This window comes from Botryllus schlosseri, chromosome 4, assembly GCF_051294905.1.
Source record: "Botryllus schlosseri isolate E-star chromosome 4, Bs_hap1, whole genome shotgun sequence".
Lineage (NCBI taxonomy): Eukaryota > Metazoa > Chordata > Ascidiacea > Stolidobranchia > Styelidae > Botryllus > Botryllus schlosseri.
The window spans coordinates 13,649,197-13,921,775 of NC_137239.1; the positions used below are offsets into that span (position 1 = coordinate 13,649,197).

Sequence of the window (272,579 nt, forward strand, 5' to 3'; positions counted from 1 at the left end):
AACGGCAGACCTTTACTAGGAGAAACCTTGTCAAAATTTCGCATCTACATTCTCTCCTATACTTACAGTATTATTATCCGATTACTCCCCGAGGCGTACATATACGACTATACGTATTGGCTTAAAAGAAATCCATCTCAAGTGGAGAACTTTTCATCTGCAACAAAGTGCTGGCCTGTAAAGGAAACCTAGTCATCTCCGTGTCTAATTGTGTTTGCTGTTTATTTATCGTTCAAGCGTGCACTCCTTTGTAGATCCGTCGAGAAAAAATAAGGATTGTAGCGTCCGCAAAACCGGAGAGAAACTCGCATTAATTTTGAAAGCAAGATAATCTACTGTCAGGATAGGCTATCTTCAGGCAGCTATGTAATGTAAGATCGGAGCAAAATTGTTTGTAATCTTGTCTACCGCATTTCTCGATTATTACAGGTAAACAATCAAGAGCTGACTTTGTGGCGTTAGCGTACTGAATATGTATCCGTGTCGAGCACTTCTAGTGATTGTTGTTGTGTATGGAAATATACGAACAAGATACGTCGCAGCAATACAGGTCCGTGGAATTCGGTAATTAACGCTGCATTTTTGTTGGAGGAAGCAACGGATCTAGCGGGTAAATATAACGAAATCCCCACGGAAACACCCTCGTGTGAACTCATCATTTTATTAATGCATGGTAATTGTGGAAGTCGAGCCATCATTATAATCTCGATAAAACATCTTCCATAACATGTCATTCCAACACAGTGTCCGCTGAATTTTTCGATTTTAGATACGGAATGTTGGAAGCGTATGATAGTCACGGTATTATGGTGCGTCAATTGCAGACTGACTTCAGTTATAATTCAACGAGAATGTATCGATGTCGGAATGCCTGAGTCGCGACTACAAGGGCTAGGCAAAATCAAGTACATGGATGATTCGACACCTAGTCTACAATTAAGCATTTGAAGCTGTGTTTCTTAAACTTTTTTGACCGTGACCTAAATCTGAGTTTTATTGCCATCTCGCATCGTTTATGCCACGGAAGACTTGGATTTACTATCGTAATTGGTGACTAAACAAAAAGACAGCACACAAGGACTACTTATAGTTTTACAGGGCACCGCCCTTCAAATTAAGGGCAAATTGTAGCAACAAGGACAACACGACAACCTTGCTTATAACAGCATACACAAGATAATTCATAATTTCCGGCACATCAGCTTTGCCTCCGAATTAAGCAATCAACTCATTAATTAGTTTTTTTTTTACTAATCTCTAATTATGATTTATACGCTTACCAGCCAACTCCTATGTGGCGTCTTTATATTCTTGAACTTGAATGAATAGAGCAGGGGTGCCCAAACTTATATCCACCCCAAAATACAACCTTGCACATCGTCGGAAATTCCCATTATCACCCAGAGCACATACATTATAATTTTACACGGTTGCACTCGCAAACCAAAAGGAATATAGCCGTATCTTCGGAAAGTAACCAAACACCATACTTTAATTGAATAAAATCATCCCGCTCGCAGCACTTTGGGTTCCGCAACTTTGAGCAGCAGATTTACAAGGGTGGTAAGTATCAAGGCTGTCCGTAAATCCCATATTCGGCGACCGTAGTACAATGCTATACACTAGTCCGAATTAATGACAATTTTGAACAGGAAATTCAAACATATGTTTTTTCTTCAATCCTTCAATTTCCCAAGCTGACCAGCAGTTGGTCCTTTACCTTAGCCTTTGTAAACAGCGTGGTGCACGTGTTCTTCCTAAAAGAATACCGATTACTGAGTATTTGCGATTGGGGGTGTTGCATCTGCTATTTTTGTCGTTGTTACAGGAATCCAGTGAAGTGAAGAACCTTAATTTTAACGACCCGAGTTGGAGCGATGCCTGGTTTCTGGTATATAAAATTGATGACATATACATAGGTATAATCCCTGTTACGATGTAACTTGTATAGCTTACAGATCAGCGACCGAGCATGAATGTACAGAAGGCGTGGAATGAAGGATATAACGGACTTGGTGTCCTCGTAACTGTTCTTGATGATGGTGTGGAATACCAGCATCCTGATATTCTACCGAACTATGTGAGTATAGAGGCTTGTTTTCCTTATAATATCGAATTCAAGCATAGAGGCCAATGATACATCTCATTCAGATTATTACGCGCCACTAGGTTGCTGTACGAGGACAGCTAATGATTATTGTGGAGCCTAGTGAGGACATGTTCCATTAAATATAAGCAGCTGACTGATCCCTGGCAGTAATATAATACAATCGTTTTACAATGCTGACGGCAAGACGAGTTTGAAGTGGCCCAGTATATCCACAACCAGTCTGTTTGCTGTGTGGTGTAAAACTTGCTTTGCATGCTATATGTCTCCGAGAGATGTGTCTATTAAATTGTCGTGGTCCTACAGCAGTGGTTCTCAAACTTTTTTTAGACACGCACCCTTTTTTGATAGTGAAAAATTTTGCGCGCCACTTATCATCATATCACAAAATGTTACCAGAATGCTAGCTATCCGAACGGATAGTGTGATAACATGGAAGGTTATGACTGCCGATTCTCAAACATGAAATCAAGACTATGCACAAAGCAATATAACAATGAATTAGAGTTAAATTGCGCCGTGCACAGAAAAAAATCAGTTGACCGCAGCTTCGCGCCCCCTTCAGATGCTTTCACTCTCCGCAGTTTGAGAACCACTATCCTACACATAAATTATACCTTACGGGAGTCGGAATAGACGTATATTGAAGCATAAATGGTTTTACGATTCGGCGAATGTTATGCCATACTGCGTCAATGGGCCGTTTTGCTCTTTTACTTGCGCATAGAAATTATCAATATTATATACTTTACTCACAGCAAAACTGGTAAATACACGCATATTCCGAGGAGCAAACTGCACCCTAAGGAAAACGTAGAGATTGAAGTAAAATTTAAAAGAATCCCTAATAATGTCGAATGATTAATACACCACGACGACGACAGTGGCGCTTGTCGCCTGTTCAGGCCTTGTGCGCCACGGCCTTGCATTTCACCTGATGTCACCTGATGTCACCTGATACACCATTTTGTTCTCTAACACATTTACGCAATGTACTGAAATAAATAAAAACCCAGACATTCTGATGAGCACTCGATTTTTGCAGTGTGACTGTAGTGTGATTGTAGTGTGATTATAGTGCGACTAACATGCCCATTGCCCATGTTGTCATGATGGTTTAAGGCTGGGCACAATTATTCGATTACTGGAATCCGAATCATGTAGCATCACTAATGATTTGAGTGGAGTAGTGAGAGGCCATTGTTCGAACACTGAAATCCCACTTCTCCTTCCACTAAAAGTGTGTTGCACAGACGCCGATCAATCCTTGATCGCTAATAAAACGATTAAACTTTTCGATCGGCATCTTTGCAATCCGACGTAAGTGATATATTATAACATCAAAGGGAATTATAGTTTCAATACTTTCTTCCCGCCGTCTGATCTTTCAAACCGCGACTTGAATAAGAACTGCGCGTAAAACGCAGGACATACTCAACGATAAGTCAGGGGGCGTTGTAGTTGGTGTCTCGCTCAATGTTTTCGTCTGACCCACTGTCACATCAAGTTAAGTCGATTCGTTGCTATCGACTTGTTCACCATGGAAAGCACGGTGCCGATACAGACAATGGCATATTATATAGTGCAGCGTGACGAAGATGCGCATATGAGAGGATATTGTTGTGATCTTCTTCGCCGCTGAGAAATTGAGATTACTCCCAGAATTTAAATCTCAAGTCTGCTGCCGCGGACAGCAGAATATGATCTGACAGGCCAAATGCGACCCGCGTGGCACGAGTTGGTGATCCTGTCCTAAGTGATGGCTTAGTTACCATACCTGCCCAGTAACCGTCATCCCGTCCGATTTTCCTCATATTCTTAATAGTGCCGCAAAATTTGGTTGCTCAGTTTTATTCTCTTATACAAATATCGTGAATACGTTGCATGTTTAAAATAATGATAATGGAAAATAACTATACTATACTATTCTGTTAGAATTCTTCTGCATCATACGACTTCAATGGTGATGACAACGATCCGACTCCCCGGTATTCATTCGCGAATGAAAATAGACACGGGACTAGATTAGCAGGAATAATAGCTGCTGCGGCGAATAACAGCGAGTGCTCTGTGGGAGTCGCTTACATGGCGAGCATTGCAGGTAGGGTACTGGACTTTGAAATCATATTACTGTGTAAGCAGTTGGCATGTCTAATCTGTACTATCGCAATTCGGACGCGTGCTGACTTGGTCTGTCCATGACCTGCTACCCATACCCGTGGCCAAATATTCGCATTACACAGTTACAATGGTTTAGACATATCACATATCACATTGATATAGATATAGATATAGAATAAGATTTTCTTTGATGAAACTAAGAAAAGTCAATTCGACTATGGAAGAGCCAAGTACACAAGCTGCAGAAAAGTAACCACTCTCACAAGCGACCAACTGTTATCTATTCTGGTGGAGGCTGAAAATAACAACATTACCAAAGAGAGAGAGAGAGAGAGAGAGAGAGAATCTTTATTTGTTTACATTACATATCAACATCACACTGCAAAAATGTACCAGTGAAATGCGACATGGGAGGCTCGATATGACAAAGTCTTCAGAGCAGAGCCACCCAGGACAGGAGCAATTTTCACTGTCGATAACTAATAACTAAGGAACGAAAAGAAAAACAAGACACAGTATCATGGAACAATTCGAAATACAATGCAAATAAAATTAGCGGTAGTTAGAGACTTGCACGAGAATAACCACTGTCATAATCATTCAGATTGTTTCGCTATTATGACACTCGACATATTATCCGAACACAATTGCATATATATCAGTAGAACTAATTCCCAAGATATTTTGTAACGGGTCATATCGCAGACCGTGGCATACCAGACCGGTGATGAGCTCCTAAATTCGGACGATTCCCCGCTTAATTCGGCACAGGCTCGCAATTTTTATCGTTAGGATATAACACAATTAGCAATACTTCGTTTGTTTCAACACAAGATGAGCGATTATGGTGAAGCAATTATGATCCATGTAGTAACAATCAAACATCAACTCAGGTAAGGGGCTCAGGGCGTACAGGCCCATCGACGCATCGTGTTTATGGATTTAGCCTTTAGTATTGTTAGATTTTCCATAAATTATTTATTGCATTGCTAAAATCTTTTTGCTTTTAATTTTAATTAGCAAGTGAAAATACCCCTTCAGCCCGTGCTCTGTGGCTTAGCACCGAATTCGAAAAACTAATATACTATATTAACCATATGTGTGTGTTACACCGTAATACAGTATGCCAGGGATTCTTAAAGTATGGGTCGCGAGGGGTATAAATTTAAGTCGCGAGCTGGCGATCGCTCTAAAGCGGTTTGCTAAATTTTTCGCAACAAAAAATATATTCGCGCATGGTTTTTACATGTACAAAATCACTGTGTGGGGCATAGCCAATAAGAGAACACGCAGAAAGCCGTAACTACAATGGCTTGAACATGAAAGTGTGCTGACCTTTGTATTACATAAATTGTTTGGATGTCATAAGATTTGTCTGACATTGATATCTCTGGAAAGGTCCAACTTGCTCGGATAATACTTGAGCAGGATAGAGGGCGTGCAGGGTAGAGGGAGGAAAAGAGGCTGGCCGTAACTGCCGCACACTATAATTATTTTTTAATACGCCCAATTTACAGACATTAATCTACTTTATTGGCAATTGTGAAAAAACAATATATTCCTAGTATCACATAACGCCGCCCGACACAGTTGGGGTGCTTTAGTCAAGGTCTCAAGGAGTGTGCAACGGTATTTTGAAGCCGCCCTTTCCGCCTACGCCGGGACACATGAAGACATGAAGTTTTGGCCTACGTGCGGCACTCTAACATGTGGTACCAAAATATTCGGATGAATGCAATAACACCTTGACCAAGAATGATCGACGCTGATTGGCCAAAACCTTCAATATTGATATGTTCGGTATTAGAAACGGTCTCAACCTTGCAATCTGAGTCCCGCAGTATAAATGTGACCCGCATAGGAGAATCATGTACCCCAATTTGAAATCGCGTGCGTCACACATGTTACGCAGAACCGCATTGTGTAGGGGAGATGTGGTACCGATGAGACACTGGGACCGAATATACTTGAAACATTCTCCATCATGATCCCATGATTACACTCTGTGAATTCATTAACAGTTGTATACTGTCAGAATCTTTCCTCACATCCATGTAACTTCGACCTGCTCGAGTTATGGGGTCTATGACAGATGTTTTCTGTGTTGGGGGGTTAAAAAATTCGATCGACATATCCATTTTTCTTTGTAACCTGCAATGCGAACAAACCAGTAATCCTTTTAATGTGAAGAGTTAAGCGGGTAACAAGTTTATTGTAAGCAACACTTAAGCGAACTGACCAAAAGCACAATCAATGGCTTTATATATAAAGCGACATGAAAATAGGAGAAAGCACTGTACGTTTCGATAACCGCAGTGGTGGTGCCGCATGGTGTCGCCACATAGCCCCCTCCAGAAGCGGGCAGTTCAGGCCTGGTAACGTTGCGGAGGCCGAGTGTGACGTCGTGGTCTTCCTCATGGCTTCGGTTGAGCTACCCGAACTGGCATGGAGAGGTCCACGTGTCGCCACAAGAGTACGGCTTGTATCAGGCTGTATAACGGCAGATATTTTTTTATTCAATGCCATACTTAAATGGACTTAATTCAATTCAAATACAAATTTATAGCGTGGGGGGGGGGGTCGAATCAAGCAAAATAGTTGGACTAACTAATCATGCAACAACAGAAACATGCCTACATACATCATAATTACCTGTGGTATTTTATCGCTATAACGAGCTATTTGGAAGTCAAAATGTCGCTTTACGGGCAATCTGTTTGTACAATCACATGTATAAACTCGAGCCCAAATCGAAACCTCATATTATGCCAACATTCAAGTTAATATGTATTCTTTATTTCCAAGGTGATGACCAAACATTGTTCTTTGGCTTGCTGTAACTTGGATTATGGAGTACACAACAAGAAAAGTTGGAACATCTGGCTTTTTGAGTGTACGTCTCATAGGTCCCCGGGTGGTGTGTCTTTGGACCAACCCGGCGGGGACCGATGATACGTTCGAGCAACAAATTTTAACGTCCATACACATATTTTTGAAAGGCTGATATTCATATATATATATCCGAGGTAGATAGAGCTTGGATCAAAGTGTTGAGCCAGCAAAAGATCTGCTGTTATAGGCGGACCAGTCAAGGGCCCGAGATCATTTTGCAATTTTTGATCCATCTGTAGTTCGGTGCCCCATCTGCCCCACATGTGCCTTCTCTATTTCATACATGCGCGTGAACAGGTAGCGTACTGACATTAAAATGCAGTCATGTCGATGTTTGAGGCTTGGGTCGCGAGATGAATTAAACTAAGATTTGAGTCGGGGTCTACAAAGTTGACGAACCACTGCAGGATACAGTGTTTATTGAGTTCTTTGATATCACAATATTGTGCAATTCAACTTACCTGATGGTACACCAGTTGTGCGATCAGTGACGATTACTGCAATGTAGCGCAGGTGTAAATTCATTTATTACGCAACAGTACATTAGTGTTAATGAGTTGTCCAAATTGAGCATATCAACCTGTGGCGTGACCATTTGCTACGCTTAAGTCTTTTTTTTTAAAGTGACACATGCCTATGAATTGGATGTTTTTGCGCTGCGGTAAATCCGGATTCCTTTTCCTTATTAAGGCATAAGGATGCTGGACGGAGATGTAATAGATGAAATAGAGGCTGATTCCATCCGTTTTGCCTTCCGTGACGCAGATATCATTGTCTCCGGATGGGGACCGGATGATGATGGCAGAACTGTTGACGGCCCTGGAAATCTCGCAAACCTGGCAATCGAACATGCAATTACAGAGGTAAGTCAGACTTATGATGAGAATTGATAGCATAGGTGAGCCATCATCAGGTATCTGGTGAGGATTGTGAATTTTAACGGAGCAGAAATCCGGTGAGTTCATCGAAACAGAACGAATTCCAGAAGACATTATATCAGTGGTCGGGAACCCATGGCTCGCGAGCCATATATGGATCTTTTGGGTATAAGATATGGCTCTTTAACAACTTTTAATTTTCTAATAAATTTATCAATATTGCAGCAACTTGTAAGTAAATTTTCATAACGGCCAGAATATTAATTCTCGTGGTAGCCTAAACATGTATTTGAGAGGTCAATACGGTGTGAAATCCAGAGTTAGGGTCTTGTATCCCCTTTTCAAAATCCTCAAATTTTTAAGTTGCTGTCGCTCCTGTAACTATAACATCACTCGCGAATTCGATCTACCCGACATGGTGCGCCTCGAAATTTTGGATTGCACGATACCTTGATTGATCATGGAGAATAGCAGACATGGCGGCGCGTGTATGACAATGCAGTTATCAAATACACATTTTCTTCCTGATCTACGCCGAGAAATGAACCGCCTTGAAAGTGACATTCACAATTAGAAATTCAAATTAAAAACAACGCCATAGCTATCCATGTTCCTGGTCGGTAAGTTGCCTACCTTTCTAGTACCGCCGTTAAGTGTGTAGCGCAACGTTTTGTTAGCTGAATACTGGAGAAGTTCATCATTATTTAGAGATTCGGAATCAGTGCGACAATTGCATCCGAATAATATCAGTGAATAAAATTCTAAGCTATTTACGATGAGTTGCGCTATCACAGGCGAGGCTTGGTCCGTCTGTGCCTCACCTGTGCCTTAGCTCTCCTTTCGGTATTTATTTTCGCACAATAAATTTGAAAATTGCTTGAGCAAAAATGATCAAAATCCAGTTATTCCTAAACATCGATAGAAAATACCAATAATCATGAAAGGTTTCGATGTATGTTCTGCTGTAGTGACCATGTTTGGCTCCACCTACGCACGTGAGCAGGGAAAATAAGCTGCACAATACGAATTCCATGTAACAGTGCTGCCAATACGTCACAAATTTTCAATTGTGACGTCACAGTTGATTGACATTTATGGCTCTTTGGGAGTCACATTTGAAATTATTGGGTCAATAAGGTTCTTCGGTCGAAAAAGGTTCTCGACCACTGCATTATATTGTTATATGATGGTTACGTGCACTACTTACTTACGTGGTTAGGATTGCAGACTACTGCTACTTCACACTTAGCTAAACTAGTCCTAGAATGGAGCCTATTTACTTTTGTACTTCAAACAGCGACCTTGAATCAAAGTTCTCGGGGACTATGGACCGGGGTTACCGTATTTTGGAATCCGGAAATGTGGACACTTTTTAAAATGCATAAAGTTAGTTTACCGAAATTGAAAAGAGCTGATTTTGAAAAAGTAAACTTGTTGTGTTGACTGCAAAAGGTCAACACTTCGGCTAAACTCACGCATCAGCCTACCCACTTTTTACGGTATATATGTGGTGCTGACAAAAAAAAAACTCGATCGGTGTTTCCACAATTCACCTCGGCTTTCGAGCAGATTTATTGTTTGATATTTCGCGATGCTTCGACGTTTATCGTTATTTTACCCTTCTGGACCATAGCCGTGCGTTTTCATATAGGGGAGGAACGGCAAAGGCAGCATACTGGTGTGGGCGACTGGTAATGGAGGTCGTGTTGATGATGACTGCAACTGTGATGGATATGCAAGTAGCATGTTCACTATTTCTATAAGCACTGTGACCCAAGATGGTTCGAGAGCATGGTACGGAGAGTCTTGTGCCTCTACACTAGCTAGCGCATACGGTAGTGGAGACGACAGGAAATCGAAAATTGTAAGTCGCTCAAGTCACTCTCGCGCAGCGGTTCTCAACCGGGGGTCCACGAGGCATTTTCAGGGGGTCTGCGAAGCATCAAAATATTTGATAACCTAATTTGTATTTTTTTAAATTCAGAAAATGACGAGGCAGTTTCACTTCATTATTAGTAAAACTGCAGAGCCCACACCAACAGAATGGCCGTCTGAGATGAAATATCATACTGTGCAGAATCATTTTAATTGCTAAATTGTTGACTAAGGCTGTAGTTTTCATTTGCACAAGACAGATGACGATTGCACGATAATTGAGCTAAATTTGAACTAAAACTTCGTGGGGGTCCGCGGGGATCCGTGACGGTCCGAAAGGGGTCCGCGAAGACAAAAATGTTGAGAACCACTGTTCTAGCTTGTGACTACAATCAATGATCTAAGAACTGTTTTACAGCCAACTACTAATATACGCTCTACATGCACGAATGGCTACACCGGAAGTACCGCATCCACTGGCATCGCAGCTGGAATCATGGCACTTTGTCTACAAGCAAAGTAGGCAAATAGTCCGAGACGACGCCGAGTACTGTGTCGTCATATATCGGCAACAATGCGATGCATTGACACGTTCTAAAGCGGTATGTATTCAATTCTCATTTAGTCCGCAACTGACATGGCGAGACGTGCAACATCTCGTAGTTAGAACTTCTAACGCAAAAGGATTGGATGTCGCTGATTTCACGACTAATGGCGTCGGCCGAAAAGGTGACATATGGGCCTATATCATACTTTTAATAATCGCTGGGATTGTATTTACCTGATTTTGACTAGCAACAGCTTAATAAGTTGTGTCAAACCGAATTTGTTTTCGTTGTTATTTTAATTTGATCGCACCCACTTCTCAAGGTCATTGACGTAGATCTTGATGCCGTATAAATTTACAATGACCCAAAACATATGATAATTCACTTTCCCATCGATGTTTCCTGTGACCAAGGCGTAAGGAATTATAGACTTATGAGTTGGTATCCTGGGGCCAAAGTTATGCAAGCTGCTTTTACATTTTAACATTGTACACAATGTACAATTATGATGTACACCGTGTTTAGTATGTCGGTGTGATAGTGGCATAATGCTAAATGTGCTAAAATGGGCCACTCGAATACGGCATTTGTAATCGAAATAAAATTCCAACGCACCTATGTTTGAAGAACATCAAAGCAGCCCAAGATAAGAAATAAGAATATATGTCTCTCGGAGCGAATTATGGCCCCTATGTATTTCATTGCGACTACGTCGCAGCTATTTTGGTGTAAATGGTACAATTTCTGTCTTAGTTAGTGGATACTTCGGCTATGGACTGATGGATGCGCACGCACTCGTCCAAAAGGCGCGCGTTTGGAAATCCGTCCCGGAGCGGAAAGCATGTAGCGTCATCATTCATGCTACGGATGTGCGCGGTCGTTGGAAAGTGTCTCCCAATACATCTACACGAATCACGTTCAATGTTACTGACATATCCTGCAAAAATGGCGACACATTACCGGACAGATTGGAGCACGTTCAATTAACAATAAATACGAACAACATGTTGCAATACACGTTATTGTCGGCAAGTTTAATATCACCGAGCGGCACGAAATCTGTAATCCTTGGATTCCGGTAGGTCTAAATGCGCATGGTTACTAGTGCAGAATTTGTGTCATATATATATATATATATATATAATGCAGGAAACCGTACAATCAATACAATCGGTTCAGAAACTGGAATCTCACCACAGTTCACTATTGGGATGAAAATCCGGTGGGAGAATGGCAGATTGTGTTCGAGAGAAAGCAAAGGGAAGGTAAATAAAGAAACCGTAATCTGCAGCATTGTGGCAACCACCAAAACAACCTAATTTATGCTGTTAGCATATATCGAAACCCCGCTGATACTCCACCTTTATGGAACATCACGAAGAGATTGGGATGATTTTGAATACGTAACAGCGACTGGGAAGGAAAGCCCTTATGATGAGGTATGATGGATCGTCTCTACATGGACGCAAGACGGCTAGTTTCAGCTGGGTCCTCAGTCCCCACGCTTTTCAAAGATAGCATGTGCCGCCACAAACTGCCGTGACTCTTGGTATCTATCATTGTATCGACAGCGGTATTCAGTGAAGAAGTCTTTGTACTGTGTGAGAGTACTTGTAATAGTTACGTCATTTCTTCTTTACGTCACATCACTTGACAGTTTTTGAAGCTAAATTACTAATCTTTTCGAACTTTGCTAGTTGAAAGTGATCGTGGGGTAGGTTTTCGTCAATTTTACGAGCGAATTAGAATGACAGCCGCATGAAATAGCCCTTGTGTAATGGAAACTGAGAAGTTTTCAAGAAGTATAAGGCATGTTCGTATTGTCATTAGCGTTGCATTAATAACAAAAATCATTTGAAAACAAACATTTTTAAAACAAGGCCCTTGTTTAAAACATGTTTTATTGTTTTTTGTTAACCATGACGTCATGAATATTCAATTGTGGCGTCATATTGGATTGACATTGACAATTGAAAATATAGGGTAAATATAGCTCTCGTGACCAAATCTACCTACTATAGCTGTTGAACCGACTATTTTTAAGGTTCCAACGATCCCACATCGTATAGGTTGGCTATATCGGGTGATAATCGCCAGTAAGCTCATGCAACATGTTTTTGGAAAGTATCTACACAATTATGGCATATTTATACAACGTTGAAAAAAAAAATTCAAAAAGGCCTTTGTTTAAAACATTGTTTAAAACATGTTTTAAACAAAGTGTTTGAAACCACCATTTGTTTTAAACGCAAGCCTTATTGCAGTGGTTCTTAACCTTTTTTCCTCCAGCGCCCCCTTTCAAAAATTATCGTGCTCCAGCGCCCCCCTCCACATATTGTAAGGACTGTTATTTGTCCTGTGGGGTGCAGATTGTGACGACATGATAATGCGACACGAGCGACTTAAGCACCTACGGACGATTAGACTTATATATACATCGAAGTTCACGCTCAACATAAGGTCAATCCTCTTCAGCTAAGATTTTCTCGCTGACGATCTTTTTGACACATTTCTCGGAGTCCCATATTCACCGGAACTTCATATGTCTACGTGCATCGTGGCGTGGTAATGGCCGACGCCAGAATGCCTATTTCTATAATTATGCGTATTCTTTCGTAATGAGTCGTAAAAACATGATGCTTAATTTATGTTCATTCACAGAAATAATTTAGGGCACCCTCCGAGCTAACCGATTGGGGGTTTGGGTTGTAGCAGTTTCGGTCTTGGCAAGAGTTCAAAGTTCAATCGGTCTTTTTGGGACTTTGGTATTGAAAATATTTCGCGCTTCAATCGCGCTCGAGGACCATTCGACTATAATAAACCATATAAAAATTGTGTGTGGCATATTCAGGGTCACATCAAGGTTTTTCTATCAACAATCGGGTACGGCCAAACACCCTGTGGTTCGAATCCTCCTGAATTCACATCACCGATTGGCAATACGGGGAAATTAATGGTGTTGGATTTTGTCTTAGTGTTTTGCGTAACTATAAGTAAGTGAACTGAGAATTGGATGCATATATCTGCTGACATTGAATTTAGCACTGTGCCCAGGTATTTATATTAACGTGAATGTATTCCAAACAGATCAACTCAGATTATATAACGTTCATGTGAGGTTGTGAACCACAACACGAGATAGTATCATCCTTTTCGATACGATGAAGAAATATTCTGACGATTTAATTTTGTAGCTCTCAAATACAAGTATATTTAGTTATTTATTTCGTGCACAAAGAGTCAAAACTTATTTTATGTATAAGGGCTCTCACTTTCAATCAAAAGTGATATACAGTGCCCCCTTCTTCGATTTTCACACGCTGTGCGCTGCGGGATATAATACCTAATACGAAACATTTTGTTGAAAATAACCCTAGCAAGTGTGACGGCAGTGTTTTATATAACGGTAAATTGGTGATCTAAAGTACGCGCAATTCGTTGTATATGAATTATAATAACCCACTACATATATGTAAACATATGTAGCAAACATCGTCGCGAAGCGCGACCAAAAGTTTCGGGGTTTGACATGTTTTGTGAAATTTTAATTTGGTCGGAATGCTCATTGAGAATATGTCCTACTACCACATCATCTACGGCATTTTTCTTCAGCGCCCCCTTATCGCCCCCTAAGCCCAGCGCCCCCCATATCGCCCCCTGAGCGTTTCCGCCCCCTTCAAAATCGCCAGCGCCCCTTGGGGGCGCTGGAGTCGAGGTTAAGAACCACTGCCTTATTGTCATACGTCATTTTGCGTTAGCCGCAATCATGCACCTCTAAACTTGGAAAACAGACAGCGACAACCAAAAGTATGCGACGGCGCGACCAAACCTACTTTTTGAAACCATTTACTTTAGTGCTTATGAAACCTATTACTTTATACTTCCAGTGGAAATAGTTTTGACATATTTTGGAACTCTAGCTTTAATGGTATTTCAGTAGAAATTTATGATATTACTTCTACTTCTACTTGAGTAGAAACGCCGATTGCTTTGACCGTCTCTGGGTATCGATAATGTACTTTCGTCTTCCAGGTGATGACGGCAAGACAAACGTCCACACAATCATTGCCAGGTAGGCCTGCGACCATGCTGTTATTATGAGGATTATAACGATTAGGAAGTGGCGTGGGTGATTATTCCCGTTATTTTCTAGAATCCTCGTTGGGAAAGGCTGAACGACTTGCAAAGTACGCGTCTTGCAGAATATTTTGCTCTTTGCAGAGAATTCTAGAAAACGACCGACCATGTTCCTGTAAAGATTTGGAGATTCAGACCTAATTGTTTAGTCTTGATTGCTTACAATACGTTGGGGCACCCCGTGGGTGAAACAGTGCAAATCAGTTTCTGTTCATTTATGTACGCAATTAGGGAAAATAAATCGAATAACTCAATAAGTCTTGGTTTTTCGCAGTTGTAAAATCTCCCGGTAGTCACAGGAATAGCAGAATTTGAGTGGTCAAGATTTTAGTACATTATTAGAAGTCGCCCTATAGCTGAGTGCTTTACAGTTAGCCAATGTATATGTGCTCTCGTCCTTTGGTTAGTAACCAGCAGTAGGGCTGGGCAAAATCGAGCACCTGAGTGATTCGATTCTGAATCACGTAATATGCTTCGAGTCGAGTCGAGTAATCGAGTATCACTCAATGACGTCATAACAGAATGTAATATGTCAAAGTTAAAACATGTACCACAAAGAATATTATGCCTGTTATCCATCACATTCAAGATACTTTGGTATTTTTTCGACCATACCGATTTCATTGTACTTGGTGACAATGTTGTGGGATAATCATGACTTCGGAAATGTGTTATTTCCAGTTACACTCGTAGTTTTGTACAATATGTTCCGTATGCTGCGATCCGGGTAATCAAGCTTTCAAGGCTTCAACAGTGAAAATTAGTATCGAAAATATAATTCTCCTTGATAAATTAACTTTCAGTGACGAGGAGCGTATAATTTCAGTGCTCGGAAAAAATCGTCTTTTACTACTCGACTCGAATCATTAAATTTATTACTCGTTTCAGATTCGAGTACTCGAATCATTGTGCCCAGCCTTAACCAGAAGTGGTCAAGATTGTCTAGAAGGCTACTCAAGTAGAAGTAAAATTAAAGTAGTATTCTGCTCAAGTACGAGTAAGTAGTGCCTTTCGAAGTACATAATACGTCAGCCACTTCGCAACCCCTATAGTTTTATAGAATAGAGCCCAACCAATCTCGTCGGGGTCGCGACTCCCAGGTAAAAAACCACTGCCTTACAACAATGACTCAAGAACTTCTATGTAGCATTACCTTCAGATTAACATGGTTCAGTTATATTATAAAACATAGGGGTGTTGGATGCGGTGTAGAACGTGACTATAGTGGTTTCCTTTTCAAAACAACTAAACACTTTATGAGATTTTTACCACTATTTCTCACCTATTCTGTGCAATAATATTTGGTTTTGAACGTACGAGATACTGTGATGGTTGTAAATAGCTTCTGTATGGTGCAAGACGTAAGTAGTAATTCACCATAATGTCCCATAACATCCTATATATTTCATTGCTTCACTTATTCCTGCGTGTTTATAACGATAGAAGGATATTACATGTGGCAAACAGTATCATTGTAACGACTTATGTTTTAAATAAAATTTACCCTCTTTGCTGATATAAAAGTTTTTTTTTTTATAAAAACGTGAAAGATTAGTGTTGCTAAGGAAAAACGCCTCATGTGTATCTCTGCTATTCTAGGCGGGATGTGTCTACATCATTGGTTCTCAAACTTGGCGCAGGCGATCTGTGAGGGCATTAGAGACTTGACGACTAGCGACTAGCTACAAACTGAACGATTTTTGGGCGTTGAGAGAAGGAGGTTGCTGAGAGAGAAATGGGGCGTTACGCACTATATAAATCTATTTGGGAAATCCAAAATATAGTAGCCATGCTTGTGTTTACGTCAGTAGTATAGTAGATCGCTCGTGATTTGCCTGGGGCTCTTATGGGTGCGGCGGTGACCTGCCCGAAAACCCGGGGTGATGACCCCACCCTTTTAGACCCCCCTTGTGGCGGTGACCTGCCATTGTTTCTTATGGGTGCGGTGATGATACCACCCTTTCGGGTATAGGCTGCGGCGATGAGATACCGTGAAAACTCGTGTTGGTGACTCCACCCTTTCGGTATAGGCTGCGGCGATGACCTGCCGTCTCGTTGGTGATACCACCCTTTCAGGTATACGTCGCGGTGATGACCTGCCATGGATTGTTTGGTAGTGAACTAACGTTGTGGATATAGGCGGTGGCGGTGATTCGCCTGTCATGTATTCTTACGGGATCTGTGGTGACTCACCATGTGTTCTTATGGGCGCGGTCGTGATTCGTACTTTCAGGCATCTCTCGCGTGGTGTTGAATAGTCACCAACAATAACCGCACAAACGGAAACGTGGCTTGTAAAAGGATTTACGCAGTGCGTGCGACCTATATTTCGAATGACCTGCGCGCTGAATTGTTGCCCGTGCAGCTGTTTTGTGCTACTATCGTATCGATTATTACACTAATCCAGTCAGTGCGAAATAGTTTGCTAAATCTAGGAATCACTTCCAAGGTAATATTTTGGTAATTAGTTGACCGCAGAGCCGGCGTAGACGGCGGTTCGAATATCAACAATAACCGCGTTCGCATACTAACACTCTAAAAAGGTGTGAAATATTTGTAAAAATCCTACGACCACTCACAAGATAACACATCAGAATAGTCATCTCTCGTGGTTTGGTGTTACAAAGGTAGGAATTATAAGTAATATTTTGGACGACAATGATATATCGTTATTCTTATGGACGCGGCGACATGATAACGTTACAGGTATAGGCTGTGGTGGTGATTCGCCATGTGTTATGGGTGCGCTCGCACGTCGTACTTTCAAGTATAGGCAGGCCGTGTTATTTTTGGCATATGCCAAAACTGCCAAAAATAGCTTATTTTTGGCATTTTTCGATTTTTATTTTTGGCAGTTTTGGCATCGACCTCTAAATAGATAGTTTCAGCCTCGAATTAGTCACAAAAAGGCTTTATTTGGGCTAGTTTGTCAAAAGACACCACAACATGACAGCATCCACGTATAATCAGTGTCAACAAACAATAACAAGAAGAAAAAACCTAACGATTTCATAGATTAATAATATCAAACGAAACCACAAAATGTGCAGTATCCATCGGAATCGGTGTCAATAAGCAAAAAAAAGGAAAGAAAAGCCAAACAAACACGCTCAACAGCTGATTTAACCTGTTGAATAGACTTAAATCGTTTGCAGTGTAACAGTGCTTCGAGACTCAGGTAAGCTAAGTTTCTCCTAAATTCATTTCTCTCCCAGCGAATCTGGGAAATATCGACTTTAACAGTAGTCGTTGAGGGAAAGAATGTTGCCAGTCATCCAAAAAAGGTTTTCATAGCTTCAAAATCTTTGGAGGGCCGAACCGGCTTCCATGCATCATGAAAAAAGATCACTTCGCCAGTGCCATCGATCTCATCGCGGAAAGAATTTTCCAGGAGTTTCCTGTGTTGTCTCTCAACACATTTTATTTAGTAGTCCGACTATCATTTCTCCTTCAGTCTACCGATATATTTTGAGAGGACTTTTGTCACTTCAGGTGGCTCGCCAACCAACCAACTCGCATGTAAGAGTCCTGAGAAGGTTAGCTTGTTTAAGAACATTGACGCAACAAGAATGTCAGGCAAAACGAGACTATGCAGCTCATAAATAGCCAGACAGTTTGTTGCGTCACAATGCTCAACTCGATCACAATGCAAAAATCGTGGTTGATTTTGGGGGTTCCAGTTCCATGAGCAGAATATAATTTATATTTTAAAAATCGGCACTGCGGCAGCTTCTCATTGATACCCGTTTTATCAAATTTAGCGCTCGACAAGCCCGTAAAAAATTGTCGTAAATTTGCCTTTGGACAAATGAAAAGTATGACGTAAGCCAAATGCAGTCAGCCGTCCAATCTCGCTGTGCCCACACCATTTAGGACACTATACATTCGCCCCTAATGGGTGGGCTGGACCCAGATTAAGAAACCTGCCTGTCACAAACGTTCTTCTCGCTTTTAACGCGGTCCTGTTAACACAACACCATGAACGAAATACACTATTTGGTAGGCCGTGTTATTTTTGGCATATGCCAAAAATTGTTTATTTTTGGCATTTTCAAATTTTTATTTTTGGCAGTTTTGGCATCTGGCTCCTGAAATGCCAAAAATAACACGGCCTGAGTATAGGTATCTCTCGCATGTCGTATTGGAAACTCGTGTTGGCTCGCTCACGCGGTGAAATTTTAGTAATCAGTTTGTCACAGAACTTGATTTCGCTGGTAAGTAACGAATAACAGACCGCCAGCGTCGGTATCTTGAATAGCGACAAATTGCCACTTATTTCCGCTCTAACCCTAATACTCTGTGAAGTGAACGCTTATTCAAAAGGGTGTGATATAATTTTAAAATCCAACGACCACTCACCGGATAATGCTTCAGACATAGCAATCCCTCATGCCCGCTCACAAGGTAATATTTCGGTAATTAGTTTGTCCCAGAACCATCGCAGACGGTGACTCGAAAACCAACAATTTGTCATTTGCCCGCGATCGCTATATGTTTCACGCCTCTCGAATAGTGGCTGACTTTAGTTGCGTGATAAGATCCATGAAAATATTCAATCAATGTGTTAGTTTGTCAACTTGAAATGTAACTCACTACACAAATCAAGTTGAATCGTATTTGAATGTATTGATTCGACCCAACTCAAATCCTTTGACAAATCCTATTAACGCGATCTGTTGAATCGAACGTAACCTGAATATTACTGACACTAACATTCACCCGCATCGGATCATTCACACATTCCACGCCGCTGATTTAACAGTTAAAGAATCAATACCAACTATCTCTAACCCGATAATAATCAATCATTTTGGTAATTTGCCAACTTTAAATCCATTCGCGGATGTACTAAAGGTAAATCCAAATAATCCAAAATGAAATATTTGGACTTTGACATAGTCTGAATCGAAATATATTGACAAACATGACTACCAACTTTGATCCAGTCGCATTTCAAGATCATACTTTGAAACAATCCTTGAAACTTACAACTCTATTCACGACTGGGTTTTCCGTTTATCAAATAGAGTTTCAGTAAATACTATCGCGATATTTTTATGTGTTACTACACACAATAGAATCAATCAATGAAATAGCACCTGTTGTAAATATTTCTAACTTGACAACCACTTGTACATACCGCGATCGACTTGTGACGCGATGAGTTAAATCGAAATATTTCAATCTATTTGTCGAAACCTTGAACAAACTAGCAGGTTATTTTTTGTTGCAATCGAGTGAACGGAAATAGTATTACGTCTCAACATTTTAACATCTTCCCATACACAAAAGAGTAAAATACAAAAAAGCCTTGTCAAGTCAATCCGTTTGTAACTTACCCAACCAAAGCAAAAAGTATCCTTATGAAAAGTAAACAAGACTACGCGAGTAATCACCACAATCCAAAATCCATGGCAAGTTCGGTTGTAGTCATATACCGCCAAATCGTCTTTTTTATTTTTTCAACTGTAAAAGTCGTTACTATTCTGTAAGATAAAGTAATTACTACTCGATATATTTTATAAACCAAGGTAAATACTACTCGGTGTGTGGTTTGAGATTAACATATTACATTTGAGTATACCGGATTTGAATATCCGACCAATGTAGTTGAGAATTCATTTCTTACAATCGAACGCAGGTGTTATATTACAAATTTTCACGATGTAAACATATGAATTGACACACGGATTTTGACATATGAGATTTTGTAATAGTCGATCATGACTTGATTATTTAATTATGACATTATTAGACCAGGCTGTGTTGAAGGCTATTACGATACCAACAAACTTTTCAGAAACATTGTTATTAACATATCGATTTGTGAAACTAGATTAACATATCTGAAATGTTTTGATTAGGAAGATTAACCCATGTTCGTAAAAACCACGCAGCGTATTGTGGATATCAGGAAATATTTTACAAATGTAATTACCTCCAGTAACCAAGACTAAAGATGAAACAACAATTTCCTTTGTTGAACAATAACCGGCACAATACTTTATCATCGTAATCTGTGGTGAGAATTGAAACACTTTCGCACATTACCCGGTGTCAAGATATCACTCTAGGTGAATTTACATACCACCGCTTGATTAATACCTAATCCGTTCGCACCATTTCACATACTTTGATCATTACAAAAGTAAATTGGAATATGTTTGCTAGATGCATTCAATTCAGTTAGAAATGTCTGGTGCACAACAATCGTAATATCGAAAAAGTACTTGCTACACTATAATTCACTAAACGTGTTTTGTATTGTTGTTCATTTGTAGTATTGATTGTTTTTGAACCCTCAAATAATAATTCCCGACATGAAACTAAGCCGCCGAAAGTCGTTACCATCACAAAGAAACAATTTACACGATGTTTGCCAAATGTATCATATAGTTAGGTGTACTGGAATTATTTGTAAAACACACTCTGGTAAAGAAATCGAAAAGATATCCTACACCTAAATCTGATAAAACCATTTTGCACTTTGTGTTCGTCAGTAGTATCCATTTGAATTTTTCCATTTCCTCTCGTCAAAGTAGATGTAATCATAGTCGCTAAAGAACTTACTTGGATGTGTTTGAATTCTAGACATAGTTCTAATTTACTCGACGCAAGACCCAAGAACAACCGTAGTTTACAACCGTGCACACATATCCAAAATATCGCACACTCTGCTATTCCTAAAGTACAAACACCTGATACAAAATATTAGCCTACTTGTTGTGTTGTTGCGGCATCATCTTCACAATATCACCCTCTATACAAATGATGTTTATGTGTAACATGCTATTGATTTGAATCACACCCACCTGACGGAGGAGGATTTACTCAATCTTCACAAAATGGATATTGACCAACATCACATCATCGGATTGTATCTGTTTTGCTGGATATGAGTTATGTTAGTTTAACAGTAAACAAATTTCACCCTCTTGGATTATGAACTCAATGCGTTAGCGGTCATTCAATATTTTGTTTGTGTCAACTAGTTACTTTGTATGTTACTCCACAACTCTTACAAAAGTACGAAGGATATTAACATCACATTAAGTAATTAACTTTACTCGATATTCTCGCATTACGAAACTAAAGAATGGTTGGTTAGACTCTACAAACTGTTTCGATATCACAAGACCTTTATTGTCGGAATGGGTGTTCATGTATCTTAATAATCAAATAGTTCAACACAGAACTAGTACTAACAGAAACATCAGAGAGTTGTTTACACAAAAGTTTGTATGTGTACAGTATGCGAATACCATGTGTAAGTCCAGCACAATTGCGGTATCCATCCTAGTTTAGTTAACACAAATTTATTACAACGGGGGCACGTAAACTTTCGTGAAAGAAAAGCATACTCACTCCCAGAGGGTTATGTCAATGCCATAGCAGTACCCCAACAACAAAGTACATATGTTTTCTAGTCACGGTCCTTACATCTTTCACATAGATCAATCTACTTTGCTAACGAAAAGTGCTGAGTCATCACATGATCGCCCTCAAACAAAACAGCTAGTAGATATTACCAGCGAAATCAAGTTCTGTGACAAACTGATTACTAAAATTTCACCGCGTGAGCGAGCCAACACGAGTTTCCAATACGACATGCGAGAGATACCTATACTTGAAAGTACGACGTGCGAGCGCACCCATAACACATGGCGAATCACCACCACAGCTTATACCTGTAACGTTATCATGTCGCCGCGTCCATAAGAATAACGATATATCATTGTCGTCCAAAATATTACTTATAATTCCTACCTTTGTAACACCAAACCACGAGAGATGACTATTCTGATGTGTTATCTTGTGAGTGGTCGTAGGATTTTTACAAATATTTCACACCTTTTTAGAGTGTTAGTATGCGAACGCGGTTATTGTTGATATTCGAACCGCCGTCTACGCCGGCTCTGCGGTCAACTAATTACCAAAATATTACCTTGGAAGTGATTCCTAGATTTAGCAAACTATTTCGCACTGACTGGATTAGTGTAATAATCGATACGATAGTAGCACAAAACAGCTGCACGGGCAACAATTCAGCGCGCAGGTCATTCGAAATATAGGTCGCACGCACTGCGTAAATCCTCTTACAAGCCACGTTTCCGTTTGTGCGGTTATTGTTGGTGACTATTCAACACCACGCGAGAGATGCCTGAAAGTACGAATCACGACCGCACCCATAAGAACACATGGTGAGTCACCACAGATCCCGTAAGAATACATGACAGGCGAATCACCGCCACCGCCTATATCCACAACGTTAGTTCACTACCAAACAATCCATGGCAGGTCATCACCGCGACGTATACCTGAAAGGGTGGTATCACCAACGAGACCGCAGGTCATCGCCGCAGCCTATACCGAAAGGGTGGAGTCACCAACACGAGTTTTCACGGTATCTCATCGCCGCAGCCTATACCCGAAAGGGTGGTATCATCACCGCACCCATAAGAAACAATGGCAGGTCACCGCCACAAGGGGGGTCTAAAAGGGTGGGGTCATCACCCCGGGTTTTCAGGCAGGTCACCGCCGCACCCATAAGAGCCCCAGGCAAATCACGAGCGATCTACTATACTACTCACGTCGCTCGCGGTCGTCAAGGCCCATTCGATCTCAAATCGTTACCAACGCTCTCCACAGAAGATCCACAGATTGTACATATGTATTGCATATGTATATTATACATAAGTGAAATTGTCCAGCCTATACGCGGAATCATGTGCGTCTCGCGAAAGAGGTCTTTCTTTCATAGTTTAGTCTGGTACGTTCGAACGATTCCAATATATATTGACTACATGAATCAACCGAGTGGATTCACGAAATATAACATGCAACAGAGTAATCAATAACAACGGGGCCTCGTAGATATCTACATAATTAGTTATATATCACTAGCGCACCCTAGATTTTCGAAGACCCCGCACCTCCCTCAACTCTACCGTGAAATCTGATAACATGGGCTTAAAGAGACTCGAAAACATGTGCAATTACCAATATTATTGACAAAATTCAGTCATCATTTTTTGAATTGATTTACTCTGCGCGCGACTATGCAACACATATTCGGTGTGAAACCTTATTTGACTCTTCTGAATGTCTGATTGAAGGTTCTGCGGTATACCTTCATGTAATTACGGAAGAATCCAGACAACTTCCCTAATTGGTATTTGATCAAATCTAACGTCAGAAAGGGGAAGGCGCGTATTCCATTGCGCTATTGCGGGTAAATGCCTTGGATACAATGCTAAATAACGCTGCGGATGTATGTACTGTACATCATTGCGTTTTCACTGGACTTACTCAATAACCATGTATACCTAATTATCACCGAGTTATACATTAGCCTGCACTCACAAGGTCATTGTATGCAAATAGTACGACCGTACCGTTAACAAGATACTGCAACATTTCAAAGGCAATGAGCGATCGTATTGTATTTGAATCGCTATTTGATCGTCGTTCGATAGCAATAATAGTCCATAAATATCATAGTAATAGAGTTAGGGGTGGAGCTATAAGAGATGTGGATGATGATGCGAAATTAGAAAGCAATTAAACTAAATTTGCAGTGAGAATATTATATAAATTAACGATGAAAATAGTGACAATGTCAGCGTGAATACGAAGATCCATGTGCTACGTAGCACCAAGTCGAAATGTCACAGATTTGTTATGTCTTTGTTGCCTGAAAAAAATATGAAAATTAAGGTATGATCGACTCTTGCCAAAAGCCGCATTCCCTCAACTGACCTTGAAAAATAGTCCTCATCTGCTGCCATTGCAGGGGTAAAGGCCTCGGCTACCCACGGTGTGTTGGACTTGCCAGCTTGGACATGATTCAACGCGATTATTCTGGAAACGTATATGTTAGTGTGCACTGTGCATGGTGCTGATATGATTTGGAATGCTGCATGTTCGAATTTTGGGTCAATAATATTTTTGAACCGGATTAATGTTCGGCGGTTCGACGGTAAAGTCGTCTGTAGAACAAAACGGGACATATCTTATCTAATGGAGTCCTGTAATCATAGGTTGGGACTGGAGGAACATGAAGTGCTGCTGTGCTCATAATCCAGCGTCCGATGTTTCGGAATATTTTGTTTAAAACGTTGATAAGTCACCAATCTGCCGGTCACATCAACTGACGCCCGTGTGGCACTTGATATGTTTTGGACTATTCGAAGTTTTCAGTTACTATTCGGGATATATGTTTCCGCATCTTAAAAATTTATGCTCAGTTCAATTCAAAGGTCACTATTGCGCACCCCACTTCGACAACTTATCATATACTGAGCCGATAAATCATCAACACATCCAAACGGATTAGCATTCGTTTACTTGGATTCTTACTTCCTTTATTGGCCCTTGTGGAGCCGACACGCTAGGCGTGTAAGATTGACTCATAACGGTAAATGAAAAAAAAATTAGTCACTCACCCGTTTGGAGTTAAGTAATTCATCCCATCGCCAGTTTCAGAGTACAATACACCGCTAATTGGAATATTTTCATTTCTCGACAGGGCCATTTCGATGGGTGGTATCGGAGTGACTCTAGACATGGTCTCCCTTTGCTTTGGACCTTGCAATGTTCGGACTTTAATTTCGTTCGGGCGGTTGAGTGCGTACGAAATTTTAGTGACATGGTCGCTAGCACCTCTAGTTCTGTGTATTCTTGAGCGCCGCCGGATAGCCAACTCCTGTTGTGGGGAATCTGCTTGGTTAGTAAGACCTTCTTTCGTTGTCTGCGGTCGTTCATTTTGCAATGATATTTCCCTCGGGGTGAAAGCAGACCGGTTATTATTGCGCGCTCTGTCGAAGGAACGGATCGGATGCGACCTTTTAGGTAGCAGTGAATTCTGATACAGTCTGGTGGCGGCGCTGAATGTCGATTCGATCCCGACTCTTTTGGTGTTCCAGTGTCTCCAGCCTCTCGCTCTATGCGTTACGCGCACTTTCATATGCCTTTGATTGAATGGGGTATGGTTGGCGGTGACTTCATTCCCAACTGTTTGGGGTCTGCTCGAATGCAGTGGAAGTACTTGTACATCGTCGTCAGCGCCGTGTCTTGTCATGTCTAGATACACAACCAATATATGTGAGCGTGTTATGATCATAGGTTCTCATTACAAAGAAATTCTACTCTTTTCGAGTGATCAAGTAAATTTCAAGTTTTTAGCCTATACGTATCCATTTGTATTTACGAGGTTTTTAAGTAAGCTACTAACTTTTTTATCACTTGCTTGCATCACTTTATTAGTGAGCATGCCATGACCACTGGGTGGCTAAGCCTCTGTATCACAGTAACCGAATATATTTTCGAAAATTGCACGTGTCTGTAGTGTTATTTTACGTTGGTCACGAAGATGCACCACACAATTAAAAAAGTGGCCACCTCAGATTAAATACTAAAAGTAGCCTAGATGCGACCTTCGATCAAATCTACTCTTGAGACTATTTACTCGGGTAGTAGTCAGATCTTCATTTCCTACTTGTACTTAAAATAGTTGTGAAATGACTTTGAAATTGCTTTTTCTACCACTACACTTGAGTAGCTTATAAACGCTGACTATACTTTGATTACAATTAATTGTGATATAAGTCCTATATTTAAACATTAGCTTACTTGCAAGATTTATTCCAGGCCACGATGATGATTGTATACGATTTCCCTTAATCCCAGAATCTGGAACAACGTTATACGATGGATAGATATCCCCGGACGTGACCGGACGCTGTTTACTCCGCGCCATTCCCGATTGGTTGCTACAACAAAGGTACGCTTCTTAGTCTTGTATGCTCTTCACGTCGTACTACGACAGTATATGGTATAGCCTATTCAGACAATACTATTTTAGTTGGGACAGACAATAAAATTCTAAGCCTGACGGATATACTTGTTCTGTCAGGATTGACTTTTCGTATAAAAACACGAGCCAGACCCTCGATGTAGCACCCTGGGATATTAAGCATTGGGTGTCATTACCGTGACAACTCTGCAGCTTTGTCACAGACTACCATACGGAAGGTGAAATCATGTAAAACCAACAGACGCCAATGACGATTGGAAGGCTGTCATCACATAAATAGCCAGCAAGGCATAAACGATCCTTAAAAAAATCCTGATTCGAGACACGGTAAGACCATGTGCATTGTGATAACTGGGGCGTTTTTTTTGTTGACATGTCAAAATATGTGTAAATTTGTCAAAATTGTAGCGGTAGGTCAAAATTTGTCAAAATTGTTCATAAAGTCAAAACATATTGGACGTCTGCATTTCGTTTGTATCGTAGATTTTGCACTGTCATTTCATATTTTACAGCTTGTAGCCTACTTTATAGGCCTCCCGTTGAAAACGGCTAATTGGCTGCTCATTACGAATCATAAACGGTCAAATAAAAGAAATAGGTAGACATGGTGTTCTCGTCAACGTACCGCAATATCCTAACTGAAGAAAGACTCCTTGGGCATTGTATCATTCTTACATTAAGAAGCGCATGATAAAAAATTGTAATGTAGACAACATTGTCAGAATGAAGCAACACGGTGGGTCACCAGCAGTGTACGCACAACTTGAGTGTAGTCAGCCAACAACTGCTGCTTTTGAACGTCCTTGGCAAGCTTCTTAGTAAGGACATGCACTTTCTACCCAAGAATGTAGGAAAGTATGTCTCGTCGTATACAAATTTTTTTAATTATTTCTACCATAATACGTATTGTAACCATTGGAATTCTTCATAGGGCCAGATTTCGTTGAAATATTGCTTTTTTCATGTCAAAAGTTGCCTGTTTCTAAGTCAAAACTGTTTTTTCAGGCCAAACTTCGTTAGGACAGCCAGTTCCAACCAGAAATGAAGATAAGTGGTACCATTTTAGCATTCTGTGGGAAAACACCTAATTTACATACGTTAGGTCAAGATTTGGTCAAAATTCAGTTTGTTGAGGTCAATAAAAGTCAGAATTTTGATTTTTTAGGTCAAAATTGTCATTTTTTGAACTAAAAAAATGCCCTAGTGATAACATATTTGAGCAGTCGCATCGTCTGCTTCACTCGTATATCTCGTAGTCGTTATCTCAACTTATCGTAATTGACAACAAAACCACCATCTATGGAGCAATATTCAGGTCTGGAACTCAGATGTGTTCAAATTTCTAGTATGTGATCCGATGTATATTCCTCGCGTGCCAACACGTATTGAGCTTACTTGTTGCCACGAATCCGTGATAAAACCGGTTTAGCGGGTGGGAAGGACGAATTCGCTGCGCCGCTATTATTGAGTTGAGACAACAGCCGGTTGACGTATGTCTGCCTGGACTTCTTAATCTGAGTCCTTCCATCCTTGTACGGCGGTATCGGGTTGGCTGGGGCGTAGGCAGTTCGTAACGTTCCGATAGTGTTGCGTGGCGATTGTGCAGGATTTGACTTCGGATCTGACGAGTCCGTCGTCTGTAGCACCGGCTTGTTGGCGTCCGGTTTCGTTGCATCAGTTGGGGTGCTGGGATTACAACAGGTAAATATTGCGATTTTATTAGGATGAAGAATACGGTCCTATTTATTACCGTTGCAGCATCTCTGCGTTTTGCTTGCGGACGTCTTCAAAAAATTTTCTTCGTTTGCCATTGGTGGAAGTAGATTTTCTCTGTGATGTGAAAGACATATATTGTGAAAGAGTAATTCGCCGATCTTCAATAAGGGCGACAACTTCATTGTGATTAGATTGACTCAATCTTGAATTATAGTCGACCACGATTTGCGTTGTATCATACGCGTCATTGTTTTGAAAAACTTGATACAGAAAAACATTCGGGCATATCACTTTAACCAACACGGTATTGGATTGTGAGCTTATCCCAGAGTACAAAGTGGTTGATTTGGCCGGCCCAAGAAAAAGTTTGCCAGTTTTAAGATATATCTGGTGCATCTCGTCGATCATTTGCCTATTTCGTCGTGGATACTGATCATGTCTGTGTGGATCATTCAAATACACACGGATAATACATGAATAACGTACTATTGATCTCCAACCTGAAAGATCATACAGCTGCAATTACAATAGAAGCGTGGTTTTAAACATCGTACCCTCCCTGACGAATCATCTTTGCTACTTCCATTTATCCCGTCATAGAACGAATCATTGCCTTCGTCGTCCCTTCCAGCAGTCGGTAATAAGATTTCTATCGGTGTCCGCCACCGTCTGTGCTCTACCTCAGCTTCGTCGATGGTGTCCCCAAAAGGGACTTCCCTTTTACGAAGGATGAAATAGAATACATCGAATTCGCGGTGAATCGAATTTTACCGACTTTCTCCACGTCTGAATTTCCAGAAACTTCAGCGGCGTCAAAAATTTACATAGCTCGTCTTTTGATACAGTGTTCTTTAGAATAGCTTCATTTGCCTGCAAGAAAATATTTCATTTGCGTTGGTCTACTTATAGCAGCACTTGTAATTCTCCTCGCAAAACCCGGGACCTAATAAGTTCAACCCTGCAATTCTAAGCTAATACGCTAGCAAATTCAGCAGTATCGCAACCTCTACTAAAACGCACTATAACAATGAACACATTTTTCCATAGCTCGCCGCCTAGTGAGTTTTGCTGACGGATAGCAAATTATCCTTCGGTATTAACCGAAACATATTTCACATATGCCAATTGTACAGATGTAGCATAAGTCGCTTGACTGTGAAGTCTAAATTTGGCCATGAAAAGTAGTATGTGGCCAAATGTATTTCTCTTAATTGCCGACACCTAGGGTATGTTTGACTCATGCACTATACTTGTCAAGCTTTCATAGCCTACATTTAGCGAATTTTCTGTGTAAGGATTACTATATGCGACAAATGATGAGTTTCGGCAACAGCACATTGTGAACTGAGTCTAGAGGAAAGAACAGCAATGCCAAACACAGCGCTCATTGTCAACTTCTGATACGAGACCTATCTACAATTATCAATGCAGACACTTCCAAGACTATAAAAAAGCTATCTATATATAGTTACATGTCATACAAAAAGGTATATGAGCAATCGTTCGATCACATCGGAGATACCTTCGACCCACCCCACCCCCACGAACTTCTTAAATTTTCATACAGGTCACGCGTATGCCCGTAGCAACGGATTTTACTCATCTGTCACATGCAATTTTTATGCGCACATTCAAGAACAAACATCCATCTTACTTCAGCGTCTTGTATGTAGGACCGTTCCTCGTGTTTATTCAGCTGATCACACTTCATCTTAGTGTTGGAGTTTCTTTGCACAAGCTTCGAACCTAAAACAGAAGTTAATGCGTTGCTATATCGTGATATCAGTCTATATGGGTGAAATCAATGCGTCAATAAATCTATAATCTCCCATGTTTCCTCTGTTTAAACAACTATATAATTCAAGATTCTTATCTGTAAGTGCTAATAATGAAAGTGGAGATCCGCTATATATAGATTTTGATATGCAATAACCCAGATACCAGGTATTTTCCGAACTAGATACCTGTGGTCGCTGGTGCAACTCTACGAATCTTACATTATTTACAACCACTAATTTTATTGGATCCGTATCCCATTCCGGAGCAAATATTTACCATCCAAGCGTGTAAAGTAGGTGCGAAAACGATTTCTTCGTGAATGTTTGCTACAGTAACTATTTCAAACGAACTTAGCATGGGTACAGAACAGACAAAGAGTCGTGTCAATATTATATAGAATACCCTGACTGTCATAAAATGGATGAATTGCCGATTACTTTTGATCATGTTCAAATAGGACGTTTACATGCCCGGCAATAAATAATGAATTATTATAGGATATACAGCGCAGGCTCTATACCAGTAGTTGCTAACCGGTAGGCCAGTACACTGCAAGTCTGAAGCTTAATTTCTTTTGCGACACCCTTGACAAACTTTCACAATTCGGGCACACGCCTCAACTGATGTATCTAAAATATGTGAAATATACCAGTTATACTTCAATGAGGTCACTGTACTTGCATTAATCAGTAGGGAAGGTGTGAACGCGAGGTTCACGTTCGCTTTCTGTGTGTGAACCTCAAAAATTTTAACAATTACTTGCTTATTTACAAAAGTTTGCTCGAAATATTCAACATTCTGTTTGTATATATGTAGTGAATCTATGCTGTGAGCTTGACCCGCAATCACACAACATGAAGAACGAAATACACTACATGTAGGTAACTGGCGAATGATGCTTATTCAACCAATCACTGTAATTGATATAAAGGATACATCGTTGTCCAATGTCAAAAATATAGCAGGCGTACGGGATCTATCTTGATTTAATATGTTTATTGCATCATAATAAAAACCAAATCCGTGCGCGCTCAATATCAATATGGCAATAGTCAGAATCGAATACATTGTGCGGTCTAGCCTTGACCGTTTCAAACTTATGTTCTGGTGCAAGTACTCGTCGAAATCGTTGGCAAAGCGACGAAAGATATCGATAATATTTTATTTTTTTGTATGAGTTGTGCCGATATTCGAAAAGTACGCCCAGAAATTGTATTTTATCCATTTCAATGACCATGCTAGGAGTGAGAAAAATGAGTACAGTTTGAATACGAAGCATTCGATAACACCCAAAAGTTTTTAGAAATTGAGTTGAACATGACTTGAACTTGATATTGAACAATGAACACTATTACTTGGACTCAGATTTGAGCGTCATTCCAGGGCAAGTTTTTGTTGCAGTTAAATCCGTGAAAAGTTGCATTTATTTTTGTAAAAAGTTAAAAAGTTGCAGAAGTTGCATTATGACCACATTTTGCTCGGTTGACTAATAAAAAAAACGGTCCATTTTCCGGCTCAGCTCCCGAAATACCCGTAAAAGCGTTACTTCGGTGCTGATTTACGGTGTTTCAGTCGAATTTGTCCGTGTATTCCACCAAAATCGAAAATACTTTCATGAAAAATCGAGAAAGTTGCAAAATGTTGCAAAAAGTTGCATCGAAAAAATGGACAAAAGTGGCGAAAAGTTGCACTATAAGATTCCTTCAAACAGCTTAAAACAGCATTCTACATATCTTACGACTATTTAGGAAGCTGCCGGAAGCTGTAAAAAAAAGTTGCAAAGTTGCAAAAACTTGCCCTTCATTACTTTGACTCGAACTGGACCCTTTGTTCCCTGATTCTACTTGACTTGAGTCATAAGTATAAAAGTAAGATTGACTAGAGACTGAAAACCTTGCGACTTAGTTACAACCCTGACCAGTATCAAACACGACAGTTATGAAATATTCCCAGTGTCTTGTGTCATACTGTTCAGATGCTTCACAATATTACAAAATAAATGGGGAAATGTTTTCGTTTGTGCGAGCATAACTCAAGAGGTGGATCATGGAAACAGAAAATGCGCCACGAATATAAAAAGTTTAAGTGCCACTGTGCGCTGTATCCTATCGTTGCTATCACCCCATTGATTGTATCGGTGTGATATCCATCTGCCTGAAATATCGCATCGGACACTGGTATTTACCCGATATTCGTGTAACTAAAGAGAATGAGCTCTTACCAAGAAATCTTTGACGATGCAACATATTGCGCTGTATATTGCAAGCTGTACTGTACACCGAACACTGACCCGTAATAATTTCTATTTGACGCCACTTACAGGTACTCCCATTCTTATTGTACGTTGCTGCTTATGTCGACAGAAACAATACTTATCCTGGTTTGGCTGAAACCTGTTGGCTACAGCGTGAAAACCTCTCGAATCCTGAGTGCTATACACTTCCATTTTGACAAACGGCAAACTATGTTATCTTATCTTATAGTACTACGAGTACAGTATATATGACCAATGACCATGACTATGCGCGTGAAATCGCCTGGGATAGTCGGAAATACAGCTGATTGCACTCGTATGTGCGATTTATTTCATGCGCATGATGTGAAGATACACATTACACAAGTATCATATTGGGATGTTCTACTTCACTGTAAACTCCGTCCTTACGATTGTAGGCGGTAAGTGATATTGTCGTCAGCACTGAAGTCTAGTTATTCGTGCGGTAAGCCTAATAATATTACCGTCTGGTATGGCTATCTCATAGGTAAATGTAGTTATTATGAACTAATGCAATGGTCCTCAACCGTTTTCCTATCATGGCCCCTGATGGCACATTTTGGACTTCCCTTACTCCCATCTTTAAAAATAACTGGTTAATGCTTGCGATTAATTAACCAAATTAAGATGTAATCATAGTCTCCGTTTCAGTACAACTTAGGCCAATTAGGCCGCAGTGGCCGGGAACCTTTTTCATCCGAAGAGCCATATTGACCCTATTTTTTCAATTTTAACTCCCAAAGAGTCATACATGTCAATCAACTGTTACGTCACAATTGAAAATGTGTGACGTCATGGTGGCACTCATTCAAACTCACTACATGGCATTAATCGTGTGCGCCACATTTTCTGAAAACTCGTACTAATCAGCATGCTGGTTGCCTTATTTGAGCATGCGAAACTTTAATTACGAGAACGTAGGTTCGTCGTGATGCTCTTTTTAATGCGATAACCCACGATCGCATGCGTAGGTGAAGCTAAACATGGTCACTACAGCCGTATATTGGCCTACCCACTCTAAGCTGTGATAGGCTACATTAGGGACGTGGTGTCAGGGAAGGCAATTGAGGCAGTGCTTTACCTGTCGTCAGGATGAGTGAACTAAAATTGTGAAACCTTTAATTACTATTGGTATTTTCTATTCATGTTCATGAATGACTAAATTTTGAACATTTTTCCTCCACATTTACATAATTTGAATATTTATTGTTCGAAAATAAAACGAAAAACGAGCGGTAAGGTACAGACAGGCCAAGCCTTGCCACTGATAACGCCATTCATCCTAAATATCTTTGAATTTATTCTAACTGATATTAATAAAATATAATTGTCGCACTGATTCCGAAAATCTAAATATTGATCGACTTCCCAATCCTCAAAGTATTCAGCCGTAACATATAACGTTGCGCTACACGCCTATTTTATCGCCGGTAGAGCTACTTGCCAATCAAGAACGTGGATAGCGATGGCGTTGTTTGTAAATCGAGTTTGTAATTGTGAATGTCACGTCCACGGCAGAACATTTCGCGCCATAGATCAGGAAGACATTGTGTATTTGAAAACTGCGTTGTCATATTGGTGTCTCCATGTCCGCTATTCTCTTTGATCAATCAACATATCGCGCAATCCAAGATTTCATGTCGGGTAGGCTTCATCGAATTCGCGAGTGATATTGGTCGCGGCACGACAGTAACTAAAATTTGAGGATTTTGGAAAGAGTTCAAGCCCCTAAGCCTGAAGACGGCATTGCCTTTACCTCTCAAAGACATGTTCATACTGCCACGGGAATAATTAGTCTGGTCGTGATGAAAATTTACTAACTAGTTGCTGCAATATTGATCAATTCAGTACAAAAAATAAATATTTGGAAAAGAGCCATATCTTGTACCCAAAAGAGCCATATATGGCTCGCGAGCCATAGGTTCCCGACCAATGAATTAGGGTAAAGATGATACTGCCCTATTGATATCAAGATGGCGAATCTTGGAATACTGGAGGACATGCAGTATCACGTATTATTGTGGATTGCGAGTTTCTTGCGATGTTTAGTTTACATATATGGCACTGCCAATAGTGATATATTTTACAGTAAAATTATTGCGAATACTGAATTCAAAGTATTACCGTCTCTCGAAAAGGATCGTGTTTAAATGTGACTAAATTGACTAAACACATTGTATAACTGTAATCGGTAACTGGACGGTAAAGACAATGCGCGACAATTATTTTCAAAGTTTAGAATGAATTTTGTCGAATTTCCTCCTCTTCTTCCAACGAGTGTGAATTTATCTCTTTGAGCGCAATTTCCCACCGGTTTACCAGCCACAGATCTAATGATTGCTATTAGGGCGCCAAAAATGATGATCAATATCGAAATTAGCCCCACCGCATCCACAATTATAATGAGAAGCGTAGTTTTGAGAACTACGCTACCTGACAATGTTTACCTCGACGCACACCGCTTTCCGGTTTTTTATCCTTCTTTGCATCATTTGGGGTATTCGTGCGTTTTGTCGGCTCCGACGCTCGTATCTTTACGACAAATGACCTGATCTCATTTCGAGGGGTTTGTGGATAAAGCTCTTCGATAATTACGCACCCACCAGCATCATTTTTACCGTTATTCGGATGATTATAATTGAAATTCAGATCATACTGTGGTTCTATACTCATCTTTAAAAAACGATATAGCATTCACATATACTCGATAACATGCAGGCTACGTAGTCTAGGTTGTATTTTTTTCTGTGGTACACTGTAAAATCATGGGTGGTGAATAAGCGTATTTGCAAGAGTTTCATCCAGGGCATGGTGAAAATCTGGCCATCGGGGCTTTTCGAAGTCGAATTCTGCCTTAACACTCATTCCAATGAGTGAAAACGAGTCAAATACACATATATGTAAGGAAATATACCATATGAGTGTAGTGGGGTCACAACTGTCTCTTCCTCGTATAAACCCAGAGAAATAAACTAGACATTGAATAGACCTATATACAGAGAAAGGAAAACGCTGATTGATAATGATGATTGGCTCTAAATTGAAACACACGGATAAAGAAATACTGTACTGGCGTTAGCAAGTTAGTTGAAATATTCGATCGACACCCCAAGAACGGGGTTTCTGAATTCTGAAGTAGGTATCTCCAAAAGAAAATGGTGTATCCGACTCGTTTTCCCCAATTGTAACTCGTGTGAAAGCAACATTGTACCTGATTGCGTGGTTCACCTGATTCGCATCATAAGCTTTTACAGAAATTGACGAAATACCTCATTTAATTCACTCTGTATGTCCATGAGTAGACAGGTTATACGTGGTAGTCATACTATAACCTGATAGGTTTTAGAGTTCCGCACACACTTTGGACGCGATTGTGGCAGGATAGCCGTAACTAATTTACCAGTACAGAGTTATGGTACAATAGGGTAGTCGTGAGTCGTAACGATATGACATATTCGTGGGGAAATAGTGCTATATAGAGAACAGAATAATAATTATGATCTCCTGATGAAGTAACGAATACATCTGTATATATAACAGAGTAAGAAAATCGATATAAACACAGGAAGCACGTATCACTGTTTATTACAAGTTCATCACGCTATGAAAAGCTTGATAGATACTTTCTTCCTTTTTGTCAGCGGCCGTTTATGATTTGCAAGTAAAGTGAGTTTTGCGTACATTTTATCGTATGTTGACGACTAGCAGAATTTATCGTATGTGTCAAGATTTAGATTAGGGATATATATCTTGGCTGGCTAAAGAGACGGTATTCAATATCCATTGATGTGCGACGCCACAGATATCACCACATTTATTGTTTCAATAACGAAGAGCTGGGTGACGCATTTTGCTTGTTGATGCAGCGTGAATTAATCCAACTTATACAATGTGTCGATGATAAGTTTAATAAAATATTTTATCATCAACATCAACTCCACTAGTCGCTGTCATTGTGAATTACTATGCTTCCTAACCACAACACACTGTTCTTATGTCTACCCCTGACCCAGACGTAACATCTCCATTCAATCGGTAAATCGCCAACGCCACGCTATTGTCACGAGCTATTGTTCGTTCCTGTAAACCCATCTTGTAATCGCCAACTTAACTCGGAGACTGCCATATACGTGATTTTGTGGTAATATTCCTACGAAGTCAAACACTGCTTGGCGCTACAGTTTGTTTGCCAGGGTATTCCTTATATTCAACAGCAGACATCGCCATTGTGAATTGGATAGTGACGTAGGCCTACTCACTATTCAGTATACCTGAAATAATAATAATTAATACAGCTGTAAAGGCACCTTAGTATTTGAAAATATTATATCTAGTATTGACACAGTGTGCTTTATTTTACAATTTATATGCACATGCAGTCAATATTTTGAGGATGTTGGTGCTAGATAGTCCTGGTTGATCACGATAAATAATCATGTGGTGTATCACTTTATTCCTACACATTTCTTACGAGATACTCTGATTCTACGCGTAATGAGAAGATGTTGACGCCCCTTTAGCAAGATGAGAAAGTTCATCAATGTATAGGCGTCGAGGGCGAGACACTAACTTATGGAGAGGGCCATAGGAAATAAACAGTTCTGAATATCACACAGGTGTCGCCAAGGGACATTACCTTCGAGTCTTCGGTCTTGTCTTTCGTCATTAGTATTCCTCGTACGAAGTCGGCCAATGAGAATATTACGAGCTGATGGTGATATCCAAGTGCTTAGTACTGCGTGTACTATTTATCCAATGATCGTAATAGGTAAAATAATGTCCTGTTTTAAATAGATACACGTACAATTTCAATAACCCTGCGCACATAATAGGTAAATTAGGCCTTATGGACCGAATTTAAGAGTCATTTTGACTGACAAAATATTGCTGGAACGCGCAAGTGCTCTTAACACTCATGAGGGAGCTTCACTGGCTTCAAGTACTTCTCAGGAGTGTTTATGCCATCGAAAGGTCGATTCTGTGTAGCTTTCTCTCTCGCGCGCCATTGAAGTAGCGATTATGATTAATTGCTGCCAAGTAGACATATTCTTTCGATCATTATGCGTCCGCAAATTCAATTTATCATTGGAAATACAAAGACAGGTTGCTGACGTCTGTCGCTATAATAGAAGATGCGATGGGAATATTTAGTCGAGTTTCAAGAGAACCAATCCGATCGTTGGGGTCGGCTACCGGCATAGCAGAGCCTTGAATCGTATATGTTAATCCCTATAATATTCAGTGTCGGAAGAGCGTGGAGTACCCGTCGTTGCAATATCGTCTATTTTGATGGCAAGTTATCCGTTGTTGAGCTACCAATGTTCCAGATCTTGATTGTAGAACAGGATCAAATCATGACGTTATGAATCTATTATAAGGTTATTGACAATGTCTATATCTTATTAACTCAATTGAGTCCTAAATATTATCGCAACATCTTCACGGTGGAATGGCGGTGATTCCACTGGCTTTTAATCCCGGGCTCAACTGAATGAGTCGAATAAACAAAATCACAAAAACAAACATCGCTTAGTATATGTAGGCTTCACGCTTGGCTGCTGACAAGATTACTGCGAAGTCATTTCTCTAAAAGGAATGAATCGAAAGTCGCATAGAGGCATCTGATTTCTCTCAAGCACAATACAGTTTAGCTACCGTACAACGCGTCCGCTCAGATGTCGCATAACGATTAGGTTGCCATTTGCGAATGTCAGCACTTTGCGAGTGTCGCGTCGTGCTGGTCCTAAATTTGTGTTTTACTGATCATTATATTTCGTCAATTGAATTGACTCTACCTCACCATTTAATACTCAAGTCAAAATGAAAGCTAACAGTAATCAGAAAAGCGTTATCAAAAGTTGACTTAGTATTTCGTACTTCTGTTTATAGTGCTACTGCTTTAAACCAGGGATCGCTAACTCAAAACGGGTCGCGGACCACTTTTCAAATTTCGTGGCGACCGCGGGCTGCATGAATTCAATATCGTTACGATGTTGGCCAAATCGTTCCACATCAATATGTCCACTGTCCAAGGCGCCAAAATGACCATTGCCGAATAGTCCAGCGTCACCAGCTTGAGCCGCACCTATCGAATGAGACCCGCCGAGGAAAATAATGAGCCTCTCGGCTCCGATAAAACGTGATGGTGTATATACCAGCGGGCGGGTACCTTTTTGGTCAAAAGAGTCATATTGGCTCTATATTTACAATTGTAACTACGGAAGAGCCACACAGCGATGTCAACTGCGACGTCACAATTGACGATTCGTGGCGTCATTGTGCCAAGAAATTGAATTCGTAGAGTCGTAGCTAAATCGGTCTACTGACAGTCTCGCACGACTCCATCATTTCACGAAAGACAAGGATAATAACAATTGCTAACTGATATGAGTTGGTTAAATTTAGTACTCATTCTCAAATCCTTCGGCGGTAGCATAACGTTGCCCTACTAGCCTACATTTTAACAGCAGTGCCAACAAGCTATAAAACAATCAGAGATGATGATCGCTATTAGCTACTCTTACAATTTGAATTTGTAATTGGGAATGTCACCTCGAAGGGAATTCATTTCTCGTCATGATCAGAAAGTCAATGTAAATTTGAAAACTGAACTGTCATTCGTCATACAGGCGTCTTATGTCCCCTATTCTCTCTGATCACTCAACGATTCTGCAATCCATAATTTCAAGGCGTGCGATGTCGGGTACGGCTGATTCACGATTGATATTATTTTCCAGTATGACAGAAACTAGACGTACTAGATTTGTTCGACGTAGACCCCTAAATAACTTGAAGGCGGCGTGTTTGTCATATTATAAAAACAAAATTATATTGGACTGATAAATGAGTATTGAGCAATGCTCATTGAGCATTGACATTCTGAGCAATTATGTGGCATAATTATTAGGATTGTGAACGAGCTACGACGCTGTTTTCACCCATATAGACTTGTCTCACCTGCCACAAGAATAATTATTCTGACAGTAAATAATATGAAAATTCCAGTTGCGAATTAAGTGCCAAATTGAAAATTATTCATAGTGCTATATCCTCAAAAGAGCCATGTATGGCTTATGAGCCATAGGTTCCCTACGCCTGGTATATACAAACTGGAGAAAAATTAGTTCAGGTTAACAGCATAAACAGATTAATGATGGAAAACTTGTTCAAGTTATCATGATAAGCAGTTTGGTTTCTTGGAAAAGCAGACATCCTGTGTCGTTTAATGTTTTAAATATAGCTGATAGGATCACACAATTCTCTTCTACATTATATACGAACAATGTAATGTTTATTGTTTCAGAACTTTACGTTTTACGAATTAGCAATGAGCTCTATCACAGCATGCAATGACTGATTAATTCTGCAGGCCAAATTGTATAAAGATACCGGTGGTAACTAAGCTTAATATGGAGCTACTAAACAGAACAATTATAACCAAGACCGATGTATAAAGACGACAACTGCTACTAGGGTTGCATTTAAAACAAAAATAAATTTAAAACAAACATGTTTAAAACAAGGCCCTATTTTAAAACATGTTTTTTATTGTGTTTTTTTAAAGCCATGACGTCATGAATATTCAATTGTGACGGCATAGTGGATTGGCATCGATCATTGAAAATATAGGGTAAATATAGCTCCTTTGACGACATATTTTTACTATTAATATTGAACCGACTATTTTGAGCAGTGATTCCCAACCGCGACCCTGAGGACCGCATGCGGCCCCCTGATAGCCTTCTTGCGGCCCCCCAAATATATTCGGCCCCCAAATATATTAAGAAATCGATTTATGACAAAATAAAATTTATATTTATAAAATATTCTTGCTTGGCTTGGCCTCTGTAGTTTTTAATTATGGAAGTGACGGAAAGTTGTGAGTAGACTGCTAACATTACGTCACAGCTGTTTCAATGCAATGTGCCCTAACTTTCCAGTTGAACGAGCAGTAGCTATAGATATATATGGGTATTGATAAGTCTCAAAACTGGAGAAAAATCTTTAAAAAATGGTCAAGTTTTTACCACTTCGTGGTCGCTTGACTAAATAGGAAAAAGAGGCTCAACTCCCGGAAAATACATTTTTTCTTACACATTAACAGGGGGTTGACTGAAAAAAAGGTCAACTTTCCGGCCCAGCTCCATAAATATCCGCCGTAGCGTTCCTACAGTGCTGAGACTTAATGTATATCAGTCAAATTTGGCCCTATATTCAGCCAAAATTCTCAAAAAAGAAGACAAAATCTCAAAAAAGAGGGCAAATCAAAAAAGAGAGCAAATCCTCTTAAAAGAGGAGGTGTGGTAACCCTGTGATAACTACATGTGCAACACGTGACTCACGGTTGAATACGCCGAGATTCGTACAGCTTAGCTGGCTAAAAGCAGCATAGTTGGTAGTCCTAGAGCCAGGGCCGTAACTGCCGCCCCCCCCAATTCTCCCTATTGAGGCGGGCCGAGCTCGAAGGGGGGTTAAAATTATTTCGTGAATTAGCATAAATTATAGAGTATTTTTCGAAAATTTATGCAACTTTTTCAAACATTTTTCGCGCCACGTCCGATTTCAATTCGCCACATATCTTGATTATTGGGTACTCTTCCCCCCAAAGAAATACACAAGACCACACCAAGACATATAAAGTTTTAGGGCATGTAACATGCGACTCCAAGAAGTGTGCAAGAACGATCGGCAGCGAGAAAACCTTGGCCGTAAAGGACTGCTTTTATCCTGACCAAAAACTTCGAAATACCAAAAACTTCGTTATATATACAAAATACATATAGGTTTAATTGTCTATATCGGCGCCAAAATGACTAGCGCCGAATGTTCGTGTCTTTGCAATCTTAACCTCACAAAACAAATACCATCCCGCAGGGAAAAAAAATTATATGCCAGTGAAGAAATACCAATCTGAAATCGTGTGATCTTTCAGTTTAGTAGGTTTGGGTAATTCTACATTTTTTGATATAGCAGACAGGAGGTCACGAAATAACATCAAGTAAAGAAGTCATACCAAGGAGTCCACCCGCCCGAAGATATTCAATTTTACGGGGAATACAATTTCAAAGACACCTCTCACTCAGCTCTACCTGTAAATCTGATTACGTGAGCAGAGAGGGCAACCATGCTATTCCCGATCTTATTCACCGATTTTATCATGAATTATCGAAATATTCGCGCTTCGCGCTGGCTCACTAAATAGTACAGCTTTAATATCGTGGCAAAAGCGAACAACGTGATGCGGGGTCAGTTTATCACCCTATGGGAGCCCGGGGGCTGACTAAGTGCTGCTACGTTCCTGCCAACAGGTATACCCTCGGAGATGTTTAACTATTATTAGGGGGGCCTATACCTTTTCAAACACACCTCGCTCAGCTCTACCGGTAAATCAGATTACGTGAACAGAGACAGGATGAAAATTGATAGCAATATATGCAATTCCCGATCATATTGACCGATTCAGTCATGAAGTAAAGAAATTTCTCGCGCTTCGCACGTTTAGGCGAGAAAAGCTGTTTCACTCAACGGACACCCAATGCAGCAGATAAGTAGCGGTAAACAGTGCAAAGTTTTGAAATCTCGCCACGGCAATAAAGCTACTCCGAAATAGCCATCAAAGGTCGATTGTTCTGAATAATTGGAGCGCGGCAACACAATGACCATAACAATCGCTAATGGCGTCGAGCGATTGATCGGAACAATGCCAATTTTCATATTTTGATGACTATTTGGGTCCGTTTCATTGCCCTAGTATTCGTGCGGCCCCGACCGTACTCTGATATTCTAAATTTGGCCCGCACACCGAAAAAGGTTGGGAACCACTGATTTTGAGGGTTCCAACCATCCGATATCGATATACGTCGGCTATATCGCGTGGTAATTGACCGTAGTCTCATACAACATGATTTTTGGAAAGTATTCACACAATTATGACATAATTTTACAGCTTGAAAAAAGATCTAAAAAAGACCTTTGTTTATACCACTGTTTCAAACATGTTTTAAGCAAAGTGTTTTAAAACACCGTTTGTTTTAAATGCAACCCTAACTGCTACCAACTAAAATAGTTGCGTCCAACTACGCTATAAAAAGTCGAAAAAGGGTCCCGATTGAAGGCAGATTGAGAACCACAGGATTAAACTTCACCGAAAATTCAGTCATTCTATTCTACAACAGCCCAAGTTTCATCATTGATTATTTCAATACCAATAGTTTATAAGCTGTTGCCGTTATACTCTCACCGTCACTAACAAAAGTCGAAATTTGATCAACATATGAAATAGGGAAAAATTCATAGCGAAAAAATATGACGTGATGGAGCAATGCTGAGCTCAGATTCAGCACCCGAAAATTAGCCTAGGTCAATCATCAGAGTTTTTTGCGCAAATCTTTTGGGGGAGAAATTTATAGACCAGCGATATCGATCGCTAAATAACTTGAGTCTTAAGGTCACCTTCTTTTTGTGAGGTTCTGTGAAGACGCGAGGTCATCTCTGTTGCTTGTACAACAATATACATCCCTATTTAAGTGCAACTTGTTGCTTCAGTAGATGCCATCAGACGGGCAAAGTAATTTAATTTACTGCTTACGACTACAAAGTCACTGCACAGTGCACATGACGTATACGGCGAGCAGTAGCCTACTTTCGAGTTCGTGCAGATCATGTCATGGAAAGTACCCTGTGCGATTAGTTTGGCAGTGATTCAGTCTGATAAATATGGATCAATGGACCGAACTAGATGAATGACTTTTCACGCATTGCCTCAGAGTAAACTAAGATTGCACAGAACGCACACTCTGCAATTTTACTGAAACGCCTTTGTGTTACTGCCAGTCATGATGGGAATGAAAAACGGAAGTAGAATTCTCCTCGAACATAATGAATCAACAACGTTTCAACTATACCATTCCGTTGACTTTTAGATTGGAACACAGGCGCCGTAATTGTCAGAAGCGGGGAATAATCCATCGCCATGCTGAATAGCAGTAAATATACTGAGGCTAACGTTAGCGAGGCTACGTCAATAACCACAATTATAAGCGGACAAATCATCGCTTGTGGAGTGACAACCTACGTTCTTGCCCTGGCGACAGTTGCCTTGATAGCTCGATTGCTGATTTACGGAAGACAAAAGAAACTTTTACACTGGACAAACCAACGTGGAAGAATTTATCAAGCATTCATAGTACTTTTGTCTGTTGCGTCTCTAAGACTGATAGCATACATAGTGTTATTCCACATCATTTTACGACGGGATGGAATTACAAACTGCGAAACGTTGGTAGATGTTATACATACCTTCATATTGCTTAGGATCGCTTGTACGTACTGTTTTTTATGGACGCGTCAACACGCAGTGTACACGAACGAATACGTGAAAATTATATCACCCAAGTGGATTTTGATTTTAAGCCGGTATTCTATAGTATGTATTGTGATCGGCTTCATCGCGTTTTCTGTTGGTTACGCGTTACCGGAAACTTTCCAATCCGGAGTTTATGGATGCGAATACAGACCTTCGGTGGGCCGCATAGGAGAAATAGAAGAGTGGAATCTTTGGAAAAAGTTCGTTGATCCGCCCAGATATTGCTGTTATTCCTCTTCTTGTTTCCGATGATAAAACGGAAATCGATAAAACAATCGTCGAACGAAGGAACCGGAAAATCGATATCTTACAGCAATATTGGAAGCATGATCAAACGGTCGATACTATCGGCAGTCGTTATTACGGACATCCTGTCAATGCTTGTACTCTCTCAACAGACAAACATTGTCTTGATTTCTCACACCATAACTAACATCGACATAACCCTCAACCAAGTTTGTCTCTTGCTGACATTTAACGATTTCAGGGAAATTATTTCTTGTTGGTCATGCAAAAGGACTCAAAATGCTAATAACAATCAGCCCAAAAGTCTTACATCACTCAAATACGATAACGCCAGTATTTCGAGTTTGTAAAAGATACAGACATTGTGATAAGGCCTTGCAAATATATATACGATGTATACGATATAAACCTTACCAAAACACGCTGCCTGGATTTGGAATGCACTAGATCAGTGCTTTTCAACCTTTTTGAGCTCCGTTCGCACTTTTTTTGTAAAATAAATTTCATTCGCACAAATTAATCGAAAATTGTTATACAAAAAATGATGAAGATAGGCCTACTTGGCAATATTTTGTTCGGATGTGCAACAAATTGACTACTAAGATCAAGTGTCTCATTAAAAAGGGAACTTTTTTCGCCAATTTTGCTTTCAATTATTCCACTAAAACCCCTTCTCGGCCAAACAATGTTGTTGTTCAAGAACGTCTACTATAGTGCTTGGATGGCCAGGTCTTAAAACCTGTTCTGCACTCCTATCCAAAATACATCGCATTTTTCGCTGGTGAAAAATACTTGCTGGCAGAAATCGTTTTTGAGAGCTGACACAAAGGTCCCGTGAGGTTTTACTCTATAGCTCAATCCGACTTGAGAATCCATGACAGTATAATAAAGGTAAAGTAGATTTTGGACTACTACCAAAATTTGAGTTTTTGTGGCATCTCGTGACCTGAGGCTCCCCCATAAAAGATGTCGGACAAATCTTATCCTGTATGCTCATGATAAAGCGATATTACCCAACACAGGGATCTAGGATATGTAAAAACGATTCCAGGATTTGTTGCAATAAATTCAATAAATATTACATATATATTAAACAGATAGCTCAAACAGATCCAAAATTTACCTTGAAGGAGTAAAAATTTGCGTTACAGTAACCTGCAAATGTGAGCCCGAAACGATGGTATTTACTACTATCCTCGTGCCTAGCGCTAATCGAACAGTTATTACGAAAATATGACGATTGTTTAGCGAAAGAAAGCAGAAAGTCACTTTGACGTCATTTTTCCAGCCTGTCGCAGGCTCAGACGGGCTGAAATACTGTATTTCTGCCACTATAGAGATTGTAGAGATCTCTATACTGCCACTACACCAGCTGCCAAACCAGGCTTTTGGTTACCTAATAATTATAGTGCGGGAATTGTGAAAACTACGATTAGTGGTGCGTCGTATTAAGTTTTTACAATTGCGTCGCAACGGCAAATGTTACACTGATCTTAAATTTCCTATTAGGTTTGTCTGAATTATTCCACGTTAAGTTAACAATTATTGACGATTTTCATTCGCACTTGATCCGGATTTCCATTCGCATCACCTTCGTCATTCGCACTTGATTCGGATTTTCATTCGCACTATTCGCACCACCTTCGTCATTCGCACTGCAATTATTTTCATTCGCACAAGTGCGAACCGTCACACAGGTTGAAAAGCACTGCACTAGATTTAGCATTTCTATCAGCGACTACAACTCGCTCCACCTTGCCAACGATCAGCTACGCCTCTTGAGCAACTCTCTTTTGAAGGATGTGACCTTTTGATTCTGGCACTCGTGAAATATCGTTTCTGCGAGTCATTTGATACCGCTCATATTCATGGAGATGAAACCGAAGCGCTATTGTTTCAAGTGATATACGGGCTGGCAAACAGCTTTAAAACAGTGACCTGCTCGCGTGGTACATTATGTTGGCAATAACAAAGGATCGATGGATCGACTAGGAGTTGTCATTTACGGTATGATCTATGCTGCAGGTTCAATATCTGCGCAAAGTTGTATATACTTGAAAGAATGGATAGCCAAGGTTATCATTCGTGCACAGAATAAATCACGTGTGCATGGTATTCTAATTAATTTAATACATCGAAGATTTCGAGCAATTCTCACGATTAGTAATTACTCGACCATTTTGGCGGTAGTCGACAGCTTGATGAAGTGACAGCGGTTGATTGTAGGAGACACATATGCTATTGCCCATGTGGGTGTGTCTTTAGTATGGACTGTCAAACGAGAACGCATTATAGCTGAAATCACCACCGGTCCGTACTATTCGTCTATATTTAGTTGGCGCACATTCATCTTATGCTCCTTATTCTTATATCAATACGCCGTGCATGTCCACGAAGTTCAATTGCAATTTTGGCGACTCATTTGACAAAGCAGATATTCTAGAACAGTGGTTCCCAACCTTTTTGTCTTCATTCCCCACTTCAGATTTATTCCGAGCCTTCATTCCCCACCAGGACCGTAACAGCACTTCGTCAGCCCCCCTCCAAGTTGTCTTGGGCCCCCACAGGGTGATAAACCCAACTTGTGGGGGCTTCCACCTCATCCCCCCTTAGCCTGTACGCTTTTTCCCCATTACTTATCGTCTACATTGGGTCTACTGTTTAATGCGTCGCCTTATATCGTATAAACGCGCCAAGCGCGAAATTTCTTTATAATTCATGTTTGAATCTGTCAATATGATCGGGAATTGCATATATTTTGCTATCAATTTTTATCCCCACTCTGCTCACGTAATCAGTTTTACCGGTAGAGCTGAGTGAGGTGTGTTGGAAAAGGTAGGACCCCTAATAAGAATTGAACATCTTCGGGCAACCCATTGGTATATTAACTTCGTTACATTATGTTATCTCGTGACCTCCTATATCTGCTATGTCAAAAGGTATGAAAATCGCCAAAACCAAAAGGACCACACGATTTCAAATTGGTATTGCTCTACTGGCAAATAATGTTTCCCTGTGAAATGGCATTTGTCCTGTGGGGTTCAGATCACCAGAACAGGAATATTCGGCGCCAGCCATTTAGCCGCCTATGGACAATTAAACTTATATGTATGTTGGATATATATCAAAGTTTTAGGTCACCACAAGGGCATTCCTTCTCGGCTAAGGTCATCTCGCTGCTGATCGTTCTGGCACACTTCTCGGAGTCGCATGTTACATGGCCTATAACTTCATATGTCTTGGTGCGTCGTGGCGCAGTAATGGCCGACGCCGAGGTCTCCTTTCTGTTAATTCTACGTATTTTTAGGGGGAAAAGGGTACCCAATAATCAAGATAATCGGCATTATTGAAAAAGTGGCATAAATTCCAAAAAAATATTCTACAATTTATGTTAATTCACGAAATAATTTTGGGCCCCTTCGAGCTCCCACCCCCCCCCCTAATTGGGGCGTTTACGTTGTTTCAGCAGTTACGGTCCTGTTCTCACTACTCCACACTTTTGTCATCACGGTGCAGCTATTTCCTGGTTTGAGTACACAAGACACACAACCACACCTACGCAAGACAATCGCCTATAAATGCAACATAAAATGTGTTGTGAACCGATACCAGTAACGCTCAAAATTTCGCAAAAGCGTAATTTCACGGCAAAATAGTGTTGGATGCGTTTGTGACGCCATCATAGGCCATCCAGAGTTAAAATGAGGTTTTGTTAACAACACGCAATATAATTTTCGATGCATACATTCGAGTGCAGTTAACTGGTACCGGAAATTGCGCACGTGTCTCTGTGAATATCTAGGTTGTCCTGTATATAATTTTGAACAAATGCGTCTATTCCCCACCAGAAACCATTCAATTCCCCACCAGTGGGGAATTCCCCATCGTTTGGGAACCACTGTTCTAGAATAATGTAAAATCTGACATAAGGTCGAGGTTTGTGCCTATCAAGTACCACTTAAAAATCCGTCGCTTCACTGGTGATGTACCGTAGTTTTGATAATTCCGCTGTCCACGCAAAGGCCGGATTGTATGAACTATGTAAATATATTGTATCAAGCAGTATGTTCAATTGTTCATTGCTCATATTGTCAACCAAATCTATATCTCATAGCATTTCCATTGACTCTCAGTAGTATCGAGAGTCAGTAATGCGGTTAACCCCATTCGAAAGATATAAATAATTCTGTCGTTGTGGTGTAATAGTCACTCGGAAACAGGCTCGCGAACGGCGGATATATGACAACGCACATGTGACGGATCAACAAAGTCACTGTTCGGAAAATAATACGCTTGTAGAAATACAAAACTCCAGTATCGCACCAAAAAACATATTTATTTTGCCAAATGTAATCCCCTCGAAGCTTTTCGACTGAAACGAAGTCAGCAAATGCAGTCATCCAAATTTTGAAATACAGAAAGATTTATCGTTGTGGCGTAATTAGTCAACAGACTCTCGTCAACCGCATTTACCCGATTCACATGTTGAGGTGTGATTTCCTTTCGATAGCATTCCCGGCTTGATATATCTTACAAATATAATCGTTGGTTAAGCCCCAAACACTTTTCCATAACCATTTCCACGATAAAATCATGGACGAACCGTCACCTAAGTTACGAGTATCGCTATGAGTCTGCCGTACTTGAAAACCGCTTGCACAAATGGCGTGTTTTGAGCAGGACTGTGACCTCATGACTGTCCAGTGTCCATGAATGCCGCTGTCCTTTTCTTACAATTCGAGAGAGCGTGAAACACAACTCAAATCAGACTCAAACGTTGTCGATCCGTATTTGAATTGAATTTTCGTTCTGTAAAGCGGGGTTTGTCAGCAGAACGCCAACTCCAAAACGGCAGGAAAGGATTCCCGGTGGTTACTCGTACTTCTAAGCGTTCCGCTGCTGGATTCGAAGAGATGATACATGGGGTACGTCATGATCGTCGGCAGATCGGACCGAAGACGCCATCATAAACTCTACAATAGGACAGGCTGCATACACCACTTGATTTCCGCTGCTATGTATACGATCTGCTCAATACCGTCCCCTATGGCAGCTACAGTGTTGATGCCTTGAATTGCATCTGTCTTTGTTATCTCTGGCTGGGTCGGCGAGGGGAGTGTCTAAGCCGCAGGTATGCCTGAAGAAATTTTCTGCAGCAGCTCTTGTGTCGTGGATTATCATTACCGCCTATTGGTAAAAACACGCGATAATGCTCGATGCGCTGCACTTTTATTTTCAAGAAAGGGGATCAAGGGCCGTACAATATAGACATATGAAAGACACTAATAATTGTAAAATACAGTGCATATAAAGAAGTTTGATTTCCTGGATTTACTCTCAGTTTCGAAGATATTCAGGCAGAGGTGGCTATATATACATGCTTGATGGTGATGTACTCACATGGTTCACTCACATCACAAATCCTCATAAATGGGGACATATGGTAACCCTACTTAAATGAAAACTACAATCCGAGACGATGTGGATGAGGCCCTCGGGTCAGACATCATGAAGCTAATTACAATAGAAGAGTTGAACAATTTGACGTAGCCTATACCAGTGGTTTTCAACCCTTTCAACCTCGCGGACCGGTAAAATTTCAAAAAATATTTGGTGGACCGGTGGACCTGCAAAAATTTAAATCAGCCAAAAATTTAAAGTATGCAGCCGTAATTTTTGCAAGTATGACTCTATAGACTGAGAGAGATATGATATTCTTTTACGCCTGCACCATCGAGATACTTTTAACGACGGAGTTGCGATACGGCTGTGAGGTCATCTAGCCTATGCCACCTTTTTTATCTCCTGCATGCTATCCGTAACTGCTGAGCGCCTACCAGGATAGCTGCGGATAACAATATTCGAGTCTTTAGTATGACCCGGCCGGGAATCGAACCCACGACCTACCGGGTGCATCACCGCTACACTATCTTGCTCGGTTTTGAGAGTTTTGTTCGTAATCAAATATGTTCACGATTGTATTCATAGAAGTTTACGGTGGTGTCTGTTGAGGCGGGGTAAAATTGCCTTGCTCAGATTAACTTGCTACGACCGAGAGTCGATTGAAGTCTCGCCCCTAATTCCGCGGGTAGACCGACTACGGCAGGGATTGCCAACATTTTTGCCATTCACGGCCACATTTCGATTTCTCGTATAGCCTAGGGCCGCATTCCAGCGAATAGTCGTAATGAACTAACTGAACGCCGAATACCCACATTAAACTGTCCAGTGTCCATGTCCATCTCCGATGAACACCGAATTGATATCGTCTTACTATACACACCGAAATTGCGAGTGGTCAACCGGTCTTGAAAGTACATCATGGGATTCGATGTGGTCGTGCGATGCGCGATATTTTTTTATCAATAATATTAGTAGTTTCGCATATCACTATCAAACATTTATCGTTTCTAAGCCCACGTGATCAGATTCACCAGTAAAGTTGATGGAGGGGTGCTTCCCAAAATTAAGGGCAGTAAGTTATAAATGACGATGGATCCTCGTGTGGGCCAATTGTTATTAGTCACTTTGTTGAATGCTGTTATTTGTTGACATCCTATCACGATAGTCGGAATGTCGGTATAGTGGAAACGATATTGGAATCGTCCTAACGTACACGAAACGAATTTCTTTTGTGAGTAGGACAAGATTCCAAGTTGGTATTTCTATATGAGACGCATCATTTTCCTCTGCTGTGTTCACGTATGTAAGCCTATTGTGGGGATCACATTGCAAAGGGCGTTACTGTATTAAAATCGAAAAATGAAGTCGTATTAAATCGCGCACCGCGCGAATAAAATTTCAAGAATAATTAAAATCTCTCAAAAATTCAGGAGTCAATTCGTAATCCAATTTACATGTAAACGGCCGCCAAGTCATATACTAATTAAATTGTTTGTTGACGGCCGTATAATCCCTTCTATGGCCGCACGTTGGCCACCATTGGCTGGGGTTACCATATTTTGGAAATCTAAACAGAGGACACTTTTTCAGAATTTTCAGACTTGCAAAACCGGAGGAGAATTCTCATAAAATGGTAAATTTTACCCACTTCGTGTTCGGTTGACTAAAAAAAAGGTCAACTTTCTCGCTCATTGTCGGGTGGTTGACTAAAAAAAGGTCAACATTCCACTCAGCTCCCGAAATACCCGCCGGAGCGTCACTTCGGGGCTGATTTATGGCATCTAAGTGGGATTTTACTATATATATATGACCAAAATGCTCAAAAAAGAGGACAAAATCTCGAACAAAAGGACAAAAGGAGGGCGTCCTTAGAGGACACTTTCAAAAAAGTAAAAAAAGTGGACAAATCCTCTTAAAAGAGGACGTCTGGTAACCCTAGGTTTAGCAAGTCAGCTCACTTGTCGCTCGCATGTCGTCACCGGAGACGGCTTGAACTTCAACTCAAATCGAAGATGCTTTCCAGGCCTATAATGTTACCTCACGAACTTCTGAATCAGTTTAAAATTTGACGTTTTATCAATTGACAAGCCTTCGACATCTTGCAACTTTAAATTACGGTATAATATTTTAATATGCCTGGCGGACCGGCAGAAAAGACGTCGCGGACCGGCACCGGTCCGTGGACCGGCGGCTGAGAACCACTGGCCTATTCGGAGTAATTTGCAAGACTAGTGGATAGAGATGGATTACAATGATAAGCTATATGAACGGATTACAGTTCACTCTTATCTGTAGGCCTACTAGTGTATAGCATAATTTAGTCTGTTTGCCTTGACACCAATTTGCCGTGCGTAAATGATGCAACAGATTATGATACTGCACCCAAATCATTGGGCTCACAGCGCTACAGTTTTCTGATATCTGTCAACTTTCGCATTGCCTTAACCGTCATGTGAAAACTATCAGAGGTTGGTTTGACTTGGAACGAGACAGAATGTGTGATTTCACAACAATTACAAATTAGGAATATATTATATTGGAAATTTAGGAGCTCGCCATATTATTTGTTGGTACTAGTTTTGGGGTTTAAATGGGTGATGCTGGTGTTCGTTATACTCCTTGTATCTGTACCTACATTGTGAATTGCGCATTGCGCGATGTCCACAAATTTCACTTGCTTAGTCATTAAATTGACATGTTGCCTGTAAATTCGGTAAAAAATATCTAATTCAGATTGCACGGCTTACACTGATCGGAATTGATCCAAATTTTGAAAGAAGTGTCTTTAGGACACCTGACAATCTGATCATAAAGCAAGTGGCAGTTCAAAATGAGATTTTACAACAACCCTATTGTGAATGGGGTTAGGTCGAAAGGCATATGGGGCTTCCCAAAGAACAATATTTGGGTGTTGTGCGGACATACTGCTGTTACAATATTCGATGTTTGCTCACATTGCTCGGTCGAAGGTTAATTAAATATACTAGTGCAGTGTTTTAACGAATATAACATAGGCTAATAAAAGTTAAATATTTACAAGACTAGTTCTGTGCACAATGTTCGTAGTCGCACAATCCAGTATTTTGTAGCATGAAAGGTTATATAGAAATCGATTGACAGTTAGGTATATGATGAGGTAGCTAGTCCCTGCATCATTCTATCTATTATATCGCTCATAGCTGATATGCCTGTTCCAGCTTAGTATGATGGCTCTGGCGGCTCTATTAGCAGCTATCGCATTTGCTGCATTGATAATTGCAGCGTGCAAGATACTGGCGGATCACATAAACAAATGGAACAGATTCAAACACATTCCCAGTCCTTCACATATTCCTCTTCCTCTAATCGGTCATGTGTACAAATACAGAGCAAGCAAAGAAAAATTTTACACCGACTTGACCACTCGTTTGAAAGATAACTTCATTAGCAAAGGTCATGAGGTTGGCTGTTTCTTCATCGGACCAACTCCTTTGGTAACAGTCGTTGGTCCCAACGCTGCTGAAGTGCTTCTTCGGAGCACCAAGCACACGGAGAAGAACTTTATGTATAACTTCCTGCGTGGCTGGCTGGGCACAGGATTGCTGACATCAACCGGGCAGAAATGGATGAAACGACGCAAACTTTTAACACCAACATTCCATTTCAGGTAACTGACAACCATTTAGTGATGCAACTCTTTGTTGTGACTACGAATTGGGTGCAGGTATGTTTATGCTGCACTGTGATATTGGAGATGTAGATAATATGCATTGTACAGATCGAAATGAGCTTATTGTGACTAACAGCATGTGATCGTATTCATCACTGAGATTTTACGGTAGTGAGTCTGCTGAGTCTAGGTAAAATTGCCTTGCCCAGAAACACTTGAAACCGGCGGGAGTCGTTTACAGTCTTTCGCGCCAAATGCGGTGGGTTTAATCTAGGGATACCATACGTCCTCTTTTAAAAGGATTTGTCCCCTTTTTTGACTTTTTTGAAAGTGTCCCTGGAGGAGGCCCAAATGTCCGCTTTTTTGAGATTTTGTCCTCTTTTTTTATACTTTTGTTTAAACAGCACTGAAGTAACGCTACGGCGGCTAATTCGGGAGCTGAGCCGAAAAGGTGACCTTTTCTTTGTCAGTCAACCAACGGAAGACTATGGTAAAAAGCGTGTTTTCAGGAAGTCGAGACGAAGTGATGGCATCCTTTTCTTTTTTTCTTTTTTAGTCAACCAACCACAAAGTCAGGGAACATTTACCATTTTTTCCGGATTTACCCCAGAATTGTCAGTCGTAATATTTTGAAAAAGTGTCCTCTTTTGACATTTCCAAAATATGGTAACCTAATTTAACCGACCACGCCAACTCGAATAATACTCTTCTCTTCAACAATATCGAGAGAAGAATCGTTTCGGAGTCGAACCATGCACCTTGCCATGCTACACCTTTCTCATTGTCCATACTACTACCTACGTAAGTTACTCTGGATACTACGAATACAATGCACCGTACGAAAACACCTGACAATAACTATATCGGTCATCCACTGGATCGAAAAAGCACTTCGTCAGCCCATCTCTAAATACGTTGGTCTTGGACCACCGCAGGGTGATAAGCCAAAGTTCTCGTGTACTTCGACCCCAGAATCCATAGTGGGGCGGATGTTTTCATCAGTATTTGTGAGCAAGCACATTCCTTCTACTTAGTGTAGGCAGAGAGCTTATGTAAATCGCGACAAGCGCGAAAATTTTCTATAATTCATGACTTAATCTTTCAATAGGTAATTGCATATACATTGCTATAAATTTTTTATCCTCTTAGAATTATCAGATTTTCTGTAGAAGTGAGTGAGGTGTCGTCTTGGTAACTTTAGGCACATAGTTAGTAATGAAGCATATTCGGACGAGCCTGTTAGAGTAATTACATCAATTCATGTCATTCTTTCGCGACCTCTGTCTGTTATATAGGGAATAGATGTCGAAGTCGCTCATACGTACTAAACAAAAAGACGGACAAAATTCCAAATTGGTGTTTCTCACTTGATAATAATTTTTCTCTGTGGGATGGCATTTGTCCTTTGGGGTACATATAGTCAGGACAGCGAGATTCGGCGCCTGTCATGTAGGCGACTATGGACAACTATACATATATATACCGAGGTTTATGTCAAAAAAGAACAGTCCCTCTCGGCCCAGGTTTTCTCGCTGCCGATTTTTGGCACACCTTTCGGAGTCCCATGTTAGCGTAAACTTCATTGTGTGTTGGTGCGTCGTATAGCGCGGTAATGGCTAACGACGAAATGCCTATTTCTATAAATCATTTGCATTTCTTGGGGAAGGACAAGGGCAATAAGCAAGACATTTAGTGACACTAAATCGAGCAAAGCGCAAAAAAAAAATCTGAAAAATATTGGATCAAGTTTTAAAAAATACTTTATAATTTATGTTGAGTTGCGAAATAATTTTGGACCGCGTTCAAGCTCCGTGCCTCCCAAATAGCGGGGTTTGGGGTGCTTCAGTTACGGTCCTGTACAAAACGAATGAATCGAAAACGGATGATCGCACAAACAGCGCCGTTTAGCGAGCCAGCTAGCACTTTTCGCTCGCATGTCGTCAAATGACACGTCTTAAACTTCAAGTCAAATGGAACATGTTTCCAGGCCTAATATCACCTCAGTTTAAAATTTGATGTTTTTTTTTAATTTTATCAATGGACAAGACTTCAACATATTGCATCTTTAAATTAAGATATAAAATTGTACTATACCTGGCGGACCGGCAGGAAAGTCCTCACGGACCGGCGATTGAGAACCCCTGCTTTAGAGGAAACGGAATTTTATGATTGTAAATGTCATTCCTAATGAACATAATATGTTTTTATCGAAAATTTTTGTCATCAAAATAGCCCATGTGCTCCATTCAGATGATTTTAAGGGTCAAGTATACTTTCTCTTCAATAATTTTCTTTAAAGCTAGCTATTTTGACTCTTGTATTTCTCTGTTTTGTTGGTATAATTATGTGTAAGGATATTTATATGCACCGTTATAACTGCGATGGTTACATGCAGTGACTCGCAATTTTGATATGTTTAAGGATGAAGCAATTAAATCCTAACATAAGACTTGATGAGTCTACGCCCTCTACCACAATTAATTCATTGCTATTAACTTGTATGGTTTTCAAACCAATCCGGCTTTGTTTCTGCTCGACGCAGCTCATATTCTCGTTAAATTCTGTTATTTGAGTCAGCAATAATCCTATCTTACTCAATAAGTTATTACGATTCGATCTATCACCACTGTTTCTGGCGATGCTGCACGCAACTTTAAATAATAGTTACGTGTCGTTTTCAGCATATTGGAGAGCTTTCTCGAAGTCATGAACGAACAAGCTTCGATTTTCGTAAACAAACTACAAAAACGAATAAGCGCCAGTCCGTGTGATCCTATTGACATATTCCACCCGATGACACTCTGCGCTCTCGACATAATTTGTGAAACGGCCATGGGAACAAAAATTAAAGCGCAGCAAAATAGCGATTCCAACTATGTGTCTGCAGTGTACAGGTAAGTTTGTGTACATCAATACCGATTGCTCACTGTCATTATTGGTCATACTAGTTATCACATTACTGTCAATCGATAATACGCACAATGATGACACGAATCCGACTCAACACTGGTAAACGAATCGAGTGAAACCCAAAGGTGTTCAGACTGTTCAGAAGCGAAGCGCTAATATTTTTTCGGAGTATTCAAGTACTTGGAGTACTTGAAGTACTTACTCTAGTAATTGTGCTTTTAGACTACTTCGACTTGCACTTTACATTGTTTTGGACAACAGTACCTACTTTTTAAATTATGGATTTTGTAAAGTATAAAGCGGTTTTGGGATATGTTTGAAATGTCTTGAAAATCGCTAATTATACCTGTAATTGAGTAGTAGTTTACGATATTACTTCCACCTCTACTTGAATAATAACACTGATTACTTTGACCACATTTGGTGAATCCCTATTTCTCAATTCTATATCGAAAATCTTACTGCAAAAATACTTCCCCATCTCATTGTGTCCAACAATATTTTTCAGCATATCAGAACTTGTCTGGCAGCGAGTCCAATCTCCGTGGCTGTGGTGGGATTCCGTGTATTTGATGACTTCTACTGGCAAAAAGTACACAAAAACCCTCGACACATTGCACAGTTTTACTGGAGGCGTTATCAAGGATCGTATGAGGGATATGAAGGATGCTAATCTGGATGCAGCTGCCACCAAGAAAAAGCGATTGGCTTTCTTGGATTTGTTGCTGAAGTCGTCTGATGATGGAAAAATTCTTAGTATCGGAGATATCCAGGAAGAGGTTGATACTTTTATGTTTGAAGGTGAAGAATTCACTAGTTTGTAGTATTAGTTATTTGGCTACCTATGTCATTCGGATTTATCAGAGATGCTAAGTCGAATGAGACTTTTTTCCTCACAAAAACGTGATATGGTTACTATATAGTATAAAAATGTATTTTTAAAATACATTTCAAAATTTTCTTGAGAATTAGGCTACTCAATACCTAGCGGTCCAAATCAAAAATCCCTATCTAGAACCTGCTCATCACCATCCCATCCGTGATCGCGATGTCTTAAGAAGCCTAGAACGTGCGTACGCCCTGCTGAAAACCTGTAGCTGGGAACTAGTCATAATATCGAAGCACTAAGAGTGCCGAAACTGCAATATAAGGTGGAGATATGTTTTGCTCACGCAGTAACCCAGGTATTGTTATTCACTGGAAAGGAACGTCTTTGAATTCCTATGTTCTCTACCATCAGTACTAGGAAGTCCAGATGAATATATTCACACGGTCAAATGCTCCGATCCAATTGCTAGCATACCAATTATCCACGATGAAATCACGCATCATGCCTACTACACCATACCAATCAGAACGATACTACCAGGAAATGACGAAAAATGCGATTATCAGGGCGATACTCTCATTTTCCGCATAATCAATTCACCACACGAACGTTGCGTTATAGGTCATGACACCACAGCGGCGGGGATGTCGTGGGCATTGTTTCTGATCGGAAGTCATCTGGAAGTGCAAACTAAAATCCAATACGAACTGGACGAGGTACTGGGCTCAGGTAGCGACAGACCAATTACAATGGAAGATCTGACAAGGATGAAATACATGGAACTTGTTCTCAAGGAATGCCTCAGACATTTGCCATCCTTTCCGGTGATTGGAAGGATAACAAGCACCGAGTGTGTGTATGTTAACTCGCATACTTCTATAAATCTTTTCATACATGAACATATATTATAGACCAGTGGTTTTCAACCTTTTTCCAGCCACGTACCATATCGAGGTTGTATGCAGTGCTCGCGTACCATACCTAAACCAGGGGCGGCCAACCCGTGACCCGCAGGCCAAATGTAGCCCGCGAGAAGGTTTTGAGTGGCCTGCGATTTGATTAACCTGACGACGAAATGTGGAACATTGATAACTAAAATACCAGTTCCGACGCATTGAATTGGTTAAATGTAATCTTAACTATATGCCTAGTAGTTAGTTACTAAACTATACACCCGACTATAGAATGTACTCTCTGTCCCCTTTTTTGATCTCTAGTTAGCAGAGGTTGTCATGCTAACAAAGCAGTTTATCTAGGCCTAAAATAGTTTCTTCTCCACTTAATTGGAAACCGCTATTTGAATTTGCTCTTGAGTAGAATTTTATCGACGCTACTTTTGCTTCTACATGAGAACCAACGATGACAAATTTGAACACCTCTTCTAGTTAGGCGACGTTACCTCTGGGGATGGTCACATGGCGAAAGAGATATGGTTAACTTGAAAATAGATATGACTGTTGAAATAATGCTCTATATCACATTTAGAATGGATGGACATACAATCCCAGCGGGGACTCAGTGCGCAGTGTTCCCACAACTAATCAATAACTTGGAGAAATACTGGCCAAACCCAGACAAGTAAGCTTCGTAGTAGCGTTTATTTGCTTCTTTGCTCTTTATCTTATGGCATCTCTAACTGTGTCACCACAGCCTATTGATCACTCGTCCAAAATGTTCCCGTCAAGGTGTCTTCTTCTGTATCTCATACCTTGACCATATCCTACTTTATTATCTCAAGATCTCCTTCACAGCCATCTCTCTTCCGTATACAATGGATCTGCATTTTAAGCATCTTCAGGCCGAAGTAGTTCACCTCCCTTCTTCGGGCATACCCATAAGACCTATATCACTTATCTCACGTCTATTCGAAGGTTCCTACATGGGTTGTGCCCCCGATATATCAGTTTTCGATCTATAGTCGAATATGTACACTTCTAGAGATAAATTCAGCAACCGTATAGTTAGGCCTTCTGAATTGGATTCTCCTGACATCACATTGTCCCTATCGTTGATCCCAAGTAATCCACTTTCTTTACTTCTGAATTACTAACAGTTTCAGTGTCGGCTTAACTGCAAAACTAGTGGTCCATGTACCCCTTAGAGGCCCGTAGAGTCGTTTCAAGGGTCCAAGGAAGGCCTATGTTGGACAACAACTATATAATCACATAATCCATGCTGAAATCCGTTGCTGTTCTTGATTGACGTTAATTCTGACTTATTTTCAACACTGACTCAGGTTACTAGCGAAATGGTTTCCTTAATCGTCATCAGGTAGGTTTTCACGCAGAAAATAAACAAAATGACAATATGAGGCGGCATGATTTGGACTAGTCGAAAGTGATAACCTTTTTTGTCACCAGCTTCCCAACTTTCGCAGTTAGGGCGTACACGCAACCAACCAAGAAAATTTACGAGTCCGCTCCCTATGAACTGTTAAGAAAGACCCAGAACTAAAGTGAGATGCACTGCGTGATGGCAATTATAGGATTTACCATCTTATTACATCTGTAAGAAAGGCCCTCTCCTGGATTTACAAACATTTTTAAGTATAGGGTTTCAAAGTTTACTACACACTCACTTGCAATCGAATTATGTACACAGATTTGATCCAGACCGTTTCACGGCAGATAAACTTGATGGTCAGCATCCGTACGCATACATACCGTTCTCTGCCGGGCCGCGAAACTGCATCGGTCAGAAATTTGCCATGATGGAGGAAAAGGTGGTGGTGGCACACTTGATGAGAAGATTTACTGTGACGTCGTATGACAGAAGGGAGAATTTAACATTGCTGGGCGACGTAATACTCAGGCCCGGGTCGGGAATCAAAGTCAGGCTCACTCCTAGGCTCCACACTGAAAGTACCTCTGTTACAGTTTAAATATACCCAGACCTTATTATATATTTCATTTTCGCTGCAACTGGTATACCAATGGTTCTCCAATGCCGAATTCAGTCACATATTCACTTTTTATCTTATTGTAGGTATATTCACTACGGTGGAAGAATTCGTTTTGAAGTTACAGCTCCATACTTATACGGTCTATAAATACAGTGAAATAGTCTCGGAAATCATGGAGAGGCTTCATTTTGGCTGACTTGTCGAGATTTCACGAAAATAGGCTTACGAACAACCCATGCAATCGTAGAGCCATGAAGATGTATATCAGGGTCCGGAACCTTTTTTGTCCGAAGAGCCATATTGGCCTTATTTTTTTCCATTTCAACACCCAAAGAGCCATACATGTCAATCAGCTGTTACGTCACAATTGAAAGTTCCTGACGTCATGGTAGCACTAATTCGAACTCACTACATGGGATTGGTATTGTGCGCCACATTTTCACTGTAAAAACTCGTACTAACTATGCTGGTTGGCTTATTTGAGCATGCGAAACTGGACTTACGAGAACGTAGGTTCGTCGTGATTGTCCTTTTAAATGATCACATGCGTATCTGGAGCTTAACATGGTCACTATAGTAGTACTACTCTAAGCTGTGATACATCAGTGACGTGGGTCAGTGGAGGCAAGTGAGAAAGTGCCTTCCCTGTCGTCAGGATTTGTGAATGTAAATTGTGAAAGCTTCAATTACTATTGGCATTGTATTGTATTGATGAGATAAGACAGTGGTGCTTATAGCCTTATGATACTTTGTGCTCCACGACAATGGCACAATGGCAAGTCAAAAGTTCAATGCATTTTTTCTTCTTTTGGCGACTTCTCTTGCAACCACGATTCAGTCGCTCTCTCATCCACGCTCATTCATTCATCGGATGTTTGCTGCCGACTTTCCAGCTCGGCTTACTGTACTTTATTGGCTTTTCAAGTCACTGCAATCGCAGTGAGGTCGGCGATGAGGAGCCCAGATAAACCTCCGACACATAGAAACTGGGTAGAGCCGAGACTCGATCCAACAACCATCGGTGTCGTGACGGTATCGCTTAGCAGACTGCGCCACTCGCTTCCCAGACTGCGCCACTCGCTTCCCAGTTACTATTGGTATTTTCTATTGATGTTCATGAATGACTATGACTATGCAAATTCCTACAATTTGCATATTTATTTTTCAAAAATGAAGCGCCAAACGAGAGATGACGCAGAGACAGGCTAAGCCTCACCATTGATAGCGCAATTCATCGTAAATAGCTTAGAAACATGGTTCACAAACAAACTCACTATTTCCGTAGCGAATATTGCCCAGGAATACGCAACTCACAAACGCAACAACTTATCAATTTATCTTTCTATCAGTCTACCACATCTTATCTAGTATCTATAACTAATAATTTTTCATCCTCCTCCTCATCATCATTGGTTTATTAACAATTTTATCAGTTCAATACACCACAAAATGCGATACAATGAAATGATCGGAAGGTGTCGAAGCGACTTGGAGTAGTCGATGGAATCAGGCACCCACCTTGGCCTAGTCGATGTAAAAAGGAGGCATGCACACTGAATGAAAAGTTAATAAGACAGTATAGAAGTATGCAAGCGATAAAAATGGGCTGGCATGTCATGGAAGGAGAGATAGGTCAGTCGTGGTCCGGTAATCTTGAGGATGGACTAGTATTCATTTAGTAGTAATTGCTTGTATTTCGACTTGAATGTGGACATGCTCGTCGACTGTCGGATGGCCGCGAGATACTGTTCCACACATCATGTACGGTATATTTGATGGAGCGATGATCTTTTCGGTCGATCATATGATATTTGGACGACGTGGACGCGCGTGTGTTGTAGCCTACTTGTGCGCTTTTGATTCCGAGGTAAAAAGTCATTGAAATATTCGGGGCAACGACCGCAGTGGAACTGATACATAAACTTGGCGATGTCTAGTTTCCGCATATCTTATATGTTTAGGACACCGAATTACTTCAGCAGCGACTTCTTGGATGGACAACCAGGCCCCTGTGGGGCTCTAGCTATAATACGGAGTATCTTATGTTGTAGTTTTTGCAGTGGCTCGAGCGCAGTTTTATTGATGGCCCCCCAACGGAGGATGCCATATTGTAACTTCAATTGGATTAAGGATTTAAAGAGTATCAGAAGAATCCAGGCTGACATGAAGCGTCCAAGGCTGTAGAACAGGCTGCACTTCGGTGATAATTTAGTGTCTATAGGGACTGAATATGTCTCTTCCAGGACATGTCCGAGTCCAATAAAACCCCGAGATATTTGGCATTATCTGTTCATTGTCTGGCATTATTTGGCATTATCTGTCCAGGAATGGATAGAACTCCTATATATCCTCACTCCTGCCCCCCAGAGTGATCGGGTTGAACGGTAAAGCGTCTGGTATTTGCCGTAAACGCCATGTCCGTGCATGCGGTTCTCGCAGGTTAGCTTCAGACGGATGCATTATTATCAATTACGGTATTGAGACATGTTGATATTTCGTGACTCGCACAAGTGCCTGACCAAACTAAATGAAAAGCTCCTTTCCTGAGACACACGTGACTCCGAATTCGCATTTCTTCCCCATGCGGATGACATTACTCTGAGGGTCGCAACTCGCGTTAGTACCTCGTGACGCAGGTATGGGGACTACTATTCCGGGCCAGCCATTTCGGCCTTGGGTATTTTGGGTGAAGAAGGTTTTATCGTCACCGATCTGTTTGTTGCCCAGCTACGTAAGTGCGCAGCACGTCATATGATTTGGTGTGTTCGTGGGTGGAATTTACGGTCGCCGCCGAAATTAGGGTGTCTAATAGTTCCGCACTTGCAGATTTCACATCCTATATATATTCATCCCAATGACCTCAAGCGACCGTTCTCTCACAAATGCGAAGAATCTAGACTCATCTCTGTAACGCATATTTTATCTTATATTAGCCAAATAATATTTTTGTCGTAGGGGATGAAACCCAAATTGAAAGAAATAAACTTCTTCTACTTGATGTCAATTTGCAAAGTAATAATGGGATTTAAATAGCGCATGATTTGCACTCAGAATTTAGTACCCCCTGCCTTCGTATTTCCTGTTCCCAATGGGCCCTGGCCTCCTGGTTAACAACCGCTGTTCCAATAGGCTTTTGTAAGAGACCGCCTCCGTGGATTACATGGCGATGAGGAGTCAAGATAAACCTCCAACACTTAGGTAGGAATCGGAATCGTACTGGCCACTTATTGGTAGCTGTACCACTACACTATCTCGCCGTGATTCCTATTTAATATAATATAACAGGTCTTTCCTGATAATTGTCCATGGAAACGACTTCTTTATTGCACTAGTCTATCGGATAAGGGTATATATTCATTTTCGCCCATCCATGTAATGTATGAGATTCCATAGATACGTTTTAGGTCAACGAGGTAATATCAAGGCCTGTCGAAGAATATATTAGATTAGATAACGACACTCCCCCGCAACTTATGAGGTACATCATGGGTACGTCATTAAGATCAAGTCACCATAGATGTGCGTTACAATCCATGTCGCGTCACTGCCGATTTTGACTCGACTTAAGTCAATCATTTCAAATGTTCCTAGTCGATTTCAAGTCCTTAGCCATTTTTACAATCGTCTGCGTCGCTGTTAATGCGACATCTTTTCAATGGTCAAGAGGAAGATAATACGACTACAGACGCATACAAAGGGGAAAACGGCGCAATAGCAATAAAATATGTCAAAACGCAGAGATCACGAACACTATCAATTTCACTGTTATGTCCTATATTAATGCTGATTAATCAATAGACCAATGGGGTTATTCATTATCTTGGTAGGGCACATGTTCGCTTCGACATCATTCTATTTGTTCGTAATACGCATTGCTTCGTCTTTCGTGATGCATCGTGCTTGATCTTTGTTTCAATATTACACCGAACTTCGATTAATGCAGCTGGCGGTCTTTCAACTCCTCTACTTTATATTCAAGATCAGCCTTCTTTCCTTCATCTTGAAACATCTCAATTGCAACGTCTGGTTAACAGATAAGATTTGGAAACCTTTGATTCATAGCTGTTACCGCTTTATGTATGTGTTTATTCCACAAATAGTTTACCGTATATGTCTTGACAGCCAAGGAACATCAGATTAAAATATCTTACGAGCATTACGTCTTCGAGGAACGCGGAAATCATAGAGGTAAATGGGCCCTAAATTTACGAAGCTGTTTAAAGAGGCAGCACCTTGGGCCATACCACCTCCATGCTTGATTTGGCAGCCAATTACTAAAGACCAAGGTCACTACTTTCCCGACTCACAGAGAAACAGAAACAACCCATAGTTTTAAAACGCCGTTTTAGACCTTGCGCTCACTTTTACTTCAACAGTTTTCGAAGCTGAACTTGATACTTTTGTCAAGTTAGGAAATTATCACGTAAAAGCAGTATTCGGATGGATTGGAATCACTTTGTTGAGTTGAATGGCCATTATAACAGAGCGATGCAGATTTTGAATGGCAGTGATTGATTATATTGTCGGAATTCGTCCCTATATATTTACATCGCAACTAGCCATTTCATGTATGTGGCGAAGATACTCCTTGAACCATTCTGTTATGTACTTACACTTGAAGCAGTACTAGCATACCTTCTACCGCTATATTGTAAATCGAATAGCAACATACCATAATACTTATACTTGCACATGAGTACCGATAACGACTATACTTCGACAACCTCTGACAGGAAATTATGCCATGTAGGCCTGATGGCAAAATCCGCAGGACAAGGTGGGCGTTTGATTGGTAATCTGTTGAAGGTCGTTTTTACTCCTTACTACTTACTGTACTGTACCATAAGGTGATTTCAATTGATAAAACTGAAAAATGGTAGGACTTCTTATGCACGTACACGACGAAGTAGCAACATAGATTTTGCTAATGAATAACTCAAACGGGTACAACTTTTTCTAGTAACATGGGCCGTAGAATTTTCGCTGATTTAATGAGTGCAGACGTTTAGACAAGACAGAGTGGCATATGTCGTGGCATACGAAGACTCGATCGTCCAATTCATAAAATTACTCCTCTGTCTTTCTGTTACTGAATCACATATTTTATTAGCAGTTCTACGTAGGCGTGAGCAATACAACGCCTTTGTGGATGTACATTGTACATTCAACCTTATGTTGGTTATTTGATTCAGAATGAATGGCGAATCGATCTGTGTTTCTAACAGCTATAGCCAGATGTAATGACTTTGAATCCTCGGTCATAGTTCGAAAATTCAATTTGTTTTGAAATGCGACTCGACTCGTGACTTGGCTCTAGTCAAAATGTGCAATGACTCTAGATGACTTGTGACTCGAGAAAGTATATAGTGACTTGATCCCAACACTGACTGATATTAATATTATCTGTCTTCACTGCTAATTGGCCCGCAAAGTTATTAAGTTACTGCACAATCGTGTATCAGATACAAGTACATTTATTTATTTCCGCGCATTCCAAATAAGTGATGAGATTCCACAGATCCATTACAAGTCGATGCGGTGATGTCGGCGTCTGTCGAATAATGGTCCTTGATTAAATATGGGTATTCAGCGGTCACGTACGAGTTGCGCCATGGTGGACCTGGAGTCTTCATTTGGATCAAGGAGGCTACTATTCTCCCACAGAACTGCAATTCATTTCGTGTCACTCTCGATTTTGACACGAATCGAGTCAATAAGTTAGTTGGAATATTCCAATTATGAGACAATTTCAAGTCGCCAACTATTTTCACGTTCATTTGTTTGAGTTTGCGAGTGAATGTAGATGCACTTCCAACTTATGCATACTCGCTAGACTACATCGATCTTATTATATAAAACTTGGTGCCATTCCCTTTTCTAAACTACTGAGACTACATTGTCTGATTAACCGGGTATTTATTTAGATATTCCAGAAAGTTGAGTATGAGTAGGAGTATACGGCAACTCCAAGCTAAATATTATGGGAGGAAATTGGAATGCAAGTGACCTTTGGCATATGGCGTATTTACGATAGTCAAGATTGGGTCATTACGACGAAGGACACCAACAATGGAGAGACCACGAGAGGGCGTGAAATGTGTAAAAGAAATCCAAGCTCAGGAACACTATCATTTCACTGCTATGTCCAGCGATAATGCTAACAATATAATTTGTAGGCTGATGTGATTATTCGTTAGATCGGTAGGACATATGGTCGCTTCGACATCCTCATATATTTTTGGTATATCGCATTGCGTCGTCCTACGTAATACATTGCACTACTCAATTATCATTCAATATAACACTGAACCTCGATTAATGCCTCTGATGGTCTTGCAACTCCTCTATGATATCTTCAAGATCCGCATCCATTTCTTCATCTTGAAACATCTCGCTCTTTGTGTCTGAGTATCGGTTAACATTCGAAAACTTTTCATTATTAAAATTAACACACCTCGATGTAGGTGTTTTTTCTATATAGCTTTCGCCACACAGGGTTGTAATGACTCGGGTCATGACTCGACTCCAGTCCGACTCGAGACACGATTATCTGATGTCTCGACTCGAGTCGACTCGAATCATTTACTCATAATACGGAAATGACTCGACTCGAGTCAATAAACAGACCTAGACTCTAGTCATTGCGAATGACTCGAACCAAGTCATATGACTCGAGACTAGGGCTGGGCACAATGATTCGAGTACTCGAATCTGAATCGAGTTTTAATTTTAATGATTCGAGTCGAGTAGTAAAATACGAATTTTTCGAGTACTGAAATTATACGCTTTTCGCAAGTGAGAGTTAATTTACTAACTAGAATTATAGTTTCAATACTATTTTCCACTGAGGAAAACCTTGAAACCTTGATTAATCGTGTCGCAGCATACGAGACATACTACAAAGCTACGAAGGTTAATGGAAACAACACATTTCCGAAATCATGATCCCTCCACAACATTGTCAAGAAGCGCAGTGAAATCGGTATGGTCAAAAAAATACCAATGTATATTTAATGTGACGGAGAACAGGCATTTTGTTCTTTGTGGTGGCATAAAAGGTACATATTTGAACTTTGACATAGTACATTCTGTTGTGACGTCATAATGAGTGATACTCGAATACTCGACTCGACTCGAAGCATCATACGTCATTCAGAATCGAATCACTCAGGTACTCGATTTTGCCCAGCCCTACTCGAGACTCAGTCGTCCAAGATCGACATTTCATTATAATTTCGAAGAATAGTATAGTAACCACACTATTGGGATTTCGTCTTGGTACTGGTGCTTAAAACTGCAACTAGAAACTGCTAAAAGTGAGAAAAATTACTATATTACCAATGCGAACCATTCGATATCACCAAACAGCGTCATAAATAGTGGATTTACCAAGACTTTAACTTGAAACTGAGTAATCAACATATTGACTCGGACTCGGACTCGCGTCATAATACCATGACTCAGACTCGACCCTCTGCTCGCTGACTTGGACTTGGACATGAATCGGTGGTAAATTGAAAATAACTTGACTTGACTCGAGTCAAAACTATAAAAGTGAGATTGACTTGTGACTTGGTTATCTATCTGCATATTTACATGTTGATAACTGAGGCCCATGACATAACGATATCTTACCTCCACGGCGTCTGCGGCGTCTTCGGCGACTGAAAACCTCGCGCCATAACGCTTCGGTTTCAATAGCGAGAAGTCCAACTATCAGAGTCAATACAAGCAGTTTGGCGTTCATCTAAAATGATGTACCAGTATATAATACGTGAATGCTTTAGCATGAGCTGATTTTTTTTAAAGTTCGATCTTAACTGCGTCTTACTCCATTTACACATCTTAAATTGATACAGCGAACGCTATGTTCCTATATTATAGATCAGTGCTTCTTAACTTTTGGTACCCCGCTTAACACGTATGTTAATCTGCAAGACTTCGCGGAACCCCAAATTTTAGCTTGGTCATAAAAACAAAAATCGATCACAATACACGACTAACTGCACATTTAATATATTACTGGTAGACAAAATGAGCAGTAGTAATGATGCCAATATTTCCACACAAAACGAAAACGTTATAATAAATATTCATTGAAAATCAGTGTGACTTTTGCTGCTCTATTTCAGATACCAGTTAACAAATCCGTGCTTCACCTGGCCTTCGTATCGCTCGGTCGAAACGCAACAGCGTGATACCAATAGCCTAATTACAAATTAGCTTTTAAAAATATTAGGGAAAGAATCCGCATTTCTGAAGGGCGGGGTTTCGATTTCGTACCCTCACCTCTCTCGCGTACGCCGTACACACGACGTACCACCACAACAGTCACAATTCTAATACTGATCGGGCTATGCCTACAACCAATGATGACCAAGACGGGTCTATCATCACAAATCATATGTATGTAATCATTTGAGTGTGTGTCTTGAAACTCTAGACCTCCGCGGAACCCCCGAGACTGCGTTATGGAGCTTCTGGCGTTCCGTGAGCTTGACACAAAAATACGAAATCTATTTGATGACATGCGGATTAATGATCATTAATTACAAAAATGAATGGAGCTGTTGCCACTGCAGCTAAGCGTGCCAGAGCGTGAACTTTCGCCATTTCGGTGCTGGGTTACTACATTTTTGTTAATGCCAACCGCAACTGAGCGTATTAGTCTAGTCTAGATGAGGTATGAACGCACCCCAATATACTTATCAACCGAAGGTACGGTTCTTGAAAACTTGACCGGTGGTAATCGCTAGAGGAATACGTTTGCGTTACCTACCTTTGCAGTATCTTTGTAAGCACGGCAAGGAATAATTTACGAATTTTATCCTCGGGTATATATATATATATCTAGTACCCGACAGCTGCTGCGAACAGTCATCTCCATATTGTTTCGTTCCGGGCCATCAAATATCCGCATCTATTAAAATCTTTCATAGAAATATGAGTCTTCGCTTAACAAGCATATGGCAGTGTCCCTTGCCAAACATCTGCACTCATTAAACGCAGAAACGCAAAAATTCTACGAACCGCGTTAGTAGAAAAAGTTGAACACGTTTGCGTTATTCATTAGCAAAAACGATATTAATACTTTATCCAGTGCACGAGGATCATCATAAGTGCGGGAAACTGTGCTTCAGAAGTCCTGCCCTATGTCAGTTTTATCAATTAAAAGCACCGTATGATTTCGTTGAAATGAACAGATAGGAAGTAGTGAAAACGACCTTGAACAGATTACCAATGAAACACCCACTTTGGCCTACAGAGGAAAACGTAACGAATGAGTCATGCACGGCTATTTTTGATGAGGCACAGAGACTCCCTGTTTCAACACTCACTGTATTGAATCAACTGAAATAGGACCAAATGCCCAGGCATGCACAGAAAAATAGATAAATTGAGGTTAAAAGGCAGTATCATTCCATATGATACATCAGCATAGAAGCAAACATCGATCTTATTTGTCCATTATGTGTCCAGTTATTTATCAGTTTTGCAATCAATACATGCTATAATTTTTCATCGGAGGTTGTCTAAGTACTCGTTATCGGTACTTACGTAAGTAAAAGTATTATACCGTGTGTTGCTATTCAATTTGCAATATAGCGGTAGAGCCAGTACAAGAAATAACAAGTATGCCGGTACTATACTTCAAGCGTAAGTAGAAAACAAAAAGATCTAAGAAGTAGCCTATTCAGTACTCAAGTAGATGTGGATGACCAATTTGTTAAATTCAAATATGAATCTACGACACATAATACTAATTCCGTTGTAAATACTTAAGCCCAAATTCCGACAATATATTCAGTCACTGTCATACAGAATCTGCATCATTTTTTATCACGAAAAAGTGATGCCAAACCATCAGATAACCACTTCTATATGATAATGGATATGAACCTGAAAAAAGTATGAAGTTTGTTTCGAAAACTGTTCAAGTAGAAGTGGACGTAATCTAAAACTTTGTTTTCAACCCATTTGCCGTTTACCTGATCGGAAATTTGGTTGCGAGCATATAAAAGTGTAAAACGATTGGTCCAAACCAGTGGTTCTATAACAGGGTTGTAATGACTCGAGTCCGACTCGAGTCACTATGTTCTGATGACTCGACTTGACTCGAGTCAAAACAATAAAAGTGAATTTGACTTGAGACTCGGAGCATTGGGACTTGGTTACAACCCTGGGTTCTAAAGCGGTGGGACCTGAAAGCATCTCACGGGAAGGCAGCGTGAAGAGGCCGGAGCGAAATTAAGTTGCTTGAACTCGGAATGACTTTAATATGTGATGAAACTTCCAAGTTTAATCAGCGGTAATGATCCGACTACTACTGCGAATTTAAATGTCATATAGTTGCGTCGTACCATCCATATATCAACGCTATAGATTTTGACTGATACCAGACCCTGGAACGGATCAAAATGCGTCCCATTATTAGGAGTAACCGGGAAATGCTTGTAGGTGTTAGCTGATGCTGTTATGTTTTACTTGTCAAGCATCTGTCCAGAGCGCGCAGTTGGACACAACTTTATTTGTCTTAATTCTCAGAATGTGGCTGCGATTAGCTCCTGTCCTTTAAATCTTCAATTTTCCTCTGTGAAACGGTCTCTATCATACTTTATTGTGCATTCCTATTGAAGAGAGCAAACATCAATGATTCATTTATATGTGATGCATGTTAGGCATGACTCATATAAACCGTAATGCTAAAAATAACTTCAATCCGCGAATATTTTACTGCCATGGCCCAAACCATATGAGAGTAGCCGTTGCTCATGCGGTAAAGGCTATGTTGGAGAGCCTTGGGCCAATGCCTATTTCTCAGGATTATATCGAAGTCAAAAGGTTCCGAGTCATGAGCAAATCTCATGTTTATAGTTTTGACTCGAGTCCAGTCAAATCATGTTCAAGTCACCACCGAGTGAAATGCAAGTCCGAGTCGGCGAGCAGAGGGTCCAAATCATTCTAGTCACTGTTCAGTTTAGAGTAAAAGTCTTGTTGAACGCACTTTCTACAACCCTGCTTGCCGTATTTTGAGAAATGGCTCGAGTGAAGTCGAGTCGCCGAAAAATCGCGTCTCGAGTCATTTTTTGTCGTTTACGAACTCATGTGCAAGTTGATGAAATGGCGTAAATCGTTACTCAGTTTCAGCCTAGTAGCGATTTTCAAGTTATATGAAAACTACTGCCAGTCGAAGAAGAAAACGATCGATTCCAACATTACTCAAGCGAATATATATAGGAAGTAGAAGAAGATAAGTCGTTGCCGAGTTCGACTAGTCAGTATCTTCCGACAGCTTCAAAATTGTGAGATACATTTTCGCCATTTCATATGCCTGTTATGCGAAATTCGTATGCTTCCTGCTTCGCCTAATTTAATATCACCATCGACCTATATTCCAGCACCACACAACAAACCATATTGGTTAGCAGCAGCCGTCTCTCCGTTGATGCATATACTCGAAGTCTACGACGCATACTTCCTGACATAATTGCACAGTACCGCTGCAAAGTATTGGCCAACGAAAATATATTTCTCGAGTGATTACTGACTACTTGCACCTTGTCAAGGGGAAAATCGATTGGAGGCACCCTAGCACTTCGAGTACCATGAGTTGTGAGTGGCGCAGTGGTAGGCCTAGGCTATATGTTGTATCGCTGCAGCCGGAATGGGTAGCGGGTTTGAGTCCGACCGAAGTCGACTCCTGTATCCCTTGCCTACCAAGTTTTAGAAGTACATCTGGGCTGATCCTCGCCATTCAATGTGCAGAACCGGTGCCATACAAAAAGTCTGCAGCGACAGTGGGCAGTGCTGTAAGTGGGAATCTCATGAATCATAAAACGCAATATCGGTCTGGTGTATAAGAGGTATATCTAGTCTCCTTCTCGACATCCGAGCTGCATAAGCTGTATCATACAAACATTCTGGAACAAAAATTGGCCGTCCTGTAAGTTAGCATTTCGGGAATCATAAAAAGCAATATCGGTTTGGTGTAAAATGGCCACAAATATCGAAGATGTGGCAATGTGATAACTAAAAAAGAAACCGAAAAAGGTCATCAACCTGCGTCATGTCACTGTCAATGGTCAAGAGGGAGATAATACGACGACAGACGCATTCAAAAGGAAAAACAGCGTAACAGCAATAAAATATGACAAAACGCATACATCATGAACACTATCAATTTCACCGTTATGTCCTATAATAATGCTGATTATTCAGTAGACCTTGAGGTTATTCATTATCTTGGTAGGGCACATGGTCGCTTCGACATCATTCTGTCCGTTCGTAATACGCATTGCGTCGTCTTGCGTGCCGCATTGTGCTTAATTTTTGTTTCAATATTACACCGAAATTCGATTAATGCAGCTGATGGTCTTTCAACTCCTCTACGATATATTCAAGATCAGTTTTCATTCCTTCATCTTGAAACATCTCACTCGCAACCTCTGGATAACAGATCAGATTTAGAAACCTTTGATTCGTAGCTGTTACCGCTTTATGTATGTGTTTATTCCGCAAATAGTTTGCGTATATATCTTGACAGCTAAGGGACATCATATTAAAATATCTTACCGGCATTACGTCTTCGAAGAACGCGGAAATCATAGAGGTAAATGGGCCCAAAATTTACGAAGCTGTTGAAAGAGTCAGCACCTTTGCCCAGACCTCCACCATGCTTGTTTTGGCAGCCAATTACTGAACACCAAGGTCACTACCTTCCCGACTCACAGAGAAAACATATCACATAGTTTCAAAACACCGTTTCAGACTATACGCTCACTTTTACTTTAACAGTTTTCGAAGATGACCTTGATACTTTTGTCAAGTTAGGGAATTATCATGTAAAAGCAGTATTCGGATTCATCATTCGGACATCACTTTGTTGAGTTTAATTATAGCATAGCAGAGCGATGCAGATTTTGCATGGCAGTGATTGATTATATTGTCGGAATTTGCGCCTGCATATTTCAATTGCAACTGGCCATTACATGGATGTGGCGAAGAAAGGCCTACTCATTGAACTTTTTTGTTATCTACTTACATTCGAAGCAGTACTAGCATAACTTCTACCGCTATATTGTAAATCGAATAGCAACATACCATAATACTTCTACTTGCACATCAGTACCGATAACGGTTCGTAGAATTTTCGCTGCATTTATTGAGTGCACACGTTTCGACAAGGCAGGGTGGCATATGCTTTTTAAGCGAAGACTCTATCGTATAATTCCAAAAATTAATTCTTTGTCTTTCAGTTACTTACATATTTTAGTAGCACTTCCACGTAGGCGTGAACAATACAACGCCTTTTAGGATAAATATTCAACCGTATATAGGTTATTCGATTCAGAATAAATGGCGAATCGATCTGTGTTTCAAACAGCTATGGCTAAATATAATGACTTTGAATCCTCACTCATAGTTCGAAAATTCAATTTGATTTGAAATGCGACTTGACTTGTACATGACTTGGCTCGAGTCAAAATGTGCGATGACTCGAGATGACTCGTGACTCGAAGGTATATAGCGACTTGATCCCGACACTGACTGATAGTAATATTATCCGTCTTCACTGCTAATTGGCCCGCAAAATTATCAAGTGAATGCACAATCGTGTATCAGATATAATTATATTTATTCATTTCCGCGCATTCCAAATAAGTGATGAGATTCCATAGTTCCATTACAAGTCGATGCGGTGATGTCGGCGTCTGTCGAATAATGATCCTTGAATAAATATGAATATTCAGCATTCACGTACGATGTGCGCCATGGTGGACCTGGAGTCATCATTTTGATCAAGGAGGCTACTACTCTCCTTCAGGGGGAATTTATTTCAAGTCACTGCCAATTTTGACACGATTCGAGTCAACAACTTATTTGAAATATTCCAATTTCGAGACAATTTCAAGTCGCCAACTATTTTCACGTTCATTTGTTTGAGTTTGCGAATGAATGTAGATACACTTCCAACTTATGCATATTCGCTAGACCACATCGAATTTATTATATAAAACTTGGTGCCATGCCCTTTTCTAAACTACTGAGACTATATTGTATGATTAACCGGGTATTAATTTAGAAATTCCAGAAAGTTACTCGTAGGGCAACTCCATGCTAAATATTATGGGAGTAAATTTGAATGCAAGTGACCTTTGGCATATGGCGTATTTACGATAGTCAAGATTGGGTTATTACGACGAAGGACACCAACAAAGGAAAGACCACGAGAGGGCGGGAAATGTGTAAAAGACATCCGAGCTCAGGAACAATATCACTTCACTGCTATTTCCAGCGGTAATGCTAACAATATAATTAGTAGACTGATGTGATTATTCGTTAGATCGGTAGGACATATGGTCGCTTCGACATCCTCATTTTTTTTTGTTATATCGCATTGCGTCGGCTTACGTAACACATAGCACTGCTCAATTATTATCCAATATAACACTGAACCTCGATTAATGCCTCTGATGGTCTTGCAACTCCTCTATGATATCTTCAAGATCCACATCCATTTCTTCATCTTGAAACATCTCGCTCTTTGTGTCTGAGTATCGGTTAACATTCGAAATCTTTTCAATATTAAAATTAACACACCTCGATGTATTTTACCTCCACGGCGTCTGCGGCGTCTTCGACGACTGAAAACCTCGCGCCATAACGCTTCGGTTTCAATAGCGAGAAGTCCAAATATTAGAGTCAATACAAGTAGTTTGGCGTTCATCTAAAATGATGTACCAGTATATAATACGTGAATGCTTTAGCATGAGCTGATTTTTTTTTCAAGTTCGATCTTCACTGTGTCTTACTCCATTTACACATCTTAAATAGATACAGCGAACGCTATGTTCCTATATTATAGATCAGTTCTTCTTAACCTTTGGTACCCCGCTTAACACGTATGTTAATCTGCAAGACTTCGCGGAACCCCAAATTTTAGCTTGGTCATAAAAACAAAAATCGATCACAATACACGACTAACTGCACATTTAATATATTACTGGTGGACAAAATGAGCAGTAGTAATGATGCCAATATTTCCACACAAAACGAAAACATTATTATAGATAATTATTGAAAATCAGTGTGACTTTTGCTTCTCCCTTTCAGATACCAGTTAACAAATCCGGGCTTCACCTGGCCTTCGTATCGCTCGGTCGAAACGCAACAGCGTGATACCAATAGCCTAATTACAAATTAGCTTTTAAAAATATTAGGGAAAGAATCCGCATTTCTGAATGGCGGGGTTTCGATTTCGTACCCTCACCTCTCTCGCGTACGCCGTACACACGACGTACCACCACAACAGTCACAATTCTAATACTGATCGGGCTATGCCTACAACCAATGATGACCAAGACGGGTGTATCATCACAAATCATATGTGTGTAATCATTTGAGTGTGTGTCTTGAAACTGTAGACCTCCGCGGAACCCCCGAGACTGCGTAATGGAGCTTCTGGTGTTCCGTGAACTTGACACAAAAATACGAAATCTATTTGATGACATGCGAATTAATGATCATTAATTACAAAAATGAATGGAGCTGTTGCCACTGCAGCTAAGCGTGCCAGAGCGTGAACTTTCGCCATTTCGGTGCTGGGTTACTACATTTTTGTTAATGCCAACCGCAACTGAGCGTATTAGTCTAGTCTAGAGGAGGTATGAACGCACCCCAATATACTTATCAACCGAAGGTACGGTTCTTGAAAATTTGACCGGTGGTAATCGCTAGAGGAATACGTTTGCGTTACCTACCTTTGCAGTATCTTTGTAAGCACGGCAAGGAATAATTTACGAATTTTATCCTCGTGTATATATATATATCTAGTACCCGACAGCTGCTGCGAACAGTCATCTCCATATTGTTTCGTTCCGGGCCATCGAATATCCGCATCCATTAAAATCTTTCATAGAAATATGAGTCTTCGCTTAACAAGCATATGGCAGTGTCCCTTGTCAAACATCTGCACTCATTAAACGCAGAAACGCAAAAATTCTACGAACCGCGTTAGTAGAAACAGTTGAACACGTTTGCGTTATTCATTAGAAGAGCTTCTTGGAGGTACAGAACTTCAATATACAATTGAATAGTATATTCATATTGAAATGAACCCGAATATTTTCGGCTGACACTCGTCAGGGGTAATCGTCAGCAACTAGTAGAGAATTGGAGAGAACATTGTATATCAACAGTCGTATCACAAAATATGACGTCACCAGCATGAAATTTCGAATGAGAGAACGTTCAATGTACTATTTTTAGGTGATACACGAACTCCTTTTGTTGACAGAGTTTTGGTTGGTGTATTTTGATAAAAGTTGATTCCAAGGCACACAAATGGAATTGTGAACGACCTCGACCTACGATTCGAAATCGGTCGTCTCGATAATTATTCGCACAAATCGGATTATCCAACAGATGTTTGCCGATGGCAGAATTAATGGCCTTTGATCGATCAGCATCAATCTTAAGTGGATGAGTTAAGGGTGAGCTTTTCACGTCGCGTGACGCACGTGTTCTGATAAAGCTGGGGACATGTTGGTTTATGCGGTCCTGCAGACGTCTTGACGTTCTTCCCACGTAGCCACAATCACAGTGGCACCTATATTCGTACACTACATTACTTTGTTGAAGTGCAGGAAGCACGTATTTGCGTGTTGAAGGGAGCAGTTGTGTTGTTGTAAAAATCACATTGGTTTTGACTGTATCGTAACATTTACCGACAGCAGAAATCAATTGTTTTTCAAAGCGGGTGGAAATGGGGCCAATCCAAGGTAGATGGATATAAACATCTTTTATTGTTCGTGCGGTGGGCTCTGCTCGTTTTTCTGCGTTGAATTGCGTTAATTTCCTCTCCATGCACGTCATCAGCCGTGAACACGTCATCAGCCGCGGCATGGAGAGGAAATTAACGCAATTCAACGCAGAAAAACGAGTGGAGCCCACCGCACGAACAATAAAAGATGTTTATATCCATCTACCTTGGATTGGCCACATTTCCACCCGCTTTGAAAAACAATTGATTTCTGCTGTCGGTAAATGTTACGATACAGTCAAAACCAATGTGATTTTTACAACAACACAACTGCTCCCTTCAACACGCAAAGACGTGCTTCCTGCACTTCAACAAAGTAATGTAGTGTACGAATATAGGTGCCACTGTGATTGTGGCTACGTGGGAAGAACGTCAAGACGTCTGCAGGACCGCATAAACCAACATGTCCCCAGATTTATCAGAACACGTGCGTCACGCGATGTGAAAAGCTCACCCTTAACTCATCCACTTAAGATTGATGCTGATCGATCAAAGGCCATTAATTCTGCCATCGGCAAACATCTGTTGGATAATCCGATTTGTGCGAATAATTATCGAGACGACCGATTTCGAATCGTAGGTCGAGGTCGTTCACAATTCCATTTGTGTGCCTTGGAATCAACTTTTATCAAAATACACCAACCAAAACTCTGTCAACAAAAGGAGTTCGTGTATCACCTAAAAATAGTACATTGAACGTTCTCTCATTCGAAATTTCATGCTGGTGACGTCATATTTTGTGATACGACTGTTGATATACAATGTTCTTTCCAATTCTCTACTAGTTGCTGACGATTACCCCTGACGAGTGTCAGCCGAAAATATTCGGGTTCATTTCAATATGAATATACTATTTAGTTATTCATTAGCAAAAACGATATTAATACTTTATCCAGTGCACGAGGATCATCATAAGTGCGGGAAACTGTGCTTCAGAAGTCCTGCCCTATGTCAGTTTTATCAATTAAAAGCACCGTATGATTTCGTTGAAATGAACAGATAGGAAGTAGTGAAAACGACCTTGAACAGATTACCAATGAAACACCCACTTTGGCCTACAGAGGAAAACGTAACGAATGAGTCATGCACGGCTATTTTTGATGAGGCACAGAGACTCCCTGTTTCAACACTCACTGTATTGAATCAACTGAAATAGGACCCAATGCCCAGGCATGCACAGAAAAATAGATAAATTGAGGTTAAAAGGCAGTATCATTCCATATGATACATCAGCATAGAAGCAAACATCGATCTTATTTGTCCAATATGTGTCCAGTTATTTATCAGTTTTGCAATCAATACATGCTATAATTTTTCATCGGAGGTTGTCTAAGTACTCGTTATCGGTACTTACGTAAGTAAAAGTATTATACCGTGTGTTGCTATTCAATTTGCAATATAGCGGTAGAGCCAGTACAAGAAATAACAAGTATGCCGGTACTATACTTCAAGCGTAAGTAGAAAACAAAAAGATCTAAGAAGTAGCCTATTCAGTACTCAACTAGATGTGGATGACCAATTTGTTAAATTCAAATATGAATCTACGACACATAATACTAATTCCGTTGTAAATACTTAAGCCCAAATTCCGACAATATATTCAGTCACTGTCATACAGAATCTGCATCATTTTTTATCATGAAAAAGTGATGCCAAACCATCAGATAACCACTCTTATATGATAATGGATATGAACCTGAAAAAAGTATGAAGTTTGTTTCGAAAACTGTTCAAGTAGAAGTGGACGGAATCTAAAAGTTTGTTTTCAACCTATTTGCCGTTTACCTGATCGGAAATTTGGTTGCGAGCATATAAAAGTTGAAAACGATTGGTCCAAACCAGTGGTTCTAACAGGGTTGTAATGACTCGAGTCCGACTCGAGTCACTATGTTCTGATGACTCGACTTGACTCGAGTCATTTTTTCAAAATACGGAAATGACTCGACTCGCGTCGAGTTCATCTGTTTATTGACTCGACTTGGACTCGAGTCATTGTGAATGACTCGAACCAAGTCATTGACTCGAGACTCAGACGGCCAAGACCGACATTTCATTGTAATTTCGAAGAATTGTGACGTAACACTCTTCTGGAATTTCGTCTGATTGGTACTAGTACTTGAAAATTCGACCAGAAACTGCTAAAAGTGAGGAAAATTTTTATATTATAAATGCGAAACCTTCGATATCACCAAATATAGTTATATAAAGTGAGTTTAACAAGACTTTAACTGGAAACTGAGCAGTCAACATATTGACTTGAACTCGGACTTGAGTCATAATACCATGACTCGGACTTGACCCTCTGCTCGATGACTTGGACTCGGACTTGACTCGGTGGTAAATTGAAAATGACTCGACTTGACTCGAGTCAAAACAATAAAAGTGAATTTGACTTGAGACTCGGAGCATTGGGACTTGGTTTCAACCCTGGGTTCTAAAGCGGTGGGACCTGAAAGCATCTCACGGGAAGGCGGCGTGAAGAGGCCGGAGCGAAATTAAGTTGCTTGAACTCGGAATGACTTTAATATGTGATGAAACTTCCAAGTTTAATCAGCGGTATTGATCCGACTACTACTGCGAATTTAAATGTCATATAGTTGCGTCGTACTATCCATATATCAACGCTATAGATTTTGACTGATACCAGACCCTGGAACGGATCAGAATGCGTCCCATTATTAGGAGTAACCGGGGAATGCTTGTAGGTGTTAGCTGATGCTGTTATGTTTTACTTGTCAAGCATCTGTCCAGAGCGCGCAGTTGGACACAACTTTATTTGTCTTAATTCTCAGAATGTGGCTGCGATTAGCTCCTGTCCTTTAAATCTTCAATTTTCCTCTGTGAAACGGTCTCTATCATACTTTATTGTGCATTCCTATTGAAGAGGGCAAACATCAATGATTCATTTATATGTGATGCATGTTAGGCATGACTCATATAAACCGTAATGCTAAAAATAACTTCAATCCGCGAATATTTTACTGCCATGGCCCAAACCATATGAGAGTAGCCGTTGCTCATGCGGTAAAGGCTATGTTGGAGAGCCTTGGGCCAATGCCTATTTCTCAGGATTATATCGAAGTCGAAAGGTTCCGAGTCATGAGCAAATCTCATGTTTATAGTTTTGACTCGAGTCCAGTCAAATCATGTTCAAGTCACCACCGAGTCAAATGTTAGTCCGAGTCGGCGAGCAGAGGGTCCAAATCATTCTAGTCACTGTTCAGTTTAGAGTAAAAGTCTTGTTGAACGCACTTTCTACAACCCTGCTTGCCGTATTTTGAGAAATGGCTCGAGTCAAGTCGAGTCGCCAAAAAATCGCGTCTCGAGTCATTTTTTGTCGTTTACGAACTCATGTGCAAGTTGATGAAATGGCATAAATCGTTACTCAGTTTCAGCCTAGTAGCGATTTTCAAGTTATATGAAAACTACTGCCAGTCGAAGAAGAAAACGATCGATTCCAACATTACTCAAGCGGATATATAGAGGAAGTAGAAGAAGATAAGTCGTTGCCGAGTTCGACTAGTCAGTATCTTCCGACAGCTTCAAAATTGTGAGATACATTTTCGCCATTTCATATGCCTGTTATGCGAAATTCGTATGCTTCCTGCTTCGCCTAATTTAATATCACCATCGACCTATATTCCAGCACCACACAACAAACCATATTGGTTAGCAGCAGCCGTTTCTCCGTTGATGCATATACTCGAAGTCTACGACGCATACTTCCTGACATAATTGCACAGTACCTGCAAAGTATTGGCCAACGAAAATATATTTCTCGAGTGATTACTGACTACTTGCACCTTGTCAAGGGGAAAATCGATTGGAGGCACCCTAGCACTTCGAGTACCATGAGTTGTGAGTAGCGCCGTGGTAGGCCTAGGCATATATGTTGTATCGCTGCAGCCGGAATGGGTAGCGGGTTTGAGTCCGACCGAAGTCGACTCCTGTATCCCTTGCCTACCAAGTTTTAGAAGTACATCTAGGCTGATCCTCGCCATTCAATGTGCAGAACCGGTGCCATACAAAAAGTCTGCAGCGACAGTGGGCAGTGCTGTAAGTGGGAATCTCATGAATCATAAAACGCAATATCGGTTTGGTGTAAAAGAGTTATATTTAGTCTCCTTCTCGACATCCGAGCTGCATAAGCTGTATCATACGAACATTCTGGAGCAAAAATTGGCCGTCCTGTAAGTCAGCATTTCGGGAATCATAAAAAGCAATATCGGTTTGGTGTAAAATGGCCACAAATATCGAAGATGTGGCAATGTGATAACTAAAAAAAGAAACCGAAAAAGGTCATCAACCTGCATCATGTCACTGTCAATGGTCAAGAGGAAGATAATACGACGACAGACGCATACAAAAGGAAAAACAGCGTAACAGCAATAAAATATGACAAAACGCATACATCATGAACACTATCAATTTCACCGTTATGTCCTATATTAATGATGATTATTCAGTAGACCTTGAGGTTATTCATTATCTTGGTAGGGCATATGGTCGCTTCGACATCATTCTGTCCGTTCGTAATACGCATTGCGTCGTCTTGCGTGCCGCATTGTGCTTAATTTTTGTTTCAATATTACACCGAAATTCGATTAATGCAGCTGATGGTCTTTCAACTCCTCTACGATATATTCAAGATCAGTTTTCATTCCTTCATCTTGAAACATCTCACTCGCAACGTCTGGATAACAGATCAGATTTAGAAACCTTTGATTCGTAGCTGTTACCGCTTTATGTATGTGTTTATTCCGCAAATAGTTTGCGTATATATCTTGACAGCTAAGGGACATCATATTAAAATATCTTACCGGCATTACGTCTTTGAAGAACGCGGAAATCATAGAGGTGAATGGGCCCAAAATTTACGAAGCTGTTGAAAGAGTCAGCACCTTTGCCCAGACCTCCACCATGCTTGTTTTGGCAGCCAATTACTAAACACCAAGGTCACTACCTTCCCGACTCACAGAGAAAACATATCACATAGTTTCAAAACACCGTTTCAGACTATACGCTCACTTTTACTTTAACAGTTTTCGAAGATGACCTTGATACTTTTGTCAAGTTAGGGAATTATCATGTAAAAGCAGTATTCGGATTCATCATTCGGACATCACTTTGTTGAGTTGAATTATAGCATAGCAGAGCGATGCAGATTTTGCATGGCAGTGATTGATTATATTGTCGGAATTTGCGCCTGCATATTTCAATTGCAACTGGCCATTACATGGATGTGGCGAATAAAGGCCTACTCATTGAACTTTTTTGTTATCTACTTACATTTGAAGCAGTACTAGCATAACTTCTACCGCTATATTGTAAATCGAATAGCAACATACCATAATACTTCTACTTGCACATCAGTACCGATAACGGTTCGTAGAATTTTCGCTGCATTTATTGAGTGCACACGTTTAGACAAGGCAGGGTGGCATATGCTTTTTAAGCGAAGACTCTATCGTATAATTCCAAAAATTATTCCTTTGTCTTTCAGTTACTTACATATTTTAGTAGCAGTTCCACGTAGGCGTGAACAATACAACGCCTTTTAGGATAAATATTCAACCTTATATAAGTTGTTCGATTCAGAATAAATGACGAATCGATCTGTGTTTCAAACAGCTATGGCTAAATATAATGACTTTGAATCCTCACTCATAGTTCGAAAATTCAATTTGATTTGAAATGCGACTTGACTTGTACATGACTTGGCTCGAGTCAAAATGTGCGATGACTCGAGATGACTTGTGACTCGAAGGTATATAGCGACTTGATCCCGACACTGACTGATAGTAATATTATCCGTCTTCACTGCTAATTGGCCCGCAAAATAATCAAGTGAATGCACAATCGTGTATCAGATATAAGTATATTTATTCATTTCCGCGCATTCCAAATAAGTGATGAGATTCCATAGTTCCATTACAAGTCGATGCGGTGATGTCGGCGTCTGTCGAATAATGATCCTTGATTAAATATGAATATTCAGCATTCACGTACGATGTGCGCCATGGTGGACCTGGAGTCATCATTTTGATCAAGGAGGCTACTACTCTCCTTCAGGGGGAATTTATTTCAAGTCACTGCCAATTTTGACACGATTCGAGTCAACAACTTATTTGAAATATTCCAATTTCGAGACAATTTCAAGGCGCCAACTATTTTCACGTTCATTTGTTTGAGTTTGCGAATGAATGTAGATGCACTTCCAACTTATGCATATTCGCTAGACCACATCGAATTTATTATATAAAACTTGGTGCCATGCCCTTTTCTAAACTACTGAGACTATATTGTATGATTAACCGGGTATTTATTTAGAAATTCCAGAAAGTTACTCATAGGGCAACTCCATGCTAAATATTATGGGAGTAAATTTGAATGCAAGTGACCTTTGGCATATGGCGTATTTACGATAGTCAAGATTGGGTTATTACGACGAAGGACACCAACAAAGGAAAGACCACGAGAGGGCGTGAAATGTGTAAAAGACATCCGAGCTCAGGAACAATATCACTTCACTGCTATTTCCAGCGGTAATGCTAACAATATAATTAGTAGGCTGATGTGATTATTCGTTAGATCGGTAGGACATATGGTCGCTTCGACATCCTCATATCTTTTTGTTATATCGCATTGCGTCGGCTTACGTAACACATAGCACTACTCAATTATTATCCAATATAACACTGAACCTCGATTAATGCCTCTGATGGTCTTGCAACTCCTCTATGATATCTTCAAGATCCGCATCCATTTCTTCATCTTGAAACATCTCGCTCTTTGTGTCTGAGTATCGGTTAACATTCGAAATCTTTTCAATATTAAAATTAACACACCTCGATGTATTTTACCTCCACGGCGTCTGCGGCGTCTTCGACGACTGAAAACCTCGCGCCATAACGCTTCGGTTTCAATAGCGAGAAGTCCAACTATTAGAGTCAATACAAGCAGTTTGGCGTTCATCTAAAATGATGTACCAGTATATAATACGTGAATGCTTTAGCATGTTCTGATTTTTTTTTCAAGTTCGATCTTCACTGTGTCTTACTCCATTTACACATCTTAAATTGATACAGCGAACGCTATATTCCTATATTATAGATCAGTTCTTCCTCACTTTTGGTACCCCGCTTAACACGTATGTTAATCTGCAAGACTTCGCAAAACCCCAAATTTTAGCTTGGTCATAAAAACAAAAATCGATCACAATACACGACTAACTACACATCTAATATATTACTGGTGCACAAAATGAGCAGTAGTAATGATACCAATATTTCCACACAAAACGAAAACGTTATAATAAATATTCATTGAAAATCAGTGTGACTTTCGCTGCTCTATTTCAGATACCAGTTAACAAATGCGGGCTTCACCTTGCCTTCGTATTGTTCGGTCGAAACGCAACAACGTGATACCAGTTGCCTAATTACAAATTAGCTTTCAAAAATATTAGGGGAAGAATCCGCATTTCTGAAGGGCGGGGTTTCGATTTCGTACCCTCACCTCCCTCGCGTACGCCACTACACACGACGTACCGCCACAACAGTCACAATTCTAATACTGATCGGGCTATGCCTGCAACCAATGATGACCAAGACGGGTGTATCATCACAAATCATATGTATGTAATCATTTGAGTGTGTGTCTTGAAATTCTTGACCTCCGCGGAACCCCCGAGACTGGGTTATGGAGCTTCTGGTGTTCCGTGGAACAACGGTTAAGAACCGTTGTTATAGCTTGACACAAAAATACGAAATCTATTTGATGACATGCGGATTAATGATCATTAATTACAAAAATGAATGGAGCTGTAGCCACTGCAGCTAAGCGTGCGAGAGCGTGAACTTTCCGCCATTTCGGAGCTGGGTTACTACATTTTTGTTAATGCCAACCGCAACTGAGCGTATCAGTCTAGTCTGAGGAGGTACGAACGCACCCCAATATACTTATCAACCGAAGGTACGGCTCTTGAAAACTTGACCGGTGGTACTCGCTAGAGAAATACGTTTGCGTTACATACCTTTGTAACGATAGCGTACCATCGTTGTTTAGAAGTACCTAGCCATGCGTGTGATTCTGATGTAAGCCGTGCTCTTGGGTTGCTGTTGTTCATATTTAATTGGCCTATTTAGTAATTGTTTACCTTTCTACAGGCATAATTAGTAATTAAGATCAATGATGTTAGTGTAGGATTGTTGCCGGAATAAATTGGTAAGATTTGCATTGTTAGGTAGGACTCAGTAGGCTAGTATTGATTCTGTTTTTGTGTAACTTTTAGTTCACCGTATCACTTCCGTATTTCCACTGCAAAAAGAAGATTCATGCGCCTTGGCTTTAGTCAACGAATATATTGAAGGATATACAAGTGTGGATTTGGTTGTGGTACGCGTTGACTACCGGGAGCCTTGCTACGTAATTCGAGTTTGATCTTGAAGAGTCGTAATAGTGAACAATTTAGGGAACACTTTACTGAACAATCTATAGTGAACAAGATATTGTTAGTGAACAATTCACAACAATAGTGGACATTTTCAAGTCAGCCTAAGCTTGGTGAAGGTTTTGCTCTCCGAAGGAAGGTGGAGTTATACTGTAAAGATTCAAGACATCATTATTGAGCCGTAAGGAAGGAATCGAAATGCTTGATAGTGATGATCCAATTACAGAGGCTTCTGCCCGTCAGGAACCTGAAGATGCAATTCCCTCTAGTGAATTAGCGGGAACAAGTAACCAGGAAGTGTCTGAAGCAGACGTCCAAGAAGGACGCAAGAGAACTCCAACAGAAAAAGTTACTGAATATGCTATTGCTATGTGCCGAGATAAGGTCAAGTCAACACGTTTGGCTCTAACAAAGACGACCACTGAAGTGCTAAGCCTGGTATCAGGAGCCGAGCTACACATACTTAAACAAGGAAAAATAAAACTGACTGATGCTTTCAAGGAATTTTCTGATGCTCATCAGACGTATGTGACTAAGCTTATTGAGCCAGATGAGATTGAAGATGCAAATAGTAAATTTGCTCGAGCAAATGAGAGGTACAATGAAGCAGTGAACTCTATGAATGAAACTATCCATCGTGTCGAAGCAGAAGAATCAGATTCAATTTCCATGAGATCCTCCCGTTCAAGCTCGTCCAAAGGTAAACGTTCAATACGTTCTTGTAGGTCCAATGCTTCCTCAATAAAGCAACAACGTTCAGAAGCAGCTGCTGAAAGAGCTGCGTTAGATGTAGACCTACGGTATTCAGCAGCTGAAAACGAATTAAGCCAGAAGCTTGTGTTAGAAGAACAGAAAAAAGAGGAATTGGAAGCAGATAACAGACGATTACGTGCTAAACTTGATGCTTCTCAAACCAGGATTAAGCAACAGATGGAGCATTTAAAGTTGCAGAGAGAAAGGGACAAAGCTCGTGTCCGAGAACGGATCCTAGCAGATGTTGATCATGGACCTGATATAGCAATGGAGACTATGAATCCGCTTGTGGTTCCTACACCGAAGCCGACTTTGAATCCAGCATCCAGATCATTGCAAGTGACTCCTGTTCCAATCGAAATTTCAGGTACTCTATTACCATCAGTTACTAGATTGAACCCACAGTCGACACCGTTTTCTCCATCTGCTGCTTGTGCTGGGTTTGCTGAACCGTTGATTGCATCGCGTCCTGTTGCTCGCAAGGAATCTCTAGAATTTGATTCACCTGTTGAGCCGAGTAAACAGTATCAGAGATCTGTGCCGATCCTGCCATGTGAGGAACCGAAGGTATTCCGTGGTGACATATTGGAGTATCCTGTATGGAAGACTCGTTTCACAGAATTAATTGAAAGAAACGTGAAGGATCCAAGTAGACGACTGAGTTACTTGAATAAATATACTGCAGGAGAAGCAAATCAGCATATTAATACGTTTCTTGTGAATCCAACCACAGAAAGTTACAATGAAGCACAGCAAATTTTGGATGATTGGTATGGAGATCCTGATGCGATTACCAACAGTTACAGAATGAAGATACTAGAATGGCCTGTGATCTCTACGACAGATGGAGGTAAGGGACTCAGACAATTTTCAAGTTTCCTGACCAGCTGCAAGACTTTAATGACAAATTCTAAGTACTTGTCTATAAATGATGAGAAGGTCAATCAAAGCATTGTATCTAAGTTGTCTGCAGCTCAGAGGGATAATTGGTCCAGAATCATTGCAGAAGCCAAGGAATCTGCTAATGGTCATTCTTTTGTCGCTGAAGCAAATGAATGTAATCGTAATAGAATGGCTCTCTCCAGTTCTGCAACATTCTTGATGCTATGTGATCATGTCAGAAAGGAAGCAAAGGTTGCTACGCAGCCTGTTTATGGCACTGCTATCTTGAACCAGATTGTAGCAGAGAACAGGAAGATTCACGCTCCTTACAAGAAGGATTATAAAAGTGCACGTACATTCGCTACGAATTCATGCGACCAGGTCGACAGCGATGTTAAGCAAGAGAGTGCACCTAAGTTTGGAAGTGAATCCAGAAAGGAATTGAACTGTCTCTACTGTCATGGACAACATGGATTATTCAAATGTGCCAGTTTCAAAGATGCAGAGTATTCAGCAAAGATTCAGTTCCTTCGTGAGAACAGACTCTGCTTCGGGTGTTTAAAGCAGAATCATATCACAAAGTTCTGCAGACATAGACTCAGATGTGAAGTATGCAACAAGGTTCACCCGACAGTTCTCCATAGGGACAGTACCGACACAGAAGTTATGCACAGATCTACTCCAGAGTCAAGACCTGCTACAAGTAAGCAGAAGACAAGTTCCGCAAATTGTCTCATGACTGGAATAGATCGGGTTAAGTCGGCGAGAATCGTGCCGGTTTGGATTCAAGATGCGCTGCATCCAGAAAAGGAGATCAAAACGTATTGTGCTTTGGATGAACACAGTGATTGCACCTTCATCTCTGAGAAGTTGATGGACCAGTTTGATGTTGAATCACATGAGGTAAATCTTCGTATCACTACTCTTTATAACGTTACTATGGCTGCGGCTCGAAAGGTAAAATGGTTGAGAGTGAGAGGATTGGGCGGACCTTATATTGATTTACCTTCGTGTTATTCTACTGATGAGATACCCGTAAGCACTGAACAAGTAGTGTCAAGGTCTATGATCAAAGATTGCCCTAAGTACCAAGGCATAATGAGTGAATGTGTGGAATTTGATTCCAATATTGATGTTGGCATTTTGATAGGCACAGATTGCATCGAGGCTCTGAGTCCCATGGAAGTTATCACTGATAAAGAGTCCAACAGCTATGCTATTAAATCAGTGTTGGGATGGAGTATAGTTGGCCTTGTAACAAAATCATGTCCAAGCACTCTGCATTGTAATCGCATTGTGAGTCACAATGTTAACAATTCGAGTTTTGTGCCAATTCATCAGACCAAAGAATTGATTAATCCAGTGACGGTGCTGAAATGCTTTGAACAGGATTTTTCAGAAATTTCTTCAAAACCTGGCATGTCAGCAAGCCTTTCAGACAAGCCAATATCTATAGAAGACAAGAAGTTTTTGAGAATTTGTGGAAATGGAATAGCGAAGACGGCAACTGGACATTATGAGCTACCATTACCATTTCGTAATGAGCCGAAAATTCGTAACAACAAACCACTTGCCATCAAACGATTGCAGGCAGTGAAGAAAATGTCTCAAGATCCGAAGTATAAACATGACTACTGTGAGTTCATGGAGAAGATCATTAGTAAAGGTTATGCTGAGAAAGTTCAGAAAGATGATCGCGGGACTCCTGGACAGACCTGGTATTTGATTCATCATGGAGTTTACCATCCTACGAAACTGAATAAAATTCGAGTTGTGTACGATGGAAGCGCTAAGTATCAGGGAGACTGTCTGAATGATCTCTTGCTTCCAGGGCCATGTTTGACGAATTCCATAATTGGAGTCATGTTAAGATTCCGTAAAGGATTGTATTGCTTCACTGCGGACATTGAACAGATGTTTTATTCGGTTCATCTGAAACCAGAATATCGAGACTTCTTTCGCTTCCTCTGGTGGGAAAATGGAGATACGAGCAGGGATCCTGTAGAATACAGAATGACTGTACATTCATTTGGTGTCTCTTCGTCACCTGGCTGTAGTATATTTGCTCTGAAGAAGACTGCCGAGGACAATGCAGAAGAGTTTGGTGCTGATGTAGCCAAAGTGATAATATCAAGTTCATATGTGGACGATATTCTTGCCAGCTGTGATTCCATTTCGGAAAGTTTATTGTTGACGAAGTCCTGTAAAGAAGTTTGTAAAAGAGGAGGTTTTAATCTCACAAAGTTTGCTGCCAACAACATTGAGGTTTTGAGTAAGATTCCTGTTGAAGATAGATGCTCAGAGGTGAAAAATATTGATTTGGCACGTGACAGCCTACCTGTTCTAAGAACCCTGGGCGTTGAATGGTGTATTGAGTCCGACAGTTTCATGTTTCGGGTTTCAGTGAAGGAAAGACCCTTCACCAGGCGTGGATTACTTGGAACTGTTTGCAGTATTTATGATCCGTGTGGCTATTTAGCTCCTCTGGTTTTGGAAGGAAAGCTCATCCTTCAAAGTATGGTAAAAGATAAAAAGGACTGGGATGAAGCTTTGCCAGCTGATCTAAAGCCACGTTGGGAGAAATGGATCAGTGAACTGCCACTTATTTCAGAATTGAAAGTGAGAAGATGCTTCAAACCAGAAGGTTTCGGTGATATTAGGAAAGCCGAATTGCATCATTTCAGTGATGCTTCAAATAAGGCATATGGACAATGCTCATATTTGCGTCTTATTGATGACAACAACAATATCCATTGTTCCTTTGTTTTTGGAAAGTCGAGAGTGGCACCCTTGAAATTTGTGACAGTACCGCGATTGGAATTAACTGCTGCTGTGGTTTCTGTGCGTGTTGGAAAGATGTTACAAGACGAGTTGGAATATGAGCATCTGACAGAAACTTATTGGACAGACAGTTCAGTTGTTTTGGGATATATTTCGAACGAGTCTAAAAGATTCCATACTTACATTGCGAATCGTGTGGAAGAAATTCGAAGCCACAGTCAGACCAACGATTGGCTTCATGTGCCGACAAAGGATAATGTTGCTGACGATGCATCGAGAGGACTGACTGCAAAGGAACTGACGAATCAGTGCCGGTATTTGAATGGTCCAAGTTTTTTGTGGAAGTCATTACCTGCTGACTCAAAGAGCTCAAATGAATTTTCTGCGTTGAATGAAGAAGATCCAGAAGTTAGGAAAGCAACTGTTTTGACAACTAAAGGAGAAGTTGAGTTGCCAGATCTTCTTGAAAAGATGTGTTATCATTCATCGTGGCGGAAAGTTCTTCTTTTCACAGCGGTTATGAAAAGATTTATCAAGTATTGGAAAATCAAATTGGATGCCAGAAAGAGTAAGCTTTCACCCAATTATGATGAGATAAGGGCACCAGTATCAGTGCAAGAAATGAACAAAGCCAAATGTTGCGTAATCAAGTTGGTGCAGTATGATATTTTCCAAGAAGAATTGAAGGACATTGAAACGTGTGTGGATGTTGGTGATGGAATTACCGACAGGAGTGTGAAAGTAAAGAAATCTTCCTGTATGTACAAACTGCACCCGTTCGTGGATTCAGATGGATTGCTTCGTGTTGGAGGTAGATTGCTTTTGTCAAGTTTACCAGAAGGGTTGAAACACCCAGTCATACTACCGAAGAATCATCACTTGACAAAACTTATAATTCAACACTACCATGAGAATACAAAACATCAAGGACGTGGAATCACACAAAATACAATCCGAAATGCAGGATTTTGGATAATTGGAGCAACAAGAATGATTTCTCAGTGCATTTCGAATTGTTGCACCTGTTGCAGACTGCGAGGACAAGTATTGCAGCAGAAGATGGCTGATTTGTCCGCCGACAGAATCGAAGTGGAGGCACCTTTCAGTTATTGTGGTTTGGATATTTTTGGACCATGGATTATCAAGCAGGGTCGCAAAGAATTGAAAAGGTATGGTGTACTCTTTACCTGCTTGTCCAGCCGTGCTGTTCGCATAGAAGTAGCCCCCAGCTTGGAAACTGATAGCTTTTTGAATGCTTTACGTCGTTTTGTATGTCGTAATGGACCGGTACGTCAAATTCGTTGTGACAGAGGCTCTAACTTTGTTGGGGCATCCAGAGAGTTACAGCAAGCTTATAAGCTGATGAATCATGATAAAATTCAGAAGTCGCTTTTGATGGTTGAGTGTGATTATTTCCCGTTCAAATTTATTGCGCCTTCAGCATCTTATCAAGGAGGAGTATGGGAAAGACAGATTCGTAGCTGTCGAGCTGTTCTTTCGTCTTTGTTAATGAAGAATGGTCACCAGTTGGATGAAGATTCACTTCACACGTTCATGGTGGAAGCAGAAAATATTGTGAACAGCAGGCCGCTGACTGTGGAGAACTTGACAAATCCAGATGGACTTATACCTTTGTCTCCACACAATATTTTGACTATGAAGACAAAATTGGTGTTACCATCACCCGGAATGTTTGGGAAACCTGACTTGTATTTGAGGGAACGTTGGCGTCGTGTTCAGCACTTATCGAATGAATTTTGGCAAAGATGGCGGAAGGAGTATTTACAATCATTACAAGAACGTCCAAAGTGGAACTCAACCCGCCGTGATTTGAAAGTTGATGATATAGTGATCATCGTTGACGACAACAGTCCCAGAAACTGTTGGAAAATGGCTCGAGTCGACAAGGTTTACCCAAATGAAGATGGACATGTTCGCAGAGTTTTGTGTCGTGTCGCAAACTCCGCTCTTGATTCTAAGGGCAGAAGAACGAAAGATGCCTTGCTTCTAGAGCGACCGATTCAGAAGTTGATTTTACTGAAGAAGGCAGAAGAACCGGGACTATAGCCCGACGAGGAGCCTTTTTGTTTACTGTTAAACTGTTTGATTTTTGGTGCTAATGTTATTTAGAAATGCAGTCATTTCTAGGGGGGAATGTAACGATAGCGTACCATCGTTGTTTAGAAGTACCTAGCCATGCGTGTGATTCTGATGTAAGCCGTGCTCTTGGGTTGCTGTTGTTCATATTTAATTGGCATATTTAGTAATTGTTTACCTTTCTACAGGCATAATTAGTAATTAAGATCAATGATGTTAGTGTAGGATTGTTGCCGGAATAAATTGGTAAGATTTGCATTGTTAGGTAGGACTCAGTAGGCTAGTATTGATTCTGTTTTTGTGTAACTTTTAGTTCACCGTATCACTTCCGTATTTCCACTGCAAAAAGAAGATTCATGCGCCTTGGCTTTAGTCAACGAATATATTGAAGGATATACAAGTGTGGATTTGGTTGTGGTACGCGTTGACTACCGGAAGCCTTGCTACGTAATTCGAGTTTGATCTTGAAGAGTCGTAATAACCTTTGCAGTATCTTTGTAAGCACGGCAAGGAATAATTTACGAATTTGATCCTCGGGTATATATATCTATCTAGTACCCGACAGCTGCTGCGAACAGTCATCTCCATATTGTTTCGTTCCGGGCCATCAAATATCCACGTCTATTAAAATCTTTCACAGAAATACGAGTATTCGCTTAACAAGCATATGGCAGCGTCCCTTGCCAAACATCTGCACTCATTAAACGCAGAAACGCAAAAATTCTACGAACCGCGTTAGTAGAAAAAGTTGATTACGTTTGCGTTATTCATTAGCAAAATATATATTACTGATTTATCCAGTAAGTGCACGAGGATCATCATAACTGCGGGAAACTGTACTCCAGAAGTCCTACCCTCTGTCAGTTTTCTCAATTAAAAGCACCATATGATTTGGTTGAAATGAACAGATAGGAAGTAGTGAAAACGACCTTAGACAGATTATCAATCAAACCCCCAATTTGGCTTGAAGAGGAAAAGGTAACGAATGAGTCGTGCACAGCTATTTTTAATGAAGCACAGCGGCTCCCTGTTTCAACACTCACTATATATATACATATAGACTTTTCAATTAGATAAAATAAATTTCAATTAGATAAAATAAATTTCAATTAGATAAAATTAGATAAAAAAACACTCACTGTATTGAATTAACTGAAATGGGACTCGATGCCCAGGCATGCATAGAAAAATAGACAAATTGAGGTGGAAAGGCAGTATCATTTCATATGATAGATCAGCAGAGAAGCAAACATCAATCCTATGTGTCCATTATGTTTCCAGGTATTTATCGGTTTTGCAATCAATGCATGCTATAATTTTTCATCGGAGGTTGTCTAAGTACTCGTTATCGGTACTTACGTAAGTAGAAGTATTATACCGTATGTTATTATTCAATTTACAGTATAGCAGTAGAGCAAGTACAAGAAATAACAATAAGTATGCCGGTACTATACTTCAAGCGTAAGTAGAAAACAAAAAGGTCTAAACAGTGATTCTCAACCTTTTTGGCTTCGCGGATCCCTTTTGTCCGTCACGGACTATCGCGGACCCCCTCAAGTTTTAGTTCAATTTTAGCTCTATTATGGTGCAACCTTCATCTGTTTTGTGCAAACATGAACTGTGGGCTTGTGATAAACAGCAAAATAATAAATATTCTTGAAAATAACATGATGCTATTTATGTAGAAATTGGTAGCTTTTTATTATTTTAATAATTTTTCTGCTGTATTTCTTGAAGTACGTGGTCGTATCTTGAAAATCCGCGTCTTCGTTTTGATATGAACGAGGAGTGCCGGAAACCATTATCGCAAAGATAGATGGAGGCTAATGCAATATTAACGCATAACGCTTTCGAAGATACTTTTGGTGTGATCGCAACATTTATGGCACCAAAATGAGGAAACATATATTTTATGAACATATCACGCCCAGCATCTAGCGCAGCGACGGGCAACATACGGGTCGCGGGTCGGATTCGGCCCGCGGCGGCATTTTGATCGACCCGCAGAGAGTTTCTACCGTCAAAGTGAAATCCTAATCTAAAAGTATAGACAAATTTTATGCGCCAAAGAATTGATCCAGTTTTCCAACCTGAGAAAGACTGTCATGAAACGACTTGTTCTGTTCGGGTTTACATGTATATATTTACGAGGAAACATTTTCGACCATGAACAATTAAACATTAACAAGACAAGGCTGCATACCAATATAACTGGTGATATGACTGACAGGGTTGGGGTGTAATGCTTTGATAGCAACGAAACACTCCTTGTTCATCAAAAAACCAGCCTTGTCGACAGGGTATCCGAAATAAGAATGCACCAAATATGATAGCCAAGTTTTAAGAGCTGGTATATCATTATCCAATTTATGACGAATGTCAGCCGAAAATATTCGGGTTCATTTCAATATGAATATACTATTCTATAGTAGATTAAAGTTCTGTACCTCCAAGAAGCTGTTCAAATAGTGTTTATGTATGTTACAGGATATAATGGGTTTGGTGGCGAGGTTTCAATTCCAGCAATGGGACAAATTAGGGAAATGCTTCGGAAATTTTTATTTCAAGCCACTGTTCACTAATTTGATGAGACTGACAACTTCAAATCGAGAAGGTTTCGCAGACATTACGAAGTCACCCTGATTGACGTTACTATCTCCATATTTTTATTTTTTCCACAAACCCCAACAAAGCGTCTCTAAACAGCAATATGTTTCTATTAGCAGGTTATTGGAAAATTGGCAATGAAAATGAATTTCGACACTACGATAGTTCATGTCAGACGATTATGATGCTGATATGAGTCATGAGGTTTTAGCAGTTGTGGTGCGAAACTGACTCATGCTTTCTCAAATTAAAAAAAATAAAATAAAAATTAGGTTATCAACCAATCTAAAAATTTAGAGGTCTCGCGGACCCCCTGAAATTGCTTCGCGGACCCCGGTTGAGAACCGCTGGTCTAAGAGGTAGCCTATTCAGTATTCACTAGATGTGGATGATCAATTTGTGAAATTCAAATATGAATCCACGACACATACTCACAATGTCTAATTGCGATGTAAATACATAGTCACAAATTCCGAAAATATATTCAGTTACTGCCATACAGAATCCGTATCGCTCTGTTATTATGACGAAGTGATGTCAATCCATCCGAATACCGCTTCTTCATGATAATGAAAATGAACCTGAAACAAGTATGAAGTTTGTCTTCGACAACTGTTTAAGTAGAGTTGGGCGTAGTCTAAAACATTGGTTTTCAACCTATGTGACGTTTATAGTTTCTTTCTGGGTCGGAAAGGCACTGACTTCTTGTTTAAGGCGCTGACATTTAATTCATAATGAACTCTCATAATAGGCTTTGAGTTGGACTGGGCGAAGGCGCCAACCTTGGTTTTTAGTAATCCAGTCTGTGCGAAGGTGCTGGCCCTTTTACCAGCTTCCTAAGTAAGGAGGTGGGTCGTGGAGCTTCTTCATATTGGAAAATTGGTTGCGGGCATACAAAAGTTGTAAACGATTATGGTCTAAACCAGTGGTTCTCAAACGGGGGGACGCGCTTCCTTTGAGGGCGTGAAAGTATCTCAAGGGGATGGGCGTGAAGCCCCCCGAGAGAAATTAAGTCAATTGAACTAGGAATGACTCTAATATGTGATGAAACTTCCAAGTTTCAACAGCGGTAATAATCCAACTTTAACTGCGATTTTGAATGTCATAGTTGCGTCGTATCATCAATATATCGACGGTAGATTTTGACTGATACCAGACCTACCACCGATCAGAATGTTTCCCTGAATTGGGAGTAACTGGAGAATCCGTGTCGGTGTTATCTAATGTTGGTATGGTTTGCCTGTCTAGAATACGTCCAGAGCTCGCAGTTAGATGCAACGTTATTGCTCTTAGTTCTCAGAATGATGCTACATTGAGCTCCTGTAATTATGATGTTCAATTTTTCTCCACGAGACGGTCTCTATCATATTATATTGCGCATTGCTATTGAAGATGACAAACACCAGAGATTCATTTCTATGTGCATGTTACGCATTTGACTCATATAATCCGCAATGCTCAAAACAACTTTTTAATCCGCGAATATTTCACGACCATGGCCCCAAACCATATGAGAGCAACCGTCCAACCAATGCTCATGCCGTAAAGAGGCTATTTTGGAGAACCTTGTGCCGATGCTTATTTCTCAGGATTGTACCCAAGTCACAAGGTGCCGAGTCACAAGTCAGTCTAATTTTCCTAGTTTTGACTAGAGTCTAGTCCAGTGGTCGGGAACCTTTTTTGTCCGAAGAGCCATATTGGCCCTATTTTTTCCATCTCAACTCCCAAAGAGCCATACATGCCAATCAACTGTTACGTCACCATTGAATATTCATGACGTCATGGTGGCAATAATTCGAACTTACTACATGGGATTTCTCGTGTGCGTCATATTTTCTCTGTAAAATCTGGTATTTTTTGTTCGTAAATAAAGGTCGAAACGAGAGGTATAGAACAGACGGGCCAAGCCTCACCCTTGATAACGCAATTCATAAGTAGCTTAGAATTTATTATAACTGATATTAATCGAATATGACTGTCACACTGATTACGAAAATCTAAATACTTGTCGACTTATCTTATCTTATATCGCCGGTTCTGCACAAAGCTATATACTTACCGACCGAGAACGTGGATTGTATAGCTATGACGTTGTTGGTAATTCGAGTTTGTAATTGTCACATTGTTAGAATAGTTAATTTCACGACGTAGATCAGGAAGACAATGCGTATTTGAAAACTGAGTTTTGAAATGGGCGGCGCGTGTCTGCTATGCTCTTTGATTAATCAACGTGTCGCACGATTCAAGATTTCGAGTCGGGTACATAAAATTCGTGAGTGATATCGGCCGCCATCGTGACAGTAACTTAAATTTGATGATTTTGAAAAGAGGGGGTCCGAGCCCCTAAATCAGAAGACGACATTGTCTTTACCTCTCGAAGACATGTTTATACTGTCACGAGAATAATTATTTTGACCGTGATGGAAATTTACCAACAAGTCGTTGCAACATTGATCAATTCAATACAAAAATAAATATTTGGCAAAGAGCCATGTCTTATACGCAAAAGAGCCATATATGGCTCGCGAGCCATAGGTTCCCGACCACTGGTCTAGTCGAATCATTTCCAATTCACCACAGAGACAAGTCGAAGTCCGAGTCGGCGTGCAGAGGGTCGAGCCCAAGTCATCCTTTTCGCTGTTCAGTTTTTTAGAGTAAAAGTCTTGTTAAACGCACTTTATACAACTCTGCTTTCCGTATTTTGAGAAGTGACTCGAGTCAAGTCGAGTCAGCAAAAAATTGCGACTCGAGTCAATTCTTACCGTTTGCAAACTCAGGTCCAAGTAGAAGAAATGCTGTAAGTCGCTACTCAGTTTTTGTCCTAGTAGCGATTTTCCAGTCATATCACAACTACTGCCAGTCGAAGTAGAAAACTTTCGATTCCAACATTACTCGAGCAAGAATATATAAGAAGTATAAGATGATGAGTAGTTGCAGAGTTTGGCTAGTCAGTATCTCTCGGCATCTTCAAAAATGCGAGATGCGTCTTCGCGATTTGATCTGCTTGTTACGCGAAAGTCGTATATATCCTGCGGCGCCCAATTTAATTTTACAATCGACCTATATTCCATCACCCCTCAGCCAAACCATATTGGTTAGCAGCAGCCGTTTCTCGGTTGATTTATAATTTATATACTCGAAGCCTACAGGTCACCGATGCATATTTCCTGACATAATTACAGAGTATCGGCAAAATATTGGACGACGAAGATATATTTCTCGAGTGATTACTGATTATTCATGGGATTTTCAAGATCTAACCTTTGGTTAGAAATATTCAAGCATTGTTTATATAGTTTGTAATAATCATGATACATGATGGTACATTGTCAATATTTTTAAACATTGCATGAAGAACAAACATTCCTTGGATACTTTTGTCGGGAAAAATAAGTTTCGAACTGATGCAGATTTCAAATGAATGGTTTTTGTCGACAGAATGTAAAGACTTTTTGACGGCGCTGTAATACAGTGGTTCTCAACACGTTCGATCTCACGGCACCTTCTCAAGGGGACAATTGGTTGGCGGCACTAGGGATGGTGTGAACGTGAGGTTCAGGTTCACGTTTGCGTTTTGTGTGTGGACTTTGGATATTTAGAGGTTCACGTTCACAAACGAACCTTGCTAGGTTGTGCAATTTGAACCTTTCTCACATATTGCAATTCTTCACGTCATTATAGCTTTTAATTCAAATTATTTGCATTTCTACTTCGGACAACTTTTTGCGTGACAATGGCAGCATAAAAAAATCAACACTAAATTAGCATGCACCTTGACAATCTAAAAAATTTTACATGCTTTGTTAAAAAAGTTTGCTGGAAATATTCAGCTTTCCGTTTGTGAATATTTAGTGACTGTCTGCTGCGAGCTTGACCCGCTATCACACAACATCAAGAACATCGTTGTCCAATGTGGAAAACCTAGAATGCGTACGGGATCCATCTTGATTTGATATGTTTATTGTATCATGAAAACCAAAGACGTGAGATTGGGGTGTTGGCTAACTTGTTTATGGGTTAATGTCGGTAGCAAGTATAGAAACCCGTTTCACACTTTGCTCAATATAAATGTAGCAATATTCAGATGCCGAACACGTTATCCGGACTCGGCCTAAATCTTTGACACGTAAGCGTATTTCCTGTTGCAAGTCCTCGTCGAAATTGTTGACAAAGAGACCGATTGATTCCTGGCAGTAGCAAGTTCCGTAGCATCGGAGGTTTATCTGAGATTCTGTTCCCCTACTTCGCTATGTTCACAGAGTCTTTACAATATTAAGCCCAGAGAAATACCCGTTCAATGACCAATCAAAGGAGGAGAATGGAAAGAACGAGCCTAAAAGGAGGCCTAAAAAGAAAGATGAAGATGGAACAAGTGCCTCAGGCTGGGATGCCACATTGAGTGAGAAGCCTTACGCTGTTGTTTCGACATCATCCTGTATATTCATTGCATCGACGTTGTACATTGAGTGTATTGAGCGGGTAAATATAATATAACTATCGATCCTGCCACACTCATAATTTGGATTCCTTAGTTTTGTTATATGTCGTCCTCGTTTACCGCATTCTGTCGCGGCACACCTGAGCAGTCAAATCGGCACACCGGGTAATAACCACTGCCGTAATATAATCTATCAATGTAAATCGTAGTGCCATTGAAAGGATAACATGCACTCATACGAATCCATATGCTTGTTAGGAGGAAGACGCCTATTTCCCGTAACGTTTTAATGTTAAACTACGTGAAACCGAACCATCTGTAAGCGATCGTTGGCAGCAGCTGTTTCTCATTCGACCCATATGCTCGCAGGTCAAGCATGGCTATGCCTATGCATTGCATATATTTGCCATAATTGCAACCTCGGCAATGCATAGGACAGCAAAAATACATTTCGAAAGCTATTATAAATCGTGTTTTGAATAATATGGCCGTTGATCAAATAATGTTCCTTTATTGTTTACACTTTACATGGTTAGTGGTGTTTTACTCCCTTCTGATATCCGTCATTATTCCATACGACATCCTCTTTTCGGTTACGTAGTGCAAAAGACCGTCAGGCGGTAAGCGCAACATCTTTCTGTTTAATAAACAACAACAACAACAACAACATGGTTTGTAATGACAAAAATCGCAATAATCCGACCGTGTGCTTCAGACGTGGTTCAGGGGAGGCAAGTGAAGTAGTGTATCACATGTCTCCAATATAAGTATAAAAACATAATGAATCTCTTCAATCCTTATTGGACTAATTTCGAGCAATGTTACACGCTAAATTATATAATTTGGACATTTCTCGTTCCTAAAAATATCTTGCGAAAGGAGAAGTGAGTCACAGACGAACTAAGCCTGGCCGGTGATAGAGCAATTCCTCGTGAACAGATCAGAATTTATATTTTTAATCTAATGATATTGTCGCACTGAATCCGACAATCCGAATATTAATAATGCCAGAGCAACAGTAGCCTTTCAAATCAACAAGAAATGTAAAATTAGGAATTGTTGCGGACAACAGTGGCTCTCAAACTGGGGTCCGCGAGACAATTCTTTGGGGCCGCGAAGCAAATTCCAGCAACTTCAAATGAACCAGAAGAAACAATTTTTGTAATATACAAAATTTTAGGCTACTTAATTTTCCATGTCTTACTCGAACGTGGCCCAAAATTATTTCAGTATTCAACATAAGAAGAATATTTTTGTACACAAACGAGTTACTATCTTGAAATTTTAATTGCGCTTGCCGCGATTTAGTGTCACAATATGTCTTGACTTTATTGTTCGTTTGTAAGACTACCCACTCTCGAACAAAATACCAATATAATTTTGCAGAAATAACTGTGTTTGCAATTATGAGAGTATCGCTTGAGGCCGTTCCGATGCTTTAGTGTAGGGGTGTTCAAACTGCGGGCGCACCATCGGGATTTCGGCGCTGATCATTTCCTCGCCAGGATTCACCAAGACGTATGAAGGTTTGGCCGACGTGTGACCCCAGGAAGTTCTCCATCGAAAACATGGCCATGGCCCAAATAGATACGTCCATGCGCGAAAATATCTTTCATGGAATAGTTCATTCATTGCAATGTAAGCCCCGCGCTATACAAACGCGTGTAGAATGTTGAAATGCGAAATTAAAAGGAATTTTTTCTTTAGTTTGGTCGCGGCACGTTTGATCGACTCCGATATGTTTCGAACATGGTAAAGAGGCCATTGATTAAAAACAATCATAGTGACAATCATTAGGTTTACCTGAGTTCACGAAATAATAACATGCTTCAACGAAATAATTATTTACAATGGGCGCCTAAATCTAACGTGCGTAAAAAAGCCAAGACTAGTGTTAACTGTGAAGCATGAACATTGAACAATTGAACACCGCTCATTATTCGCCCTAAACTTGTTGAAACCTTAGTTCTTCCGGTAAATCTGATCACGTGTGGCGAGAGACGATCAAACATTTATGCAATAGCACTGTAATATTGAATAAATTGATTCGTTATAACTGTCAAAACCATTAACATTATTATTGTACACTGATATTTCGTAACACTGTTGATGCTTTCCAAGCCTACAGATAAAAAATACAAAGCCTACGTCAGAGGTCTCAAACTCAAATGTGCTCGCGGGCCAATTCCTACTTTCTGATGGCGCCGCGGGCCGCAGCACTAATAATAGGGGAATTCAATGTATTTCAAAGTAGGCCTTATTTCCAGACTTCGAGCATAGGCGTACTCCTGATAACTAGGCTATATTGATCATGTCGTTACCGAAGTCAAATAGAATCAACGTTTGATTTTACCTTCGAATATTGGAACGGATCAATAACAACTTGAACATAATGGGAACGGTGCCATAGCAATAGAAATGTGCAATCGCCGAAGAATCCATTGGTGTTACGGCTGTGAAGCGTAGGCTACGACTAGTTAATACTCGCCACATTAAATTGGCGATAATGACATATATAAAGATACCCAAGATGACATGGGATGTATCTAGGCTTACCATACGTCCTCTTTTAAGAGGATTTGTCCTCTTTTTTGACTTTTTTAAAAGTGTCCTCGGAGGACGCCCTTTTGTCCTCTTTTTTGAGATTTTGTCCTCTTTTTTGAAAATTTAGGTCAGATTTAGAGGAAATTGCGAGTGATATGCCGCAAATTAGCGCAGAAGTGAAGCTCCGGCAGGTATTTCGGAGGGAAAAGCGGTGATTTCAGCTCTGAGCGAAATTAAGACCTTTTTTTTTTTTTTTTTTAGTCATGAAGTGGGAGAAATTTACCGGTTTTTGAGAATTCTTCTCCAGTTTTGCATGTCTGAAATTTCTGAAAAAGTGTCCTCTTTTTTCATTTCCGAAATATGGTGAGCCTAGATGTATCCAACTATACATCAAAGGGGTAACACAATGCCAATTGCGGTTGTCATACCTACCTGCCTCGATAGCTGAATAAGCTACGCAACGCAAGCTACGACCTTCTCATATTTTACCATTTCTCATACCAGTTTGATAGTTTGTTCGTAGTGTCCTATATGGTGTGGACACAAGAAAATCTCACGGCCCAGTGAAGTTGGTCCACGTCAAACTTTCCATTTGGTCAAAGGCAATTTGACGGTAATTTTTGACTGGCTTGTCCAGCATTACATTTGAAAAAACGGGTATCAATGGAAAGCTATCACGATACTGATTGCGAAAATATAAATTTTATTCTGTTCGTGGCCCTTGAACTCCCCCCAAATAAGCCTCGAATGTTGCATTGTAAGTGAGTTTGGTATTGGTACGCAACCATGCCGTCTGAGCAGCTCAGGAGCAAATGCGCACGAGAGTGAGATTGTGAATGCTTAATCGCTTGCGCAACAATGGCCAATACGCTTGCAGCTTGCGGTGCTCCTCACCTGCTCCCAGATATCATTGTTCCGTCACAATACCAAACTCACTAACAATGCAACATTCGAAGCTTATTTTGGGGAGCTCCAGGACCACGAGCAGAATAAATTTATATTTTCGCAATCAGTACCGCGGTAGCTTTCGATTTACACCCGTTTTATCAAATTTCATGCTCGGCAAGCCGGTCAAAAACTACCGTCAAATTGCCTTCGACCAAATGGAAAGTGTGACGTACACCAATTTCACTGAGCCGTCAGATTTGCTTGTGTCCACACCATATAGGACACCATGGTTTGTTGCGCGCGTGGTTGTACCAAGTCACAGTATTCCGAGTCACAAAAGTCCTTCTCTGATTGTAACGTTTGACGCGACGAGTACGAGTAATTCTACAAAAGGTCGCGCCCAAGTCCAAATCACAATTTTCGGTCACGAATCATCAACGGGTCATGTTTTACGATCATAAACAAGTAATGTCACGTAATAGTTGATCTTCCACTGCGTGGTAACTTTTGAAAGTGATGTATTACTGAAGTTTGATGAGTAGTTTCAGGCTTCTGAAGTAGTTTTACAGCGAATTTAAAGCTCTCATAGTTAAAAAAAAATTGGAGGTAAATATTGTCGAATACTGCGAAATCCAAAATGCCGTCACGGGCCTGACAAAATGGTCTCGCGGGCCGCGTGTTTGAGACCTCTGGCCTACGTCTTTGCCGTTATCTATTTCTGCTCGTTCGTGAATGGTTTAAGACCGTTTGTGAATCGGATGTATAAAGTATGGTGGTGTAATTGACGTTAAATGTAAGAGTGTCTGAAGACTAGGTCCCCAGAGGTTATGTCGGTCACCCTATAACAGCGTTTCCGGTAGGAGAATGTGAATTAGAACATGTTGATTGTGATTAGGGTTGCATTTTGAACAAACGGTGTTTTAAAACACTTCGTTTAAAACATGTTTGAAACAGTGTTTTAAACAAAAGCCTTTTTCATAAAAAAATTGTGTGTTTTTTAAGTTGTAAAATTATGCCATTATTGTGTAAATACTTTCCAAAATCATATTGTATGAGCCTACCGACAATTTCCACCCTATATAGCCGACGTATATCGATATGGGATGGTTGGAACCCTCAAAACAATCTATTCTACATTAATAGTACAGATATTTCGGCACTATATTTACCCTATATTTTCAATTGCCAATGTCAATGCGCTATATTACGTCACAATTAAATATTCGTGACGTCATGGCTTAAAAAAGCATGTTTTTAATTAGGACCATGTTTTAAACATGTTCGTTTTTTATTGCTTTTTGTTTTAAATGCAACCCTAATTGTGATTAACAATATTAGGATCATGTTGTGAAAAACCCAAAAAAAATAACAATAGCCGTCACATTGCCGCCATAGAATCCAACGTGTTGTTTTGCGTCGGTTTTTCGAAAAGTTTGAGGACCGCTGACGTACAATATCAGCGTAGTGAAATATTGCAAGTTTAGGCACGAATTAACTTGCCTTGTCGATGATGACCTGACAATCCGACACTCACAATGCCGTAAAACATGACGTTAACGACAATTGACTTCCCTAACCGGCAATGTCGTATGAAGCGTGGTGCAGAGCAAATACCTTCCCTTACTGACGTAGTTGTTCTGTATGTAGACTGTAGAAGCAATCAACAACGACGGAATGGCTACATGTATTTTGCATGCCTACTTTAAATTGTAAGTGTATACCGTAATACCTTCTCAAGAAGCCTGCGGGTGAGGAATGCTCAGGGGATATGACATAGGTCATAGGGTTACCGTATTTTGAGAACTTTAGTACAATTTTCAAATAATTTAATTGCAATAATACCGGAGAAGAAATCGGGCGATTTGGTAATTATTTCGAGTAAAAGTGTGTTAGGGTATAGCTAAAAAAGGTAACTTTTCCGACTCGTCTCCCGAAATACCCGTTTCTTCCTAAAAATACATGGGTCAACTAAAAACATATGTCATTTGTTTCGATCTCGCTTCCGGAATACCCGTCCGGACTTATTTTACGTTTCTGTTTTTATAAAACCTTGTCGTTCAGTACGTCGCCGTTCAATTTTTCTGGAAAGAGGAAAATTTCGAAGACAGAGGACATTTGGGCGTCCTCCGACGACACTTTTGATTTCTTGAAAAAGGAGTACAAATCCTCTTAAGAGATCAGGAATATGGTAACCTCATATGACATAACAATTAGCCACCTGAATACGCAACACTTTCTGGTGTATATATTTGTAAATCTGACTCTATAGTGGCCAGTGCCTCGCTGCCAATAAAGCTCACCGCCCGTCGCTGTGTAAATTGACCAGAAACCCAGCTCATGTCCAAAAATTCTATTTATCAATTCTCAGCCTACCGTGACATTAGGTACGTCAGACGAACATCCCAACGCTTGCAAGACATAATGAACATCAAGCAACACGTTTCCATTATCACCAAATCTCCGCAGCTGACGCCAACCATAAGAAGGCCGCCGAGATCTTGTAAGAGCATTTTCCGTTTCGTTGCGCCAACGAATATGACGAAGCCGCGGCTAACTCTTGAGCGACAGAAGAAAACTAATACCAATCATCATTTGCTGTGATACTGATTCCTGGAATATATAATTTTTTCTTTCAATGTCACATGAACTTCCCTAAAATGACTCTTAATAATAAAAATTTACATTGTCACAGAAAAATAAATTCTACAGAACACAGCGTCTGTTGTCTCCGTTAGGGAACAATTGTTATAATACACTAGCGGAGAAACAATCAGCTGTTGTTGTTGTTTGTGGTATTCGTGGTATTTGTCGAATACTATGGTTATTTACACCAGGCCTATGTTCCTTATTTTTGATTCCGCAACTGCCGACTTGTAGCACGGCCCACTTCTAGAATTTTCGTAGGACACCGCTTACGCGGATGATATGGCGAGGAGAAGCCTAGATAAACCTCCAACACTTAGATAGGAATTCTGGAGTCGACCTACCAATATTATCTGTCTTCATGCTAATTGACCCTCAAAGTTACCACGTAACCACATTAACGCGTAGGCTATCATCAGGTATATATATATTTATTTCCGTGCATTCAGAATAAGGGATGAGATTCCATAGATCCATTCCAAGTCGATGCGTTGGTGTCGGAGTCTGTCGAATAATGATACTTGATTAAATGTGGACATTCCACTGTCACCTACGAGTTGCGCCATGGCGGACCTGAAGTATTCATCGGACGGAGTCACTACTGTGTCTTAGAACTGCATTCATTTCGAGTCGCAGTCGACTTTTACACGATTCAAGTCAATAAGTGATTTCCAATATTGCAATTGCGAGACAAATTTCAAGTCGCCAACTACTTTCACGTTCATTGGTTTGATGAGTTCACGGACAAATGTAGATGTACATGCAACTTTATGCATATTCGCTTGACCACGTCGAATTTATAATTTAAAACTGCGTGTAAAGCCCCTCTAAACTACTGAGACTACATTTTATGATTTGTGTGCTATATATTTAAGTTTTCGAGAATGTTACTCATAGGGCAACTCCATGCTTAATATTATAGGACAGGAATATCGAGATATCTAGATATCCCAGTTATGGGAGTATAATTAAATGCAAGCGACCTTTGGCATCTGGCGTCTTTGAAATAATCAATAGCAGGACAGAACGAAGAAGGACTCATACAAAGCAGGGCTTCGGAGCAGCCGTAAATTTGCATTGCTCCAGCTCCGGCTCCGGAGCTTTCTTCTATCATACATTAGCTCCGGCTCCAGCTCCGGAGCTGCATTATTACCACTGCTCCGGCTCCAGCTCCGGCTCCGGCTCTGAAAACTATCGAAGGTGTCCACCGGCGGACTGCGGCCTGCGGACCATATGTGGCCCGCGAGAAGGCTTTGAGTAGCCCGCGAGATAATTTCCCATTATATTATCGAAATTCTGTAATATTATCGAAATTGAATTGCTCATATTGTGAACTTGCTAGGCCAACCAAAAATATGATTAGTCTGGCCGCAACACTTGGGATGTTGATGACTGGGCTAAAATATCAGTTTCGACGCATTGACAGATCCAGGGTACAGTCACATTTTTAATAAATCGTCGTACATTACAATAAACTAAAAAAGTAGAAACATTTTCCATCACGCTTCGCGTGTTTAATTGTCACACGATTTCTTTCTCTGTAGCCTACCCCCACCTAAAAATGAAAAAACGCCCGATTTAGCCGATTGAGTCTAACTACATTCGCAATTACGAGAGAAAGTATTTTCGCGTTTGCGCTAGCAGAAAAGATTGTCGACGATGAAATGTAGGCACAAAATGATTGCCGTATATTAGCGGAAATCTTCAATATCGATATGTCCAGATGCCGAATAGTTCTGTACTTGCAGACTGAGCCCAGCGGGCGGTATACAGTCGACACGCAATATACCCATTACCCAAGTAATAATAATATTAACTTAGAACATTTTACGCGCCTGGCGCGGCTAGTATGCAGCGCCCTCGTTCGTCAATTTCATGTGGCCCTTTAGTCGAAAAGGTTAGCCAGCCCTGGTCTATATAGATTACTAATTTACCCGTACTTTAGTTATCTATGGTAATCTAGAGTCTGTCAGCCGTCAGTAACATCGGATGCAGCAACGAAGACATAGGTGCCGCTGCCGCCGTGCTGGCTTGTGACGACATAATGAATACTTGTCAAATGTCGATAACATCATAGTTGCACTATGGAACGCACTTTACTCCGTGCCACAGCATTAAAATTCTGATGCGGCGTTTTAACACTGGCACTGTACTCATTAACATTAAGCCATACAGCTCGATTCAATCTTTAAATGTGCGATTATTATTCAACTGTAACTGTAGTAAGAGCAAAATGGGCGGCTATACCGACGTGATCAATAGAAATTCGATTTGTACCAAATGGCCAATGGTTTGACGTTCGATATTGGTGCACTCGTTACCAGTCCGTCCGGTGTCGATCAAGTTTATCGGAATAATATTTTCCCGTTGAAACGAATCGAATAATCGAAATAAACACTGTGCCATGCACATTGCGCCATGCCCATAACGAATTAAACTATGCAGTATGCACATTGCACATTTACAAGTTTACGAAACAGATGATTACAAATTGGAAATCGCGTATCAAATCAGTATAGTTTGTCTCCAACATAGAATACCATGGGGTTTTGGGCTACTCTTCTGACATCCCCTATGTAAGCTCGGAAATCCTTACTGGAGTGAATGACAATGATGCGCAGTAATGAATTGCAATTAGCATGCATAATTGCATACTCGCAACAACACTGTCCACTTTCGCGGCCCGACTAAAGACCTATCACGAAAAAACGAGTATTTGCTTATCCGATTCATAGCCACGATGAGATGGAATTTCTCGGCTCGCGCTCGTCATATCGACATGTGCAACGAAATCACGTTTTTATCATCGCTCCCATTTCGCGTAATACATAGTGATCATTATTTTCGAACCGTATACAATTGGCCAACAAGGTTGTGCTGATGATAAAATTGCGGGTATGCCGAATACCCACAATATTCACAGGCATATTTCGCATACCGAGGTTCGGCACTCATGTATGAAAATTGAACATTGAACATACGACTGCTCTGCTGTTAAATCCCCAGGAACATGGTTAGTCGGAGAAGGTGGCGCCAAAGAGGAAAAGATTCTTAATTTCGCGACGGCCTGTTGTTGAATTATGTGAACTCAGCAGATATCGTTGTTGCATATATAATGGCATCTTATGAAATACGTCGGAGCCGGAGCTGCCCCTCAAATATCTGGCTCCGGCTCCGGCTCCGGCTCCGGCTCCGGCTCCGGCTCCGGCTCCGGCTGAGGCGGAATTTTATGTAGAGCTCCGGCTCCGGCTCCAGCTCCGGTAAAAATGCCCGGCTCCGGGGCTCCGGCTCCGGGCTCCGGCTCCGGCTCCAAAGCCCTGATACAAAGGAAAGGAAATGAGAGGGCAGGAAATGTGTAAAAGAACGCAGAGCTCACTGAACCCTATCAATTTCACTGCTAAGCACTGCGGTAATACCAACGATATAATCATTAGGCTGACGTGATTATTCGTTAGATTGGTAGGGAACATGGTCGCTTTGACATCTTCATATCTGTTTGTTATATCACATTGCATCGCTTTACGTAAAGCATTGTGATACTCAATTACTATTCAATATTAGACCGAACCTCGGTTAATACTGCTGATAGTCTTGCAACCCATCTACGATATCTTCTAGATCAGTTGTTCTTAACTTTTTTCATATCTTTACCCCCAAGAAGAAAATGACGGGAGGCAATTACCCCTTTTCAAAAAATGACAAATTATAGCTTGCACTCAATTAATTGTAAAACAGCACAAATATGACGTCATAATGTACGCTGAAATGCGTGTTAAAATGATGAAGTCAATAGGATCCGGCGGTTGCTGTTTTCGTCTTATCCAGTGGTCAAATCTATACAAAGGGTAGGATCATGGACAGCATCTGATGTAATTGTCAATCGCAAACTTATTTCGTTCTGATGGATACCATTGCAGAAAATCCTACTTCACAACAATAGGTTGAAGGAAATTCAATTAGAAAGTTCAATGCCATCTTGAAAAAGATTGGTTATTCATTTTGAAGCCGAACCCAAAAGGCATTTTGATGATTTCAGACTAGACTAGACCACTACACTTTTCAATACTAACCACTATGTTTATACGATATCGCATTATAGGTGTATAAGGTAAATTTAGACGCCACTTGTCTTTCAATTTGCCAGCATGCCCAAAAATATATGATCCGTACTACTGCAAAATAAATTGGACTTACCAAGCATTGGACTAAATTACATTCGGCCCTGTCATTCATAATCACTAATGGTTACTATGATATCACAGCAGGGATGGTGTGTTAATGTGAAAGGAAATATATACATACAAGCTTGCAAAAATATGGGTTAGCCTACATTGATATTTACGTTTCAAAATACTTCAGTGCACCGTAAGTATATAAAAAACATCTATTCGAATTACCCCCCAAGAATTGTTAATTATCCCTTTGGGGGTAATTACCGCCAGGTTAATAACCACTGTTCTAGATCAACATCCATTCCTGCGTCTTGAAACATCTCGCTCTTTGTGTCTGAATATTGGATAACATTCGAAAACTTTTGATTCATTATTGACGCACCTTAATGCAGGTGTTTTTCTGCGTAGCTTTAACCGTATACATGCCTATAACTAAGAGACATGACATTACAATATCTTACCACCACGGCGTCTGCGGCGCAGCTTCTGTTTAATATAGCGCCACAGCGCGTCGGTTTCCAAAACGAGAAGTCCAACTAGCAAAGTCAATACAAGCAATTTGGCGTTCATCTGAATCGATGAACCCGTATATATATGACATGAATGCTTCAACATTAGCTGATTTTAAGAAAGTTCGGCCTTGTCAGCGTCTTTCCCCATTTGCATAATGTAAATTGAGATTTCAAACGTTCTGATCCTATTTTAGAGATTGACACAAGAATGCGAAACATGTTTTGTGACATGCGGACTAATAATCACAAATTACAAAAATTACTGGAGCTGTAGCCCCTGTAGCTGAGCGTAAAAGGGCGTGAACTTTCCGCCATTTCGGTGCCCGGTTTCTGTATTTTCTTTCGGGCCAACCACAACGCTCAGCGTAATGCTCTATTTTGAGGATGTACGTGCGCACCCCCAATATAATTATCAACCGAAAGTACGGTTCTTGAAGACTTGGCCGGTTGTAACTGCTAAGGAAATATGTTCATATTACCTACCTTTGCTGTGTATTCGTTACTAAGGCAAGGAATATAGTTATGAATTGGATCTTCGGGTATATATATATATATCTTGTACCCGACAGCTGCTGCGAACAGTCATCTCCATATTGTTTCGTTCCGGGCCATTAAATGTCCACGTCTAGTGAAGTTTTTCACAAAAATATGAGTCTTCTCTGAACAAGCATATGGCATCGTGCCTTGTCCAAACGTCTGCACTCATTAAACGCAACGAAAATTCTACGAACCGGGCTACTATAAAATGTTAAACACGTTTGCGTTATTCAATAGCAAAATCCACATTGCTACTTGATTCTGTACGTACATGCGGGTCATCATAAGGTACAGAACACTGTGCATCAGAAGTCCTGTCGTGTTCAGTTTTATCAATTAGAAGCAACGAATGATTTCGATGACATGAGCAGATAGGAAGAGTAATCATTACCCTCACAAGATTACTAAGCAATCCCCCACCTTGGCCGGTTGAGGAAAATATAACGTTTGAGCCATGCACAACTATTTTAATGGCGCGTAGGCACTCTCTGTTTTGACACTCGCTATTTTGAAAGTACTGAAATTGGGCTCAAATTCTAGCATTCGTTGCTGACATTAGAAACATGATATGCCTTGCCTTTTCATGCCTAGCCAAGCTTGAAATAGATGAATTAAGGTTAAAATGCAGTGTCATAGCCACTTTCCACCAGACATGGGGTAATCACGATCAGACATGGGGTAATCGCGATTAGTAATCGTAATCGATTACGACGATTACAGCATTTTGAAGTAATCGTAATCGCAATCGATTACATTCGAAAAAACTCCAAAGTAATCGTAATCGTAATCGACTACTTCCCATATCTAATCGATTTTTTTGTGAAAGAACGATTACTTTTTGTTTGTACACAGGACTATGACATAAACTGAATATTCGTGAACAAGAATGAGATAATATACCACGTTAGCGATAGCATAAACGTCTGTTTTCAAACGCCTGTGACTCATTATTACGTCAGAAGTATTAGTTCCGCTCGTCATTGCGTAAGAAGTATCCACACATAGTAAACAGACATGCGGTGGACATTGTAGTGTGATTGTAAGAACACCTCCCGTGGTGTATATCAGGTTATCAATACACTCCAGAAGCCGCTACCTCGCAGCAGGATATTGATCACCACTCTGCCTATAGTTTCAAATAGTAACTTATGTATTGATGTTTGGTTCTGCTTAGTTAAACGCAGTTTACCATTGCTGCTTGGCGAGCAGGAAGCCTACGTACGCACGTGCACCTGACGAAGATTCGGAATTTTGTACTCGTCGAATAAAACATTACTGTTTCCACAACGAAACGTTACAAATAAACAGCTGCTGATATATATCATAACCGAGCCGTGTTTAGCCGTTTCTCGTAACAGCAGCTCGCAGTATATACATTAAGTTTAAGGCAGAATTTTTATGTTAACTATATCTTATTCTCATATAACTACTTGAAACGGGCGTCAATCGTTATTTCAAAGTTCGTTACTTAGCATTTGGACCTGCCGCCATAACCATCCGCTGATATAGCCTGATACACTGTAAAAATTATTGTTGTAAATTTACAGCAAAAAGCCTGGTGACTTCCAATACAACCTTACAACCATAAGCTTGTTAACTCGTTACAGCCTTACAACCATAAGCTTGCAAACTCATTACAATAATAAGCTTGCAATCTCATTACAACCTTACAACCATAAGCCTGTAAGCTCACTACAGGCACAAGCTTGTAACTCTCTCTCTTTCTTATACCTAATCTTGTACCTGTACTGGCATTACTCATCAGTACAAATAGCCTAATGCATATATGGTGGACATGATTGTTCACAAATCAGATGCGCGCATTTATTTATACAGCAACACGTCAGCGCAATATATCCACCAGGCATATTCCATAACTATGCAAGCAGTTTCTTTCATCAGCTCTTTTTTGGCAGGGTAAGATGAAATTGATTTCGGTGATAAGGATGTTACAGTTTATAGATCACGTCAAGCTTTTTCCATTCTTCATAGATTCTCCGATCTGAAATTTCAAATTGGTCATATAAATAGAGATTCTTTTAGAAAAGTGTTTTTAAAGTGGGCTGCAGTCCCACCTGGGGCCTTTACAACTCTGAAGGGGGCGCTAGCTTTTTATTTGGTGATTGGGGGGGGGGGGTGGCTGAGAGCAGGGAGCGACATAAACTATGGATCACTGTTTGGGAAAATACGTAAATTAATACGAACCAAAGTATGATTTATAAATATATGGTCACCTCATCCGTAGTCGTAAAAGGCGCATTCAATCGGACAACGTCGCCACCACCACCAATGTTCCCTCTCATTTTTGACGAGTCTTCGCACACTTGCCAAGTCGCTGCGCAGACCCTTGGACAACAGTGCATAACGAGTAAATAAGGTCATCAGTTCGGATTTTTTGTGCGCAGAGACTGTGTCAGCACTGCACATTTGCGCACATGCGCAGCTTAGAGGTAACATTGGCCACCACCCCATTGATGTGAAACATTGAGTTTTCTTACAACCCAACAACAAATAGAATTATTATTCAGTGAGTTATTGACCGCTAGTTAGGAGCACACATTCAAACATATGCACGATGATGAAGTTTTGAGCGTTTATCGGACTCTGGTGTGTACAAAAGTTTGGGAAATACTGTTTTAGATGGACAAGAAAATAGCTATTTCTTACTTAGTCAGCGAAGCAGGGTTTCCTGCTTCATGCAATGGCTGTGGACGATTCCGCTGCTTGTATAGGCTGTCTTTGTACATCATGACTTCTAAACATATTTCTTTGCAATGGAAACTGGATCGACTGGTTCTTCTGATTCGTGATGTAAAGCGTGCAAATGTTGTACCGAGTTTCACATTCCAAGAGTTCTAAAATATGCAGGCTTTGAAATAGTGCAATACATCCATACTTCAACACTTGAATCTTACGTAGGTTTATGGTTGTCACAAGTCACAATGAGCCGAATGTGCTTCGGGAAATAGTACCCAATAACACTGATGGGTAGTGAGTAATGAAATACTTCTAATCTTTCAAATAAGTTGAGGTAGCATTGGTAGGCTAGATATAACTTTGCGTCACTTTACGCGCGAAAATGTCATAAGAAACGCATGAAATAACCATCACAGTCACAATAAATTTTCAAGGATTTCAACTTATTTGTAGCGTCATTATGGGTCATTTTCCATTAGTCGTGAAGATGCATCTTGCAATTTCGAAAGCAGTCATTATCAATTGACTGCTAAAATCTTTTGCAACCTTGACTAAATTTATATCTTACAAAATAACTTACTCGACTACAACCGTTTATTTTCTTCCGGAGTATAGAGGCTACGAGATAAGTCATGATCGATGGAATATTGTAGCGTTGATTTGACTTTTGCAGACCACAGGGTACATCTCCTGCACTTTGAAATATCACCTGCAATGCAAGACAAAATTGTGCTGAATACTACACCATCAAGTATATCCGATGGCAGAGTATCTTACCAATCTTGTGTCATTAATAGATACACAATGCTGGCACTTCAATTGGAATTACACAGACCATATACCAGGCAAATCTGACACTTTTGAAGCACCTGTAACACAAATATGTCAAGTAATTAATAAACTAGAACTGTGAGGCCGAAATTTACCTGAATTTATTTTCAAATTCAAACTTAACTGGCCGTCAGTGGAATCAGCCATCCCAAACAACATCTCAGTAACAGTCATCAACGCTGACATCGTTTACTCGATGGAATACGTCCGTTAGCAAACAGGACTAATTCTATATTCTGCAAAGTCACCAAATCACATATAATTTTCTACGTACCAATCTCATGGATGTAGTAGTCAATTGAGCACGACTACACAAGAATATATAGCTATCGCATCGGTGGAATCCCTTTCAATAAGACAATACTGACTGAAAAACTAGCAAACTTTCTCGGCTCCGCTCCACTCTCACAACATATTCGCGCCATATACTACACAAAATGAATTAAGCCGGATATGACGTCAAAGGGTACTAACTAAAGGTGAATGATGCACAACTTCACAATCTGCACATAGATACTACGTCTCTAACACTTCCTATCTAAAAATGACGCCACACATAGCAGCCCTCAATGTGATTCGACAAGAATATGATTTCGACTCAAGCTACAACAAACGCTACAGCTGACGCCAAAGCTTCTGCTGCCCAGTGAAGCAGAAATGAAAGACTCGGCAGCCAACATTTTGGCGGACTTTTACCGAACCGTTCAACCGCGGCCGTGCCTTTATTTTGTACAATATGCATTGACGATCTGTGATTGAAGTAATAATGATGAAAAATAATGACCATAATACTTCTGTTGTCTTGAGTATGCCTGCGGTATGTATGGAGTGTTATGGACGACATCAAATCTGGGGCGTATCTAGGGTGTGCTCGGATTATGTTTTCACTCGGAAACCATGTCTGCGGTACATCTGGGGTGCGTTTGGACTGTGTTATTTCCACTCGAACATCAAGACTAGAGTGTGGCCTACGTATCCACTTAATCATCTTCATGTCTGCGGTATGGCTGATGTATGTTGGGACTGCGTTGGCCCCCGGAGATCAGATTTGGGTCATGTCTGGGGTGTGTTTGGACTGCTTCGACACTCAGACATCATGTATGGGGCATGTCTGGGGTGAGTTTGCAATGCGCTAACACTCTGACATCGTGTCTGGGGCATGTCTGTGGTGTCTATTAACTGTGTTGTCACTCGGACATCATGTCTGGGACGTGTTCGTTCTCTGTTGACACCCAGAGATCATGTCTGGGCCATGTCGGGGGGGGGGGGAATGTGTTATTCGGACTGCGTTGACACTCTGACGTTATGTCTGAGGCATGTCTGGAGTAGGCTCCGACTTCGTTGCCAATCGAACAAATTATCAGGGGTGTTTTAGGACTGCTCTGACACTCAGACATCATGTCTGGGACATGTCTGGGGAATGTCTGGGACTTTTCTGGGGTGAGTTTGAACTGCGTTGACACTCTGACATCATGTCTGAGGCATGTCTGGAGTATACGTTCAAACTGCGTTGTTCATTATTGGACATCATTTCTGAAGCCTGTTAATTTACAAGCACGACAGCTTGTTATGTGCCTGCATTTGGCGTTTACAACCTCAACAAGCTTGCAGTCCGCCATTACAAGCTGGTTACAGGGTACTTTACAACAATAATTTTTACAGTGTATGTTAGCGTGGGTTGTAGCTAGAATCAGCAATTCCGCCAAAACAGCAATTCCCCTTTCCAACTGTTGGTCAATTTTCAAAACTGAATTTCGTCAATAATATTGGTAATTGTATTATATTACTATTCCTTTATAACCTCTCTGAGCCCCGAGTGTCAGATTTACCTGTAAAGCTGGGGCACGTAATTCATATTCATAGCATCTGGTGTGTTGTTATAATTACTGTATGTTGTTAATTCGCGACCTCCAGTCCGTTGTATTATCAAAAGATATTGTTCTCGCCCAGACGTAGCAGACTAAAGGAATATCTTTTGTGAGACGCACACACAAATTGTCATGGCTTTATTCCTTTGTGGATGCGCCGGGTGACATTTGCATTGTGGGCCCAGATTGGAGGGACAGGAGTTATTAGTCACGCCGACCCAGCGCGGCTATTGACAATGGACGAATACCCTAAGTTTCGGCCAAGGTATTTCTTTGGTATCACATCCCGTTGAGTTGCGTGTTGGCCGAAACTGCACATGTCTTTTGGTGTGTTGTGGGATTGTGGCACGGTAAAGACCGGCTCCGAAATGCCTGTTCCTATAAAATAGCCTATGCATGTTTATTCTTGAGGGAAAGAGGTAGGCATTTCAAGCCCAGCTACTGGAGCAGGGGTCACCAACCGTTTTGAAACAAAAAGCTACTTCTTGTGGAGTGTACTGATTATTGCGACGACCGACGGGTTAAACCACGTACTACCGTCGTTTATCCGTGTTCGGTTGGATTTCTTCACATAAAGTACGACAATCAGAGCACTGGGCCGGGTTTCCGCCCCTTATCAAGAACAAAAAACGCTCACTCGCAGGAACTCACACCACCTCCTCCAAGCTAAATTACGTTGCTGCAGTGCGCGCAGAAGCGCCAATCTCCGCGTCGAGACTCGGGAATATTAACTATAGATTCCCGTTGAGCCACCACGTGGGCGAAGACAAGCAATGTCCCGAGCGACTGCGTTCGTATGTTCCTTGGGTTCGGCCGACCCATGTTCAACTGCTGGGCGGAGGGGCTGGGGGGCTGGGTTTCGCCCTCCATACTCCCCTTTCGTATCTGTTATTATTATCTATCTATCACAGTTTGGTCAGGTGCTGAATTCGGCCATGTCTATTTTTTCATGTGTGCAAGGATAGACTACATTAAAACTAAGTAATTCTACCGCATGCAGAGACGTGATGATTATCGGAATATGGTACTTTTCTAACAAATGCAGAGATTTGATGATGATCGACACATCTGCACGGAATCCTATTCTTACTTTACACGGATTTCCATGTTTATTCGTTATTATTCTTGAAAAAAGCGCATAATCCAAATAGGGGAGCCCTTCGACCAGGGCGACCGCCCACCTCGCCCACCCCAAAAGCCACCACTACTACAGGGATTGCAGGCGACTCATTTGGTCCGCGTTGGTGACCCCTTTACTAGAGACATTCGAATGTCAAAGCTCGAAGAACATTTTCAAGAACTAATAAATTCTCGAAAATACTCCATAATTTATGTTGGTTTACGAAATACTTTTGAGTCCCCTTCGAGCACGCTCCCCACCCTATTAAGGAATTTGGGGTGCGGCAGGTAAAGACCTGGCAATAATGCAAATCGTTGGATGCGATAAATCATGCACTATAAAGATGGGCAATTGGTATATTATGGCGTAATAAGCAAATGACGCATGATGTATGAAGAAAGTTGATATCTCATTAAGCCTTTTAATCGCAATCCTTGTATTGTCTTCCAATATCTCATTTAAGATTATAGTCCTAAGCAAAACAAATGTAATCGTGAGTAATCGTGATAACTTTTCCAATGTAATCGTAATCGTAATCGACTACTTCCGGATTTTGCTGTAATCGTAATCGTAATCGTAATTGCGTGATTCCGAAGTAATCGTAATCGATTACGACGATTACAGCATTTTCAAATAATCGTAATCGCAATCGATTACATTCGAGAAAACTCCGAAGTTATCGTAATCGTAATCGACTACTTCCCATATCTAATCGATTTCTTTGTGAAATAACGATTACTTTTTATTTGTACAAGGACTATGACATAAACTGAACATTCGTGAACAAGGAAGATGTATTATACCAGGTTCATGATAGCACAAACGTCTGATTTTTAAATGCCATTGCTCATTATTACGTCAGAAGTAGCCTATTAGCTTTGCTAGTCATTACGTAAGAAGTATCCACAGTAAATAAATATTCGACGTACGTCACGTACATTCGTGTGATTGTAAGAGCACCCGCCGTGTTGTATATCATGTTATCAACACGTTCCACACGCCAGTACCCCGCAGCATGATAATAATTAATCACTACTCTACCTAGTAACTTGTGTATTGATGTTTGGGTATGCAAACGCAGTTTGACCGTTGCTGCTTGGCGAGCAGTAGGCCTATGTAGTACGTACGTACAGTACACCGGACAGAGATTTGAAATTTAGTACTTGTCAAATAAAACATTACGGTTTCCACAACGAAGCAATAAAAATCAACAGCTGCTGATATATATCACAACCGAGCCGTCTTTGCCGTTTCTCGTAGCGGCAGCTTGCAGTACATTATCTGTATTAAGTTGAAGGCAGAATTTTATGTTCTCCTCATCTTATTCTCATATGACTCTACTTGAAACATCCGCTAATCGTTATTTCATAATTCTTTACTCAACATTGGGAACTGCCGCCATAGCCATGGGCTCATATATCATGTTAGCGTGGGTTGTAGCTAGAATCAGGACAAAACAGCTATTCGACCCCAAATCCAAACGTTAGTCTTTAGCCCCCATAGGGTGGTAATTTCAAGTTGAAGACTGAATTTCGTCAATAATATTGGTAATCGCATTACATTATTATTAATTTTTAATCCTCTCTCTCTCTCTCTGCCCCCGATGGTCAGATTTACCTGTAGAGCTGGGGCACGTAATTCATAATTATACCGTCTGTCATCTTGTCAAGTGTATGTAATTCGTGACTTCCGGTATGTTATATGTTCAAAAGATATTGTTGTATCCCTAACGCTGCAGACTAAAAGAAAAACTTTCGTGAGACGCACTCACAGATTGTCATGTCTTTAATGCTCTGCATTTGCATTGTGGGCTCGGATTGGAAGAACCGGACTATTAGTCACGCCCACCCAGCGCGGCTATTGACAATGGACACATACCCTAAGTTTCGGCCAAGGTCTTTCTTTAGTAGCACACTTCGTGAAGTCGCGTGTTGGTCGAAATTGGTTATGTCTTTTGGTGTGTCGTGGCACGGTATTGACTGGAACCTAAATGCTTATTGCTATAAATTAGGGTTGCATTTAAAACAAAAATAAATTTAAAGCGAGCATGTTTGCTACAAGGCCCTTGTTGAAAACATGTTTTTTATTCTTTTTTGTTGTTGTTGTTTTTTAAGCCTGGACGTCGCGAATGTGGATTGACATTGACGATTGAAAATATAGGGTAAATATAGCTCCTTTGACGAAATATCTGTACTATAACTATTAAACCGACTATTTTGAGGGGTTCCAACCATCCCATAACGATGTATGTCTGCCAAATCGGGTGGTAATTGTGGAATTATGGCGTAATTTTACAACTTAAAAAAACACTTGGTAGTTTTTTTTAAAGCCTTTGTTTAAAACACATTGTTCAAAACATTTGTTTGTTTGAACCATTTGTTTTAAATGCAAGCCTTCTATAAATTATGTATGCTTCTTTGTTGAGGGGAAGACGTATGCATTCCAAAATCAAGCTTATCTATAAAGAGAATTTTCAAGTTAACTAAATCTCTCGAGAATACTCTATAATTTATGTTGGTTTACGAAATACTCTTGAGTCCCCTATGAGCTCGCTCCCCACCCTATTGGGAAATTTGGGGTGAGGCAGTCATGGACCTGGCAAGAATGCAATTCGTTGGGTGCGATAAATCGTCCTCTATAAAAATTTGCAATTAGTACATTATGACATAACAGGCAAATGACGTATCTTTTTTTATGGAAGTTTGTTATCTCATTAGGCTTTTTCAGCGCAATCCAAATATTGTATTCCAATATAACTTCTAAAATGCAAAATAAATGTAATCGTGAGCATTTGTGATTACTTTTGCAATGTAATCGTAATCGTAATCGACTACTTCCTGATTTTGTTGTAATCGTAATCGTAATCGTAATCGCGTCATTCGGAAGTAATCGTAATCGCAATCGATTACATTCATGAAGTAATCACCCCGTGTCTGCTTTCCACCGATGGATGGACGGACATAGGCTTCACGAACGCCTAATATTTCGGCTTCGTGCCGGCCATTGCCGCGGAAACGCGCACGTATACAAAATTGGATGTACCGACACCGATCTATGCGAACAGTGCACAGGACAGTGGAACATTTTGCTGCACTACCATCGATATGATTTTCCTAAAACCTTTTTATTCGACAGGGCGCGTGAGCTGAAAGGTGCCGCAACACTCGAAAATGTACTGATTGTTCCCGAAATGTCATGCCGCGCATGCACTTCGTTCTGCCGTGTGGTAAATATTTATAAATCTGTACTTTCCCTTATATTTCTCCAATAGTCGCTCACGTCAAAGTGATGAATGCTCGAAACTACATTTTTAAATTAATTGTCCCTAATTCGGCATACCGCCCGCACCTTCTGGATCTAGTCCGTGACTCGTATAGCCTATTATAAAGAGCAGATGCACAAATTTGATTTCGTATCCTTCTTGCTCGATAGTCGTGTAGTTACCGCAGCGCCTATAATCGACGAATATTCCAGCAGGACGGAAGCAAACCATATGGAAGCGATCGTTAGCAGCAGCCGTTGAACAGTTAATTCGTATAGGTCCACAACCCCTTAGACATACTTCGTGACATAGTTGCAAATTCTGGGCAAAATATATTTCTTGAGTGATAGCGAATCGGATTTTCAAGATCTATCCTTTGATTAAAAATATTTTATCAGTGTTTGTATAGCTTCTAATTGCTCATAATAATAGTGATAATCGAACCCTGTACAACAACTCTACGATGTACATTGACCACGAACCCGGCCCGCAGCCACCTCCAGTCCAATCATAACTATTATATTTGTTAATTCTCTGACCGCTGCGATAGTTGGTCTTATTAGTGAATATATCTTGATGACATTCGACGAAGTTATAACGCCATATCGTGGCTTCGGTCAAGCAAGAAGTCAGATGAAGTAATTGCATCGCGCTGAGTGCATCGCGCAGATTCGATGCATTCTTGTAATATATTCAACTGCCAATAGGACTTTCATGGTACCTCGTGCTTGACGTGAGAAAAATAGCAAAGAAGTGTTACGTGCATGGTAATGCTTTGTATGAATGGCAAGCACAATAAGTCTCTCACATTTCATCGATTTAAATCTTATTCTGGTATTTCCATATTCACTCATTGAATGTTTGTTGTTATTTCCACACCGAGTCCCAAACAAACACACGTGCGTCAGTTTTAAGCATACCATTGAATATCTTCTGTAGCCTATACAGATAGACTGCTCATGACACGCAGTGCTGACATTTGAAGCTTGGGTCTATCTATATGCGGGAAATATAAACTGACTAAATGGGAACTACATCGGAATACTATCTCAAAACCACTTGGTAACTAAGCGAATAGGTCCAATAGAGGCTACAACTATGACTGGATAATGTTCAAATGCGAGAAAGCACATACATTCGCATTTAGAATCTTGCATGCATATAATTATGTGGCTGCTTGAGGCGCGTAGGGTAAAATAAAGTATCGAATGAAAGATTCGAATGTGGTGTTGAAATAGCTCCATTCGCACGGAACATATTTTAGATATGTCCAGATATACGCCTATGGAACGAGATTCAATTTTCCAGTGATTTCACTAACACGTTTTAATTGGATCGAGCTCTCGTGGTCTATAGAATGTATAGGCACACCCAAATGGTCGAAAAGGGTGGTACACGAAAACACAACACAACTCAGAATGATATCGTGGTCATCATCCTATGTACTTACGTGCATATACCTTGCTACGTTTCCACGTGCATGCATAATTTTGATTAAAGCATTGTACTCCATTTGTACCGCGGTATAGATCTGATGTAGCTTATGGTTTCGTGTCCCATGGGTGTTTATTCACACCGCTATATGAGGGGTCGTACAAGGGTGGAAATACACACCCTTTTCGCTAAGAGTGAATGTTTTGCACTAATTTTGATGCCCCTTACAAATAATCAACAATCGCTAGTATTCCAAGAAAGTGATGAAATTACGAAATGTACTGACAAAATCGCGTTTGCTAAAATTGCACAACATTGAACTTATTTCGCGTGAACAATGTTCACAACCTATAACTGGTACATCGCACATCATTGCTATTGCAAGTACTCGTCTGGCGGTGTCAATTAATGCAGACGGGGTGGATGGAAGTAGCTTATTTTCGTACGCACAGTAGGGTTGTTCCAAAATAACTATTTTTTTTGGATTCCAGCCATTCACTTATTAAATTGTCAGGTTACCTTAAAAAAATGCGGCACACCAAATTTGGTTTAATTACAATTTTTAATTTACTTGAAAAAAAATGGAAAAAAAATTCAAATTTTTCTGTCACCCCCTTGAAATTGTTGAGTTGTCTATAAAAACGATGGCGAACAAATTTGACTCAATTCCAACCAGTAGATAATCCGATAATTATCAACGAAAAACTCAAATAACTCCGCTTTTACTTGTTGGAATTAATTCAGATTTGTTTTGCATCGTTTTTGAAGACACTCAATAATTTCATGGAGTTGATAGAAAAATTTGATATTTTTTTAATTTATCTTAATAAATTGAAAATTTTAATTGGCTCTACTTGATAGAATTTAACCAAATTTGGTGGGCAGCGTTTTTAGGGTAACCTGACAATTTAATAAATGAGTGGCTAGAATCCGAAAAAAAAAAGTTATTTTGGAACAAACCCCAATGCACAGCCGCGGTGTTTTAGGAGGTGGAGATGCTAACAAACCTCAAAGTTAGCGAGCAAGCAGACTTGGCAACAACATTTTACGATCCACGCAATACAAGAGTATAACAAACGCATATAGGGAACACAGCCGAGTTCAGATAAATTGTCGATATATCCGTCTCAAAATAACAATCTACTGGAGAACGACTGGTGCTGCTGTAATTAAACCAGACCAGTATATCCCTAAATTATGACTGACGGACTTATCTTGTGTAGCGCAATGATTTATTGTCATTGTCATCAACTGAAAACTGTGTTCATCGTGTCAAGTATACAAAATGAATGGTGCTGCGTATGTAGTGGTTGGATTCTGCCGGTTCCATAGAACGTCTCGCGGTCTTTTATGAGATCAGCAAACCGGTTAGCATTAGCGGTTGCCGTCAATTTCTATTTCTTACAACTATTACCGATTCTGTTCACAGAAATCAATACCCTAATTGCTTCTTAGCGCAAACCGAAATTCCCATTTAAATCTGTTTCTTTGCTATCACTCTGAAATCCAAGTCTAAATTCCAATCTTGAATTTATTTTTAACTGGCATCACGCCACCTGTTCTAGGCTTATTTTTAAAAGACACAGCTTACGCGGATCTCCTAACCTCGTGATCCGGCTATAAGCAGTGTCTTTTCAAAAAAGCCTAGAAGTGGGCCGTGCTACAAGTCGGCAAATACGAAATACAAAATATATATAGAGAGAGTATCGGTCTGGTGTAAAATAACCCATGTCATTGAAACACTATGATTACCAAACAAACAAACGCCACCTGTTTTTTACTCCTGATTTATATGTGTTCGTAACCACCCTTCTGAATTCCGTGACCAAACATAGACCGAAATCCTACATTCAAGTCTGTCGCAACCATTTTAATATCCAAATCCACGCTAATCTCCGACGTTCAAGCGGTACTGGCGGTAAATAGTCGCGAAGGTGGATTATTGATTGGTGTGCTTTACTTCATAGCAGTGGTCGGGAACCTCTGGCTAGCGAGCCATATATGGCTCTTTGCCAAATATTTATTTTTTTACTGAATTGTTCAATATTGCAACGACTTGTTGGTAAATTTTCATCACGGCCAGAATAATTATTCTCGTGGTAGTATAAGCATGTCTTCGAGAGGTAAAGAGAATGCCGTCTTCTGGTTTAGGGGCTCGGACCCTCTGTTCAAAATCATCAAATTTAAGTTACTGTCACGCAGGCGGCCAATATCACTCGCGAATTCTATATGCCCGACTCGAAATCTTGAACTGTCCGATACGTTGATTACTCATAGAGCATAGCACACATGGCGACGCCCATTGCAAAACGCAGTTTTTAGATGGTCATTGTCTTCCTTATCTACGGCGCGTAATTAACTGTTGTGGATGTGACAATTACAAACTCGAATTACAAACAACGTCATAGCTATCCACGTTCTTGTTTAATAAGTATAGCTCTATGTAGTACCGGCGATAAAATGTAGGCGTGTAGCAACCTTGTGTTACCGCCGAATACTTTGAGAATTGAGAAGTCGATAAGTATTTAGATTTTCGGAATCAGTGTGACAGTCACATTCGATTAATATCAGTTATAATAAATGCTAAGCTACTTCCGATGAATTGTGTTATCAATGGTGAGGCTCGGCCCGTCCGTGCCTCACCTCTCGTTTCGAGCTTTATTTTCGAACAATAAATGCCAGTTTTAAAGAGAAAAGATGGCGCAAACGAGGAATCCCGTGTACTGAATTCGAATTAGTGCTACCGTGACGTCACGAATTTTCAATTGTGACGTAACAGTTGATTGTCATGTATGGCTCTTTGGGAGTTGAGATGGAAAAAATAGGGCCAATATGGCTCTTCGGACAAAAAGGTTCCCGACCACTGCTTTATAGCATCAATATGAAATGCCGTTCTGCGGTCCGCAAGATCGTTGTCAGATATTACATGGCTTGATCATAGAGATTGACAAGCATTGGGGCCCAGAGCCCTTGGTCTTTTTATATTGCCTCAAAAAAGTATTCGTCATATAAATGTGCATGTGCAAATCATCAGTGGAGAACATCATTTAACTCTAATGAAGCTATGATTCAGCGATATTTCATGTCAGCACATGATTGTATAACGTAGACTGGAAACCCATCCTTGAAATACGCGTGGTGCGCCTAGTTATCATTTGCCGCATGTTGTATGCTGCAATATGTGTAATACACATTGTGCATACTCTCGTCGCCAATCTGCAACGTAGGTACTGAATTGTAATCAAATACGAGAGATTTCATATCCGTCCAGGATACTTATAAAGTTGCTTCAATATAATTTTGGCCAAGGTATTTTCCTGGTTTTGCAAATTTGGATTCTGACGAATATAGTGTGACCAATATCAGATATGTAGTCATTCATTTGACAAGTTCTGCAAAGGACTCGAATATGGCGTCGACGAATAACGGACAGGAAGACATCGAAACGTCCATTAACCGAACACCCGCATCTCAGATTATGTTGTCGGTAAGACATGGAAGTTCAATTCTATTGTATATACTATTTACAAGCTTAAACCTCGGCTATAAATACACAGAGAGTGAAATATAGACTGAAATATATCGCGTGAACGAGCACGGGACAATAAAGGTTGATAAAATATTGATAAAAATTTTTGAAGTCACATAGAATAACATCATCCAAACAATGTAGGCCACATATATATTTTAGTAAGATGGTTATCCTGCTTATACTTATCATAATTCTTGCGGTGATTTAGTTACATTTTCAACGAAGCCATGTGGTTACGCTTTCACGTAAATTGATGTAGATGAACTCGCAAACCTATGCCAATCGTACGTCAGTGACTCATTCTGAAGTGCTCAGAATTCCTATGGAATCAAAACTATGCCGCTTGCCTCAATCAACCAACGATACTCTATTATCACGCAAGGACTGACCTACACGGATTGATCTCTCTATGAAAGGCATGCGTCCTTGAGAGCATTTCATCAGGACACTAAAAGATAATGTGGATAATCTCGTGTAATAGAAACCACAGTCCATTAACATTGCCACCAACAGTTTGTCCTCTCACTTGATTGAAAATGCGTTACGTACAGAAGTCAGTAATCAAAGTGTGCGCTGTTTGATTATATTTTAGTAAAGATCATAGCGATAGTTGATAACGGAACGCGTAATCACTGCAACATAAATATTGCATTATCAAGATATTTTAGGATGATGGTTTGGGAAAGGATCGGTCAACCGCTTTACATCTATTCCCGATTACCGCCATTCTTTGTGCGATTCGTAGCGTGTCCAAACTGTCCATCATATACGCATTCAGCAATCACGCACATTGATGGAATTCTAAAGCTTTTTTACCGCCTGTATTGCTGCATCATATTGCTTTTACTGAGTAAGCAGGTAATTGTCCAGGAGTGTTAATGCATAACAAATGAATCTTCAGCACCTGTGGTCGTAAGCGCGATAAGAAGGTAAATAGTTTCTGTTCCTATTGAGGTCGCATTAGATGGAATACAATCGGGATCAGTATAGTGAGATTTGAGTTGGTGAAATGTCGGAATTTTGCTGCGCTGTTGACTATTTAACTTGAATATGCTTTTCTCGTGGCTTATCAACTACTATATATGGTCATTTCGCCTAAACCAATTAATTCATTCGCACTTACGCCCACCGTTGAGTGCGGACGCCTTGTTAACGATTGGGTTAAGCTTTGCAAAATGCCTACTCGCTACACATACAATAGCGCGTTGCTTAAACGACAGAACCATTTGCCCGCTCAAATTTTCTATACTTGAACATTCAAATTTGCAAACTTATTCCACTACTTTTCGAATACTTTATTACCTGTACGTGAATCTTTTATTCGTTTGGCAATGACTGCGTATGTATACGCATGAGGATATTTGCGTTGATAGTTGATACAACACTTACATCAGTGACTAATTTCACTAATTCCAATGCGCGTATTTCCTATATTTATGCGCATTTTCGCGGAATGTTTTATTGTATACGATCAAACGCGAAGTGCACGTTGCTAAACCGCATGATGACATTGGAGGAATAAACTGAAAACATGCGAATAATCGTAGTTTGTTCGTTTTGAAATGTGAATTACAGGCTACGTCAATTCCTGTCGTAAAACTCTCCATAGTGAAAAACGTAATACCCTATATACACGATTGAATTCGTATTATCCTGTTATCGCCCTTTCTGATTTTGTCTTTAGTATATTTTCTTGTGACGAAATCATATTTCTTGGAACCTCATTTGTAAATGATATTGTTGACCATGGTGCATTTATTCTACGCAATCTTTCACCGCGGTGCAAAAGAAAAACAGGTGATAAGCACCTAATATTTTTTGTTTGATAAACAGCAACACTTCCAAAAGAGATTGACCATTCTAACGATATAAACATATCAATGCATGTGCAATGTGCACACGGCCCTATTTTCAAACCACAGCGTTCAACACCTGGGTCCCATGCATCATCGTTAGGATATAATCACGGACTCCGCCGCTTTTAATGCTAAGAACATACAACGAACCATCAGGCGCAATGCTACATTGGAAATGTCCAGGGCTACTAACAACAGATGTGTGTGCATCACGAGCGCAGTATAGTGAGACTGCATGTCGAAACTCGGTTATCGCATGGACCTGATATCACCTATTCGCATACATATAGAACATGACTTAGAACTAGAATCGTTGGCATCGTGAATTATTTTGATGGTAAATCAGTTTCATCAATCCATTTTGATGAAACACAAACAAGATAACATTCGCTAAATAATTTCCACGCGAAACACTGACAAGGATAACGGAAGCTGTGATCACGCCCGCTATAAAACACCTGCGGTTCATTAAATTTATTATCAAGATGGAATATTTCAATAGCGCTTGTGATTCTAATTTGAGTTCGCTTGTCGAAAAATAATGTTGTGTAAATCATGACCTGAATTATGTTTGCTGATGGTTGGGCATGATATTATTTACTGAGATAGCTATCGTAGTCATATTACGGAAGAAACGTTCCGGGAAATTGAGAGAGACGCGTGATTGCATTGTTGCTAGAAGGATTCTGAAAAAAATTCCCACTTGCGACTATTCATATGTCCATCGAAATCTATAAATACGGTGCGGTGATTGCATTCAATGCAATAATTTTGGATTCCCTTGTCCTCGTGAATGATGGGTGCCATGTCGTTTGCGATCCTCTGCACGTGCTTGCTTCTGATCGGTCAAGGCAGCGGTTGCTTTATGCCAGAGGTAATGCCTGCAATGTTTATCGGTAGTCTCACCCGGGAGAAGTACCAAGAGTATTTTAGACGGCAGAGGACACAACGCCTATGCAATGATTTGGATGTAAGTATATAGAAAATGTACAGTGGTGTATGAATTGTTGAGAACTATTACCCTCTGAAGTACCTGGGTGAATCCAACTCTTCCGCATAACATTTTTTTTTTAATCATCCTCTCGCATGCTTGGGATGACAAGTCTTTATGCCCCCTGCAAGTTTTCGACTTGGGCCTTATTATGTAATCTTTTTACTCAGTCACAATGGATCTTAGACTCTGGGTGAACTTCAAAATACTCCGCCCTTCAAAATATCGATCCGGGCTACACTTATGCGCAAAGGGTTGAACAAAGTCGGATGCCTGAGCTATTCCAATCAGAATAGAGCATTAGCCTTCTTATCTAATCTAATATAGAGTATCCGAGTGCCATTCGTTTTGACGTCATCACAGTCTGGGAGAGGTCACATATGAACCTTTTACGAGACTTGAAAGAAAATGATAACAATTATACGCCATATATCTTCGTTCGCCTTCTACAGTGCGAAGTGCAGCAGGTCGCTCACTACATCAAAGAAATGAGGAAATCGTCTTTTGTTGTTCAACTCTAACGAATACAATTAATAGTCGATTCGGATTCGTGTAGGCCTATACTCGCGCCATTGTGCCAAGTCTTACTGTCTTGTCATCGTGATAGTAGAAGTTGTCGCGAGCAGGCGATTGCATTGTGTTCCTGGAGTAAATATTAAGGTTTTTGTACCATAAAATAAAACGTAACCTCAAGTGAAGCTCATCAGTTCTTGAAGAACTCCATGATTATCAGCGAACAACTGCGGCGATGCCCGTACGAGACGAATAACTGATTACATGCACGCAATCCCGAATAATGTGTTCGCAATCATATCTGCTTCATGTGATAATCCTAGTCTGCACCCTCGTACAGGCCTATTCTAGTTTGTCACGAAATGGCACAGTGGTTCCCAACCTTTTTCGACCCATCGCCCCCTTTTCAAGTTCAACACCGATCATCACCCCCTCAAATTTTGTGAACAGAAAAATGGGCCTACAAACTGTAATCACCGGTGGGTTGACTAAAAAAAAAGTCAACTTTTCGGCTCGATGTCGAATTTTACACTTTTGCAACCAATTTTCATGGGTTGACTAAAAAAAATGGTAATTTCTCCCACTTGACTCCAATATAGCCGTTTGAACGCGTCATCGTCCCCTCCGCTATTTTCACCCCCTTTGTCCATTCTCGCCCCCCTAGACCGCCAAATCGCCCCCTGGGGGCGATATCGCCCACGTTGGGAACCACTGGTTTAAAACATGTTTTTATTGTTCTATATTAGTTGTATTTTTTGTCATAGTGTCACGATTCTTCAATTTGACATTGACAATTTAAAATAAGGGTAAATATGGCTTCTTCGACGGAATAGGCTTCCGACCACCGTGACAGACAGACTAAAACTATCTTTAACAAGGACCAGATCGTTATGCAGCAGTTTTACGGTCGCCGGTCATCATCATCAGAGCACCCATTCCATACCAATGATCTATATCCACTTGCTATAACCGTGGAACCGATGACGATTTCGAGGGTTTCCGCCACTCCATATCGTATACGTCGACTAAATTGGGGGCAGATGGTCGGTAGGCTCGAAAGTATTTAAACAATTATGGCATAATTATACAGCGTTTGAAAAAAAATTGCCTATTTAAAGAAGCATTTGTTTAAAACACTGTTTGAATCATGTTTTAAACAGAGTGTTTTGAAACACCGTTTGTTTTAAATGCAACCCTACCTGTCAGGATGTTTGTAGCGTAGCTTCACGCGGGTCACTGGCCGTGGCCAGTGGACGGCGTTTGAATATGTTGTCAAATATTGATGCAACATTCGATCCGCGGTGGCACAAATTCGGATTGCGACTCTTGTGGCGGAGCATCGTGTGCATCGACACCCCGTTCTAGGAAATGCCAATTCTATCTACAATAGTTGTAAGCTCATTTTTAATTAGCAATTGGTATCACATTGATCTGCATAGCATAAATATTCATTATAATGTCTTGGTTTTGTGTGAAAAATACATGTTAATGATATTTTTGTAGTCTCGAATAATGCATTATACATGAGTAGTTAGATGTGAATTGTGGCTTTTCTGACTTAGCGAAAATTAGGGGTTTCCAACGGCTTGCGCATTACCGTAAGTGTTCCAGACGTTGGTAAAAGTTAACAATCAATGTACTAGAGTAAAAACTAGTAGTAGTAGTACAATTATATTCATTAACTACCCTTGTACAATGCGACTAATTAGAATCACGTGTAGAATATGAGTAATACTAATACCTAGAGCGATTACTTTTTGACATGCCTAAAAAAAAGTAAAAAATTGTTCAAATTGTTTACAAAGACAAAATGTTTTGTAAACTGCATTTCGTTGGTGTCGTAAAGCTAGAGGTTGACCTGTCGGGGAACTTGGCATTTGACATTTTAGACCCTGTAGCAAACGGTTCCATACTATTTCCGAGAATGCTGTAACCGCGAATGGACATTACCGAGAACGGACATTACCGAGAATGGACATAAGCGAGAATGGCCAATGCCAAGAACCTAGCTTACTGCGACGGGCGTTGTCGAGAAATTTATACCTGAGAATCGATACCGAATGTGGCAACGCCATGATGCACACACACGATCTGTTCATATGCATAACATGTCTGCAGTGCCTACATTGTATTCTCGGTAATGTCCATTCTCCGTGGTGTTCATTTTCGGTATTGTTCATTCTCGGTAATGTCCGTTCTCGGTATTGTCCTTCTCGGTAATAGCATTCTCGGTAATAGCATTCTCTGTATTGACCGGACTCGGTAGCAAACGTTATGTGTCTCCTGTTGCAGATGCCCCATTGTCTATTAATTGTGAATCATAAACCATCGAGTGAAACAAATAAGTTTACCGGGCGTGATGATCAGCACGGTCCGTGTACACATAAAAACGAGTTAAATTTTAGTAAGTCCGCCGATATTTCAAATCTTCATTTGAAACTTGACTCCGTAGTAGACATTGGTTCTTATGTAGCACATTGGTTCTCAACGTATGGTTGTATCGCGCGATGTTAACAAAACTCAGATTTGGGTTGTGGTCTATTAAATGCGACACTGGCACTCCAGCTTAATACACTGAACTTCAATGCTGCCAGCGAACAACTGTTGCTCTTGAACGTTTGAACTCTATTCTCGCCAAGCTACTTCGTACGGACAGACAGCTCCAATCAGAAACGTAGAAAAGTACTGCAATTCTAACATTATGCGCAACAATGCGTTATTTAAATACTTGATGGCAAGATTTTGTCAAAACCAAGTTTTTGAATGTCGGAAAATTTCAAGATTTTAATTATTAGTGCAGAATCTTCCGTTTTTAGGTCAAAAAATAACTGCCCTACTCGTAACACACACCAGCTAATTAGAAAGCTAGGTAGGTTCTGCAGAGTATTGCATCGCTTGCAACAGAGCAAAGTAATTTGTTTTCGTAACCTCAAAAAAATTATTATTATAGTTTGTATTAATTTACGGCACATGTATCATTGAATGTTAACCGGGATATAAAAGTCATATTTCCATAGAATTCCAATAACAATAAAACAAACAATACTTGATTTAAAAGCAAATCATATTAAATTGTTTATACACTCAACATCAGCTACAGAAATGGAATGCTTTGTACAAGATTTCCTTTCATTGTCTCTGGTAATCCGACCACAAAGAAATGTATAAATCGCAGCCCGCGGGTAGATATGGCGTTTCTGCAAAATGTTCGATTAGCAAATCCGAAATGAATGTGATTCCTCTGGCATAGGCTACGTGATATGGTCTAATATGACTTATGGGTCAGTTCAAGAACTAATGGAAATAAAATACGTTATGTTCACTTTCACGCACTTTATCGCCGATGTTTGCTTATTGTTACAATAAGACTATTGTTTCGCTTGTTATTCTGTTTCTGTAAGCGTAAATGAACGCACTGATAATGGAATTATAGGAGATCGATGTGGTTTCAATTGCGGTTCCAAGTCCTGTGGATAAGCACGAGATGTAAATAGATGTCAGATTACTCGTGGCGAAATCGGCCCAGGTGAATTGTAAACTCGATTCAACTCGTAAAGCTGTGGCGAGGCGCTGCATTGATTGAATGACACTCATGTAGCGGTTTCAATGCCGCGTGTTTTAATCTCAGCGCAATTCGAAGTATGCCAGATAACTCCAATTTTCGCGCTAGTGCCCCAGTGCATGCAATTTGATTATCAAGTCGAGCGATAGCCAACAACCGGGCTTTTGAGAATGTAGAGCTGTTGCGCATACACGGGATAGATCCGGCGCAATGCTGACCTATTGCGACTCGAATCAGGCGTTTTGAATAAGATGATTAGAGTCGAATCAACAGGGCCTGGCACACTGTAGGCTATATACTTGATGTAAATTGATGGTACTAATTGATTGAATTTGATTGACAGTCGCATAGGAATAAAAACCGAAGTGAGAAGGTTGATCTCACGGCTCCCATTCATAATATAGTAATTTTACTCAATCTCAACAGTTTCTGGCCCTATTTTCCAAGTATCTGGCCGGCTAAACGAAATATCAATAATATGGGTACTTTACTTATACTAGTCTTCGAATTTAGAATGAAATGTCCGTCTTGGCCGTCCTAGCCTCGATTCATATGACTTGGTTCGAGTCATGCACAATGAGTCGAGTCGAGTCATTTTACGCATTTAGCAAAATGATTAGAGTCAAGTCGAGTCACTAAAAAATCGTGACTCGAGTCGAGTCATGACAACAGTAATTACAACCCTGGTGCTTAATTTGAATAAAACAGGGCCCCGCGAGCTTCGAAATCTCCCGCAAATAGTTCGTGATACATAGGAACAGGTATGTGAGCCGCGTTGCGACAAAACAATTTGCGTGCCATGAAAAATCATCTCGCGTGCCACTTGATCGTATTATCGAAATCATTTTAAAACCAATATACATGTAACCTTGAAATGTAATCGTAGTCACGTCAATAGCATCGTACCGTTATTTTATGATTCGGTAAACTAAGTCTTTTTCTCGTTGCCGTGCAGCTGACATTAACTGCTTCCGTCACTTGCAGTATTGGACAAATATTATAAACGGCGATTCAAGTCGACTGGGGAATCCGATTCAAATCGGCCCTGACTCGGCGTCGACCATTGCCGACTATTGAAGAATATCCTCGCGATGACTGACCATCAGAAACATGTGTCACGTAATATGAGGTTTAAATACACTTTTGCAATGAACTGTATTCCGCACGGCACTGACAGTGCTACCGACCACGGCTGTATATTACTAGACGGTCGCTGTTTGACACTGACTATAGATCGACATGACACCAGTTTTTATTTTACAGGTTGGACACATTCCGCAGAATGAGGTCTGTACAGTTACAAAGCGAAATATTCAAAAGTCTTACGGTTATTGCAATTTTTCCATGAATGATTCCTGTATAACAAAAAACGAAAGGTATGCTGAGCGTTTTTAGACCGTAAAGAATATATTCTAATCGGCTGTTGTTGTTTGAGTTGATCATGGTGTTTGTCGACTCATGTGGTCATGCCCTTTACACCTGCAATTACCATACACACATCCGCGTCAGCGGTGTCTTACAAAGGCCTAGAGGTGGGCCGTGCTATAAGTCGACAGTTACGGAAAATAAGAAGAATATCGGCCTGGTGTAAATGACCATAGTAGTCGACAAACACCATGAATACCCCAAAACAAACAAACCATACACACACACACACACACACATACTTTCCGCGGCGTTCGGCACTACGCGATTCACAACTGAGTCTGCTTTGGTAATGGCGAAAGCATGATTTATCTCTCAATCGTTTTCATCAGCTTATTACAAACCGAAATCGCTAATATTATTGCTGTGAAAAATCATTGTTTGGTACTTCCATATAATGCGTATACACATGCTCAGATTCACTGATAAAACTGATGGAAGCGGCATATTCGAAAATCTAGGGCACCAAGGAAACACGGTTAAAACACTAATCATGATTTTCAAGTGGGTCAGCATCCGGCAGGTCCATTGTTCCTATTTACCATGTCGAAGCATGTTGCAATTTCATGACTCTTTTAAAGATTGTCGCTACTCAAAAGATATCGGAATGACCCACATGCACCAGATCAAACCTAAACAAAACCTACTTTGTTGAGATGCATGTCATTCGAGATTCGCATGTCTCCGCGAGGAGCAATATTTTCCTCTGTGGGTCGCATTTATACCGGGGAGCTCAGGTTGCCAGGACAGGACTATTTGCCGCCGGTTTCGGCCACCATGCGTCCGTTATTTTGGGTACTTCGCGAGTCGCCTTTTGTTTAAAACTGCAGATGTCTTGGTGTAGCATGACGTGGAGATGGCTCCAGTTGAAATAGCGGTGACCAATATAACCCTGCGGGCTGCACACATCGCTAGACTGAAGCATCCAAACGGCTTCAGAATTGCAACCCAAGTGTTGTAAATTTACCTGCGCTTCTTATAGTCATGTGATTTGCGTAAGTCGAGAACGAAAATGAACGTGTTGTAAGTAGGCACTAGTCAGATATTAATAAGAAATATTGACCTAGTGTAAAATGACATTGGCTCGGCACAATGATTCGAGTGTACTTCAATATGAATCGAGTATTAATTCCAGTGATTCGAGATTAGTAGTGAGAGATGATTTTTCAATGTACCGGAATTATAAGCTCCATCCCACTAAAAGTTAATTTATCAACGAAAACTATAGTACATCGCGGGGGTTCCCAAACGTTTCACGGTCGCGACATCAATTTCGATTTGAAAGTGTTCCGGGACCCGACAAGATTTCGTAATGGTGAAGCGTCCGGCTTCTTGATCGGCAGGTCGTGGGTTCCATCCCCGGCCGGGTCATACCAAATACCTGATTAATAACACTGGTATCCATGATTTCCCTGCTTGGCGCTCATGCATTACTGGGATAGCATGGAGGGGTGGTGCATGACTTAGAAAGTCGTAAAGGCTATATCTGCACTTCCTTGTCCAGCGGCATATGCACATCTTGCACTCGTGATATGCATATGCACAAATCGTGTGTATGTGTATCATGAGTCGGTGTATATGCCGCACAAAACATCAAGAACAAACATAAACTACTACGTCTTTTCCTTTCTTTTCCCCACCTCTAAATTTAGCGTGCTGATTGCTAACAACTGGTCAGCGTTTTCGCCCAAACCTATTCAAGGCATATAGGAAAAGCTGGCGGCTATGTGAGCAGTAAGATCAATTATGCAATATGAGCTCGTTAACCTCCGTTCTTAGATTAAGAAACTCCATCAAGACTATGACAACGTATTTTGCTCTTTTGGAACGATTTCTATCTATATATCTATATCCAATCGAAGTAGTCAAGTATTGCTACGTGAAATTCTGCGTCACGCAAAATACAGATAACTATCTACATAACTTATCGGACCGCGTCGTATGCGTGTGTCCTGCATATGTAGGCTATTTGCTGTACCAGTCACTTGTAATTTTCCCGAAAAGAAAAATCACCGTCCTATTGGTTCTTATATGTTCCAGACACTTTAATTTTCATTGTGATGGCCAGACAACAACCTTACGTTATAGTAGGAGGCGCTTTAAAATGACTCTTCGACTGATCTGAAGCCTTGTTTGTCGCGTGCGCATTCGTCAGAGGTCGTTTTACCCTCTATTTTGAATAATAAACTAAAATATTCAGAAATGATCCTCAGATAGCATCCGCTTATTTGACAATCCTATAACAGTCATTGGTATTTAATTTTCGTGTCCGCGACCCCAGAGAATAGGCAAGCGACCCCATTGGGGTCGCGACCCCTAGTTTGGGAAGCCCTGAGAGAGTATGTTGCGTTGTGGACCCCTTGGAACTTCGGTTGTTCGTATCACAGCATACAAACATGCAGTACAAGCTACACACATGACATATCTGTGACTTACAGGATTGTCATAAAGTGCAATGAAATGAAATAGGCATGGTTGAAGAAATATTAAATGATAGTGAATTTGACGTAGAATTAGCATAAATGGGACATATTTTACCTTTCCACATCTTCATACCGTTTTAACGCCATACTGCGTGATACGCGAATACTAGAATACTCGACTCGATTTGAACAATAATACTCGATTGCGGATTTTCTCCGGCCCTATACAAATGACTATAGTATTAGAAACACAATGACTACCAAAACAATAACAGCGACAGTGAATCGAGCTAAGTGCGAAAAAATATTTCAAGTTAGTCAAATCTTCAAGTCATCATCTAAAACTTCTCTTCATGATCATTGACGAAATTTTTAGGTAAAATTGCCTCATTCACCCCGTGGATAAACCAATGCGTGCACCTGAATTAGTTTTTGACATGTGTTGCAAATCGCTATTTGTGCTTGTGATTGAGTAGACATTTACGACGTTAATTCTGTACTACTGCTATGACCACAACCATCCACCGCAACACGTTGCAGAGGAGAATTCCGACGATCGCCAAACAGCCGAGACTGCAGAGAATCACGCAGGCACATCAGAAGACACCTCGACCAATCTCGACACCGTCGGGTAAGGAACACGTTGAGACTCTCCCGGCTGAGGTTTGAAGAGGACTTCATAAGATATGCAGGTGATAACAGAAGGTATACCTTCTAGAAATACCTTTATTTATATGCCCTCCCTGACTTTGAACCTGACTACGCAAGTATATCCCCCGAATTTTATCGCTCACGCATCAGTGCTCGAATTTTATATGAGACTCATTCTTCTCTTATTTCAGGTCATGTCGCGCTTACTTTTGACGGCAGAAGAGTGCGAGTGGCGTGCACTGCACACATACAGTCCCAGACGCTATTGCGGGGTAGATGCCGTAATCTGGGCGGGAGCGACCCGGTTGGCGCGTGCGTGACGATGCAGGGGCTGGTAATCGGTCATCCGACGTGCACGAACACACCCACTTCGCGATGATGCGTATACGTGGATAAACGTTTCTATTTTGCTTCTCAATGTCCTTCTTTTTGTGTTTGCGATTGCAATAGAGATATTTTATTAAAATCAAACAATAGCTCACCTGCTGTATTCGTACTGTAGCCGCTCGGGTTGCCGTTCGGGTTACTATCCTATGTGTCAGTGCTTCTCAACCGGTGGTCGTGAAGCTATTTCAAGTGGGACTCGACAAATTTTTAAATGATACAGTTACATATTCAATTTAGCAAAGAGGCCAGACACCTCATCTTCTCACGGTAGAGGACAAAATACACGTTTTCTTTCTCTAAATTAAATTGCTTTTTCTCGCCTTAATCGCCTCAATCCACGCTCCCGTGCTCACAATTGTTCATAAGCCAGATTTTCGTGACAGTCATTTTGATTGGAGCGCGAAATCGGACAGTATGTTATTGTATACGCATGAGAATGGGAGTTTTGCTTACTTCAAATTCTTTGCGAACGTTGATCATGAAATGCAACTGTCTAGCCCAGGGGTCACCAACACGCGGCTCGCGAGGTCATATTTTGCGGCCCGCGACGTGATTTGAGATTTCAGAAGAAAACTGAGAAAACGATTTTGAAATGCAGTTTCAAGTATTGTTGTTGTTGTTGTTGTTGTTTCGAAATAAGCTATTCTCCTGTGCCCAACATCACTATTCGTCACTAGCTAAAACGGCTTTGGAGATGGCAACAGCATTCCATCGAGGGAGAATAATCTGCTGGAACGAATGGGCTGGGCATATTGCCTTGACGTGCAATGGCCAAAACACTGCCAAGATCGAGACACCTATAAAACGGCCTACGGCAGTGGTTCACTGGGCTGCGCGCCCCTCTTGTGGGGGCGTGAAAGCATCTGAAGAGGGTGCGGGGCTGCGGTCAACTGAAAAAGTTTTCGCGCTCCGCGCGATTTACATCCAGTTTATATTTTTTGGATGTTCCGTGTATTTTGTGCATATCAAAAGTCATAACCTTCAATGCCATCAAACTATCCGTTGGGATTGCTAGCATTCTGGTTGCATTTTGTGATATGACGATAAGGGGGGCGGGCGAAAGTTTTCAGTATCATTATGGGGGGCGTGTCTAAAAATGTTTGAGAACCACTGGCTTAGGGCTTCCCCACAAGATCAAACTTTACGTGGAGATGGTATTTCAGCTAGTACCGTGTCTCGCTAGCCCTAATATCGAGTCCTTATTCGCTGAAAAGCGTTTCCAGTATCGTGCACAGCTCAGACTTCAAAATAAAATGAAAAGAATGATATGATTTTTTGTTGTATTTGTATTCCTTTGATGAAATATTACTTCTTTAGTGGTCACTACGCCCATTGCCTAAATTAAGTAGCACGGCGTTGTACTGACGTAGAGTTCCGAAACGATGGTTGCCTAGTTTATACCCATATTGAATTCATGCGGCCCGCGGCCGCTGCGAAATTTGAAAAGTGGCCCGCGACCCGATTTGAGTTGGCGACCCCTGGTCTAGCCCAATTTGTAGTTAGAATAAGCCAACAATTGCAACGACGCAAGCTACTTTGAATACATTTGGGTTCGAATTACTAATTGGATACGCCCTCTCTCGTTTGTAATTATCTGCAGTGTAGTAATTCTTGTCACTGTTGGATCTAGCGAGATAGCGTATTGGTGATTCATCCGGCTTCCTGATCAGAAGGTCGTGGGGCCGGCCGGGACCAAAGACCAAAGACTCAAAAACTGGTGTCCGCTCAGAACTCAGGGATGGTATGGGAGACCAAATCGAAATAACCTTACCTAAAAGGTTGTAACGCATCTTCCAAGCATCTCAGTGGTGCATACGAGATCAATTCTCATTTATGATTTATCTCGTTACTCAGACGACGCATTGTGCGTTGAATTACGTTTTCGTCGGTTGGTTATGGTCATATCTCATTGTGAGTCACACGTTACGTAGATGAAAAGAAGGTCGCGAACTGAACAAGGTTGAGAAGCACTGCACTTGGTTCAACTGAATTGAATGCCTTTCAGATTCGCATTCAGACACAATCAGTCTTTATGAAGCAACCACGTTCAAATCACCGCAGAATTATACCACCCGTCTACTATACCCACTGCTGACGCCGACGGCTGAGTATAGTCTTGCCAACCGTAGATTGCGGATTCATTTTGCCTCCGGATGAGGGCGGTTACAGTATACTACAGCGAAGGTGCTAGTTATGCAGGCTACATCGGTACTCAACTGTCAACATTGCGAAGCCTTTTTTGGGAGATCGCAAGATGCGTTCTGAAGATTCTGATGCATACCAACGCAGGATAAGTATCGTGGAGATAGTGTTGTATCCGTCAGATGCAACGCAAATGTGCTGCGAGATCGACTCCATGGCTCCTACCTATATAGGCGTGGCCAACAATCGTTCTTTTGAATTTTCTGAATTAGCGTTTCTTAACCTTTTTAGCGCACGTAGCCCTGGAGCTTTCATTAAAACTTCTGCCCAGAAAATATCCACCATTTTGATGGTTTTCAAAATAACTTTGAGCTTTATATAGCGTAGGCTATAGGACTCTGGGAAACTGTTTGTGAAAGTAAATTATCATCTATCTCCCTGCACCAAGGTCAGATTTATGAACATGGAATCAGGTCCGTCGCGGTGGTACAAAAATCGTCATCAACGCTCTCCGCATATGTTACTTGTTATTCAATATTGAGTTTTCTAACTAACCAAATAATCAATCAACGAATAGATCAATTATTCGGTGACACTTATTGAGCGAAAGTTTTGAACACATATTCAAACGCATGTAGATTTGTACTACGAGGACGATGAGTTGTTAACCACATATTGCTTTAAAACAGGGGTCACCAACCTTTTTGCAACTGAGGGCTACATTTGCGTAATGATTGAAGCGGCGGGCTACTATTTACTCCCGTCGTTTACCCGTACCACACTGAATTTCCGCTTTGATATTCATAGCACTGGGCAGGACTGGACATCATGTTACCTGTTTCTATAGCAGTCAGTGGGAAGCCTGAAATTGTATGATATCAACTAGTGCGCTGTACTCTGGTATGTAACTTGACACTGCAATTCTGGGTGAGTGTTCCAGATGTGCATTAATTAAGCGTGTTTTGTGTTTGATTTTGATGAAGTTCATGTCCGAAAAGGCTGATTCACAACGATAAGTTGAACCATACACGCTTGCAACCTTCATAGCTGCACTCGCATACACCACTGTACTTTTCCGTATCAACAAGCCACCAAACCATTGTCGAAGACTGAGGTGGGGATAATTTTGCAGTGCTACAATTTCAATCTCCAACTGTTCAGCATCCAGAAATGACAAGATTTCATTATACCAGACAGCAGCAACGATTACAGAAAGTTAGAAACATGGTATATTAAACTGCGTTGAGTGTAACAGAGACAAGTTGTGTCAAAAGATGCAATACGTAATGGGTATACTGCAGCAGTAGTGTGGTCCTAGGTTGTCCTAATGTCCTTACTGTTGCAAGCTCTTCAATTCACAGCGAGTTCTCTGACACGAATGTATTTGCGTGGCAATACACGTGGAAACGACAAGAAAAGACGTCCGTCCTAGTAGCGGTTAAAATGAGTCTGGCCTCACGAGATCAAACGATCGAGCTTATACTACTGTAGTACGAAACAATGGTTGTAACATTTAGCCAATGAGGGAAACGAATTGCGAATTGGCATGACTGGATATTGAAAATCTGCTAGTACTTCGCGGCTATCTGACTCGGAATAGTAATATTGTTTACTACTTTGGCATTGTCCTGGACGTCGAGCTATCATAACGGAACCCCCCGCCATTCCAAGAAGACCGTGGATGGCATTCCGTCATGTCGCCTGTATAGGCAAAGCGCTGTATCATCAATTTCTGGTGATTCTGGTGAATATCATATGATCGACCGAAAAGATCATCGCTCCATCAAATATGCCGGACCTGATGTGTGGAACAGTATCCCGCCGGCCATCCAACAGTCGACCAGCATGTCCATGTCCACATTCAAGTCGAAATACAAGCAATTACTACTATACAGTCCATCCTCAAGATTACCGGACCACGACTGACCTATCGATCTCGCTTTCCATGACATGCCGCCCTATTGCTTGTCGCTTTCTTTTTCTATACTATCTTCTTTACTTTCATTCAGTGTGCATGCCTCCTCTTTACATCGCCTAGGCCAAGGTGGGTGTCAGATTCCATAGACTACGCCTAGTCGCTTCGACATCTTCCTGTCTTTTCATTGTATCGCATTTTTTTGTGGTGCATTGAACTGATAAAATTGCTAATAAACAAATGATGAATGATGATGATGATTCTATCACAAATTGTAATTGAGGATATTTTTAAGTGTTTATGTATATTACATGTTAGTGTGTTTTAAACAAGAATAGCTGAATCAATCAATCTATATATTTTAAAGCTCACTGGTAATAATCTGACGAATATTGGTAAATGCTGCTATTCCACCTATTTTTAGAATGGGCTCGCGGGCTACTCATCTAGTCCTCGCGGGCTACCTGGGGCCCGCGGGCACCGGGTTGGCGACCCCTGCTTTAAAACGAAGTACGGGGATTTGGAAGAGAAATTGCCTTGTACGATTTTTTAACTTATTGCGTCCGTCATAGAATTCGTACAGAATGATTCCGACATATTGTAGTCTACGTATGGTATATCAGGCCACCACCAAATTACGTCAACACAAAAGTCTACGCGCCAAGCTAATGACTGTGCAATGAACCGAAACTCTACTTTTGGGAGAAGGAGGCGGTTATAAGGGGTCATTCGGTACCCGGTTTTCGGCAGGGGGGAGGGCGTTGTGTATAAAAAAAATGTTTGAGAAACACTGATCCAAGCTGCAACGTAATATATAACAGAAGAAAATTACAGACCCAAGGTCCCAAGGGCATCATTCCTTTATATGGGATAAGTGCCACTAAGACTATTTACAATGCTACCACTAATAATAATAACATTATCGCAATTTCGTCAACAAATTTCACATTTTGATCTACTGATGGGCACGCCCGCGAACGTGTTTGGGTATGATAAGCATTCAGGCATGCAGCAAATCATCCGTTAATCGTGTAAGAGAGAAACGCACCGCTGTTTTCCAAAAATAGGATCTGTTAAGATCATTTGCTGATAAGACCTTATCTTGTAATCGGAATTCCACATCAAATATGCATCAAATGCGGGATTCAAATCGGAAACAAATATAACGGAAGTGATACGAAACCGTATAAGAAAGCAGCGATAAAAGATCATCACCAATTATATATTTACTGCATACCCATCTGGAGAGTGACGTGCACGCCACACAACTGCTAGCTCGCTCGACTTAGTAATCTAGGAAGGAGCGGCGGAAGTAATTTCCGCATCGCCTTGGAATGGCGCGTTTTCATTCAGACAAACGATGCAACTTATATCAATAATGCAGCTTTTATAAAGTAGTTGTCTCTGACGTAACGTTGGTAAAGGCTGTGCTTTCAAGGCTGGGCCAGACCTGACTGCGACAACTAATCCCTTCGATATAGCCTTTGTCTATTGTCACGTAGGGTTAGAGCATAGTTTCTCAACCTTCTCGCCAGCGCCCACAAGGGGCGGAAACGTTCAGGGGACGATGGGGGACGCTGGGCTCTGGGAGGCGGTATGGGGGCGCTGAAGAAAAATGGCGTCGCAGTAGAGGGTGCAGTAGGGACATATGATTTTATAGTAGAACAACAGTTCTATATATCCTTGAGTTCTCATTGCAAATTAATATTCGACAAAATCTGTCAAATCTCGAAAATTTTCGTCGCGCTGCGCGCGAAATGTATGCCGTAGATGTTTGCAACATGTTTACACGTATGCAGTGGTTTATTATAATTCATGTAAAATTAATTGCGCGTACTTTTAGATCGCCGATTCCCCGTTAAAATACTGCCATCACGCTACCTCGGGTTATTGTGCACAAAATGTTTCGTACAAGGTATTTTATTCCGCGGCGAACAGCGTGTCGAAATCGAAGAAAGAGGCACTGTGCCGCCTTTAAGAGTGAGAGTGAGAGTCCTTTGTACATTAAATATGCTTTGATGCTTTTCAGTCAAAATGATTAACTAAATATATTTGTATTTGAGAGCTCCCAAATTAAATCCTCGGAATATTTCTTCATCGTGTCATAAAGGATGATACTGTTTAGTGCTGTGACTCGCAGCTTCACATGAACGCTAAATAATATGGGCTGCTTTGTTTGGAATACATTCATGTTTAAGTTAATCGACCAGATGTATAAGCCTGTACCCGATGGTTGTTATCACAACCGTGATTTGATCCCGAATATAGTACATACAATTATCATAGCGGTAATTAGTCGAGTGCTCCTCGGGCGCGATTCAAGCTATTTCCAATAGTGAAATCCCAACCTGAAAAGACGGAACAGACTTCGAACTCTTAACCCTTGTTTTTCCTATCGTCCCTAAAATATGGGAGGCGCCAGACCCAGGAAATTTGCGTAAGGGGGCGCTGCAAGAAAAAAGGTTAAGAACCACTGGGTCAGAGCAATGGTGGGCAAACTACGGCCAGCGGACCGCATGCGGCAATTTAATATGTCTGCATCGACTCGTTCCAATCTACTTCGTCAAACTACTTACTTGAGTATACTTGTCGGGCTTTCCGTTTTCTATCTTCATCAAGTAGCTTTCGCGTGTTCTGCAAATCACTATACAGACCGATTCGTCCTCCAGTGTTTAATAGTTCTTCGGAAGAGTGGCAGTTGGTTAAACACTGCCATCACGACACCAATGGAGATGGGTTCAATCCCTCTTCCGGACATCTTCTGCGTGTCGGAGGTTTCACTGGGCTCCTCATCTCCGATCTCATTACTACCGCAGTGATTGAAAAGCCCAGACTGAAAGTCGGCAGCAGAGATCACGATGGGGACGAATGGGAGTGTAAGAGACTGACGATTGACTGAGTGAATGAAGTCGTCCTCCAGAGTAGCCTACAAAACATTACAAACATTACAAAATACGTGTCGTAGTCAATGTTCCATCTAGTTTTTCACGAGACAGCGCGCACTCACCACTTCGTGGTCCCTTGGACAGCTGTGCATAACGAATAAAAAAAGGTCATCACTTCGGCTTTCTTGTGCGCGGCAAATGTCTTTCTGTGCGCGGCCGCGCACGCGCAGCTCAGAGGGAACATTGGCCGTAGTGCACAAAGCCTGGAAAAGGCGATAAGCGCGACTGTGTAGTGTAGTGTCAATTAATAATTTAATAGCTCATTTACAATTTATGTGTTTAGCATATTTGCAAGTATGCATGAACTGAACATCGTCGTATCTTGTATCATACAATTCGTATCACGCCGCTGAGGCAATTTCTGAAGGGATTAATATTTATTATTTGGTGTGATAGTTATTAACAATTAACATCCTCGATCAAACATGTGATAATCTTTTGACGATTGGAGGCAGGAATATGGGTTATAAGATTTATAATATTTGCCCTAAAATTTGGAGGACATTATTTCTACCGGTAAATCTGATCAAGTGCGCCGCGAAAGGATCTAAAATTTAGTTCTCAGTGTTGTAGAAAGTAGAAACACATGAAACTTGCCTTTTCAAGACCCGGAAGCTGCGATCTATTTTTGATCTTGTCAATTGATGAGCATACCTGCATCTCTGTTCTCCTACCACTTGCGGGTTTATGAAGCAAATTCCGGACACTCTGTAGCGCCAACTAGCAGTGTTAAAAATGAGGTATAACACATGGTCTGTCAATATGACGTCACACTAGCAAAGCATTGCCCATCGATTGTACAGGAATGGAGGGGAACATAGGTTATTAATTGGACCATCCAGGGTTGTAATGACTCGAGCCATGACTCGACTCGAGTCAGACTCGAGTCACGATTTTCTGATGACTCGACTTGACTCGAGTCATTTTCTCGAATACGGAAATGACTCGACTCGACTCGACTCGAGTCAATCTGTGTATTGACTCGACTTGGACTCGAGTCATTGCGCATGACTCGAACCAAGTCATATGACTCAAGACTCAGACGGCCGGGACCGATATTTCATTGTAATTTCGAAGAACAGTAAAGTAACCACCCTATCGGGATTTCGTCTAACAGTACTGGTACTTGAAAATGCGACCAGACACTGTTAAAAGTGAGGAAAATTAGTATATTATAAATGCGAACCATTCGGTATCACCAAACAGATTTGTAAAAGTGGGTTTAAGAAGACTTTAACTGGAAACTGAGTAGTCCACACAATGACCCGGACTCGGACTCGAGTCAAATTACCCTGACTCGAACTCGAGCCTCTGCTCGATTACTTGGACTCGAACTTTACTCGGGGGTGAATTGAAAATGACTCGACTTGACTCGAATCAAAACTATAAAAGTGAGATTGACCTGTGACTCGGAGCTTTGTGACTTGGTTACAACCCTGGGATCATCTGTAATGTGATCTCTGGTGATTGCTACTTGCTAGGGTCAGCAATCTTAGATTTCTTCACGGGCCGGATGAATTCGTCTGACGGGCCGTGTCTGGCCTGTCGGAATTGTGTTTGACAGGCCTGCTATACTGTTAGGTCGGTGCGGCTGTCTGGTTGTGTGTTTTAATCAGGCCCGAAACAACATTTCTCCAGCCCTCTTCCGCCCTCCAAAAAGCACTGAAACTGGCCCCACCATAGGGTAATCGATATAACTTCTCGGGCACTTACTATATGCATCTGGTCGTTAAGTTTGATGAATGAATTCTGTAAATAATATTGATTCTTCAATATATTAGGCTACTATAAAATGCACCAGCAGGTTGAACATCCGGTGATTTTATGGTCGCGAGCAGACATGGGGAGATTACTATATGAATGTAATCGATTGCGATTACGATTACTTCTGAATCACGCGATTACGATTACGATTACGATTACAGCAAAATCGGGAAGTAGTCAATTTCGATTACGATTACATTAGAAAAGTAATCACGATTACTCCCGATTACATTTATTTTGCTTCTTAGAACTAATCTTAGAGGATTGGTAGACAATATAAGGATTGCGATGAAAAGGAATGATGAGATAACAACTTTCTTTATGGATAATAGTCATGTGCTTGTTACGTCATTATGTTCACGATGCCCAACTTTATAGGGGACGATTTATCGCCTCCACCAATTTTCATTCAAGATAGGTCCGTAACTGCCGCACCCCAAACACCCCAATAGGATGGGGAGCGAGCTCAAAGGGGACTCAAAGTATTTCGTAAATCACCATAAATTAATTATAATAGGGTATTTTTGAAACTTGAAATTTTTTTTCGAGCTTCGCGATTCCTTGTCTCTAGATAACTTGATTTTGAAAGGCATACGTCTCACCCTCAAGAAAAAAGCATGCCTAATTTATAAGAATAGGCATTTCGGTGCCGTCATTACCGCGTCACGACACACCAAAAGACATAATGCAGTTTCGATCATTATGCGACTCCACGAAGTGTGCTACCAAAGAAAGACCGAAGCCGAAATTTTGCCAATGTGTCCATTGTCAATAGCCGTGATGGATAGCCCTGTCCTTACAATCTGATCCCAACAATACAAATGCAACCGGGGACACCCACGGAGGAATGAAGACGTGACAATTTGTGTGTTCGTCTCACGAAAGTTTTAGACTGCTTTGTTTGAGTGACCACAATATCTTTTGATTAAACGACTGACGGGAGGTCACGAATTAACAACATAAAATAAAACAATTATGACAACATATCAGATGTTATAAATATGAATTATACGTGCCCCCAGCTCCACCGGTAAATCTGACCGTCGGGGGTGGAGAGGGGATTAAAAATGAATAGTAATAGAATGCAACTAGCAATATCAACATGAAAATTAACCACCCTATGGGCCCAAGACAAACGTTTGGAGTGGGGAACTAAGTGCTGTTTTGGTCTTGATTCTAGCAACAACCCAAGCTAAGTCGGTGTATAAGCGGATGGCTATAAGGCGGAAGTTACAAATGCTGAGTAAAGAATCGCGAAATAACGATCGGCGCCCGTTTCAAGTAGAGTCATATGAGAAAAAGATGAAATGAACATAAAATTCTGCCTTCCACTTGAGACCGATAATACCAGCTGACATTTACTAGAAACGGCAAACACCGACTCGGTTATGATATATATCAGAAACAGTGGGTTTCTAATGCTTCATTGTGGAAATCGTAATGTTTCTTTCATTTGACTAGTACCAAATTTCAATTCTTTGTCCGGCCTACTGCCCACCAAGCAACAACGGTCAACCTGCGTTTAACTAAGCATAACCAAACATCAATACATAACTTACTATTTACAATTGAATAGTTCAATATGATTATACTATTAAATTGTAGCCCATATTGAAGTCCTGCGCCTCCAAGAAGCTCCTCAAAGTTACTATATGAAACTAGAGTGGTGATTATTATCAGGGCATGGTATGGTATGGTATGGAACGAGAATTTTCCATACTCCATACTTGCCTTACTCTCTCCATACCATACTTGCAATTTTCCATACCATACCAAAATTGTTCCATACCATACTTGATACATATTCCATACTTTCAAATACTTGAATATCATAAGTATAGTACCTTTTATAGCACCTATGTTATTGATATTTCGGATATCATTATTGCTTAAACTGGCCATGGTGCGAATCTAATTCCTGGTAATAGTTTTACAGACTCTGTTTTGGTGAGGTTTAGTTCACGGTGGTGAGGTGCCGTGTACGTCTACTCTACAGCTTCCGCGAGCAAAATGAGATAGTGAGCAGATTGTTATCTAGGACTGTCCATAAAAGGGACTGGCAACATACGGCCCGCAACAAGATTTTTGCCGGCCCGCGGACAGTTTCCCGTCTTACATAATAATGTGGCCCGCGGCCCCAGTCTGCCAAGATTCCCCCTACTTGCCTAAACATCAAATTTTAGTGACTGTATGTTATTATATAGGCGTGCGCACTGTGCAGCGTGCGAGAGTTGAGCTTACGCGTAAGTTCGTCAAAGCGAGAAGATTTGCATTATCGGCATATACGATGTGCTGAACCCTAATGAATTGATTCTTGGTAAATTTTGGGTACCGGGCTTATCAAACGCTTTGAAATCTTAATTAAGGATTGCACCGTGAGTTATTTGATCAGAGAGAAGCAGATACGGCGGCGCCTGTATGACAATGCTATTCTCAAATCAACATTTTATAGTCATTATCGGCGAGAAATGGCTTTGAAGTGACATTGCTGTCGATAAAACTCATCCATTAAATACGATTTATTCCTTGTATACATGGGCTAATAATTTATCCATTCAGCAATCCAGCCCGCCAAGTACCTAATTTTCCTATTTCCGGCCCGCCGACTGCTGGAGAAGTTGCCCGCCCTTCTTCCATAAGTAGGGCTGGGCACAATGATTCGAGTACTCGAATCTGAATCGGGTATTAATTTTAATGATTCGAGTCGAGTAGTAAAAGACGATTTTTTCGAGTACTGAAATTATACGATCCTCACCACTGAAAGTTGATTTATCAACGAGGAGTTTATCAACGATCAACGAGTTCATGCTCACTGTTGAAGCCTTGAAACCTTGATTGGCCGTATCATAGCATACGATACATGAACTACAAAGCTACGAACGTTACTGGAAATAGCACATTATCGAAGTCATGATCATCCCACAATATTGTCACCAAGTGCAATGAAATCGGTATAGTCGAAAAAATTAACAAAGTATCCTTAATATGATGGATAACAGGCATTATATTCTTTGTGGTCGCTTAAAAGGTACATATTTGAACTTTCACAAATAATATTCCGCTATGACGTCATAATGAGTGATACTCGATTACTCGACTCGACTCGAAGCATTTTACGTGATTCAGAATCGAATCACTCAGGTACTCGATTTTGCCCAGCCCTATCCATAAGAATATCATCTCATTTCTGGTACATTGGCATGAGGCACATGCAAGTTTGAAGTAAATACTCGCAAAATAATTTATACTATAGGCGCACCCATAAAATATCCCAGCTGCAGGCGATCAATACTGCAGCGATCTACGTGATTATTAGTAGGCTACAGTATTTGGTTGGGGTTAGCGTGGCGAGAATTCCAAACTATATCTACCCCACTCCCTGATCTATAATCCTAATGCGAGATCGTTTGAAATATGACCAATAAGATATCTCGGTATGTAAATAGTATAGATGTGCGGACAATGTTTCGGAAAAAATGTAATTATCAATCACATCGAGCATTTAGTTCGTTGCATCATGATTGCTTGTAAGCTGTCGTCACTCAAGGAATGAGGTAGTTGGAGTAGCCTACATTACTAATTATTGCGTCACATGATAGACTATGCTCGGAGACGTTGTGTCTAGATTCGAGAGAATATCGGATCAACATTACTATTAATTATTACATCACAAAATCATGTCATTCCAAGTGCTCCTAAAACCGTTGCACAAGCTTGTATTTGTTCCTACACAGCGCTCAATAGTTCACGTTCACACATAAGAAAAGCGATCGTATTCCGTGAACAACGAACAACGTACGCTTCGCTTCATGAAGCTTGCACAGATCACGATAAAATGTGTAAAACACCAAAGTATGGAAGTATGGAAATGTCGTTCCATACCATAGATTAAGATCTTCCATTCCATACCATACTTGCATTGTTCCATATTCCATACCAAAATATCGATCCATACCATACCATACTTCCATACCATACCATACCATACTTCCATACCATGCCCTGATTATTATCCTGCTGCGAGGTAGTGGCGTCTGGAGTGATAACCTGATATACACCATGGCAGGTGTTCTTACAATCACACTGCAATATACATCGAATATCTATTTCCCGTGTGTGAATACTTCTTACGCAATGACGAGCAAAGCTAATACTTCTGACGTAATATTGAGCAGTGGCGTTTGAAAATCAGACGTTTGTGCTATCAATAAATCTGGTATAGTATCTCTTACTTGTTCACGAATGTTCAGTTTGTCATAACAAAAAAGTAATCGTTTTATCACAAAGCAATCGATTAGATATGTGAAGTAGTCGATTACGATTACGATTGCTTCGGAATTTTTTCGAATGTAATCGAATGCGATTGCGATTACTTGAAAATGCTGTAATCGTCGTAATCGATTACGATTACTAATCGCGATTACCCCATGTCTGGTCGCGAGCTCATTTCCAACTGGAAAATATTCCTTGGCCCAGCTCAAAACTGGCTGATTACTAATAAATTTCAGCTTGCCGAAACTTACTCGCGGACTAGGAAGCTGATTACGTCCAACATCAACGCGATCCCCAGATAAAGGCGAACGACCACAAGATTTAGAACCATTGTCTGTGACTGAAAGATCCAATCGGCCTTAACCAACTCTACGAATTTACCGTTAGCTTATAATTGCGATTGCAATTAGACTTATTTCACCAAATGATGTATATTTACATTTATTTTGGATTGCAGTTTTTGCGAGGGGGGTGCTCGGTGCTCATACTGATATCAATATACGTTGCATTGACTCGCGCAAAGCGCGAAGAAAATTTCGAATAGCATAAAGCTGCTTGAAAATAATATTGTTTATGTTGATTTACGAAAAACCTTTGAGCCTACTTCAAGCCTACAAAATTCCGCACATTTAGGCATATTTTGGAATTTCCTCCCGGACGCAGTTTTTTTCAGTGAAATTTCGGACATGTCAGGGAAATTCCGGACGTATGGCAACCCTAGTATAGGGGTCATCAACTCTGGTAGGCATGAATGGATACCGCGCATCTCCTAGGAAGAGTCCATTCACCCCTTTGATATTCAGTCTTAGTATCATGACAGGAGCTTAGCCACCGACAGGAAATAGAGGTGAATCTCATTTCAGAATTGCAATTCAACATAATATTGATGGAGAATACCCCTTTTCTATTCCTGTGTACCTCGGCATTTTCAAAATTTCAAAATTTTCTGCCAACGCCATGAAATTGTTGAGCTGTCTTCAAAGACGATGCAAAACAAATTAGACTCAATTCCAACTAGAACAAGCGGAGTATTTTTTAGTTTTTCGTTGATAACTCTCGGATTATCCTCGATTGGATCCTCGGATTCCAGCGATTCACTTATTAAATTGTCAGGTTACCCTAAAACGATGCACACCAAATTTCGTTAAATTGTAACAAGTATAAGCTGCCGCAGAGCCAATTAAATTTTTTTATTTTATTGGGATGAATTTAAGAAAAAATCAAATTTTTCTGTCAACGCCATAAAATTGTTGAGTTGTTTTCAAAAACGATGCAAAACAAATTTGAAGCAATTTCAACAAGTAGAAGCGGAGTTACTTGAGTTTTTCGTTGATAATTCTCGGATTATGTACTAGTTGGAAATGAGTCAAATATGTTTTGCATCGTTTTTGAAAAAAACTCAACAATTTCATGGGGGTGACAGAAAAATTAGATTTTTAAAAAACAAATTCTTAGTAAATTAAAAATTGTAATTAGCTCTGCGGCGGCTTATATTTGTTAGAATTGAACCAAATTTGGTGTGCCGCATTTTCAAAGTAGCCTGACAAATTAATAAGTGAATGGCTAGAATCCGAAAAAAATACCTATTTTGGAACAACCCTACTGTGCATACGAAAATAAGCTACTCCCATCCACCCCGTCCTCATTGATTGATACCGCCAGATGAGTACTTGCAATAGCAGTGACGTGCGATGTACCAGTTATAGGTTATGAACATTGTAACACGAAATAATTCAATGTTGTGCAATTGTAGCAAACGCGATTTCGTCAGTACATTTCGTAATTTCATCACTATCTTGCGAAACCAGATTTTTTAAATTCATCAGCATGTCGCGATTGTTGACAATTTGCAAGGGGCATCAACATTAGTGCAAAACTGTCATTCACTCTTAGCGAAAAGGGTGAGTATTTCCACCCTAGTACGACCCCTGATATGGGGGTGTGATTAAACACTCACGGAACACGAAACCATAAGCTACATCACATCTATACCGCGGTATAAATCGAGTACAATATTTACGTAGGATGATGACCGCGATATCATTCTGAGTTGTGTTGTGTTTTCGTGTGCCACCCTTTTCGACCCTTTGGGTGTGCAGTGCATACACATTCTATATGCTACGAGACAGGGCCGTAACAGCACTTCGTCAGGCCCCCCCCCAAACTTTGATCGTGGGCCCCCCATAGGGTTATAGACCGAACTTCTGGGGGGCTTCGCCCCCCAGACCCCCCTGCGGCGATACTCTGTGTACGGCTATTTATCATATGCGTTGGCAGTTTCTTTAGTGAATCAGCTTTTGTCGCCTAAGCGCGCGAAGCGCGGGAAATTTGTGGAGTTCATGACTGAATCGGTCAGTATGATCGGGAATTGCATATATATTGTTATCAATTTTTATCTTCTCTCTGCTCACGTAATCAAATTTGCCGGAAGAGCTGAGTGAGGTGTGTTTGAAAAGGCAGGACCACTCAATAATAATTAAACATCTTCGGGCGTATACCCTTTGGCAGGAACGAAACAGTACCTCGTCAGGCCCCCAAAACCGCGAGTCTTGGGCTCCCATAGGTGATGAAACGACCGCTCTATCTCGTTGTTCGCGTTTGTCACGAAATCATCTGTACTGTACTGTGAGCCAGCGCGAAGCGCGAAAATTTTCGATAATTTATGGTAAAATCGGTCAATCAGATCGCGATTGCATATATATTATGCTATCAATTTATTGTCCTCTCTACTCACGTAATTAGATTAACCGGTAGAGCTGAGTGAAGTGTCTTGAAAACCGGAGGGCCCGTAAATAATAATTGAACATCTTCGGGCGGGCGGACCCGTTGATATGACTTCGTTACATGATGTTATTTCGTGACTTCCAGTCTGCTATATCAAAAAATATAGAATCGCCAAAACGTGGGCTTCTAAACTAAGAGACACACACAATTTCAAATTGGTATTTCTTCACTGGCATAAAATTTTTCCCAGCGGGATGGTATTTGTCTTGTGAGGTTCACATTGCAAAGACAGGAACATTCAGCGCCAGTCATTTAGGCGCCTATGGACAATTAAACCTATATGTATTTTGTATATATAACGAAGTCTTCGGTCAGCATAAGGGCATAGACCCTTTCGGCCAAAGTTTTCTAGCTGCCGATCGTTCCGGCTCACTTCTTGGTGTCGCATGTTATATGGCCTAAAACTTGATTTTATGTCTTGGTGGGTCGTGGCGCGGTAATGGCCCAATACCCAATAATAAAGATAGATGTCTTCTTGAATTCGCGCGCAGCGCGAAAACTTTTTGTAAAAATTGCATAAATTTTCAAAAGATACTCTATGATTTATGCTAATTCACGAAATAATTTTGGGCCCCCTTCGAGCTCGGGCCCCCCCCAATTGGGGGGTTTGGGGTGCGGCAGTTACGGTGCTGCTACGAGAGCACGATAGAATTAAAACGTCTTAGTGAAATCGCTGGAAAATTGAATCTCGTCCCATACGAGTGTATCTGGACATATCTAAAATATTTTCCGTGTGGATGGAGCTATTTCAACACCACATTCGAAACACGTCATACTTCATTTTCCTTACGCGCCTCAAGCAGCCACATAATTATATAGGTCGCACGTCTCAGCGCTTGCAGCAAAGAATTCGCCAGCATATCCCACGGCAAATTAGAATAAGTAATGTTTCTCCAACTCCATCATCGCAGTCTGTTGACACAGTGCGTGATTTTGATCAAGTTACTGCTTGTGATTCGGCTATTGGACAGCATCTCTACAATGACAGGCAATTTTCTATAGTTGCTCGTGGCCGTTCTCTTCTTCATTAGAAGGTCGTGGGATCTACGATCATAAAGCTGCGAAAGCCGATTCTCTGTCGCCAGAAGGAACGCCTCTCCACCCTTGGAATACTTCATTTATCTTATGTGCTGTGTTCTCGGTTATTTATAACCGAATATGTGCTTGTTAACGTTTGTTTTGTATCGTTACTACCGTATCTTGCCCGTCTACTAGTTGTTTGTTTTTGTTATTATTACGTCATAGACACAAAATAGTTCTTACATTTCGAATTTGATTAACCCTATCACTGACGTTCGCTACTGATGAGGGTCATTCTAAAAGCTTTTAGCGAATAGATTAACAATAAGAAGTTATTGTTTTGCGTTACATAATTATATACATTCAAGATTCTATATGCGAATGTATGTGCTTCCTCGCATTTGGACGATATCCAGTCATAGTCGTAGCCTCCAATCGATCTATTCATTTAGTTACCAAGTGGTTTTAAGATGGTATTCCGATGTAGCTCCCATTTAGTCAGTTTATATTTCCTGCATATAGAATATAGATCAGGGCTGGCCAACCTTTTCAGCCAAAGGGCCACATTCGATTGACGAAATATTGCGCGGGCCACTTACCGCGCGAAGCGCGAAAATTTTATGAAGTTCATAGGTCAATAATATTGTAACTTGACTATATTGCGGGCCTGCCGTATATCGCTGGGCTAAGTTTGCGAGGACTGGGCTATTCGGCGCATGTACATATCGATATCGAAAGCTGCGACCAAAATGCGTCAATCATTCCGTGCCTAGGTTTCATAGTCAACGGTCTTACTGCGAGCGCAAACGCAAGGTCGCATATGTTGAACGACACTTTGTCTCGTAATCGCGAATATAGTTAGACTCAATCTGATACATTAGGCGTTCTTCCATTTTCACAAAAAGGGCAACAATATTAAAAATAAGGAATCGAGTGACAACATGTTGCGCTAAGCTTGTAGAAAATTTTTACTTTTGATAAATCCATCTCAAATTATTCTGCTTTATTGTAGTGTACGAAGATATACCAATATGGGACTGGCTGATGAATCTGTCAATGCGTCGGAACTGATATTTTTGTCATCACATCTCAAGTGTTGCGGCGAAACTAATCAAATTTTTGGTTGGCCTTGCAAGTTCACAATCTGTGCAATCCATTTTTGATATTAGAAATTTCGGAAATTACCTCGCGGGCCACTCAAAACCTTCTCGCGGGCCACATGTGGCCCGCGGGCCACGGGTTGGCCGGCCCTGATATAGATAGACCCAAGCTTCGCATGTCAGCACTGCGTGTCTTGCGCTGTCTATCTGTATAGGCTACAGAAGATATTCAATGGTATGCTTAAAACTGACGTACGTGTGTTTGTTTGGGACTCGGTGTGGAAATAACAACAAACATTCAATGTGTGAATAACTGAATATGGACAATCAAGGGCTGTTCAAAAAAAACTTTTTTCCTGAATCTTGCTAGCTACGTGATTAAATCGTTAGGTTGCCTTGAAGGACAGTGTACACCAAATTTGAATTCATTCCAACCAATATTCGCGGATTTCGTACAGTTTGAAAATTTTGAATTTACTCAAAAATGCAAAAAAAAAAATTTTTAAATTTTTCTGCCATCCCCATGAAATTGTTGCGCTGTCTTCAAAAACGAGGCATAACAATTTTGACTCGACTCCAACCCGTAGAAGCGGAGTTATATGAGATTTTCTTTGATAATTCGGAGATTATCCTTGATTGGACAGGACATACTAGAATAAGATTTAAATCGATGAAATGGTAGAGACATATTGTGCTTGCCATTCATGCAAAGCATTGCCATGCATGTAACGCTTCTTTGCTATATTTCTCACGTCCATCACGAGGTATCATGAAAGTCTTATTGGGAGTTGAATATATTACAAGAATGTATCACATCTGAGCGATGCACTCAGCGCACTGCAATTCCTTCATCAGACTTCTTGCTTGATCGAAGCACGATATGGCGTCATCTCGTCGTCGAATGTCATCAAGATATATTCCACTATATGACCTACTATCGCAGCAGCCAGAGAATTAACAAATATAATAGGTATGCTTGGACTGGAGTTGGCTGCGGGCCGGGTTCGTGGTGAATGTAGTACAGGTGTCCGTACGTACGTCGTACACTGTACACGGCTCGATTATCGCTATTATTATGACTAATTAGAAGCTATACAAACACTGCTCAAATATTTTTAACCAAAGGATAGATCTTGAAAACCCGATTCGCAATTACTCAAGAAATATATAGTTGCGGAGACTTTGCAATTATGTCACGAAGTATGTCTTAGCGGGCCGTGGACCTGTGACCTTCGAGTAGCCTATACGAATCAACTGACTAACGGCTGCTGCTAACGATCGCTCCCATATGGTTTGCTTCCGTGATGCTGGAATCTTCGTCGATTGCAAAGGTAAATTATAGGCGCTGTTGTAAATACACGACTATCGCGCAAGAAGCATATGAAAACAATTTGAGCATCTGCTCTTTATAATAGGCCATACGTGTCATGGACTAGAAGGTGCGGGCAGTATGCCGAATTAGGGACAATCAATTTAAATATGTAGTTTCGAGCATTCATCACTTGGACGTGCGCAACTATTGGGGAAATATATGGACAAGTACAGATTTATAAATGTTTATCACACATTCAAATATATTATTTTTGCTGCGACTGCAAATTGGCCATAGTGGCTATGGAACGCTCAGGCTGTCTGAGAGGATGAGATATATCATGTTTATAATGTCATAAGCAACGAATGCTAGAATTTGAGTACAATTTCAGTACATTCAGAATAGCGAGTGTCAAAACAGGGAGTGTCTGCGCGCTATTAAAATAGTTGTGCATGGCTCAAACGCTATATTTTCCTCTGCCCGCCAAGGTGGGAGATTGATTGCTAACCTTTGTAGGGTCATGTTCCCTCTTCCTATCTGTTCATTTCATCGAAATCATTCGTTTCTTTTAGTTGATAAAACTGAACATATGGTAGGACTTCTGATTCACAGTGTTCTGTACCTTATGATGATCCGCATGTACGAATATAGAATAAAGTATCAATATGGATTTTGCTATCGAATAACACAAACGTGTTCAACATTTTATAGTACCACGGGTTTCGTAGGATTTTCGCTACGTTTAATGTGCGCAGATGTTTGTTAAGCGAAGACTCATACTTTTTCGAAAAACTTCAATAGACGCGGATATTTGATGGCCCGGAACGAAACAATATGGTGACGACGGTTCGCAGCAGCTGTCCGTCAGTATGTATATACCCGAGGATCCAATTCATAAAACATTCCTTGCCGTAGTTACGAAGATACAGCAAAGGTAGGCAACGTGAACATATTTCTCTAGCGATTACCGCCGGCCAAGTCTTCAAGAACCGTACCTTCGGTTGATAGGTATATTGGGGGTGCGTTCGTACAGCCTCAAAATAGAGCAATACGCTCAGTTATGGTTCGCACGAAAGAAAATGCAGTAACCAGGCACCGAAATGGCGGAAATTTCACGCCCTTTTGCGCTCAGCTACAGTGGCTAGTGGCTACAGCTCCATTAATTTTTGTAATTAATGATCATTAGTCAGCATGTCACAAAACATGTTCCGTATATTCTTGTTTCTATCTATAATATAGTAACATAGCGATTGGAATAACAATTAACAGTATATAGGGTTACCATATTTTGGAATCGGGAAAGGGGGACACTTTTGAAAAATTTTCAAACTTAGGATACCGGAGAAAGATCTTGAAAAAATGATAAATTTTTCACACTTCGTGGTCGGTTGACTAAAAAAAAGGTCAACTTCCTCGCTCGGGGCCCAAAATATGTTTTTTCCTTTACGTTAAAAAAAATCATCATCATCTTTCCGCCTCAGCTCCCGAAATACCCGCCGGAGCGGGGAAGCGAGTGGCGCAGTTGGTTACGCACTGCAGTCACGACACCAATGGATGTGGTTTCGAATCCCGGTTCTGACCAACATCTACGTGTCGGAGGTTTCTCTGGGCTGCTCATCGCCGATCCCACTACTACGGTAGTTCGTTGAAAAGCCTAGACCGAAAGTGAGCCGTGCTACAAGTCGGCAGCTAAGACAACGCTGGGGTCGCGTGCTAGTGAGGGTGACTGAGGATTGACTGGGAGAAGAGAATGAAAGCCGTCCCCAAGATTACGAAAGACAAAGACACTATGAACATTATCACAATTCATGTCGTGGCAGCACATAGCTTGAAAAAGCGATAAGCGCCACTGTGTCGTACCAATAATAATAATAAAGAAAGATTCATCACCTTTTGTTCATGGATGATCTGAAACTGTATGCGAAATCCGACACGGACCTGAATAACCAAATGAAAATTGTTCATGAGTTTTCGGAAGATATAAAAATGAAATTTGGCTTGGATAAATGCTCAAAACTTACCATACGACGCGGAAGAGCCACCAGCACTGGCGACATGAACTTCAAAATGGACGAAACCATAACAGAATTGAATGCCGAAGATCACTATAAATATCTAGGGATCTGTGAAAGCGACAACATTAAACATGCTGCAATGAAATCAAGTCTAAAAAAAGAATACATCAGCAGGCTCAAGTCAATTCTCAAAACTGAACTCAATTCCAAAAACAAAATCAATGCCATAAACAGTCTTGCAGTGCCTGTCTTGAGATATAGCTTTGGTGTGGTGAACTGGCGTAAAGATGAAATTAAAAAATTGGACACAAAGACGAGAAAACTGATGACAATGCACCACATGCATCACCCAAAATCTGATACACAAAGACTGTACATCCCCAGAAAAAAAGGTGGTCGAGGACTACAAGAAATTGAACAAACCTTCAAAACAGAAATCATCGGCTTGTCACAGTACATCAACAACAGCGATAACATTTACTGCAAACTCATTGCACAGGAAGACAAACAGCGCAAAACAAAATCTCTGAGCTATCGTCACGACAAGTACGCCAGAGAAGTCAACTTGGAAACAGCTAACCTGTACACTGCAGAAAACACTGTTGCTAAACCCACAACAATAGCAAAAGCAGCACGAGTCCGATACAAAAATGCAACGCTGAAAATGAGAGAAACGATATGGGAGTCGATGCCTCTTCATGGACAGCACAAGAAGTTAACTTCACAGCCCCATGTAGACGAGCTTTCATGGACCTGGCTATCCAGCTCTGGCCTGAAACCGGCAAGCGAAGGATTCATTTTCGCAGCACAAGACCAATCGCTTCCTACAAAATACTATCGCAAAAGAATTCTGAAGCAAAACACGGACGGCAAATGCAGAATGTGCCACAACCAAAATGAAACTGTAGCACATCTCATGTCCGGCTGTGGTGCACTTGCAGCTACCGAATACACATGGAGACACAATAGGATTGGTCACTACATTCATCTTGAATTATGCAAACATTTTAACATCACCACTTCGACAAAAAATTGGTACGATTACAGCCCAGCACCAGTGACAGAAAACGAACAAGTAAAAATTCTGTGGGATGTACCAGTTATAACTGACCGCGAAATCAGGAGCAACCGCCCGGATATAATCGTCAAACTAAAAAAGAAAAGAGAATGCTTATTCATTGAACTGGCTGTCCCAGCTGATCACAACCTACTGCAAAAAGAATCAGAAAAATACTCCAAATACGCAGATCTCAAAATGGAATGTGAGAAAATGTGGCGATGCAAAATAAACATTGTACCGATAGTCATTGGTGCTACAGGGGTCGTGAGCAAAAAACTCATGAGACATATCCAACAAATTCCGGGTAACGTTCGATTCGACATGATCCAAAAGATCACATTATTGGGCACTGTGCACATTCTTCGGAAGGCCTTGAATGCACCACTGGACTAAAATTACGCTTGTGAATCACAGCATAATTTCTGTAATTTCGATTCTTCATCTTCAATCATCTCTACCTCTGCTCTGTAACCCTTGCCAATTCTTCATCTGCTGCAATTCTGTAATCTGACTTCTCCGTGTATTGCATAGGAATAACAATTTGAATGTATTACTGAAATTTTAAAAATTTACTCCAATCTCGCCATTTTCCTTTGGGGGCAGGTTGCTCCCCGGATTATGTGTGTATCTACCAGTTTTACTGTGAATAAAGAATATAATAATAATAACCCGCCGGAGCTTTACTCCGGTGCCGATTTATGGTATCTCAGTCCGATTTCACAGTAAATTTGACCAAAATTTTCAAAAAGAGGACAAAATCTCAAAAAGGAGGACATTCAGGCGTCCTCGGAGGACATTTTCAAAAACCTGGAAAAGGAGGACAAATCCTCCTAATTGAGGACGTATGATAACCTAACATTATATAATTGGGGAAAGACGCTGACAAGGCCGAACTTTCTTAGAATCAGCCAATGCTGAAGCATTCACGTAATATCTACGGGTACGCCAGACTCCATGTTTTGACTTTGCTAGTTGGTACCATTTTAGACACTGTGTTGATGCACAGTTCACGTTGTGCAACAGTAATCTATTATATGCCTAGTTAGTGGCGTATTGAGGTCGATCTTTGATTTTGTGACAAAAATTGAGGGTTGCGCGAAGGCTTGCGGATTAGCGTATACGTGTGCCGTTGGTTATTACTACGGCAAGTTTTTGCAACTTTTGCAACTTTTTTTTACAGCTTCCGGCAGCTTCCTAAATACTCGTAAAATATGTAGAATGCTGTTTTATGCTGTTTGAAGGAATCTTATAGTGCAACTTTTTGCAACTTTTGTCCATATTTTCCATGCAACTTTTTGCAACATTTTGCAACTTTCTCGATTTTTCATGAAAGTATTTTCGATTTTGGTGAAATACACGGCCAAATTCGACTGAAGCACCGTAAATAAGCACCGAAGTAACGCTTCTACGGGTATTTCGGGAGCTGAGCCGGAAAATTGACCTTTTTTTTTAGTCAATCTGGGAAGTTGACCTTTTTTATTTTTTTTTAGTCAACCGAGCAAAATGTGGTCAAAATGCAACTTCTGCAACTTTTTACAAAAATAAATGCAACTTTTCACGGATTTAACTGCAACAAAAACTTGCCCTAGTTATTACTAAAGGCAATAGCCGCTGATCTATAATATAGGAACATAGCGTTTGATATATCAATTGACGCAAAATAAATGCAGAAAGAAGCTGAAAAGACCGAACTTTCTTAAAATCATCATTTTAGATGAACGCCAAACTGCTTGTTTTGACTCTCATAGTTGGACTTCTCGCTGTGGAAACCGAAGCGATATGGCGGCGATGGAGCAACTACAACAGGCGCCGCAGACGCCGTGGTGGTAAGATAATGCTATGTAATGTCCCTTAGTTATCAACATGTATACAGTGAAAGATATACAGAAAAAGGCCCAACAGTAAGGTGTGTCAATTATGAATAAAAAGTTTTCGAATGCTGTACGATATTCAGACACAAAGAGCGAGATGTTTGAAGACGCAGGGATGGATGCGGATCTTGAAGATATCATAGAGGAGTTGGAAAACTATCAGCAGCAATAATAGAGGTTCGGGGTAATATAGAAAAATCATTCGGTAGTGCAATGCGGTACGTCAAGCAGATATGAGCATGTCGAAGCAACCATGTGCCCCACCAATCTAGGGAATAATCACAGCAGCCTATACTGATTATATCGTTAGGATTATCGCAGTACATAGCAGTGCAATTGATAGTGTTCATGAGCTCTGCAATTTTTTACACATCCTGCCCTCTCATTTTTTTTTCATTGTTTGCGTCCTTCTTCGTATTTCAAAGATGCTACATGCCAATGGTCACTTACATTTAATTATACACCCATACTAGTTAGCATGGAGTTGCCCTACGACTAATATTCTCGAAAACTTAAATAAATAACTGGTGTATAAAAGAATATAGTCTCAGAAGTTTAGAAAAAGTCATGACCCCAAGTTTTAAATTATAAATTCAATGTGATCTAGCGAATGCGCATAACGTTGCCTGTGCATCCGCATTCAATCGTGAACTCAAACAAATGAACCTGAAATGACAGGGTTGTAACCAAGTCACAAGTCTCCGAGTCACAAGTCAATCTCACTTTTACAGTCTTGACTCGAGTCAAGTCGAGTCATTTTCAATTCAGTAGCGAGTCAAATCCGAGTCCAAGTCAACTAGTAGATGGTCGAGTCCGAGTCATGGTATCATTGTGTTGACTGCTCAGTTTCCAGTTAAAGTCTTGTTAAACCCATTTTTATAACTCTGTATCGTGATATCGCATGGTTCGCTTTTATGATATACTAATTTCTTAAATTTTAGTAGGTTCTGGTCGCATTTTCAAGTACCAGTACCAATGTACGAAATTCCAATAGTATGCTTACTTTACTGTTCTTCGAAATTACAATGAAATATCGGCCTTGGTCGTTTGAGTTTCGAGTCATATGACTTGGTTCGAGTCATGCGCAATGACTCGATTCCAAGTCGAGTCAATACTCAAATTGTCTCGAGTCGAGTCGAGTCATTTCCGTATTTTGAGAAAATGACTCCAGTCAAATCGAGTCGTCAGAAAATCGTGACTCAAGTCGGACTCGAGTCGAGTCATGACTCGAGTCATTACAACCCTGGAAAATAGTTGGCGACTGGAAATTGGCTCGAAATAAATTGCAGTTCTAAGGTAGTGGTAACTGGATCCAAATGAAAACTGCAGGTCCGCCATGTCGCAACTCGTACGTGGCCGCGGAATGTACGGACATATTTAATCAAGTACCATTATTCGACAGACCCCGACATCACCGCATCGACTTGGAATGGATCTATGGAATCTCATCACTTATCCGGAATGCGCGGAAATAAATATAAATGTACCTGATACGCGTTAGTGTGGTAACTTTGCGGGTCAATTAGCAGTGAAGACAGATAATATTTGCTTTCAATACAACATTCATTGTAGCAGTATATTCATTAAACTCGAAGACTTTTCGGGTGCCTCTTTTCAAGAGTTATCGGCACACTGAAGGGATTTAAACAGATTTAAAAGCAAAACCAAAAAGGCAAAGTATGACGCAACAATCAAAATCACAGACCATGAAATTCGCATTGTATCAATGGCAACAATAACAAACTACGAAGTATACGGACGGTTGCCAGTAAACTCGCCCCAAAGTAAATTCGGCCCAGGCAAATTCGGCCATTACATCAGTAAATTCGGCCCACCGAGAATATTGTATTAAGATGTATTACCAACCGTTAACATGAATTAATTACATAATTATACTATTATCAAGTGATTTGAATGTCAGGGTATGCGTAGATCGCGTAATCACGGGAGATAGCGCGGATATTCACGGGGACCGAATTTACCCACGGCCGAATTCACCGGTCAATTCACTGGTTACTCGGTCAATTCTGCCCTCGTAAAATTTTTTATAAAAATGTAGTACCAACTATTAATGTGAATTAATTTCATAATTATATTAATATCAAGTGATTTGGGGAACAGGGTATGCGTATAAATATATATATGTATATATATATGCCGATGTTTACGGGGCCGAATTTACCGACAGCCGAATTCAATCGGTATATTCGGCCCTCGGAGAACATTGTGTGAAATTGTATTACGAACTAATAATGTGTATTATATTACATAATTATAATATTATCGAACCTGAACCCCAACACTAATCCTAACCCTAATTCTAACCTAACCCTAACCTAACCCTAACCTAACCCTAACCTAACCCTAACCCTAATCCTAACCTAACCCTAATCGTAACCTAACCCTAATCCTAACCTAACCCTGATCCTAACCTGACCTAACCCTAATCCTAACCCTAATCCTAACCCTAACGCTAATCCTAACCCTAAACCTAATAACTAATAACTAATAATGTGTATTATATTACATAATTACAATATTATCAAGTGATTTGGAGGTTAGGGGTTACGTTTAGGGTTAGGATTAGCGTTAGGGTTAGGATTATGTTAGGGTTAGGATTAGGGTTAGGTTAGGATTAGGGTTAGGTTAAGAGTAGGGTTAGGTTAGGATTAGGGTTAGGTTAGGATTAGAGTTAGGTTAGGATTAGGGTTAGGGTTCAGGTCAGGTAATGGTATTGTAACTGTTATTGTTACTCTGGCCCTGGCCGAATTTACCGAGGGCCGAATTTACCGAGGGCCGAATTCACCGACGGCCAAAGTGACCGAGGGCCGAATTCGACGGGCCGAATTTACTTTGGGGCGAGTTTACTGGCAACCATACGGACATACGGTACTATAGTAACAGCACAATTTGTAAATAAACAATTACACGCACGGAACAACACGCACTAATGAGAAATTTGTAGGTTATAGAGGAAATCTTTCTGTCTGCATAAAATAGGTTTGCTCAACTGAATAATAGTATAGACTCCAACACTTTTAAATGAAACACAGACCTACCACGCGCAATGACAGTGAACATATTGTCATCATAGTGCTGTGCACAGGCAAGGTTTTCGCTCAGATGCTGACCGATTGACGAAGCATATGCTTCACTTGATATCCACTGATATCCACTTGATTCTCTCCAAAAATGGCTATCCGGACCACATATTAAAATGCTCCATCTCTAGGGTATTGAAAAAATCGGATACAGCTCCAAAATATGGCCCAGAAAAATGCCCGGCATTTTTGCACCTACCTTGGCTAGGTAACGTGTCTAGCCGATTTGAAAAGCTTATTAAATCGGCTGTTCACCGTAGCTATTACAGGGTTAACACGCATGTAGTGTACACGACGAAACCCTTGTTACCCAACTCTCAAAAAGATGTACTTCCTGCCTTTGATGCAAGTAATGTTGTTTACCAATACAAGTGCTACTGTGATAGTAGGTATGTAGGACGTACATCTCAAAGATTGTTTGAGCGTATTAAGCAGCATATCCCAAAATTGATTCGGTCAAAAACATGCGCAAATGATCGCACGGAGCTCGCACGTCAGTGCAAATTGGCTGCAAAAACAGACTGCTATGATGATTACCAAGCATATGCTTCGTCAATCGGTCAGCATCTGAGCGAAAACCTTGCCTGTGCACAGCACTATGATGACAATATGTTCACTATCATTGCGCGTGGTAGGTCTGTGTTTCATTTAAAAGTGTTGGAGTCTACTATTATTCAGTTGAGCAAACCTATTTTATGCAGACAGAAAGATTTCCTCTATAACCTACAAATTTCTCATTAGTGCGTGTTGTTCCGTGCGTATAATTGTTTATTTACAAATTGTGCTGTTACTATAGTACCGTATGTCCGTATACTTCGTAGTTTGTTATTGTTGCCATCGATACAATGCGAATTTCATGGTCTGTGATTTTGATTGTTGCGTCATACTTTGCCTTTTTGGTTTTGCTTTTAAATCTGTTTAAATCCCTTCAGTGTGTCGATAACTCTTGAAAAGAGGCACTCGAAAAGTCTTCGAGTTTAATAAATATACTGCTACAATGGATGTTGTATTCAAAGCTATATTCAAGTTCTGTACCACGAACCAGATAATGTTAGTATTAACAGCGGATTGTTTCTCCGCCAGGGCAGTTCATGTGACATTAACAGAATAAAATCTTATAATCTTGGAATCAGTATTGTTATGTTCTTGATCTTGTTTGAACAATAACTCAATACTACGAGGTTGCAATAAGAAACCAGTATATTATCAGCAGTATGACTTTAAGACAGGCGACACGATCCAGAGTGCAGTTAAATGAAAAGACCACGAGACAACAGAACACAGGGTATAAATACAAGCATGACACACGAGGAAATAATGATTGGCTGAAATTACTAATCCTATAGAAATAAAGAGTTCTACGACACCGAACGTAAATGCACGAACATAACAGTCCTCCCTTGTAAGTTAGAGGGTTGCCCACATTTACGGTCTATAGAGATCGGTGGGTTTCCTATTTCTAAGGGGATAACGTCTGCCCGACGATCGAGCAGGACTAGCTGCAGGACGTTGTGCCCTATTCCTGACCAATGGTTGCTCAGCTTGGGACTGTTGAGGCTGAGCAACTTCCTGTGTGGCTGTATCATTGCCAGCTGAAATCAAGCGTGGTTGGAGTTGGTTTTTGTGCCTCCTCCAATACCCATGATCTGTTTTTATGATGTACACAACACGCCCCAGTATTTCCGTCACCACGCCAGCAACCCACTTTGGTCCGCTTCGGTAACTGCGAGCGTAAACCGAGGAACCAATCTCGAAATGAGTGACTGATTGTCTAGGCGTAACGGGCTTCGATTTATCGAAGGGCGAGCACAAACTTAACAAATTGCGCGGCTGCCGACCATGTAAAATCTCGGCAGGCGTTTTCCAGTCTATGCCCGGGTGCGGTGCACATCGGTAAGTAGCGAGAAGTGTTTGGAGCGCGAAGTTGACCAAAGTGGGTTGCTGGCGTGGTGATGGAAATACTGGGGCGTGTTGTGTTGCTCCGAATGGAGGCGTGGGTTCGAATCCCACTTCTGACACCAATTGTTATGTTCTTGATCTTGTTTGAACAATAACTCAATACGACGAGGTTGCAATAAGAAACCAGTATATTATCAGCAGTATGACTTTAAGACAGGCGACACGATCCAGAGTGCAGTTAAATGAAAAGACCACGAGACAACAGAACACAGGGTATAAATACAAGCATGACACACGAGGAAATAATGATTGGCTGAAATTACTAATCCTATAGAAATAAAGAGTTCTACGACACCGAACGTAAATGCACGAACATAACAAGTATCACAGCAAATGATGATTGATATTAGTTTTATGCTATCGCTCAAGAGTTTGCCGTGGCTTCATCATTTTTGTTGGCGCAAAGAAACGGGAAGATGCTCTTGCAAGATCTCGGCGGCCTTGTTTTGGTTGGGGTCAGCTGCGGAGATTTGGTGACACTTGAAACGTGTTGCTTGATGTTCATTCTGTGTCGCAAGCGTTGGGATGTAAGTCCGTCGTACCTAGCCTCGGGCCAAGGTGCGGTCTGATCTCATAGATTACTCCAAGTCGTTTCGACACATTCCTATCTTTTCATTGCATCGAAGTTTTGTGGTGTTTTGAAATGATGAAAATAATAATAAATTAATACTGATGTCACGGTGGCCCGAATTAGGGATGGTGTGAACCTCTGAAAGGTTCTGTGTGAACGCGAACGTGAACCTCATGACGATATGTGACGTCATATTGCTGATGCCAACCCTACATTTCAGTGAAGTGATATAATAATGTACAGACACGATAGCTAGTGACGACTCGGGCCACATTGTGCCACAATGCTGAAGTACACACTGACTTTTTAAACGTCGCCAAATGTATCAACTGGGACAATCATATGATATAATAATCCCGTAAAATCAATATCTTCAATCGCTTGCCAACAATTCCGACGAGGACTTGCAAGGGAATATCGGCTTACGCCTTAACAGTCTATAGGCCTGACCGGACAATATATTCCGCGTCTCAGTATTTCTATTCCTTGATATTGAGCAGAGTGTAAAGGGTTTTTTATCCTTGCTATCGGTATTACCTCATAAACAAGTTAAACAGCAGTAGCCAACGCCCCAATCGCACGGATTTGGTTTTTATGATACAATAAACATCAAATCATGGTGGACCCCGTACGCTTGCTAGATTTTTTACATTAGACAACGATATCAATTTCATTGATTGCAATCATGGTTGAATAAGCGCCATTCGCTGACTACCTATACATGTAGCGTATTTCGCTCTTCATGTTGTGTGACTGCGGGCCACTCTCACAGCAGAGAGTCACTAAATGTTTACAAACGGAAAGCTGGATATTTCGAGCAAACTTTTGTAACGAAACAAGTAAATTTTTGAGATTGTCAAGGTGTATGCTTGGCTAGTGTTGATTTTTATACTACCAGCGTTGTTGCCCGCAGATGAAATGCAATAACTTTCAGCGAAAGATTTTATAATGACGTGAAATTTTTTTTTTACATCAGGCAACGATATCAATCTCATTGATTGGTTGAATAAGCATCATTCGCTGACTACATGCATGCAAATGTATTTCGCTCTTGATGTTGTGTGATTGCGGGTCAAGCTCACAGCAGAGAGTCACTACATATTCATAAACCGAAAGCTGCATATTTAGAGCAAACTGTTGTAACAAAGCAAGTAAAAATTTTGAGATTGTCATTGCACGCTCGATTAGTGTTGATTTTTTATGCTTCCTGCGCCATACATAGAGTGGCCCGCAGTAGAAATGCAATAAATTTCAACCAGAGATGTTATAATGAAGTGAAAATTGCAATATATGAAAAAGGTTCACAGTGCAGAACCTACCAAGGTTCGTTTCTGAACGTGAGCCTCAAAATTTCTGAGGTTCACACCAGGGTTGTAACCAAGTCACAAGTCAATCTCACTTTTATAGTTTTGACTCGATTCAAGTCGAGTCATTTTCAATTCACCACCGAGTCAAGTCCGAGTCCAAGTCATCGATCAGAGGGTCGAGTCCGAGTCATGGTAATATGACTCGAATCCGAGTCCAAGTCATTGCTTTTGACGGCTCAGTTTCCAATTAAAGTCTTGTTAAACCACTTTTTATAACTCTGTTTGGTGATATCGAATGGTTCGCATTCATAATATACTAATTTTCCTCACTTCTAGCAGTTTCTGGTCGCATTTTCAAGTACCAGTATCAATAAACGAAATCAGAATTGTGTGGTTACTTTACCATATTCTTCGAAATTACAATGAAATGTCGGTCTTGGCCGTCTCAGTCTCGAGTCATATGACTTGGTTCGAGTCATGCGCAATGACTCGAGTCCAAGTCGAGCCAATACACAGATTGACTCGAGTCGAGTCGAGTCATTTCCGAATTTTCAGAAAATGACTCGAGTCAAGTCGAGTCAGCAGAAAATCGTGACTCGAGTCAGACCCGAGTCGAGTCATGACTCGAGTCATTACAACCCTGCTTCACACACAGAACGTGAACGTGAACCTGAAGTTCACACCATCCCTAGCCTGAATGTCCTCGGTTACTGTAAGTTGTCATCTTTTTAGAAAAATTTAACTACGACATACTGAACGCCATGGTTTTTTAATTCTAAAAAATAAACGAGAAATAAGCCGCGACGGGTATTCCGGAGGCGATATAAAAAATGACCTTTGTTTTAGTTGACCTATCTATTATAGGAAGAAACGGGTATTTCGGGAGTCGAGTCGGAAAATTGACCTTTTTTCAGCTCCCCCAGCACACATTTACTGGAATTTTTTTTAGTTAGTCGTTTTCTCCTACGGTATTATTGCTATTAAATTATTTGAGACTTGTACTTCAGGTCTCAAAATACGGTAATGTCATATCCCATGAGCATTATTCGCCCGCAGGCTTCTTGGAAAGGTATTACGGTATACATACACTCACAATCAGAGGTTGGCATGCAAAATATATCTAGACGCTCCGTCGTTATTTAATGCCTCTATAGCAGGGGTGTCAAACATATGACCCGCGGGCTGCATCCGGCCCGCGAAGCGATTTCGAAAATGGCTGTATTATCCAGCACATTTCTGCCAAATGTTGAGATTGTTAGTACGAAATACTTTCATTAAATAATCCCTCAAGACAGCAAATGGTGAGTAGGCCTGTGTTCACGGGCCACATTATAACCAACCGACAGTAGTGTTGTCGTTTCATTCTAGCTATAGCCACAATCAGAAACAACTCACTACTATTGACTTGACACCAAATCTCGAGGCAAAAACATGAACACTGAGTTATTCGCAGAAGTGAAAACGTCCGCCAGAAACCAGGGCTGCAATGACTCGACTAGGATCCGACTCGAGTCGCGATTTTTTGATGACTCGACTTGACTCGAGTAATTTTTACAAATGAGTAAAATGACTCGACTCGACTCGAGTCAACTTTTGTATGGACTCGACTTGTACTCGAGTCATTGTTTATGACACGAACCAAGTCATATAACTCGAGACGAGGGCGGCCAAGACATACATTTCATTGTAACTTCGAAGAATAGTAAAGTCAACACATGATAGGAATTTCGTCTATCAGTCCTGATACTTGGAACATATGGTCACAAAATGCTAGGACTGCGGAAAATTACGATATTATGAATACGAGTCATTCTATATCACTCGAGAAAAGTTGAAAAAAGTGGGTTGAACCGGATTGAACTCAAAACTGAACAATGAACACTATGACTTGAACTCGGACTTGACTCGGTGGTGAATTGAAAATGACTCGACTAGACTCGAGTCAAAACTATAAAAGTTCGATTGACTTGTGACTCGGAACCTTGAGACTTGGTTATAACTCTGCCAGAAACCAGTAAATGCAGTATGCAATGGACACCGTTGTCAGAATGAAGCAGCACGGTATGTCACCAGCGGTGTATCTATGAACAACTTCAGTGTTGTCTGCCAACTGCTGCAGTTGATCGTTCTGTCCCCATTCTTGGCAAGCTGCTTAGTAAGGACACACACTTTCTACCCGAAAATCCGAAAATGTAGGAAAGTATCTTTCATTGTACCACAAAAAATTGTAATTATTTCTACCATAATACGTGATGTAACTACTGGAATTCTTCATATGGCCAGATTTCGTTAAAATAAAGTTTTTTCATGGAAAAATTTGTCAGTTTTTGAGTCACAAAAGTTTTTTGCAGGCCAAACTACTTCGCTAAAACAAACAGTTCCTGCTAGAAATGAAGATAAGTAGTACAATTCTAGCATTATGAGCGAAAACACCTAATTTGCACCCAATTTGCATTTGCAGGCACTGGCGTAGCCAGCGAGGGGCGAAAGGGGCGATCGCCCCCCCCAAAAAAAATTTTGGAAAATTTTTCGTAAAATCAATAAATATGACAATATTTTAGGGCAGATGAATGTAAACTAAAAAATTTCTTCGCGCTTCGCGCGATTTAGTTTCCATGATCATAACTGTCTTGATTTTATTATCGGTGTCCCGAAAATAAAATCTTCCCCAAATACCCACAATTGATTTTAGCTGCATTCTTAATTATGAGAATACAACAGTACCAGTATAGATACACGAGAGTAACTCAAGGTCGTTGGGTTGATTGAGTTTAGGGCTATCCGTTCAGTATGGGGATTGGGGACTGTTAGCTCCGACAATTCCCATTACGGGACACACTAAGACATATAAAGTAGGTTGTTACATGCGACTCCGCAAAGTGTGCTCCCAAAATGATTGACGGCCATAAAACCGACGCATGTATTCGATATAGATTTTCGGGTACTTAAATGGCTGGCGCCTAATGATCCTGTCCCTGCAATCAGACTTCTCCGACATGAATGCGACTGGCACAGGAAAATATCGCCACCTCCCTTTAAAAAGTGCTAATTTGAAATCGCACGAGTCTGATCAAAGGAGTTTTGTAATTTGGTCTGGTTTATATATCAGCAATTCCAATCTCTAAACTAGCATCAATCTTTACCAGAGGTCACTAAATAACCGCGCTTCAACGAAGTAATTATTAAGAATGGAATCCACTTGCTTATATACACGCATATACACCAATATTATTGATCAAATACTTTCATTTATTCGAAAACATGTACGCTCCGCGCGACTAGGTCCGAAATGCCCACAGCTTTTCAACTGGCAAGCAACTGGAAACTTCCATAGGGTATGTGTGTGCGTGCGTCTAAGAATCGTCTGAATAAAGGGTACTCCGCAAGTCATGAAGTAACAGCAATAAATGACAACTGTCCCGCCCAGCGTCCACCCTATACAAACTCTAAATCAGTGGCTCTCAACCTTTTTGTCGTCGCGGACCCTCTTTGCACCTTCACGTACCCCGGCGGACCCCCAGTTCTCATTTCAAATTTGCCTCTATTATCATGCAACCTTCATCTGTCTTGTGCAATTATTATCTGTAGGCTAGTGATAAACAACAGCGAAATTACCTTTCTTGAAAATAACATCCACTTTTTATTATTTTAAAGTGAATTCTGTAGCTGCATTTCTTGAAATACAGGGCTATGTCTTGAAAATCCACGTCGTCGATTTGATATGAACGAGTGCCGACAATCCATTTCCACAGAGATAGGTGGTGGCGAATGTAATAATAACGCGTAACGCGTCCGACGACACATTTGGCTATGATGGCAACATACATGGATCAATATATCCTCCAGCCTAGTCATTTCTATCTAGCAGCTCATCGTGAAGTTATTCTGGAATAGCGGTCGGTGTATTTCATAGGAGAAAATGGATCTCTGCATACAATTATTTCCAAAACCCCAGCAAAACATTCCTAAATAGCAATGTGTTCGTATAAGTAGGCTATTGGCAATTAAAATGACTTTGCGCGGTGGAATATTTCATATGAGACGGCCATTCTCAGTTTATGCGAGTCCTGAACTTTCAGCATTTATGAAGCGAAAGTGCTTCATCATCTCTCTAATTTAAAACAAACCAAAAATAACCTATTATTATTAGGTTATCAACCATTTTGCAAATTTGGAGTTTTCGTGGATCCCTTGAAACGGCTTTGCGGATCACCGGTTGAGAACCACTGCTCTAAATAGTATTGCCGTGTGTTATGAACATAGTTCAAGTGTACTAGCGTACTAGCCCTGAATGTTCGATGACACCACTTCTATCAGCTTTGCCGGTAAATCTAATAATGAAAACGTATTTGCAATATGCAAGTAACAATATAATGAACAATTTTCATTCTTTAACCGAAAGTATTGACGTCAGAGTTTTCTACAATCACACATCACATCACTTTATATGAGCGGAATATATGCATAAAGATCGCCTCAGATGTTGTGTTAATCATCCAATAGGGGCCCAAGACCACCGTTTTAGCCCATTTTTCCATATCTTTAGGTGGGAGGGACTCATTTACGTCATCGAATTTTTCGCCCCCCCCCAAATATTTTTTCTGGCTACGCCCTTGTTTGCAGGTCAAAATTTAAATAATTCGTTCGTGGTACAGAACTTGAATATTGCTTTCAATGCAACATCCTTTGTAATAGAACATTTATTAAACTCGAAGACTTTTCGGGTGCCTTTTTTTTGGTTCTGCTTTTAAATCTGTTTAAATCCCTTTAGTGTGCCATTGACTCTTGAAAATAGGCCGTCGAAAAGTCTTCGAGCTTAATAATTTGTTTACTACAATGGATGTTGTATTGAAAGGTCAGAATTTGGTCAAAATTACGCTTATTAAGGTAAAAAATGTGCGCTTCTCCGTTACTGAACGTCAGTCCGTCTCAATCATTGATGAGCATCGGACGGACTCCGATCGGGTTCGGACCGGGTTTTGCAACAATTTTTGACAGTCGGATCGGATTCGGATTCTATTACAGACTTGGTTTCGGACATTTTCGGATAGTTGTAACTTTTGCTTCGGATATTTTTAGATAGTTCTGACCTTATTGCAGCAAACAATACATTCATATTGCCAAATTTATTCCACTGGAAGCTTTTCGACTGGCTCTCTCAGCAGTGAACGCCAGTAAATGAGGTTATATAGCTCAGTGGGTTAACCAAGTTCGAAATATAGAAAGAATTTTGTCGTTGTGACGTAATAATGACAAGTACACAAAGTCGCGAACGGCAGTCAGCAGCGCACGGTTACAGCCGAATGACAAAACAACACTAATGGAAGATTCCCAGCGTGGAGAGATGTTTCTTCTGGCGACAGAGGATCGTCTTTTGCAGCTTTATATTGGTTGATTCAAGGACCTTTAAATGAAAAAGAGAACGACCACGAGCAACCATGGAAAACTGATTGTTATTGTAATGTTTTGCACACTCTGAGTGTTTCAAAAGGTGCTGTCCGATGACAGAATTACATGCTGTTACTTGGTCATAATCACGCATGGTAATTAGGGACTGTGATGATGAAGCAGACATGTCCTCGCCCTGCGAATTTCTAATTTGACGTGGGACGTGTTGACGAATTCTTTGTTGCAAGTGTTGAGATGTGCGACCCACATACCGACTGTCGCATCGGCACGTACATTGGTAAATTATGTTACTCTGATCAATCGCAGGAAGCACATCCTTACGCGTTGCTGGTAGTAAAGATTTCGTAGTAAATATGACACGGGGTTCCACTTGTGGAAAATAATGACTCACGGAGGACTTAATCTGTTTTTCAAACCTGTTGCAAGCTGTGCCTATCCACGGGAGATGCAAATAAACTGACCGGAAATGACTTTTGATTTCAAGTCAAAGGAAACAAATCGTCCATTCGACAATCAAAAACGGACAGTAAACGCGTTCTGATAGGACTGGTGGCATTCTTAAACTGCTCTGTCAAAGGTCCAAGCAAATATGAATCAAATAACCCTAACCTTAGGATTTGTAGAGACTATTCTGCTTAGATCAATGATATATATATATATCTTAATCCGAAGTGCATTGCTGCATCGAAAAATTATAGCTATACGCGGTACGCTGTCGATTTTTCAATATAGACAAGAAATAGCCCACCTTTAGTGTTGCGTAATCTGGTTTGTCATTATATGCTTGTTCCGGGCTTGCGGTGCTAGTCTTCTTGGCTGCATGAAATAGGATGTTTTAGCTTCAAACTCGGCGCATTAGCATGCCTAAATTGTAACCACAGCGAGATTCGAGTAATAAGCGAGGCTATATAGTCTACCCTCAACAGAGAACTCGCATATGCATTCGAATTTGTGCGACTTCGGCTATATTGTCAGCTAACATTATAGGCGCGCACAGAACTCATTATTACGTTAGCTATTGGAGAAATCTCAACGTAATTCAATCTGCGTGCACAATCCGCGTAAGCTAATGCTGCATCGAGAAATTATAGCTAAATTTAGTTTAAATTGACACAAAAATACATTGATCTTACCTTGCCTGCCTCGCTGCGCACATGACAATACTTGTAACAGAACTGTGAAGTTTTCAGAATGCGAATTGCTTTACGTTGGAACTAAACATTCTAATTCGTATCGCCAACGCGGCATTTTCTTGGAAACGCAACTTTAATTAGAATGTTCTAATTCACTATGTCGATGTGGCGCGACTTCTTGGAATCGTAAGCAACTGTATTCGTGGCACATTTACACGCGTCAATTTCTTGGAATAGTATTCGGCAATATGCGCGACGCATGAGCTTTGCGTGATCGTAGGCCTTTATGATTGCGATATCTGTATTATCAAGTTGCATTTGAAGAATTCCACAAAATCATTGACTAATTAATGATGACACACGAACATAGTCTTACATTTATGTGTAATAACTCGAAAAAGGTGTTGTCTCGGAATTTAAGAGAGAATCGGCGGTTATATTCTCAAAACAGCTCAATACGGCTAGTTTGCTCAATAGCCTGGTGGTGAGCGACGTGACATTATACCCAATCAAACCAGGTTCGATTCTAGCTAAGGTAAGTTTTGACGCGGCAATGAGTGACATAGGTGCAGCAATCGACATCGCGCTGGTTGACGGGCTGCTGCGTGTCATATAGATGCGGCAATCAATGCGGTGATGATGTGGCAATGGATGATGTGGCACTATAGGCGTTGCGTTTGATGATGTGACACAGATGATGTGGCAATGGGCGTCGTATAGGTGCGGCAATGGGCGGATGATGTGGCAAGGGGTGTCCCATAGGTGCGGCAATGGGCGGATGATGTGGCAATGTAGGCGTGGCAATTAAGGCGACGTGGCCTTCTGGGATTGGCGGGGCACAAAGTTCCTTAGCCTCACTACTAGTGGCTCATAAACTTTTTACACCGCGACCCAAATCTGATTTTTTTGGCATCTCGCGAGCCATGCCTCCCGCATCAACACGAATGAATTTTTACTGTCAGTATGCTACGTATTTACGGACATGTATGAAGTAGAAAAGGTGCGGACAACCATAGTTGTATGCAACGCAGTTATGCGTAACATGTGGGACGCACAGGATTTCAAACGGGTAGCATAATTTTAATCTACGGGCCACATTCTTACAGCGGGGCTCAGATTGCAAGGGCAGGACTATTCGGTGCCGAACATTTTGAAGACTGGACATATCAATATTGAAAGTTTTGGCCAACCTGCAACGGTCATTTTGGGCCAAGGTTTTATCGCATTTATCTGGTTATTTTTCGCACGGCATTTCGGACCCAGCCGCATGCGAGCAAAACTTTATGTAATCATGTGACCAGGCGCGGGTGGAGAGAGTGGCCTCAAAATACCAATGCACACATTACACACCCTTTGTTTACATCAGCCCAACGGTACCCGGCGGCGTGAAGCGATATTAGGAATATTCTGCTCTTTCACAATTGAGAATAAAGTTGATTCATTTTAGTAAATTATATGCGTGTTCAAAAAATATCGGGTGCACCATTTACGGCCGCGCTCTTTCCCTCCCTCTACCTTGATCATGTTGGACCTTTCCAGAGAAAACAATGTAAAACAAGTGATATTATGACATCAAACCTTGTATATGTACAGTACAAACCAATCACGGGATGCCGCGCGAAGCGCAAAGAAATTTTGTTGTTGCAAGAAATTTAGCAATCGCTTTGAGCGGTCGCGATGCAAATTTATATCCTTCGCGAGCTATATTCTAAGAACCCCCATTCTATTGGAAGAATAAAATGAACCTTGGAAAAGTACCAAAGTAAGTATTTGCAAAAAGTAGATTTGATTCAGATGTCGCATACTTCCAGTAGGCGATCAAAGCAGGCCATTTCGCAATTGCAGGGCGTATCTTCACGCCTATCACAAAACGATTGATGCCATTTTAAATAAGTTCAATACTCTAAAGGCTAAACTATATTCAGTTACCGTGATACAGGGGCTATTCCACCCCGTCGCCAAGACAATTTCACTCGTAAAGGCGAGTTAAACGTATTCCAAACCAATTTTGATCTTGCAACGTCAGAAGTCCGAAAAGTAGGTTGTTTTGAATAAACTGCCGTTACGTAGAGAAGCGGAAGTGGTAAATGAACATAACGACTTGAGTAGGCTAGGTATTACAAATAAGCAAATCAAACTTGAGTAATTCGAAGAAGTAGAAGCTCTTCGTTTCGGACCACCTCTATGCAAAGGAGCTCTAATACAAATTTATCCGCCCTTTGGACCGGCGCTGGAATGGAATGTGGTATACAGGGACCGGATTTTAGTGTGACAGCCGCTGAGCGTAAACGTTGAATACGCAAATAATAAGCAATCGATATTTACGATGAGGTTGAAGCCACTGCAACAAAATGTTCGGTACCTTACCCTGATTTTCTAAGGTAGTATCGTGATTTTTATATCCACTGACCGATTCCTGGGAACGTGATAGCTCTTCTCTGTTGATGCAGCTGCTGATGGTGGGATATGGGATAACATTGTATGTTGATGTTCATTTCGTCACATAATTTCGAACTTTAGTTGATGTGAATATAAAAAATTTTACAGTGGTGGCCTAGGATATTTCATCTGTTTACGCTGTCTACGGAGGCATTTGTACTAAATAGATGCGATAAATATGATAACGCCGTGCCGTAACTGTTCGGAGTTACGACTGAGACGTGATTAAACACAATAAATTGGAATATCGATTTCTATCTACTTCGAGGCCGAGTCCCAGTGTTAAAATATAAATTAGCTCTATCCAAACAGAAGTGAAGTTGCAAATAGTCAACGGCTCAGGCTGTGAAATACCGGCCAATCGCATCAAATGAAATACTTGGAATGAGCACTAATCAAAGACCAATACTGAATGGATTCCATTTAACCTTCGTTCTTGGCCGGATGCATATCATATACGAAGAAAGCATATCATGTTCGAAGTTAGTCGAAGTTATATCGTTGGATACCGGAATTTGGAACGGCTTCAGTTACACCAATAATTGACTAATTGGCATTTGCTGCGGCACGCAGATTCAACTCAATTAGAGCTATTGTTCTTCATGTTGCTGGAGGAAGGGTATCGGCGGAATGAGGGTTTGGTGTTCAATTCATAGGGGTAGACTACGCAGGTGATGCATTAATTATACCGATCGGTGATTGCCGCCTTCTTGTGTTCAAGTGTAAACCAGCAATCTCATTGAAGTAATGAAACAATGCTGCTCCACGGGAAGCAATGGAAAAGTGCTCTGGGAAAAAAATGGAGTGATAAACGCAGCGGGCGTAACAACATGTATATTGCAGTTGAAGAAAAAGTGGCAATAGATATCGTCGTCTGTAAGGTGGGGATTGCAATCTCAATACGCGTTAGCATTTAGCCTGTGAAGAGCAGATTCGGAGTAAATCGTTTATAGCTGACGCTCTTTTAAATCGTCTTGCGATCTTCACCGTGAAAGTAACCGATACCTGCATGATGAAGCGCATGCGATCTTCAGATGAGTTGTTGGGATTTTCAAGCAGTTCAAAGGTAAGGATAATTCGGAATTGTGATTGTAACCGGATTCATCAACATCGGTTGATTACGTGAAATAGCTCTTCGATGAGAGCAGTGGCTCCCAACGTGATCAATATCGCTCCCCAGTTGGCGTCGTATGCAAACTGCGTGATATGGGGGCGATGAGTCGAAAAAGGTTGGGAACCCCTGAATTAGAGGTTGCCACAATCTGGACGCATCTTCGCGTTTTGAGTCCGTGGAACTCATCCCAACACCAGTTTTGTAGATAGAATATGATTTAAAGGCTATTTTACAGGGGTCCATGATCTCTAAGGGATAAGTTAGCACATGTTCCTATAGGATTCAGGTAATTTTATACGCAAACAATCAGACGCCGAGTTATTTATGTCTCGTCAATTAATATGAACTGCATTACCGAGGAAGCTATTAAAATACTCATATATCAATGAAGTCCCGACCCACGACCGCACTCTGGGATGGCGATGGTGATACATTGCGAAACACTAAGATTCATAGAATCAGTCGCAAAGAAGTGTGTCATTTCAACTACCTCTACCGTCATATATTTTGAAGATACCTGGTATAAGGACAGAATCCTATTTTCAAGTGAGATTATGGAACACATCGCACATCCATACAATTAGGGTTGCATTTAAAACAAAACTCAATTTAAAACAAACAAACATCGCACATCCATACAATTAGGGTTGCATTTAAACGGAAACTCAATTTAAAACAAACATGTTTAAAACAGGGCGTTGAATTGAATATTCGTGACGTCATCGCCTAAAAAGAAAAGAAAAAATTGTTTTAAACAAGGGTCTTGTTTTAAATTTGCTTGTTTTAACTTGATTTTTGTTTTAATTGAAATCCTATCGTGTATCAACAATCGTATCATAAAATATGACGTCACCAGCATGAAATTTCGAATACGAGAGCGGTAAATGTGGTACACAAACTCTTTTTGTTGACACAATATTCGCTGGTGTATTGTGATGAAATTCGACTCTAAGGCACACAAATGAGTGGATAATGGCATAATAGACAATTCTAAAAAAACGCGATATTTTTTAAAAGGCCTTCGTTTGAAACATTGTTTTGAAAAATAAGTTTCAAACAACCATTTATTTTAAATGCAACCCTACATGCAATAAATATATAAGCCTACACATAGTTGTGGTAAAATTAACTGACTTCGGAGTTGTCAATGCGGTATTTAGCGTAATTTCAAATTAGTATCTTCTATATAGGCATATTATTCTCATCTTTTGACGTTTCTGCAGAGGCCCGTTCAATCAAAGTTGAACATGGGTGTAGAAGAAATACATACTCGGATGAGCTTTGATTCCACTTACTGCCTGACGAAGTATGCAACAGACAGAGAGTCAACCAAGAATGATGACAGTAATATTGGTGAACATCACGCAATTATAATGCAACTTTCCATTACGAGTATAAGCGGTATGATAAGAGCATTTACTGTCGAGCAAACATTTTCGAAGTCACTGTCGTAGTTTTCTTGTTCACAATTGCAGGATTGCAATTACTCGAGTCAGACGCAGTTGCAATTTTCTCGTGACTCGACTCCACTTGAACCACATCTTGCATTTACTCGACTTGAACTCTAGTCATTGAGCAAGTGAACCAGGTAATTGAATGTAATTGAATTGAATCGTAAGGAATAGAAACAACCGTGTTCTCGAAGAATACGCTAATATTATATCCCCAGCAACGGTTAGCCCGCTCAATTCCAACCGGGGTCGACAAAGGAATCCCTCCCTTACTGCTGGTTGTTTTGTGGGATCCTCATCAGCATGCGATTCTCATAAGTGCTGTCTTACAAGAACCTATGACTCCATAGGCACTAAACTTAGAAGTTGATTTGCCTCTACATATTTTTAATCACCAAGTGCTTACTTCATTGCTATATTAAATATTACCAGAGGGAGATACTCACAGAACTCGAGTAGTTATATAGATCGGTCGTGATGTGGCAGGGGTTCTTATGGGTGCGGTCGCATGCGGCTGGAAAACTCGTGGTGGCATGCGGCTCTTATTTCTTATGGGTGCGGTCGCATGCGGCTATTGCGTCTTATGGGTGTGGTGGCATGCGGCTCTTATTTCTTATGGCGGGGGTCGCAAGCGGCTGGGAAATCCGGGGTGGCATGCGGCTCTTTTGTCTTATGGCGGGGGTGGCATGCGGCTCTTTTGTCTTATGGCGGTGGTGGCAAGCGGCTATTGCGTCTTATGGGTGCGGCCGTGAATCGCCCTTTCGGGTATAGTCAACTCTCGCGCTGTGTTGAAGAAGTATCAGGAATAGTAAATAGTCACGTGATTGATTCTTAGTTAATGTGTATATTACAAATTATTAAATATAACCGATTCTAGTTAATCCCAACGTTTACGGTGAGTACGACAATGATATATCGTTATTCTTATGGACGCGGCGACACGGTAACGTAGCTGATATAGACGCGACATGTCGTAGTTTTCAGGTATGAAAATAGTTTGCAAAATCTAGGAATTACTCGCATGGTAATGATTGGGTGATTAGTTTACCACAGAGCCGGCGTAGACGGCGATTCGAATATCAACAATACCAACGCACACAAACTAACACTCCAAAAAGGTGTGAAATATTGGTAAAATCCCGCGATCGCTCATAAGATAACACCTAAAACATAACCATCGCTCGCGACTCGCTGTTACATACAGGCTGATCGTTGACAATGTAATATTTTGGTAATAAGTTTGTCACATAACCGGCGTAGACGGCGATATCAACAATAGCCGCGTTCACAAACTAACAATTCAAGAAGGTGCGAAATAGGTTGCAAATCCCACGATCGCTCACGAGATAACACCTAAGACATAGCCATTCCTCGCAACTTGTTGTTACATACATTCCAATCGCCACAAGGTAATATTTTGATAATCAGTATGTCACGGAACTGGATTTCACTGGTAAGATTAAATATGTAACGAATAACAGAACCGTCGCAGACGGTGATTCGAATACCGACAAATTCTCACTTATTTCTGATCCAACCCTAATCCTCCTTGAAGTTGACGCTTATTCAAAAAAGGTGTGAAATAATTGTAAAAATCCTACGTCGCTGACACGATAATGCATCAGACATAGCGATCTAGTTATAGTACAGCGTCGGAATCCATTCGCGAGATGTTCTATAGGTAAATTGAGATAATCCGAAACGAAATATTTTGACTCCGGCGTAGTGTGAATTGAAATAGGATTGACAAACATGACTACCATCTTTCCAAGTACCATTTCGATATTATACGCACATTGATTTGAAACAAGTAATGAAACATCACAACTCTATTCACGATCCAGCTTTCCGTTTGTAAAAGATACATTTTAACATCTTACCATACTCAAAAGAATTATTCATAACATTAACCGGTGTTAAAAATCTAGTTTTCATTCACTACAACTCGCAAACTTGAATTAATTCATCCTGGTTGTATTCATATGACCGATAATTTTTATTCAGCTGTAAAGGTCGTTACTATTCTGTAAGACAAAGTATTTACTAATCGGTACATATACGACTTGACATAACCTATTACATTTTGAGTATACGAGATTTGATACTTTCCGTGATCGCTATATGTTTCACGTTGACTTTGGTTGCGTGATGCGAATCATGAGAATATTCAATCAATGTGTCAATTTGTCAACTTGAAATGAAACTCACTACACAAACCAAGTGGATTCGTATCTGAATGTGTCGATTCGGTACAATTCTAATTATTTCGAGAAATCTTTTTAACGCGATCTTTTGATTCGACTGTAACCTGAATATTACTGACGCCGAATTTCAGCCACATTGAATTATTCACACATTCCGCGCCGCTGTTTTCACACCTATAGAATCAATACCAACTATAACTCAACAAGAATCAAGAATCACAAGTATGTGCATTATACAGTTATTGTCTTTGTCAACTTGAAATCAAACTCTTAATACAAACACGCATCTTATCACTTGTCAACTCTATCATGAAAATCCTCGAACCTGTATTATTAAGAATGTTATAGTACGACGTCGAAATCCACTCGCGAGATGTACTAAAGGTAAATCCAGATAATCCAAAATGAAATATTTGGACTTTGACATATTCTGAATTGAAATAGATTGACAAACATGACTAACAACTTTCAACCCAGTCATATTTAGAGATTATACGCGCATTGATTCGAAACAAGTAATGAAACATTACAACTCTATTCGCGACCTGTCTTTACGTTTGTCAAAGAGAGTTTCAAAAATATTACCACTATGACATCTCAACATTTAACATCTTGCCATCAACAAAAGAGTAAAATACAAAAACCTTGTCAAGTCAATCCGTTTGTAACTCACCGAATCAAAGCAAAAAGTGTCCATACGAAAAGTAGACAAGACTACGCAAGTAATCACTACAACCCACAAACATATCATGTTCGGTTTTAGACATATACCACCAACTCGTCTTTTTTGTTCAATTGTAAAAGTCGTTACTATGCCGCAAGACAAAGAAATTACTATGCGGTATATTTTGTAAGACAAAAGTAATTACTTCTCGGTGTCGGCGACTTGAGGTTAACATAATATATTTGAGTATACGACATTTGAAAGTATGACCATCGTAGTTTCTTACAATCGAACGCAGGTGTTATATCGAAAATTATCGTGATGTAAACATAAGGATTGTCACATTGATTTGACATATGAGATTTTGTAATAGTTGATCATTACTTTATTATTAAATTATTTGTGTTAATTAGACCCGGCATTGTGATAAATGTTACGACAGCAACAAACTTTTCAGTACCAATGTTATTAACATATTAAGCTGTAAAACTATGTGTGTCTGAAATGTTCTTGATAGGAAAATTACTCCACCTTGGTAAAAATCACTCTGCGTATCGCGGATATCAGAAAATATTACCAGTAACCAAGACAAAAGATGAAACGACAATATCGGTATTATTACATTCAACAATCAGTACAATTATTAAAATCTATCGTTTGCGATAAACAACACTAAAGATGTAATAATTCCAGTATTCATACATTGAACATCCGATACAAAATGCTTTATTATCCCGATTCCCAACGGGTAATTGAAACGACTAAGTGTAGAATCAGTATATCACAATATCGTTACTATTGAATCCAACGATTTATTGTCGGAATTTGCGACAGAGAATTGAAACATATACACTTTACAGAGTATGAAAATATCACTTTGAGTATCGAGTACCGTTCGAAGCTAGCGATCAATTCTTAATCATTTCTGCAACTCCCCATTGTGCGTGCTAAATGTAAAATATCGCGAGGTTATACACTCTAAGACTTTGATTATTGTAAAAGTAAATTGTGATATGTTTGTTAGATGCATCCAATTCAACTAGAAGTGTCTAGTGCCCAACACTCGTAACATCAAAAAGTACTTGCTACACTGTTATTTGCTAAACGTGTTTTGCATTGTTGTTCATTTCTAGTATTGATTGAATCGTTTTTGAACCCTCAAATAATAATTCCCGACATGAAACTAAGCCGCCGAAAGTCGTTACCATCACAAAGAAACAATTTGCACGATGTTTACTAAATGTGTCCTATAGTTAGGTGTACTGGAATTATTTGTAAAACACACACACACACACACACACACACGATCAGAGAAATTGGAAATTTTTCCGTTGTCATTCACTAAAGTAAATGTCATCACAATACTCTGTCACTAAAAGACGTTACTTGGACGTGCTTGAATTCTAGACATAGTTCTGATTTACCCCACACAAGACCCAAGGACAACCCTAGTTTCAGCCGAACACAGATACAAAATAATACTTGTTGTGTTGTTGCGGCATCATCACTCAACAATATCACCCTCAATACAAATGATGTTTATGTGTAACATGCTATTGATTTGAACCACACCCACCTGACGGAAGAGGATTTACTCAATCTTTACAAAATGGATATTGACCAACATCACATCACCGGATTGTATCTGTTTCGCTGGATACGAGTTATGTTAGTTTAACAGTAAACAAATTTCACCCTCTTGGATTATGAACTCAATGCGTTAGCAGTCATTCACTATTTTGTTTGTGTCAACTAGTTACTTGGTATGTTACGCCACAACTCTTACAAAAGTACGAAGGATATTAACATCGCACTAAGTAATTAACTTTACTCGATATTCACGCATTACGAAACTAAAGAATGGTTGGTTAGACTCTACAAACTGTTTCGATATCACAAGACCTTTATTGTCTGAATGGGTGTTCATGTGTCTTAAGAACCAAATAGTTCAACACAGCACTAGTACCAACAGAAACATCAGAGTTGTTTACACAAAAGTTTGTATGCGTGCAGTATGCGAATACCATGTGTAAGTCCAGCACAATTGTGGTATCCATCCGGGTTTAGTTAACACAATTTACGACACCGAGGTCACCTCATCTTTCGTAAGACAACAAACCAACCAAGGTTTCAGGATATGTCCATGTCATAGCAATGAATCGGCTACTCCAACAACAGAGTGCATATGTTTTCTAGTTACGGTGCTTACATCTTACACACAAATCAATCTACTTTGCTACCAAAAAGTGCTGGGTCATCAAGTGATTGCCCTAACAACAAAACAGCTAAACGTACTATCATACAAAATGGCCGTTATAGTCACCAACGGTACATGGTACAAGTAACAAGTCTCGAGAATCCAGTTATTGAAAAAACATGAAAGTGTTTCTCCTGCGCCAAGTCGTTATGTTGACGAAAGCGTATATTGTAATATCATGATCGATTTGCATTCGTTGATCACAAAATGTCACTACTCTAAATAATTATTTTTCACTCAAACACAAACGCATACTTGTCACCAATCGTTTTCATCAAGCACGAGTTCAAGAAACCTGCTACGACATGAATTCCGATTTAGTTTTACAAATATTTTATAATTGTTTTTATTAACACTATATCAATGTCATCAAGTTGAGTGTTTACGATATTAGTGTGTAGGTGTCTGTGTCATACTTGGAGGATCCGTATTACAATTGACTCGAATTGACTAAATGTAAGAAGGGTTGAAATGTTTCGAATCGATTCATAAGTGGTCTTCGTTGTGGTTTTCGTCGGACATACAGCACGAACTAACTGTAGACTCCTCTCTGTTGTGCAGCTACTCGGTAATCGAAATGTATTAACATGTAAACAACGATCTTGTTTCGTCACACCAAAAATATGTTCACTATCGCGATACTCTGCACAAGACGTGCATAGCCTTTTCACACTCGTAATAGTATACCAACGTCAAGCGATAACGTTTAACAAGACCAACGACACTGAACCCACGACGTTTACCTATGTAAATTTACCACTTTCACTTGTCAGTCCATCGTTTACCTGACTAAACATATTATTTTCCTTTGGAGATGTGACGTTTACCCAGAGTAAGAAACCATTTTCACCTGTAAATATATTTTTTCCTTGGCTAACAAACCTTTTTTCACTTGGAAATATATTTTTTCTCTGGGTAACAAACCTTTTTCACTTGGAAATATATTTTTTCTCTGGTTAACAAACCTTTTCCTCTGAGCAACAAACCATTTTCACTTGTTGGTCCGTCGTTTAGCCGAGTAAAAATATCATTTTCCTTTGGAGATCTGGCGTTTACCCAGTGTAACAATGCATTTTCACTTGGAAAAATACTTTTACCTAAAGTAACTAATCATTTTCTCCTGGGTAACAATCCCTTTTCGTCTGGAAACTATCATTTAACTGAGTACCAATACCGTTTTCACTTGGAAAGACATTTTTTTCCCTGGGTAACAATACCATTTTCGTTTTGAAAACTGACAACCACACCAGACAATTATATATTTTTGTATATTGTTACAACGAACAGTGACGGAAATATACACAGACTACCGGTTTCAGAGTATACCCATCGGTCGTATCACATCAATATCATCGGTTAACCACATACAATATGCTCTTGTACACCGAAATGTACGCTTTGGAAAATTGGACAATAGGTTTCGATAGTTCTGTGATGTCCGGGTTCGTGCTTTGGATTTTCGAGAATCAAAATGTCTGAATAAAACACCTCCTCGACGATGGTTGGTACGTGGATAACGGTGTTCGGAAAACGGTTGGATTTATGTCAACCATCGCGATAACAATTCCGGGTTGAGTTTTCTCCCACATGTTTACTATATTGTGTCTAGATTGGTCAATGTATGTCTCGACATTCAGTTTGAAATCGGAAATGATAAAGTATGTAACCGGATCCGGATATCAACTCTGAATCGATAAACCAACGAACAATATTCAAAGTAAACATGTTACACCCTGTGTTCGCACGAAAAAATACCATCCAGACATACGTCGCGCTTGTTTGTCCACACAAGTATACGCGTTAATGGAGGGGGCTGTAAGACATTGCATGCATTGTGTTGGTATACAAACATCGGGGAGTAAGCCTTCGATCCACAGACATTATCATAGCCGGTAATTTTGATACATATCGAATGTCACCAAGCACCCCCGATAACAATGTCACACCAATAAGCCACATTGCAGGGTCAAATGACTGTCGCGCTATTACATCGATATTTCGGTACCGTTCACTGATTTACTCGATGGTGTTATCGTGTTGTAACATTGCAAGATAGTCATGACCCTATCTCCGGACAGACCACCCAGACCAGTTGGATGCATCGTTCGATATCCATCGTGTTGTCGACACCGAAGTTCTCTGCTGTACAGCGTTTGACCGAAGTGAACTATCGAAGTACGGGTGCTCGAAATGATTGCGACGAGTCTTTCACTAAATCACGATGCGTGGATGTCGCTACCCCCACATAACGACTCCAGATAAATATCGTGAACAGTGATTCTGCAAATCTCGGACTGATACTGTGATCCAGTAAGGTGTGTTTCTGTGGAATGAAGACTGCAATCGTACACCGCAATAGAACACTACCTCGTGATTTCACACACAATCATAAAACACATCATCGTAAGGGTCCAGTTCGTCGGGTCACATTTCGAAACGGGCATCACCACAAGAGATCGGTAACATTTTGAAACGCCATCGTCACAAGGCTATTGACGTCGATTCTGTTGGTCATGTCAATCCGTTTCACAATCCACCGTTTTTCAACTCCCCGCATCATAGTGTTACGACACAGACAAGAAGTGTCGGTGGGAATAATAAAACACGGACGGCACACTTTGGTGTTGTTTGACATGGGTTTTACACCTGAAGAACCTTACATTCGAGCGATGAATTGGATTGACGATTGTATTATTGACATCGAAGGGAAAGAAATGTATCGATTTATCGGATTCGTACATATCCAACTAAAATCTGGGTATATGATTGTGCATGGTTCGCATATTTGACTGTGAACGCTCTATTGGTGAATGTTGTACAGTTCACTTTCACCGTCGTGCGAATAACCCATGTTACTATTCCATGTTTGTGTGTCTGTATGTCATACTTCGGATTGACTCAGAGTCATTGCAATGTGGCTTATTGGTGTGACATTGTTATCGGGGGTGCTTGGTGACATTCGATCTGTATCAAAATTACCGGCTATGATAATGTCTGTGGATCGAAGGCTTACTCCCCGATGTTTGTATACCAACACATTGCATGCAATGTCTTACAGCCCCCTCCATTAACGCGTATACTTGTGTGGACAAACAAGCGCGACGTATGTCTGGATGGTATTTTTTCGTGCGAACACAGGGTGTAACATGTTTACTTTGAATATTGTTCATTGGTTTATCGATTCAGAGTTGATATCCGAATCCGGTTACATACTTTATCATTTCCGATTTCAAACTGAATGTCGAGACATACATTGACCAATCTAGACACAATATAGTAAACATGTGGGAGAAAACTCGACCCGGAATTGTTATCGCGATGGGTGACATAAATCCAACCGTTTTCCGAACACCGTTATCCACGTACCAACCATCGTCGAGGAGGTGTTTTATTCAGACATTTTGACTCTCGAAAATCCAAAGCACGAACCCGGACATCACAGAACTATCGAAGCCTATTGTCCAATTTTCCAAAGCGTGCATTTCGGTGTACAAGAGCATATTGTATGTGGTTAACCGATGATATTGATGTGATACGACCGATCGGTATACTCTGAAACCGGTAGTCTGTGTATATTTCCGTCACTGTTCGTTGTAACAATATACAAAAATATATAATTGTCTGGTGTGGTTGTCAGTTTTCAAAACGAAAATGGTATTGTTACCCAGGGAAAAAATGTATTTCCAAGTGAAAACGGTATTGGTACTCAGTTAAATGATAGTTTCCAGACGAAAAGGGATTGTTACCCACGAGAAAATGATTAGTTACTCTAGGTAAAAGTATTTTTCCAAGTGAAAATGCATTGTTACACTGGGTAAACGCCAGATCTCCAAAGGAAAATGATATTTTTACTCGGCTAAACGACGGACCACCAAGTGAAAATGGTTTGTTGCTCAGAGGAAAAGGTTTGTTAACCGGAGAAAAAATATATTTCCAAGTGAAAAAGGTTTGTTACCAAGAGAAAAAAATATATTTCCAAGTGAAAAAAGGTTTGTTAGCCAAGGAAAAAATATATTTACAAGTGAAAATGGTTTCTTACTCTGGGTAAACGTCACATCTCCAAAGGAAAATAATATGTTTAGTCAGGTAAACGATGGACTGACAAGTGAAAGTGGTAATTTTACATAGGTAAACGTCGTGGGTTCAGTGTCGTTGGTCTTGTTAAACGTTATCGGTTGACGTTGGTATACTATTACGAGTGTGAAAAGGCTATGCACGTCTTGTGCAGAGTATCGCGATAGTGAACATATTTTTGGTGGGACGAAACAAGATCGTTGTTTACATGTTAATACATTTCGAATACCGAGTAGCTGCACAACAGAGAGGAGTCAACAGTTAGTTCGTGCTGTATGTCCGACGAAAACCACAACGAAGACCACTTATGAGTCGATTCGAAACATTTCAACCCTTCTTACATTTAGTCAATTCGAGTCAATTGTAATACGGATCCTCCAAGTATGACACAGACACCTACACACTAATATCGTAAACACTCAACTTGATGACATTGATATAGTGTTAATAAAAACAATTATAAAATATTTGTAAAACTAAATCGGAATTCATGTCGTAGCAGGTTTCTTGAACTCGTGCTTGATGAAAACGATTGGTGACAAGTATGCGTTTGTGTTTGAGTGAAAAATAATTATTTAGAGTAGTGACATTTTGTGATCAACGAATGCAAATCGATCATGATATTACAATATACGCTTTCGTCAACATAACGACTTGGCGCAGGAGAAACACTTTCATGTTTTTTCAATAACTGGATTCTCGAGACTTGTTACTTGTACCATGTACCGTTGGTGACTATAACGGCCATTTTGTATGATAGTACGTTTAGCTGTTTTGTTGTTAGGGCAATCACTTGATGACCCAGCACTTTTTGGTAGCAAAGTAGATTGATTTGTGTGTAAGATGTAAGCACCGTAACTAGAAAACATATGCACTCTGTTGTTGGAGTAGCCGATTCATTGCTATGACATGGACATATCCTGAAGCCTTGGTTTGTTGTCTTACGAAAGATGACGCGACCTCGGTGTCGTAAATTGTGTTAACTAAACTCGTATGGATACCACAATTGTGCTGGACTTACACATGGTATTCGTATACTGTACACATACAAACTTTTGTGTAAACAACTCTGGTGTTTCTGTTAATACTAGTTCTGTGTTGAACTACTTGATTATTACGATACATGAACAACCATTCAGACAATAAAGTTCTTGAGGTATCGAAACAGTTTGTAGAGTCTAACCAACCATTCTTTAGTTTCGTAATGCGAGAATATCGAGTAAAGTTAATTACTTAGTGCGATGTTAATATCCTTCGTACTTTTGTAAGAGTTGTGGCGTAACATACCAAGTAACTAGTTGACACAAACAAAATAGTGAATGACTGCTAACGCATTGAGTTCATAATCCAAGAGGGTGAAATTTGTTTACTGTTAAACTAACATAACTCGTATCCAGCGAAACAGATACAATCCGGTGATGTGATGTTGGTCAATATCCATTTTGTAAAGATTGAGTAAATCCTCTTCCGTCAGGTGGGTGTGGTTCAAATCAATAGCATGTTACACATAAACATCATTTGTATTGAGGGTGATATTGTTGAGTGATGATGCCGCAACAACACAACAAGTATTATTTTGTATCTGTGTTCGGCTGAAACTAGGGTTGTCCTTGGGTCTTGTGTTGGGTAAATCAGAACTATGTCTAGAATTCAAGCACGTCCAAGTAACGTATTTTAGTGACAGAGTATTGTGATGACATTTACTTTAGTGAATGACAACGGAAAAATTTTCGATTGCATTGTCGGTGTATGTGTTAGACAAATAATTCTAGTACACCTAACTATAGGATACATTCGGCGAACATCGTACAAATTGTTTCGTTGTGATGGTAACGACTTTCAGCGGCTTGGTTTCATGTCGGAATTATTATTTGGGGGTTCAAAAACAATTTCAATCAATACTACAAATGAACAACAATACAAAACACGTTAAATGAATTACAGTGTGGCAAGTACTTCCTTGATATTACGATTGTTGTGCACCAGACATTTCTAACTGAATTGAATGCATCTAGCAAACATATTCCAATTTACTTTTGTAATGCTCAAAGTATGTGAAATGGTGCGAACGGATTAGGTATTAATCAAGCGGTAGTATGTCAATTCACCTAGTGTGATATCTTGACACCGGGTAATGTGCGAAAGTGTTTCAATTCTCACCGCAGATTACGATGATAAAGTATTGTGCCGGTTATTGTTCAACAAAGGAAATTGTTGATTCATCTTTAGTCTTGGTTACTGGAGGCAATTACATTTGTAAAATATTTCCTGATATCCACAATACGCTGCGTGGTTTTTATGAACACGGGTTAATCTTCCCAATCAAAACATTTCAGACATGTTATTCTAGTTTCACAAATCGATATGTTAATAACAATGTTTCTGAAAAGTTTGTTGCTGTCATAATAACCTTTACCACAACACCGGGTCTAATTACCTTGAATAATTTAATAATCAAGTCATGGTCGAACATTACAAAATCTCATATGTCAAATCAATGTGTCAATCCTTATGTTTTCAGTATGATAACTTTCAATGTAACACCGGCGTTTGATCGTATAAGAAATGAATTCTTAACTACGTCGCTCGACCTTTCAAATCTCGTATACTCAAACATATTATGTTAAGCTCAAGTCCCCTGTACCGAAGAGTAATTACTTTTGTCTTACAAAATATACCGAGTAGTAATTAGTTTGTCTTGCAGAATATACCGCGTAGTAATTCCTCTATCTTACAGAATAGTAACGACTTCAAGTTGAATAAAAATGATGCGTCGTAGGGATATGAGTAAAACCGAACTTGTTATGGATTTTAGGTTTTAGTGATTGTGTGGACTCGTGTATGCTTTGCTGACTGCTTGAGTTGGTCGGATAAGTTACAAACGGATTTACTTGACAATGTTTTCCTGATTGACTGAGTATGACAAAATGTTAAAATATCGAGCCCTAATACTTTATCCGTATACCCAATTATAACAAAACATAACCCGCATTCAAATAATACGTAAGCTACAACTGGATTTAAAACTCGATGCTATTTTGTGGTTAACTTTAGTCAGTGGTCATGTTTGTGTAGATTTCAGGAATGATCATGACGAGTTGGCCGGGTAAATTAGTGGTAGTAACTATGACCGTACAGAGTTGCTGACATTCCAACATCTTTTACGCTGTAATATACGGATTCACTCGTGATAATTTAATTCTCAGTTATTGTTCAGACATTCAAATCTCGTATACTCAAAATGTAATAGGTTATGTCAAGTCGTATATGTACCGATTTGTAAATACTTTGTCTTGCAGTGTAGTAACGGCCTTTACAGTTGAATAAAAATTATCGGTCATATGAATACAACCAGGATGAATTAATTCAAGTTTGCGAGTTGTAGTGGTATAATCAAGTAAGTGAAAACTATATTTTTAACACCGGTTGATATTATGAATAATTCTTTTGAGTATGGTAAGATGTTAAAATGTCTCTTTGACAAACGGAAAGCTGGATCGTGAATAGAGTTGTAATGTTTCATTACCTTTTTCAAATCAATGTGCGTATAATGTCGAAATGGTACTTGGAAAGATGGTAGTCATGTTTGTCAATCCTATTTCAATTCACACTACGCCAAAGTCAAAATATTCGGTTTTGGATTATCTCAATTTACCTATAGAACCCGAATGGATTCCGACACCGTACTAAAACTAGATCGCTATGTCTGATGCGTTATCGTGTCAGCGACGTAGGATTTTACAATTATTTCACACCTTTTTTGAATAAGCCTCAACTTCACAGAGGATTAGGGTTGGATCAGAAATAAGTGAGAATTTGTCGGTAGTCGAATCACCGTCTGCGGCGATTCTGTTATTCGTTACTTATTAAATGTTACCAGTGAAATCCATTTCCGTGACATACTGATTATCAAAATATTACATTGTGGCGATTGGAATGTATGTAACAACAAGTTGCGAGGGATGGCTATGTCTTAGGCGTGAGCGATCGTGGGATTTGCAACCTATTTCACACCTTTTTGAAGTGTTAGTTTGTGAACGCGGCTATTGATGGTATCACCGTCTACGCCGGTTATGTGACAAACTTATTACCAAAATATTACATTGTCAACGATCGGCATGTATGTAACAGCGAGTCGCAAGCGATGGTTTTTGACTACGTCGAAGCCTTTACCAACGTCCGTAACCTTGTTATGTTTGAAGGAGTTTCAACATCTTCTACAGCATGGCCTACTAAAAACACGGCCTTACAGTCTGCCTATTGACCTGAAAATTAAGAGGCCAGTTCTGAAAAAGTGTAAATGTCACGGTTATACCTACGCAGATGGTAAGTAGCGCGCAAGTCAAAATCACTGTGGATTCTGACTAGGATTTATTGTGTTAAGATGATGGAGTATCGTTTTAACAAGGAAATATTTATTTTAGTCCCAAAAGAGCTGCCAGTCAGGTGGACAATCCACGGATATTACTGCAAAAACTCGTGCGGATGAATACAGTTGTAGTTGTTGTTGAAGTCAAGAGTATACATTTGTAGTTGTTCGGGTTGAGCTGTGTGGTGCTGGTCGTCGCATTGCACTTGTCTCTTTCGCTATCTAGGGTATATTCAGTGGCGTATCCAGGGGGGGGGTTAGGGGGTCGGAACCCCCCCTTTTCAAAATCCTAAAAATTGATGTCAAATATAGCCTCTAATATTTGCTAATTTGTTAGTTTAACATATTCGTTTTTACGTATGAGAAGGCGAATATGGCGTCTTAATGTTATTTAAGGGGACTAACACCCCTACAAAATATTGGAATTATGCGCCGAATTAGCCGAAAGGATAAAATAGGTCTTTATAATTCGCTTATTCCATACGAATTCTGCGCTTGTTCAGCTACATTTCAGCTGTGGCAATTGCTGACGTTCTCAACTTTCTTCCCTCGATTTCTCTCTCGCCTTGCTAAAACGAGAGACGCATTTTAGGAAAATCTAATCTAATTGGCCGACGCGATACGTAATTGCAAAGACGAAGTTGTCGGCAATCAACATTGCTCGCGAATTCGCTGCACCTGCTCGCCTTGAAATCCTAATTAAGAATTGCACGCGGCGTGTTGTGTGATCAGCGAGACGCAGACACGACGGCACCAGTACGACAATGCTATTCTCAAATCCACGTTGTATTCGCGATTATTGGCGAGAAATGGCCTAGGATTGACATTCACATTTCAAAATACAAGTCTAGCAATCTACGTTCCCGATTGTTAGGTGGCTTGCTGTCGTCCAAATACAGGCCTATGTTGTCGCCGAACGGGAGAATTGAGTAGGCCTAGTAGTAAAGTTAACCTAATTATATCCGCTGACAAGTTTCTCTGTCGATCAAGTTATTATCCCAGTGTGTACTCTGTATTAGTTGACTGACTTGCGTGCTTGCAAATTAAGGTCTAATTATCTTCGCGCGTACTACACGCTCAGCCGTATGGCTAGTAAAGCCATCGAAAAGCACACATTCGTGTACGACGTACACTGTTCACACCACACCTCTCTGTGGCGATCGCGATCGCCCTCGTTTATGCTACCGCCCTATTCCGCGCTTGTTCGTCCGCTGCGATACTACCGACCGTGCGCATAATATCGTCGAAAACCAACAAAATCGCGCATCTCTGACCGGAACTAGGCGCTTGAAGACGGGCGGCGTTTGCCAGCTCATGACTAAATGTGAGCATTTACGAATTTCTTTCAATCATACCGTAAAAGAAACGCGATTTTCAGGCAATGTCCGTATCCTATTCGTACATCTCCCACTCACCGCAAATCTCTGTTTATTATTAAACTATAATATATTAAATATTCGCCATGGCGTGGAGACGAGTGATCGTAATGATGACGTCACAATAGCAATTTCGTAACGCAAACCCCCCCCCCCCTTTTTCGCGCTCTGGATACGCCCCTGGGTATGTTCACGAGCTAAGGGTCAGTATTATCATTTGATAGTTTAGTTAGCAATCAGGTTACGGTTCCCCGATAATGCCAGCGGTTCAAGTTGACGCGAATAACGTCGTGTTCGAACGGCTCCATTGTAGAATGATAATCTGCTTGCTCGCTAACATAGTCTTGGATATGGTAGTCTATTTTGACGAATTGTATAGCTGGTAGCGTTGGTTCTAAGACATATATAATGACGAAGGCATGTTCATTTAACTGCTTCTATAGAATTTCATTAATTGTTGCAAGGCTTGGATATGGTGCTGTGTCGGCATACTATTTTGCTTCAGTGATGTATAATTTGTTAATATTCGTTTTCTAGTGTAGTTAATAGGCGACGGTTCTTGGGTGTCGCGTGGTTGGGTGCACTTCTGGATATACTACTGCCAAATCTGCCAAAGTCTCGAGCAGGGGATCAGCATGTTGTATACTATGAGCTATGTTTGGAAGGCTTTCCGAAAATCAAGAATGCCATAAAAATTGACGGTCAATTGAGGGTGCAGCTGCAGATGCAATACAATGGGATACCTGTGCACAAGCAGAAATACTCTGCTCAAAAGGAATGCGAGCTACTGAACTTCCCAAGCTATTTGGATAGTCTAACTGATCCGGATCCCGAAGTAGATATTTTAGAGGAGCTGCATAATCCAAGATACCACAAGGCTGGCAATACTCTGGCATCATCTGGCAATATGATCCGGTACTGCTTGCTTTTGCGTTCTATTCCTTGCCAAGCATACAAGACACGTTTGGAAACGTTCCATATGCCATCTTTGAGCTGTTTACGAACAAGACTAAAGGGACTATTGATTTTTCAAAGGCCATGGAAATTTCTGAGGATGTTATCATGATGGTGGATGAAAAATGAAATGTATCTGCAAAAAAGTCTGCAATATCATGGTGGCAAATATTATGATGCTGATGAAGATGGAAATCTTTACAAAGGCGTCATATTGATTATGTTCAAGGGACTTGAAAATCACTTCCGTTAGTCCTACAAATTTTACCAGAAACACAATTTTAAGGTACCTGGTTAGCGAAAAAGCTGTCTGATTGCATCACGAAAGTCTTGGATCTAGGATTTAATATGAGAGGTATTGTTTCTGACAACCACAGTACCAACGTTCGTGCTTTCAATATACTGTCATTGCAGTTTGGTTCAAACTCCGAGTTGTTCATCAATCATCCAAGTTGCAAGACAAAAATCTATCTATTTTATGACAACGTTCATTTGGTGAAGAACATTCGCAACAATCTACTGACTGCTGGGAGATTTTCCTTCCATCATTCTATATTAAAGGTGGCGATATATCCATAATTAGCCCTGCTGGTTATATTGCATGGCAATTGGAGTGTAATTTGCGAATGGCTCCAAAGCTAACAAAAAAAGCACTACATCCTGGCCACAACAAGCAGAACGTCAACCTGGCCCTGGCTATCGTTGATGAAAAAACCATAGCAGCTTGCTCCAAATACTTCAAGATAAGGCGGATACCTCAAAGTCATATATATGTGACGGTGGAGTGTTGTGAACAGCAAGCAGAGGTCTTGGTAATGCTGTCATTCTGCGGACTGCACCGAGTGTAGCTTATCCCGCACGACTGATGAAACCGAAGAGGAATATGATGAATATTTCAGTTTGGTGGATAGGGGACGGTTGACTGTACCTGCCGTTGAAGTGGCCCATTTTGTATTTGATTCCTTCGCAGTTCTAGTTTCGGCTAAAACTGTTCCTCTGCGCCGTGCAGCATTACGTGTGTTGAAAGTTGTGTTAGGTAAATCCCGAATCGGTTGCAATGCACATAGTGAAAATTGTACAAATGTCGCGTTCAAGAAAATTGTGAACATTTTTTTACAATAATCAGCAAAAATTTGCAAATTCCTCACTCAGGGAAGACTCAGTTCGCCAATTTAAAGCGAGGCAAAGGCAAAAGAAGTTATAGTCCTGTAAGGCTGTGATATTTGTTTTCTAAGGCTCTAACTCAAGAGTTTCTGCACCTATTTTTCTTTGATTATGCAAATTTCGTTCTTAATTTTTTCGTTATATATTGCTGCAATAGACTATTTTTTACATACATTCTGCACCGGTGTGTTAGTAGAGTACCAGAGACAGGTAGCATTATAAAAATATCGCATTTCTGACCAATTGAGTGCACAGCTGGTAAGGGTTGGAAAGTAGACTTTAGGCCTCTTAATTTTCAGGTCAATAGGCAGACTGTAAGGCCGTGTTTTTAGTAGGCCATGTCTACAGTTGAATCAAAAAAGACAAGTCGTCGAAATATGAATACGTCTGAGATCAACGATATTCTCTATAACCACCCTGACACACAAAGTCTATATCTAGGAACTTATCCAGTAGATCAATTACCAAAGAAACCAACTAGCGGAAAATTCGCTATCACCATTAATTACGACGAATCGAGTTTGCCTGGGTCTCACTGGGTGTGTATATACAGAGATGACGATACTCATTTTCATGATTCACTAGGTTTCGGACCACTAAAACCTCAGATAATCGAATTCCTGGAGCCGGATGAATTTTCCGTGACTGGGAAACAGCTACAGAGTAAAACTTCGGATGTGTGTGGAGATCATGCTATTGCATTCTTGATAAAAAGAGCACAAGGATTTTCAGCCAAGGAATACTTGAATAATTTTGGGGATGATAAAAAGTGAATGATACGATTGTGCGTGCTTTTGTGAAGAGTTTGATTTCAGAGTAATAAATTCAACGAATGTATAATGTGTATACTTGTGATTCTTGTTGCGACTGTGAACAGCAGACTATTCTGTAGGTGCGAAACAGCGGTATGGAAGGTGCGAATAATCCGATCTGAAAGTACTATTCAGGTTACGTAGAAATCAATAGCGAGGAAAGACTTAGAATACGATCGGTCATTTGTCACGACTGAACTACGGTGTCTTCGTGTGAGCGATCCCTATAGCTGTAACGTTATCATGTTGCGTCTATATCAGCTACGTTACCGTGTCGCCGCGTCCATAAGAATAACGATATATCATTGTCGTACTCACCGTAAACGTTGGGATTAACTAGAATCGGTCATATTTAATAATTTGTAATATACACATTAACTAAGAATCAATCACGTGACTATTTACTATTCCTGATACTTCTTCAACACAGCGCGAGAGTTGACTATACCCGAAAGGGCGATTCACGGCCGCACCCATAAGACGCAATAGCCGCTTGCCACCACCGCCATAAGACAAAAGAGCCGCATGCCACCCCCGCCATGAGACAAAAGAGCCGCATGCCACCCCGGATTTCCCAGCCGCTTGCGACCCCCGCCATAAGAAATAAGAGCCGCATGCCACCACACCCATAAGACGCAATAGCCGCATGCGACCGCACCCATAAGAAATAAGAGCCGCATGCCACCACGAGTTTTCCAGCCGCATGCGACCGCACCCATAAGAACCCCTGCCACATCACGACCGATCTATATAACTACTCGAGTTCTGTGAGTATCTCCCTCTGGTAATATTTAATATAGGCGACCTCATAAAGCAAGCACAACGATATCATCAACAACTCATCCACAAGGACGTACAGCTGCGCAAGCCACAGGCAAAGGAGGCGGCCCATCAGTTGCAATCAGGTATAAAGTATTCGAGATGACAGCAAACAATGAAACAATATATAGACCTGAGATCGGACCTCCGTCGGAAGAGCATCTCGAAGATCTGCTATTCAAGATTGGAGCTCCCAAAGCAACATACTCGCAGTTGTGGATGAAAGCCCTGAAGCCAAAAACTGCAAGTATAAATCGAAAGTAGACTTCCGACGTAATGGGAATTTCGCAAACTTTAACAATCTCATACCCACAAAGCTACGTAAGTTACACTTCATTAATACCGGCTGACAACTGTCTTAAATTTTCTGCTTGATCGCTCCGAAAAAGTGATATGTAGTCATAACTTTCGTGAAATTTTATGACACCACAGCGATGAGCTAGGGTGGAAAGTAATACTGTTGTAAATCATTTACCAGCAGTTTGAATACGGTGGCACTCTGAGGACAATGGTTTATGACAAGATTTTTTCAAGACTATTCTGTTCAATTTGCGACCACATCATACTTTAAGCGCAGTGTCCTCTCAACTAAATATTCGTTTAATTCGTAACTGTCACCGCAGAGGCTCGGTATTCCGAATGCATTAGAAAATCAACCACCTTCTGTTAAAACAGGTCAATAGAACGAGTGAAAAGACCATATTCGAAACGGTATCAATTCAGCATTGACGAGGACAGCATGCTGAATATCGCATTGGGCAAGAACGCGATGGACGCGGTTACGAACATTTACGCCAAAAATCCGCTGTCCTTTCACGTGACGATATTTCTGGCCTTCGCATTGTCAAATTTCGAGATTCTTCGTTGTGAAGATATCTACAACAACATGCCGGAATTGTTTCCTTATTACAAAAATTCAACGAAAAACACTTGAAAGGTATATCTACCATATTTCTTCATATTTCAAAAGGTTTGAGACCTGTTATATATAGGCTATGTTGTAACCCTGTAGCAGTTAGTATTCTGGCTGTTAATGCATGTAAGTTTCATTATGTTTATCTCCTACCCGGAATGTTTAGACTGGATTAGCCTATTATTCCGCGTTCAATATTATAGTTCTTTCCCCGTTTTGACCGACACTCTCATTTAATGATTTCTTCCGCCTGCAAAACTGTTACGACTGTAACCAGAATATATCAAGTAACACAGTTAATTAGAAGGAGTTCGTGTACCATCTTAGAATGGTACATTGAACGCTCTCTTATTTGAGATTTCATTGCAAGCTAGTGACGTCATACTTTGTGATACGATTGTTGATATACAATGTTCTTTCCAATTCTCTACTAGTTGCTAACGACTGCCCCTGACGAGTGTCAGCCGAAAATATTCGGGTTCATTTCAATATGAATATACTATTCAGTTATCCTATTTCAATATCATTTTTGCATTAAGTTTGAAACTAAGCAAAACATATGAGCATTGTGTTGTGCAAAAATAGAAGAACTGTGAAATATATTTAATTACTATACGTTCAATCTAGTGAGAATCTGTTAATTCAGTTCAGTGATATTTTCCAGTTCAAGAAAGTATCTGAGATCCTTGCCCACTTTTCGGGGTTGCTTTGCCTTCGAATGATGATGCGTTATTATACATTTATTCCCTAAATGTGTGTAGTAGATGCTACTTTTCAGAGCACCGTCCGTCAACGTCTGACAGTGGGTTCAGAATCTAACAAGTCAGCGTCAAAATACTATACGAAGCATAAAGTCAAGTCAACGAATTTCTATAGTATAGCGAGTGAAAGAGCGTCTGATATACTGACTCTCAAGCTCGTCAATGAAATTGCCAAGCCAGATATGTTGTTAAAGTTTTCAAAATCGATTAGAATAACCCGTAAGTATATATGCCTATGTTATACCCAGATGAATACTTCACATAATATGATCCTAATCAGTGATTCCCAACCGTGGCTCTCAGATCCGCATGAGACTCCACGGTAGACGACAGTTGTTGTTTGTTTGTTTCTATGCATAATTATAGTAAATTTCTATATATGAATGCTAAAATGAGAGATATCCGTTATGACTTCATACTGCACTAAGTACGAGTTGAAAAGGATTGTTCCATCGTTGCGAGAGTTTCTTGCGAAGCCCAGCCTGATATTGACTCAGTCTCTAAATACACTCAAATATTCATTTCGTATCATTTCAGATTGTGTTCGTCGAATATTTCAAGGTGACGGACGGTTACAAAAAGTACTTGAAGCACTCACGGAGTAGTATCGACTTGTAACCATGGGTCTTGGAATTATAACGGACATAGGAAGCCGTTGACTGACCTCGGCCGAAGATGGACGAGCTTCGCAGTCTCGAAATGAGGTTGACGAAGATACTGAGCAACAAAACGTGGTCAATGTTCAATGTCAGTATTGGCTACCCCTCTTGGTTGGATATCAAGTATATCGTCATTATTTTATTTTATAGTCGTGACTGCTTTCTTAAATTCTTCGATATTTTTTAAACATGGGGGTAAAAGTTCAATATTCAAATTCCGGCTATTGCAAATAGCAAAAACAGTTTTGTTGTTTTTGTATTGTGTATGTACAATGTACATATTTTCAGTTCATTTATTATCAAAATCAATTTTTCTACCTAAAATCGGGACGATTTTTACCTAAAAAGTACAAATTTTGACATTTTTTTACATTAAAAAACATAATTTGACTAAATTTTGACCTAACGTATGCAGATTAGGTGTTTTCCCACATAATGTCAGAATTGTACTACTCAGCATTTCTGGTTCGAACTGTCTGTCCTTGCGAAGTAGTTCGGCCTGAAAAAACTTTTTTGACTCAAAAACTAACAAACTTTTTCATGAAAAAACTTGATTTTAATGACATCTGGCCCTATGAAGAATTCAAGTGGTTGTATCACGCATTATGGTAGAAATAGTTAAAATCTGTTGTAGTACAACGAAAGATACTTTCCTACATTTTCGGGTAGAAAGTGTCTGTCTTTACTAAGTAGCTTGCCAAGAATGGAGAAAGAACGTTCAACGGTAGCAGTTGTTGGCTGACAACACTGAAGTTGTGCGTGCGTACACTGCTGGTGACACACCGTGTTGCTTCATTCTGACAATGGTGTCTATCACATCAGAATTTTTGATTATTATATTTCTCTGCAAACATCTGTGGCCGATATTATTTTCCAATGTAAACTACAAGCTTATTTTTCAGTATCTATGTAGCTATCGTATTTTATTCTTCCTTTTCATCGTTATAGCTCATTTTTTGACACTTATTTACTGTAGCTCATTTTGACACTTATGTATCCGTCCATCTGTCTGCCCACCTAAGATTAGAAAAACTCAATGTATTTCAAGTTTTTGAGCATCGATTGCATTTCAAAGGAATAAAAATATATTTGATAAATCTTTCTACGTTTTCCTCGTGACACCGGTGAGAAATTTTTATCAATAGATCAACCTTGTTCCGGCTTCAGTGTCCACCAATTCCTAGGATCATCATCAACAGTATACAATTTTCCCATTGATTCGAAACGGAATATTTTCAGCTGACACTCGTCAGTGATAATCGTCAACAATATTGAGAGTGATCATCATTGGATAATATGGTGTATCCTAAATTCAGGCAAGACTGCAGATGTCTGAGTTCTAGAGGCAGTTCTCCGCAGAAGTGCTGTAGAGCAGGGCTTCCCAATATTTTTCAGCTCCCAACCCACTTTTCATCCAAATTTCACTCCCTTTCGCGACTAACGTATTAACCGCTACTCGTGAGGTCCGGCGTGCTGTTGTAGTATTTGGTAGCACCTAACGTGGTCATTTTATGGAATTCATGATTGAATTCAGTCAATGATATGGGCACTTGCATATTTTTGTTTGTATTGCTGTCCCCTCCCAGCGCACATGATCAGATTTACCAATTACCAGAGCGGAGGGGGGAGCGGTGTCTTTGAAAATTTAGATAACATCATTTAATATTAATAATTACATTTTCGGACGGGTTCGTTGTTAGTTGATACTTGTTGCAAACTTCATATGCATTGGTGTGCTGTGGCGTGGTAATGACCAACGCCGAAATGCATTTTCTATAAGTTATGCGTATTTTGTATTGAGGGTAGGGGCACCTATATCAAAATGATGACAACCAAAGGTGTTAATTCGCACCACGTCTTAAGGAAATATATCCCCAAAGAAATATAGGCAACTCCGTAACTTATGTTGATTCATGTTATCATTTTAACCCACCTTCAAGCTCTCCCCTCAAATTGCGAGATTTTGAGTTCGGCAGTTACGGTTCTGCATGTAACAGATGATTACAAACGAAGAGGTATTATCCAGGCTCCTCGCCATCCGATCTGCGTAAGCGGTGTCTTAATGAAGCATGGAAATGGGCCGTGCTCCAAGCTGGCAGATGCAGAAACATCAAAAAGAATATCGGCCTGGTGTAACTGATCAATGTAGCCCAAAAACATTATGAACATCACAGACGAGATAGCGCGCATCCAATTAGAAATTTGTTTTGTTTTGTTTTATTCAGATAATTGGTGCTTTTAACAACTTCGGTCATTTGCGCCCGGAACGGAAATCGCATTAACATCAATGTCTTTGCGGTTTTATCTGGTCATTTGTTGCCATCTTTCCAGAGTTCGGCTCTCTCATCCTCTGGGCTTTTCAAGGCACTGTGATTACAACGAGAGCGGCAATGAAGAGCCCAGATGAACCTCCGACACATAGAAACATGGCAGAGCCGAGACTCGAACCAGCAACCATTAGAAATTTGTCTTTTGCGTGGAACAGAAAGTGGTTGCGAGTAGCTTGCGTCACGGCAATTGTTTGCTGATTATAACGACAAATCAGGCTGGATTGCTGCATTTCCCGATCAACGCTTGCAAAGCCTTTTGATGAAATCATAAATTCCAATTCTCAGGCATATGCAATAACTGACTGTCTGATTTCACGCTCCAATCAAAATGACTGCCACAAAAACCTGGCTCGAGCACGTGAACGTCGCTTTTGGTACTTATGGACGCAAAACAATATGATTTAGTTTAGAAGTTAACTTGTATTTGCTTTCGAGAAGACAAGGTGCTTGGCAAATTTAGTAGAAAACTTGAAAATTTGAAAATCCTTCGCGCCCCAGCTGAAATAACTTCGCGACCCACGAACGAACCACCCGTCGGAAAACACTGCGGTATAGCATACGTTGGAATACTACGCATCGCACCACAGCAAATTCGTAACGCAGCATTCTGAATTCCTTGAATAGCATTGAGATGATATATTTAGATTAAAAAGGTAGGATTCTAGGATTCGTAACCATATTTGATGACATATCGCATGAGAGATCTACACAGGGCAAGAAGGCAATCTTTCGACGCTTGCCATGAGATAGGCTACCTGCCAGGCACCAGGGCTGTGGAGTCGGAGTTTGGCAATTTTTCGCCTGATGTAGTCGGAGTCGGAGTGTCTCTTTTTAGCACGCCTTGGAGTCGGAATCGTGAAAACCATAGTGGCTGTAGTCGGAGTCGTGGAAAAATACTGACTGGAGTCGGAGTAGGAGTTTGTGTAAAAGACGCTGACTCCGACTCAGCTTCTTTATTATGAAAACAATTGCTTATTGTTTTCATAATAATCTTTGAATTACTAGTTATAACCAGAATAGGATTTTTATGCACCATCAATAACCGTTATTAGTAACGATATTGATAAAATTGGTCAGTATTTGCAAACTGCAATTCAGTTGCATAGAGGAAGAAAATCGCAATATGCGTATTCGCGATGCAGTCACAAATTGGTGCAGTTTTTGGAATTGTGCCGTAATGCTGTCATAGAGAGTGAATACATCGTCTGGTTTTGTAAAATTGTAAAATTAATGTAAATATAACCAAACAAACGATGTTTCCCACTTGACAAAATTAAAAATACTTGTAGTGTAGCTCAGTTACCTGGGCCTAACAAATGATTATGAAAGACTGTTTTGGGTCCATGTTATAGTCCATGTTATAAAAACTTACAAAATATGCTATATCGTTTCAGTTCGAACATATGAGTCTGGCAAGTGGTGCCGATTAGTAGCATAGTACCGATATATCCATTAGTACCGATAGTACCGATAGTATACCGATTCTCCATTGAAAGGTGCGGCAACATAGAAAAAAGCAAATCCGATTGATGATATTATCCTCGAGCCGGATGCTTCCGATCTTAGGAAATAAGACTTCGCGCCAGACTAAATCGCGGGCATTTTCAAAGTCTATAAACATTGCTATAAGAGATCTTTTGCTCGAGAGCGATTTGTATACATCATCGTGTAGTAGCGCAATACAGTGCAGTGGTTGATCTGCCGGGTCGGAAACGGATCTGGTTTGGGTGGAGGATATGGTTGTTATTTAGTCAACAGTTTAATCTATTTAGAATCATTCTTTCCGTGATTTTACACAAGTTTCTTGTGACAGAAATTAGTCGGTAAGATGATGCAATGTCACGAGGTTTTCCGCGCTTCAGGATTGTGACAACTCGAATGTTGCCATGACTCTGGACAACAAACAGCCACTGGTCCAGGTGTCGTTGAATGAGTCGAGTAACACTAGTGTTGCCATACGTCCTCTTTTAAGAGGATTTTTTCTCTTTTTTGACTTTTTTGAGAATTTGTCTTCTTTTTTGAAAATTTTGGATAAATATATGAGGAAATTCAACTGATATATAGGTAGAACTGGGCATATTCGATCATGAATCACGTATTATGCTTCGAGTCGAGTCGAGTAATCGAGTATCACTCCTTATGACGTCATAACAGTGTGTAAGATGTCCAAGTTCAAATATGTATCTTTTATGCCCCCACAAAGAATACAATGCCTGTTATGCATCACATTATGCATAACTTTGGTACTTTTCTGACCATACCGATTTCGTTGCACTTTGTGACACTGTGTGGGATGATCATGACTTCGGAAATATGTTATTTCCAGGAGCGGTCGTAGCTTGGTACTATATGTTTCGTATGCTGCGATAGGCCATTCAAGGTTTCAATGATACTAGAGTGAAAATAGTATCGAAATTACAATTTTCGTTGATAAATAAACTTACAGTGACGAGGATCGTATAATTTCAGTATACTCGAAAGAATCGTCTTTTACTACTCGAATCATCAAAATTAATACTTGATTCAGATTCGAGTACTCGAATCATAGTGCCCTGCCCTAGATATAGGAAATCAGTAGGGATGGTGTGAACGTGCGGTTTGCGTTCGCGTTCTGTGTGTGAACCTCAGAAATTTAGAGGTTCACGTTCACAAACGAACCTTGGTAGGTTCTGCACTGTGAACCTTTTTCAGATATTACAATATTTACTTCATTATAACACCTTTGGTTGAAATTTATTGCATTTCAACTGCAGGCCACTTTATGCATGGCACTGGCAGGTGAAAAAAATCAACACTAAACGAGCACGCACTGTGAATAATCTCAAAAAATTTACTTGCTTTGTTACAAAAGTTTTCTCGAAATATTCAGCTTTACGATTGTGAATATTTAGTGACTCTCTGCTATGAGCTTGACCCGCAATCACACAACATCAAGTGTTAAATACACATGTAGTCAGCGAATGATGCTTTTTCACTGTTCATCCAATCAGTGAAATTTTTATCGTTGTCTGATGTAAAAAAATCCAGCAGGCGTACGGCGTCAATCATGACTTCATATGTTTATTGTATCATAAAAACCAAATCCGTGCGATTGGGTTTTGGCTATACTGCTGTATAACTTGTTAATTGGGTAATATCGGTAGCAAGTATTGAAACCCGTTTTAAACTCCACTCAACATCAACGTAACAATACTCAAGACGCCGAATACATTGAGTGGTCTGGCCTTGACCGATAAGGTGTAATCTTTATGTCCCTTGCAAGTCCTCGTCAAAATTGTTGGCAATAAGCGACGGAAGATATTGATTTATGGGATTATTATATCATTTGATTGCACCAGTTGATACATTTGGCGACGTTTAGAACGTCAATATGAACGTGCACATTAATATAGGCTATCACTTCACTGAAATGTAGGGTTGGAATTAGCATTATGACGTCATGTGCCGTCATGAGGTTCACGTTCGCGTTCACACAGAACCTTTAAAATGGTTCACATTCACACGAACCTGAACCTTTCAGAGGTTCACACCATCCCTAGAAATCAGTACTCAGGTAACGGAAGACGATCTTATTTTTTAGTCAACACCATAAAATTAACGGGAAAAGTGGGTAATTCGGGAGTCCATTCAAAGTGATGACCTTTTTTTTCTTGTGAACACGATAAAATTAACGAAAAAAGTGGGTAATTCGGGAGTCTAATCAAAGTGATGACATATATTTATTAGTCAACCAGTAGAGTTGGTATAAAGATTCCAGTTTTCTTAGACAGAACCACAACTTTCAGAATTTTTGAGAAGTGTCCTCGTTTTTGGATTTCAAAATATTGTAACCCTAAGTAACATTGCCTTGCAATTTTCGTTTAGATTTCCCGCAATTGCCAGGCAAATCCAATCGATCCCAAGCAAGTTTTTTTTCTGGGTTTCTGGATACCTATGGCGATGCTTGTAATTCGAGTTTGAAATTACGAATGTCACTTCCACGGCAATTTATTTCTCGCCGTAAGTCAGGAAGACAATGTACATTTGAAAACTGCCGTGATACAGGTGCTGTCATGTATATCCTATTTTCTTTGATCAATCAAAGTATCGTGCAATCAAAGATGTCGTGGCGGGTACATCGAACTCGGAAATGATATTGGTCGCCGTCGCGACAGCAACGTAAATTTGAGGATATTGAAAATGGGGTCGAAGACCCTATCCATGAATATGCCACTGTATTAACCTCTCAAAGACAAGTTTATACTGCCACAGGAATATTTATACGTATCGTGCTGAAGATTTAATAACAATGTTGCTGCAATATTGATAAATGAGGCATAAAAATAAAATTTCGCAAAGAGCCATATCTCATGCCCAAAAGAGCCATATATGGCTCGCAGGCCGTAGGTTCCTGACCACTGCATTATGTATTTGCTTTTACTTAAACACGAAACACTTAATATTGTACTGGACTGATATATTTGTAAAATGAACTAATAAATACTTCATTAACATTGCAAATTATTAATTGGTTGAAGGGATCAGATGATGTTATACTGGAAATTACACGGATTATATACTGCAAGGAGTCACTCACGATCGAACACGAGAAATATGCTGGCCTAAAATCGAAATCATTGCGAAACTAAAATAACTAACAATATTTTAGTACAGGTGTGTCAAACTCAACCTGGGTCGCGGGCCGGATTGAGAAGTTCTGATCGCTCGGGTGCCGGATCAGTCAAATTATTCCAATATGTTTTGAATTTTAATTTTCAATTATATTCTGCGAGTACATCTATTATATTCGCCATGTATATGACATACAACGGTTTCGCACTGACGGTTCCTCCTCTGTGAATAACTATTATTTGGTCAATTTTTCAAGAAAACTTTGAATTGAATGTGCACTTTTGTGCGATCTCAGAATGTAGTGTCAATGTTACCCACTCGTACCTTATGGTTACTTGAGTGAGATGGCTATAATCTGGCCCATTAACATGTTAAAAATCTGCTGTATTGAGGGATTATCAACGTCTAAGTATCTCTTCATAAAAATACCTACTTCTGTTAGAAATTTGCTGGATATTACAATATTTTTGAATTTGCAGACGCAATATAAAGGCAAATGAATAAGTCTTCACTTTTCATATTCAGAGACAACCACCTCTTTCTAAAGGGATATTGACTTCGGCCATCCACGCCTAATTATATTGTGAGATAGGCGTTTTTCTTTTGGCAGATGTGGATTTTTCTGATGTTTGCAGATGCTAATTCTAACTCGGTATGTTCTGGCTGTATCATCTTTCTTGCCGAATCCAGGCGAATGCTCGAAAACGAATCAAGTCGGGCTATGTTGCCGACGGACGCCATGATCGGCCTCGAATTACCTAATTCGGTGGGAAGGGCGGCATCACGGATTTCATCGAGAGATTCGACAGATTGCGCTTTTCGCCTATACACGCCTAAATTACTGTTCCTACCCTTGAGCCGTCGACCAACGATTCGCGGCTGATTTATATCTGATGATGCATGACATCTTCAGAAGCGAGTCGGGCTTGACAAGAAAGAATCAAGGCAGCTCTCTTCAGTGTGAAATTTCCAATTGTATTTCTCACCGCGATTGACCGTTTCCTGAATTATTTTAATGCACTTCGAACTGAAAATCCAGTTCTGAAAGAACCGTCGATTCTAAGCGTACTTACAGCTGATGCCATTCTGGAATTCCTACCAGCAAGAGCAAACACCATAATATGTGCGAATTCATCATAGCCTTGATTTCTCTCGTGGCTGTCTCGCTAAAAAATATGGCCAGAATAATATATTTATCGGCAAGGTCCTTCATATGGTATCAGATTTGCTTTCTCCCACCATTGTGTGTTGGCTTCTATTAGCAAGCGCTTTCCGAAAGCATTCAAACATAAAATCACGCTGTATCGCATCTTTATTTGCAATGATACCATTGATTATATCCAGGGCCGTAACTGCCGCACCCCAAACCCCCCAAATGGAGGGGGCCCGAGCTCGAAGGGGGCCCAAAATTATTTTGTGAATTAACATAAATTATAGAGTATTTTTTGAATATGTTTGCAACTTTTCAAAAAATTTTCGCGCTGCGCGCGATTTCAATGCGCCAAACATCTTGTTTATTGGGTACTCTTCCCCCAAGAAAAAATACGCAAGATTTATAGAAATGGGCGTATCGGCGTTGACCATTACCGCGCCACGACGCACCAACGAATATTAACGTTTTGGGCCTTGCAACACGCGACTCCAAGAAGTGTGCCAGAACGATCGGCAGCGAGAAAACCTTGTCCGTAAAGGACTGCCCCTATGCTGACCAAAATCCTCGTTATATATACAAAATACATATAGTTTTAATCGTCCATATAAGCGCGTAAATGATTGGCGCCGAATGTTCACTGTCTTGGCAATCGCTGAACCTCACAAGACAAATAGGCCTACCACCTATATGAAAAAGTGAGTACTGTTTTTTTCATGATCAAGATGAAACTCGTACACACAGATTATTACTCAGTCACAGATGGAGGTGGTCAGTAACGATGTAGTTGTACTTCTTGAAGTAGTCAAGTAGACATTTTACTATGATCACAGTCACATGCGATTATAATTTTGTATTGCTTCCATCTACTTCAACGCGTGTTGGAGACGAACTATTTAGTTTCGTCGCTTCGTACTTTGACAATAAATAAAAAAAATGTTTTCGGATGTAAATTTTTAGTATGACTGAAATTGTCGAACAAATATGCAAGCTAATGTATTGAATAAACATGCGACGTTACTTACAACGGTTCGAGTACTCGAGTCCGCATCTAGAATTAATTACAATGATTCGAATCAATTAGTGGTTACCGATATTATGTAACTTATGCCACTAATAGTTATTTTATCGACAGGAACTATTATTTCGACACTTTCTATCTGGCGTGGGTTTACGCAATTTGCATGTTCGTCAAAATGCGGCAATTCTTGTAAATTAGTCGACTCAAATCACTGTCACGAAGAGTTGTAATATCGGTCTGGTTATGAAAACGATATTAAGTTCGATAGCCAGAAGCTGGCAGCTGGCCAACTAATGTGTTTTCATATTGCCTTGGTCTTGCAAAACTCTTTCTTTGATATTGCTATACGTGTGGAATACTCGACTTAACTCGAAGATTACTATACTCGACTCGAAATCAAATCAGACAGGTAGGCCTACTCGATTTCACTCTGTCGTACACAGTTGAGTACAATGTCAAACACTTCACGTACTCCAGTCGTCATTAGTCATTACGTGTTGGTCGCAGAGGCGCATGTTGCAACAATTACTATTTCGCCACAACTGATCACAGATTCAGAGAAATATAAAATGTAGCAGATAGCCCAGCATCTTCGAATGAGACTGTCATTACTTCCGTCAACACAACATGGCAGTGTTGCAATCAAGTCACTACCTTCGAGTCACAAGTCATCTCGAGTCATTGCACATTTTGACTCGAGTCTAGTCAAATCATTCGCTTTTTCGAGGTGACTCGAGTCAAGTCGAGTCAAGTCAAGTCGAGTCACGAGTCAAGTCAGAATTCAAGTCAAATTGTCTTGAAGTACGAAGAATGATTAAGTCTTTGCATTTTGCTAGCTGTTTGATTTTCAGATTGAGTCGGCATTTATTTCACAGATGAATATAGAGTCCAATATACATGCAAAAAGGCGTTGTATTTGCTCACGAATGCCTAGTACTAATAAAATAAGTAACTGTTATATACCCGCGGTCTATAATTATCGGCCAAAATAGAGAATAGAATACGCAACCTCAAATAGAGGAAACGAATTGATATGATGCATTACCCAACTACATATCGTTGGGATATAATTCAATCCTGCGCCACTGTTTGTCAAGTAATATAAACTTGTAAACTGTGTTCGAATTCAATTTAAATAATACAAGAGACTTGGTTAACGTGATCACCTAACATCAATGACCAGTCTATAGGACATAGATAGATAACTTGCTATTACATTACTTTACTACTACGACAACGTACGCTGTAAATCAGTGGTTCTCAACCTGGGGGCGCCCCCCTTGGCGGACGTGAAAGCATCTGAAGGGGGCGCGAAGAAGCATTCAACTGCAAAAATTTTTCGCGCTCTGCGCGATTTACCTCCAATTCACGCGTGTTTCTATAGACCGATTTTCATATTTTTGAATTCTCTTCTAAACAGTCATAACCTTCCATGCAATCAAACAATCTGTTGGGGTTGCTAGCATCCCCGTTGGATTTTGCGATATGAAGATAAGGGGGGCGCGAAATTTTTCACTATCATAAAGGGGAGCGTGTCTAAATAAAGGTTGAGAACCACTGCTGTAAACCGTCAATTTATTTGTGATAGAACAATTAAGGTTCGGTAAAACACAAAATCATCGAATGGATGAAATTTGTCGCTCTCACAAGTCACAGCAGCGCATCGAGAACAATCCGAATATTTGTAAAGTAGGCCTACAGCTATTTTTATCGACACCGATTACTTGATGACTTGAAATTGATTCGTAAATTTTGCTCCGAGTCACGAGTCAATCCGTATTTCAAGAACGCCGAGTCAGGTCAAGTCCAATCAGTTTTGTAAAGTGACTCGAGTCAAGTCAAGTCATACGTAAAAAGTGACTCTTGTCATTCCATCACTGCAACATGGAAGAAGGTTCGTGGCACATGATATTTACGAGAACCAATTCCATTCCAAAGCATCTATCTTACACCTATAGCTGCTTAACAACTGTGAGGTGAATTTTGCAGACAAAAACTGTGACCGGAGACATATTGATACGTCAAGGTTTTACTGTAAAACGTGGCACTGAAAGATGCCGATACGGAACACAATACAATCACACATTCCGCAGGACAGACTGAGATACCATTGTTTGAGATCCGTGAAAGTGGACACTTGTGACAAGGAACATTAGCACACATTAAAACTGGATATTTTAATAAAAATTGGTCATCGCTCGTAAGATGACAAATAAAAAGGTCAGTTATCCGAGTGGGCGCCCAAAAACCGGGTTCCACGTCCAATTGACCTTTTTTTAGTCCACCTTCGCACATATTACGTAACCACTTTGCACATATATTTTCTGTGCGATATGACCTTTTTCGGTTGTCTCTATGTACTCGCCTAACAATCAACGTAATAAAAGTGGACAAATTGCAAAACAAGAGGACATTTAGACGTCATCGGAGGACATTTCAGATTTCTTAGAAAGAGAGGACACATCCTCTTAAAATAGGACATATGCTATCCCTGGCCCAGACAAAGAAGCATGTAAACACATGTTGCAGTTGTGGTCAATCAGCAAATGAAAGAAATTACGGCATGAATTCGGAACCAACATTCGTATTTGCTCGTAGGATAGCCCGATCCATATAATAATCCAACGTGCGGCCCGGATCCTGCGATGAGAAGTCGAAATCATCAGGCAAATATACAATGTAAGGGAATATATTCTCTGGCGATGGGCTTGGAATATTCGGAATCGATTCCTGGTTCGAGTCCTTTTCCGAATCCGAATAAAAAACGTCCCTTGGAAATCTTTCGACAAATTCCTGACGAATCATTTTACAGTTCGGTTGTTCGTCCTCATCGTCACTGTGGTCACGTTGAAGTTTATCTCCTGAAATATTTATTTTTGTGGAGCCGGGTGACTCGGAATCGGATCGTAGTTGAATCGACAATGGAACCGTCTGTTCTGAGATTTCCGAATCCAATTCAGGAATTAGCGACAAATGGGAGCTGTCCTGTTGTCCTTGAGTTGAATGCGTATTCCCAGAAATGTGCGTTTCATATGGCGACAATGGAATCGTAAGATCTGGAGTTGTAGTATCAAATTCGGGGGTGAATGACATATGGGAAGGATCTTGTTGTGCTCCCTTAACGTTCATTGAAGGCATATCAGACTTCACACTTTCCATGCTGCCAAACAAGTCCAACTCATCCTCTTGAAATTCAATTTCCTCATCATCGATTGATATTTCGTCGCCCGCGCAAACCTCTTCTTTGTAAATGGGATTGGCTATGCTGGAGTGTACGCCGCCGTAATGATCCTGCGTCATGTCAGGGCAATTTGTTGGAACTTCGACTCCATCAACGGTGATAATGTCCGTGAATTCGTAGCATTCGTCACATGTCTCTGGTGCTGAGGGCATTTCGGCGTTGTGGAATTATTTGTGATATAACAACCGAAAATATATGAACTATATACTATGCCGAATACCTGTAATTAGATCAATCATGTATTAGTGCCGATCATAACGACAACCACTTCATGACGCTGAAAAGCCATATTTCTATCATCTGCTATATCTAATAGTCCCGGTTTATAAGTCTCAGTTTTAACATATGATATGTGGACAAAACACGTCCTCATATCACCCCGACAAATAATATAGCAACACTTCTGTCTATCTGCATTTCAATTGAAATTCCTGATGAGCAGAAGTAGCAATTTAAAATATTACTCCACGAGTCGTCATGAGAGCAGATCGCGCTTGTTATATTTACTTACTATAAACAACGCATAACTGCCTCTACTGATCTGGTTCAACTATGAATGAACTTGAATTTGGATGTCTTTTTATGTAGCCACGCTTTCTGTTTTCGGACAGAGTCGTCAAATCGTCGTGCTAAACGATTGTTTGCAACTCTTCACTAAGATCGAAATGTCGGTATGCATTGATAAGATAACGCAGGATATGATTGTTCTGGGGGCATACCGTCTGGGGCAATTCTATCTCCATTCTTCTAGTTGATCACCTTATTGGATTCAATTATCTTCTTCGCAGACGTCAATAGCCAAGTGTCATCGAGTATTTTGTCTTTATTATCAGTCAATTTCATTATGGTGTGATAATCGGAATAGTGTTTGTAGACAGCGCGACAGACTTCATGCGGATTCGTACGACCAAAGGAAGTTGGTTATCTCTTTTTCTGAAGTAAAGTAATTGCACAATCCATTAGTAAATGGGTAATTGGACTTATGAACAGTACCGGGCGGTAATTTACAACATCTTATATTATCTTGAATACATTGGTCAGGATGCGTTATCTCATATGACAACCACAAGTAATATCCGTACTAATTCTTCATTGTATCGCGAATTCAAAAGGAGACTCTAATCATGTTGATTGCAATCATTATATTTTGCACTCCAGATGAAGAAATGAGCATTCCGAATCGCATTCCTAATTGAATGAATTGCATATTTCATTTTGCGCAATTGAATTTAAAGTAATTGATGAGCGAACTCGATTAAAATATGACAGAACAGGATTTTCACGAAGACAATCACATGTCGTAAAGTCATAGACATGTCCGGCAATTCTCACTTCACCTATAGAAAGGTAAGTAGCCATATACATTATGCAAATTGCATGTAGGCCTATGTTATTTTTATTAGTATACTGATCACTGAACGGGAGTGTTTGTTTGTCTTGTCGTATTCATATGGTGTTTGTCGACTACTATTGTCATTTACACCGAGCCGATATTCCTCATTTTTATTTCGTAACTGCCGAATTATAGCACGGCACTCTTCTAGGCTTTTTTGACAACGCTTACGCGGATGAGGTGGCGAGGAGGAGCCTAGATAAACCTCCAACACTTATAGGAATTCTGATGTCGACCTCGGTCGGACTCGTACCCGCAACCTATTGGTGTTGCAGCCGCGGATTATACCGCTACGCTATCTCGCCACTCTTTGAACGGGAGTGCTTCATATACACGTGATTGTTTCGCAACAATGATGCCAAATACTTTTAATCCAGAATCCAGAATCCATAATTCCAACCTAAGTGTTGGAGGTTTATCTAGGCTCCTACTTCCCACGTGATCCGCGTAAGCGGTGTCTTTGACAGCCTAGAAGTGGGCCGTGCTACAAGTCGGTGAAGACGGAATCAAAAACAAAGAATATCGGCCTGGTGTAAAATGACCAAAGTAGTCGATACACCGTGAATATAAAACAAACAAAAAAGCAGGTTGTATAAGCTCGAGCATCAATTCAACAAACTAATCGCCGGTTCGATTTAGTCAACTGCAATATTTTCGTCGCACTCGGCTCGATTTTCTGTCGCAAGATGTCTAGATTTCAATATGAACAGTAAGAAAATAGGCATATCGGCGCCAGCGATTGTCACGCATTGAGCCCGACTATGACTCTAGGCTAAGAGCTGGGCCACAGAACGTTTTGAGTGCGGAAAATGGGCCACGACCAAAAAAAAGGTTGAAAACCCCTGGCCTAGATTATACAGCACCTATTTACTATCCTTTTTATTAGTCGGTGTTAGTTTCTACTGTTGAGTTACGCAACTGCATTTTACTACATTGGAATGACACCATGTTTAAGTTGACTACTATGGTCTTGTGCACCACACCAATTCGAAAAAATTAATATATCCGTTGAAATTAGATTGATCGGTTGACAAATACGAATTCAATCTCTCGTGCTTATACGATGTACACCTGGATATTCGTCTACTCTGGTCGAGACTCTGTGGCGAGTCTAGCAATTATCGCGCGTTTCTTATCAGTCCTTTTGCCATCAGTAGAGAAATAACGTCGCAGTCTAGTCAGAATGTAATGAATGGGTGGATTGCAAACGACTGCATTCAGGATATATATGCTAGAACAGCGGTTCTCAACCGGGGGTCCGCGAAGCAATTTCAGGGGGTCCGCGAGACCTCTAAATTTTTAGAATGGTTGATAACCTAATTTTTATTTTATTTTTTTAATTTGAGAAAGCATGAGGCAGTTTCGCACCACAACTGCTAAAACATCATGACTCATATCATAATAATAATCGTCTGACATGAACTATCGTAGTGTCGAAATTCATTTTCATTGCCAATTTTCCAATAACCGGCTAATAGAAACATATTGCTGTTTAGAGACGCTTTGTTGGGGTTTGTGGAAAAAATAAAAATGTGGAGATAGTAACGTCAATCAGATTGACTTCGTAATGTCTGCGAAACCTTCTCGATTTGAAGTTGTCAGTCTCATCAAATTAGTGAACAGTGGCTTGAAATAAAAATTTCCGAAGCATTTCCCTAATTTGTCCCGTTGCCGGAATTGAAACCTCGCCACCAAACCCATTATATCCTGTAATATAGGCTACATAACCACTATTTGAACAGCTTCTTGTAGGTACAGAACTTCAATATACTATTGTATAGTATATTCATATTGAAATGAACCCGAATATTTTCGGCTGACATTCGTCATAAATTGGACAATGATATACCAGCTCTTAAAGCTTGGCTATCAGATTTGGTGCATTCTTATTGCGGATGCCCTATCGACAAGGCTGGTTTTTTGATGAACAAGGAGTGTTTCGTTGCTATCAAAGCATTACGCTCCAACCCTGTCATTCATATCACCAGTGATACTGGCATGCAGCCTTGTCTTGTTAATGTTTCATTGTTCATGGTCGAAAATGTTTCCTCGTAAATATATATTCTATATGTAAACCCGAGCAGAACAAGTCGTTTCATGACAGTCTTTCTCAGGTTGGAAAACTTGGATCCATTCTTTGGCGCATAAAATTTGTCTATAATTTTAGATTAGGATTTCACTTTGACGGTAGAAACTCTCTGCGAGTCGATCAAAATGCCGTCGCGGGCCGAATCCGACCCGCGGCCCGTATGTTGCCCGTCGCTGCGCTAGATGCTGGGCGTGATATGTTCATAAATATATATGTTTCCTCATTTTGGCGCCATAAATGCTGCGATCACACCAAAAGTATCTTAGGAAGCGTTATGCGTTAATATTGCATTAGCCTCCATCTATCTTTGCGGAAATGGTTTCCGGCACTCCTCGTTCATATCAAAACGAAGACGCGAATTTTCAAGATACGACCACGTACTTCAAGAAATACAGCAGCAAGATTAATAAAATAATAAAAGGCTACCAATTTCTACATAAATAGCACCATGTTATTTTCAAGAATAATTATTATTTTGCTGTTTATCACAAGCCTACAGTTCATATTTGCACAAAACAGATGAAGGTTGCACCATAATAGAGCTAAAATTGAACTAAAACTTGAGGGGGTCCGCGAGAGTCCGTGACGCTCAAAAGGGGTCCGTGTAGCCAGAAAGGTTGAGAACCACTGTGCTAGAATGATGTCGTGTGATGTGAGAGAAGGATTATGGCGAACGCTGCAGATTCGCATCAGTTTTGTTATCTCTCGATTCGTGCTAGTAGGAATATAATTAGTTTCGTATTCCCGTTTGAATGTCCATCCTGAGCATTGTTGTTTGATAACTTGGAGGGCTGAGCAAGTTCTAGTCAATTGATTTCGAGTCTATATGATGTCATAACATTACGACAGACGTGAAGAGTCAGGACATGAGCGATTTATGCGATTGTGGATAAATGTTAGTAGTTTGCGGTAATCAATAATTATTTTCATTTTGGTAACAGAACTGACACAATATCGCAGGTCGATAATTATTTCGAAATGTCGTTTCCATGAACCTCCATCGCCTTGGGATACGGACGATATAATTCGGACAGCAGAGATTTCAAGGCCCCAACAATGGGGAAAAGTATTATCACGATAATTCCGGTAGATTGAATATCCATTAGTTGTACTGCGCTGGGATTTCGGTGATCGAAAACATGGACACTTACACTTACCGCTCGACCCGAATCGTTTAAATTGATACTCGATTCGGATTCGGGTTCTCGAAACGTTGTGTTCAGACCCGATAACCAGCTCTGCGGTGGCAGCAAGATTACATCGGAAGCCACCTTATAGTAGACGAAGTGTTCAGCGACCCGAATAGTGACGGTAGTTCTGGCAGACAATACTTCGCTGCCTATATGACAGAAGTTTTAACGACGTTCAACGATCAGCTTTTTATTATCAGTTTTAAACGTAAGCCGTAACTTGTAGATATATTGGCTATAGGTGCCTCGAATGGTGGAAGTTATGTTTCTGACGTTGTTATTTTTCATCTTCATAAAGTAAGTAAGCTACATAAATCGGACTCTTGCGAACTGGACATAACGCTCGAATAGTAAATATAGTTACAACACCGTCGGACTGCATAGAATGAGAGAATCATATACATTTCACGTAATATAATTACGCATTTACTAAATAATGATACATACCATGACAGGTTTTTTTTCAGTGTTGATATACTTTTCGTGAGTTATGGCGAGTAGTTGTGCTTTTACGAGGAAGAGACAGGCAACTTCATCAGGCTCTATGAAAGTGAGTGAAGCCTCATCTTAAAAATCATCTAGGAAATCGATAGGTAAAAATTAATTATCCATATTCTGTCCTCTCGTTGCACTGACATCGGGCATTCGTTATCACTAATAATTACAGGAACAATGATAAAAACCACAAATGACCGAGTGAATGCCACTTGAACTTGCCGTCAAAACATAGAGGCAGAAAAGCGATCAAAATATACGCGGAGCTCACGATGAATTGTGAAAAATGTGGTAATGCAAAATTCACATTGCGTAGATGGCTATTCGCGCTACAGCAGTCGTATTAAAAAGTCTATTGATACTTTTTTCGGCAAACGTTTGATTTGACAACAACCAAAAAAGATCTCGCTACTGTTCATGTGCAACGGAAGACCTTGGACGCATTGCATGAGTAATTTGGACATTGACTCAAAAATAGGGATGGTGTGAACCTATGAAAGGTTCAGGTTCGTGAGAACGCGAACCTTTTTGAAAGGTTCTGTGTGAACACTAATGTGAACCTCATGACGTCGCGTGACATCATATTGTTAATTTTAACCCTACATTTTAGTGAAGTGATGTACACGATACCTAGCGACGACTTGGGCCACATCATGCCACAATACTGAAGTACATACTGACTTTTTTAACGTCGCCAAATGTATCAACCGGGGCAATCAAATGATATAATAATCCCATAAAATCTATATCTTCCGTCGCTTTGCGAACAATTTCGACGAGGACTTGCAAGGAATATAAGCTTACTGCTCAACAGACTAGGCAGGACAGAGCAAAGTATTCGGAGTCTGAGGGTTGCTACGTTGATATTGATAAGAGTGTATAACGGGTTTTACCCCATCAACAAATTATAGCGGTAGCCTACATCCCAATCGCACGGATTTGATTTTTATGATTTTTATATGAAATCGAGATGGACCCCGCTAGATTTTTCACAGCAGACAACGATATCAATTTCCTTGATTGGTTGAATAAGCCTCATTCACTGACTACATGTAGCGTATTTCGCTCTTGATGTTGTGTGATTTCTGGTCAAGCTCACATCAGAGAGTCCCTAAATTGTGACGAGGAGAAAGCTGGATATTTCGAGCAAACCTTAGTAACAAAGCAGGTAAAATTTTTAAGATTGCCAAGGAGCATGCTCGTGTAGTGTTGATTTTGCATGCTGTCTGCGCTATGTATAGAGTGGCCCGCAGTTGAAATGACATAAATTTCAACCAAATACGTTATCATGACGTGAAAATTGTAATATATGAAAACGGTTCACAGTGCAGAACCTACCACGGTTCGTCTGTGAACGTGAACCTCTAAATTTCCGAGGTTCACACACAGAACGTGAACGTGAACTTCACGTCCACACCATCCCTATTATGAAGCCTAATTTCTATTCTTCATTTTCGATTATCTCGACGATGCATGTCTGTATTTGCTAGTCCTACTCTAAATTACGATAGTACTGAATAGCTATAATACCACCCTGCCCTCAGCCATAATCCAGCTCTATAATTCTATACTTTTTGATTTCGTGGTTATTCTTAAATTCTGTTTAGAAAGCGCGTATTCCATGTATATGTTGGACAGCTTGAATATATCCCAAGAACAAGAAAATTCCTTTCAAGTTTACTCATTCCGGAATGACGAATGGCATGCCGTAACCGAGAAAATGAACCCACGCAGGTATAGTTACAATGCTCGTATAATTCCGTTTTCAACTGACGTCGATTGCTGGTGATCTGTCCGTAAGATACAATTTCGCGGTGGCTTCGTACAGTGACCGCATTCGGGTTGTCGGTGGGGAGATTGGGCCTATCTCACATCGCCAATCGGTCAATGCAGTGGTGGTATTCAATCCGAGATCGGGAAGATGGGAAGATTGTCTAAGCATGATATACAGAAGGCATTCATTATGCGCTGCAGTCCTCGGAAATTACTTGTACGCCGTTGGGTGACTGTGTGATGATACAGGTGGGCCAGTCACCGTATGGAATCTATGAGCTTATGTAGTATAGAATTTCCGTACATCAGCACCAATTTTTTTTTCAGCGCTCAATTATGTTGAAGTTTGGAGAGGACAAATTTGGGAAACTTGCCACTCAATGCAGTTTGCAAGATATCGGTTCGCAGTCGGAGTGGGGTTCAATCGAATATATGCTGTAGGTAGCATGACACCAGAGCATACCAGGCTTTCCAATTTTGAGTATTATTCACCGTACCTCGATTGTTGGGAGAAACGAGAAATCAGATGTGCCCGAGGTGGTAATGAATTTGCAATAGCAGTGGCCAACGAAAAATTGTACGCATTCGTTGGCGGACGAAGACCACGCCAGATTACAGTTTTCAACCCTCGCAATCCCAGCATGATTGCGTGGACGAGGCCAATAGCCCCTTTTCCCGAACATATTCATAGTTATGATGTTGCGGCATTAAACGGAATGGTATATTGAGTGGGTCAAAAGCACAGAAAAAGTTATTTCGCCAGCTTTCACCCTGATACGATGGAGTGGACGACGCTGACGAAGCCTTTGGGACAAGATCTTGGTTTGGTGAAGATCGCTATAATTAGAAATACATTAGAGGGTTGACGTTTACTTTGTAGCATGCTGCCCGTGTAATATACAACATTCGTAACTTTTTAATGATACTGTGTCGTATATGGCTGAAGATGAATATTCGTGGTCTATTCAGCAACCCGTCCCATAGCTTTGCAAAATTGGTATGGTTAATTAAATATTTTCGGATTCCGTTATGGGGTACCGAGTCGCATTTTTGAATATGCTAATTAAGTGGTGCAACTGATTCGTGATTTGATTACAGATAGGTCGCATATTTCTCTTTGACCCCCAGCTGACTTGATAGAAAATAGATAGGCCTACTGCTTCAAGTTGGCAGCATGTAGGAATTGTCTAGGGTAGTCGTAAGATATAGCTGTTCCAAGCATCGAATCCACGTGAGATTATATAGCTGGGTCGTGCAACGAACTTGAATAGATTTGACTTGAACGCCATTTTCAGAAAGGCGAACATGTCGCAAGGAAATAGATAAATGACATTTTTTGCCATGGTCAGAATTTCCAATGACGCGGGAACGGAGTCGGAGTAGCTTACAGGTTCTCGGTAATAGCTTTGGAACAGTTAAAGTTCACGGTGTTTATCGACTACTTTGAGTCACTGAACGAGAAAGTTGACCATTTTTTAGTCAACCGACTACCATGTGGGAAAGATTTACCGTTTTTTCAGGATTTTCCTCCAGTTTCGCAAGTCTGAAAAGTTTGAAAAAGTGTCCTCTTTCCAGATTTCCAAAATATGGCAACCCTAGCTAACGGCGTAACAAAACAGCTGAGTAAAGAATCATGTAAACTGCGCGCTTCAGCGAGTCGGTTCGGAGTTGTCGCGTGACGTCACCGGAGACGGCTTGAACTTCAAGTCGAATCGAGCATGTAACCATGCCTATTGACAGCTTTTCATTTCTTACGCCATTATTGACCGTGGTGCAAAAGGCCAACAGGTGATAAGCGCCAAATTTTTCTTTTAATAAACAACCACAACAACAACACAACATCAAGAACGAAATACAATACAAAACGGCGAATGATGCTTATTCGAACAATCAATGATGTTGACATAAAGAATACATCATTGTCTAATGTAAAAAATCTATTAGGCGTACTGAATCCATCTTGATGTGATCTGTTTATTGTATCATGAAAACCAAATCCGTACGATTAGGTTGTTCGCTTCTGTATAACTTGTTTATAGGGTAAAATCGGTAAAAAATTATATAGAAACTAGTTTCTCACTCTGCTTAAAATCAATGTAGCAATAGTCAGAGGCAGAATATATTGTACGGTCTGACTTAGACCGCTAAGGTGTAAACAGGACCGAAACAGCACTTTGTCAGCCCTTCAAAACGTCGGTCTTGGCCCCTCGAAGCCTACAACCTATATGCCTTTAATTCTGTAAAAAGGCATAAAACGCTTAAGGAGTGCCAACTGCCAAGGTACATGAAGTAATTTTGGTCGGACAAAAAACGTTGTTGCCATTCGCAAGAGGATATCAATCTCCCGCAAAAATCTGTAAATCCAATTTAAATATTAAATTATAGAATGTAAACATGGAACGGCGACGACCGATTTTGCAGCTTCGTTCCACTTCGCTGGAGGCTGGAGTGGGGAATTGTTTTGCGTAAGCGACTGTAGGATTTCTGGCAATCCAAATGTTTTCTTCCAGAACGCAGAATTTACTGAATCTGGTCTTGATCGAAAGCTATTGTCCACATTCTGAGTATCGATTGCACTGTCACATGCATTCGGAATTGGCGTTTGGCTTTAAAATATTCTAATTATGGGATAAGTCCTACTTCTTACCCTTCCTTCTGCAGATATTATTTCGCCGTATTGCAAACCAGAAATTGACTCTAGTTCAACTCTTTAGAATCAACCAGAGCCTAAAGCCGCTTACGAAGTGGGATTGAATGCTGTGACCATGAATTTTGATGAAGATCTTGTTCAGCTAGGGTTCTGGTTCAAGTCATTTTGCCCTTGATTAAAATCGATTTCAATCAATTATATAATTCAAATCACGATTTTTTTTGATTTTTGTGTTTTTTTACGCATAATAACAACATTATCACGAACAAAAGAAACTGGGATGAATGACTACCATGTCAATCAAGGTGATGAAGGATTACGCTTAAACTTCAATAATGTGGGGCTGTGAATCATCATCCAGATAGCTGAAAACGTTCAACTTATGCGTTAATGATGGGTCACCCGAATCATTACTGATCTATTCTAGTAGCGAGAAAACATGTTGAGTCAAATCAGGATCATCCATAATGCGTAAGAAGTATCCACACGTCGTAAATATATATTCGATGGTCATTGTTGTGTTATTGTTAGAACAGTGTGAGCCATGCTGTATATCAGGTTATCAATACACTCCAGACGCCACTACCTTGCAGCAAGATAATAATCACCACTCTGCCTAGTTTCAAATAGTAACTAATGTATTGATGTTTGGTTATGCTTAGTTAAACGCAGTTTGACCGTTGCTGCTTGGCGAGCAGTAGGCCTATCTATGTAGTATACGTATGTATTGTACGTAGACCGGACAAAGATTTGAAATTTTGTACTCATTACAAAACATTACGATGGTTAAAATCAACAGCTGCTGATATATATCATACCCGACCCGTTCTTTGCTGTTTCTCGTAACGGCAGCTTTCAGTATCTGTATTAACCGAATGGCATCGGCTGCAATTTTCGAAAAATTTAACTTCAATTTTCAAAATCGAAAAACTGTACCTTAATGGGATTGGAGCACGGTAAACAAGGTAGCGTTCGATTCAGAATTTCAACGCGGATCCGATTGCGCCACTCAAATCATTTCGAGCTCTGTGTCTGGCCACTTATATCAAGAGCAAGCCGAGAAAACGTTGGTTGGGAGCAGACATGCTAAATTGCGTACTTTATGAACCTTAGTATAGGTATTCGACGACGATACAGTCTGGTGTATTGTATAGGCTTAGAATTCATCGTTCTAGAGAGCCCTGAGTCGACGGTCTACGTCTAGCAGGCGCTAATTTCTAATCAAAACAATGCCGACCGTTTTAGTCAGCTCGCGGCAGACTGCCGAGAGAGTCAGTCATGGCTCGTGATGCGCGCGCGTATGGTAAGTTCTAAGGCTTATAACTCAAACTGTTGTGACCCTATATTAGTCATTTTAGTGTTCGTAGACGGATATTTACAGTCCTTACCATAATGATTTACTGCAAATGCTTATCATTACTACAACGTAAGATATATATCGATGTACGACAGCTCTTTGTATACCCAGACGCACGCTTTTGCGTAGGTATAATCGCTGAGTAATATTGTATGTATTCCGAATTATACTTTACCATTAGCCGTTATTTAGAATCATATAGGCTACAACAATTCACAGACACAATCTATGAATGTTTATGGCCATCAGAACACGAAATATTTCACGGTATGTGACGGGTATTCAGCCATGTGCTTGAAGGTGGTACGGTAGTCTGACGGAATTCGCTTCCCGGTTTTCAAATGAAACCTTGAGCGGTATAGAACTAACTAGTATAGTTGCTTTAGCAAAATATAAACAGAAACTGACAATCGCTATTCATAGCAACAAACTACAGCTGGTTATGACGAATAAAACCAACTAAACGACAGTGTATATGGCGGGTATGAGTAACGCGCGTGTCTGCGAAATGATGCGTCGGCGGATATTTTTGTCACGCGGCCTATCACATAGCTTTTGATCAGCTTAGGTGTAACTGATATCAGATATGAAGATACGTATGGACTTGTATGGACACTAGCTATTCACATAATGAAACAACTATGCCCGAAGACGGCTAGAACGAAACATACAGAACGTTATATAAGAGTGGTCAATGACGCGCAAATTGCCGACACAGTGTATTTTGCAACATATTTATCTACGGCGTTTGATATACGATTTTGACGTCTTCGATATAATAAATATCAAATTACAAGGTATCAATGAACTTGTACGAACAATATATATTCACAGAAATGAACAGCAACGACCTAGCACGATTAATATGTAATATATCGTGGTTTCATTTACGGTACTCTTCTCTCGTACCGGCATGTCGAAAAATAGACACGCCGGTGCGAAACGGTGAGTAAATTCGAATTTTAGGTTCACTTTATCTTATTCTCATATGACTCTACATGAAACGGGCGCCAATCGTTATTTCATAGTTCTTCACTCGATCTTGATACCCGTCGCCATGGCCATCCGCTTATGCACCATGTTAGCGTGGGTTGTTGGCACAATCAGGACCAAAACAGCAATTCGCCCCCCCACTCCCAACGTTGGTATTGGTAGGGTTGTGACCAAGTCACAATGTTCCGAGTCACAATTCAATCGCACTTTTATAGTTTTGACTCGAGTCAAATCGAGTCATTTTCAATTCACCCCCCAGTCAAGTCCGAGTTCAAGTCAGCTAGTATATGGACGAGTCCGGGTCATAGTGTTTGGCTCGTGTACGATGCCAAGTCGTTATGTTCACAGATCAGTTTTCAGATCAATCCGGTTCAACCCCCTTTTTTCAACTCTGCTCGAGTGATATAGAATGGCTCGTATTCATAATATAGTAATTTTCATCAGTTTTCACCGTTTACGGCCCTATTTCCAAGTATCAGGACTGATAGACGAAATACAAATAATGTGGTGCCTTTACTATTCTTCGAAGGTACGTGGAATGTCTGTCTTGGCCGTTCTAGTATGACTTGGCTCGAGTCATGCAAAATGACTCTAGTATAGGGTTGCCATACGTCCGGAATTTCATTGAAAAATCTGCGTCCGGGAGGAATTTCTGAAGTATACCTAAATGTCCGGATTTTTGAAGGCTGGAAGCAGACTTAAAAGTTTTTCGTAAATCAACATAAACAATATTATTTTCAAGCAGATTTATGCTATTCAAAATTGTTCTTCGCGCTGCGCGCGAGTTAATGCAACGTATAATGATATTAGTATGGGCACCAGGCACAACCCTCGCCAATAAATGCAATCAAAATGAGTATAAATAACCATCATTTACTGAAATAAGTCTGTTTTTAATCGCAATTTTAAGCTAACGGTATATTCGTAGAGTTGGTTAAGGCCGATTGAATGCTTTAATCACAGACAGTGGTTCCAAATCTTGGGGTCGTCCGCCTCTATCTGGGGATCGTGATGATGTTGGACGCAATCAGCTTCCTAGGCCGTGAGTAAGTGTGGGCAAGCTGAATTGGTTTAATAATCAACTTATCAAGTTTTGAGCTTTGCCACGGAACATTTTCAAGTGGGAAATGAGGTCGCGACCATAAAAGGTTGGAAATCACCGGATGTGCAACCTGCTGGTGCATTTTATAGTAGCCTATCGAATAATCAATATTATTGACAGAATTCATACATAAGTGCCCAACAAGTTACATCGACTACCATATGGTGGGCCCATGATCGTGCTTTTTTTGGCGGAAGGGGGGGGAGGGAGGTAGAAAAAATGTTGTTTCGGACCTGATAAACAGATAACCACGCCGACCTAACTGTATAGCAGGGCTGTCAAACACAATCCTGACAGGCCAGACACGGCCCGCCAGATGATTTCATCCGGCCCGTGGAGGAATCTATTGCAAACCCTAGTTAAGTAGCAATCACCAGAACTCACATTACTGGTGGCCCAATTCATGACCTATGTTCCACTTCATTCCTGTATAGTGTATATACAGTCGATGTGCAATGCTTTGCTAGTGTGACGTCATATTGACGGTCAATGTGTTACACCTCATTTTAAAATCCGCTAGTGGGCGCTACAGAGTGTCCGGAATTTGCTTCACAAAAATATGGTAACCCTACTCTAGTACAAGTCGAGTAAATACAAAAATTGACTCGAATCGAGTCAATTTACGCATTTGAAAAAATGAATCGAGTCAAGTCTAGTCACCAAAACATCACGACTCGAGTCGAGTCATGACTCGAGTCATTACAATCCTGGGTATTGGGGCCCCATAGGGTGGTCAGTTTTCAAGTTGATGACTGCATTTCGTCAATATATTGGTAATTACATTATATTGCTATTAATTCGGACTTACCGGTAGAGCTGGGGGCACGTAATTCATAATTATATCATCTGGTAAGTTGTTATAATTACTTTATTGTATGTTGTTGATTCGTGACCTCCCGTTTTTTATATAAAGAAAAGATACTGTAGTCGCCTAAACGTAGCAGACTAAAAAAACTTTCGTGAGCTGCACACACAAATTGTCATGTCTTCATTCCTCTGTAAGTACCCCGGTTGGCATTTTCATTATTGGGGCTCAGATTGGAGGGAACGGGCTATTCGTCACACCCACAGAACGCGGCTACTGACAATTGACACGTACCAAAAGTTTTGGCACGAAGGTCATTCTTTGGTAGCACACTTTGTGGAGTTGCATGTTGGCCGAAATTGCATACGTCTTTTGGTGTGTCGTGGCGGAGCAATAACCGCCACCGAAATGCCTATTCCTATAAATTATGCTTGCTTGTTTTCTTGAGGGGGAGAGGTAAGAATTTCAAAATCAAGCTATTTAGAGACATTAAATCCCGAAGCTCGAAGAAAATTTTCAAGGTAATTAACTCTCTTGAAAATACTCTCTAATAATTTATGTTGATTTACGAAATACTTTTGAGTCCCCTTAGAACTTGCTCCCTGTCCTATTGGGAAGTTTGGGGTGTGGCAATTACGGGCCTGGCAATGCAAATCGTCGGGTGCGACGAATAGTCCTGCGTAGAGTTGGGCAATCGGTACATTATGACGTAACAAGCAAATGACGTATGATTTATAAAGAAAGTTGTTATCTCATTAGACCTTCCATCGCAAGCCTTATATTGTCTTCCAATATATCTTCTGAAATTAGTTCCAAGCAAAACAAATGTAATCGTGAGTATTCGTGATTACTTTTGAAATCTAATCGTATTCGTAATCGACTACTTCCTGATTTTGCTGTAACCGTTATCGTAATCGTAATCGCGGGATTCACAAGTAATCGTAATCGCAATCGATTACATTCGTGAAGTAATCACCCCATGTCTGCTCTCGATTAAAAAAACATTCGGACCGATTTGTTCTATTATTTGTAAGTCTTCTGTCAACAACCTATTGGTTCGTGCTTATTGATGAAAATACGATACAGATTGAAGTTTTGAATAAATCTTGGTGAAAGTATCGGAACTCGTAGGCCATACTCATTTCATCAAACGGCAGCTGATTTTGTGCACTATCAATTTATGAGTAGGCCTAACTTTTCATATTGCGACTATGGACCACTAATCTTCATGCATAGACCACTTCAGTGAGAAGTGTACACTGTACACGATTACCATAATTCTGCGCTAAATATCAATCTGTTGTCAGCCTATAATGTCACACAAATGATCCCATTTTGTGTCGGCATTCTTCGATAGAATGAGATTTTATTGTTGTTATAGGTCGAGCAGATTGAAACATGGGAGGTAAAACTCATTGACACCGGCCCCGCCCAAAAACAGGTATGGGAGATGGAGTACCAATGAAACACCGGGACCGAAAATATTTATTCTCTGTGAGAATCTCTTGATTACAGTACGTTACTTTGTCTACAATGGCATGCTGGCGATTACTTGATGACTTGAAATTGACTCGTAAATTTTTTTTCCAGTCACGAGTCAATCTGCATTTTTGACGCGTCGAGTCAAGTCAAGTCAAGTCATTTTTGCAAAGTGACTCGAGACAAGTCAATTCATACGAAAAAGGTGACTCGAGTCCAGACATGACTCCAGTCATCCCAACACTGACATATATAGAGGCTGTAAATCATAGTTACCTGCGGTGTTTTATCGCTATTACGAGATATTTGAAAGTCAAAATGTCGATTTTCCGTAATATATATGTGACATCAATTTTGTGAATTTCGTCGGATATTAAAACATGATTTTATCCCGACATTTGTGTTGATATAATCTATTTTATTCTTGTAGGTGGTGACGAAACAATCTTCATTGGCATGCTGCAGCTTAGATTATAGTACACAACAAAACAAGTTGAGAAATTTGAGCTTTGAGCGTACGTCTCATAGGTCCCATGGTCATGTGCCATTGGACCCACCGGGTGGGTACCGAAGATACGATCGAGCAACAAATTTTAAACGTTTATAAAAAAATTCTGAAAAGGAGGATATCCATGTAAATCTCCGCGATAGTTAGAGCTTGTATCAAAGTGTTGAGAAAGCAGAAGATCCGCTATTCTCGGCCGAAGGTGTGAGGGCCAGAGATCATTTTGCAATTTTTGATCCATCGGTACCACATCTCCCCTACGAATCTTGTTCTTTAAATGTTGCATTCATATTCAGGCAATTTCTGCATTGAATCATATTTGCAGGAGGAGCAGAAGCTTTGGGCTATCGGAGCCGAAAATACCGGTTCAGGTAAGATGCTGTTTCACTTTTAGGCGTGGAGAAACGACCTTTTTTGTAGCATTATTCTCATTTTGAAAGTTTCCATTAGTCCATCGTTATCGGTGAAAATATGAGAAGCGTCTTAAAGGCAAAGTCGCTATTGGTCTTTGTTGATTTTGACTGTGTTCCATATCGAGTCAAGTCAAGTCATGCGAAAAAGTTGACTCGAGTCTGACTCGAGTCAAGTCATGACTCGAGTCATCCCAACACTGGTAACTACGTTATCAAAGTCGAGTTTCCAGGGTCTGCGTGCGCTGATTTGGCATTCAGCCTGCCCCATAAAGGAATTTTCGCAACATTTGATATTGGTATGCGTGAATTTTGAAAGTGTTCCATACCGAGATGGATGACGAAATTCGGTATGGTATATCTTGGTTGTGTTATCTAAGTTCGCAGTAAGTTTCAGGATCGTCACTCAATGATTAGCATGGTAATTCCGTTATCAACGTCGGTAATATATATCGGTGCGCGCTCATCTACCAAATACTCGACTTTGACATCGAAATTACTACGCTAATCATTGAGTCACAGCCTTGAAACTTGGTACAGTGCTAGATGACAGCATCAAAATATACCATACTAAATCCAGTCACCCAACTCGATATAGAACACAGTCAAAATCAACAAAGACCAATAACGACTTTGCACAAAGTTATAAAAGGTATCAGGGCGTGACGGTCACGTGATTTTTCGAGTGTCCACCACTGAGCTATATAAACACCACCCACACCACCTTTGAGTACACGCTATAGTACAATACATATGAAAAAGGCAACTGTTGTCTGTTGAACTGTCAGTCAAGGACTACACAGGACGTCCGTATCAGCTATATACTTCCAGTTAAGTATATTGTAAGCCGCTATCTGTAGACCACGGACTGGCCGTATGCTATCGCAGGCTATAGGTCCCGTTAAGCTCTTCAAAGATTACAAAATAATAGATGTCGCAACTTGCACGTGCAATCTACAAACACGACAAACGTGATTAAATCCCACACGGCTGTTTGTGGACCCTGAAAAATGAAAGTCGTCACTATCACCTTTCAGAGACCCTTTTGAAATCGGATTCCGTATACGGAATCGGTCAACTTCATCTGACCCTATCTTTATTTGTCTACGTCCTATAGGCTTCATTTTTGTTTGTAGGGAAAGCTTGCAATCTTCTGATTTATATGATACCTAATCGAGCACCGACAATTTATATGATACCTAATCGAGCACCGACGATTTTACATGAGGAGTTCGGCCGAAAATACGCATGCAGAAAAAAGTGGTTATCACCTAAAATTTCCAGATATTTTCCGAGTGGGAAATATAGTCAGAAATTCTGCCAGAGCATCAGAAGTCGGATTGTATGGTATTCTGTGTAATTTTGAATCGTTTCAAACATCAAACCTTGTTCTTGAGAGTATTCTGAGGGGGTTCGTTAATTGTGGTCACGCTTCGGTGATTTTCAAGCACATAGTCAATTTTGTGATCGAATATGAGTCATAAACTGGTTTACTATGCCTGCAAATGGTTGGATACGACAAGAGAAAGTATACCACGTTGTTTCATGCCATTAACTGGGCGGTTGGGGTCCGATTCGGTATTGGTCTTGAACTTGACCAATATGACCACTCACTGACCACGCCCATATGTAACTTTTCATGAATTTTTGATTTTTCGATATCTGGCGAGCCGCGCGGTTTACGGCCATGGTTGACGGCTTGTTCGAAACCAGGCAACTGCGGCTACGCACTGATGCATCAGTTTTGACTCTCTTACACTATGCTGGGGTGTCAGTCTTGAAAATGGGTGAGAGCAAGAGATTTTTTTAGAAAAACATTTGTTTATTTAGTCTTATAAAAAAAATCTAGACATGTCTTGGGTATCGAGCGAGGGCGGAAACGGTAGAGGGATATAGTCCGCCCCCTTTTACATTGAAACAGCCCAGATTTCAGTCTTGCTGAGGTCACGGTATGAATTTGAAAAGTGATGGTCTGTTTTGCGAAAACCGACCCGATTTCAAAAGGGTTAACCATTTTGAAGGGGTTGTATCATATCTGATATGGCATGTCTCTGTGACCGATTTCTCCGTGTTGACACGCCGTAGGCTTTGGATACTTGGTTTTTTGGAAAGCTGAGATTTTACTGATTCATTTGGTACCTTACTCATAAATTTTAGTTCGCAACGAAAAAAAATTTACGAAAACCCGAAAAAATTGGTTATCACCTGAAATTTCCAGATATTTTCCGACAGGGAAATTTTGTCGAGAATTCTGCCAGAACATCATAAGTCAACTTGTACGGTATTCCGTGCAACTTTTCATCGTTTCGAATATCCAACCTTGTTCTGGGGAGGTTTCTGAGGGGGTTTGTTAATTTTGGTCACGCTTCGGTGATTTTCATGAACATGGTCAAGTTCAAATTCAAGTTTATGCCGAAATATGAGTCATAAACTGGTTTACTATGCCTGAAAATGATTGGATATGACAAGAGAAAGTATTATTCGTTGTTTCGTGCAATAAACTGGGCGGTAGGGGTTCGATTCGGTATTTATCTGGAACTTGACCATTATGACCACTGACTGACCACGCCCCTATGTGAATTTTTCATGTATTTTTGATTTTTCGATATCGGGAGAGCCGCGCGGTTTACGGCCATGGTTGACGGCTTGTTCGAAACCTGGCAACGGTGGCTACGCACTGAAGCATCATTTTTGACTCTCTGACGCCATCCTGGGGGTCAGCCCTGGAAAATGTCAAAGAGAGAGAGAGATTTTTTAGAGAAAAATTTTGTTTATTTAGTCTTATAAAAAAACTTAGACATGTCTTTGGGTGTCGATCGATGTCGGAAACGGTAGAGGGCTATACTCCGCCCATTTTTCAACTACAACAGACCATATTCAAGTCACAGTGAGGTCACGGTATAAATTTGAAAAGTTATGGTCAAATCTGCAAAATATGCCCCCCCTTCAAAAGGGTTAATTAGTGCTGCAGACGGATCGACAATAACAAAGTCATGAGAAGTAGTATCAGGGCGTGACGGTCACGTGATTTTTCGAGTGTCCACACCACCTGAGTACACGCTGATTGTACGGATGGTTGGTAAGTCAGGTAATTTAAGCAGTAGGTTGCAGCATACATGATTCTCTCCTCTCTTCTATTTTGTAATGACGATATAGCCAGTTATCTTCTAATTCTATGATGAACCTTTCTTGATGTCGGAAAAAAAAATTGGTAACGACCGAAATGCCATCAACAAGGTTGGGTTTTTAATTAATTAGTGTCATTTTCACAGTTTGAAGATGTTAGGATCGTACTTAATTTTACATAAGCTTCAAGAAGCTACCGTTGAAGATAAAATTCCGTCCAACCATTAGATACTGTAAGAAATCATCGATTGAATACAATCCATCGCATCATCTGAGTAACAGTTGGTTTAATAATTGTCTGAAATAGACATCATTTTGCTGTGTCGAGTGGTATCAAAGTTATGAAGGTTAAGGACCAATGGTAACCAATAGTAGTCGTTCATCACCCGTGTCTGTAATATCATTATCATCGATTTCTGGCAGATCATGCTTTAATTTTATCTCCGATTTATCAAATATACAACAAATATATAACATACGATTTTCGTCGCACCGTAAAATTGACACCAGACCGGACCTCCCAAATTTGCTGACGAATTCCTGAAATTTTCATGAGTTGCCAGCGGTGACGTGGTCTCAATACTATACTTGTATGCGATGACGTGTAAGATTTTTTCATTAGGCAAATCAAAGGGAAGCGAGGAAGAAAAGATAAAGTTCAAGAGTTCTTTGCATTTGGCGAACCAGTGAGATGATTCCCTTCTATTTTGATTGAATGTTGGTATTTGAGCGTATTTGACTTATGATATTAATTTGAAGATGTTTTTCATGTATTTGGAGTCAATGTGCAATACATTTGATTCTTAGTTCATTTGACGGAATAAATTTTTGGGCTACATATTGTGTGACCACAGCTCAGTGGCTTTTGTGCGCAGGACCCGGTAGCGAGGCTTTGATTTGACCAGACCTGGATTACAAACCAGTAGAATGGAAATTGTTGCGAATTTTATCACGTTTCCTGTATGACTTGACCTGTGCGACAGGTCAACATTGAGAGTGAATGTTTGGAAAGCATAGTTTTCATTCAGAAAACGAATGGTTATTATAATCCAAACCGATGTCCATTTCTTTCTAGATATGGAAGAAACTAGGCTGGTATCCTGAAGAATATTTCAAGGAATATAAGTGCTTTATCACTGATATGATGTGCAAACAAGGATTTCAATAGATGTTACCCAGCTACCGACGCTATCAACATTTCAGAAAAACAATCGAGAGAGGGAGAGATATATTTAATCTTCGAGCAACCGAAATATAGAATTAATGTCTTCTAAGTATATTACTAGGTACATAATCGCAGCATATGGTATGCTGTATGGAACAGGGTGTGACTGATACTCACGTCACACGAAATTTTGTATAACCACATTTCAATTTACTGTCATAAAAGAAGCAACTGCTGAGGCTACTACTCATTTTTGTTGATAACCTACCGAGCTCATTGGAAACATTGCTCCACACATAAAATAACGTGCTGAATAATTTTCAGCAAAAAAGAATCTTGGCAATATATTTACCGGAAGATTACATGACAATGGCCCAACGGCATGAAAATGAACAATAATCTGATCCTGAAAAACATTCTCGCACATTCAATCCCAAAGTTTATTAGCTATAGATGACAGCATACAATAACCATAATCCTACTGATCAATTTAAAGAGCTTCTTGGAGGTACAGACTTCAATATACAATTGAATAATATATTTATATTTAAATGAGCCCGAATATATTCTGCTGACACTCGTCAGGAGTAATCGTCAGTAACTAGTAGAGAATTGGAAAGAGCATTGTATATCAACAATGGTATCACAAATATGACGTCACCAGTATGGAATTTCGAGAGAGCGTATCATTTTTTAACATCTATGAGTGTTTTCCTCACAAACCTTTTCGGCATTTGGTGTCTCGCAGGCGTGATCGTTCCGATTCCACAGAACGTGTTGAAACCTTCAGAAATAGGCAGCTCCATCGTTTTTTGAAAGCAGCGGACCGAAGCAAAGTCGGAGAACTAAAAGGACTGAATTTTTTGTGGGACTATATATTGTGCTTTAACCCTGGCATGCCTGGTGGTGCGTGAAAGATTGTTTTAGTCCATTCAGGCAACCGCTGCTATATTAGCTTTCTTCTATATTTGTTTATTAGCTTGTCCAGCTTATTGGAATTCTCAAATTTATAGATTTCACTTTACATTTTACACAACTCAATTATAAAATTTTGATATCTATGTTTGTTGAAAAATTGCCTGTTTGCTCATTGGGGCCCATTTTGGGTTACTCTGAATAAAGGAAATCGCATTTATTTAGAGCAGAAGGGTCACTGTGGTACCACACGTGGTCTAAGTTTCCTTAGACGTTTCAACCATTGCCATTTCAGGCCTGATAAGTTTAATCATCTGAATGTAACTTGGTAAGTTGGAGATGTGTCTGAAATGCAGTTACGTAACCACCCACTGCTTAGTTCAGGGGTGGGCAAACTTTTGAGCTCGCGGGCCGCATTCAACATCTGAATCCATTCGCGGGCCGCACTATATAAAATTGGGATTATGAACCAAAGCGCAATATTGGTATTTGATTATATAGTGAGGACATGGATATAGTAAATATGCTTATATTATTAGAGATGAAAGTCGGTTGTCCCGATTCTTGAAACAGGATTGAAATTTAAATCTGTGAGCAGCGCTCTGTTCATAGATTTACTAATTCCACTTTTGGTTCAGTTCCAGGACACACAATGTCGACAGCATCATAACCAATTAACCATGTTAGTTTCAGACACGCTTCTACTATGTGTAGATAAAATATAAATTTGCTAATTCTACGCATACAGAGAACAAATCTACCAAAGACACGCACTGAAATAATTAAAACTGGAATGGCCAATCTGAAATTACACTTGTGATCCAAATTATGTCAATCTCGTTTAGGATTTCTGTGATGTTTAGCAGTTGAAACCTTTCAAACTGCGTGGGACTTGAGATCGGACTGTCGCACCAGAATTTAAACGTAAAAAATGATGTAGGAAGTAGCCTATTTACCTTAGAACAGTGGCTCTCAATCTTTTTAAGACACGCCCCCTTCCCCCTATGATGGTAGGAGATTTCTCGCCCCCCTTATCGTCATTTCACAAAACTCAACCAGGATGCTAGCAAACCGAACGAATAGTTTGATGGTATGGAAGGTTTACGACTGCGGGCGAGAGCTTTTTAAACATGAAATTCAGACTAAATACATAGCAATAATAAGCCTACGAGTGTGATGTAAATCGCGCGGAGCTCGAGAATTTTTTTTCAATTGAGCTCAGCTCGTGCCCCCTTCAGATGCTTTCACGCCCCCAAGGGGTCGCGCCCACAGGTTGAGAACCACTGCCTTAGAATTATCATGGTGAAATATACTAAGAAAAAGTTTCGTCAAGTCCCTGCATTAATTCGATTTTTAGTACGCAATTTATCAATATTTTTAAAAAGTTTTTTCAGACTCTCGCGGGCCGCACAGAACGGTGTAGAGCAGTGGTTCTTAACCTTGCCACCAGCACCCCCCAGGGGGCGCTGGCGATCTTGAAGGGGGGCGGAAACGCTCAGGGGGCGATATGGGGGGCGCTGGGCTCAGGGGGGCGGTATGGGGGGCGCTGGAGCAAAATGGCTTCGCAGTAGATGATGTGGTGATAGGACATATCCTTAATGAGTATTCAGAGCAAATTAACACAGAAAACGTCGTTACATATAGCCTTCAAAATACATATAGGTTTAATTGTCCATGGGCGCCTAAATGACTGACACCGAATGTTCCTGTCTTGGCAATCAGAACCCCAGAAGACGAATTCCATCTGGCAGGGAAAAATTATATGTCAGTAAAGAAATATCAATCTGAAATCGTGTGCGTCTTTTAGTTTAGTACGATTGGGCGACAGGGATATTCCTGTTGGGCGATATCCCCGTTGAGCGATTCTATATTTTTTGATATTGCAGACAGGGGGTCAGGAAATAACATCATGCAACGAAGTCATACCAACGGGTTCGCCCGCCCGAATATGTTTAATTATTAGTAACGGGCCCTACAGTTTCCAAGAAACCTCACAATGTTCGCTTTAAGTTTTGATGAGTCTGCGCACACTCAACAACTCACTGCGCTGACCCTTGGACAACAGTGCGTAACGACAAAAAAAAGGCAATAACTCCGGATTTGTTGTGCGCAACGTAGATTTTCTGTGTGCAGAGACCGTGTCAGTACTGTGCACGTGCGCAGCTTAGAGGGAACATTGCAACTCACTCAGCTCTACCGGTAAATGTGTTTACGTGAGCACAGAGAGGATAAAAATTGATTTCAATTTACATGCAATTCCCGATGATATTGAACAATTCAATCATTAATTAGTGAATTTTTTCGCGCTTCGCGCGAATAGGCGAGACTAGCTGCCTCAGTAAATGGACATCCAATGTAGATACCTAATAGGCTATCAGCAAATAGCGGACAGCCTAATGGGGGTCTGGGAGTGAAGTCCCCCGGAAGTTTGGTTTATCACCCGATGGGGACCAACGTTTTTAGTTTGGGGGGGGGGGGGCTGACGAAGTGCTGTTACAGCCCTGGTAACGAATAATTGTACCTGCGGGCACGCCCGAATATGTTTAATTAATAATTACGGGCCCTTTATTTTCCTATACAACAGCTCACTCAGTGCTACTGGTAAATCTGATTACGTGGGCTGACAGGATAAAAGTTTATATAGCGACTTATACATGTAATTACCACCTATTCATTCATGCATTATGGAAAATTTTGGTACTTAGGGCGACCAGGCCACACAAACTTTGCTGACCATCAAAATCACGATGTGGGGTTCGTGGGGGCGAAGCCCTTAGAAGTTCGGTTTATCACGCTATGGGTGCGCAAAGCAATCGTTTTTAGGGGGGTTAACGAAGTGCTGTTACGGTCCTCCCTCTTACTCATTGTCTTTATTACATTCCTTACAATATGAAGTTGGGGGGGCGCTGGAGCACGATAATTTTTGAAAGGGGGCGCTGGAAGAAAAAAGGTTAAGAACCACTGGTGTAGAGGGCCGCATGCGACCCGTGGGCCGTAGTTTGCCCACCCCTGGCTTAGTAACACTGTTATGTGCTTTAAAAAATATTCATTTTTCACCCCTCCTTTCAGCATCAGCGTAGGCTACATATGCAGCTTTGAAGACGTCTGTATATTTTTGACGTGCAATTTTGTATATTGGACATAATAAAATGTAAAACGTATAAACGAGTCATATGAGATAAGCGTCTTACAAGCGGATCGAGTTGCTTACAGAAAAGACCAGGAAAGGTGGTCAAAGTAGACCATTTGGGAAGTCGAGAAAGATTACAAGTACCGTAACGCTGTATTTTCAAACTCAATAGCGATTAGAAGTAGGTATTTCCCGTCAATCCTACATCAGTGGAAGTAGAACATGAAGGTCTGAAAAGTAAGTTGAAGAAGTAAATTTGGTTGCATGATTTTACTAACACTACTTTTGGGGTTGCTAAATACATCTTTGCAACGAGCGCGATGCCCAACGACCAGTTGCGTTCAGAGGTGGTCACTGGTGAGTAACGAAGTACTTCAGCTTTTTGGAAGTACTTAAATAGTTTTCCCCTACTTCTGGTACTTAAGTAGATCATTTTCTCTACTTCTACTCTTACTTCTTAATATTTCGTGATCTACCTACTTACTTTTCGCTATTTTCAGTTTGTCAAGTAGAAGTAGTTTAATCCCCCAATACGAAAGATAGCCTGAGGAATTTCGGGGCTGTTTTCACGGAGTGCTAACATTTAATATTCATAAAAGTCGAGTAAAGTCCAGAAATTTTGTTGCGTTTCGCGCACAGTAGTTATTGAGTGACAAATATGTTTTCACGAAAGTATCAGTGAATATAATTTAGGAACCGGATTGCTTTGTTCCATTCACACCGCATTGTCGACCATATCAAATATTTCATCACAGTAAATATGGCCCACCATAAAGTTTGAAACTACCGTTTCGCAATCTAGCATTTACATATTATATCGCAATTTAGCAGCCTATGACGTGTCCTGCTAACAGAGGTGGTCAAAGTAGTCAAGAAATCTACTCAAGTAGAAGTAGAAGTAGCGACGAAAATATCTACTCAAGTACGAGTAGAAGTACTTCCTCTATAAGCAACCTAAAACTACTTGAAGTAGAAGTAGAATTGACTGACTTTAAAAGTACTCAAGTAAGTAAGTAGTTATGAAAACGATCATAATTCGTTCACATGGATTGTAAAAAGGTGCCAATGGAGCTATGCGATAGGTGACGAGCTTGATTCATATTGATGCATACCAACAGGTATCCAATTTTCGATAGCGTAAGTATTCGTCCACATCATGGGATAAAAATGATAGTATTGATATGGAAATGCGATGCTAATCCTCTGTTTTCTCGAACAGCACGTTCTAGAAAATAGCATGGTATGGCGCCTTTCCCCATATTATAAGACCCGTAGTTTAGTCGAAGAGCATTACGGAGATGTTGTATAGGATACGGTGTAAACACTTTGCGCGATTAGTACACGTTAATAAAAAATATGGTGGACCGTAAAAATGCCATATTGTGTAGCTTTATTTCCAGAAGTTGAAGGCATTACTACTCCTGCTTTTATGCTTTAACATGTATGTTATCCAGACAAAAGAACTGATGATAATTATAACTCAAAGTATATGATACTGGGAAATGAGAGTGAAATATATAAATACTACTTCTAAAAGCAGAACATGTATTTCATGTTTTCAGTCCAGAAAGTTTCGAAGGTGGTATGCTAAAACAGCTCTAAAACTAAAAAAAAGTCGGAGTCCACTTTTCCAGATTTGGACACGCCATGGTCATGCTAGATCACGATATGATAAATAAATGCTAGATTGCGAAACATCAGTTTCAAACGTTATGATGAGCCATATATACTGTGATGAATTATTTGATATCGACGAAGGGCGACAATGTGGTGTGAACCGAACCACGCCAACCCTCTACCTAAATTATATCACCGATACTTTCGCGAAATCATACTGGTCACTCCGTATCCAGGACTGCGCGCGAAGCGCGACGAAAATTCTGGGCTTTACTAAACTTTTATGAAAATTTAATGTTGATACTCCGTGAAAACAGCCCCGAAATTCCTCAGATTATCTTCCTGATTGGAAGATTGAACTACTTCTACTTGACAAACTGAAAATAGCGAAAAGTAAGTAAGTAGATCACAAAATATTACGAAGTAGAAGTAGAAGTAGCGAAAATCAGATCTACTTGAGTAAGTACCAGAAGTAGAGGAAAACTACTTGAGTACTTCAAAAAAGTAGAAGTACTTCGTTACTGACCACCTCTGCCTGCTAATGTGGAAAATCAGGCTTTTTTGAACGTTACACCTGTTTTAGCAGACCACCGTTGAAGCTTTATGGACAAAAGACATGAAATATAATTTCCGCTCCGCTTTTTAGAAGTGGTATTTGTATTGAACTTAGAATTCCCAGTATCATGCTCTGGGTTCTAATTACTTTCAGTTTTTTTGTCTGCAGAACATACATGTTCAAGCACAACAGCAACTATAGTGAAGCCTCTATTTTCCGAAAGTGAAGCTACACTAAATATAAATTTTACTATCCACAATATTTGTTATTAACGTATACTAATCGCGCTAAGTGTTGAACTTGAAACCGTATCCGATACAACTTCTCCGTATTGCCCTTCGCGTAAACTTGGGGCCTTATAATATGGGGTAGGGCGTCATGCCATAATGTTCTCTAAAACGTGGTCTTCTTTAAACAAATGGTTAGTATCGCATTTTCATATCAATACTAGAATTTGCATCCCGTGATGCGAAAGAATGCTTATTCTGTCGGGACTCGATACCTCATGGGATGCATCAATACGAATCCAGCTCTCTGCACCTTCCGCATAGCTCAGTTTGCAGCTTTTGACAGTCCATGCGAACGAATTAAGACTGTTTTCAAAACTACATAGCCTACTTACTTGAGTAGATTCAGAGTCGGTCAATTCTATTTCAAGTCGTTTTAGGTGGCTTATGGAAGAAGTACTTCTACTCGCACTTAAGTAGATTTTGTCGTTGCTACTTCTACTTCTACTTGCACTTTGACCACCTCCGGTTGCGTTTGCAGTTGCGTTCTCCTAAACAGGCATCCACCTAGGCCTAGTGCCCCTTTTCGATGTTATTCTCTATTCCGCGGCTCTTTCTTGTTCTTTCCATTCTTGGTGAATGCGTTCTTTCAGTGGGTCTTGTTTTCTCGCCGAACCCAAATTATGACAGAATTTATTTATTTGCTATTTGGTACCACATATCAAGACCTTTTTTGAGATTCATTTTTTTTTAAATTTTTCACTCCACCCTAATTTATGGTTACCATATTTTGGGATCGGGAAAGGAGGACACTTTTTCGAAATTTTTAGACTTAGAATTGTGGAGTAAAATTCGGAAAAAATGGTACATTTTTCCCGACTTTGTGGTTGGTTGACTATAATAAAAAAAAAGGTAAACTTTACGGCTCAACTCGGCAAACATTCTCCGTTGGCTGACTAAAAAAAGTTAACTGTCCGGCTCAACTTCAGAAATACTGTTTTTTATTTCTTTACGTTGGTTGACTAATAAAAAGGTTGTCACTTTTGTTCGGACCACGTATTTCGTATTTAGCGTTACTGCCCATTTTCACTCGGATCTATCCATTATCTCAGCTCTAAAACCTGTAAAAGAGGAGGAATTCCCAAAAAGAAGGACATTAATGATCAACGGAATTTAGGCGTCCTCGGAGGACATTTTTAAAATATAGTAAAAATGAGGACAAATCCTCCTAAAGGATGGTAACCCTACCCTACTCCCCAATGGCTCGATATTGGTGCGCTCGTTCCCAGTCCGTCCGTCGCCGATCAAGTGCAGTGGAATATAGAAGGTTTCCCTTTAAACGAATCGAATAAACTCAGAATTAGGGCCACTGAGAATCTGGTGTGTGGCATGAATATTTGATAATTCAATTCAACGCCGTGCACTGTACAAGTCAGTAACGAAATAAACTAAAAGCTCGCAAAGTGACATTGCGTGACAATTCAAGAGTACGAGTGTATCAAGCTGACAAGAATGAATACCAAAATTGAAATTTTCAAATTGGAAAGCGCGCATCGAATCACTGCTTTGCTTTATTTATCTAACACCATCAGGGCGGGTTTCGGACATCGCATTGCCTATAGCTCGCATCGTATACGGACTATAGCCTAATGGCGTTCTGCGCTGATTCGGTGCATTTCCCTATTTACGTTCGGAAGTCGTTACTGAAATAAACGATCATGCGCTGGAATGAATTTCAATTCGTAGGGATAAACGAGTCCACACTGTTCAATTTCGCGCTACGATTAAAAAACAATCAGAACGTGCATTCGCTGGTCCAATCCATAAAGGAAACGATGTTTCTCGGCGTGCGGCATGCGCGCGCCTCCAAATCGACATGTGCAGCAAGGTCACGTTTTTATCATCTCGCGTCGCTTATATATTCGTCGTATTACTTAGTTGAATTGCTCAGCTCACATAAGCATCGATCCTATTTTGTGACATGCTGGCTGATCATTATTTCTCGAAACGCACAATTGACTATCGGTGTTGTGCTGAAGCTGATGACGAAATTGCGGGTATGACGATAGTACCGTAATTACGGAGTAAGCGCGGATATATCCAGCCTACCCAGGTTTGGCGCCAATGTATGAACAAAAACAATGAACATGGTTCGTTGTTAGTTAGAAATGGTGGCACCAAATAGGCAATAATCCTAATTTTGCGAACGATCATCGTAAAAGTATGTGAATTCAACCCTTAGTAGTAGCACAGCACCTTATGAAATACATCGGCAACTTTTCAAACAACCCGCTCCAGATCCGGCTCCACCGGAATTTTATGTAGAGCTCCGGTTCCGCTGAAAGTGCACGGCTCCTTGGCTCCGCCTTTATTCCAAAGCCCTGGTGACAACATTACTTCAGTGTTCAGTTTCTCACAGAAAACATGGCGCACACTGCGAAGTGCGAATCTCATGTAGTTAACTTTGATTGCGACGCAGCAGTTGACATCGCTTCTTGGCTCTTTAGGAATTACAATTGAAAATTTAAGATCATTACAGCTATTTGGTCGAAAAGAAGTCCCGACCTCTGATCTAGATCTTTATTTATATGGAGAAAGTCGACTGGGAATTACTCACTGAGGATATCATCCATGAGTTACTGTATGTAGATGATGTCAAATCTATTGACAGCATCAGTACTCCAATGTGTACTTATAGAAGCAAAACTTCTCGTGATATTACACCGGGACAAATTATGGAGATCCTTGATGATAATTTTATTTTGACACCATCATCCATGACTTACTTTTATGTAACGAAACTTTTATGTAACGTAGTTCAACTTATGAATAATAATGCTGTAAGTATAGCTTTGTCATCTATAACGACATATACTGTAACTGAGTGAATTTCATGACTTCTTTTTCTCATCAAATAACCTACTGATATTATTGCTTTGATAGCCGCGCTAATTGCTAGATGAACTGTACCACAACCTTTTCTCAATGCCCCACGTCCTCTCCAAACCAAACAACAGCATTTTCAACAGTCTACCAGGCCCACAACCAGCCGCTTGCATGCTATGCAGCCACCACAAATAGGTAGCTGCAACACGGCACTCAGCCGTCAATCACGTGTTACGGATCTAACCGTAAGTTAGTTATCTATACTCTGCAGGACTTTAAAACATGATGGTATTAGGTATACATGGAAAGATAAATAACCAATAACGTGATCTTCCGCATATTATATTGATGAAGTCGGTGTGAGCCATAGAAGATGGAAGGACATTTATAAAATTGGGTTTACTATAGGGTTACCATACGTCCTCCTTTTTCAGGTTTTTGAAAATGTCCTCCGCGGACGCCTAAATGTCCTCCTTTTTGGCAATTCGTCCTCCTTTACAGATAATAGAGCTAATGGATAGATTCGAGTGAGAATGGGCATAAATGACGCTAAACAGGAAATTGGTGGTTCGATCGAAAGTGGCGACCTTTTTTTAGTCACCCCACCTAATTTTTCAGTAAAAATAGTGAAATCGGCTGATTTCAATCATCCTAACTAACTTATGTGATGGTAACCCACTAGTTGACTACCCATATGTTTATGGACTAAATAGTAGGGCTGGGCACAATGATTCGAGTACTCGAATCTGAATCGAGTAGTAATTTTAATGATTCGAGTCGAGTAGTAAAATACGATTTTTTCGAGTACTGAAATTATACGGTCCTCGTGAATGAAAGTTAATTTACTGACGAGAATTATAGTTGTGATACTATTTTCCACTGAGGAAGCCTTGAATCCTTGATAGGTCGTGTCTCAGCATTCCAGACACAGTACAAAGCTACGAACGTTACTGGAAATAACACATTTCCGAAGTCATGATCATCCCACAACAGTGCAATGAAATCGATATGGTCGAGAAAATACCAAAGTATCTTTAATGCGACAGATAACAGGCATTACGTTCTTTGAGGTGGCATAAAAGGCACATATTTGGACTTCAACATAGTACATTTTGTTGTGACGTCATAATGAGTGATACTCGATTACTCGACTCGACTCGAAGCAAATTACGTGATTCAGATTCGAATCACTCAGGTACTCGATTTTGCCCAGCCCTAATAAATAGATTTATTTTTGCTTTTGTTGCTGTGTCTGCTTGGATTTGTTGTCATTACTCCATCTTTTCCTAAATGCATATAACGTGCTTCCATGCTGGGTCTACGCGTATTGAGTAGATACCGTTCCGTGCATCGTAACTGCGAGTGCATTTGTATTTTACGGTCAATTTGGAAAAATAATTTTTGCAACCCCACAAGGTTTTCTTCGCAAACGGACATGGCCAAGCGGTATACAGAGGCAACCCGCAATATATGCAAGTAACAACACCATTGACCGACTCCATTTATAACCTTTGACAAAAATATTGACCTTTGCGTGACTAGGACATGAATGCACATCAAGTTTTCATGACATAACTGTTATCGATTTTGATGGGTAGAAGAGAAGGCCTGTTTCAAATTTACCTAATTCGCTTTGCTCCTATCAGAAACCTTAAAAACGGTCAACATTCAAGTGGCCCGCGCAATCGTTCTCAAATCTCATCTGCCTTCCCTGGTATAGATTAACTTCAAAATCCGCAACTCATTCACGTAGAAACGGTGGAATGTAGCACTACACTGCTCATCGACAGTCCGCTGGAAGCTCACATTAGATAGCGAAAATACCAGACCAGGTCATGCAGATTACAATATACGCTACCTCAACGTAGAATATTTACAATCGTTTTAATTGTACCTCTGCGAAGGTAATATGCATATTGAATGCTCCTTGGGCAGAATTGTACCAATCATTCCCCTCGTTAATTACCAATTTGTAATATGAATAGTTCGATTAAGTGTAGGGATTACGTGAGTCATGACTTGAGTCCAGTCACCTTATTCGTACAACTTGGCGTGTCAGGAAAGTGAATTGTGCTCGAGGTTTACGTCCCAGCTCATCTTAGGACACGCCGGTCATAGCGTCACTCTTCAAATAAATCCCTTCAGAAGTTCACCGCCTGATTGCTTGCGCTGCGCCTCACTAAATAAGCAGAGAATGTTGATGTTGGCAGTTCAATTTCAACCTCGCACTCATCCTACGACTCTCATATTCCTTCAGGCACGGCAAAGTCGAACTGGAGATGCAGGCAAGATTTCAGAAGACATATATAATTAACAAACAAGACCTCAAGAACGAAATTGTGAAGATTAAGTTACAAAAAAATAGTATTTTAGCATGGGAAAAACAGCAAAATTACAAATAGATAAAGTTAAATTCGTAGTTCAGCATGGTAAAAACAGCTGAATCCCAAATGGGATGTAATAATATCAGTAAAATTAGCGGGTCACCGTTAAAACACAGCTGAATCAAAAATGGAATAATGACAGTCAAATTAGCAGGTCAGCGTAAAAAAAATCAGCTGAATCAGAAATGGGGTGTAATAATGATAATAGAATTAGTCGGTCAGCGGTAAAAAAAAACTGAATCACAAATGGGATGTAATAATGACATTTTGGGTCAGCGTTAAAATACAGCGGAATCACAAATATGGTGTAATAATGACAGTAAAGTTAGTGGGTCAGCGTTAAAAAACAGCTGAATCCCAAATGGGATGTAATAATGATGGCAAAGTTAGTGGGTCAGCGTTAAAAAACAGCTGAATCCCAAATGGGATGTAATAATGACAGTAAAGTTAGTGGGTCAGCGTTAAAAAACAGCTGAATCACAAAACAGATGTAATAATGATGGCAAAGTTAGTAGGTCAGCGTTTAAAAACAGCTGAATCCCAAATGGGATGTAATAATGATGGCAAAGTTAGTGGATCAGCGTTAAAAAACAGCTGAATCCCAAATGGGATGTAATAATGACAGTAAAGTCAGTGGGTCAGCTTTAAAAAACAGCTGAATCCCAAATGGGATGTAATAATGACAGTAAAGTCAGTGGGTCAGCTTTAAAAAACAGCTGAATCCCAAATGGGATGTAATAATGACAGTAAAGTCAGTGGGTCAGCGTTAAAAAACAGCTGAATCTCAAATGGGATGTAATAACTAATAATGATGGCGAAGTTAGTGGGTCAGCGTTAAAAAACAGCTGAATCCCAAATGGGATGTATACTGCAAGATTTGTTTTGTATACTTCTTTATTTATTGATGTGACGAATAAAAGACTATCTATCTATCTATCTATCTAATGATGGCAAAGTTAGTGGGTCAGCTTTAAAAAACAGCTGAATCTCAAATGGGATGTAATAATGACAGTAAAGTCAGTGGGTCAGCTTTAAAAAACAGCTGAATCCCAAATGGGATGTAATAATGACAGTAAAGTCAGTGGGTCAGCTTTAAAAAACAGCTGAATCCCAAATGGGATGTAATATTGATGGCAAAGTTAGGGGGTCAGCGTTAAAAAACAGCTGAATCCCAAATGGGATGTAATAATGACAGTAAAGTCAGTGGGTCAGCTTTAAAAATCAGCTGAATCCCAAATGGGATGTAATAATGACAGTAAAGTCAGTGGGTCAGCTTTAAAAAACAGCTGAATCCCAAATGGGATGTAATAATGACAGTAAAGTCAGTGGGTCAGCGTTAAAAAACAGCTGAATCTCAAATGGGATGTAATAAGTAATAATGATGGCGAAGTTAGTGGGTCAGCGTTAAAAAACAGCTGAATCCCAAATGGGATGTATACTGCAAGATTTGTTTTGTATACTTCTTTATTTATTGATGTGACGAATAAAAGACTATCTATCTATCTATCTATCTAATGATGGCAAAGTTAGTGGGTCAGCGTTAAAAAACAGCTGAATCCCAAATGGGATGTAATAATGACAGTAAAGTCAGTGGGTCAGCGTTAAAAAACAGCTGAATCCCAAATGGGATGTAATAATGACAGTAAAGTCAGTGGGTCAGCTTTAAAAAACAGCTCAATCCCAAATAGGATGTAATAATGACATCAAACTTAGTGTCTCTGAGAGATGCCTCAGTAATTCGCTGGTTCACTCGCAGCGCCTTTCTCTTATATAGGCACGATTTCGCTCTCGAGCCACTCGGGCGGCATCGGGCCGCCTTCGAGGACACCGTTCATGACGTCGAGGAGCAAAGGTGCAACACCCGAGGTGTACGCAGTCGTTGGGATGCCGTCCGTACCGGTGGCCTTGAATTGTGGTACATCACGCATGGCTATCCCGAGCTCAGCTAGCGTGATCAGGTTTGTATCGATCGCGAGAGGAATTGCTGCTAATGAAGGCGGTGCAACGAGCACATCGATGTCCGGTGCAGGTGTAGATAAGAGGGTCTTGAAGTGTGATGCGAGGTCTTGCGTACAGGCCTTCACGCGGGTCCTCTTGAAGCCAACTAGTTCACCGATGGCTTTCCAGGCTGCTCTTGACCGGCATGCTTCCAACTCGTTTTCCACGGAAAGAGCAATAGCTTAGACTCGTTCCGTGTGAGCAGCGTTGTGAATGTTAGTTAGGTGCAGAGCGGCCTCGTTAGCATCGCTATGTGCGTCCAGTGTTCCAGAGGTGAACGTAGCACGTCTGAGAGTCTTGAGGTTCTGGCGTGCACTGAGCACCCCTGGGTCGGATTCCCAGGCTAATTTTGGCCATGGCTTGCTATGTGCCATACCGAGCGTTTCACGGGCTGCATTCTTGACTGGTGCCACAAGTGGCGCAAAGACGGTCAGTATAGTATTTTTGGATCACAAGGACGTTGAGTGTGTGCATGGTAAAGTCTTTCATCTTGAGATCAAGCCAATTTGGTAGGCGCTCTTTCGGTATACGCTTCAGGACGAACGATAGGCGTTCACGAAGCGTGGCCAACACCATGCGTTGGTCACTCCTCATCGTTAGCATGCGCACCGTTCGGCAGTTCGGTTTGCGGCAGATATAATCAAGCTGCATGTTGCGTCGGCGCATACCGTCAAATGTTGTTCTGCGTTTCGGCTTCATAGAGAAGTTGGCGTTGAGAGGAATGAGGTCGGAGCGGTCGAGTAATTTGGTAAAATGCTCAGAGTTGCTATTTTCGTTGCCAACTGAGAAGCGAACTCGCTGTGAGCGCTCGGCCAACGTGGCATTCATGTCCCCAAGCAGCATTGTTATGTCACGCTGCGGGTAGGTGCAGATAATACCTTCTAGTTAGTCGTAGACGGATGTAATAATGATGGTAAAGTTAGTGGGTCAGCGTTAAATAACAGCTGAATCTCAAATGGGGTGAAATAGTGACAGTAAAGTTAGTGGGTCAGCGTTAAAAAACAGCTGTATCCCAAATGGGATGTAATAATGACATTAAAGTTAGTGGGTCAGCGTTAAAAAAGGGCTGATTCACAAAACAGATGTAATAATGATAGTTAAGTTAGTGGGTTAGCGTTAAATAGCAGCTGAATCTCAAATGGGGTGAAATAGTGACAGTAAAGTTAGTGGGTCAGCGTTAAAAAACAGCTGAATCACAAAACATAAGTAATAATGATAGTAAAGTTAGTGGGTTGGCATTAAAAAACAGCTGAATCCCAAGTGGGATGTAATAATGACATTAAAGTTAGTGGGTCAGTGTTAAAAAAGGGTGGAATCACAAAACAGATGTAATTATGATAGTAAAGTTAGTGGGTCAGCGTTAAATAATAGCTGAATCTCAAATGGGGTGAAATATTGACAGTAAAATTAGCGGGTCAGCGTTAAATAACAGCTGAATCCCAAACGATATGTAATAATGACATTAAAGTTAGTGGGTCAGCGTTAAAAAAGGGCTGACTCACAAAACAGATATAATAATGATAGTAAAGTTAGTGGGTCAGAGTTAAAAAACAGCTGTATCCCAAATGGGATGTAATAATGACATTAAAGTTAGTGGGTCAGCGTTAAAAAAGGGCTGATTCACAAAACAGATGTAATAATGATAGTTAAGTTAGTGGGTCAGCGTTAAATAACAGCTGAAACTCAAATGGGGTGAAATAGTGACAGTAAAGTTAGTGGGTCAGCGTTAAAAAACAGCTGAATCACAAAACAAAAGTAATAATGATAGTAAAGTTAGTGGGTCAGCGTTAAAAAACAGCTGAATCCCAAATGCGATGTAATAATGACATTAAAGTTAGTGGGTCAGTGTTAAAAAACAGCTGAATCCCAAATGGGATGTGATAATGACATTAAAGTTAGTGGGTCAGTGTTAAAAAAGGGTGGAATCACAAAACAGATGTAATATTGATAGTAAAGTTTGTGGGTCAGCGTTAAATAACAGCTGAATCTCGAATGGGGTGAAAAAGTGACAATAAAGTTAGTGGGTCAGTGTTGAAAAAGGGTGGAATCACAAAACAGATGTAATATTGATAATAAAGTTAGTGGGTCAGCGTTAAATAACAGCTGAATCTCGAATGGGGTGAAATAGTGACAATAAAGTTAGTGGGTCAGTGTTAAAAAAGGCTGGAATCACAAAACAGTTGTAATAATGATAGTAAAGTTAGTGGGTCAGCGTTAAATAACAGCTGAATCTTGAATGGGGTGAAATAGTGACAGTAAAGTTAGTGGGTCAGCATTAAATAACAGCTGAATCCCAAATGGGATGTAATAATGACATTAAAGTTAATGGGTCAGCGTTAAAAAAGGGCTGATTCACAAAACAGATGTAATAATGATAGTTAAGTTAGTGGGTTAGCGTTAAATAGCAGCTGAATCTCAAATGGGGTGAAATAGTGACAGTAAAGTTAGTGGGTCAGCGTTAAAAAACAGCTGAATCACAAAACATAAGTAATAATGATAGTAAAGTTAGTGGGTCGGCATTAAAAAACAGCTGAATCCCAAGTGGGATGTAATAATGACATTAAAGTTAGTGGGTCAGTGTTAAAAAAGGGTGGAATCACAAAACAGATGTAATTATGATAGTAAAGTTAGTGGGTCAGCGTTAAAAAACAGCTGAATCCCAAATGCGATGTAATAATGACATTAAAGTTAGTGGGTCAGTGTTAAAAAACAGCTGAATCCCAAATGGGATGTGATAATGACATTAAAGTTAGTGGGTCAGTGTTAAAAAAGGGTGGAATCACAAAACAGATGTAATATTGATAGTAAAGTTTGTGGGTCAGCGTTAAATAACAGCTGAATCTCGAATGGGGTGAAAAAGTGACAATAAAGTTAGTGGGTCAGTGTTGAAAAAGGGTGGAATCACAAAACAGATGTAATATTGATAATAAAGTTAGTGGGTCAGCGTTAAATAACAGCTGAATCTCGAATGGGGTGAAATAGTGACAATAAAGTTAGTGGGTCAGTGTTAAAAAAGGCTGGAATCACAAAACAGTTGTAATAATGATAGTAAAGTTAGTGGGTCAGCGTTAAATAACAGCTGAATCTTGAATGGGGTGAAATAGTGACAGTAAAGTTAGTGGGTCAGCATTAAATAACAGCTGAATCCCAAATGGGATGTAATAATGACATTAAAGTTAATGGGTCAGCGTTAAAAAAGGGCTGATTCACAAAACAGATGTAATAATGATAGTTAGGTTAGTGGGTCAGCATTAAATAACAGCTGAATCTCAAATGGGGTGAAATAGTGACAGTAAAGTTAGTGGGTCAGCGATAAAAAACAGCTGAATCCCAAATGGGATGTAATAATGACATTAAAGTTAGTGGGTCAGTGTTAAAAAGGGTAGAATGACAAAACAGATGTAATAATGATAGTAAAGTTTGTGGGTCAGCGTTAAATAACAGCTGAATCTCGAATGGGGTGAAATAGTGACAATAAAGTTAGTGAGTCAGTGTTAAAAACAGCTGAATCACAAAACATATGTAATAATGTTAGTAAAGTTAGTGGGTCAGCGTTAAATAACAGCTGAATCTCAAATGGGGTGAAATAGTGACAGTAAAGTTAGTGGGTCAGCGTTAAAAAACAGCTGTATCCCAAATGGGATGTAATAATGACATTAAAGTTAGTGGGTCAGCGTTAAAAAAGGGCTGATTCACATAACAGATGTAATAATGATAGTTAAGTTAGTGGGTTAGCGTTAAATAGCAGCTGAATCTCAAATGGGGTGAAATAGTGACAGTAAAGTTAGTGGGTCAGCGTTAAAAAACAGCTGAATCACAAAACATAAGTAATAATGATAGTAAAGTTAGTGGGTTGGCATTAAAAAACAGCTGAATCCCAAGTGGGATGTAATAATGACATTAAAGTTAGTGGGTCAGTGTTAAAAAAGGGTGGAATCACAAAACAGATGTAATTATGATAGTAAAGTTAGTGGGTCAGCGTTAAATAATAGCTGAATCTCAAATGGGGTGAAATATTGACAGTAAAATTAGCGGGTCAGCGTTAAATAACAGCTGAATCCCAAACGATATGTAATAATGACATTAAAGTTAGTGGGTCAGCGTTAAAAAAGGGCTGACTCACAAAACAGATATAATAATGATAGTAAAGTTAGTGGGTCAGCGTTAAAAAACAGCTGTATCCCAAATGGGATGTAATAATGACATTAAAGTTAGTGGGTCAGCGTTAAAAAAGGGCTGATTCACAAAACAGATGTAATAATGATAGCTAAATTAGTGGGTCAGCGTTAAATAACAGCTGAATCTCAAATGGGGTGAAATAGTGACAGTAAAGTTAGTGGGTCAGAGTTAAAAAACAGCTGTATCCCAAATGGGATGTAATAATGACATTAAAGTTAGTGGGTCAGCGTTAAAAAAGGGCTGATTCACAAAACAGATGTAATAATGATAGTTAAGTTAGTGGGTCAGCGTTAAATAACAGCTGAAACTCAAATGGGGTGAAATAGTGACAGTAAAGTTAGTGGGTCAGCGTTAAAAAACAGCTGAATCACAAAACAAAAGTAATAATGATAGTAAAGTTAGTGGGTCAGCGTTAAAAAACAGCTGAATCCCAAATGCGATGTAATAATGACATTAAAGTTAGTGGGTCAGTGTTAAAAAACAGCTGAATCCCAAATGGGATGTGATAATGACATTAAAGTTAGTGGGTCAGTGTTAAAAAAGGGTGGAATCACAAAACAGATGTAATATTGATAGTAAAGTTTGTGGGTCAGCGTTAAATAACAGCTGAATCTCGAATGGGGTGAAAAAGTGACAATAAAGTTAGTGGGTCAGTGTTGAAAAAGGGTGGAATCACAAAACAGATGTAATATTGATAATAAAGTTAGTGGGTCAGCGTTAAATAACAGCTGAATCTCGAATGGGGTGAAATAGTGACAATAAAGTTAGTGGGTCAGTGTTAAAAAAGGCTGGAATCACAAAACAGTTGTAATAATGATAGTAAAGTTAGTGGGTCAGCGTTAAATAACAGCTGAATCTTGAATGGGGTGAAATAGTGACAGTAAAGTTAGTGGGTCAGCATTAAATAACAGCTGAATCCCAAATGGGATGTAATAATGACATTAAAGTTAATGGGTCAGCGTTAAAAAAGGGCTGATTCACAAAACAGATGTAATAATGATAGTTAAGTTAGTGGGTTAGCGTTAAATAGCAGCTGAATCTCAAATGGGGTGAAATAGTGACAGTAAAGTTAGTGGGTCAGCGTTAAAAAACAGCTGAATCACAAAACATAAGTAATAATGATAGTAAAGTTAGTGGGTCGGCATTAAAAAACAGCTGAATCCCAAGTGGGATGTAATAATGACATTAAAGTTAGTGGGTCAGTGTTAAAAAAGGGTGGAATCACAAAACAGATGTAATTATGATAGTAAAGTTAGTGGGTCAGCGTTAAAAAACAGCTGAATCCCAAATGCGATGTAATAATGACATTAAAGTTAGTGGGTCAGTGTTAAAAAACAGCTGAATCCCAAATGGGATGTGATAATGACATTAAAGTTAGTGGGTCAGTGTTAAAAAAGGGTGGAATCACAAAACAGATGTAATATTGATAGTAAAGTTTGTGGGTCAGCGTTAAATAACAGCTGAATCTCGAATGGGGTGAAAAAGTGACAATAAAGTTAGTGGGTCAGTGTTGAAAAAGGGTGGAATCACAAAACAGATGTAATATTGATAATAAAGTTAGTGGGTCAGCGTTAAATAACAGCTGAATCTCGAATGGGGTGAAATAGTGACAATAAAGTTAGTGGGTCAGTGTTAAAAAAGGCTGGAATCACAAAACAGTTGTAATAATGATAGTAAAGTTAGTGGGTCAGCGTTAAATAACAGCTGAATCTTGAATGGGGTGAAATAGTGACAGTAAAGTTAGTGGGTCAGCATTAAATAACAGCTGAATCCCAAATGGGATGTAATAATGACATTAAAGTTAATGGGTCAGCGTTAAAAAAGGGCTGATTCACAAAACAGATGTAATAATGATAGTTAGGTTAGTGGGTCAGCATTAAATAACAGCTGAATCTCAAATGGGGTGAAATAGTGACAGTAAAGTTAGTGGGTCAGCGATAAAAAACAGCTGAATCCCAAATGGGATGTAATAATGACATTAAAGTTAGTGGGTCAGTGTTAAAAAGGGTAGAATGACAAAACAGATGTAATAATGATAGTAAAGTTTGTGGGTCAGCGTTAAATAACAGCTGAATCTCGAATGGGGTGAAATAGTGACAATAAAGTTAGTGAGTCAGTGTTAAAAACAGCTGAATCACAAAACATATGTAATAATGTTAGTAAAGTTAGTGGGTCAGCGTTAAATAACAGCTGAATCTCGAATGGGGTGAAATAGTGACAATAAAGTTAGTGGGTCAGTGTTAACCCTTTGCGATCGGCGGTCTAGACCGCGACTGTTTAACGCAGAGGAGTCGATATTTATTCCAAGATAGCTAGACCTGTATTGGTCATAAACGATTGCAATCGGTTTGTATGTATTGCTCTTATAAATCCGCATACATCAGACCATGTATAACCTAATGTGGCAATGTATATCCTGCTTGAAATGCAGATTGAACACGCAAAAATTTTTCCCACAAAATTGAATTTGTAATGATGTTCGCGTGAGTGACCGCATGAAATATAAACCATTGTATCTTCCGTTCTAGACGTCATATAACCGATTACAGTTATCTTCTATGACTTGTTGTTGGTCATACTATTCTATGAAAGTCCTTATATCGAAGATTAGCACGTAGAAGATGTTTCAAATTGACGTGAAAGAAGCATACCTTATTACGTGAAAATCATGGCTGCGTAAGATGACCTGACTCGTTGCGGTTTCAAACAGATGTACAATTGCTTCAGGCAATAGCAAATTATACATATGGTTAGCCATTATCCTGGCATATTCATCAATATCCCTATCATGGAGCTTAGTTTTGTATAAGAAAGCCGACACCAGCCCTAACGCCGCACAAATAAGCGTGCGAGTTAGGCTATTTTTGTACCCGAGCCTGTGATAACAATATCATATAGAGCAGAGGTCTCAAACTCAAATGTGCTCGCGGGCCAATTTTCCAGTTTTGACGACGCCGCGGGCCGCATCATTTATAGGGGTATTCTATGTCTTTCCATGTACGCCTTATTTGGCGGGAATGAATTGTCTTATTGAAAGTGAGCCGATCCAGCAGACTGACAGTAAACATACACCGTCAAAATGTGATTTACTCTTGTATCAATTTAGGCCTGACACAAAAAGAATCATCACATTTATAACAATTTGAATAGAATTGTTGTTGTGCTCAACTCAACGATTAAACATAATAAAAATTAATTATAAGATATAGACACCATATGGATGGACAACGTATGATCCCATCATAAAAGCTATTATCGGATTATAATTTTGCAGCTACTTTGAATATTTTGAATTTAACAGATTGATAATAGAGACTGATCCGATATCCAAACATTTTTGGGTTGAGCATTGTAATTCAAATCCAGGATTCGGATATACTTTTGATAAGTAGGCTATTAATCTCATGGCCAAATATCATCAATAATAGGGGCAGAAAAAATATTAATATAATATAAATATATTGATGAATGTGTCCTAGTGATTGAAATGTCGGAATGCCGAACGACCCATTGCTGTTACATCGTTGGAGCGTACCACTACGGTACTTACTATCGGTACCTGTGAGTGCATGGCCATAATAACAATGTTTAGCGACCAAAGATGTAACTAACAGATTGCCAATGGTTGCCAAAACTACTTCGCCTGGTTAGCGAAATACCAAGCTGCGACCTTCTGATCTATTACTATCCCCTTTGTACGCGACTAGTTTGTTGCGTTCATGGTTGCAACAGATCCACGGTATTCCGAGTCCACTCGAGTCATTTTCATTTTGCCATCGAGTTATCCCGAGTCTGAGTAATTCTACAAAAGGTCGCGCACAAGTCCAACTCACAAATTTCAGTTACGAATCGTCCAAGGGTAAGGTTTTGTAATCAAGAATTGGAAATGTGGCGAAATAGTGAATCTTCTACTGAAGCAACGTTTGCAATTGATATTATACTGAATATTGATGAATAGTTTCAGACGTTCGGGGCAATTTAAGAGAGAATATTCACTTTATAACCTGAAACGATATATGTGACACTTATATATTGTCAAATTAAGAAAAATCTAAAGTGTCGTCGCGGGCCGCACAAAAAGCTCTGGCGGGCCGCATGCGGCCCGCGGGCCGCGTGTTTGAGACCTCTGATATAGAGGCAGTTATATATCTGTTTTAGATGGCACACTAAGTTACTGTTGGCTTCTATGACTACTGTTGATCATACATGGAACATTAGCGGTGTAGAATACAGTTCAAATTGATGCGAAATAAAGCAATGTATCACATGAAATGACTTCCCGAGCGTATATGGGCACTAGGCACTGTGGAATAAGGCAATATGAGTATACTTACGGATCCCTTGCAGTTGCAAGTTACATATAACAAGCAACTGGGGTTTGTTTGTTTGTTTGTTTTGGGGTATTCATGGTGTTTGTCGACTACTGTGGTCATTTACACCAGGCCGATATTCTTCCTATTTTCCGTAGCTGCCGACTTATAGCACGGCCAACCTCTAGGCTTTTTGTAAGACACCGCTGACGCGGATGAGGTGGCGAGAAGGAGCCTAGGTAAACCTCCAACACTTAGATATCGGAATTCGGAAGTCGACCTCGGTCGGACTCGAACCCGCATCCATTGGTGTTGCAGCCGCGGATTATACCACTGCGCTATCTCGCCACAGCAACTGGGGTTGATAACACTTCAATAGCATGGAGATGTATGCTAACGGCAAAATTGCCAAGGCAGTTACTATGTTATGTCGAACTGGACGCGTGTTGCCTTCAGCGACAATACGAGATTACGTAATCGATTACTCATCGGTGGCGGCCGCGTGATTGTGCTTATCATCTGTACCTTTCCAAGATCGTAGCGCTGGGCTATGAAGCGCTATAGTAGCATGTAATGTCTCGTTGGAACGTAGGATTCATGCGGAAAGCAATCAGGTGGCCATATACTATAAGAGAGGGCCTAGGTATGACGTCAGGAGATATAGAAGAACAAAATTGTATTTTATTTTCAAGAAATCGAGAACATTTTCTCGCATAACGCTATTCCCTCTGGCGTCTGAGCCGCGAGAGTATCTCAGACCGCTATGCGGCTACTTCAGGTTTACGGCAATATATTGGACGTCGAATTAAGCCATATGGATGACATTTTAGCGTTTTTTATGTGGATGAGGTAAAATTTTGGTCAGGAGGCCGGCCGGTTACAAAGGGTTGAATAATAGCTGAATCTCAAATGGGGTGAAATAGTGAAAATAAAGTTAGTGGGTCCGCGTTAAAAAACAGCTGAATCCCAAATGGGATGTATTATTGACATTAAAGTTAGTGAGTCAGCGTTAAAAATCAGCTGAATCCCAAATGGGGTGAAATAGTGACAATAAAGTTAATGGGTCAGCGTTAAAAAAGGGCTGATTCACAAAACAGATGTAATAATGATAGTTAAGTTAGTGGGTCAGCGTTAAATAACAGCTGAATCTCAAGTGGGGTGAAATAGTGACAGTAAAGTTAGTGGGTCAGCGATAAAAAACAGCTGAATATCAAATGGGATGTAATAATGACATTAAAGTTAATGGGTCAGTGTTAAAAAAGGGTGGAATCACAAAACAGATGTAATAATGATAGTAAAGTTTGTGGGTCAGCGCTAAATAACAGCTGAATCTCGAATGGGGTGCAAAAGTGACAATAAAGTTAGTGGGTCAGTGTTAAAAAAGGGTGGAATCACAAAACGGATGTAATAATGATAGTAAAGTTAGTGGGTCAGCGTTAAATAACAGCTGAATCTCGAATGGGGTGAAATAGTAACAATAAAGTTAGTGGGTCAGTGTTAAATAACAGCTGAATCCCAAATGGAATGTAATATTGACATTAAAGTTAATGGGTCAGCGTTAAAAAAGGGCTGATTCACAAAACAGATGTAATAATGATAGTTAAGTTAGTAGGTCAGCATTAAATAACAGCTGAATCTCAAATGGGGTGAAATAGAGACAGTGAAGTTAATGGGTCAGCGATAAAAACAGCTGAATACCAAATGGGATGTAATAATGACATTAAAGTTAGTGGGTCAGTGTTAAAAAAGGGTGGAATCACAAAACAGATGTAATAATGATAGTAAAGTTTGTGGGTCAGCGTTAAATAACAGCTGAATCTCGAATGGGGTGAAAAAGTGACAATAAAGTTAGTGGGTCAGTGTTAAAAAAGGGTGGAATCACAAAACAGTTGTAATAATGATAGTTAAGTTAGTGGGTCAGCGTTAAATAACAGCTGAATCTCGAATGGGGTGAAATAGTGACAGTAAAGTTAGTGGGTCAGCATTAAATGACAGCTGAATCCCAAATGGGATGTGATAATGACATTAACGTTAATGGGTCAGCGTTAAAAAAGGGCTGATTCACAAAACAGATGTAATAATGATAGTTAAGTTAGTGGGTCAGCCTTAAATAACAGCTGAATCTCAAATGGGGTGAAATAGTGACAGCAAAGTTAATGGGTCAGCGATAAAAAACAGCTGAATCGCAAATGGGATGTAATAATGACATTAAAGTTAGTGGGTCAGTGTTAAAAAAGGGTGGAATCACAAAACAGATGTAATAATGATAGTAAAGTTTGTGGGTCAGCGTTAAATAACAGCTGAATCTCGAATGGGGTGAAAAAGTGACAATAAAGTTAGTGGGTCAGTGTTAAAAAAGGGTGGAATCACAAAACAGATGTAATAATGATAGTTAAGTTAGTGCGTCAGCATTAAATAACAGCTGAATCTCAAATGGGGTGAAATAGTGACAGTAAAGTTAATGGGTCAGCGATAAAAAACAGCTGAATCACAAATGGGATGTATTAATGACATTAAAGTTAGTGGGTCAGTGTTAAAAAAGGGTGGAATCACAAAACAGATGTAATAATGATAGTAAAGTTTGTGGGTCAGCGTTAAATAACAGCTGAATCTCGAATGGGGTGAAATAGTGACAATAAAGTTAGTGGGTCAGTGTTAAAAAAGGGTGGAATCTCAAAACAGATGTAGTATTGATAGTAAAGTTTGTGGGTCAGCGTTAAATAACAGCTGAAACTCGAATGGGGTGAAATAGTGACTATAAAGTTAGTGAGTCAGTGTTAAAAACAGCTGAATCACAAAACATATGTAATAATGATAGTTAAGTTAGTGGGTCAGCATTAAATAACAGCTGAATCTCAAATGGGTTGAAATAGTGACAGTAAAGTTAATGGGTCAGCGATAAAAAACAGCTGAATCCCAAATGGGATATAATAATGACATTAAAGTTAGTGGGTCAGTGTTAAAAAAGGGTGGAATCACAAAACAGATGTAATAATGATAGTAAAGTTTGTGGGTCAGCGTTAAATAACAGCTTAATCTCGAATGGGGTGAAAAAGTGACAATAAAGTCAGTGGGTCAGTGTTAAAAAAGGGTGGAATCACAAAACAGATGTAATAATGATAGTTAAGTTAGTGGGTCAGCATTAAATAACAGCTGAATCTCAAATGGGGTGAAATAGTGACAGTAAAGTTAATGGGTCAGCGATAAAAAACAGCTGAATCCCAAATGGGATGTATTATTGACATTAAAGTTAGTGGATCAGTGTTAAAAAAGGGTGGAATCACAAAACAGATGTAATAATGATAGTAAAGTTTGTGGGTCAGCGTTAAATAACAGCTGAATCTCGAATGGGGTGAAATAGTGACAATAAAGTTAGTGGGTCAGTGTTAAAAAAGGGTGGAATCACAAAACAGATGTAGTATTGATAGTAAAGTTTGTGGGTCAGCGTTAAATAACAGCTGAATCTCGAATTGGGTGAAATAGTGACTATAAAGTTAGTGAGTCAGTGTTAAAAACAGCTGAATCACAAAACATATGTAATAATGATAGTAAAGTTAGTGGGTCAGCGTTAAATACCAGCTGAACTCGAATGGGGTGAAATAGTGACAATAAAGTTAGTGGGTCAGTGTTAAATAACAGCTGAATCTCAAATGGGGTGAAATAGTGACAGTAAAGTTAATGGGTCAGCGATAAAAAACAGCTGAATCCCAAATGGGATGTATTATTGACATTAAAGTTAGTGGATCAGTGTTAAAAAAGGGTGGAATCACAAAACAGATGTAATAATGATAGTAAAGTTTGTGGGTCAGCGTTAAATAACAGCTGAATCTCGAATGGGGTGAAATAGTGACAATAAAGTTAGTGGGTCAGTGTTAAAAAAGGGTGGAATCACAAAACAGATGTAGTATTGATAGTAAAGTTTGTGGGTCAGCGTTAAATAACAGCTGAATCTCGAATTGGGTGAAATAGTGACTATAAAGTTAGTGAGTCAGTGTTAAAAACAGCTGAATCACAAAACATATGTAATAATGATAGTAAAGTTAGTGGGTCAGCGTTAAATACCAGCTGAACTCGAATGGGGTGAAATAGTGACAATAAAGTTAGTGGGTCAGTGTTAAATAACAGCTGAATCTCAAATGGGGTGAAATATTGACAGTAAAGTTAGTGGGTCCGCGTTAAAAAACAGCTGAATCCCAAATGGGATGTATTATTGACATTAAAGTTAGTGGGTCAGCGTTAAAAAAGGGCTGATTCACAAAACAGATGTAATAATGATAGTTAAGTTAGTGGGTCAGCGTTAAATAAAAGCTGAATCTCAAATGGGGTGAAATAGTGACATTAAAGTTAGTGGGTCAGCGTGAAAAAACAGCTGAATCCCAAATGGGATGTATTATTGACATTAAAGTTAGTGGGTCAGCGTTAAAAAACAGCTGAATCACAAAACAGATGTATTAATGATAGTAAAGTTTGTGGGTCAGCGTTAAAAACAGCTGAATCCCAAATGGCATGTAATAATGACATTAAAGTCAGTGGGTCAGCGTTGAAAAACAGCTGAATCCCAAATGGGATGTATTAATGACATTAAAGTTGGTGGGTCAGTGTTAAAAAACAGCTGAATCCCAATTGGGATGTAATAATGACATTAAAGTTAGTGGGTCCGCATTAAAAAAAGGCTGAATGATGCAGACAAAACGGAACGGAACCTCACCAGGTCATAATGTGAAAAAAAAACAGGAAATAACGTCGAGTAAAAGCATTGGTGAAATGCAGACCAAACAAAACGTAAGCTCACTAGGTCATAAAGTGAAAAAACGGGAAATTACGTCCAGTAAAAGCATTGGTGAATTACGTCTGGTAACAGCATTGGTGAAATGCAGACAAAACCGAACGTAACCTCACCGGGTCATAAAGTAAAAAACGGGAAATTACGTCCAGTAAAAGCATTAGTGAATTACGTCTGGTAAAAGCATTGGTGAAATCCACACAAAACGGAACGTAACCTCACCGGGTCATAAAGTGAAAAAAACAGGAAATAACATCTACTAAAAGCATTGGTGAAATGCAGACAAAACCGAACGTAACCTCACCAGGTCATAAAGTGAAAAAAAGGTAAATTACGTCCAGTAAAAGCATTGGTGAATTACGTCTGGTAAAAAGCATTGGTGAAATGCAGACAAAACCGAACATAATCTCACCGGGTCATAAAGTAAAAAAAACGGGAAATTACGTCCAGTAAAAGCATTGGTGAAATGCAGACAAAACCGAACGTAACCTCACCAGGTCATAAAGTGAAAAAACGGGAAATTACGTCCAGCAAAAGCATTGGTGAAATGCAGACAAAACCGAACGTAACCTCACTAGGTCATAAAGTGAAAAAAAACGGGAAATTACGTCCGGTAAAAGCATTGGTGAAATGCAGACAAAACCGAACGTAACCTCACTAGGTCATAAAGTGAAAAAAAACGGGAAATTACGTCCGGTAAAAGCATTGGTGAAATGCAGACAAAACCGAACGTAACCTCACCGGGTCATAAAGTGAAAAAAACGGGAAATTACGTACAGTAAAAGCATTGGTGAAATGCAGACAAAACCGAACGTAACCTCACTAGGTCATAAAGTTTTAAAAAAACGGGTAATTACGTCCAGTAAAAGCATTGGTGAAATGCAGAAAAAACCGAACGTAACCTCACCAGGTCATAAAGTGAAAAAAAACAGGAAATTACGTCCAGTAAAAGCATTGGTGAAATGCAGACAAAACCGAACGTAGCCTCACCAGGTTATAAAGTGAAAAAAACGGGAAATTACGTCCGGTAAAAGCATTGGTGAAATGCAGACAAAACCGAACGTAACCTCACTACGTCATAAAGTTTTAAAAAAACGGGAAATTACGTCCAGCAAAAGCATTGGTGAAATGCAGAAAAAACCGAACGTAACCTCACTAGGTCATAAAGTGAAAAAAAAACGGGAAATTACGTCCGGTAAAAGCATTGGTGAAATGCAGACAAAACCGAACGTAACCTCACCGGGTCATTAAGTGAAAAAAACGGGAAATTACGTCCAGTAAAAGCATTGGTGAATTGCAGAAAAAACCAAACGTAACTTCACCAGGTCATAAAGTGAAAAAAACCGGGAAATTACGTCCAGTAAAAGCATTGGTGAAATGAAGACAAAACCGAACGTAACCTCACTAGGTCATAAAGTGAAAAAAAAAACAGGAAATTACGTCCAGTAAAAGCATTGGTGAAATGCAGACAAAACCGAACGTAGCCTCACCAGGTTATAAAGTGAAAAAAACGGAAAATTACGTCCAGTAAAAGCGTTGGTGAAATGCAGACAAAATGGAACGTAACCTCACCAGGTAATAAGCTGAAAAATAAATGGGAAATTACGTCCAGTAAAAGCATTGGTGAAATGCCTGCAAAACGGTACGTAACCTCACCAGGTCATAAAGTGAAAAAACGGGGAATAACATCCAGTAAGAGTCCTGGTGAAAAGCAGACAAAACGAAACAGAACGAAACCTCCCCAGGTCATATAATGAAAAATCGGGAAATTACGTCCAGTTATACAGGATAGATTAGCACACGCTCGATACAACAAGAAAAAGAAGCACTCAAGAAAATTTCAACAGGCTGATATACGTTGAGGTGATTTGTTGTTGCACCGACTTCGGCCGCCGATCTCGAAGCCTTTCTGTAGGTCGTTGGTCGACCCAATGGTGCATCCACTTGCACATCTATTTGAAGCTCTCGAATGGACTATGACCAGCGAAACTGCAATACTTACCGCACAGTATCGCTTGGTACACAGCATAACGCAACACAAATCAATGCAGCACTCCGTCTGGAGTGCCAAGCGCGTATCAGATTTGCTACATCAGAAGATGTGCAGTATCCTTCTGTTACGAGAACAAATCATGGTAAAATTGTGAGGTAAGCAGGGCACCATTCGATTATCAGTATTGAATCAACAAATGGAAACGTGCTTAAAATTTGCAATCATGTTTCAGGTATCACTCAAATAGCAGGTACCCTATGCTTTCGTGACTAGACAGTGTTGACCTCTGTTGGTCAGTGTCTAACCCGTAAGCGACAAAGCGATTCGGTGGTGTATTTGTTGGCCGAAACCTGACGTTTATTAGTGCTGCATCTGAACATTACACATCTTTAGAATACAGCATCCAGACAGATTCCAACGGCGTTAAGTGATTCTAAGAAGAAACCATTCGTTCACAATTGCAAACACAGTTGAAAATACTCCTGTAATTAAAAAAAATGAAGAGTGCAGTAGTTATGGCCTGAAATTTTACTCTCTCTACCCTGCCAGGCAAGTTAGAGAATTCCTGAAAAACTAAAATTTTACAAATCTGATCATGACATCACACCAATTTGGCAATTAGTAACACAAAGGTCGGCACATCTTCATAATTAGGCAGTATTGCATTGGACCTCTTTTTTACTTATTTCGCTTACCAGCACTACACACAGTGACCTTGAATGTGCGTGCACTCATGAGATGATACCTATATGTTGAACTAAGAAGACTTGTATTGTGCGTTTCACTATCATTATTTTAATTAGTTTCGCATCACCTTCCATTGATACAGCTTATTGTGCAACAATCATATATGTACTATTTGAATTTTTGAAAGCAAGCTATATTCCAGGCTCATGATATTTAAACAAATAGCAAAGGTCGTTGCGAAGCATGAAAATGGGAAGACACAGTACTGAATTCTGGCTTGTGGCCAGGCAGACTTGTCATGAGGACAACATGGTCTTCGATATTTTGGTTACCCTAATGGCATGTTATTATGTTTGATACATGTCGTATCAAAAATATTTAGGCTTCCGGCTTTCAGCCAACATGTAATAAGCGACACAAATAAAAACATGTCCACCAGACTATCTATTTTTTTTACTTTACAATCTGCTACGGCAGAGGAATTTGTTGAGCATAGTTATAAAGTTTCGCAATTCATTCGTCTATTGAAGCAGTACTTCTGAATTGGCGTTACATGGTGCAAATTATATTATTACTTTGTTCACATTTGTAGATGGCAGAAGTATACAAACGGCCACATGCAGCTTCTGCAACGAGCCACGACACATAGCGAGATTATGCGAAAAAAGACCACAAAGGACCAGGCCAGAATGGATTAACAGGGGCAGGGTGGACCCAAATGATACGAAGAAAGTAAAAGGCAGGGCCTTAACGGAGTATAAATTGTCAACCCCTCACCAAGAAGATACCCCACACGGCGCGGCATTTGATGAGACAAGGACACAAAGTAAACAGAAGCCGCAACAAGGACACGCATATAATGGTGAGCCAGATATCACCATAATATGTTCGCATGACGAGCCTCTCAGAAAGGGGCAAAAGGAAGCAGGTGACGAGAGGGCCAGAGGAGATATGAGAGGAACGGTTTTGTCTGAGAACACTGAAGTCAAGCTCACTGTGAGTAGAGAGGAATAGCTTCAAAACCGTGTCCCATAAAATCCAAGTTATTATTGTTTGTGTTGAATCCGAAGATGAAAGAATTAGGATCTTCTGATTCTCCACCTTGTCAGGAAGAACCAAGATTCTCTGATTCTCAACCTTGGCAGGAAGACTTTCATAATCTCCAGGTGAGTTTTGTTTATAATAATGCTATAAAAAACAGACTTAGCTCTCCGAATAAGAGTGGGAGAAAAGATTGTCCCAAACGAAAGAGAAGGAACGCGGGGGATGAAAGCCATCTTAAGAAACCAAGAGTCAAAAGCCAGTAGAGATTTTACTCACCAGATCTGAGGATATAACCACAGAAGACAGCGTAGGCGAGGAAGATAAGAAGGATTGGTCTACGCTAACTGATGAACAATTAAGCAGCCAAACACAAGAAAGAAGGATCAAAGTGATCACAATGGGTAATAAAAGAAACAGAATCAGCTGGGATTCGTACAGCTTCAGCCAACCATCCAGAAAGAATTTCAGCTTCTTGACAGAAGGGGTTGAAATGGCTACGTGCCTTAACTGCCACCGCCCGATAGCATTCACCAGCTTAACAAGGTTTCTAAATGTTTATTCTGTAAAACTAAACACACCACAATTTAGGCATGCTGTATTAGCGAAGATGTATACGTCATCAGAGCTCAAACCCCGAGCGAAGAAAGATTACAATGTGGAACATGTGGGACGCCCAGCGTCCTAACAAAATGCTGTGCCAGCCTGGTGAATGAAGAGGAGGCTGACAAACCAGGAGGATGCGGAAGTGCAGGAAGGAACAAATTCAAAGCCAAGTAAACACCGCAAATTACGATGGCAGGATATGATAAGGTAAAGATAGTAACTTTAAATGTGAATGGGATGGATGAGGATGGCAAGCGAAAACTTTTATTTTCTTTCATTAAAAATACAGGGGCGGATGTAGCACTATTACAGGAAACTCACCCAAGCATCCATACAGAATCTCAATGGGCAGAGAATGGGATGGAAAGTCATGCTGGAATTCCAAACTCACGCCAAAAAGAGTTAATGTGGGATTAAAATACCAGGAAAGGGATACAGAAGGAAGGCTAATGAAGATCATCATCCGAACAGGTTTGAATAGCATAGAAATGATCAACTTCTATTGACACAATGGAACTATCGAGAGAAGAGTGCAGATGAGCCTCTCAAAGTAAAAGAAAAGGACATAGTTTATTTTTGTCCTCGATGTTTTTGCGACATATACACCGACTTATGATATACATACACACAATTTGTGCATTACCATGAGAGCATGATGTGCATATGCCGCTGGTCAAGGAAGGTGAAGATCTAGCCATTTACAGCATTCTAAGTCTTCCACCACCCCTCCATGCTATCCCAGTAATGCATGAGCGCCAAGCAGGGATGTCATGGATACCAGTGTTACTATTCAGGTCTTTGGTCTGACCCGGCCGGGGATCGAATCCACGACCTACTGATCAAGAAGCCGGACGCTTCACCATTACGCTATCTTGTCGGTCTTAGCGGCTAGAAGTGCCAGATCAAGTCATCAACTTATTGGAGGACACTTCAATGGATTAAGGGATGCAAAAAAGACAGAAGCTCAATCAACCTTAGCCAATTTGGTGATGCCTAATACAACACGAAAATCATGAAGGCAATAGGGGTAAGCGACACTTTCAGACTTACCAATAGTGGGAAAAGAGACCTTCTGCTACCCAAACGACAAGTCAAGGATAGATAGAATATATGCTTCTAAAAATATCAAAGGTATTTCTGGCAATCATCTGCCTTGCTTTCTCTCAGATCATGATGCCGTTATAGCGACTGTCCGACTCGAGAAAAAGAACCCGCAAAACGCAACGGTATGGAAAAAACAACATCCAGATCTACCATCAGAAGGACTTCCAAGAGGAATTACCTGGCTTGATTATAGTTCCTGCAAGGCTTAGCTCGCGAAGTCAGCTGTTGTATGTATGGATGTATGAATGAATGTATGGATGGATGCATGTATGTATGTATGGTTGTACGGATGGATGTGCATGTGTGTGTGTTGCGCATGTGTGTGTGGTTATGAATGGATGTATGTCAATTGCTAAGTTGGAAACCTTACCTAATGTTACCATATATTGTATATTTATAATAGATTTGATTGCAGTTTCTGCGAGGCGTAGCTTGCGTAGTCAGTTGTTGTATGTATTAGTGTATGGATGGATGGGCGTGTGCGTGTCAGCAACTGAAGCGCACTAACTTGATTGTGATTGTTTGGTATCCTTTGAGAGAAATGCAATTCTACTGTACGTTTTGCACTCTTCTGTACTGCCAATTGTAACTGTATTGCACTATCGGAATTAAACAAAGTCTCCATCGCTTTCATGTATAAATTATCTGAAACGCGATGTAGGCTGATTCGAAACAATTTTCCGTGCAACACTTGCACCAATGTGACCTACTCTCAAATCTGACCAAGAACGTTCTATTGCAACACCATGAGTAAAATATGTTCCAAACTTTGAAAGCAATTTGACAATTAATGTGTTTCATTTCTCTAAATAATATACAAACGTTCAACTCCTTGCATTTTGAAATTGATAAAAAAAATTCAAATATATTTGGCAGACCGACTGGAAACCTGCTACGAACCAGCGGTTGGGAACCACTGACCTAGATCATTAGGCACATGAAATATAGCACCAAAGTACAGCATCAAGTACATTTTTGCTATCTTTTTTTCACATGTTTATTTTGTGCTTTGAACGACAGAAAAAAATTCATAGTGTAGAACTTTTTTTTTTCAACACTCGCCACTAAAACTACACATAGAACAAACTACCTTTATAAATATGCCACTAACTAGTCCCAACTAGATTGACGACGCGATTTACCTTCTTCAACTCATGGTTATTGCTCTGTGTATAGCCCGAATTTTATGTTTGAAAATCTCAACTTTCTTAATATCAACCTATCCGTTGGGGTTGCTAGCATTCTGGTTGCTCTTTTCAGTATTTTGTGACATCACGAAAAAGGGGGCGCAAAATTTTTCACCCTCATACATGGGCCGTGTCTAAAAAGTTTGAGAACCACTACAGTAGACTCATGATGATAACAATTTGAATTTTATTAAACTTTCTGAAGGAAAATGATTTATATCGTCAAATTTTACCACTACACCATGACCAAACAATGTGTTCCAGTCATGCCAGAGGTAAAGCGATGCGTTTGCCTTCAATTTTCTGGCTGCAAATCAAGTCATCATTGGGGCAATGATGTGGCGGACCTGGTGTTGAAGTATTTGCAGTGACAAAAAAGATATATCACAGACAGAAACACAGCAAATGAATGGCATATTGTACCGCTTTGAATACCGGGACTCTGAATGTTTTCAGATTAAGTGTGTTAATATCATTTTCTGGCATGGACTTGAAAAAAGGAGCAATAAAATTACCAATGATGAAGTTGCTGGTTTTTAGAATTCAGGATGGAATTAGATTAATATCGGTTGCTTTATAAGATAATAGTTTATTGATGGGCAATTTCGACTTCAGAGTGATTTTTAGTCACCCGCACTTCAAAATAGGATGAATTTGGTATCTCGGCATCTTCGGTATCTATATTGAGACCCTCATTGTAAAAGTGTTAATTGAATTAATTCCAGAGAGACGGTACGTCACTGGTCAGTGAGACAGCTTAGTTTTACCCTACTGATGAAGTGTTGTTGCAACAGTAATTCTGCTCAGTACGAGAGGAACCACGGATTCAGACATTTGGTTCATGCGCTTGGCTGATAGGCCAATGGTGCGAAGCTACCATCTGGGGAATTATGAATGAAGGCTTCTAAGTCAGAATCCTGCCTAAGTAGCGACGATGTCTTTGTGCCTGGAAGCGAGCGATGCCAAGGTGTGTGTTCTCTGAAACGCCGGTTCACCCTTTGCCGGGCTGTAGACTCAGCGCTGGTCGATACAACTGTAGCTCTTTCAGCACCGGTGAGGTGCCGGGTCATTTGCAGATGGCCTAGTTTAAGATCGGGGTGTCGTACCCGCTAGAGCAGTTTTTCGCTGCGATGCGTTGAAAGTCATCCCCAATATCTACGACCTGTGCAGGACATAGATAATTCATTAAAAAGCTTCTGAAATGTAATCCATATGTTTGTTGAAGAATCTCTCATTAGCTTTTTTCTAAAGCCTTGAAGATAAGATTAGTGATGCAATTTCCGAAGCGTCAAAATCTTTCTTGTTCATCCTGGTAGAAGTTCTTGGATTCTTTTATGCCATCGGTTCTGTTACAGATGTCAAGACATCCACCAAATTTGGTTCAACTTGTGCCGCATTGTTGAGAGCTTTCTCTTCGCCAGAGGTATTGTGATCCTATAATCTGAACCATTTCTCAATTATGCACCTGAAACAAGCCAATCTATGCTGTACAAATACAACCAAATTTATTCATGGCAAAACCGTAACTCAGCAGCGGTACATAACACAATTACGAAAGAAGGAAAATATGAAAATAATCAACAATGCAAGTACAAGTAATGGCAAACGCAGACGAATTCAACACCCGTTTTGATTTGCGACTTACAATAAATCAAACTAAAAAAATATTGCTTCTTTTTATGAGTTAGTTTTGAGATTGTCTCTTCAACGGCTTCCTAAACTTGGATAACTTCGTTGAGATACATTCGGTGTGATGCCTGGCTTGATGTCTCCTTCAATTCAATTCCATACGTAATTGATCAACATGTTTCTTCACGGGAATGAACTTTCACAGTGACACACCGAGAACCAGTGTCGTCTATTCTCATTTAGGATTTAATTGTTTTTCTGTCCATGATACAGAGCATGGCGGGGCTACTAAACCTGAATCGATTGACTCAAGTTTCAACTTGCTTTTCAACTTTTCTCACTTCCTTGGTATATTGTTTGGATAATATATTTTCATCACACAATGTATATTGCGATACACATGACACACTACCATTTATTGAACATGCCAGATGATATAAATGTGATAATTACGGATTCTTTGTCTAATAATGGTGATGTGTCTGGCATCTTGATCGGTGGGTTGTGGCTTCAATCCCCGGCCGGGTCAGACCAAAGACTTGAAAACGAATATCCGCAGCATCCACAGATTGCATGGAGAAAGAAAATGGGGGTGCAGACTAGATGACCTTACGGTCGCATCACATCTCTGTCATCAAAGCATCTCGATGGCGCAGGCGAAAAATATTATCATCTCTTTCTGTTTCTCTTTAGACATTGCTGGGTCTTTTCAATCACTTTTTTGCACATCCTTCATTGTCCGTATCTGGTGGTGGGTACCCTTTTTGGCAAGCCCAGTTTATCTCACAACAGCATAAATCCCAGGATGCTGGATTCTTCTAGCCATATACCAGGAAAGAAAGTATTATTATACTAGCTCACAGTGGATACTGTGCTAGCAACGTTCATATTCTCCTCTCCCAGGCCTGTATCAAATAGATTCAAGACTGGATATCAGTTGGCTCTGCACAACCGTCAGTCGAAGGCCAATGTCAAAATAACGATTATTTTCAACGCTGCCTATATTTAAAACTTTATGAACTGGCGACACTTGATAATTTCTATGCTTGACCCAGGCATTTGACCAACGATTGTGCTAATATATACTTTTCATCAAAGACCTTTTTCTTCAGGTCTATTCAACATTGCACAGAGACTTCAGATAATCCGTCACATCAACTCCACTGGCCAGAATGTCATCCACGTAAACTGTACCGCCTCTTAAATCAGCAGTCAGCTAATTCATATTTTCAGTCATATTTCTTGACATCACTCAAAATTGAGGTTGTAATTTGACCAGCTTTTGTCAGAAATTCTTTCATCTGTAGCGGCTCTTCGCTCGTGATCATTATTCTATTACCAATTTGTAAAATGCTTCCGCGTCCCTTTTCAATGCATGCATGTTGATGCGTTTACTCGTGAGTTACTCTTTTCGCTCGCAATAAACGGAGCTCTCGCTTCATTGATGACCCCGACAGGCAGGAACGTATTGCTGCACTATGAGCATGGATCAGCAAGCAGGCAATCAGAATGCGGTAGCTATCAAGCTCCCATCCTTTTGGCCAGAGGAACCACAAGTTTGGTTTCGACAGGCGGAAGAACAGTTCGCCTTGAAAGGAGTAACTGTGGATGAAACCAAATTCTATTGCGTAGTTTCAGCTTTAGATCAGGCCACAGCAAAACGGCTGATAGAAATATTGGACAATCCTCCACAGGCAGCGAAGTACGACACAATCAAAAGCAGGTTATTATAGTCCTTTGCCTTGTCTCCGCCAGAGCGAGCTGCACGTCTGTTGAATATGTCACCTCTCGGCGACAGAAAACCGACAGAGATGATGGATAAAATGCTGGCACTGCTAGGAGATCATCACCCCTGCTTTCTTTTCAAATACTTATTCTTCCAACCAATGCCGGAAAACATACGGATAGTACTGGCAAAATAGGATCTAGATAGCCCAACCGAGATTTGGCTCGGCGGGCAGATCAAATGTTGCTATCAAGATCCGGCAATTACAGTATTAGTAAATTGACTAAAGCAAAACCGACCATCACCTGAGGTTTAACTTTCTTTTTTCTTTTCGACACCGAGGCGGAAGTAAGCGTATTACCACCCACCAGACTCGAACGGAGACACAGAACCTATGATCCGCTACCTACGGCCGCTAACAGAATCATCATACGTACCTAAGCGACCAAGCGTCTTTCTTTGGTTTTCCCGTTAGGCAACTATGGTTGGGGATTCACTTTGGCTGACGTGTCCCAGCCCTCGCTTGGAGCAGATTTCCTTGGAGCGCAAAATTTGCAGGTTGATGTAAAACACCATCGCCTTATTCATATGCATTCCCTAACCAGCGTTCCTCTTAGTATTAGTGAACAAGTTTTGCGTGGTCTCAATTCTGTCAGCATGGGCCGCGCAAATCTTAGCTGAATTTCCCAAAATTATTACCTCGCATTTTACGCATGAACAACCCAAGCACGAAGTGGAGCATCTTATCTCAACAACAGAACAGCCTATTCATTCACATGAAAGGCGATTGGCCCTTGATAAGCTCGCTATCGCACAAACTGAGTTCAATAAGATGCTAAAGCTGGGAATCATCCACCGTTCTTCGAGAAAATGGTCCTCGCCTTTGCACATGGTGCCCAAGGGTTCCGGAGGTTGGCGGCCTTGTGGAGATTACAGGCGTGTTAATACCGCCACGCAACCAGACCGTTACCCCATTCCATATCTTCAAGACTTTCCGTGAGCCTCACGGGAAAGAATGTATTTTTTAAAATCGATTTGGTGCGAGGCTACCATCAAGTTCCTGTGGCACCTGATGACATTCTGAAAACGGCCATCACCACACCATTTGGATTGTTTGAATTCCTACGTAGGCCATTCGGGCTTGAAAACGCAGCGCAGACATTTCAGCGAATGATGGACATGGTTTGCCAGTCACTTGATATTGTCTTTGTCTACCTCAACGACATCTTGGTGGCGAGCGAATCACTCTCACAACACGAACGACATCTTCAGGAGCTCTTTAGAAAGCTATCCAATCACGGACTTGTGATTAACATCAATAAATGCCAGTTCGGCAAACCCTCCATAGATTTCCTCGGCCACTGGGTCGATAATCACGGTGCGAAACCACTGCCCAGAAAGGTAGACTCAATTTTGAAGTTTCCCCGGCCACAACGATCAAAGGTTTTCAGGAATTTACAGGGATGATCAACTTTTATCATCGCTTCATACCTGAGGCAACGAAAATCATGATGCCACTGTATGCCGCTCTTTCTGGAAATCCAAAAACACTACTTTGGACAAATGAGATGGATACTGCAATGGTAAAAGCAAAAGAAGCTCTAGCCAGCTCCACACTTCTCAATCGTCCTTTGCCAGAGGCAAAGACTGCTTTGTCGGTCATGGAGCAATTCATAAACCAACACTGGAGTCCATTAGCGTTCTTCAGTAAACACCTCCAACCAACGGAGCTCAAGCATAGTACTTCTGATCGGGAATTGTTAGCTCTGCACCTTGCCATTTCCGGTTTTTCTTGAGGTCCGCAACTTTACAGCATGACGTTCGCGATTGCGAAGATATCAGAACCTTGTCATATCACCTGTCAGCAACCTCTGAGTATACCACAGGTATTCAGCACATCGATGAGAAAAACATTGGTGTAGCTGACGCTCATGGCGACGGAAAGTTTTTGAAGTTGTACACAATGCACGCGGACTCTCGCAGCATCCATTGATTCACACAGCGCGAAAAGTGGCATCAAAATTTGTATGGCATGAGTTGAAGAAAGAGGTCGTATTATGGGCGAAACAATGTGCTCCGTGTCAACGAGCTAAAGTACACACGCACGTCCGGGCGCCGCTAGCGAATTATCCACCCGCAACTTCTCGTTTTCAGTCGGTTAAAATTGACATCGTGGGACCATTGCCAATGTCACAAGGTAAAACGTACCTGCTGACAGTGGTAGATCATTTAACTCGCTGGCCGGATGCGATACCAATGGAGGACTCGACAACATTAACGTTCGCTGAGGCATTCATCGCATACTGGGTGGCACGCTTCGGTATTCCAGCACACAATTCTTCTGATTGGGGACCGCAATTTACTTCGCATTTATTGGCCCAACTCAATCAGCTACTAGGCGCGCTCCTACACAAAACGACCAGTTTCCACCCACAATCCAATGGCCTCGTAAAACGCTTCCAGAGACATTTGAAAAGTTCTTTATGGCGAGACTCACTGGTCCAAACAGGCTGGATGAGCTATCATGGGTTCTTTTAGGCATCTGCACAATATCCAATGAGGATAAGGACGCCTCTTCGGCCGAACTCGTGTACGGTGCTGCATCCAGGCGATTATGTTGCTTTTTCAGGAGAGTGCGCACATCGGGATTTGCCAATGTTACAGGAGAAGATTCGTAATCTGCTTCCACGTCCTACGTCACGTCATGGCAAAAACCGCAGTTCCGCCAAGTCTGAATGAATGCACATACGTCTTTGTTCGAAAGGATGTACACCGTCCACCGTTGACCAAACCTTAGGACGGATCGTACAAGGTTCTGAAGAAATCAGCAAAATTATTCACGCTATCCATGGGTAGCAGATCAGAAGTGGGGTCAGTCGATCGTCGAAAGCCGGCGTAT

At 40.3% G+C, this 272,579-nt stretch overlaps 7 protein-coding genes and 7 long non-coding RNA genes across 17 annotated transcripts; 8 read left to right on the plus strand and 6 right to left on the minus strand.

Annotated features, from left to right (window-relative positions):
* Nucleotides 1-392: 392 nt before the first annotated feature.
* On the plus strand, nt 393-14,815 carry LOC145437073 (furin-like protease kpc-1). The gene is made up of 13 exons (XM_080314248.1): nt 393-550; nt 1,829-1,891; nt 1,952-2,080; nt 4,043-4,208; nt 7,811-7,983; nt 9,650-9,862; nt 10,292-10,392; nt 10,499-10,602; nt 11,175-11,499; nt 11,571-11,686; nt 11,754-11,860; nt 14,454-14,493; nt 14,575-14,815. The coding sequence occupies exons 1-13, from the start codon at nt 473-475 to the stop codon at nt 14,697-14,699; spliced, it is 1,740 nt and encodes a 579-aa protein (XP_080170374.1). The 5' UTR covers nt 393-472; the 3' UTR covers nt 14,700-14,815.
* An 8,894-nt stretch (nt 14,816-23,709) lies between these two features.
* Nucleotides 23,710-36,946, minus strand: LOC145437074 (uncharacterized). Of its 4 annotated transcripts, none has more exons than XM_080314252.1 (10): nt 36,780-36,946; nt 29,744-29,835; nt 28,865-28,959; nt 28,644-28,806; nt 28,124-28,203; nt 27,769-28,059; nt 26,190-26,329; nt 25,004-25,640; nt 24,318-24,419; nt 23,710-24,252 (listed from the first exon to the last, which is right to left on the minus strand). In XM_080314252.1, exons 2-10 carry the CDS (start codon nt 29,798-29,800, stop codon nt 24,204-24,206), a joined length of 1,614 nt encoding a protein of 537 aa, XP_080170378.1. In that variant the 5' UTR covers nt 29,801-29,835; nt 36,780-36,946; the 3' UTR covers nt 23,710-24,203. The 4 variants fall into 4 exon arrangements, with proteins under 4 accessions (XP_080170378.1, XP_080170375.1, XP_080170377.1 ...); XM_080314249.1 differs by lacking the exon at nt 36,780-36,946 and adding an exon at nt 34,591-35,780; XM_080314251.1 differs by lacking the exon at nt 36,780-36,946 and adding an exon at nt 32,090-32,810.
* A 6,812-nt stretch (nt 36,947-43,758) lies between these two features.
* LOC145437076 (uncharacterized) lies at nt 43,759-45,742 on the plus strand. Its single transcript, XR_013914566.1, has 2 exons — nt 43,759-44,205; nt 45,478-45,742. It is a non-coding gene; the product is annotated as an uncharacterized LOC145437076 (long non-coding RNA).
* Nucleotides 45,743-52,039: 6,297 nt separating this feature from the next.
* On the plus strand, nt 52,040-60,760 carry LOC145437077 (cytochrome P450 4V2-like). The gene is made up of 6 exons (XM_080314253.1): nt 52,040-52,803; nt 55,488-55,700; nt 56,225-56,517; nt 57,167-57,401; nt 58,031-58,123; nt 59,147-60,760. Exons 1-6 carry the CDS (start codon nt 52,361-52,363, stop codon nt 59,424-59,426), a joined length of 1,557 nt encoding a protein of 518 aa, XP_080170379.1. The 5' UTR covers nt 52,040-52,360; the 3' UTR covers nt 59,427-60,760.
* Nucleotides 60,761-64,905: 4,145 nt separating this feature from the next.
* Nucleotides 64,906-68,329, minus strand: LOC145437078 (uncharacterized). Its single transcript, XR_013914567.1, has 4 exons — nt 68,227-68,329; nt 67,083-67,194; nt 65,758-65,851; nt 64,906-64,998 (listed from the first exon to the last, which is right to left on the minus strand). It is a non-coding gene; the product is annotated as an uncharacterized LOC145437078 (long non-coding RNA).
* A 4,735-nt stretch (nt 68,330-73,064) lies between these two features.
* Nucleotides 73,065-75,242, minus strand: LOC145437083 (uncharacterized). Its single transcript, XR_013914569.1, has 4 exons — nt 75,209-75,242; nt 74,064-74,175; nt 73,905-73,998; nt 73,065-73,159 (listed from the first exon to the last, which is right to left on the minus strand). It is a non-coding gene; the product is annotated as an uncharacterized LOC145437083 (long non-coding RNA).
* Nucleotides 75,243-82,133: 6,891 nt separating this feature from the next.
* On the minus strand, nt 82,134-109,574 carry LOC145437084 (uncharacterized). The gene is made up of 4 exons (XR_013914570.1): nt 109,522-109,574; nt 108,988-109,096; nt 82,974-83,067; nt 82,134-82,228 (listed from the first exon to the last, which is right to left on the minus strand). It is a non-coding gene; the product is annotated as an uncharacterized LOC145437084 (long non-coding RNA).
* LOC145437948 (uncharacterized) lies at nt 84,323-87,953 on the plus strand. Its single transcript, XM_080315318.1, has 3 exons — nt 84,323-84,495; nt 84,563-87,777; nt 87,947-87,953. Exons 2-3 carry the CDS (start codon nt 84,920-84,922, stop codon nt 87,951-87,953), a joined length of 2,865 nt encoding a protein of 954 aa, XP_080171444.1. The 5' UTR covers nt 84,323-84,495; nt 84,563-84,919.
* LOC145437081 (uncharacterized) lies at nt 87,958-91,634 on the plus strand. Its single transcript, XM_080314257.1, has 2 exons — nt 87,958-91,480; nt 91,548-91,634. Exon 1 carries the CDS (start codon nt 87,959-87,961, stop codon nt 91,202-91,204), a length of 3,246 nt encoding a protein of 1,081 aa, XP_080170383.1. The 5' UTR covers nt 87,958; the 3' UTR covers nt 91,205-91,480; nt 91,548-91,634.
* On the minus strand, nt 104,765-107,978 carry LOC145437085 (uncharacterized). The gene is made up of 2 exons (XR_013914571.1): nt 107,923-107,978; nt 104,765-104,858 (listed from the first exon to the last, which is right to left on the minus strand). It is a non-coding gene; the product is annotated as an uncharacterized LOC145437085 (long non-coding RNA).
* A 1,811-nt stretch (nt 109,575-111,385) lies between the features above and the next one.
* LOC145437079 (uncharacterized) lies at nt 111,386-114,264 on the minus strand. The gene is made up of 6 exons (XM_080314254.1): nt 113,199-114,264; nt 113,050-113,141; nt 112,853-112,981; nt 112,243-112,430; nt 111,810-111,921; nt 111,386-111,577 (listed from the first exon to the last, which is right to left on the minus strand). Exons 3-6 carry the CDS (start codon nt 112,904-112,906, stop codon nt 111,539-111,541), a joined length of 393 nt encoding a protein of 130 aa, XP_080170380.1. The 5' UTR covers nt 112,907-112,981; nt 113,050-113,141; nt 113,199-114,264; the 3' UTR covers nt 111,386-111,538.
* A 12,159-nt stretch (nt 114,265-126,423) lies between these two features.
* LOC145437080 (uncharacterized) lies at nt 126,424-137,248 on the plus strand. Its single transcript, XM_080314256.1, has 4 exons — nt 126,424-127,145; nt 132,505-132,617; nt 135,630-135,781; nt 135,932-137,248. Exons 1-4 carry the CDS (start codon nt 126,969-126,971, stop codon nt 136,117-136,119), a joined length of 630 nt encoding a protein of 209 aa, XP_080170382.1. The 5' UTR covers nt 126,424-126,968; the 3' UTR covers nt 136,120-137,248.
* A 19,039-nt stretch (nt 137,249-156,287) lies between these two features.
* LOC145437082 (uncharacterized) lies at nt 156,288-161,827 on the plus strand. The gene is made up of 4 exons (XR_013914568.1): nt 156,288-156,315; nt 160,171-160,282; nt 160,411-160,504; nt 161,730-161,827. It is a non-coding gene; the product is annotated as an uncharacterized LOC145437082 (long non-coding RNA).
* Nucleotides 161,828-218,985: 57,158 nt separating this feature from the next.
* LOC145436806 (uncharacterized) lies at nt 218,986-220,367 on the plus strand. Its single transcript, XR_013914410.1, has 3 exons — nt 218,986-219,091; nt 219,159-219,379; nt 219,458-220,367. It is a non-coding gene; the product is annotated as an uncharacterized LOC145436806 (long non-coding RNA).
* The last annotated feature ends 52,212 nt before the right edge of the window (nt 220,368-272,579 follow it).

Excerpts from the sequence above, each read along its gene's own strand:
- LOC145437073 (XM_080314248.1), top strand. The coding sequence starts at position 473 with ATGTATCCGTGTCGAGCACTTCTAGTGATTGTTGTTGTGTATGGAAAT. Across the intron at positions 9,863-10,291 it reads ACGACAGGAAATCGAAAATT|CCAACTACTAATATACGCTC; the intron begins GTAAGTCGCTCA and ends ACTGTTTTACAG. Across the intron at positions 11,500-11,570 it reads TCTGTAATCCTTGGATTCCG|GAAACCGTACAATCAATACA; the intron begins GTAGGTCTAAAT and ends TATATAATGCAG.
- LOC145437074 (XM_080314249.1), bottom strand. The coding sequence starts at position 34,837 with ATGCTATATCGTTTTTTAAAGATGAGTATAGAACCACAGTATGATCTG. Across the intron at positions 29,836-34,590 it reads GGAAAGCGGTGTGCGTCGAG|GTTCGAAGCTTGTGCAAAGA; the intron begins GTAAACATTGTC and ends CTTCTGTTTTAG. Across the intron at positions 28,204-28,643 it reads AAGATGATTCGTCAGGGAGG|AGAAAATCTACTTCCACCAA; the intron begins GTACGATGTTTA and ends TTCACATCACAG.
- LOC145437077 (XM_080314253.1), top strand. The coding sequence starts at position 52,361 with ATGATGGCTCTGGCGGCTCTATTAGCAGCTATCGCATTTGCTGCATTG. Across the intron at positions 56,518-57,166 it reads TGATACTTTTATGTTTGAAG|GTCATGACACCACAGCGGCG; the intron begins GTGAAGAATTCA and ends GTTGCGTTATAG. Across the intron at positions 58,124-59,146 it reads TACTGGCCAAACCCAGACAA|ATTTGATCCAGACCGTTTCA; the intron begins GTAAGCTTCGTA and ends TTATGTACACAG.
- LOC145437948 (XM_080315318.1), top strand. The coding sequence starts at position 84,920 with ATGCTTGATAGTGATGATCCAATTACAGAGGCTTCTGCCCGTCAGGAA.
- LOC145437081 (XM_080314257.1), top strand. The coding sequence starts at position 87,959 with ATGTCTCAAGATCCGAAGTATAAACATGACTACTGTGAGTTCATGGAG.
- LOC145437079 (XM_080314254.1), bottom strand. The coding sequence starts at position 112,906 with ATGACTTATCTCGTAGCCTCTATACTCCGGAAGAAAATAAACGGTTGT. Across the intron at positions 111,922-112,242 it reads AACCCTGCTTCGCTGACTAA|GGTCTGCGCAGCGACTTGGC; the intron begins GTAAGAAATAGC and ends CTGTTGTCCAAG. Across the intron at positions 111,578-111,809 it reads CTTTTACGACTACGGATGAG|ATCGGAGAATCTATGAAGAA; the intron begins GTGACCATATAT and ends TTGAAATTTCAG.
- LOC145437080 (XM_080314256.1), top strand. The coding sequence starts at position 126,969 with ATGATGGGTGCCATGTCGTTTGCGATCCTCTGCACGTGCTTGCTTCTG. Across the intron at positions 132,618-135,629 it reads TGTATAACAAAAAACGAAAG|AGGAGAATTCCGACGATCGC; the intron begins GTATGCTGAGCG and ends AACACGTTGCAG. Across the intron at positions 135,782-135,931 it reads GGACTTCATAAGATATGCAG|GTCATGTCGCGCTTACTTTT; the intron begins GTGATAACAGAA and ends CTCTTATTTCAG.